Below are 247,007 nucleotides of genomic sequence, written 5' to 3' on the forward strand. Positions count from 1 at the left end.
AACATAATTTAGAAATAAAAAGCAGATCTCTCAGGCATGACACATTTTTCGATGTCAAGCAGATTAGTAGTCACTGTTAAAAATATAATGGTGGCATCTTAATTCTCAGATTTCTTAATTCTCTAGCACCACAGTTATGTTTCACACTTCTTTTGTGTTTAATGTCCTTGCCCAATAGATCATTGAACTAGTATTTTTATAATACAACAGCAACCTAATAATCATATATTTAGATTTTTTTGTAGATGTACAGTTGAAATTTTGATTATAGTTGCAGAAAGCCCACTGCTCACTCTGGCTCTTTACTCTTGCCAAATGACCAAAGTACGTGTAGTCTTACACACATACTGTACACACACTCACACACACACACACACATATATTCTGCTATGAGACTAGCAGACGGTTATGATCTCATGGCTTTTTGGATTGCTAGACAGAGGTGGCAAACCTAATATTTCAGCACTGCCTAATGACTTGTGAATTTCATATTTCAAAAAAAAGGGAGTGTGAGTGAGCATTCATTGTTGCATGACATTAATCATGGCTTTGAACCCCTTTGGACCACAAAGCCAGTGACCTTATATGGCAGCAGTAAAAAAAAAAGCAGGGGGGCTTTCATTTACTCCTGCTCTCAGGAACTGAAGAACTACTATTTTCCTATAGCAGTATATCATGTCATCTCTGCTGTTTTGTATGGCTCAGTCTTCAGTTTTACAGGTCTTATTTTTTAATTAAAAAAAATCTAAGTTTAGTGATACATCATTCATTCAATCTTTCATTCATTTTAGTGACCATTTAGGTGAGTGAAATAAAAAAAGGCCATCGCACAATGTCTGTCTTCTTACACAGCAGAGGCATCCTTAGCAGTATAACATAATTATTCATCAATAATTATTCATCAATAATCAATTACTAGATCTGTTTGTTAAAGCCATTTCATTTTCCTTTTCCTCTCCATGGTGCTATATCTTGAGTAATAAAATCTTGGCCATTTTAAATTTATTGAGAGTCCACATGTGAAAAAGCATTACTAGTCCGTCATTCATTACATTCTTCATGCTTAAATTCCTACAGTTTTTGGACAAAATGGTGTGAAATGAAACCAAAGTTATGAGTTCACTGTTACCGAGTTACCAAACTTTATGACCATTTTACCTCCTTTTCATTCTTTCTAAGCTGTGTTGAAGTGTGGTAATCTGAGCTGATGTTAGTGTTGAAGGAGAAAGAACTGTGTGTTCCTTCAGTATCAGCATACACAGCCTGTTGTACAATGATGTCTGTCCCTTTTAACAATGGTGTAACATTACAGCTGAATAAAAACATGAAACAAATGCTTGTAAATGCATGGTACATGCTGTCAGTACGGTTACAACAGGGAGGCATACGTATAAACCTAGAAGTCATGAATAATGGGCTTTATTATTAGTAATTGCAGTTAACAAATAGGCACTTTGATTTAAGATGATCTCATTGCTCCCTGTGCTTAGCGTGTTGTGCTGGCCAAGTAGAGTTTTCATTTAAGAAGAGGATGTAAGTCATTTCCTATTCACTTCACCAGTTATAAATCTTTAACACATGGAATTAAAAACCTCTGAAAAACCTGTTTATAAGATTTTCTCAATCATAAAATGTCATGCTTTTCTTCATGTTTTTTTTTTCAAAATGCCATAAATAGAAATAGAAATACATATAAACTTCTCTTTACATGATCATTTTAGTTATAACAATATTTTTGAAATATTATATTTTAAATATTAAATATTTAATTAAATTCAATTTTTAAAAAAATGATATGAATGAAACCACTTGTGCCACCTACTGGTAGACTGAAAGCTTATGGTCCACTTTAACATTAACATTAACATTATACTACCATGGGTTAAGAACATGTCAGTGTAAATGTATTGCCTGCTTTTTTTTTTTGCAATTCCTTGTACAATATAAATAAATATAAACCCATTTTATCTCAGTGTTTCCATTCTTGTAACAGATGATGTCATTGGCAGCCGTGTTCTCTCTTGACCCAAACAAAGAGCCTTTCATTAGAGCCTCAGGAAACCTACACATTACAGCAGGTGATAAGAGGCACAAAGCAGAGCATGCCAGCCAAACAGACATGTCTGAAAAAAAAAAACATGATTCTGACAACATTTTCCAAATGAATTCCATATTGTACACTACATTTGCTCTACAAGAGCAGTTCATTTTAAGTAACATAAATTAACAACACAAATAAGTGCTTTTAGAGTGTATTTGGATGACAAAAAAAGTAGATTGTTTACAGAGTAACTTTTCTAATGCGTCATTAATGAAAATTGCTTTATCTGCTTTGGCTTTGATATACATGTATTTCCATTTCCTTCACTCGGTTTCATGAATGAAGGTGCTAGACAAAGATTTGGTTTTCTATAACTCTGCATTTTCTACATATTTCTTACTATAGGATTAGAATTAGAAACATTATATTTTGTGTTTTTCACACCTAAAGAACACTGTTGCAGTAAAATTTCATGCTAACCGTAGGTCAAATATCCAAAAACTGACATACTGTACAGTATATTTTATCAGGTCAAACACCCACTTCTTCAAGATTACTTTGTGTAACTGTATCCCGTCACACATACTGAGGCAAATCCCATTAGACTGAGCTTTTGTCCTTTTTTTCGATAAAGATTAAAGGAGTGAATTTTTCACGTATGTCTGCTGATCAAATGACCTTTGACAGACTGCATTTGATAAAGTTACTCACTTTCCACTGTGCCATGATGGATCAACTCTCATTCAGCTTCAGAGCTGTTTCTGTCGCTGCTCCAACACCATGTGACAAGTAACAAGGAACAAGAACTCAGCGTCATTTGATGTTATCTGTATGACAGTGACCTAATTTTGCCCTTTTGTTCCATCAAATGTCACTGAGTTTCTGAATAGAGAGGATGAGTCTGGCTGTTTGAATTCAGAACGAAGCGATTTTGGTGACTTTGTGACTCCTGATAGCTTGTTGTGTCTTTGCTAACAGGAACGATGCGCTCACTGTGCTGTGGCCATCAATTTGGACAGCGCTGAAGCAAATCAAGCACAAAATGAAGGAGGAACGTAAAAGGCATCTTTCACACGGCTCATATGCTGGAAACAAGTGACCTGAATTATAGGTCTCATCAGGCCTGTCTTTCCGATTAAAGCCCCTCTGGCTGTCAAAGTCACATTTTAATCACAGACGTAATTTAAAATTGCATTAATGAAAACAAATGGCTTTCTGGGCTCCTGGTGCTCTGCATAATGAATTATTTTCGCTGCTAACAATCACATTTCTCTGCATTTTTCAATTACATGCCCCGGCTGAGTTGCTCGAGGATTGCCCTCTTTGATGAAGATAAACGATCTTCATGGGGTAGATTAAGTTTCTGGTACTTCACTATAATAGTTTTCTAATTTGGGCACATTTTCTGTGATGCAAGACATGATTTATCTATTTGTAACTCCAGCTTGACACTGCAGTAATATAATTGAAAGCAGGTGCTAATTATATCTTTGATTGGGCTCGGAAGTTAACAAATAGGAGACAGCATCCTGATTAACTAGCCTGCTTTCAACACATAGCAATTAAACAATAATTAGGACCTTGTCACCAAGTTTTCTTCATAAAAGTCAAACCCAGGCTATTACTTCTTGTGGATAGTCTTTGGATGAACCCTGCATCTGGTGTTCTAAACTGTGGGATTGTTTCCTTCGTCATCTGGCAATAAGTTTCACTGTGTTTATATTTGATTTGTTCTCACCACTTCCCTGAGCCGTACTATTAATGACTAATATCTATCAAGCACATGACTCTCGCTATATTTTGATTTTTGCCTGCCTCTATACAGCAAGCTCTGCAAAAGGCTTTTGATTTATTACTTTTAAACTATATTTATTATTTGTTATACCCTATTAAAATGATCAACTGCCTGAATATATACAAGAGTCTGAGAAACGGAAGCGGCGTGTGGATTCTGTTGACTTCAGATGTGAACTTGTTTAAACTTGGCTCTGTAAAACAATGAGATATAATTTTGATTAATCATCTCAAAACACGCAACCCAGCACTCGCCTGAGTTGTGGTGGGAAATGACATCAGCATAATCATCACTACGCAGGGACTTAAAGTTCATAGATCTGGACTGAGGTGAGATATCTAAATAAGTAACACAGGGCTGCTGAGAAGAATAACAGCACCTCTTTGAATGAAAGGTGTTCATTTTTACAGACACATTTGAGAACACAGCGCCAACCCACAGTCATGTTAATGGGTACTCATTCAATGTCTCCTGCTCCCTGGAAGAACTTATGATAATTGCTCTAATGTCGTGGAAAATCTGAGCTCGGAAGATGGGCTGAGACTTGAGACCCAGCCAAGGAGCTCGAAACTAGATGATTCACTTTCTCCTGTTGAATTTATGATTTGTTTTTGAGTGAAAAAAATCTTTCATTTGTTTTTATTTCATGTGAGTGGCCGGGTTTGGCGGGATAACGGCTGTCACAGAGGTGTTTTTATTCGTTGTGGCATAAAGTGAGGCTAGGAGAGACATTGCATTGTTGGCAGTCTGTGCAGTCAGTCAGTCAGTCAGTCAGTCAGTCAGTCAGTCAGTCAGTCAGAAAGAAAGAAAGAAAGAAAGAAAGAAAGAAAGAAAGAAAGAAAGAAAGAAAGAAAGAAAGAAAGAAAGAAAGAAAGAAAGAAAGAAAGAAAGAAAGAAAGAAAGACTGTATTACTTTCCAAACCCAGGCACATTCCCATATCTGCAACACCTTTTACATTTCAACCTTGGCCTCATCCTAGCTAGTAAGTTTAATAGTGAAACCTAACTCCAATACCAAAATAAACTCATTCATCCTACAGACATCCGTTTTGTCTTCAGCAGATTCTCGCTGAATGACATAAAAGAGGCTGATCATTAAGTGCTTTTCAGAATCGTTTTTGGTTACTCTGTTGACTTTGCCTGTCCTTGGAAGAGCAGTGAACTCTTTAATAGGATGCAAATCAGACTTGACTCACAAATGTTCGCTTCAGTTTACCTCCAATGTTATCAAACTGATTATGTCGTCTCTCACTTGATGTCTTAGCATGCTATGATATAATGAGGATTGAGTTGCTTACTGATGGTCCAACAGGTCATACATGCTACCTCCTTGATTGGGTAAAGCATAAGCATGACCCATGAGTGAATGCCAGATTACACAATGCACTAGCATTTCAGTAGTAACAGGAAAATCTGTTCAATAAACATCAGCAATCACTTTAGTCAGTCCACTGAGAGATATGTTTCTGAGAGGAAATGAGAAATATAAACAATGTTGAGAACAAGCCTTACATATACCGTAACCTGGACTCTGGAATGAACTGGGAGAGCCCAAGGCTCATTGATGCATGAAGGTTATCCCCTCTAGTTAAAACTGACTATGGCACATATCACAGAAACTTAGGTTTCGTTTTTTTTAGTGTATGGTACCCTGCTGCATATGAAGATGCAAACCACAGACCATTCAGAGTACCTATGCTAATCCCTGTGCACAGACCATTCAGAGTACCTATGCTAATCCCTGTGCACCATTGAAAGCTCCTACAACTGGACTTTGTAGTAATGGACTAAGTTAACCTGTTCTTTTGGGCCTCGTTTTATTTCATTTCATGTGGAGGGCAATTTACCTTGGGAAGTGATGGGGAGTGTTGCTCTGGCAAATGTTTGCTCTTACAAATGCTCTGGCAAATGTTTCTGCCGGGAAACCATGGGTCCTGGCATTCATGGGGATGTCAGTTTGACACATGGTACTTACATATGTTGCAGACCAGGTACACCCCTTCATGTCAGTGGTATACCCCAAGGGCAGTGGCATCTTTCAGATGGAAAATACACCCTGACACAGTGTACACATCGTTTAAGGAACATGACAAGGTGTTTGAGGTGTTGACACAATCTACAAATTCCTCAGACCTCAATGAATCCTAGCATCTGTGCAGTGTGCTGGAAGTCCAATCCTCAGCAGCTGAACTTCACAACTCAAAGACATAAAGAACCTGCTCTTACCGTCTTAGTGCCAAAAACCACAGGGAACTTCCAGAGGTCTTGTGGAGTTCATGCTTTGGCAGGTCAGAGCTGTTTGAGTGACACACCAAGGACTAACAGAATATTAGGCAGATGGTAATAATGTTTTGTACTGTGTAGATAAATATTACAATGAAAATGTTTGAGTACATAAAAGAGCCATGGACTAAAAGTTCTAACAGTTATCATTATTGCTTTTACAAACCACTCATGAAAGCAAGCTGTTCTCCAAGCTAGGGACTGCAAAGCACTATTGAACCAGCAAAGAGATCTTGAAACAAGTTGGCAAATTGGGTAAACTTCACAACTAAGTGTATAGAATAAGACAGAGAATGAAATCCACCTCCAGCTCTAGTATAAATGGCAGATGATTACAACCAACCCTACAAGCTTGGCCTATCATAATTGGCTTTTTTGACTTTCCTTTACTCTTTTTCTCATCACTGTGATTTGGCAAAGCCTAAGTGAATTTCTTTTCAGGCTTGCACTGAATGGCTCTTCTGTATGTCACTACTCGATCACCAGAGAGACGCCGTAGGGGGTGTATTCATACAAAGGCCAACGTCAACAACAAACACACAAGAACCACAGCCAGCTTCACAATGCTGGCTCAGATGGACATGTCTTCAGTCGTCTCTCATTCAACAGACCACCTTTCATAGGTAAATGTTGGGACTCTTTATTCAGAGGCTTGTTGTTAACCAAGTACAGAGACCTTTTGATAAGTGAATAATTGCCTGTTACTTCCACAGGGTTAGAGTTCTTTTCCAAACCAGGATGCTTTGACTTAAGCATAGCTTTAACATAGCTACCATTCAGTGTTTTATCTATTGGACTATGGAATCATCATCATGAATGGGAAGGTGTGTGCATGTTCATCTAAACACTTTCTTGCTACAGAAAACCCAGAAAATTCGAACTCCACAGTCATGTAGACTCACCTGTGGTGAAAAATATACTGACTGGTGCCTATAACGCCTAAATAAATGTTCATAAGTTACATAAACTAATATTTCCTTAGTTTATTTATCATTAGGGTTAGATTTTGTGGAGCATCTTCCATACAAGTCCATACAACTGTCAGAGCCATGCTGATAAAAAAAAAACAACAACAAAAAAAAACTAATCAACCTCTTCTGATTCAAGAAGTTATCAGTGCTGTGGTACTGTATACAAGCTGAAACATTATTGACTCTTGTCCTGTGATACAAGTTTAGATGTTATTTTTTCCTTGAATCAGCATTTTTGGTTCCTGTTGTCCATCAAGCCACAGGTAAAATTACATTCAGATTGTTTTACACTTTCCATCTGAAGGTGCTGGTATAAGTCCCGGATTGTCGTGGCTCACTTTAACTCATGCTCTACTACTATAAAATATTGTCTTGATGACATGGTGATAAGTTTCTACATGATCTCTGTGAACCAGTCATAAACAGCAGGATACACATAAAGACAGCAGAGGTGAAACACCATCATGTTTCTGCTGGCTTTCCTGTCATCACATGCCCTAAAGTTGCAAAACCCACACTGAGAGAGAAAGAAACTGGTTAACACACATCTGCTTCCTCCATTAGCTGTTCTCATCATCATCATCATCACCATCATCATCGTCATCAACATCATCATCACCTACATCATTATCATCCTCTGATGCTCTCCAGGTAAAGTTTTCGTAAGTGAAACTCCAGCTGTTTGTATCTGACACATGCTTTCAGCATATTGGCCACCAGTCTTTCCAAAAAGGCAAATGGTAAGACAGAGACAAAAAAAAAAAGTTGGCTCTTGTCTGCTTACAGCATGCCTGCATGGTTCACTTTTTTCTGTGTTGCTCAGTGTAAACAACAGTTACTACACTGCACTGGTATTTTTTTAATGAATTCATAAACATATTGGTCATCTGGCTCCCTGAATGAGTTAGGTAATAAAAAATTATACCAGCAGTGTGGCTAGTACTTGTTTTGTAAGCCGTAACTCCACGGCTTTAATTGTGATTCATAAAGTGGAATTAGAGTGGTTAGGTACAAGCCCATTATTTGGTTTCTATTTTTAAATTTGTGCTAGAAAAAGTCATGTCTGCATAGCGTAGTGAACCCAGCAGTTGGTGGATTTACAAGGAGGCTGTGAGATCATTTCTACACTTTCCATGGCTTGTAAATTACCCCCCCCCCCCAAAAAAAAAAAAAAAAAAAAAATTGTACTGTTTCAAATGACGTTACCACTTCAGCACACCTACTCTTCTGAACTTTACAGTGAAATGAGAGTGTACATTGTCTTTAGTACCAGCTGTAGATAAACTTTCCTTTTCCTTCCTAGAGGAGAATACAGAATGCACTAATTCCCTTTTTATACATGCCTTTTTTAGTATTATTTAAGGTCTTGCTGATTAATTGAGGATCTGTAGCCCTCTATTTGACTTTGTAATCAAACTGTTTGTTACTTAATAAATCGAATTAAAACACTTTTATGCATTATGCCTGGTATTAATTTCACAGTGGTGGTATTGGTACAAAACCTACTGAGCGCATGTGGACTTTGTTTTAATGGAAACAGAGGTGTTAATGTGTTCCAGATGGGTGTCGACGAAATCTGACAGCCTGAATGCAGACAATAAACTACAGCAATACACATAAAGATAGACTGTAATCCAAAGCATTATTGTTTTCTATTCCAGGTAAAAATGATGATTATTTTTGTGTTGATGGAAACCTGCACATTCCCTTAAAGAAAAAACTCACAACTACAACTGAAAGAATAACAGGTCCTGGTTTTTCCCACTCCTGAACATTCTCTGGCTTTCCATAGTGACACAATGATCCATGGGAGAGGCTGTATTTATTCACTCTCACTCTCACTCACTCATTATCTACCGCTTATCCGAAGGCTGTATTTATTCAGCAGTAAAAGCTGAGCATGAGCACTCTGCTTCATGTGCTGTGTCTTTGACTGGCAAATCCTGTTTACTTTTCGCCCCTAAATTGCATCAGAAACAGTGAAACTTCTAATGAAAGTGTAGTGAGACCTGCAACCACGTGCAGATCAGCAGACGCATATATATCCGTCGAAGCTGTGCCTTAAATCAATCAACTCTACAGAACTTTCTCAGAACATTGTTAAATTGAAATCTTATGAACTTAATCACTTATTGATTATTTTATTCCTACACTTATAAATGTAAGGGTGGCTGATATATTTTTTTATTTGCAAAACAATTAAAATAACAGATTACTTAGATACTCTGACATTTCTAAATATAATACATTCACCGTAGAGATACCTGAAAGACACTGCACTTATATTGAATATCTACAGTGTGACTAAGTAAAAGCAGCATGTCTCTACACACCAAGGTTAAATATTAAAAATCAATGCACTACAGCACAAACAGCAAAATGATATCGGATAAATAGCAGCTTCAGTGTGTTCATTTAAAGTAACATCATGTAAATTCAACCTTCTGTCTTTTTAAAACAACTAATCGAGCTGACCAGGTCATTTTAAAATAAATGATTTTAAATGCTTTAAAAAATGACAAGAAAACCTGGAAACACAAGCATTAAAGAATAATTAAAAATCATTTAATTTGGTGATATAATATATCGGAAATGTACTTTGGAACATTGGCAGTTTTCATGCTGCTACTGCTAGTATATTTTTTTGATGCAAGGCATGCTTTATGGCTTGTCTATGTTGTAAATCATTTATAATCATAAATTTATCATTAATTAAAACTTAAAATGTTTTAAAAAGTGGGATACTTAAAATCTGACACTTAATACATGTTAGCAAGGGTAGATCACAGAAATATCTATGTTTAATCTTATATTTCTATATACTTAAGTCACTCAAACATTAGTGTTTGTGTGTAAAATGTTCTGATTACTGATCATGAGTTTACCTGATGTCACCTACTTCTAATAAAGTCTTCTCCAAAAAAAACAAACATCCAAAATATCTAAACTCAAAAGATCCCCAAAGATATTTTTTTTCCAGTTGATCATAAGTCCACCCCTGGGTGTCTAGCAAATCTCATATATTCACTCAATCTTCTGTTCTTTGAACGAAACTGTTTCTTTTTCCGATTCCTGTCAGCTGGCAGCTTGCAGCCAAAATTAGTTTACTTCAGTGACAGAGACGACCGAGAAAACTGCTTAACAGGACAAAGTAAAAGGCACTTTTCTCCATGTGTTTAGCTCTTAAAAGTTAAAATAGCTCTTTAGAATTATTACTGTATGTCTAAGAAAATTATAATAATAATGACTTAATAATAAAATAAGTTTATGTTGCTGTTTTCATGATATTGTACAGTGCTGAGCTTCTAAATAACAGCAGTGACAATTAATTAAACATATTTGTATAATTACATATTAAAAGACAGATTTCCATATATTCAGTAGCTCATACCTGACTACACATTCAAGGCAAAGTGATGAAGATGGCTAGGAAATATGTGCTTTGAGTTATATGTTGTAGGTGAAGATATAAATCGAGTCATACAAGGTCATAACACAGTTGATGAAAATGTCTAGTGTGCTTCCTGTGCCATATATTTAATACTAAACGATCAGAACAGCACTGAAACTCAAACTCAGTGCACATGATTAACTTCATATAACAGTATTTCAACACTGTTCAAACAGATGAGAGCTGTCGCCCCACTGAGGAAACTGTGGAATAACTTAGCGTGGAAAAAAGCCAGAACTCATTCATTCCTTCACAAGGGGGTTTCTGATTGCCATTGGTTGCCATGAAGAAGCGAGATGCTCTGCAACACGTCCAGCCACACTTTGTAACAGAAGACGTACTGTTCCTGGAAACAGAAAGAACAACAGTAAGGCCATAACCTCAGTCTCATTAATGATACCCTGCCTGGGCAATTTTTATATCAGTGTCTGTAAATCATATATCAAAGTATACACAAGCAAACACACACTCTTCCTGAAACTGAGAAACATTCCACTGAGACAGCTGCTTAAACCAGAGATGATATATTAGAAGTTATCAGGGATGGGTGGGAATCTGGAAGCTTTTGGATTCGTAAACTCTCAAATTAGTGAAGGTAATGAAATCCTAAATAGTAAATCACAGTGTGATTTTATACATTTGACTTTACAACTTGTAGCTTGACTCACTGACCTTGGTTTGAATCATCCCGTGGCGCTGGAGCCGCATCTCCCTCACAATCTCACTCACATTAATCTGAGAAAGCAGATGCATGTGGATGTATGTTAGCAGCTCAAAGACATACTTCATTAAAATTGATGGTTAAAAAACTTAAAAGAAGCAGGAACAAAATTTGCAAATGTGAAGTAAAAAACGAACTACCATGTTTTTTTTTCTTTTTTCAACCTCTATCATAGCCACATTCATTTCACTTAGCTCTATTGCCTCATTCCTTAACATTCTACCTCAGTTAGTTAAACAGGTGTATATATTTAATATTGTATTTGTCCTGTAGTGTTTTGTATTGTCTATTTCCACTGTCTTTTGTTTTGCACTGTTTGCACTAGATTGAACACAATGCACTTTATATGGCTAGGACAACTGACTCTAAGTCCTGTGTTGTTTTATGTAACATCATGGTCCTGGAGGAATGTTAAATTTCACTATGTACTGCGTCAGCTTTATATATGGCTGAAATGACAATAAAAGCTTCTTGAATTGACTTGACTTGAGGTGTCTTGCTACTTATATGACCTTGAGTAACCATGATCTAGTTAATAATGCATTGTGCATAATGCATCCATAGTAAGAAATGCATGCACAAGTTTATGCCTTATGAAGCTACTATGGTTTTATGTTCCTATTGGCACATGTTTATCTCTTTACCCTGCAAGCATTTACAGCAAATGAAAATATAGTACAAATTTATCTAGTATGTCCTAGCACAAGATTGCAATAAACTCAATAGAACCTATTTCTAAACTTTAACCGTATTCTACACATTTCACCTTTACACCTAGTTCTATTAGTTATATTTTACCTTTGCTAATTTAAATCATATATTTCTTAAAAGATCCTACAACAGAATATGAGTTTTTTTATGATATTACTCTCATGGTAAAGATCACTATGGATCCAGAGTTCATTCTGAGCTAAACTCGGGCTCAATCCCAGTCCCCTTAAGCTGTGAGGCAGCAATTCTATCCACAACTTGTGACATAATAATTTCTTATACGTAAATGCTGATTACGGAGATGCTAGGACATTTACAGGAAACACATGGTCCAGTATCTACATTTTGTCCTAATTACATTAATGTGTGAATCAACGTACAATTATGTCTTAGAAAATCACGCACCACATGGAAAGCATGTATCAGACATACTCACAGTGAGGTCCCTTTCTATGAGGCCGAGGATGATGTCAATGCAGATGAGGACGCCGGCTCGGCCTATGCCTGCGCTGCAGTGCACAGTAATTGGCCCGCTCGAGTGTACTGCACGCATGTATCGGATAAAGTGCACTAGCTGCTTAGAAGAGCGAGGCGTACTGTGGTCAGGCCATGTGGTAAACTTCAGGTGCTTCACGAAGTGTGTGGCTCCAGTCTAGTTTTAAACACAAGGCATTAACAGGATGCCAAAGTTACTCATACAGATATCTCAGTCTTAGTCTGTAGATAATTTGGTGAGTTATCTTTATGTACATTAATTCTTCAAATTTGTGGTATTTTGTGAGATTGCTGTGCACTTTAAGTCATTTGCTGTCTTATTCGCTCTTGTGTTGTGGCTGTTCTGACACAAAATTTTGCCTTTGGGTTAATAAAGTGCTCTCTACTCTACTCTAAATGAGTGTCTTCCTAAGAGTGACTACAACGTGTAAATAGTAAAATAAAGTAAAGACAGACTTCACAGGACAAAAGGGATAACTTTGCACTTCCTACATAAACAGGAGGAGGATAATCAGCACAAACATGGACATACAAACTGACAACCAACAAAAGTATCATTATATACTATATTGAAAAAAACAAACAAACAAACATGTAACTGAAACTGAAATTACTGTAAAGCACCATCATTGTACTGTACAAGCATTAATAATAATATAATGGTCAATACGGTACTAAACACTAACTCTCAAGGGTCTACCTCTCACCTTTTTCTCTACCATCTGGATGATCTTGATGTGGAAGTAGTCCAATTTTTGGAAATTTTTCAAAATCAGCTGGTAGAGGTTAGTTTCTATGGGAACGTCACATTTCTCAGGCCAGTACTTGTGGCATTTTATTCTGCCACGCTCTACTTCCCGGGTCATCATAGCAATGATGTCAGACTTGTTCTCCCAAACCATCTGCCAGAAGCAGTCCTGAGTGTTGGGCAGTGGTCCCTGTGATGAGATGTAGAAAAACTCATCCAGGCCCACCTTCATCCGGATGTAGCTGGCATTTATGTAGTCCTGTTTCTCTCCCACAGGAACCCGTGTCTTATCATCTGTATGTAGAATTATGACAGTCCAAATAGGTTTAGAGGTTAATTTAAGGTCTTTTAAATAAGTTTTTAATCCTAAAACTTTCTGGGAAATTGAGCTTTACATTATACAAGTTAACTAAAGTTACAAGTCAACTAAAGCAACCATAGCTATATATATATATCTAGATATATATATCACTAAATTCTACATTAAATGTTATTATATGACAGCATTATTGAATTCTCATCTCTGATTGGTCAGATATTGTAGATACATTTTCTATAACAGCACACTTCAGGCAGTATTATTGGCTTCCTTACAAAATATATTTGAGGTTACTGCTATTTCAATTGTTGGAATATGTTTTTGTTTCTTTAGTAACATCTAATTCACAGAGACTTGGCAGACACATAACCAACTGATCATCTAATTTAACATAACCTAATAACCTAAGCCTAATAATAAGCGGATAACAATGGATAGCAATGGATTTCACATATTAATTTTTGGATAGCAATGGATTTCACATATTAATTTTTTTTCCCAATTTTGCTGCATCAAAGATACAAACAGTTTTGCCTTATTAAATTCAAGAGAACGTTCAGAAAGTACTGGTTATAGTTGCTATAATATAAGTAAGAACAGGAATGAACTTTTTTTGGATTGTATTCAATAGTAACAAATATTCACAACGCATATACAATCTGATACCTATTATAAATATTTATTAATAAACAACTTTAGGACATGCTGTTAAAGAAAATAACTTTAAATGGTAATGCCACACTAATGCCACACCATTGATTATTTTCCTATTTTATTTCTTACACATGAAACTAGCTGATCCTCAGCAGATTAATAGATTAACTCCAGCTAATTACTTCTGCATAAAAATATGTTAGGAAGGTAACATATTCCCCAGCTCACACACACATTCACTGAATTGCATTAATGTACTGTGGGCAACTTCAGATTAATTTAATCCATAGCTGGTTTGAATGATATTTTTGATATCTGACAGTATTGTTAATCTGACACCAAATGCTAAATGTGGGGAATAGAATTAATAGATATTTCCCCTGGTTGAATTAATAAGTAGAAGTAAAAAAGCTTGAATTACAGGACAGGATGAGTGTATAGAAAGAAATGTTCTAGACTATTCACATGACAGTCATTTGGTTGATGCAGTCATGTTTGTGGGAACACAGGGAGGCATGTTGTGGTGTCTCTGCATGAAACCATGGTACATGATTTCTAACCATACGGTATTAACCTGGTAGTTTGCTGACCTACATGTAAGACTGGACCTACATGTAATGCACTACAAGGGGCCTGACTGTAAAAACATGTTCAACAGCCACAGAAAAAGGGGTTCATGAAAAAGAGTGAAAACAAAATAAGGGGGGCTTGCAAGGGGAAGTAGAATTCTCAGAGAGTGGGTACATGCATGCAGAGACATCCTCACAATGGGTGGCATCAGGCTCCTTATAGCAAGCCTTGAACTACTTCCAGTAAAAACAGTTAAGTCCCAGGGGCCTCACAATTTGCAATCCTAGGAGCTTTATTTGGAGGAACAGAAGCCCAGTGAGCAGCCATGATAATAAACAAACACTCAAGGGCAGGCAAGGGCCAGTTTGCCTTCTGCCAGCACAAGAAGTCCAGCATTGTACCGCATTGCCCGCCTCTGAGCACACACATCCTCGTGTATGATCCTCAGGGACTCGTATATCCCTCTAACACAAACACAGTACCAACCCAGAGGTTCAGACTGCTTCCCATTACAGAAACTGCGAGTCAGAATGATCTAAAATGGAGAAGTGTAAATGTGATAACAAAAGCTGCAGTGTGAGAATCAGGCCAGGACAGGAGGCCTGAAAAACCACAATAAGGCAATGGATGAAGTTCAATGATACAGGCACACACAAGAAGTGTAAACAGACACCCTTTAATGTGGGTGGGTAGATTGGCTGCTCTACATTGCCACTAGGTGTGAATGAAGTGTGTGAATGTGTATGTGCAGGGTGCTCTACGATTCCATCCTCATGCCTAGTGTTCCTCTAATAGGCTTCAGTTCTACTGTGACCGAGATAAAGCCGTTATTGAAGAAAAAAAAGGAAGAATGAATGAATGAATAAATAAAAGAATGAAAGAATGAACAAATGAACGAATGAATGAATGAATGAATGAATGAATGAATGAATGAATGAATGAACGAATGAATGAATGAATCAATCAATCAATCAAAAGTGTTATATAGTGTTTCTTAGATATTTGCAGGAGATCTTACAGGGCAGGATTTCTCTGTATCGGTTTTTCTCTCGGTTCTCTGGTGCTTTTCCAACCAGGAAATTATCAGATGGTGTCAGATGCCCTAAAGCCTACAGTAAAAAAGATATGTACATTTTATGTCATATGTTGTAACAATAAATATCTCATTAAGAATAGAAATTAAAAAAAGGTAAGTGAAACTCAGCTACAGCTATAACTTGAATTATAACATTATATAAGGCACTTTCATGATGGATATTTAAAGGTTTTCCAACATAATAAGGGCAGCTGTTACAGTTGTAACTGGAAGAAGCTGGATAATGTTAGTTCCTGATTTATTTATTTATTTTTTATTTACATATATTGAATATAGTTTACTCAAAAGTGTTATAATGAATAAAAAATAGAATAAAAGATTTCTTTATTTGAAAATATTTTGTGAAGAGGCTGTACTGTAATGACAGCCTTCAACATTTTCTAGTCAATTTTATTTCAAATGTCAACTGACAAACATAATTATGTAATGTCGCCATGTGTTATTAGAAGAGGAATAAATTGCTGAATAAATTGTTAAATTAATTTAAAATGTGTATCTGGAATTTATATATTTTTATAGGTTTCTGTGAAGCTGTTTTAAGGAACCTAAGAAAGTCTATTATTAAAATTGATATACAAATATCAGTGATGGTTTTATGTTTGTTTAATCTATAGCTAATAGAAAAATTGTGTCTTCTTATATGATTCCATTCTAAATCATTTCAAATTAGGCAAATTTTAAAATGGGATTTTTAAAAAAAAAATTAGAAATCAAGCAATTTCCATATTTTCAAGCGTCTGTATGAATAATGTAAATGAAGACCTAATAAAAAGAACTTACCATAAACTCCTTGACAAGCTCATGCTGATCTAGTAGATTCTGAAGATTTTGAATAAGACTTTTGAGTCTAGACCCTGAGTACTGGTCATTCATTGGTGGGTTGATCAGAGCAAATCTGGTCAGTTCCTCCTCAGATACAATAGGCGGACCTAAAATTTAGTGAATGTATGTTTAATATTCTAATATTAAATATAAGCATTTATTATAACTTTAATACAGAGATATGACTCTGCATACTTTTTTGAGTTTAAAACTTCAGTTGGTCTCAATGCAAATAAAATATTATTAATATTTAATATTCAATATCTTCTACCTGTGTCTAATGTTTTTACTGTAGAAGAATGTTGAGTGTCATCATCATCATCTTCATCATCATCATCTTCATCATCATCATCATCGTCATCATCATCATCATCACTGCTCCAGCTGTCTGTGTAATTTTTCTCCATTAGTTTGCAGGAATTTTCTAAAATCTCCTTCTGGGGCTCTGTCCTAAAAGTGATATAAAGCAGGTATGAACAGAGAACATGACCACATTTCTGTGTTCTCGGGATCTTTTTATCATGCAAGGTTACTTTTCCTGTGACTTTTCCAAATAACGACCAAAATAACTGCTAATTGTAGTGCACTAAATTTTAACTCCAGCATTAAGTTTGGGAAAGTTGGGTCTGTTACATTCATAACTTGTTGGTGCCCCCTTGTGTTATATACAAAGAAATACAAAACCCAGCTAAAATGCTGTTCTGACTTTCTTGATCTTAATTCATTATTTTCAAAGTACATGTTTTTTTATGTAGCATTTAGTACAGTCATGATTAATATGTAAAAGGTTTAAAAGGTCAAGAGAAGATGTAAGGTTTACTACCTTAATTATGATAACAATGCTATTGTAAAAAAAATTAAGACTGAAGAACCTCTTTACATGAACATTACAGTATGCAGATACAGAATACAAGTGAAAACAAAGTTAAAACATTGTCAGACAGAAAGGAATAACATTTACCTGCTCTGTAGCATATCTGTGACACTCAGAGATGGACAACAGCCCTGAAAGTTAGGTGTACAATTTCCACTATCCTGAAGAGGGATGGATAGAGAAGGATTTTTTAAACAAGACACTCCTTCTGCTGTAATGTAAAAAGGTGTGCTAAATAATTTTGTAAACGAATGCTGCAAGTTAGAAACATTTATCATATAGTTTTTAATTTTGAGGGCTCTCAGGTTGTTGTTCTTAAATATAGCGAACAATATATTCAAAGTGAAAGTATGGGTGTTTTATGAACCTGTTTGTATTCCATTTGCACCCCAGGACACCTTGATGACTGAAAAGACACACGATCATCCGGAACCTCTAGAAGCGAGCTAACTCCTGCCAGAGAAATACACAACACATAACCTTGATTACAATACAATGTGAACTGAGAAAGTAAACAATACTTCGATTAAGCATTTGCAGTCATAATTACATATGTGTGGTTTATTCTAATAGTTACAGAATATATGTCATAGTTGAATTTGTGTTGAATGAAGTGGTGGAAGACCTTTAGTGTTGCGTTCTTGAGGGACTTCAGTGGAAGAACTAGGGCCAGTGCAGGAAGTAACAGGGAAAATATCTCTGTATACAATTAGCTGAACTGTCCCCTCTGCTCTCCTCAGAATATCCACCACCTTAAGGTGGCTCAATCCTGACACAATTACACCATTCACCTGCACACAGAGTCTCAGGGTTAGTCAGTGATACTGCTCTGCTCATCTTGCTAAACTTGAACAAATCTGAAAGGACACAGAAAGCTTTTTATTGTGAAGCACCTCCAGAAGGATGTCTCCCACACGCAGCCTGCCGTCCTGCTCAGCCACACTTCCAGAGCAGATGTCCTTTATTTGCAGGTTGCTGCCATTGACTCCACCTACCAGAGAAAAGCCTAACCCACCTCTCTCTGGTTTAGTAAACTCCAGCTGAAGAATGCAGCTCTAAGTAAGACAGACAGAGGGCATAACCACAAACGTATAATAAATACATAAAAATATACAGTAGTTCAAAAAGATGCATCGCATAGTGAAATCTTTTATATTTTCTACTAAACAAAGCTTTGAAGAGTCTTTTCTTATATAAAATACACTCACTATCCACATTAATCCACACTATCCAGTCAGTCATGTTCGGTTAACATTCACATTAAACATTGCTATGGGGAAAATGTGAAATTATTAACTTCGATCTTAGAATCATCATTGGAGTAAGAAGGACTGGGTTGAGTTAAAATACATTTTTGAGTGTGTGTGTTCGCAAAAAAAAATTATTTTCTTAAAGTAGTCTGTTTTCTTAAAATAGAGGTATCAAAATATGTTCTAAGCAGAAAAAAAATTGTTTGGTCAAAACCTGATTTTTCATCATTTTTGACTATTTGCCAGACAAATAATAATAAAAAATAACCCAAATTGATTTATATGATGATAAATCATGAAAGAACAGAAATGACTACTTGAAAAACCATTCCTCTGATTCCTGACTGTATAAGAACTTACTAACAGTGAAATATTAATTTATGAATCAAGGGCATTTATGAATAGTGACAAAGATGGCTAATAGTGTGCAGTGAGAGGGCTTATAAGACTCAGGTTTCAGTCTCATCATTTAGATACAGAGCACAGTTACCTCCTGCTGAGAGGTTACAGAGGGCATTGGCCCAAATCCTTCAGCATTTTCAGCCATGAGTTTAACTGTAAAAACATAGAAAGAGAGACAGACAGAAACAAATATGAAAACTTTGACCCAGAAACATGCAGTTTATATAACATGTTATGTAGTAAACCTGCAACAGAAACACACAAAGAAAATCTGAGCATTTACAAATGTACAATTTCACCCCAAAACAAACCCTCAAAACCAGTTATGAAACAAACTTAAGACTCACTGCAACCTCCCTCCTCTGCTGCCATCCTAGGAGGAGATGTACTGACTAGTTTATTGCTCTGAAAGGTGAGCAACACTAGCCTTTTCAGGTGCTGTTGGACCCCCTAGCTAGCCGTCGCCCAGCAACCCAGGTGTCACACGGGATCACCTGGGACACGTCCATCAGGCACGACAAAAATGTTGCGTGATAGTTCACAGAGGGTGGGGGCACTTGCTAATAATTAATTTTGCATGTTATGCCCTTTGGTCCAGACAAGCTGTGTCTGTCAGCATAGAGCTAAAGCTATAGCACTCAGGGAATATAGACACAGAGATGCAGAAACCAGAGTCCTTACCATGAGCAGTAGCCTCCGCCTCAGTTGACCTAGGCTCCTCAGAGGGAGGCACTAACCTCTTTTCTTTCTTCCAATCAAAGAAACCTGAGAATGAAAGACATATATAAAAGTATACAGCAAGAAAGGTAATAACACAAAACACCAACCCTGTCATTTCATATATATATATATATATATATATATATATATATATATATAAAGCACTAGGAAAAACATCATGTATGGGAGGTTGCTCCATCATAGGTCACCCTATGTGCACACACAGTCACTCATAGGAGCAATTTAATGTATTTTAGCCAATCTATCCACTGGCATGTTATTTAAAGATATAAAAACCAACATTCTCAGATATTCTACACAAACCGTCACCCGAGCTGAAGCAGTTAGGCAACCAACTATGTGCCAAACCAACAGAACAAAACATAAGTCAGTACTGATGTTGACAGAGGGTGCTCATCTAATCTAAACTGACACTGCACTCAAAAATGTCGCTGTAGCCACTGAAGCGTTTACTGAATCCCAGGCCACAGTGGCAGCCACCAGAGCAGCTCACTGTCTCACTTCTGTCACTTCAGACGAGAATGAAACATGTCATCCATGTGCTAAGAGCATGACAAGCACATACACGTACATGTGTCTTACAGAAAGGAGCACGAAGCCTAGCCCAGAGCAAGGTGAACTGCTGCATACTTAACAATTGACAGCTAAATGCAGAACACGTATTAAGAGGTTAAAATCTTGAGTAGGTTGTAAAATTAATTTAAAGGATTAAGGATCTTTTTAAACATTTTATTCTTATGATGAAGATGATGATGATGATTAAATTCAGCAATTGCCTACCATTCCATTTGCTTTTGGGTGTCACAGGTTTATCATCTCTGTAATTAAAAAAGAAAAAAGGGTCAGACAATATATAAAATTTATTTATTTGCCAAGACACTGGAGTATAGTTTGTGCATGTGCAAAAAGACATCACACTATTATAGTATCTCTATGTGTTAAGATAGAGATCTGAACATTACCCTGGTTTTTGGGTAAAAAATAGCTTTTGAGGCTTGGAAGCCTCTTGCTCTTGGTCATGTGGGCTATGAGTAATAAAAGGGGCTAACAATGATCTACAGACTCTAACCTCATGGCTTTGAGTTTAACTTTGCCTGAAGCATGTTCACAGATCTTCACTGCATCTTCCAGTGTCATTCCCAGGGTGCACCTGCCATTGATGTAGACAATTCTGTCATTCGGCTGAATGCTGCCCTCCTCACTGGCAGGTGAGTTGGGCACCACTTCCTGAACGTAAATGCACTGCCATTTGCTGCCAATGCCACCTCTGAGCTTAATACCTGCACAGCAAATCAAGAAGATAAGAAGACAAGGAAGAGATTTTCATAGCCTTGATTATAAGTTTACAATTATCTATATATCAACTATAAGAAATGAAGTGCAGTTTAGACTGAGTGACTGGAATCTGTATCAAGAAAATAAAAATAGGGTAAATTTGCTCAGTTTAATTTATATTCCTGCATGAATATATAGTCGTTAAAATCTAGAGCACTGTGCAAAGGTATTTGGTGCACTTATTTTTTATTCTAAATTTGTATTAGATGTTTATTTTCTGACCTACATTTCATATTCATAAAAAAATTATTACAAACTACTTTTATAACAAAAAATATATATTTTTTAACAATGCTGGATGCTTAGAAGAACTTACAAGCCAATTTACTTACAAAAAAAAAACGTAAAAATTATTTTTTAAGAAAAGTTGTTATGCCAAATATTGACTGTCATTTGGTTTGTGCTGTTAACTGCTCTATTGCTCAGACGATCACTCAGGATACAAGAAAGATATGCATCAAGACCTTTCTCTGGTCTGGTACCTACATGGTGGAAGAAACTGAGTCACTGCCAATCTTCAAATGACTAAAGCCCTACCTCTTCCTGATGTACTTACAATAGCACTTAAAGACTTAATAAAAAAGTTGTAATGCAACTGTAATGTAATGTAATCCAAATGCTGTGAATGCAAATGTAAATGCACCTTTTTAAATATAGATGTTGAATTGCTTTACATAATTTCTTCACAAATGACCTATTCTTTTGCCCAGTATTCTATATGTTGTCCATTTGCAATGCCTCACCCATTTGTCCAGATGTGGTTTTGCATATAATAATGTCCTGAAGACTGTCTGGTGATGGAGGAGGCAGGAGGTTCTGTACAGCTCTGCCTAACACCATGTGGAGCCTTTTAGGAGAGTATCTCAGAATAGTCATGGCCACATCATCAGATACATTGGTCACATAATGACCATTCACCTGAGAAAGTATGTTACAAGTTAAACAGTCTACAGTGCCAGTGAAATAATAATATATTTCAAAATTATCATACATAATAATTACCATGATCAGCCTGTCTCCTGCTCGGAGACGGCCATCTGCCTTGGCTGGATTATCCAGGATCTCCTGTATGTAATAGCAGTTGTCTAATTTGCTCCTGGTGATAGTAAATCCAAAACTACCACTTCTGGTTTTAGTAAGAGTTACTGTCAGCTCAAACTCCTTAAACACTTCCTGTAAAAGAAAGAAAGAAAGAAAGAAAGTCATTTTTATGTCTAAGCACATCAAAAGCCACTTTATTTACAAATTAAACTGTAAAAATGGTCTACACAGCTTGTACCCTTCTGGGGTCTTCTTCATCATCATCCTCCTCTTCATCATCCCAGCCATTGTTGGTGCTTGTTGTGGTGGTCTGAGCTAGAGGAGGGGGTGATTTTTTTGTTCTTGTTGGACTTGTATGGGGAGATGGTATAGAAGGGATCAAAGCACTGGTAGAAGCAGAGCTGCAGATTGGAGAACTTGAAGCAGTGGTAGTAATGGTCAGATATTCTTCATCAGTTAAGACATCCAGTCCATTGGTTATAAAGCATGCTTTACTTCTATCCATATCTTCAGCAAACTCACTGCAAGCACAAGTAATTATTAAGTTATTCTGTATTTCCTTACAGACTACAGTAAAGAACTGATTTGAAATATTTTTCATCAAATCGGTTTACACCAGTCTTTACTATTTTTCATTTTAAATACAATAAAATACCAAAATCAACCCTGGCATCAATAACTCAAAAGTATAGAATGGCACAATATTATGATTTTTTTTAATTATTATCTCAAGATCCTGAGAAATAATGTAGAGAAGCTTAGGTGGTATTAATTTATTTATGTGGTTGTGATTTTGTTTAGTGTGTATTAGTAAATATCTTTGTAGATGCTAAATCTATTTGCATTGCCATTTGGTTTATTTGAAACATGAAATCTTTCATAAAAAACCGCTTGGAAACCAAATGGTAGGCAAACAGGATATTCAGGATTTTTATTGCAAATTAAAAAAAATAATAATTTCTTAATTACTTTAAAACCTCAATTTTTAATGCATGTCTTCCCGAATAACAAGCATCAGATGAGTTAAAGTGTATTGTGACAGTCAGACAGTATGGGTATCTCCTAGAGTGAGCCAGTACTGTCAATATAATTCAAATACAGTGTGGGATGGTACCTGGTAATAGCTGAAATATGGTTGCTTTTTGAGGACGTGTACACATTTACTTCTGGCTTTGGGTATGGGCATGTTGGAGAAGGTGTTGGCATGAGTGGAGTTTGTACAGGGCTCAGGGTTGTTGTTGTTATGAGTGTGGTTGGTGTTTGGGAACAAGAAGTGCTGGAGAGAACCTCCTCATCTGGATTTTCCGTGTGCTGTCCATCAGTAGATGGCGGGGACGGTGGAGATGATATGGTGGATGGTGTATCATCCTGTTCGCTGTCTTGTCTCTGCTGAATTAATCGGAAAGCACAGGGTTTGGGTGAAGCACTGTCCTTCCTCTGGCATAGTGCTATCGTCTTTTGTTGGAGTATTTCACCAAAGCTCAAAGAAACAGACTCCCCGGGCAGGTCTAAAGACCGAGACCTCTGCTTTTTACTCTGCAATGGGGAAGGACTCTATCACAAAGAAAGGAAAGACAACAAAATATACTCTTTGAAATGACCTTTAGAAAGATATCAAACACAGTGATCTTAGACTCCTACCTGTGAGATAGAATCCATCTCTGGAAATTGGCCAGGTGAAGGTCTGCAGATTAACAGCTTGAGTTCAGACTGTGTTCCCCGCAGCAGCTGTAAGACTTTCTGTTGGTGACACAAAACATCTTTAGCACTATGTATTGTCAGGCCTAGCTCTATCTAAGATACACACATAGTGTAGAAAAAACTGTAAAATGTACCAAATAATGAAAGTATCACCCAATACAGTTTCCTGAACTTTCTTGATACTGTTTTAATAACTTATTCTATATTCTATTTATTCTCTTAAATAAACTGTTATTTTAAAATGTAAATTAAATAAATAAATAAATACATTTTATATATACAGTATGTATATTATTATATATTATTTTAATTTACATTTTAAAATAAAGTTTAACTATAACTAGATTTGTAAAGTTTGTCATGACAAACTTTGATGTTGGCTTTGACAAAGCAAGTATTCGCAAAGGCCGGTGTTTTTTGGAGGCGAGTGGACAGAAAGCTAGGGTGCCAAAACATTTGGAGGTAAGTGGAGACGAGCATGTGACATCATCCGAATACTCTTGAGGAAGTTCCCCATGGGCTGAGTGTTTTGATATGTCACATGTCCATGTTGTGCTAATTTTCGATTTTCACATCATGTGACGTCACGTGACATCATCAGAATACCCGTGATGAAGTTCCCCTCATTGTTCTGAGTGTTTTGATATATGACATGTCAATGTTGTAAAAAAGTTTTTTGATTTTGCATATTTTGGGGCGGGGCTGCAGGACAACCGAAAGGCCAGTCGGTACACCAATTTAAAACTGTGTTCAGAGTATCACCCTAAAGGAGCTGGCCGAGTTTGGTGTAGATAGTTCGAAAGCTTGCCGAGTTATAAACCTCCAAAATTTATAATGGGAGTCTATGGGAAAAAGGCCACTTTGAGACCCGGTACCGGAAGTACCGGAACTCAGATCGCTTAGAAAAGTAATAGCAACAAACTTCAGACCAGCGTCTACAACATATCCGAATTTGGTGCATGTGGCTCAAAAGCCCTAGGAGGAGTTACTCTTGATAAATTTTTGTCTAAGTTTAAATAGGAAAACAGAATGTTGGCTTCTACAAAGCCAACATAATAATATAGATAATATAGCACATGATAGCACCTGTCAGATACAATATAATGTGTCAAAATATATCACATTTACAATGGTGGTGGCTTCAACAAAGTGATAGTAGTGCTGTTTGTGAGGTGTTTTAGATATTAAGTGTACATTACCATACATTACCTGATAGGAAAGCCCTTTCACAGATTCTCCATTAACAGTGAGGATGACGTCTCCCTCCCTGAGAGGACTCGTCTCTTCAGATGAGTTGCCGGAGAACAGTCTCCTAATGCGCACTACACTTCCTTCCCCAGGAGTAATGTCACTGATGAGGAAGCTAAATCCCAAACCACTCAGTTTTTTCTCCAAAGTCACCTCCAGAGTGTTCTCTAGCACCCAGAAAAAAGCACAAGCCTAGTTTAATGTTAAAAAGTGATTCATAATTTAATGCATATACCCCACATGCTCAATATACAATATCATTTTTTTATTTTTATTTTTTCAAATGTATAGTAACATTTGCAGAACAGACAAGGCAGCTAGCATAGCAATGCTGTCAGATTTATTTGAAATGTTTCACTATGCTGCCTTTCTGCTCTCACCGCTGTGTCGTACCATCTGACACAAAGCTGTAGTCCTTGGCCCTGACAGACAAGGGCATTTCCATGGTAATGTCTTGTCCAGTGGGAGTGGTGCTCTGTGCTCTGAGGGATGATGCAAATTTCTGTTTCTCCGCAGTGGACAAGAAGCTGGCGGTTTCCATCACCAGAGGAGGCTCTCGCTCTAGAAGTAGAAGCACCACCTGAAAAAAAGCATTAATCACTACTTCATGTTATATCGGTGTCTAGATTATTACTTGACAGCGTACTCATTATTAATTCTCAAAAACGTTTCTCCTACAAGAAACTTTCTGTTTTTCTAGTGAAGATCTTATAAAAAAAAAAAAAAACATTTGTATTACAAATAAATAAACTCCAGGCCATCTCTCCTTGAATAAATTAAATTATTATAAGTCATTGGAATGGAAAAGACCAGTGTTGACACACACCTATTATCATGTGTTATCAACCCAGACCATATAAATGTACTGGGATTCTAATTTAAACATTTTACATTACATTTTACATTAATTTAAACATTATTTTGATTAATATTTATAATTAATTTGAATCTAACATATTTACAAATAAAAACCTATTTACAAATAAATGCATAATACACTCATGTGAAAAAGAAAGTGCTTAAATGATTCTTTAGGAATATTACAGTTCATCACCTCTCCAGTTTTTTTCAAACACTCCACAGCTTGCTTGTGTGTGACCCCTTGCAGGTTACAGCCATTTACCTCTAGTAGCCTATCACCTATAAGACACACACACACACACACACACACACACACACACACACACACACACACACACACACACACACACACACACATACGAAGCCCATGTGTCACTATTCCCATATTTGAATGCAGATAACCTTGTTAATTACCTAATTCATACAATATAAACAACACTGAATGTCATCAGAAAATAAAATCAGTAAGATATTTTAATTTAAAGATTTAAAGTCACCTTTTGTACTGTTACTGTCAATGTACTCTACAAGCAAGCATTTTTCTTTCTCAGATATAGACAGACATATTTATTTGTATATTATCTCTAAGAGACAAAGATTTTTCTGCAACCTTTTCTCTTTAATTCATAAATTCAATATAAATGGTAAAAATGTATTATATTCATTAAAAGATCCAACCTTAGACCACCTCAGACCCTACCTCTTATATACTCTGATTTATTACAGTATGTGCTGGGTTGACTATGGCTTGACTATCTGAATTAGGTGGGATAGATTAGGTAAGTAATTGCAAGTAATTAAAGTAAAGTCAAATTAGTTTACAGTTAATAACAAATCTAACAAATAGTTGTTGTTTTTTCATTAACTTCGGATTGCTTATTTACCAGTCTGTATTCGACCATCCATATCGGCAGCTCCTCCGGGTATTAGGCTTTTGATATAGATCCCTCCATGGCGCACACTGGTATTGATGCCACCCTGGAAATGACTCAAGTTTACTACTGTTCCAAAAACTCAAATAAAATATATTTAATGTGTACTGGTAAGTTGTAATTATTAAAAGCAATAGATAACAAAGGTTTTTAATTAATTGACACTAAAATGAAAGATTTACTGCAACACAGATGCCCAGGCTGCCATTGACTTTCTTCAGCTCTACACAGACCAAGTCACCTGGCCTGAGGCTGGACTTAAAGGATGACCCAGAGAACACATCCTGTATAGGGATGACAGGGAGCAACATCAGTTATTCTATGTACTTCCTTATGTAAGTACCAAATAGACCAATCTTTAGCTGCAAATACAGCTGCATGTCTTGTGGCATATGTTTCCATCTATCAGATTTTTACATTTTGATGTTATATGTTTCCCTAGGACTGCTCTGTTGTTGGTTCCTATAATAATATTGCCCTTAAACCTGACCAGTGTTCCAGTTCCTGTTGATGAAATGCATCTTCACCACATGATGCTACCACCAGCATGCTTCACTATAGGGAGGGTATTCTCTGTTTGTTGAACCTTTTGAAATTGGCTTTCTTCTTGCTTCCTTGCCTTGGCCACTGTTTCCCTTACACCTCAATGCAGAGTCACTGTTGTGTGATATTCTTCCTTTTATTTAAAATAGATTTTATGGTTATTTGTGGGATGTTCAAATTTTAGGATGTTTGCTAAAAATTAAAGAAATATCCTGAACTTGTTTTAATAGTGCTTTGGTCTTGTTTGGTGCTGTTTATTTTCATTTGTCCTCTAGAGCCTTCGAGGAACAAGTATATTTATTTTGAACAGATATATCATGTGATTCTTTAATTGCACAAAGGTGAACTCTATTAAACTAATGATGTGACTTCGATGGCAATTGGCACCAAAACTGTTTTACAGTAATATGGGTGAATATTTCTGCAATCACTTTTTTTAAATATAATTTTTGTGCACTATATAAATACACCAACTTTTTCATAACCTATTTTTGAAGCAGGCTGTAATGCTACAAACTGTGGAAAAGTTTAAAGTGTGTGAATTCTTAAAGCAAGACAGAGAATTAACTGTCTTCACCTAATAACTTCATACCTTAGTATCTAGAATTCGTACAACAGGGATATGAAGCTTTCTTCCCATTTTAGGTGTGACGATGTTGGATTCGGTGTCCTCTTTTACAGTCCTGTGCTCTGTATTCTGGGTACTCAGAGAGTCCAAGCCTCTCTCCAGCATTAGCCCTAGATTGCCAGCAGTCAGAGAGCTTTTACGGTCCCAAAACTCATCTGATTATATAAGAGGGGAAAATAAAAATTTGTGTTGAACAATAATATCACTGTATGCAATCATTTATCTATTACAATATAATATCAAGATATACGTTTTGGCTGAGACACTATAAGCTCCACTTCATCTGGGCTGTTCTGTAAGATGTCAGCAGCTGCACTGAAGGTTACTCCTTCCAGACTGGTTTTATTAAGAGAAATCAGTCGCCCACCTATATAAGAAACATTGTGAGAACGAACTGTAGAGTGTGCATCCTTTGGGCACAGAAAAGGGGGCAATATCTCTCAAAATCTCTACCTGGCCTGATTCTGCCATCTTTATCAGCAGGCCCATCAGGTATGATGGATGCAATGAAGATTCCAAGATCTAATTTTCCTGTATTGTCCTCTCCGACTATTATAAATCCTGTCATAAAAAGAGGAATACACTGCAAATTTTACATCACATAATATTTGTTGTTCTGGCTGGTAATAATTTAAGAAGCCTTTTACGTTGGAAAAGTAGAAGCATTGGCAAACTATTTTATTCATAACAGTTGGCTAGGTTTGCATAAAGCTCCATTACCAAAGCCATGTTGTGGATCTTTCTTCAGTGTAACACAGATAATTTCTCTTTCTGGAGGAGTTCTAACAGGAGTTTCGGCTGTCAAAACAATGTGGTGAAAATGTGTTAGAAATGTGTTTAAAAATGACAGTATACTTATAACGAGAATCAGTTCACTTAGTACATGAGAGTACCTCTGGACGAGATTGAGTAAGACTCAGAGTCTTGCTTTTGTAGAGAGGCATTCGACATGATCCGGTAAATTGGAGAACTAAAGGCCCCCGGGGAGCTGAGAGAAAGCAAGCAAGAACTGCAATGATTAGATCTTGCTCAACAACAGTGATGTACCACATGTGAATGTCTGGTCCCCATGTTTTTTAAAAAACTCATGTGGTCATGTGAAGTTCTCTGCATACTTGCATCTCTGACTTGGTTTCTTCACTTCACTATGGCCTCTTATTCCCACAGAGTCACGTGTTTGTTGCAGGTCTCTCGACTGCTGGATCTTGGCTGAAAGATCATCGCATGACTTGCTTATGGAGTTCACAGATGATATGCCCAGACCAACATTATTGAGTCCAACTTCTGAGCATGACATCCTCTTTAACAGGTTTTGTCGAGCACGCCATATCAAAGGATGTTTCACTTTGTTGTCATCTGGAGGAGAGAAAAAAAACTTTTACTAGCAATCTAGGACATTGGAAGAGCACTCAGACACATTACTAAATTACTGTCACATCTGTAAAGATTTAAAAGTTAAACGTTTATTTCCATTTACATTTCTGACACCCTTCCAGCGTGACTTACAATTGAGCAATTAAGGGTTAAGGGCCTTGCTAAGGGACCAACAGTGGCAGCTTGGTGGACCTGGGATTTTAAACTCACAACCTTCCGATCAGTAGTCCAACGCCTTAACCACTAGGCTAACACATCCCTCCACAGTGGTTAACAGTAACGCAGCAGAAGAAACAGGAGTAATTTAATGAAAGCACCTGATACTAAACTGTAGGTGAGCTGTCGAGAGGTCATCTCACTGTGGAATTTGTGCTGTGCGGAGCAGAGGTCCAGGAGGTATTGTGCTATCTTGGAACTTTCAGTTACAAAGGAGTGCTTTTTCCCACTAGGGCCACATTCTACAGTGAACTTCCTCCACTACAGAGGAAAAAGAAATACAGAACAGCTTTAAACATTACCAGCTGCAGTATACACACACTAAAAACTTTGTTGGGAACACCTACACGTTCATGCATCTAATAAGCCGGCAGGAGCGCAGTACACAATAGCATGCAGATATGAAGCCATAGCTTCAGGTAATGTCAACATCAACCATCAGAATGTGATCTCGCTGATTCTGACTGTGGCATGATTGTCGGTACAGGACAGGCTGGCTAACACTATCTATAACTGCTGATCTGTGATTTTCATACACAAAATTCTCTAGTATTTATTCGTAATGATGAAATAAAGAAAAAACATCCAGTTAAAGACAGTTCTATCAATGAGAAAGAACACTGACACATAGAAAATATGGAATTTACTCAGAATTTTAGAAGAGAGTTTTTAGAACTGTTGTACTCACACTTGTGGAAATACTGTCAGTTTCTGACCACTGAAATCTGCGGATTAATATCCGACAGTTGTTTTTGACTTCATAAACCATAATTCCTTTGGCACAAACTCCAAGAATGAGTTCTCCAATGGCAATCTTCTTCTCTCGAGCTACTCTGTGAAACAGCACCCCATATTCCGGCAGCTGTTGTGCAATCTGTGGATGTGTGCAAGAACGTATCACAGGAGCAGAATACCAAATAAATGCTGACCTTATATAAATACCTAAACAGTTCATTACCTTTAAAAATTCTATCTCCGCATCGTCTCTGAGCATATTTGAATTACTGGCATGTAATTGTGGCAACTCCTCCCTTACACAGGGCAAGGTCATTTTTTCCATCACTCTTTTTGGAATATAATGCTCCATCTGGAAGTAGTTCTTTCCATAAACCTGGATAAAATCAGTATCATTACTGCTAAATAAACAGGGCATAATATTGTAGGTTGGAGGAACTGTGGATATTCTGATAGCCTTTCAATCCACTCAATGCACAAGTAATTAAAGTGCTGCACTGTGTCTTACTTCTGGAATGTAGTCTCCAAACTCAGCCTGCAGAGCCAAGGCAGCAAGAAACATGGCAGTGTCCTCATTACAGTACACTTTGCCCTCCAAAATATCTCTCCTCAGCTGGATATAGTACTGATGACGTGTGAGTTTGTGCCTTCCAAATTAAACAACAAGAGCTTATTGTCCTTTCCATAAAATGCTTAAGTAATTTCTTCTAAGTGAAGCTATGACCATGCAATTCAGGCTTGTATCAGACACAGAACTGCACTTACAATATGTAGGAAACATCATCAGCAAAAAATTTAACACGGAGAAACAGAGTGAACGTAGAAGTTGCTAATTTCTTCCAGCAGTCTGGCGCCACTTTGGAGATTTTCGTCTCGTGGTTCAAAAAGAAAAATTCGTCATCTATTCAAGATATAACATGCAAAGGTATTAAGTGATTTTATCAAATAAAAGCATTTATTAAACAGGTGACATAATAGAATTTTGAAAACTTAGACATTAGCTGTCAGTCAGTAACAGATCTTATATTACCATCCATGAAAGCAAGGCCAAAGTAAAAATGCTCCACGAGGTTTGCATGAGCGACGACCATGTCGAAGACATCTCTTCCCCTGGACTTGATATCACATCTCACCACTACACACTGTGTATTTGGCATCACCACAATAACTTCCCTTTGGGATAAGGAAGACCTTCCTTTTTTTGACTGTATGGAATCAAATAGAAATCATATCATTGTAACTAATATAACACTTTGCTTTGTCTAATCCTGAACATTCTCTACAATATTAATATAAAGTTTACCACTATAGATCCAGGAAGCTCTAAAATTATATGAGGCTCATCAGCCATTCTTGCAAACTCTGGTCCTAGACTCTGAAATACAAGTATAATACAAAAAACACAATATCAAAATACAACAAATAGATACGTCTAAGTATTAAAAGAATAACAAACAAAAGAGCATAATGTACTTTTGTCTTCCTTTGGCTGAGGCTGACTGTAGACTCGCTGAGAGAAATGGAAGGGCTGGAAAGTCTATGTTCAGTTTTATAATTCCTGGGCGACCAACTGCTTCCACCTCCACTATGATGAGCTCCATGTGGAATTCTGGGACATCAAATCACAAGTTTTTCCCATAAATAAAAAAAACATTTTCTAACATCATATTCTGGCCACTTCAAACTATGTGTCAGTTTTGTTTTACCTGCTCTGATTGGTTTGGTAGGCAGGCATCTCTGAGGTTCTGTTTTTAAGGGACCAGGATTTCTGTTGATGTACAGCTCCTGATCAACATAACATACTGTCTTAATTATACACAATAACCCAACAATGACTGACTGAGATATCAGATTGGAGGAATAAAATCTAATAACTATCAATTGCCAATGAACCTATTAGATTTGAGCAATGGCATTATAAGGACTTATCAATGGTATAATAAGTATGATGATGAGCAAATTATTATACACACACAAATTAGAGAAGGATATGTAGCTGCATTAATGGTTTCAAGTCTCAGGGCTGTCTACTGTTCTGTCATCTGTTCTACTGTTCTGTTTGTCTACTTTTAACTTTTTAAAGGATCATTACATAGGATCACCTATGCCTGTATTTCATATAACCCTTCTTAACCCCTATAGATAGTATGTTACTGAGGTGTCAGTATTATGGAATAAAAATTATTAGCCCAAATGAAGATTAAATCTCTGGGCTGTTTCACTTGTCACAAAGGTCACTGATAGGCTTACATCGTGTCCTAGAATAAAATGAGCCTTAGACTCAAAACTGTTCATCAAAACTGGTGAACAGCAAATAACAGTGTTGAGAATGTGAAAAAAAAAATTATATTACTATCAGCTCCTATATTATATGTCCATACAATTTTCCCAAAATGTTCTAATTTTCCAAAATCTCTATAGGAGTTTTCGAATTTTCCAGAAGTTTTTCCAAAAGCATTTCATTCCCTTCTTTACAAAGAAATTCCACTCAATAAACATAGAATTTAGTTTCATTAAAAGACATTTAAGAGGAAAAGGCTTGGATCACCCTGTTTAATCTCTAAGTCAAATGACAGTCTGCGTCTCTCTGCTGCACTTGCATTCCCTTCGGCATATCCAAGGTACGCTATCCGTTTTCCTGTCAAGTCAGTAGAGAAACAGGTAATTAATCAAAGAGCTACTACACAAGCAGCAAAGAATAACCACACACAGACTGGATCTTTCCTGTATTCAAACACCAGAACACCACAACATGGTCTAACTCTAAGAAGCTTAGCTTAGGCCGATTATCAGTTCTCAGTCAGCTGTTCAGTGTACTGTAAACCTTTAATCCTATTGTGAATCCCTGACTGGTATTAAGGTAAGCGTAACGCAAGCATTGTTTCTTATTACCATCCATCACACTGTTAGCATACTGTACATCAGCTGCATATCCATGATGAGCCATTAAGTAATGAAAATCGTTATATAAAGGATAGGAATTTAATAGAGCAAGTAACACTATGAAATTACATATTAATTTTAGATAGTATTAACATTTTAACATTAACATTATTTAACAGTATCTCATACATTTTGCACACATCTAACTTTGACATCATTGTAGCAATCTTTATTTTTTAAATAGAGCTAAATGATTAAAATGATTAGCTAGAGTAAGAGAAGCAGTAAAATACTGTTCAATAACTCAGTACTGACTCGGTAACTGTGCAGGAACTAAGCAGGAATTAATGAGTTAGGAAACAAGGGAAACATGTTGAGCAAATATTAATAAAATAAAACTGAATAAAACTGAATAATGAATGCAATTATATGTACATACTTTTACTCCTTAATGGTTCGTGACTTTTCAGACAGCCTTCTTTCACCTTAGAAATATTGCCAAGCTGAGAAACATCCTGAATGTCTCTGATGCTGAGAAGCTAGTTCATGCTTTCATGACCTCTAGACTGGACTATTGTAATGCATTACTAGGTGGTTGTCCTGCATCTTTAATAAATATTCTACAGTTAGTCCAAAATGCAGCTGCCAGAGTTCTCACTAGGACAAGAAAGTATGATCATATAACCCCAATTTTATCATCTTTACACTGGCTACCTGTTAAGTTTAGAATTGATTACAAACTGCTGCTACTTATGTACAAGGCTCTTAAAGGTTTAGCTCCCACGTATCTAACTAGTCTCCTAACACGTTACAATCCTTCACGCTCCTTGAGATCACAAAACTCAGGACTCCTGGTAGTTCCCAGAATATCTAAGTCCACTAAAGGTGGTAGAGCGTTTTCTTATTTAGCTCCCAAACTCTGGAATAGTCTTCCTGATAGTGTTCAGGGCTCAGACACACTTTCCCAGTTCAAAAGCAGATTAAAAACTCATCTCTTTAGTCAGGCGTACACATAATACATCACATAATCTTGTGCACTATTACATTAGACTTGCACATTTTTAAGAACAGCAGATATGTTAATCCCTCTCCACTGCTTCTCTCTTTCTACCCATCCCAAGGCATCCAGACATTGTACCAGCTCCGATCTTCTTCTGTGCGATGAAGATCTTGGACCTCCACTGAGATGAGGCCGACTCTGTGAGATCTACAGATCTACCAGCTCCAGTTGGACTCTGTGATACTAAGAGGAGATCTGAACTCCATGTGATCCTTACACCAATACAGCATTTGGTTGACTGTATATTTGTAATCACACCATCTAGTGTCACCCATATGAGGATGGGCTCCCCTTTGAGTCTGGTTCCTCTCAAGGTTTCTTCCTTACCAATTTTAGTGGAGTTTTTCCTTGCCACTGTTGCCTGAGTCACCTCAGACTTGCTCATTGGGGATAAATACATATACTTACACACATACATACATACTGTGAACTATATATATCTTGAATTTTTATTATATTAATTCTTTATATTTCTCCTTATGTTTACCTTCTGTTCTATGTTTATGTTCTGTAAAGCTGCTTTGAGACAATGTCCATTGTAAAAAGTGCTATACAAATAAACTTGAATTGAATTGAATCCTGTATAATAACACGTAAGTCAGTACTATGATACCCTTAATGAATACTGGGTAATTAATCCATTCTTCATGATCCGTACTGCTTATTCTACACAGGGTCACAGGGAGCCTGGAGTCTATACCAAGAGACTCTGCCACAATGTAATCCATTCACAAACTACAGACAATTTAGAGATAGCAATTAGCCTGTTATCTGGCTACCTGTTAAGTTTAGAATTGATTACAAACTGCTGCTACTTACGTACAAGGCTCTTAATGGTTTAGCTCCCATGTATCTAACTAGTCTTCTAACACGTTACAATCCTTCTTGCTCTCTGAGATCACAAAACTCAGGACTCCTGGTAGTCCCCAGAATATCTAAGTCTACTAAAGGCGGAAGAGCGTTCTCTTATTTAGCTCCCAAACTTTGGAATAGTCTTCCTGATAGTGTTCGGGGCTCAGACACACTTTCACAGTTTAAATGTAGATTGAAAACTCATCTCTTTAGTCAGGCGTACACATAATACATCACATAAATATTGTGCACTATCACACTAGACTTGCACATTCTTATGAACAGCAGATATGTTAATCCCTATGTACTGCTCTTCTCTTCTCTTTTTCTACCCATGCTGAGACACCCATGCTAAGATCGTCTTCCGTGCGTTGAAATTTTTGGACCTCCACTGAGACAAGGCTGACTCTGTGAGAACCCTGAGACATCTACAGATCTACCGGCTCCAGTTGGACTCTGTGATACTTGTATATTTGTAACCACACCATCTAGTGTCACCCATATGAGGATGGGTTCCCCTTGAGTCTGGTTCCTCTCAAGGTTTCTTCCTTTACCAATCTAAGGGAGTTTTTCCTTGCCACTGTTGCCTGAGCCTCAGACTTGCTCATTGGGGACAAATACACATACACACATACATACATACGTACACACTGTGAACTGTATATATCTTGAATTTCTATTATATTAATTCTTTATACTTCTCCTTATGTTTATCTTTTGTTTTATGTTTATGTTCTGTAAAGCTGCTTTGTGACAATGTCCATTGTAAAAAGCGCTATACAAATAAACTTGAATTGAATTGAATTGAATTGAATTAGCCTACAACTACAAGTTCTTTGAACTGGTGAGAAAACCCCTGATCCAGGAGAGAACATGCAAACTCAGTGCCTTTGTGGGAATTGATTCCCCATCCAAGGAGGTGCAAGGCAAACATTAACCACTAATGTAATAACTGTTTTATATCTACTGAAAGACGATTGGCTAAATACAGATTCTCCAGTACTTGTTAATATAGCTCTACTATCAATTATTGAACTGTTTTAGAAAGTGATACTTATTTAATCCCATGAGTTAGACATAAGTGCTATAAAACAATTGCTACAGCAGCTAAAATGCTATGAAATGTATCAGTATATTGTTGTCAAAAAGACTGTAGCAAACAGTCACATGACGTGTTCATGTTCAGGTCATCATGTTCTAGTCCTGATTACTCACACAGGAATGGCTCTGTTCATGTGCAGGGTACAGATAAGTTATATGCAGATATATATGCAAAAAAATTATAAAGATATATGCAAAAAAAAATATAGAATGTATATATATATATATATATATATATATATATATATATATATATATATATATATATATATATTTATATATACACACACACACACATATATATATATATATATATATATATATATATATATATATATATATATATATATATATATATATATATATATATACATATATTGCATTGTATTTCTATATACATTGAAAGTATTCTTACCATGAAGTCTTTCTCTGACCATCAAACTTCTGCCACTTATCTGCTGCACTGTATTCTCTCTCAGAGTGGGTTGATCAGCCTAGAAAAACACAAAAAAGTATTATTTAAAAATGGACTCAGGCTTCTGTAAACCTGGAATGATTTGTTGTTTTTAAGACATACAGAGTTTTGGAAGAGCTCTTCCACCAGCCGCTGGATGACTTCCTTGGGTGGCAACAAAACTGAGGCTTTATGATGAGATTCACAGGCCTCGAGGATGGTGCTGAGGTTCCCTCGCCGATGGGCCACATCCTCACACATGCTCAAGAGGAGGCAGTTCAGAGAATCACTCAGCTGAACAGGCTGCACATCAGAACAGGATGTTTTGTAGTCAAAAGGTGAATTAATCAACCAAGCTAAATATCTATACTGTATGTACCACTAAATAGATAATTTAGTTGTTGGACTCACTTGGTTTTGAGGAATGTGATAGTCTACCGACCAATAAAGGGCCATGCCAAGAGAGTATACAATCATCTGAAAAGAAAAGGATACGTGTTAAGAGGATAAACTAAAGAAGAGAAACAGGATTGATGAATAAACCTTTTTTCAACAAGTTTTTTCCATGATGTCTTGTTATTACTGATATCCAGCACTAGATGGCAGGCTGACTATCATGCAAGCTTTAATTCTTCCAGTTGTGATACATGTTCTCTGTCTCTTCTTATTAGTCCTCCACTAATACAGATCAGTTTTAATCCATTTTCGCTATAACATGTATGCATAATTGAACACAACACAAATCACACATCAAACAGTGATGAAGTAATAGTGTGCAAGCATGTGTGTGTGATTACGCACATACATAAAATTAACTGTGCCCCATTTTAAGGTGACAGCCTTTTCTAGCAATATACATCATTGCTGTGCTAGCACTGACGCTAACCTTCTCCATAGCCATTCTGGAGCTGAGGGTACGGCCCTGCAGCATCTCTGGTGCAGTGAAGGCACACGCCTCATCCGTCATTGCACAGTTCTTGAAAGCTAGTGTACCATTTGTAGACAAGAGCAGAGATGCCGGACTTATGATGCTACAGATGTTGCTTTGCCCTAGAAAAAATAAAGCAGACACTATAAAAAAAATACAACATATATCGAAGATATATCTACTGCTGGTCTGTATGCCTTACCTATGCTGAAGAGACCCAGCAGTGATTCAGCAGAAGTAAACAGGAGGGCCCAGACCTCATCCTCCTCCAGTGGCCCTCCTCTAGCCTCCAGCACTTCAGCTAGGGTCACAAAGGTGCTGCTCATCCTTTACACTCACAGAACACGCTTCTGAGCACACAGAATCTAGCTCACTAAATGGATGGAGGTGGAGATCAGAGAAAAAAGAAAAAGCATGTGGGTTAATGATGATACAAAAACTGTTTTCATCTACATAATTAATACCAGCAAAGTATATTTGGAGGTTAGAATTAATATGATTTTATATTAGGCCTTTTTCAAAGAAGAAAAGAGAGGATATATCAATGAAACCTGTTCACTCCAAGCTTGCTTACTGGATATAGTAACCTTGCATTCCCCACCCACACAGTAGTTCTCTGCAAGAAGCTTGATGACGTCAACTTGACTCGGTGTTGTCTTCTCTTTTTATACTTAGAATGTCATTCTCTCTTCCTTGAATCTTAGACTCTCAGTAGAGTACATGTACAATACTAAATGTATGAATGCTAGAATTCTGTTTCAACTAGATAAAAATATTGTCTGACGTATATATTAAATGGCTTTAAATGACGTATATATTAAATGGCTTTAAAACACAATTTGCTGTGTTACTCAAGGTTTAAAAACATTGGCTGAATTTAATCACACAGCTTTTACCACCAGATACAGTTTACATTGAAGATAGATGGACCATGAACTCTCAGGCAAATCAAAAAGTTCTAATTTAAACTCCAAAAGATTAGCCTTTATTACTCAGTAAGTTATTAGTATTTTTTCTTTGTTGAGATTTGTCTCTTTAGCTCTGAGCTAACATGCAGATGTACTGTACAGCGTTGCAGTTAAAGTGTCAATACCTTACACTGTTTTAAATCACTGACTAAAGAAAATCTATGTGATGCATAATTACAGTGTAGGTAATGACATCATTAAAAAGTCAGAGATAAATTAAATTCACAATAACTGCTAAAAATTACTTGCATTGAATGAAATGAATATAATATTACATATATATCAAAAGATATCCATCTATTGATTATTGACATTCATGCTTTATAGAAACCAAAACAATAAGAACATCACTGCTTTCCCACCACATTTAAATTTGTTTCCTCAGAAATGAACAGCAATCAATAAGAATTACTTGAGTGTTTCATTTGTACCCCTGAGATGTTGAGGTTAGACTGTAAACACGAATCAAGTGTAAAAGGCACTACTAAACAGAATACATTCATTTTAGTAGTTGATCACTACTACAGTAAAAGCTTAAGACAGTTAAAATGTTTTTTTCTTTATTTTAGGTTACGTAATTGTCAAAATGGCTGGCTTATATAAGGTTTATGCAATGCATTTAAAATCATTTTACCTTGAGTAATTCCATGCCTGTTAAAGTTCCCTTGTTGATGTTTAAGAAACAGGACTACAGTCGCTAATCCACTTGCTCCAGCATGCTTTGTTTACCTTCTGTTACCAAGAACACACACCATACATGTGTAGGACTATTAAACTTTCTATACTTTGTCATCATCCCACCTGTAAATTATTACAGTTAAAAAAACAAACATTAGTATAGTGAATATAGGTGTATCTGTATCCTGTGCTTGTAGAATCACTGTGACTCTACACAGTTTTGGCACTGTATTAACTGTCACTATAGTTAGACTGCTGCCATAAGAACTCAATTGGATTAAAACGAGTGTCTGAGTATCTCTAAATACAGCCTTCTGTTTTCTGTTTCACTGACAACATGGTAACTGTAGGAGTAAAATTTAAGATATGCTTCATTGTATGGAGAAAGAGTGAGGGGGGTTTTACTTGAACACAATACAGATGAAAGACTTTGTGTATGTTAGATGAAGTAGAAATTTAACTAGTCGAATGTTGAAAAAATAAAAGAAAATTACACCATTTTAAAATTCACTTCCTGAATGTGATATACTGTAGACCTAAATATTTTCAATGAATGCCCCCTTTCCTTTACAACTGTTTTATCCCTGTGTTCTCTGAACAGCTTCCGAAGTCAAATAACTTTTCACTGTTACTGGAATATATCTGTTCTTCATTTGCCGAATAACATACACTACCTTCTTGATGTCAGATTGAGAGATAAATTTCATTCAATTCATTTTGTATTTTTTTTTTTTTTTTGCCAATATTATGTAAAAGCACTAGTACTAAATGCAACAGTAGTAGAAGGAACAGTAGAAATAGAAGTATTTTCACTACTAGTTGTGTAATGTTGCAACTGATATTCTTCATCATAGGAATGAGATTACGCAGATGTAGCACTTGAACTTCAGCTAAAAAAGTTGTTGTTTTTCTCTTCAGATTAGATAATCTAATCCCGATCTGTTTCTTAGAGTCATGTAATTGCTTGATGGATGACATTCTGGATGGATGTCTTTCCCATATCTGCAGAGGACTTCTAAAGCTGTTAGTGTGTCTATTGGGACAGATTCAGAGATGATTCCTGATGATTCCAAACTTCTTCCATTTCACAATGATGGAATTCTGTTTGGTCTGACATGCACTGGGAATTGTGTAAACTTTCTAAATCATGTGCAACTGAATTATGCACAAGTGAACTTAATCAGGTTCTTAGCTACATGATATTTTAGATTTTCATTTGAATGCGTTTTAAAAAAAAAAACTATGTCTAAACAGTATGTTTTTGTTATTTTTTTTTATAAAGTGTAAAAGAAAAAAAGAAAAAGAAGAGGGGGGGGGGGGGGCGTCTCATTCCTTTCCAAACCCACTGTATATGATTGACAGGTCTGCTTAGCTGTGATTCAGGGGGCGCGTGATGCCACGGAAACGCGGAGACTCGGTGACGTAGAGCGCAATGTCGCGTGCGCTGCATGCGAGGCCTGTCAGAGCTAGGAAGCGGTGTGTATGCGGTGAGGTCATGATTTTATCAGCCGAACAGCCAAATACTCGTTAATTGTTAGCGTTAAAAATATTTTTTTGCTCGCCTTTACATGATCCGTGGATATTAATATAGAAGGGAATCAGTGGAGTTGAGTTCCCGGCAGGTAAGAAAGCGTTTTTAACGGTTTAAAGGCGGTATTGTTTAGCTGTGGGGGAGGAGGAGGAGGAGGAGGGTGAGGGTGTGTTTGCATACAGCACACAGCTGATTTCTCTTTCTTACGAGTGAATAACGCGACAATGTTTCACTTCTGGAGGATAGTAATACGCTTAGAAACACGATATACACAAAACTATGTCTTTTCGAGGCGACTTTCGGTAGATACAGCGGTATGTTTCCGGCTAGCTTTAGGCTAGTTAAGAAGCTCAGACAGCTGCCCTTCCAGCATCTTACTGCTCGGTTCGTTCTAATGCCACGGGTTACAACAATAATAAACCGCAATATGTTCGGATTTTCCTTTAGAGAATGCAGTGGGACAGAATAATTCAGGTTGTAACTCTAAGCTCAGGACGCCTGAAATCTCCAAAAGCAACAGACACGTCGATTTATCGATCAGCTCATTAAACCGGTTTACTACTGAAGGTGGTGCTTTGCACCTGCTAGCTCCAGGCTAATCCTGTTCATGTTCAAGCATCAAGGACTAGTTATTGTTCAAGGCCTAGTTATTTGTTGTTGTTTGCGTGTTATTGTATATAAAGTGATGTATTTAAAGTGTGTGTGTCTAGTTTGCTCAGTCACTGTTTATTAAATGACTGAATACTCTTCTTAATGTTTTCATATTGTCATTTTCACACCTGTTTAAATAAGTGAAAAGGTGAAAGTAAACATCTGTTAAGAAGTACATTAAATCTGTATAAAGCATCTGCATATCTTTTTACCCATAGAATCTGAAAATAATACAACAGTTTGATCAGTTACAATTCACTAGTGAAATGATCCTAGTCTGTTTTCATGCACATAGAAAACTGAATTATATTAATTTCCCAGCTTTCAATTAATTAAATATGATCCTATTTTTCTGCTTTGTTTGATTTGTTTTAATGCTTTCATTATAAGAAGCTGTTGTCTTTCTGATAAAGTAACCCCCACTTTTTTTTTTAGGTAAAGTATGGTTGCAATTTTAAATGATTTTCTGCCTACTAAAGGCTTAAAGCAACTCTTGACTATTCTCTGTGAAATGGATATTTTATTCTGTTGAGTCTTGCAAAATATGTTATTTTCTTTTAAAACAGACATTGTTGTGTCTCAGCTTCCATACTGCACCTCTCTGCAGAGGCTACCATTCAGCACAGCTGCATCTGTAATGCACACATTTTAATATTGCCTTTTCCTGATATTCATAATACATTTCATTGTTTGTGGTATAGGTCCATAGACGTGCGTGTTGTGTGAATGCTCTGACATCAATTTGCCAGGACGTCACCATGAATAAAAACAAAAGGGAGAAGGAATTCTACAGTATAGATGTTGGAGATTCAACATTCACAGTTCTGAAGCGTTATCAGAACCTGAGACCGATCGGCTCAGGAGCACAGGGAATAGTCTGGTATACTCTCACTTCTGAATATCCATTAGCATTTTCATAGCAGAACAACATAGATTATGTGTTTATATTTACCCTATTTGTCCTTTTCTTCCCTTGTAGTTCAGCATATGACCAACATCTTGAAAGAAATGTAGCTATAAAGAAACTTAGCCGGCCTTTTCAGAATCAGACTCACGCCAAGCGAGCATACAGAGAGCTGGTACTAATGAAGTGTGTCAACCATAAAAATGTAAGTTTCAGGAAATGGACCAATATAAATGCTTAATGGCAAATTATAACATGTTGTTGTACCATTTTTTTTTAATATTATATAGTCGACGTTAAAGTATGATCATCTTTATATTTCCAGATTATTGGCCTTTTAAATGTGTTTACACCACAAAAAACATTAGAAGAATTTCAAGACGTGTGAGTATACTGCTAAATGCTAACACTGTTCATAAATGACTAGCTATTGTGTAGTTCCTCAAACAGCTTATCCTTTAGTGCACTGAAGGTAAGAGAAAACTGGACCACTGCCTAATCGACCCTAAATATTCTCTCTCTCTCTCTCTCTCTCTCTCTCTCTCTCTCTCTCGCTCTGACACACACACACTCACATGCGCACACTCCTCCTCCTCCTCTCCTCTCCATTTTTCTCTCTCTCTCTCTCTTGTCTCTTGCACCCCCTTCCCCCATTCCGCCTCTTTTGCCACTCCCTCTCTTTCCTACCAACCCACCAACAGTTACCTTGTAATGGAGCTGATGGATGCCAACCTTTGCCAAGTCATTCAGATGGAGCTTGACCATGAGCGGCTGTCCTATCTGCTGTACCAGATGCTGTGTGGAATTAAACACCTCCACGCCGCAGGGATCATCCACAGGGTCTGTGCTCTATTGCTTAAAAGGAAACACAGTCAAACGAAGCCAGCGTTGCACTGATGACAAAAAGCTTAATAATCAGTTAAGATGAGGGAGGGGGAGGGGCAGCATCCTCCGAGCATAAGACAAAAAACCTCGAGCTCATCCTGCTTGCTGCTGCTGCTGCCGCTGACTGCATTGCGCTGGCGAGGCAGGAACGTGCTGAGAGGAATCAAGGAGAGAAGTGATCTGTCCTGAGTGAACACTTCTCATCTATCACACACATTCTGGGAGCACCGATCGATTTTTTATTTATTTATTTTTTTTATCCTAAGCATAATTAAATCTATTTTTCTAATAGTCATATGTAATAGGATATGATTAAGGTTAAAATATGTCAGAGCAAGGTCATCTGTAGGATTTCTGTATTGAATGAAATGGCCATACATTATAAACTACACACTGATATGACTGAATCACCATGAGAGAATTTAAAGCCTGTTTGTGCCTATTTAGAAATTGACCACAGATAAATACCTAAATAAAATGCAAGTAGTTAACAGATAAAATGATTAACAGCTTCCACCCATTATTTAAACACTGTTCTGTAGCAGCAGCCCAAAATTAATTTGGAACTAATTATTTGAAACAGCATGAAACACCTCCTGATGTATGATCCCATCCTAATCAGTTTTAAGCAGTGAGATTAATTATTTGCCGTTAACTCAATGTGTTGTTTACAATGTGTTATTATCCCAAACTATATATAAATATACTGATACCTTAAGAGTAACATCTGTGTACCTGCTAATGTATGCAATTATTCTATCAGCCAGCCATGTGGCAACAGCAGAGTGATAAACTTCTGCAGATACTTGATTTCACATTAATTTATTGTTCTCATGTTCACCCAGTATAACTGTTTTAGACATTTCCCACCAAGGACCTGGGAGAGTTCATGCCTCATATTTATCAGCTGGTAAATTGTGGCCATAACTGGACACATGTAGTCAGCAACATTACTTGGATAACAGTCGAAGTAATGCTCAATTAGTATTAAAAACTCTGCACTCTTTTACCACCATCAGCCTGAACTGTTGGCACAAGGCAAGTTGGGTCGTAGATTATGTGCTAGTAACATCATGCATGTGCATGTGCCTATTTTCCTTTGTTATCCAAGTTGCTTGATTGATAAGAGTACCTGAAGTTGTCATCTTCTCTTATAGCCCATCCACCTCAGGGTTAGGCCTGTTGTGCCTTTCTAGGTGCTTTTCTGCTCAACACCGTTGTAAAGAGTTGTTACTGGCATTACTGTTGTATTCCTGTCATTTCTAACTGCACTGGTCATTCTCCACCTATCTTTCTCATTAGAAATTTATTTTAGCCTGCTCTTTGTTTTGGGGTTTTGTTTTTATTGCACCATTCTGCTTGAACTCTAAGGCTGTTGTGTATGGAAGTCACAGGACATCAGACCCTGCTTTGTGTGGATAGGGATGAGGGATGGTTTAGCCCAAGTATGTTCAGCTGCCCTTTGGTGTAGCATGACTATGGTGTAGCATGACCGACACACTGGCTTTGTGTCTCGGGTTGGTGGTGGTTTTGTGGTAATTACTGAAGTTTGGAGAGCATGGGGAAACCCAAATATATAAAGAATTAACAATCCAGGAGGAATTATCCATTCAAAAGAGATAATGTGTAACCAATAAATTTAACTAATCGGTTGTAAAGTTATTCAACTTTAAATACACATTTAATGTGTGCACTTTACTTTGTACACTGTGTATAAGCTTTGGCCTGCAGTCCTGTAAGGTCTTTTTCAGTGTGCTTTTTTTTTTCACACTTCAGGACCTGAAACCTAGTAACATAGTAGTCAAGTCCGACTGTACCCTAAAGATCCTGGACTTTGGCTTGGCCCGGACAGCAGCCACTGGTTTGCTGATGACACCATATGTGGTGACCCGCTACTACAGAGCCCCAGAAGTCATCCTGGGAATGGGATATCAAGCCAACGGTGAGTACCGCTGACAAGCTTTTGAATGCCTCACTGGCATTTATTGCAGATGCTTAGCTGCAAACATCATTCTCACATTGCCTGTCTCATCATGCACTTTTATGTTTTTTAACATTCATATAAAACCGATGTTCTGCTAAGAAAAAATACACTTTTCAGTGCAGGTTCTTTTAATTCCGAAAAGTCAAATGTGCCGTGAATGAAATCATAATAACTAACAGCTACTGCTTTACAAATACTTGCTTTTTAACCACATTTTCTCTTTCTTTCTGCTACAAACAATTAGTGGACATTTGGTCTGTGGGCTGCATTTTGGCAGAAATGGTTCGTCACAAAATCCTTTTTCCAGGAAGGGACTGTATCCTTGCATGCTTTGAAGATTTAAGATGGAGAAAAGCTGTAGAAACCATGTGTAATCTGTCTTCAGTTTATTTATAATACTATATATATATAAATGGATACTTTCAGCTCATTCAACTAGTATAAGTGTAAAACTAACATTTCTGTATTCTGTGTACTTTTGGGCTTTTGGGACTGGTACAGCTGATGGAGCAAATACTATATTGATGACCCTGATACCATAACTCAGTAGGTTTGGTATGTTGCTCTTTTCCATCTGGGAGTTTCCATTTGGGGTCAGAATAACAAGTGTGAAAGGTGTTGACGAGGTGTTGATGAATTTAAGACTGGCTTCTCATGGCTCACATGTTTGGCAATAAAGATCACTATGTTATTGAATAGTGTCTCACCAAGAAATAAAAATCTGGTCTTTTATTTCACAGATACACAGTACAATATAATTAAACCTCTATCCAAAATAGGTTAAAATGTGTGGTTTTATGATTTTAGGACATCATTATGTATGAGTTGCTGATCTGTGAGGCTTTCTAATATTTGATGGATGCTGATTATTTATGTTAATTTGTTTAATGTTTTGGCAGTATTCCCATCTTCATTATTTTCCCCCTTGCATCCTTTTCATTACATGTTGCATGCTAATTTAATTTCCGTTTCATTTTTTCAGTTGATGTCTGGTCTGTTGGCTGTATCATGGCTGAAATGGTCAGAGGTAGTGTGTTGTTTCCAGGCACTGATCGTATCCTTATCCACCATTCACTGTTTTCTTTTTTTTCCTTTTTCTTGTTTTTTCATTTCACAACAGTTTTCAGTTTTCCTCAACATGTCTAAACAGAAAGAATAGAAAGTCTAAAATACCTAGAACTAAAGATTGATTCCTAGTTCATATTAGCTTTAGCCATCTCTTACGTTAAATGTCATTTAAAGAAAGAATTTTTAGGAACTTCATTCACAGTCGTTCCTTCATGCATGTACCCTTTTGTCAGTCCATTTTCACCTCTCCATCTCTTATCTGTATGCCCTGCAGTGTGTGTTTTTTTTAAATCATGTGATCTCAAGATATTGATCAGTGGAACAAAGTCATTGAGCAGCTGGGGACCCCATCTCAAGAGTTTCTGATGAAACTCAATCAGTCTGTAAGGACGTATGTGGAGAACCGGCCTCGCTATGCTGGATACAGCTTTGAGAAGCTTTTCCCGGATGTTCTTTTCCCTGCTGATTCCGATCACAATAAACTCAAAGGTAAAACGTGGCTCAATACAGATCCATGTTATGTTTTTTTTTTTTTTATTTCTGACTAGTTTTTGATGTAATAATGAAGCACTGAAACGCTGTTGCTTGAAATTAACATGAAGAATCCAGAGAAACATTGAACACACTGTTCTCTGTGCTTCTAAATGAAAATGTTTCAGTTACGTTCATCCATGTAAATGTGTGTTTGAATGTAAAGGCATGTGAAAAACACTGCATGTGAAACAAGGATTCACTGACTGAATGTTCATTTCTGTGTTGTAGCGAGTCAGGCTCGAGATCTGCTTTCCAAAACGCTTGTTATAGATGCTTCCAAGCGCATCTCAGTAGATGAAGCTCTACAGCACCCCTACATTAATGTGTGGTATGATCCAGCTGAGGTTGAGGCTGTGAGTTGCGCACACACACACACACACACACACACACAGTATTATTTCATTGTAAGATGTGTTTTTGTATTTATTAAAAATTTTTTTACATTTTTTTTATTTATTTTTTTTGCTTTTGTATTTCTTACATTTCCCCTTTTCTATTCTAGCCTTTACTAATTTATTTGCAAGTGATTTTGTGTAGTCATGCATATCCTCATATTTCCTTCATTTGTTTTCTATTTGTGCCTGTTACATTCAGTAAATTCAAGTTTAGGTTCATGTTTACATTCAGGTTCACATTGTTCAGCATGTGTTGGTGGAACAGTCACACACTGGCAAACATGGACTACTCAAAGCTAAGGGGTTCTGGGTTCCATCCTAACTCTCTGTGTTGAGTTTTCTCTCTGTGTTTGTGGATTTCCTCTGCGTTTTCTGGTGTCCTTCCACCATTCAAAAACATACAGCTAGGCAGATTGACTAAACTAAATAGTCCCTAGGTGTGAATGAGTCTATGTACTATTGTGTGTGTGTGTATGGTGGCCTGCCCCGCATCCAGGGTAAATAGTCTCACCCTGTGCCCAGTAAAGGCTCCTGGTCCACCAGCACACTGACCAGCATAACCCGCTTACAGAAACTGAATGTACAGTAACTAAAGTGTGTACTTTTGTTGCCTTTGTTTTCAGCCCCCTCCGGTGATCACCGACAAGCAGTTGGATGAAAGGGAGCACACAGTGGAGGAATGGAAAGGTGGCATCAACCTCTATTCCTTTTTTGCACTTAGTTCTATGAAATTTGATGCAGGGAAAGTACCAGAAGTTCAGTATGAATATCATTTGCACTCAGCCAGAAGCCTGTATGATGAAGTCACTTGAATGTGTTAATGACTCCCTCAGCCATGTATAAATGACTTGCATGTGTTGCTTAATTTAGAAAAACATATTTGTCACACGTAGGATTGTATTCTTTGGCAACATGCACATTGCCAGCTTCCATGACGTGTCTGTGTGACTATTTCCCTCTGTCTATGTCTACATCTTGTTGCATCAGAGTTGATTTATAAGGAAGTGCTGGACTGGGAGGACAGGATGAAGAACGGCGTGATCCGTGGCCAGCCCTCCCCTCTAGGTTAGTTAACGTGATTTCTTCAAAAAATTAGTCAGTAAAATATGCTATAATATTAATGCTATATACACACACACACACATTTATAATAAGAGTGCATCAATACTAATTTTGGATACCATGCTGATTCTTTTTGCTTGTTAAAATAAACAAATAAACAAAAATATTACGAAAATCTGTTGTACAGAATGTTTTCTCAGTTGTCTAGTGTAATCCTTGCTCACTAATTCACAATCTTGGAGCAATCTTTACAATTAATGATGACATACAAAGGAAAAAAGACCACAAACTGTGTAGATCTCAGCATCTTCCTACAATACAACTACTAACATTGCACCAAACACTGGATATATGAGAAAAATCTCTACACCATCTTTGTGAGTGCAAATAACAGCCATTCTCCAGTATCTGGTTCTTCATTTTTGCTGTAAGTGTACGTTACCTACAACTATAAAGCTGCAAAGTAGTAGAAAATGATTCTCCACTGTTACACTAACTTGATTCAAGGAGACCAGTGTATCTAATGTGTGCATTTGATTTACAAACTGCTAGCTAATATTATAAAAGCATTAACATTTTCTAAGATGTCTGTAACTGATTGATACTAGGTTACTAGTATTGATACTAGTATTGCTAACAAAAACATATTTGCTTTGATCTAACTCTGATAAATGAGCTGTGAGTAATGATGTCTGACTGATGTGTATGTTTCTCATAGCACAGGTGGAGCAGTAGTCAATGGCTCGCCTCAGGCTTCCTCCTCCTCCTCCATCAACGATGTGTCCTCCATGTCTACCGAGCCCACCATGGCGTCAGACACAGACAGCAGTCTGGAGGCCACAGCTGGAGCACTGAGCTGCTGCAGATGACTATCACCTTCCCCTGGAGCATCGCTGTGTGTTGCATGGTATCAGATTTAGGCCAGTCAGTTTTGCTTTTATTAACACTCATCCTTTAAAGGTCTTTTCTAATTTATAACTTTATTGGCTAACGGAGATTTGCACTGCAAAGGCAAATGTAAATGCACAGTGTGTAGGTTGGCGTTATTTGCTTCCTTCCTGAACTGCAATATTCCACCGTCATTTTATTCTCACATCAAGAAGCTCCAGCAGCCCCTAAATACTAAACATGAGTACTTTTAACACGCTCACTCAATTCCTCCTGTCAAAGAACATATTGGTGTAGAATGTAAAGAATAAATTGTAAATATATGTATATATATTTTTTCTTTTCTTTTACTTTACTTTATATTTGTGTGTGTTTTATGTTTGTGTGGATGTAATCGGGGACTGCAAACTTCCTTAAAGTATTTTGATCGTTTAAATGAATAAACTGCTCTCCGTATAGAATAGCTATTTGATTTCTGTTGTTTTCAGAAGGTTTCATCTACTTGGTGGTTTTTACAACTCAGACCTGGAATTTGTTTTATTTGTACAATTTTTTTTTTGGAGCAAGGAATCATTTATGGCATCCAAAGCACTTCAATTACACAGTATAAAGGTTATGCAATGGGGAGCATGGATCTTTAGCTTGGCTTTAATTTGTAAGTTAATTTATTTTTCTGGTCGTTTGTGGCAAATGACTGAGCTATTGTGTGTCAATCATTTAATAATTGCTTTCTGAATTATTATTTCCAGTTTTTGTGCAACGGATTTGAACTGAAATTTACATTTTATGATTAATGGATGTTTAATCTAGTTGAAACAGTATTAATGGTAGTTCTCTTATACTTGAAATGCTGTCCTGCATTGAATGTGGAGTAGGTCATTGCGAATCAAGGAAAGTATTTTGCAATTTATTTATAGTTCATGACATCATCTGATTTATTTTTGTGACAAATATTTCACTGCTTTTTAAAAGTACTTTTATTCATATTTTTGGAAAGGTCTTTAATGGAAAGCTTTGTAATGACCGGTGCTGTAAAAATAAATGTGTAGTGTTCTAAGTATGTAGGTTGCATAAGCTGCTGCAGTACACAAGTGTTTCACATTAATTGCTAAAAGTTTGAGGTAGGGGGGTGTGGGTGTGTGGGCGGTGTGTGTGTGTTGGGGTGGTGGGGGGGGTTGTCAGGCAGGCATTAGGGTCGGGTTGTGTGTAGGGGTTCGGGTACTATTTGGGACTTCTTTCCCAAAGATTTTTTTGTTTCAGTTTCTTTAACGTGTAGGACTGAATATGTTGTTGATTATGAATCATGTTTCTGAATGTTAGTGAGAACATTGACACTGTTTTGTCTGTTTTGCTTTTTAATAAGCAAACCCTTGATCCAGGTTTTGGGTTTATATCAATTTCTAATTTGAAGTGCTCTTATGACTGAATGCCCCATTGGAGATTGTTAACTGCTATAGTTTAACCTGAAAGTAAATTGGAATGATAGTTTCATCTGGCAATAAATAAGAATTTGCACAAAAGCTGTTAGCATGTATTATGTTAACAGGGACAGAGCAGGATCAGCTTCAGTAGAATTTGAACTACCTCATACTTCGTTTTAGTTCACGTTTTAGTTCCTCACTGTGAATTTTATCATTTGTGTTTGTTTTTGTTTATTTATTTATTTATTTATTTATTTATTTATTTATTTAAAGTCGTTATGATTACAGTGTTAGCAGTGAGCCTATGGATTTGTGTGAATGACCTGTATGTAGTATGTGCACCATGTAGTTTTAAATGGACAAGTGATTTGCTACCACAACCCTCAATAGGATAAATAAGGAATACTAATATGATTTTGTGCTCTCTCTTGTTTTGTTAGCTCCTGTACAACACTGTTTTAAATCATTCTGTATAAGTAATGAGGATCCTATCTTTTAAATTTTTCTTTGAGATGGAGCTTAAAGGAGTCGTGTATGATCAAACATATGTTGTGGGCCACATGGTTCTTTTTTACTGAAAGCCCAGTCTGAAACTAATAGAGCCTACTGAAGCCTACATTATTACACTTACTCATTTGGTCTGGATTCCTTTAGCATTTGCAAAACTTACAATAACCACTAAATATAATCATACACAACTAGGACATTTCTCCATCTACATGGGATGCTAACGGAGCAAAGCTGAGAACGCAAAATACCCATTTTCAGGAAGACATCAAAAGTAAGATGATGGTGATGGCTGCAGTAGAACGCTCCACACGTGCAGTTATATGTAAAGGTCATTAGTGTGTACCACACCATTAGAGTGCCCTGGCATTCAACAGTGTTATAACCACTGCAAATAAACACAAGTACACAAAAATTAGTGCCTGCTTGTGATTATTTCACTTTTGCTACAAGAATGTGTTAAAGATTTGGTGTAAATTCACATGATAGAATATACTGCAATTATATTTGCTGGAATGGACAAATTATAATTTGTATTACAGTACTAACTAGATTTGTAAAGGTCGTTGCGCCAAACTTTGATGTTGGATTTAACGAGGCAAGTATTCTCAAAGGCTGGTGCTTTTTGGAGGCGAGTGGACATAGGGGTCAGTGTTACTTTTGGAGGCAAGTGGACAGAAAGATAGGGTGCCAAAACATTTGGAGGCAAGTGGAGACGAGCATGTGACTTTATCCGAATACTCCTGAGGAAGTTCTTCTCATTGGGCTGAGTGTTTTGATACGTCACATGTCCATGTTGTAAAATGTTTTTTGATTTTGCATATATTGGGGGCGGGGCTACGGCACAACCGAAAGGCCAGTCGGTACACCAATTTACAACTTTGTTCAGAGTATCACCCTAAAGGAGCTGGCCAAGTTTGGTGTAGATAGTTCGAAAGCTTGCCGAGTTATAAACCTCCAAATTTTATAATGGGAGTCTATGGGAAAAAAGGCCACTTTGAGACCCAGTACCAGAAGTAAAGGTACTCGGATCACTTAGAAAAGTAATAGCAACAAATTTCAGACCAGAGTCTACAACATATCCGAATTTGGTGCATGTGGCTCAAAAGCCCTAGGCCGCATTAAATTTTTATACATTTTTGTCTAAGCTGAAATAGGAAAACAGAATGTTGGCTTCTACAAAGCCAACATAATTACTACATATTGCATACACTTCTAATATATATACTATATATATATAAATTTGATCAAATCTGAACAAGGTCCAGTTCTTTAGGAACATATGTGACTGTTGCCTGTGGTGATAACTTTATTGTGATTCCCTTTCTTTCAAATAACTTACATAAACAGTACAACTACTGTATGATTTTGGCGCACTCATGAGGGGAAAGCACAATAACGGTTTACAAGACACTCTTATTTATTTCTGCCATTTAGCAAAAAACAGCATGTTTATTCAGTGGTTTTTTTTTTCTTTCAGAAACACTTGAGAAATAAGTTATACAGTAATAATCCTCTTAACTGTGACAACCTTGTTGATGTTAAATTGATTTAAAAAAAGGAATAAATATACAAACTATTAACTATAGTTTATTTATTAGCCTTGCCACCATTCTTCTTAAATATTCTTCTTTAGCAAAGTGCATATCACTAAGATAAAGGGATTTGCTAAATGAGGTGGGAAGTGTAACAGTCATTGACTAAACCAGTAATCATTTGCCATCATCTATTTCTTTAAGACTTAACAGCTCTAGGTACTTTGTGGTCATAAACTTAATAGAAGAAGCTTGTAAAAGACATACAAAATATGGAGAGATGAGACGATATGCTTCGACTGTGGCTAAACTGTCATTTCCCAATACCATGCATCAACACAAAAGGCACTATAATGGAAATAATCTGTCTTATGAAAAGCATTAGGTGTAGACAACCATAATTACATCAACTGAAATCAATCAGTAATATCATGCTTTGGTATCATCTGTGCATACTGGAAGTGAAGCGACTGAAATGCTGGTGATTGAAATAATAATAATAATAATTAAATGTATCCTAAAATGTCCAGCTGAATTTTAAGAGCAGAAATGAGATTTGCTACTAATAGATGAGAGTTGATCAAGTGGCTACAGTGAAACATCATGAAGTTGCCTTAAAATACTCATGATACATGAGTAAAGAGATTTCAAATTGCATCTAGTGTTAAGTGTCACATTTTGTTTGTCCTTGTCCCCATTGTTAGATCTCCTAAAGTGGAGAAAAACTCCTCCATCTCGCTCTGCAGTAGTCGGTTCCGGTTCTCTGCATCCTCACGGGCTCGTTCTGAGTTCCGCAGTTTAATTTCCAACATTCTGTATTTCTTTCTCTCCTGGTCTAATTTATCGTCTAACCTGTTAACCTGCTGAGTGAGCAATGCACTGTTATCTTCCAGCCTGAAAAATAAAAGCATGATAAGGAAGGGAAGTCATAAGGTTCATAGCAGAACCCCATTAGAAAGCAAGTAACGTTAAAGAAACATTTTTCTGTGGTAATAAAAGTATGTACATATGTAAGAATCCCCCCCCCGCCCCCACCCCCACATATTTTCCACAGTTTGTAGTGTTACATCCTACAAACGAAATGGACTGGAATTATAGACCGTATCACCAAAAGTATGGACACCCTGACCATCACACCCATATGTGCTTGCTGAACATCAAAAACTCGCTTTCCGATTCCAGTTTTGGTAGTTTTTCCAGGTGTGGTAAACTTGCTGTTTCAATTCATCCCAAAGGTGTTCAGTGGGGTTGATGTCAGCACTCAGTGCAATTATTCTACACTAATATTGTCAAACCATGTGTGTATGGAGCCCTTACCTCAACCCAGCTGAATCCCTTTGGGATGAGCTGGAATGTCCACTGTGCGCCAGGCCTCGTTTGTGCACTTTGGCTTTTTATTCGGGTAATAATATTGTTAACTAGGTTGGTTTTCCCCTCCTCCTTATATATTATTTTAAGACTTTATTACTATAAGGTTGAAACCATAAACTGTTAAAATTCGGGGGGGGGGAGAAGCACTTAAGGTGCTGTTTGTCTGAATCTAGAAGCAGCCAGGGAGTAACCTAATCTTAGCTATCCACTGATTTATTTATATATTTAGATATTTCGCTTCTGTAATATGTTAAAGACTCCATTAAATGAGATTAAACTCAGTGACTGCAACCACTTGTGACTCTCATGAACTATGAAGTCTTTTTTACAGTATAGTTCTTTTTTGAATGAGTAAATAAAAATCGAAGCTTTCCTACTTACCTCCGTATTTGAGCTTCATAATTAATTTTTTGTTTCTTCAGCTCATCCTTCAGATCAATTATAAGGCTGGTAAGAGTTTGTGAGTTGTAAGAAGGGTCTGTTGATTCATCCACGTTATTCTCCATGTTCCCATACTCACTGCATCCTGTGCTGCTTACACACAATTCCAGTGCTTCATTACTTTCTGTGATATCTTTCTCTTCCTGCCGTGTCTCTACCCACTTGTCCTTGTCCAGGCTCAGTGCAGAAGGCTCGCTGCTCACAGAGTTCACTACTGATATCTCACAGGAGGAAGTGGACCATGGAGAGCTGGCTACGCTGGGTACACTCACACTGGATGCAGTTACGTTGTCGTAGGTGGAAAGGCGATGAGACAGCACTGAATCCTTGCCCACGCGCTCTCCCGAAGATGTGCGCCGATGGCTTCTCAGAGATGACAGGCCGTTCATCAGCCAGTTCCCACTGTTTGATACGTCTACCGATGAGCCTCCGATTTTAGGCAGCTGAGCCCGTGTACTGCTGCTTTTAAAAGAGTATTTCCAGGAAGGGAGAGATTTGGCCTGTTTGCTTGGGCTGATCAGCAGCCCCGCTTTTCCCTGAGGTGCCTGCTTTGCATTATTGGCCATGCCTGTGTTTATATCCAGAGATGTGGCACTGCCACACTCATGGTCAGGAAGGCTAGAGGTCTGGCTAGAAGAGTTTTGCATATCCTCCTCTGAACCCCAAACTGCCATGCCACACTGACCCTGAGCAGGTGTCTTGCTCTGCTTTGAGGATGTCTCGACCTCTTTGCCTCCATAGAGTCTTTCATGCTCACTGATCAGCACTGTCATGAGGTGCTGCACCTGAGATGTTCCTAAAACACACAACATCGTAACTTTTTAGCATTTCACATTTCATCTCAATTGTTGCTACCAATATAGGTTAATGATTCCGTGACATTGGCTTTCTGATTTTTTGAACAGTTTTTTTAAAATAGATGTCCCATATTAAATGTCACTATAAATGGATTTAAGGTAGTACATCTATTTTTTATATAAAAGTATTATTGTCATTCTATAGTAAATTAAATTGCCAAAACATGTAACTGTAGTGTATACCAACTGGGTTCCATTACCAAGGTCTAGTTGAATTAAATGCCTCCAGTCAATAATAGTGTTCTGTTTTTTTTTCTATTTATAAAGATTAAACTATTTAATTTATTATATGATATATCATATGAATCATTCTGGCTCCTCCTCAGCAAAGATGACCAAAATGATGTTTGTCTTACCCTCCATCATTGAAACAGGATCCTCCATTTTTGCTCTGAGGATATTTGGTCCAAATACTGTTGCAAGGTTCTGAACACTCATTTTATTTTCATTAGCGTGAGACTGGACTTCATCCAAGAACCTAAAACATAGCATGAAAATACTGCAGGGCTTAAAAGGTCATGTAACATTTATGTAAACGTATTAATATATTTGTATGCTAACCATAGTTACTTGTCTAACTTTGCTGACTTACTTGCAGATGTACTTCAGCAGATTGTAATTGGCTTGAGGAAGTGTGTTCACCTGATTTGTCAGCTCACTGAGGCCCTTTAAAGGGAATATAAAGACACATTAAGTTTTGAATTACACTCTTGTTTGTAAAGTGATGCTCTCTGTGAGCTATGCTTTGCTTGTAATCAGCATAACATTCCAAAACCGAAATACATGACAGTGATAAATGAACAAAGGTAATCTGATAACAATACGTCTCACCACGTCCTCATCTTTCAGCAGTAGCTGGGCACAGGTGAGGAAGTCCTCATATTTGTTGAAGGGGATGACGGGTTCAGGCAGCTCCCTGAGGTACAGCTTCAGCAGAGATGCCACCGTGTGAACATCAGTGTTACTGTAAAACATTACAACATTGTCTGTGAAAACCTCCAACTACAGATGTTATACAGTACATACAGGTGTTTACTGATAGTGCGGAAATCCTGCTGACATAAAAATGTTTGTTTTGCTTGTGTTCAGTTTTAGGTGGTCAGTGGGAAGGTCATGTAATAACACAATCAAATCAAGATTCTTGACAGATACAGAATTGTCTGATGAAAAAAATATACATACAGTACAAAGAATCTGTCAGCAAACATGACTGGGATTTATTCTTTGTCATCTGCAGCTCCCACCCACAAGCTAGCTCTCGTTCATGATACAACTACTGGGAGAGGGCACATGCTGGATGTGTCGATTCTGTTGAAGTTTCAGGTCACCCTCAGAAAATTGTGTTAGACAACTTCAGAGTAAATTACAATAAATCCGAGCAATTTTTCAAAATACGACAGCACGAGTGTGAACACCCTTGTTGTAGATAATAATAATAACTGTTAAAATCCCTAATTGTTATCTCGATAGCTACAGATAAATTGCAATTAATTTCTTAGGAACCTACAATATATGTGGAGGGTCAGCTAGTTTACACCAGCCTTTACCAAGATTATTATCCTTCCTTCTTCTGAGGACTTTTTATTTTTCTACACTCCCTCTCTGACAAACAATGCCTGAAAATAGTCGGCTGGGCTGCACTTCTCATTGTCATAGAAGCTACCTGTACTCTAATAGTGGCATGACAGTTTCATCAAGCGCGGTGCGCGAGGCAGTATTTGGGCACTACCAACTTGTTACAAAGTGGAGGGTTAGTATTTTTATATGATTTATTATGACAAACTTACAATCGAGTTGGAACTCCAGTAATGTTACAAAATAAATTACTTCTATGTTCTTGATGTTTCAGTTGATCATGGTATAAATATCGGTGGGTTGTAATTGCTAGCTCTGATTATTGTAATCCCATAAAACTAAGCCCCTGATTAATAGAGGTGTTCATCATGTACAAGTTGCATCAGGAAGATCAGCTTTGGGGGTGTTGTGCACGCATCTATAGTAGTTACCCAAGTGCTTAATAATGAGAAATGGTGCAAGTAATAAATTGTGGCACATCAGTGGTGATTCTGATATGAATCCTCTGCCAATTATATGAGAAATCTGCTTTTTAGTGCTAGTGATAGTTCACTCTATGTAACATAGACGGTTTTTAGTTAGCCATTTTTTGTTGCTCTCATGAAACTCAGTTCTCTGAAATGTTGCACACACAGTCATATTAAGTTCAACAATAAACTGTATATTGTATATTCAGATTTGAATTGTACATCTGTAATGGGATCTTATCCTACCTGTCAAACAGAGGTTTGTCACCACAGTCAAAAGCATCCTGGAGCTCTTTGACTAAGTTTGCCTGTCCTGGCATGCGGAAGAGGCCCTCTTCTTTCAGACCTTGGTCTCGTATGAAGTCCACACACTGCTCCACCAGCAGAGGTGCCAGACGGGTCCCAAACTTTCGCTCATATTGCACCGTATCTTCAAGATGCTGACCAAAGATTCCTTTCATGACATACAGAAAAATGGGATGACCTCAAGGACTTCAAACACCCAGAACATGCATTTGCCTCCACACAAATAGTTAGTAGTTGCATTTAAGATACAGCCCAGACTACCTCTGCAACTGTGAACAGGGATGTGGTAGCTCAGTGGTTAAGGTGTTGGACTACCGTTCAGAAGGTTATGAGTTCAAATCCCAGGTTCACCAAGCTGTGACTGCTGGGCCCCTGAGCAAGACCCTTAACCCTCAATTGCTTAGTTGTATAAATTGAAATAAAAAAAAAGTAAGTCACTCCAGAAACGGGTGTCTGCTAAATGCCAAAAATGAAAATGTAATGTAAATGAACAGACAAGAGCTACACTGCAGCTGACTATCCTCAGGCATTAGATATATTAAAGGTCCATTAAATGTCAGTCATTCACAAAACTCATATAAGCCCTTGCAAATGAACTATATGATATGGATGTTTAATTAATCCACAGTGGAGCATTTTTCCTGTCATTCTCTTTTTTGATGCTGTAATCTGAGCTAAAAGATGGTGGAGTTTTCAAGAGAAAATGAACCACAGGCACTCGGACAGGTATTATCTTGCCTGTGATTGGTCCACCTAGTGCAAATAGCTGTTGTCTGTCAGCTTTATATACAGTCTCTAAAAGTCTCTATTTTTGATAAAGTATGCAAATCGAGGTTTATAAATCAATATAATTATAATCTAGAAATCAAATAATGGCCTAATGCAGAAAGAGAGGTCATCCTCTTTACACACTTGTCCTATAAAAAGTCACAAAGAATTTTGAACCATGTATATATAAAGCCACAGTAAGACTATCTTAATAGGATGTTTTTAGAATGGAACACATGTAAGCACTCGTCTAAGACAGAGGATTGAAAGGATTAACACAGATAGTGATAAGTGCTGTTTTAGTAAAAGCACTTCCCTGTGGAATCCACAATGCACACTTCTGGCATGTGCTATGTCAAAAAAAAAGGGGGGGGGGAGCTCTTGGATACTTTCATTTGTATAAAGGAAGTATAAAATAACCCCACAAGCATCAGGCCTGTAACATAATACCTAAAAATAAAGACGTTTTGACAGTGGCTTTGTGTTTAGTTTCTATTTGTGTGTGCTTGTACATCAGTGGAGCAAAAAATGATACATCATCCAATATAGCTAAATGACAGGAATAGAAAAGAGAGTGTCTGAATTTCATTTTTCAATGAATGTACTACCTCCACCAAAAGGTGCCCAGATGACACGTCTGATGGCTTTGACCCAGTCCTCCATGTCATTCTGGGAGTTTGCCATAAGCAGAAAGGCATCATGGCTAGGAGTTGATCGGTCCTTCTCTCCTGTACCACAGACAGACAGACAGACAGACAGACAGGCAGGCAGGCAGACAGAGAAAAAGAGAAAGAGAGAGAGAGAGAGAGAGAGAGAGAGAGAGAGAGAGAGAGAGAGAGAGGGAGAGAGAGAGAGTTTATTCAAAAATGTAACTGCTACTAGAGAGAGAGTGTACTCAAAAATGTAACTGCTACTACATAACGTATATTTCTTACCTTGTAAAACAAAACAGTTAAACAAAAATCTATATATTATTTATGAATTATGAGGTAATTATAAGACAAATCTTTTTATTATTATTCATTTCTGATGAACATAAGAATCAGGAGAAACATGTTCAACACAAGCCAAAAAAATTCACTTCCACTTTACTCAAATAGCAAAATTACAAGAGCACTGTGTCTGGTGTCAGACCTAGACAATGATAAAATTGTGTGTTAGACCCACTTTTAATCTAGTTGTAATTTAATTAAAAACCACTAGATGGAATCAAAGTAAAGGAAGTTTTATCCTGTTCCCCTCATCACAAGAGTTTGAGCATTATATTAAGTACAGGTCAGGTGTTGTGATAAACTCTGGTCTGAATTTTAGCAAGTTTTTGGCAAGTTCAGGTTGGGCTTTATGATTTATTTTTTTTTTTTTAAATTATGATAAATTAATGTCCGGTTTTTGACATGTTCAGATCAGTTTTTATGGTAAGATCAGATTAGGTTTCAGGTCAGAGTTTGTGATAAGTTTAGGTTTTGTGGATGGCTGATTCTATTATCTGCTACAGTATACTGTAGGTGCCTGTTTATGGGGCAAGTGGTTTGGTTCATGTCAGTTTATAAAAGAGCTGTGCAAGTTGACATCCAGATTACTCCCTTCAGAAGCTGCATTTTGTCTTTAGAGAATACTGAAAGGAAATGGTGCAGTAACATTGTTTTGAAAGAAACAGAAACAAGCATTCCCATAGCCCTTTTCAGGGTAAGAAAAGATGTAAGAAGCTGGGTTTGAAATATAAGAGTAGCTCCACAAAAGATGTTTGTAAGGCACAAACACTTACATGCTGTTTGCCTACTGCAAAAAAAAAAAAAAAAAAAGAAAGAAAAGAAAAGAAAAAAATGAAAAAATAAAAAATAAAACTTAATTTCTTGGAAATACTGCATATATGAAAACACTCATATTGTTATTCATTTGCATTTTAATAGCAAATGGAGAAAATCTATAAGGTTTCAGTTCAAATCTAGGTCATTTCTTTCATTTGAACAAGTCAAAAGAATGATGCAGTGCATTAATATACTTGTCATTTGTGCAGTTTGCAGTGGGTGTTGATGCATGGTCATGAACGCTGCCCATCTGGGTCAACATTTTCCTCATACACGCTGAACCGGCTGACCTCACATACTCTCAACTCCTTGGCTTTATCATTCTCGACTCCCCTGTGCAAAAAGCTGCCTCCATATCTGTGTTCCACACCAGTGCTATCCCAGAGTTTCACATGGCCATGCTTTAATGTGTTCAGCTCAACACTAGGCCATGCAATGTGTCCTCAGTGGACAATGCTTTTACTATGAAGGCCAGCATTTTTCCCCCCTTGTGACGGAAGGCCATGGTGGTGGAGTGTTTATAAGGGGGAGGCCCAAGCTGTGATGTGCGTTGTTAACATTCCAGAGGACTGTAAGCACTAAACAGTGTCAGAGCCTAATGGCCACCATTTAATATTGTAGGCACCAAACAAATCTGCACTTGGATTGTTTTCCGGATCAGAGCCACATATTTACACTACGCTGCTTTAAAATGTCTGAGAATGACATCCTAACAATGTTTAACAAACTACTACAGATAATTTAGTAATTCAACAGATTTTGTAATTCCATGTTGGTTATCAACATTTACAACAAATTACATTAGACTACATATATGTCGTATTCTTAATCGAAGATTCTACAAAGTATAGGTTACAGTAAGACATTTTGTAATAAGGTTTAATCAGCAGCACCCAGATGTCCACACACACACACACCACATAAAGAGAGAGACTTCCCTAAAGCAGAGGGCTTTTTTGACCAGCAGTAAGACTGGAGATCCAGCATTTTGGCCCCTCAGGCTTAGAATAAAAAATTTTTTTTGGATGCAATACACCAAAGACACGCAAGCTTTTGAAGAGGTGAAATTCTGCCTTTCCCTCCCCACACTCTGGAAAAGATGAGAAATTGGAGTCTAGATCAAACCAGTAATTTGAAAGGGAGTGATTTTAATAAAATCAACAATCATGCTTCTGTCCTCAAAGGCAGTAAATGCTTTAAACTAAACCTTGAAATGAATCAAAGCTGAGAGATTTTTGTAGATATTGTCTGGAGAAAGCAATGTGTTTGATGTGTTGAAGAGCTGTGATCACATGCTACAATAAAACAGCTCTCTGCACTCTTGCACAGCTCTCTGCACTAACAGACATTTGTGCTCTATATCCTTGTTGACTCTGGAAGCTACTGCTTTATGGCCTGATTATTAGAGATCTCCTCCCTACAAATGTACACTGCTCTAAGCTGGTTCTCTCTCTCTCTCTCTCTCTCTCTCTCTCTCTCTCTCTCTCTCTCTCTCTCTCTCTCTCTCTCTCTCTCTCTCTCTCTCTCTCTCTCTCTCTCTCTCTCTCTCTCTCTCTCTCTCTCTCTCTCTCTTTAAATATATATATAAAAAAGATTTGTGTTCCAAAAACACACTTGCAGTGATTTACGTTTGCAAGTGAAGGCAGCCATAGTGAGTGCGAACAATCAAAATGCTCCTTTCAGTTGCACTCAGAATTGAAGTTGAACTCAGATATCACTGCGTCACTAACAGCAAGTAGTCAGGCTCACATATCAGACAGCACTGCTGCCAATAAACATTAGTCAGATAAAAACCTAAATGTATTTAAATCCATCAGCAAAAACAGGAAATCACTAACAGGCACTATAGAGTATTGGACTTGGCAGCTGAAAACATATTCAAGATTGACACATCAAGATCAGATTGAAAAATGAAATCCTCCACTTGCAAAGCTTATAAAGTTTGATAATCGACCTTTGCTTTTTTACAATCTTTTTATAGTCAGTGGTCTTCCTTATTTTTTTTCTGCTCTGATCTCAGAGGCTTCCCCTTTTCACTGTGGCTATCAAATATCCAGGCAAAAAAAGTGCAAACTCAGCAGTGCTCCATTTCTGCACCCAGACTGTTAGATTACCATGGGGAGCTTTGATAAAATTTACAAAGAGACTGTGGGAAACTGCCATTACTCTCCTATATCCCCTGCATGGCAATTATTTATTTACCTCCACTTTGTTTCCACCCACAATCATTGGCTTGAGGCACTGTTTAAGCCTCAGTTGATGTTACTGAGTACATCGTAAACCCACTGACTACTTTTTACAGCTGTATTGAATGTTTTTACATGCAACATATTTGTGCAGGCAAGCTTTGGTCTGTATTAGGAATACTGTAAACATAAAACAGAGCCACATCACAGAAAATAGCAGTATCATAAACTCACAAAGGGGTACATATTTTCTTACAGCTACACATTATAGACGAGGAAGTAAAGGGTTAAAATGGTAGTGTCAGATCAGAGAGCAGCAGAACACCTTTCAGCACACTTCATGTCAAATTACAGAAACACATTCATGCAAGACTGTCTTACCAGCAGCCCTTATGCTTCTTACAAAGCCTTCCAAAAAATACTTATAAAAATAGCTCACGAGTGAAGCCACAGCTTCCTGGATCCTGGATCTTTTTTCGTGCATTTGCCAGTCCAGATGTTCTAGTCTTTACCACCAGGAGCTCTTTTTAAAACTCAACAAAATGAATGAAGCTCCAACTACTCCTATAAATCCGAACAAAAGTATTTGCAGTATTCCCAAAGAGCAACCACGTCCACTGTTGTAGTCTCCTCTTTCGTATTATAAAGAAACGGGATGGAGATCCTGAGAGAGAAGTTTGAGTAAAGCTTACCCTTAAGCTGAGCAGCATGGTGCTCCTGCACTCTGCAGCAGCTGAGCCCCATGTTGGCACACAGCAGCTGCCGAGGGCTCAGCTACACAAATGCCATGTCAGTTCCACCCATGGCCCTCCCAGAAGGTGAATCCTTTACACAGGTATGTGCCAGGGGCACTTAAGTGCACAAGAGGAAGAATGAGCAAGAGAGAGAAAGAGAGAAAGTGTGCCAAAAATGAACCAAAGAAGCAGCATTACAGCCAGAAACCTGAAAAACAAGTCCTTCATTTGCCTCATTCATTCATACATTCATTCATTCAGAAAAATATTTCTGTTCTTTTTTCCCTCCTCTTCTTTTTCTTTTTGCCGACACCTCGCTCTGGCAGACACAGACTCAAAGCCATACATGCACACCCACACGCACATACAGTATACACACACACAACACACACACAGCCCCTCCAGACTGGGAGTGGAGCTCTGGCTTGCCCTCACTCACCCTCATGAGACACGCCACCACCAAGCACATCTTTGCCAAACACTGCAAACACCGCCCCCCCACCCCCAAAAACAAACAGAAAGAGCTAATCAATCTGTGTGTGTGTGTGTGTGTGTGTGTGTGTGTGTGTGTGTGTGTGATTTTACATAGGAGTTGGATAATATTTCTGCAAGCCTGATGCACATCTCTGCATGTTGCCCAGATCTTATTTCCCCTATTAAACTAAACAACTTATTAATTAAGCACACGTCTCTTTGAAGATTCCTTCAGAGACCACATGGTGATTATGTGTTACACAGATGCTTTGATTACACAGTACTGGACCTGGGGTGTGCATGAGTGTGTGTGTGTGTGTCTGTGTGTGGGTCGGAGGGTGGGTGGTTGGTTGTGCAGGGGCAGTTTCGGGGTTGGTGTTATCTGTGCTTACTTTACATTAGTAATGTTCTGTCTTCCCTAAATGACCATGAGACACAAGCACATGCTCAATTCAGACCTCCACTGTGCAGCCTCACTCCACTCACTGCTCCTGCTTTTGTGTCAAGATCAGGCATTAATGGAGCCATTGTTTGACTGTCTGACATCTAGTGCATGTGAAAAAAAGCAAAAAGAGCTGGACATTTAAGGACATTTAAACATGAGGCAATTGTGCAAAAAAAGCAACATAGCTCCTTTATAAATGTCTGAATCCAGTGAAAGTATTCAATTACAAAAATGTCACATCTTAGATTTCTGAGATAAATTCTAGCTTTCCCTTCTAGATACTGCAAGGCAAAGTGCATAATATTTAAACTGACTTAATACATTTACCCACCACACTAAACATTTTATACGCATTTTCTGGAAGGACACAGTGCTCATCTGGCCTCAGATAATCCAGGATGTAAGACCACCAAGAAGTAGATGTACCATACAATGCATCGTAGAGCACAGCGGCTGGTGTATTTCTCACATGACAAAAATTCCCACATGACTAAAACATTCTGCATCATTCTGAAATAATTTTACACTCTTATGCCAGTCGATAGCCTTTTGTATTTGGCTGCACTGCAAATCAACCTGCAGATAAACTGTACACATTTATTGACAGCCATGTCAAAGATACGTGGAATATGCTGCAGAAATACTGTAGGTGTTATGTTTAATTACCTATACAATTATTATAAAAAGGCACACACACCTGTTAAAATAACAGGTTTTTGAGATGTTAAGAAACCAAGATAATTCATGTCAGATCTTTTTTCTGACAATCCATTGTCATACAGCAACCAACAAAAATCAACTGATAAACAAATACACTTTTTAACAAAGAAAAAAAGGAAAGAAGACGGAAGTGTGCATACTCTCTAACTAATACTTTGTTAAAGCGCCTTTTACTTGTAATACATCACAGTGTACCTTTGGGCAAAAGTCTATAGTAGAGTATATTTGATTTGTCAAATTTATTCCCTTCTTCCTTGCACAAAATGTTCCAGATCTATTAAATTGTCATTGGACCTTATATGAACAGCCCTTTTCAACTCATTCCACAGGTTTTAAACAGGATTTAGATCTGAACTCTGACTGGTCCACTACAAAAGTTTGATCTTCTTCTTCCTGAAACCATTACTATGTTGTGCTTTGGGTCTTTATCTTGCTATGTCTCTTCATTGAGTGCCAATACAGATTGGTATTTGGACCTATCCATAATTCCCTCTAATATAATCAAAGCCCCAATCCCAGCTGAAGAGAAGCAGAACCATAGCATGATGCTGCCACCACCATGTTTTTCTGCATGATATTCTTTAGATGATAAGCTGTCTTGTTTATCTGCCAAACAAGTCTATTAGAATTATGCAGCAAAATGTTCTACCTTGGTCTCATCACATTTAAAACAGTTTTGGCTAAAGTTGTGCAGGCTTTGATGTTGTTTTTTCTGTTAAAAAAAAAGGACTTCTGTCTAGCCATCCTACCACATATCACAGATGTTAAGAGTGAGAGATTGTTCTCACATGCAGGGAGTGACCAGTACTTGCCAGATGTTGTTGCAGCACATTTATTGTTGTTTTAGGACTCCATGATAAGTTTGAACTTTGAATCCTTTTTTCGGTTTTGAAGGGATACCCTGTTATGGGCAACGGCACACACTTGTTGGTGATGACCTTCAAAGTGTTCCATGGTACAGCTAACATTTTGGTAAACAATGAGACCCTGTAAATGCTTAGTAAGGTCTTTGTGGCCCATGAAAAGATGATGTCCTATACACATCTGACATGATTCACTTACTCACTCACTCATTTTCTACCGCTTATCCGATCTATCTCGGGTCACGGGGAGCCTGTGCCTATCTCAGGCGTCATCGGGCATCAAGGCAGGATACACCCTGTACGGAGTGCCAACCCATCGCAGGACACACACACACACTCATTCACTCACGCAATCACACACTACGGACAATTTTCCAGAGATGCCAATCAACCTACCATGCATGTTTTTGGACCGGGGGAGGAAACCGGAGTACCCGGAGGAAACCCCCGAGGCACTGGGAGAACATGCAAACTCCACACACACAAGGTGGAGGCAGGAATCAAACCCCCAACCCTGGAGGTGTGAGGCGAACGTGCTAACTACTAAGCCACCGTGCCCCCCTGACATGATCTCGGTTTTATTTTTTACATTCTATATCCGCTAAAAGATGTTATCCTATGATTCACATTTAATTTATGATTTCAGTCAGGCATCATACCTGCTTTGTCATTGTTATGTATAAAGATTTACTTGCATATAAGATCATACTGAAAAGCTGTAAATTTGGCCACGACTAAGAACATTGTAAGAAGTGTGGCCACATGTGCACTTCAGCAGCAGCCGATTTAACCCTGTAGTCGAATGGATATAACGCCAGCTTGTGATATTTACTTGGTGTAAATGAAAGAATTCTCTCATCAGCTAGTTACGACAAAAAGGAGGAGCACTTTACATCAATCCACATGTTGCTAGGCACTGCAAAAAAAGTATCCCAATAAACAGGGAAAGCACTACATGTTCCAACAAAGTGTGGCAAGTGACTATGCAATCTACATAATTTGAATGCACCGTGACCAGTTCAGACCTGATGAAATGACAGACTAATGACATAGCAGTTATATATAGTCAAGTGACTAAATTAAAATGACTGTATTTGTTAACAAAGCATCTGCATCATTATTTTGAGCTGATCATGAATTTTTAAAGAACATGAATATCTTTCATTAAATAATATCTTTCATTCAGTTAGTTATCAAAACTGAGACTTGCCCACTAACAACAGTGAAGTGAGGACAAGCCTATAATACTGACTGATCCCTGCAATACCAAACTACCAATTACCAAAGATGATCACACAGCTTATAATGGTTTCATAACATTGCATATTGTATGAAACAGATTAATCAAAGTATGTGGTGGTTCCCAGGAGACATAAACAGAATCGGTGTCAGCAGATGTGATTTCATGGGAAAGTACTGATGTGCACCTGTAGCTGGAGCACAGACAGGGGGAGGAGGGTTGGGAATTGTTGACTTTAGAGGTTTTTCTCATTTTTGTTTTTCTTGAGCTGGTATGTTCTGTGAGGTACAAAATAGCTGATAATACAGCATGTTAGATTAGTCCACAAAATAGTGAAGGTCTTGCATAGAGGACATTATGTGCTATGCTTACAAAGCAGTATAATCAGTTTTAAGTGACTGATGGCTGTCAGAGTTACACAGGAGAGTCTTTAGTTATCGCAAATGTTCTTCAGGTAGCCTTCCTGCTAAAGGAAATCATGTGCTGAACAGTGACTAAAGCATTAATGAGGAAGCAGTCTATCATCTGCTGCAATATTCCGAGCCCTTACAGTACACTGCCCTTACTGGGAGCTCGTTTTCTCAGATTCTTTCCTGCTCATATTAAAGGTGAACTTGAGGGCGATCACACGAGTACTTCAAACGGCATTACTTAAGCAACCAGATTGCTTCGCTCCAACTCACCTGGAACTATCTCAAAAAGATGCCGTCCAGGCTCTTCAGGATTGGCACTTAACTCGTTTACTTGGCAGCCGTGTAATGGGATGCAGCCCTGGACAAAACCAAGAAAACAGGATATAGGCCAGTTCAAGGATAAAATGCACACACACACAGGCACACGTGCGCATGCAAATGCACACGCACACACAATTACTAGTCTCATATTGGTGGAATTGATAGCTATTTTCTGTGGATAATTATAGATTAGCTCTCTGTGAAGACATTTTAAATGAAAAATTGATTCTGTTGGTAATTACTAAAAGAGCGATGTACCTATGACATAAATGACCTGATAAAATGCAGAGGGAGTAGAGCTTGCTGTGTTATATGCAAGGAGCTATTTTATGCTGTGTTTGCTGAGACATGCACAATTATAGCACTTTCCCATTATAAATTATGCACCTCTAGCTCTGAACCTTATCCTAAGGAATTCAACCTCACATAGTCAGTTCAATAGCTATAGAACAGTGCAACAGAAACTGCTTAGTAAGCCAAATTGGCCTTTTTACTACCCAGACACAGCCAAGTTAAAATATCAGCATTTATGCATTGATAAAACTGAAATGCCAATTAATCCATTTAATCTATTTTCTGTAGCAGAAATTGGATTTGGTTAAAGGGAGATGGCACATGAGACTTTCATTAAAAAAAGCAAGAATTTGAAGACAGTTGGACATACCATCCATTCTTTTATACAGAGATATCCTGTCTCACCACCTCGGCTTGCACACCACTACTTCTACAGTTCAAAGGTCATCTGCTCTACATCTGCTAAGCAGTGTATGACTTATGAGGTTTCTGAGCAGGAGCCCAGGCTATCATCAAATTAGCTTGTCAGGTCAAAGGTGTGAGAGAGTGGCTACTCAAGCAATGTGGTGTGAGATGTGGTCATGCCCCCAAAGTCCAGTTTTTCAAAATGAATTTTATCTAATGGACCCAACAAAACGTAAGTAAAGGAGGGTCTTTGTGTCCTATAATATCGAGACTAACCCCTTCAATCCAGCCATTACCTCACCCTCAGTATTAAAAATAATTAATAAAAGATGTGAGGAAACAATATTATAATAATGGTGGAAAAAGAAATATTATATCTTTCACACAGGGGTCAGGCTCTTCTCTACAGTATACTCTACATGGGGAAAACATTTTACAAATAATTTAAAATATATATTTTTGTATTGATCACTTAATAAATGCTCTAACTGTTAGGCAGTATTCTAATAGTAAACTAGAAGAGTCCTATACTCAGTTACAGCAAAATGAGTCATATATGAATACATATAGAAATATATAAAGTACAAACATATTCTTAACTCATTTTGTTAATTGATACTTGCTTTTGGACATTCAGGCTTCTCAGTATGTGATCTAAACTAAACCCTATCACATAATATGTTTTACATGCAATGGAAGTACACATATTATTAATATTTGTAACCTATGATATACAAACTAATACGAGATAGTTATTAATGGATATTATTTATTAATTACCTGCAAACACACCCTATGTAACGTAAATACCCCTAATTAATAATTTGATATGAAGTACTAATAAATAGAATAAGTTAACAAAATGTCAGTGCTTAACTATCAGAATTATTCATATAGGTTTCAGTTGGCTGCTAAGATCCACTTCACTATTCTTTAATGCTGTTTTTTTTTTTTTACTCTATTTTTCTCCTAATTTGGTCATTTTGCAATTTCCCACCCATAACATACAAAAGCTACAAACCGAGGATTGTGTTTTCTATAAAACAAAGCCAGCTACTGCATCTTTACAACCTGCTAATGCTCACAGTCACAGGACAGCAGAACACATTCAGAGAAAAATGCTACATTAGGGCAAACTCTTCTGTTGCACAATTTCAAAGCTTATTGGTATATGTATTTATTAATCATTATCAAATCATTAGCTGAAATTTAACATGCTTATTTGTGGGCCTTTTAGTAAAGTACTACCGAGAAACATATTGATTTTCTAGGTCAACGCTTCTAACCACAAATGTAAGTGAAGTTAGAGGTCAGCACACTTCCATAAGTAACATATGGAAATACATATTCACATGATTCATGCATACAGCAAGAGCATTTTACATAAAGCCACAGAATTAGCTCTTAAAGATGGCTTTAGTCTGGATTTAAAAATATATTTAATAAATAATCTTTTTTTTTTTTTTACCACAAAACACAAGTATACTAAAATATAAACGTTTTCCATCTTGTCAAACAGCATGTGTAGTACAATAACATTTACATTTACATCTGGTCATGGGTTGATAATAATGATAATGATAATGATAATGATTTAGTGTTTTGAAGATACCTGAGGCTTGGTTTCCTCTTCATCTTTGTAAAAGTAAAGTTGGTCAGTTTTCAGCACAAACCAGCGTAGCTGCCAATTCTTCATGATGCTGCGTTGTTTCTTCAGCCAGCCAGATTTCAGTGTTTTCTCCTGGAGGCTAGGGGAGGATGGCCGACTTGACGCCCTGGTTAGTTCCCCCATCACCATGCTCTTAGACCTGGCTGCATGTGCACAACCATATGATGATTATTTGGAAGTCTCCATCTCTTTTATTTCCATTCATTTAGTTTTCAGGGTGAAAAAAACTCAGAGACTGCTATATGTTGTTCATTGCTGCATAATGCAAATTGTTCAAAAGTAATGTATTATTTTCTTTAATATTTTCAGCACTGCATGTTCTTTTATTACCAGTAGCAGCAATTGGTCTTCCAAAATGAAGCATGGTATAATCATTAACAGCCAGCCATTGCACATGTATAACACCTTAAAAAAGATGCACACGTTGTTCATTCATTATAACATTTAAACTACTGACAGGTGAAATTTGAAACATTGATTATCTTGTTACACTGGCACTTGTGAAGTGGTGGAAATTATTAGGCCTTGATGTATTGATGGGTGTTCCTGATATGCAGTGCTTAGCATCTACCAAAACTGGTCCAAGGAACAGGTGAACTGGCCTCAAAATTTGTTCAGGAATTGTTGTAATGAACATGAAAAAGACTTCAAGGTGTTTATTTGGCCTCCAGATTCCCCAGATATCGATTGGATCAAGAATCTGTGGGATGTGCTGTACAAACAAATCTGATCCATGGAGGCCTAAACACACAAGTTGCAGTACTTAAAGGATCTACTGCTAACATATTAGTGCCAGATACCACAGCATACCTTCAGAGGTCTTGTGGAGTCTATGTCTTGTGGGTCAGAGATGTTTTGGCTGCACAAGGGAGACTTACACTATATTAGGCAGGTGGATTTAAATGTTATGGCTGATCAGTGTATATTTCATATGTAATGTGATCAGCAGTAGCTGACCAGTTCAAGGGCAAATTACATCGTTCACATGAGGCTTGAGGGTAACAAAATAAAGCCTCATGAATTTATCTCCTTCATCTGGAAGCAACAGGCCTAGGACATCAACACTTAAGAATGCTATCAGGTTTCTTTTTTAGCATCAGTAAAAAAAAAAAAAAACAGCTCTACTACTCTTAGGTCCAGCCATGCACGTTTGCCTTTCTGCCTTCTTATTTGCAAAGTCACAACTACATCTTGTGGTCTCCAGCCATAATGGACAATCCATTCCCTGAGTCCATTTATCTGAAGGAGGATAACAGGCACTGCCAGAATCTCATTAAATCACTGTGGGTAATGGAAGCCTCATCAGTGTTAGTGTAGGCTACTCAGCCCAAGGGGATAAAGAGAAGGAGGGGGGGACTTTTAAAATAATTCAGACCTTAAAACACACACTACCAGAAAAAACCCACTGCTAACATTAAAATTTGAAGGCCAGGATAGACTAATTTAAAGCTAAAGCTTAAAGATTTAACAGTTGGCAGAAGAGATGCTGGATGCATCACCATACTTTCTTTCATTAACTCTCTTGTCTGCTCATTGCCAAATGATTTAAAAATAAGGGAAGACTGATGAGACCTCTGCATATTTTATGAATCCTCATTTTAGTATTATGGGAATTAATTTTTGTGTCTGACCTCAAACTATTCTCTTTGTCCCACACCAACTTTAATATAACATGAATATTTGATGTTAAATATTAATTTAACAATTAATTTCTTCCTGTAATGATCAGACAGATAAAACATAAATAGCCCACCAGAAGGAATGATGTTATAAAAGGGGTGGAGTCTGGTTCATTGTCATTTTATGAGGACACCTTGAGGTTGGTATGAAAAAGAGCATGATAATGAATACTGCATAGGACACTGGGCTTGGTCCTGCTCTTGTTCCCTATTACCAGAGAAAACACATTCTAGCTAATTCTGAACCATTATAAGTTTCATAGTCAGTCCAGATCCATGATGATCAAACAGAGTGACAAAAATGCTGAAGCAATGCAAATCAAAATTCCTGTCAGGAAATGGGCATGCTAGGAAATGCATCTGACTCATGCAGAAAACTGAGGGTAAAGATCTTACATGGTGGTCCAGCATTCACGACAGGCAGTAAATCTTGCCTCAGCCATGTACATAAATGTCTTTCTGGCTATTTGCAAAAGCACATAGTTAATGACAGGAGCGTCTGTCCAATAGCCCAGTAACACTGAGAGAATCTACTGAGTGAATTGAATGACTGAATGGCTCCACATTCAAATTCATCAGCAGAGGAAACTGATGGCACTCATCCAGATGTTTTACAGCACTTAATCAAACCATCTGAACAATATACTGTACCAGTGCTGAATGACTAAATAAACACTGCTGTTGTATGTCATAGAAATGCAAATGTAGCTTCCCTCGCTTATCAGAAGAACAAAGTAATCCCTTCACATGTTGATTAAATTCAAGCTGCCACACACATGACCTGGAGATGGAGCTACGCTCATGCCTCATTAGCCTCGTTAACGGCTTGTGTCCAACAAAATTCACTCTGCTATAACAACATGAGTTAATTAATATTCTATAATATTAAGCAAACATAAGAGTGGAAAATGATGATTTTTAGTCAGAAACACACACACACACACAAACACACACACTCTGACAGCTTATCTGTGAGTGACTGAGCTCCAATTGTAATAAATCACTTTTTAGCAAAAAATGAGATGTGGTCTCGTCTCTTTTCTCAACATGAGAAAACACGCTTTTAGAGCAGGTCTAACATGACAAGTGAAGCCAGAACACTCATCAAACGTGACATGCTCCATATGCAGGATGACAGAGGCAGAGGTAAGCAAGAAAGCAGTGTGTTTCAGCTCTCTGCGCATGTATTATGTTGCACAGCAGGCAGGGGGATCAATCCACAAATAGCTTTTTACAGCCAGATTGCATTAGTGCTGAAACAGACAACCACCACGCCTTTAACCTGCTTTCAAGAGGCAAATGCTCAGCACAAGAGCATGCACTTTGCAAACGCACACTGGACCAGTCACTGTATGTGACCCATCTCAAAATTTTTAACTAGATTTAGCCATTCTATGAGTACCATCACCAACACTCTTATACGAGCAGCTGTTAAGGTGGTCCTAAAGGAGGTAACGTTGACATTTAGCTGCTATGATTTATTATGTGTAAGTTCTCTGTGCTTGAATAATGAAACTACAATGTACCATAAAACTAAGAATAGGATCTGCAATACAATAATAAACTTTGCAGCAAAACTACACATACAGCTTTAGTAACAACTATCAACATGTCACGAGATATTATAAGACTTCTGCTTATTGTCATGAGTAGCATGTGTCAGAAATGCATCGTTAAGTCGTAACTTGTCTCCGTCATGCCACCCTCACATTTATGTCAGCTCATAAAGTGCGTGAATCTTCACTTACTCAATGAGGCAAGTGACATGCAGCAGGAAATCTTTTAGCACAATATTCACACTAATCAAATGAAAACAGGTTACTTAGCAACAGAGCAGTTTTATCTAGGCTGAGCCATACAAGAGCATCATGAGACACGAGATGAATGCAGGATGCTGAGAGCGAGGAGGCAGTGCAAAGTGTAGAGGCTGAGGGGATGGGAGTGGACAGAGAGAAGCAGTACAGTGCTTACCTCGCCTTGTCTGTCTCATCTTGGGGCTCAGCATAGTGCTCATAGCTGGACAGCACTGCGCTCTCCCATCCACATGTTTAGATCTTGACTACTCTCCTACACTGCCTCGCCCTGTTGCACCTCATCCACCGGCACTAACCAGCATCTCTCTCTCTCTCTCTCTCTCTCTCTCTCTCTCTCTCTCTCTCTCTCTCTCTCTCATGTACCACTGGTCCACTGCTCTGAGCTACACGTTTCCTGAGCCCCTCCCACTATCATTATGCAGAGGCAGCTGGAAAAGAGGGACCTCTTGCACACGCTCAGATCTGCCCTTACCCATGATGAATTATTTATCTCCACCACCACCCAAATGAATTCCACTCTGCCCTGGCCATTAAATGCCTGGATGATTACTGTCAATAATTCAGCGGAGGAGAAACAGAAGGGGTCTTTGCCATTTTCCTGCTTCCTTTCTCTAAACTGGCTTCATGGTCTATGTTTGTTGGTGGTTGCGGTATCTGCTAATGGGTGTGTATCTGCGTGTGTGTGTGTGTGTGTGTGGGTGGGTGTGTGGGGGTGTGCGTATCAATCCTACTTCTCTATTTCTGTCATACATGTTCTTTTCTACTTGTCATCTGCCTGCATTAGTCACAGGTTCAGAGTGAAATATCACCTACTAAAGGAAGCTTTCATAAGCTTTAATAAATGTGTTGTCTTACAGTCAATTCAGTCCAACTCTATTTTACCCACTTCTGATACATTCACTTTCTAGACATAACATATTGTAAAAGAATTAACTATGGGTCTGACTAAAAGCACCACTATCATATTCTAATGAAAGACATTTAGCTAATTGTAGATGAAGCAGCCAAATCAACAGTTACTAGTAGAGTAGTAAACAAGACAAAAGCAGGGTAATAGTCAAATATCTGTCTGAGGCTGAATATGATACAGGCAATATGAAATGATATGAGAAACTGAGACAATACACACACACAGGCACATATATATATATATATATATATATATATATATATATATATATATATATATATATATATATATATATATATGTGCCTGTGTGTGTGTATTGTCTCAGTTTCTCATATCATTTCATATATATATATATATATGAATATATATATATATATCATATATATATGATATATATTCATATATAATTTCATATATATATATATATATACATATATATATATTTCATATATATTTCATATATATATATATATATTCATATATATATATATATATATATATATATATATATATATATATATATATATATATATATATATATATATATATATATATATATAGAATATGAATGGGGTTGACAGTAACACAGTATACATTAACTTTTTAGAATAGTTTTTAATTTGATGATCATCTGCAGCTAAAAGTTCAGAAAAGGTTCAACAACATAGGAACATATGGGTCATTACCTAAAATCTTCCACGTGTCCTCCACACGATGAGATGTTGTGCTGTTCATCAGGGAGCCTGGTCCATCTTCACAAACATCCAGTACACATTAGACCTGATGTCTGCAGACTCCATGTACTGTAGGTACTGTAAGCCATTCAGCCCTTCATTTACATTAAGTTAGATTATAAAATTAGAATACAGGCATGTCACAAAAATGTAAAGAGCACTGGGCAGCAGATTCCACAGTAGCGATTCTCATGAACTCAAAGATCAGGATGTTACCATGTGCTCAAACTGCTATCTCTAATCGAGTGTATTAAAGAAGCATCTCCCACAGCACAAACTCTTGACAGCACAGACAAAAATTGACAGAAAGCTGACAATTAGGAAATATGAGAATGTGACGTCTAACACAAAAACCAGAATCCGTGGTGGTGCTTTACTCCCAGGAAGTGTCGACTGGTTAATACAGAAGTGAAAATGGCTTAACTTAGTATAAATAACACTAAAATTTCCCGTTATGTCTCCCATTTTTAGGTATTTACAACAGAGTAGAATGACGTTATCTCATGTACATACATAGTCATACATAGTCACTTTTATACTGGATCTGACCCTTTGGTTCAACCTTCTGCAGCACCATCTGTCTATGTCTTTATATGGTCAGAATTTCCTGTTGGTCATTAACCCTTATGCAGTGCAGTTGATTGGTTGCACCTGTTCCTAATTTCCAACTTTTTATATATGCACAAGGCCATTAATTACGAGTAAGAGGCTGTTTAGCTTACAGCAGCACAGTCGATCTAATGGACCATTTTACAGCTTTATGAAAGTCGCCTGTCTGCTTTTCATTCACTGTTCAATCATTCAACAACAAACCAATGTCACCCCTATAAATTTAAACAAACAGCAAAAAACAAACATGCACTTGCCATCCACTTTATTAGGACATATACATCATCTGATCTATCTTATCAACGTTTCATTCATCAGACATAGGATGTTTTTTTGTTTGGTTTTGCTCTATTCCTTTTAAAGTCATGTGTGTGAAATGATCAAGAAATCGTCAGTTTCTGAACCAAACCAGCCCATTTGGTACCAACAGAAATCACACCTTTTTTCTTCATTTTGTCGTTTTCTTCATGTTTGTCACTGACCTGAAACTTCATTTGAACAGCACGATTTTTTTTACTGACTACTGCCATATGCTTGGTTGCTTCAATAACTGCATGAATGTACAGATGTATAGGTGTTCCTAATAAGGTATAAATAGGTGGTCTGTGAGAGAAAAAGTGTGTTTTCTAGTAAAAATATGTGTATATTATATATCTTGTACATAATATAATTATATTTATATTTATATATTATATATAGTAATATTTTTCTTGGTTCATTATTAATGTTTTGTAGTTGTTACAAGTTACCACTTATTGTTTAGCTACAGTAATAACATTTAGCTCCTAGGATTAGCATTAAATCGTAGGCTAGATCGTGCTTGTGCTTTGAAGGCGTGTCTTTTGAGGATGTACTGGTGGCTGATGATGTATCTGTTTGGATTTTGAATTTCAAAATAAGCAAAATGACTAAGCATACAATTTAAAGAGGTACAATGATATTAGCTGGTATGTAATATGCATATAATTAATGGATAGTTCTCTCTTTTACCTCCTTTCATAAGCATTGTCTTATTCCTACTGTTGGAGATGTGCATGCTTTTTTATAATGCATAACTTTCTTTTGCTAATCTTTTATTAGACTGTAATGTCTGTTTTAAGCATTTGAAGATACCTTTCTCTGTTCTTATGAACCTGTATTGACACCTGCTTAACTGTTATAATGACTCAAATAAACACAGTAGGCTCTGCTACTTAAGCACCAGTATGTAACCAAATGTTAGGCAAAGTAAGAAAAGGCAGAAAGAGGTCTCAAAAAATTTAGATTTTGCTTACAAAATCCTCAGATGTGTTTTTAAAACCTCAGTCAAACCATATAAAAACTGGCATGACAACATACCGGGCATCTATGCCATCAAAAATAACCAGCTCATAGACAGAAGCAGAACTACAAAAGCAGAACTGCAGCAAATAAATTTATTATAGAAAATTATCTTTTAATCTGCTAATAAAGCCTGTGTGGTTGGACATGCCGGACCAGGACCAAATGCAATGTCAAATGATAGTTATGAGTCCAGAACCATGATTTATTGCCCACAGTGAAAGAAACAGATTGTTTGTTACAGATTGTTCTTAGTCATTGGGTAACACTTCCTCAAACAAGCTTTTTGTTTTTTTTTTAAATCTTATTATAACTACGAACACAGTGAATGCAATACCTCTGCAATACTACTTCTTAAAAGAGGAATTCTTTTACAGTTGTTGGCTAAAACAAGAAAAACTGAAAACCCTGACAAACCTTTTTGAGGATTTTCCAAGTAAAGTTTTCACAAAGCCCTTACACTGATTATCCTTGTCAGGGTCATGGTGGATCCATATCCTAGGAACGCTAGGCACTGTGTGTAGATACACCCTAGATGAGTTACCAGTCGATCACACGCCACAATGCACGCGTGCAGTACGTTCACACAAACATTCACACCTAGAGGCAATTTAGCATATCCGCTCTACCTACTGGTATGTAATTGGGAAGTGGGAAGAAACCTGAGAACCCACAGGAAACTGACACAGACATAGGGACAGCATGTGAAGGTCCAAACAGACAGTAAACTAAGCTCTGGATGGGACTGGGAACCCTGCAATGCTACCCACTGTACCACAATATTATCCTGACTCATATAACTATTCACCTGAATATTTCAAATTATTTTCAAGTAATAAAACCTTTAGTTATTATTAATGTTTGTTTTAAAGTTTAATTACATTGATAGTTACGTTGCACTACCATCTTAGGCCACTGATTGAACACAACTGCTTTGAATCCTGTGATGCACATGTTTGGAGATTAGCAGCTAAATTGCATTTCCTCTGAAATCTGCACTGACAAGACAAAGAGGGAGGAATGAGAATGGATGCAACAGTGACTAGGCCTGTGTCTGAGCAGTAATGAAATGTAATTATCCATGGTCATCTTTCTCAACCCTGCAGATTCATGTTCTTTTACTGACTGACATTACCACAAGAAAATCAATGATAAATTAGGATCTGAGCAAACACAGACTATGCAGATGACTGATGATGTAATCGGAGCTTAAAAGCATTGATAGTGCTCAGGCAGAGCACACTAGTGTCTAATGCAAGAAGTCTTTTATCCAATCTAGAAAACATGCTTTTAACAACATAAGATTTATTAGATTTGACAATTAATTCTGACATTGGTTGTTCACTTGTATAAGATTAAAAAAAAAATCTAATATGCTATAAATGTGTACAAATACAGATACAAATAGGAGGCAAATTATTTGTTCACACAGCACCTATCTGAGACTGATGTGGATGCAGAACACAACAAAAAGCCACTTGAGTGGGAGATTTTTACTTTCATACAGTATTGTGCATTTACAGCATTTGTTTATTTATGTCCTGCTGACAGTGCTGACATTTCTACTACTGTTTTTATTTTTTTCCAGTGGTACGGAAAAAAAAGCCCTTGATGTTTAGGCCATGACCCCAAATCTAAATGCCGATACACAATGAAATATTTGAGCACTAAACAGATGCTAACATTCACTCATTGTCTACTTTGATAAGTAGGTTGAGCATGTCAGTGTCACTGCTGCTAATCCAGTAAGCAAATAATGACTGGTCAGTGGTGATCCCTTTTTTACCTTCAGAGTGAACCTAATATGGTGGTTAGACCTGATATGTTGCCAGTGAATGCATTTATAAGCTCAGCACATCTAGGCCATGACCCTTAATGACCCCAAATCTAAATGCCGATACACAATGAAATATTTGAGCACTAAACAGATGCTAACATTCACTCATTGTCTACTTTGATAAGTAGGTTGAGCATGTCAGTGTCACTGCTGCTAATCCAGTAAGCAAATAATGACTGGTCAGTGGTGATCCCTTTTTTTACCTTCAGAGTGAACCTAATATGGTGGTTAGACCTGATATGTTGCCAGTGAATGCATTTATAAGCTCAGTACATCTAATTCCATTCTGAGTCTTCAAAGTTACCATATCATCAAATATGCTTATCATGTATTGTATTAAAATATCAAAAAATGTATGATCTGTGTATTTAAAAAATAATAATAAATAAATCTTTGAACAGTGTTTTAGACTCATGGTATCTTAAGTATGTAACCTAGTGAACCAGAGTTAATGTATCCAATGATAGAGACTTAAGCACTTTTGTACGTCGCTCTGGATAATTGCATCTGCCGAATGATGTAAATGTAAATGTAAACAGTGTAAATAAGTTAAATGGTTCAGTGAATACTAATTCTTCAGTAAACATAAAAAACAAGTGTTGAAATATTATTTATAAAACCTACATATTTCCTCTATAGGAAGCACACAGTGATGCGAGTCTAGTTAAAAAAAAAAAACAGGTAAAACTGTGCACCAATTAGAACAAACTTCAAGTAACAGCAGTTATTCCTCAGTCTTAATGAACTAATAAATATTGTAAAATCAAACAAGTAAATTGTTTTATAACTAAATATCTATAGCATTTTGATTTTTACTCCTAAAATTCTTCCCTTCAATCAAAAACAAAAGAACTGTGGCCATGCGCTTGCTCCAGTTAGACTTCTTGTGGTGACATTGTCTGAAGTACGTGGTGGTTCCAGCAGAGATGGCATTAAACTGCTCAGAAAGCAGCCAGGTCTCCCAGAGGACAGCGAGTGCATTGATTATGAGAAGCAGAAGCACCCACGCCTCTCTCATTGCTACTGAGCTCCAGCTCCAGCTCTCCTCCACCTCTGACCTCCAGTGAAGGTAATATCCAGCAGTGCCGACGAAAAAGAGCTGAGCCACTATCATGGCCAGGACGAATAGTAAGAAGACACGGTGGTTGTTCTGGCCCACACAGCGGTTTAGGAAAAGGCAGTGGTGATCGTAATCCATGACACAAAGGTCACACAGACGACAGTGCTTGCAGTTGGCCACTTGGAACAGCTAACATGATATAAAGGAATAGAATGGAATCAGCAGAAATTAATGGATAAATACAAATTGAGAAGAAAAAAATCAATTCAATAATTTATACTATTTATAATAATTCAAACAACTTGTCCAGAACCAAAAAATAAATAAAAATCCCAATCAGCACAAACCAAAACCTTCCACTGGCTATGAAGTTTTCTCACCTCACAGTAAACACAGAAGCGACAGGGATTCTGATTAGACTCCACCAAGTCTGCTATACTGGAGATTCTAGGATCTGTATCAACTGCTTTCAGTTTTCCTGGATCCTGGGTTAGAAGCTTCCAGAAAAGCCAGAGAACCACAGAGAAATGGAGTACTGAAACATTTAAGAGAGTATAAGCTGGCCAAATATGTAACAGCGTTAAGGGCAACTTTAATGTATTTTGTACCAGAACTATCAAAACATCTTTTATGCAGTACATAATTGATAAATTTTGAATATATTTGGCATGCTCTCAATTCCTTTTTTGAAGTCTCACTATTAGCTTTTGTCCTTGTTTTTGACACCCACATTCAGCATAAGGCATACAGTACCTCAGCCAGCAGAAGTAAAACTCTTGCTTCAGCTGAAACTATCGTACAAGGTATATATCATGTCAGTTTCTTTTACAAAACAGACTAAGCATTTCTTTCATTTTGTCATTTGTAGGCATCAGTTGTATGCTAATCTCTGACTCTCACTAAGACTTTGGATGATTTTCAACATAGGATGAGAGGCAGTGGCAGCAGTGCGGATCAGACGTCTTCTACGCGCAAAATTCTATCAATAATATATATCACCTTTTACCAGTGAAGGATATTAGGCAGAATTCTGTAGTAAAAGCAGATTATGGTATGAATTATGGCTGCAGTCAAAGTTCCAAGATAGATGGGATTTGGTAACCTAAAAGCAAAAAATTAGAAGAAACAAATGATCCAAATCAAATATGTGATAATGTAACACAATCATACAGAATAAAAACATCGCCCTCTAACCTCTGATAGTCACTCATTCTGTGGTACTGAGATAAGGTGACTTTTGCCAGCAAGGGAAACAACAGCCCACATAGCACGCCTCCATTTTCTCCAAGGGCTGCAGCTATAAGAAACACCGCTGCCCCACTGACACTCGGCAAAAGAAGCGTCCAGTAGTACATTACTGTAATAGAAAAAAACCCACCTATCTATCCATCCATACACACAGAGCAGAAATTCTCACATATTAAAGTGTGTGTGTGTGTGTACATGTGACTGACAGCACAATGGTACCATATGATTCTCTGGGCTTTTGATCCTTTGGCTTATTGATGAACTGCTCTAACATTTTGGTGAGCTGCTGATGCCTGAAATATAAAAATAAATATAAAGAATGACATAAAATTGACAAGGTAAACAAAGTGGCATGAGATTTTGCAGAACGGCTTCTTCTAGCTTATAAAGCCACTTTTATGCTCGGAAAGGTGTAACTAGTGACAAGAACTGGCAGTCAACACACCTAAAAGTAGTTCCGCGACTGCAGAGGTCTAAAGGGGTGAGGCCAGTGTGGTTTTTTGTGTGTAGAATGTGGAGACCGGTGTTGTGCAGTAACAGCCAGCACACTTCAATTGCACCTTTCTCAGCAGCCACGTGTAGCGCTGTTGCCCCCTTGTGGTCAACTGCATCTGCTGAACATCTCTGATTTAGGGAGTGCAAAAAAACAAAAAACAAAAAACAAAAAAAAAACGAGTCGAAAAAAAGTTTATTATATACGATTAATACCGTTAAACACAATTGTTAAACACAATTAAAAACTATGTCACGACCTGACTGACAGTTGATTGAGTTATCGGGTTAAGATGGCATTGTCCTAAAGCCAATTATTTAAAATCCCTGAAATCTGTCTGCTCCACTTCACTAGTATCCAAACACAAGATTTGTACATAGACAACTACTAATGAACCTCCTCATTATGATGCTTCAACCTCCACAGTAATAACAAGTCCACTGTTCAAGAACTAAAAGCTTGTGTAATTCTTAAAAAAAACGCTCCACTGATTTATGCTAGTTTTCACTCCCTCTTATTTTCAATTCTATAATTGATCTTACAACATAAATATTTGTTTAAACTAGGGTATATGTGTGAAAATACAATTCAAATCTCCTCTATATAGACAAATTGAAAAAGATATATATATTTTTGGAAATCTCATATTATTCTTTCCTTATTTTTATTCTATCTTTTTTCCTACTTCTTTTTTCTCTCTACTTCAGTTTTAAGCACTCATACAACGAGGTACAACAGTCTGAGGACACTAAGGAAAATGCTTCTATTTTGCATTTGTTTCTAAATAAATATCAGAGCTTTCATTACAGATTATATTACTGGCAACAGCTTGAGTGAAAAATAGAATCTTTGAAATATTTACATGAATTTTCCCCTTTTGGATTTAATGACACTGTGCACTCGAGCAGGACAAGTCTGTGCAAACATTTATGATGCAATTTATATCAAATCATTTGAAATCAAATTAAAGTGCTGTCTGAACACATGCTTCAATTGATTACTTCAAGTGATTAGACACGAGAAAAAGCAGTTAACATGTTTAGTATCACACATTTGTTTACATTTAAAGAAACCCAGGAATGGTGCAGAATCATGAATATTCAAAATGCAAAATTTTAAATATCTTCTCAAATTGTTATTTCAAAATTGTAAAGCCTGTTTATTTCCTATTTTTAAATTAAAAACAAAATCCAAAAGTACGACTTTTGGAGCCCATTCCATTTATTATTATTATTATTATTATTATTATTCATTTTTAGTATTTTTTTTCAACTAGTCATAGAGTCATAGATACACGCCAGCAATAATAGTAGTGTTCGTGGTAATATTTAATTTTATTTAAAGTCTAAATGAATGCCTGGAATATTTCTTTAACAAATAAAAAGTCACTGAATGCTATAAAAGTGTTATAAAAACCATTATAAACTGATTATATATTATAAGTGTATTGTGTCCTAATTATAACATTTTTGTATCTTACATTTTCTCGCAGCAAATACCGAACCACATCTGTATTGCCAGTGGATGCTGCCATGTGAAGTGGCGTGATCAAGAGGTTGTCAGCATCTGAGAACCGGAACATGGTCGTCTCCCAGAGGTACTGCATGGCAACGCTGATCATCAGAGAGCGGTAAAGAAAAGGGAATCAGTGCTGTGAGACATTAACGTTTATTCCCAGTGCCTGCAATGCCTCTTTGCGTGTCCTGAGCTCACAGGAATTACACTAATGCAGAACACAACCCAGGTTACAGACCAGATGAGCGTAATTATTAAATCAGATTAAACCGAATATTGAGTTACTCACATGCTTCCTCCACAGACCGCATGATGCAGTGATGTTTTTCCCTGCTGATCTACCATGCGTAGGTCTGCGCCATGCTGAACCATTTTGTGCATGATGCTGATGTTACCATGTCTGTTACAGAGAAAAAATAATAGTAACACATATGCTACACCAGTTGTGAGACAATCCTGGATGGAAAATGTGCTGTACACATTACTGCATTCTGTAATCAACAACATGAAAAGGACAGATATCCATTATATACAGTAGTAGTATAGAAGGGACTCCATACCGGCAAGCAAAGTGAAAGGGGGTTTGTCCGGCATCACAGGTTATGTTGGGGTCAGCACCGCAGTTCAGGAGTATTTCAGCTATTGGACGATTCCCATGAAGAGCGGCAAAATGGAGGGCGGTAAATCCACCCCAACCTGAAAAAATACACATGCTTACATAATACCTTGTGTTATACCACAGGACAAATAAGGAGCAAAATCCTCTAGAAGGTTCTTCAAATTCATTCATTCATTCATTCATTTCATTCATTCATTCATATATCTTCAGTAACCATTTTATCCTCACCAGAGCCACAGTGAAGCAAAAGCCAAATGTAATATCGAGTACATAGCATAAGATAATGTAATATCTACCTATAAAACTTAACAAATGTATAGTACACACAATATCTCATGATATCTTACTGGCTTCTGAAGGACAAGCAGTCTTTCATTCTAGAAATCCTCTTTAACACAGTGTTACTTTTGAACAGTGACCAAACACCAAGTTATTTTATGAATGATATTTTTACTTTACTTTTAAAGTTCATTTGACACATGAAGTATTCTTACACAAATGTGTTACACTTATTTGTGCTAATTTACATAGCCATGTTCTTTACTTCTATACTGTGCATATATAATAAGTCATAAATAAGAGGGCAAGTTTTTTTACTCTACATATTAAAATAATATGGTGTTGCAGAATGTAGTGCAGTCCAATGTTGACTGCGCCGTCCACTGATCTGTTTGCATGATAGGCAAACTGTAGGGGATCCAGCATTTGTTTTGTTTCAGTCTTTAGGCTATCATCATTATCATCATCATCATCATTATTATTATTATTATTATTATCATTATTATTATTTTTAGGAGTAGTTATTATTTAGTTATATTAGGTGGTAATAGTATTGTTGTTTTTATCTTTCTTTTTTGCACGTAGCACATTTAAATCAAGCTATAAGCCACCTAAAAACAACTAACAGTCAAACAAACCATGTGAGCATTTGGCATGACAAACATGATATATAAAGATGCAAAAATCAAAGTCAACTAACTAATCTTTAAATTAAAACATGCTGAAGAAACTAAAATTCAAGCAGCAGCCCAACCTGGCAAAGCAACCACATAAGAGCGAAATGCAAATACAGGAAAATGCCCACTGAAGTCTGGTTAGCACAGCTGTCTGAAGAACCACAGCAATGCCTGTTTAACACATCTGTCTGAAGAACCACAACAATGCCTGTTTAACACATCTGTCTGAAGAACCACAACAATGCCTGTTTAACACATCTGTCTGAAGAACCACAACAATGCCTGTTTAACACATCTGTCTGAAGAACCACAGCAATGCCTGTTTAACACATCTGTCTGAAGAACCACAGCAATGCCTGTTTAACACATCTGTCTGAAGAACCACAACAATGCCTGTTTAACACATCTGTCTGAAGAACCACAACAATGCCTGTTTAACACATCTGTCTGAAGAACCACAGCAAGGTCTGTTTAACACATCTGTCTGAAGAACCACAGCAAGGTCTGTTTAACACATCTGTCTGAAGAACCACAGCAAGGTCTGTTTAACACATCTGTCTGAAGAACCACAACAATGCCTGTTTAACACATCTGTCTGAAGAACCACAACAATGCCTGTTTAACACATCTGTCTGAAGAACCACAGCAATGCCTGTTTAACACATCTGTCTGAAGAACCACAACAATGCCTGTTTAACACATCTGTCTGAAGAACCACAACAATGCCTGTTTAACACATCTGTCTGAAGAACCACAGCAAGGTCTGTTTAACACATCTGTCTGAAGAACCACAGCAAGGTCTGTTTAACACATCTGTCTGAAGAACCACAACAATGCCTGTTTAACACATCTGTCTGATGAACCAAGGCCTGTTTAACACATCTGTCTGATGAACCAAGGCCTGTTTAACACATCTGTCTGAAGAACCACAGCAAGGTCTGTTTAACACATCTGTCTGAAGAACCACAGCAAGGTCTGTTTAACACATCTGTCTGAAGAACCACAACAATGCCTGTTTAACACATCTGTCTGAAGAACCACAACAATGCCTGTTTAACACATCTGTCTGAAGAACCACAGCAATGCCTGTTTAACACATCTGTCTGAAGAACCACAACAATGCCTGTTTAACACATCTGTCTGAAGAACCACAGCAATGCCTGTTTAACACATCTGTCTGAAGAACCACAACAATGCCTGTTTAACACATCTGTCTGAAGAACCACAACAATGCCTGTTTAACACATCTGTCTGAAGAACCACAGCAAGGTCTGTTTAACACATCTGTCTGAAGAACCACAGCAAGGTCTGTTTAACACATCTGTCTGAAGAACCACAACAATGCCTGTTTAACACATCTGTCTGATGAACCAAGGCCTGTTTAACACATCTGTCTGATGAACCAAGGCCTGTTTAACACATCTGTCTGATGAACCAAGGCCTGTTTAACACAGCTGTCTGATGAACCACAGTAAGTCCTGTTTAACACATCTGTCTGATGAACCACACCAATGCCTGTTTAACACATCTGTCTGATGAACCAAGGCCTGGTTAACACATCTGTCTGATGAACCACAGTAAGTCCTGTTTAACACAGCTGTCTGATGAACCACAGTAAGTCCTGTTTAACACAGCTGTCTGATGAACCACAGTAAGTCCTGTTTAACACAGCTGTCTGATGAACCACAGTAAGTCCTGTTTAACACATCTGTCTGATGAACCAAGGCCTGGTTAACACAGCTGTCTGATGAACCACAGTAAGTCCTGTTTAACACAGCTGTCTGATGAACACACCTCTCTGTTTCAGGATGCTCCGGTCCTGTTGAATCAGCAGCGCCACTTGTTCTCCATCTCCTCTCTGAACCGCCTCAAACACACCGCTTCCTCCAGTCACCAGCGGCATAGTGCCGGAATTACGACCAACACCTATATGATACTATTCATCCACACAATCCTGCACACTTTAACAGGAAAGAAAAATGTTCCTAGGTCGATGTGATCAAGTAAAAAATCTACAAAGAGCAAAAGAAGAGTAAGAAGAGCCGATTTCACATTAGATTAGACAAAAGCAGATCTCTGCCTCTCGCATCTGATTGGCTACATGTGTTCGCGTACTGTATCCACCAATCACTACAAATATTATTAGACTTCAAAATACAAGCACAAGAATATATACCTTCAGTATAATTAACATTTTACATATTATGTTGCTGTATTTCTATACAGTCTGCGCTAAATAACTAAGTGGTCGAATGAACGAACAGTTCAAGTTATAAAAATTTATTTTTAAAAAATTTTTATTCGTTATTGAAGGTTGTCAGATATCGCAGAGTAAATTACTTTAATTCTGTTTACAGTTTAAAACCAAAACACTGAGCTTGTTAACCGGAAGAACCGCAACAGAATATGAATTATTACTTATTAGCACGTTTTAATGTTAGAATAAGAAACCAGACAACAATAATGATTACAAATATATAGTAAATGTTGTTGTTTTCGTTTACATTATTAGGGTCTATTTGGTGGATATAGTCAGGATACAGGTGAAGCATTGTCATTTTTAGCATATTAGCTTATTAATAAAGAAGATATATATTAATATTAATAAGATATATAAGATATATATTAATACATTTATATTAAACAAGCAAAGCAAACAAGCACGCTCATTAATTATGTTCTTGTGTTTGTAAGTGTAAATGTAACAGATTTTCTGTGTGCATTAGATTGTGTGTGTGTGTGTGTGTGTGTGTGTGTGTGTGTGTGTATGTGTGTGTATGTGTGTGTATAGTTTCTCCACATTGTGATTATTCCTCTTGAAACCACACGAGGTCAGTAGTGTTTTAAATGAGTTAGTTGTAGGCGCTGTGTCCCTAGTTATAGCTCCCTGTCCTGGTCCTCCAGCAGCACCCCACCTTCCCCCACAATCCTTACAGGAGTGCAGTTGTGAATTTGGATTATATATGTGTACGACTGTGAGCATTGTAGTTTTAAGTGTATAAGCATTTCTGAGATCAGAAATAATAAATACATCAAAGTGTCATTGGTGTTTAGTGTTTGGGGTTCTGAAGCATAGTGAAATGTCATTTAAAATGAATATAAATCTACAATTAAGTACATATACTTAAGTCTGAAAATCTGGAGTCACTTGCACACACACTCACTTCTCTTTTTTCCCTGTCTAGGAAGTGCAGCACATGACCATGTGCCGCTGATGTAAGAGTTTCTCTTTGTGCAAAGTTCAGGCCCCCAGTGCAGATTATTAACTGGCAGAAAGCTGTCGGTTCATAACAGGCATGTCTCAGCTGGCTTCTTCCTAAGTGCTCAAATACACAAGACTCCTTGCTTCACTCAGTCTGTGTCCTCAATATCCTGAAGGCAGAAGGTGATGCCTCCCTCAAAACAACAGGTAAGTTATAAAAGTCTTTTAAAAGCTTTGGTTAGGTGAATTGTAAATGATCAGTATGGAAAATAAGTTCAATGCAGGGCTTTTTATTGCCTGTCATATGCATGTGATCTGTTTCATTGAGCCATTGAGGAATGAGGTATGTGTTTTTGCCATACAACCCTACCTTACAAGTTCTGCTGTGGCATGCGGAGGTAGAACAAGATAGAAAGATAGAACTTAAACAAGACTACAAAAAAATGTTTTTTGTGAAATGTATTCCGAGAATACACGTATGTTATTACACTTGATGCTACTCATGATGTGCTAAAGATGGGCGTTAACCACAGATTGAGGTTCTCTGTAGCTGATAATAAAGATATATTTAGTGCGAGTTATTCTCCCTTCAGCACAAGATACTTGCCCCATCACAGGACAAATTGCCATCTTGTGAAATGAGGATTAACAAACAATAATGCCTGCAGTGTTAGGTTGTGTAATAATGCTTTCGCACTGGTCTCTGTAGGGAAATGAATAATGCTTGACTGTTTCTCTAAGCCTCCTCAGGCAGAGGATACTGGCTCTTTAAACAGGTAGCAGTTTACAAATAGAGCTGTTTGTGTGTGTGATTCTGTGTCATGTTTAGTGAAGGAAGTTTGTGGAGATATGGAAAGGATCAATAAGGAGACTGGAGAGTTGAGTGCCTCAGGAGAAAGTACAGAGAGCACAGAGCTGACGAGTGATGAACCTCAGATAGAGCCTGGTCATAAGGAGGAAACATGCGCAGTACTTGGCGCATCAACGGCTCTTCAAGAGCAACTCTTACAGCTGGCCAAAGCAACAGCAGAAGAGAGAGAAGAGCAGCTCCTCCTTCTTCTGCCCATATTCATTCAGGTAACAAATACAACAACAGACTAAGAGATGGAAAAGTTAATCTGATTTCATACATTAGGAATCTTTGGAAATCCCTTCATGTTGTCAAGTTAGGAATTAACATGACAATAATAACAGCATATTTTTATATATAGTACAGCATTAATTGAATAGATCCCCCCTTGCCTTTGAAGGCATATCTCAGTTTAAACATCCTCTTAGACCAAACAAATATTTCCTCTGTCTAAACTCAGTACAGGTATGTACATGATCATTTAAGCATCACTCATATGGCTTACTAACACTGATAAATGCTGAAGACGTTCAGCAATGTACACTGAGTCATAGTTAATGAACATCAGCAGTGCACATGTACACTTTAAGCTCCACTGAACTAAAACATCTTTTGAAGAAGTCATGAGAAATAATAGATAAAAGGTGTTCCTACTTGTGTTCGTATAACAGAGAAATGAAAGGTCCAACCGTGTCTCTGAAAGTGCACATGACCATGGAGTGAATGCTTCTGTTCATTTAAAAAAAAACATAGATTTACTCTGGAAGTGCTAGGTTATAATTCACAATACTATAGTTTTCAGGTTTATGACCATAAAAATTGGTGAACCCATAATGAGGAATAATTTACCATATAATTCACTTGAAGCATCGGAATATGTTTTTCTTGTTGCGTTTTCATAAATGTAATATTTAATAATTTGTTGTTTAATTATGCACAGACAATTATTAGTTATACTATATAAGCGCAATATACCATGCTGCTATTATTATAATTAATAATGACACAATAATTAGAATTTTATTTTTTAAAGTACTTATTTATAAAAAATACTTACAATGACTAATTACTGACTTTTAAAGTTATCACAGTTTTAAAGATTTATGAATATTCATAGAAAATGGAAAATGTTCATATGTATGTATAAGTATTTTTACCAGCTCCTCAGAAATATTAACTTAAGTGTATTTGCTGTCTTTAAAGGTGTGTGAAAGCAGTAGAACCACCGAGGACTTGGATCTCCAGAGTATGGCGACTCATGTGACAGAGACTCTGGTGTTTCACATACAGCAGAGAGTGGCAGGAAAACCTGCAGGTACCCTCAGGCTGCTTTCTTCAGCAGAGCTAGCACTGATTAACTGGGTTTCACAGAGTGGGTGGGACTGAAGATGTTTATAGCACATCAGAAGAGTAACTGAAAGTAGCTGTTTCTACAGCGAAAAGAGCTGCTTCTCTTTTTCATGCAGATGAAGCTGTGAAATGTGTTCTCTACACAATCCTGAATCATATGGTTAAATTCTGATCATTCAAACGTTGATGCACTTACACTATGTGTATATCTGTGAGGTTTATTTCACAGTTTTGTAAGATTCACATTTGTTTCATCAAAGTAAATCCTGGTGTCAAATAAAAAAGCTATAGGTTACTGATCAGGAGAGTGGGTTTAAGCCAAGTTGACCCTTAATTGCCCTCTAAACCATCTATGCTCCATGGGCACTGCTTCATGACTCACTACGCATTCTGTCCCCGGATTCCTAACAAACTGGGATATGTGAAGAAAAGAATTTTGTTGGATTGTATATGTGACAAATGAAGGATTCTTCTTAATGCAGCTAATCCAGTCCATGAATGCCTTTAAAATCAGCTTGTGAGTGAAAAACAAGATACACTAAACTGAAACTTAAAAGACAACTTTGTAAAATTGGAGTCTCCAAACTCTAAACTGTAATTGCAGAATTAGTGTGTGTCTATTTTTTTTGTCTGATAGAGGAAGCGCGATATGCTTTGGAGCTGTTTTTCCAACCCCCAGAACATGGTCGATGTAAAGGATGGCTGCTTTTAAAGGCTACATATTTTTTGTCTGCTAGTGACGTTGTAAGTATACACTCATTTGAGCATTTAAAGCTGGAGTTCACAACAAGCAGTGCCACATGACTAACCAGCATATGACAAGTTTCTTTCACTTACACTACTCCATGATTCCCTTTGCTGCTAGATTATTTTGATTAATCCATGGGTTTGTTGGAAAAGCATTGGGGAGGTTTATGTTATCCTTAAGAAAAGAATGTTAGAGAGATATTATCTCATTTAAATGTATAGGCAAAGTTTAAAGTGCAAAAAATTTGTCCTAATATTCAGTAAGATATTTTATGATATATAAAGTGTTAAAGGATTCAGAAATTTGGAATGTTATAAAATTTAGGAGGATTTAGATAAGTTATTTATTCATTAATTAGTTAGATGTTTTGTTTTTATGACATGCTGTTATTTTTGCCTCATACTTTCATTCATTGATTTGTTCCCCTAAGCTCAGTAGACATTTGAGCTCTCTGTTTTGTTTTGTTTTTTTCCCATAAATTGCCCTTTTTGTATTAGAATTTGTTGCAGCTGCTCCTCAAACTGTAACAATAAAGAAAAGTATTTTAGCTCAACAGTTTATCTGATAATAGTTGTTTTTTTCACAGGGTGTGAATGCAGCAATTGTCACAGGACTAGCTCCTGCTTTAGTGAAGTGCCTGTATCTGTTCGTAGCTCTTCCTGCTAAAGCAGCCTGTGAAGAGGTGGATGACAAGTGCTCATTCCAGGACATGTTAATTCAGGTACATTTGTTTTGATCTTGTAATGTCAGCCACATTATATATTTTTAAAACAATATTTGAGCTAAACGTGTAAGTGCTGTGCGCTTTAGGTGATCCTGCAGCTGTGCAGACAGGAGCGGTTTGTAGAACAGCTGGTGGAAACAGAGGAGCTGCAGTGTGTGATCATTGCTCTCACCTCCCTGTGGGACCAGTGTAGCTCCTCATGGAGGAGACAGGTCTCCCGCGTGCTCAGGGCTGTATCAGCAGCCCAGGTCCCAAACACAGTTCCTGCTCTGCAAGGTCAGCTATTTTATCCTATATACACATGCACACACACACACACACACACAATCTAATATATGTGCACACAATCAAATACACACAGACAATCTGATACATTTACATTTACAAACACACACACAAGCACAAAATTAATGAGCCACAAGCTTTTAGGATAAGACTTATATACACAGGGTAGAGTGTGTGCTTACAGATTTGCTTAAACACCCACACATTTTCACTTGTTCTGTCTTTGGGCGCTAATTATATTTCCATTATCTAATCTCTCTATAGATGTAGATTTTTTATTGTGTGGATTTACATAGATTTTCATCCAAGCATCTTAATATTATTAGTTCAAAAGTTTTCCAAAGTAGACTAAAAGTCGGTAGAGGTCTAGAAACATGTTTTTCAGTTGTGTGAAGTCGAATCAGACCACAGTCTCGCAAAATGATGTTCATTTGTCTTCACATGATTCTCAAATGATAAACAAAACAGCTACTTTAAGCCTGTTAAATTAAATTAAGCTTGTTCTTTTGATCAGATGCTTCCAGGCTCTATCTGATGGCTATCTGATCCAGGCTCTCTCTCATTGTTAATTGAATATTTTTGAAGGAACTTTGTGCTTTAAAGTAAGCAATTACTTGTACTAAGTGGGAGATTTATAACTCGGACATAAACATGTTTTACACATGCATAGACAAAAACAGTGTATACACTAAGCCTACAACTGTGGACATGTTCACAAAGGATGTTATGTCAGAAAAAGCAAGGTCACTTGGATGTTAATCCAACACCAAAATTGACAAAAGCAGTTTATACACAGCCAATTAATTGTTTTTTGGAATTAGCTCTATAGAAATATACATTACTACAATCTAAATTCTTACTAAATAAGTTGATTGATAGATTGTCAGTGTATATATGGTTTTCAAAAAAGCAATCTGTTACCATTCCCTTATTTGTTCATTTTTTAGGGTATTGTTTATTGCTATTTGTTGTTTATATCATGTCATATAGACCTTTTTTAAAAAAATGCCAAGTGTCAATGATTTTTTTTTTAATTAAAATAAATTATATTTACATACAGGTCAGAGAAAATATGTCAATCCACTGTTAAAACCTTCACTTTATAACAAACATTATGCAGTGTTATAAAGCAGATGTTCCTGCTGCTGTTCCTACCTTAAGTAATGTCATGAGGAAACACTTCATTGTTCAGATTTTCCAGTTATTCTCGTCATCATTATCATGTGACTCTGACATACTATAGATGCACTAAGATACAAAATCAGATGTCATTCAAGATTTAATTCAAGAGGTTTAGTGTCCTGTGCACATTGAAAACACAATGGTGTTTAGACCATACAATGAAATTCTTACTTTGCATGTCTCCCTTATAAAAAGAATAGAAATAAATAGTAGAAATATTGTATGGAAAACTACAGTATATACAGGGTAAGGTGTGTGAGGTAGTGGTGTTGTTCAGGAGTCTAATGGCTTGTGAATAGAATCTGTTTGTGAGTCTTTTTGTCATGATATTCTAATAGAAGAGATTGGCAAAAACAATCTTTGTGTTAGATGATGCTTACTGTGTATAAATGTGGGTTTATACCAGATTTCATTAAGGGTTTAAGTGGTTATTGTGTAGACAGCTATTTGAACATTCCCTGTAGGTAAAGTGTTACCCATTATTTTCCTGTGTAGCTAAGAACTGTATGAAGATCTGCATCCAAAATATGCTGAAAATGAGCGAGCATGTCCATGGGCTGATTCTTGCTGAGGTTGCTGTGAGTGTGTTCAGCTTTGTGAAGGATTCATACCCAAACACCCCTGCACTTTTTGAGGAGTTTGAGAACAATGATGGCTACACCATCCTCCAGGCCATCATGGCACGGTATATCTCATTTCATTTCTTTTAGAGCGTTACATTTTTATCGAGCAACCAAATAACTAGTAAGTCTGTGGGGAAAAACGTGATACATTTAAAGATTTGGGCTTGTCTTCTCTGAAATAGAACAGCTGCTATAAGGACAATCTCTAAAGAAAAACCAAGGGGATTTCCCTCCAACATTGTCTCTTACTCTCACTTTCCTCGATCAGTTCCTGTGAATACCACTCTGTTAAATAATAAAGTGGGTCATAATAAGATCACTGTAAAATTTAAATCTCATTACTCCATTTTTCTGAGTCTGAGTGTTAAATCATTGAAAATGAGATTACTGCAGGATAAAACCTCCTATTTCACAGGAAATGGTCATATACACAGCCATAGTCACAGTCACCGAGCATTCGAGCATTCTGAAATATTCAAACGTCACTGTGGGAAAAATATCACAGCGTTAGATATTGCTTTTCCATCTGTGCTTGCTTTTTCTTTTACAGGTGTGAGGAAGAAACATCAGAGGAGGACTTTTCTCCAGTGCAAGACCTTCTGGGTCTCATTGCCTCATTCACTTTATTTGGCAAAGCTGAGTTAAAGGTGGCCATCTGTGTGAACAACCCCCAGCCACCAGGCTTTAAATTTGACCCACCTTTGACCACAGGTACGGACATACCACAGATCTAGAGCATCTCCCCACTATCACCTCCCATTAACAGAATGGCAAAGGCAGTTATGTCCAACATGATGAAGTAGAACTCATCTCACTAACCTACTTAAGATGCCTCGCATCCATTCTCCTTTTCCATACCACAGTCCACCATTCATCACCAAGCAGAGCACCTCACTCTAGAGGGAAGGAAACGTGGGAAATGTTTGGCTTTTTTTTTTAGCTTGATTCAATTTGGCCCTGATGTGATTTTAATTAAGGGTGAAATTATATCTTATTACTTTTACACTTATATATTTATTTACCCTAAACATCAGTGCCTTTTGTCTAGTGAGAAAAGCAATGTTTTTAGACTTTTGACAGGATTATATACACACTTGATTATAGACCTCCAAGATGTTTCTTCACATGTACCAAATAACATAGTTTCAATCAATCTGAAAGAGTGTAATTTGATTTAAATGCAGAGTTTCCTGTGTATACAGACCCAAAGGTATTTGTAATGTCATGATACTCTCTCAGCAAATGTAAATCACTTTCTGACTGTGCGAAAACAGCATTTGTATAATAACATTCACTCTGTTGATAGCAAAGGTGACAGTGTAGTAATGTGTGCTTTTGTGCCGTTCTTTGACATAGGGCTACACAAAGACGTTTATTATTAATTATTAATGATTGGTTTATATATAATTACATCATTTAATTTTCTAGGCAGAGCAGTGAAGAACCTCAGAGCTTTTCAGATTCTTCAGACCTCATTTTTGCGTTCAGGCAGCGCACAGACCTGCAGTGAAATCCTGTGCACGATCCACACAATATGGTCATGGGACAAGGCCAACTTCTTCCTGTTGGAGTGGACACTGCAGTGTCTTGCTCAGCTGGCTGATAGCACATGGCAGAAGCCAGCAACTGTGCACAGCTTCTTTTTTAAGCTTCTAGAGACTGTAGTCTTTCAGCTTTCCTACATCCCTCATGATACATTACGGAAGGTGCAGGATGTTCTAAAGCAGGGGTCATCTCAGGCCTTTAGCATGGCAGCTCTGCAGTCTTTCCACAGAATGGTGATGAGCAGTAGCCTGCTATCTGAAGTGCTGAGTGATGGAGGGTTGATGGATCTGCTGCTATTGGAGCTCAGACGGCGAGCTAAAATACTGAGGAAGGCTGGAATTTCAGGTGAAGTCTGTAACATGTGGGCAAATGTGTATGATTGCTTAAGTCCTCATTGCTGATTTGTTACTTTCTTTGTGTATAGTGAATAAAGGGGAGCTGAGAATGGAAGATTGTGAGCGACAGCTCACCACCAACATGTTAAACATAGTCGCTGCTCTAGCAATGAGGTCCATCAGAAATACAGGTATTCTTAAATCGCTTTCCAATGTTATATTTCCTAATGTTATTTTATGATACATTGTGTTATGTGTGTTATTTTATGATTCGTTATGTTATGTTATGTTATGTTTCCTAATGTTTCTGTATTACATGGCACATGTAGAATAGTTTGAATTTGCCACTATAGCAGCTGATTGTATCATATTAAAGAAGTGTAGATACTCAGCAAAACACTACTACTGTTGGAAATCCTGGAATCATACACAGTGTTTCTGGTGGGGGTCAAAATACATGTAGGCAGAGTTAACATAGATCAATCCATAATCAATAAATGAGAAAACAGGGAAAGTTCAAAACCAGGTCGTACACACTGGACTAGGAAAACAATGCTTGGACTTAAAGTTACGATTATGCAGGATGAGACTTTGCAACAGGGCATATATAGACATACTAATCAGGAGTTTACACAAAGCAGGGCAACACAGTAAGGCTAAACAACATACAGGACGGGGCAAACACAGGACTTTTTACCATCGGCACTACGACACAAAGGGAAACTCTGTGACAATGCAAGCAAATCCATTGAATATCCTAAATTCAGACTATCTACTTAATTAGAATTACCTGCACACCTGATCTTCTGATATGTTGTGTGATGCTTTTCTGCTCACCACATTTGTAAAGAGTTATGATTTCAGTTCTAAAGGCTCCATGTCAGCTCAGACCACTCTGGCCATTCTCCTCTGATCTCTCTCATCTACAAAACGTTTCAACCTGCAAATCCTCTACTTTCAGATGTTTGTTGTGTTTTGCCCCATTCTGTGTGTAAAGGCTAGAGACTGTTGTGTGTGAAAATCCTACGAGATCAACAGTTTATGAAATACTCAAAACATCAAATCTGCTACAAACAACCAAGCCATGGCTACAGCTTCTTAAATCACACTTCCTGATGTTCGATGTGAACATTAACTGAAACTCTTGACCTGTATCTGCGTGCATTTTTGCAGTATGCTACTAGCTGATTAGGTAACTGCATGAATGTGCAAGTTTCCAGTTGTTCCCAATAAAGCGGTCGGTGAGTGAATATGCACGCAAATGAATAATTATTAAACGATTCATTATTTTGTTCTCTTCACTGTATCAGTGTTTATACGGGACTCTGGGATGATTCCCTATATAAAGATCTTCCTGGATGATGAAATGTACCGCAGTCCAACTCTCTGTATCCTGGAGCAGTTGTCTGAGACGAACCCAGAGGAGTACATGAGCACAGCTATAGGAGCTCTCTGCTCTTCCACTGAAACTGAACTGCAACTCAAACAAGACCTGCTGCATGTATGGCTTTTCCTTTCAAACGATTCTGTTTCTTTGACAAGTGTCATTGTTCGAATTATTCGTCTTTTTCATTATCGTATTGTGTCTTCTTCTTACCATTTTCTCTCTAGTCTGGCTCAATATCTGTGTTCAGAATTGAGCTCAAAGTATAGAGGCTACATCCAGACTGAGATTTTATTTCTAATTGTAACAAATTATAACAAGTTTAAAGCATAATAAGTGTGAGAATTTATTACCGTAGCCTTTGGGACTCTGATTACATTACATCTAAATTCAGATTGATTTGCTAATATACATTTTGCTGTTAACTCGAGCTCAATTTGATTAGGTTTGCAGCTCCGCAGTGTGACACACTGAAAATTATGAGCATTATCACATCAGGGAATGGGAAAGCAATCCAATTAAATGTAACCAAATTAACCTGTTACTGTAGGTCTGTATTTTACATTCAAGCACAAGAATACTAACTTACAAACTATAATAATGCATTAGAACAATTTGTTTCACCCTGACAATGGTGTGAATTGTGTTGCAGCTATTCGTATTACTTGTACTAGTGCTAATTGGTTTTGACTTTGTTTTATGGCACCTTAGCTCAGATGTAATAGTGGCGTAAAGTGAATAAGCCTAAACCAATTTGGAATCATACACATAATATATCAGTGCATTTTATACGCATCTCAGCTTCGGCTATTGACCTGCCTGGAGAAAACATAAATAAATTATGATAATTTCAGTATTTGTGATTGCAAGACAAGATGTGCTTGAGCAAGCTTAATCGTTTTACTAATATCCATATATATCTGTTTTCTACTCCCAGTCAATCCTGAAAGTACTTGACAATCCAAACAGCTGGAATGCTTTCCGCACAGCTGGTGGCTTCACCAGTCTGCTCTCTATGTTGGTGGACATGGAAGGTTCTTTGATGCAGCAGCCTGTAGGTGTGTGGGCTTCTCTTAGTCACCAGGGTCTTTTGGAGCTGCTCCTGCTTACGCTGCACACCATGGCCATGGCTATACACCTGCATTCTGTCAATGCTCACTTCTTCCAAGTCACCAACCTGTACGAGAGGCTGGCTGAGGCCCTGCTGCAGATCGGCTGCTTCCTTGGTGGCGCACCAGTGGATATAGACACACCCAAGGACTACAGGTCGTTCCAGGATTTTTTAAAGTTGACTGAAAGTTCTGGATTTGACCTTCCTGCACCACTGCAGGACTGCATACTAGTGCTGAACTTCCTGGAGCAGTTTGGGACAGGGATCAACATGGCTATAGAGCTGTGTGCTGAACTTAAGGAGTCTACAGAGATTGATGGGAATCAGCAGGACGTCACGAGCCACAAAACAGGGGAGGATGACTTTCTGGGTCGGATCAGAAAAGCAGCTCTATCTATCTCATCTGTGACTGTAGAGTCAGGGAGGTAAGGGCTATTGACTGCTTTCCTGATATGTAGAAATTATGAGGTTACTGATTTGGATAGCAGGCAGACTGCCGTTTGGGCGGATGTACCATAGTGCCAGATGGTTAGTGTCGCTACCAGCTCTTTGTACTGTCTGACAAAGCACTTCAGGTTGCCAAAGGGTTTTATTTGTTTTCCATACCCTTTCTTTTATTCCCCTAAACAAGAACCTTGTGTGTGAAAGTGTACAGAAAAGTACACATTCGTAAGCATCGCATGAATCCTTTTGAAAGAAATGCCGCAAGATATTTGAAAAGCTTGTGCTGAACAAGACAGGAGAGATTATTATAATTGTGGTGGGATGCTGAGATGCTGATGGTACCTTTTTTTTATCTTAATCTTGCAAGCTATCAGTTTAATTCTTATGCATTTAGCTGACATTTAGTTGAACTTGTAGAAGGTGTGCAGTGCTTTATAACCATGTTAGAAATGCGAAATTGATTACTTTAATTGTAGAATCATGTATTTGGCTAAAACATAGGGTACTTAAATGCATAGTATGTGCAGGTTCACTGTTGTATTTTTGGTTCAACAGTGAGTAAAAGCACTTGCAAGGAAAATCAAGTACAAACTCTCATCTAACATGTGCATAATTTAAAATACAAATTATTTAACTTTTCAATAATCGACAGTCATGACAACAGTATTGTTGTGTGTTCTAATAATCTTTTTTTTACCCAACTAAAATCTGAACTAGCCACATTACGTTAACGTAAACGTTAACCTAACAGTGCTTATAAGTGACACCAGCCTTTTGCACTGTTCTTCCTCCATGGAAATTTTGTGTCAGACACCACAGTAAAAATTCAAGCCCCCTCAGTTTAAAAAATAGGGAAATGAACTGTTCCCTTTTACGTAATATATAAATAATTGCAATGTTTCCGTTGCTGTTTGATTACTCTTTCCCCACAGATTTATGTGGCATTTCCACTGGCCCAGCCTTTTTATGGTGCACGGGTTGTATTTGAATCAGGAGTGTTCATTTTCATACTGCATAATTTTCAGCAGCGAGCTCCAAAAACAAAGTAACGACTGCTAAAATGTATTTAATGTAGGTAGAGCTGGCTGTTACCTAGACTACCATTTCATTTATTTTTTTCATTTTTTTCATTTTTATTTTATACATTTAGTAAAGATGTGGTATTGTTTCACAAACTGGTAGCATGCTACAAGACAGTGAAGCAAAATAAAACGTTTGACACTGAGTTCAATAATGTGTGGATTATTTTCTTTTAATGAGTTAGCAAACTAGAGTTAAATAAATATTGGCTGTATTGGTTTTCACGTCCATGCTGTTTTATTAATAGAATACACTCTTGTAAGCTACTCTGGGTAAGGGAGTCTTGCAAAAGGTGTAAATATACAGACTAATAGCATAATATTTGCATTTGAATTTAGAATTATAGATTTTTATAGCATTTTTAGCATTAGTGAAAAGACTGATGTGAAATTTATATCTGTTTAGGTTTTCATGTGATCATACAATACTGCATCCAGGAGCAATTAAGGTCATCATGACTCTACTGCCTCATATCTATTGCCCCAGTAACCCTCAGGTAAGTAATTTTATTACCAAAAAAATGCACTGGAAAACTATAATCTAGTCATACTGGATTGATAATGAGGACAGATTTAGTGACTAGAACGTTATTATTTCAGAATGCCAAGACTATCTCTTTAGATAAAAACACTTGCCGAATGAATAAATGTACATGCAAATATGATCACCTAGCCTTAAGCTGAAATACCCAGGCATGAATTTCTACAGGCACGTTATTGTGGTTTTTGTTCTTTCCCCTACAGATGTCTGTTGAGCTTCAGTTAGCTGTGGCCCATCATGTGCAGACTCTGGTGAAGTCTGAGCGGAACAGGCAGATCATGTGCGAGTCCAACCTGGTGGAAACCCTGCTGAGTCACTGCAGAGACATCCTCAGTAACAGCACACACTCACTGCACCTGCCTGTAGTGCGCATCCTAGAAAAACTGGCCTCTCAGTCTATAAATCATAAGTCCCTCAGGTTGGACTCAAAGCACTTCATGCGTTCTCTTGTTGATTCATTTTTGTTTGATAATTTGATGTAATAATCTCATCTATTTGTTATACTTTTTTTTTCTAGATGGTTCCTGTGCTTAAAAGCTCCCTTTACATGCACAACTGAAAAGTCTAATTCTTCCCCTGTCTCAGAGGAAGACCCATCACACCAGAATCCTCTATCTAATGGTACATTATATTAAACTTCCCTTTTTAGTTCCTGTTGTCTAAGCATACATTTATGAGGTCAGCCGACTGAACTAAATGGTGTATTTGATTTATTCCAGGACAATGTGCTATCCATGGCGCTGAAGAATCCACAGAGGGTGAAACTGCCAGTGCTAACAATGGCAGACAAACTCCAAAAAGGAGTTTTAGCTTACTGAACACTTTATCAACTTGTAGGACGCCTGTTTCTCTTCACCAGATTATTAGCCTTGTTTCAATAACGTCACCACGAAGCTTCCGGCCTTACTCCGTCTCTGTTTCTCCTTCATTTGTTGAATTTGACATGACTGACAGCGGTTATGGGTGTGTACAGTACCAGTGATGTTTTATTTATCCGAGAGTCAAAAATTGGTCTTGCTAAAACTACATTTAAGTTCCACACTGATTATTGCTGGTTATTATATTTCCAGGTGTCTATTTCTGCCATCTCTTGCCACAGTGAAAGGTGTCAGTGCTGACTCCATCCCCACAGGAGGCATCGGTGGTGGTGAGAAATGTTTTTTCTTCCTATTGTAGATCAGCATTCTTTTGAATTACAAAATCTTTTGGAAGTCTTTTGAATTTTGCATCACTTTTATTAGGCAACAGAAAACCAAACACTGGGATGACTATTCAAATTGAACCAGGATTTTAAGCAAATAAGTCTTTTTGAGTCATCAGTCATCAGTGATTCAGTGATTACATCTAAAACAAAATACTGAATAAACCACCTAAATTTTTTGCTGCTACCTGTGTATCATGTTTACATCTACAGCATTTTTCTTTTTCTACTACGCTAAATGACCCTCTTGCACTATATTTATTACAAAACTGTGTACTGGTTGGCTCTGCTTTACGATTATTGTACTGTTGTCTCCTGGAGTTCTGTCTTTTATATAGCACAACGGTCCAAGACGAGTGTTGTTTAATTATACTGTATACTATACCAGGTGTATATGGTTGAAATGGAAATAAAAGCTCCTTGGCTTGACTTGACTTGTGTTTGCTTCTCAGATTGTCGGGGTTTTCCTCCATCTGCTGGACTGTCTTTCTCCTGTTGGTTTCTGATCAGTAGATTCAGCTCAGCCTGTGACTCTCACCCGGTGCGTTTACTGACAGTGGTGCGCCATATGTCTCGTGCTGAGCAGCACTTCAGCTGCCTGTCAGTCAGCATCTCGTCCTCTGATGGCTGCCTGGTGATCAGTACTGAGGAGGAGGCTTACCAGTTCTTAGGTCATAACTCCCTTTTCTTACTTATTGTGAAAATTAGAAATAAGACCCCATGATAATATCATACCTGTCAGAGTCACCATTCAGGTCAAATTAGATTATGCTTATAATAATGTTTGGTTTGCAGACATGATGGAGCCAATGCCTGGGACACCGACTTCACTGCCAGCTACTGTGCGCTTTAAGTGCTCCAAACAGCTGATGCCAGGTTTATGGCATCACCTCGTTGTTACTATGGCCAAAGACATCAAAAAAAGCTGCAAAGTAACTGCTTATCTCAATGGAGAAATGATTGGGAACACAAAGGTTTGTATAATTGTGGCGGTTATGTCTTAATTTTTACTTATGTATTATTTGATTTAATACTGAATTAAGTCCCGGTATATGGCCTCTCTTTCGATAGATGCGGTATATTCAGCCATTCCCAGGCCCATGCACTGCAATGGATCCATCAGCAGTCATTGATGTGTGTGGAATTATTGGCACTCCCCCTATATGGAAGCAGCATGCAGCTCTGATCTGGCGCGTCGGTCCTACATATTTCTTTGAAGAAGTCCTGAGCTCTGCTTTTGTAGAGATCATGTATGCACAAGGCACTAGGTACATGGGAAACTACCTTTCACTTAAGATTCAAGGTAAAGCATATACTTTTTGTATATTTCCAGTACTATTGATTTTTGCTTCAAATGTGAAGTTTGAAAAATGTGAAAGAATATAAAACAACGTATGTGGTCATGTCTTTTTTTATCAGGAAATGGAAAATTAGATTTTTCTCCAGTGCAGTTAGTTCCTCCAGAGAGGATCTCATTTGGGATAAACCCAGCAGTGGCTACAGTCACTACTGTAGCAGAGATCAGAGATCGGTTAAACGAGGTGGACTGTCGTCTGATTGCCAAAGAGGTGCTACTATTTGATCAAATCTAACTTAGTTTAAATGATATTTTATAAAGATTATTAATATCAGAAATATGATTAATTAACTTATAGCTGGGCATTCCATCACGGGATAACTTCACTCCCATCCTTCTGGTTCGAAATATCAGTCAGCACCTCAATGGAACTGCTAGAACTATCGGGGCTGCCCTGGTTGGTCATTTTGGTGAGCGTGTGTACCGCTTACTAATATTATTAATAGTACAGTCATTACCTGAATTTACTCTTTTTGATATCTACTACCTTGCCTTGCAGGAGTGAGGATGTTTACATCAAACACTGCTTCCACCAGTTTTCAGCACATTGGAGGGCCTGCAGTTGTTCTCAGCCTGGTTGCAATGGCAACAGATGATAGTTCTTTATATGCAGCTGTCAAAGTTCTGCTATCTGTATTAGACACAAATCCAGTGATGAAACAAGAGATGAAACGCATCAGTGGCTATAAGGTATCAAACAAGTTTGAGGGGATTTCCTTAAATTAAATACAGAATCCATTGTGTGTACTGTATAGATCAGTGGAAAGTTAAAAATGCTTGGTTTAAAAAAAAAAAAACACCCTAACATATTTAGTTTTAAAAATGCTTCATTACTGATCATTTAATCAGAATCTGTAATATTAAAAACATGACATAGTGTCCGTACTTTGCAAGGGCCAGAAACATAGCCATGGTATTTATCACTTGTGCAACATATCCCAAAAAGACATGATGTTGTTGAGGAATGAAAAAAAATAAAATAAAAATACTAATAACACTCTGACAGCTACCATAATGTAAAACACCTAACTTCCAACTTTGCTTTTTATTTGGTTCTAGTTAGAAGTTTATCTTCTGTCTTTTCTTAACCCTCTTATTTCTGCCAGAGCTATTTTGGTTTTGTTAGCTTGTCCTATCTGCTGCACATACTGACCATTTTACTAGCATTGGTTTAATTTTGGTTTTAACAAACAAATATTGTAATATTCTTTATTTTTTGTCTTTCTCTAGCTATTTGCCTTCCTGCTGAAAATGAAGGCTCACCTAATCAGTTGCAGGACTTTCCAGCTGATTTTGGCCATAGTGGGTACTGTGGAGCTGGGAACAGGGAGTGTGTATGTTCATGACCTCACCGCTCTTCAGGGTATCCTCTGTAATTTTGAGGTATCCTTATGCTTCTCACTGAATTTATCTGTGTAGACTATATTCATTTTCTTCATTCATAGGAGTATTAAACATTTCCTGTTTTATTTGTCTTACTTTAGGTTTGGCAGAAAGCTCCAGAAAGTCTTGATCTATCTGTTTTAAATCATTTTGTCGATATCCTGAAATCATCAAGGTACGCTACCTGACACCATACGGTACAATTCCGCTATGTCTTATCAGGGGCTTGTGTAAATGTGTTTCGATCTCTAGGGTACAGAGTACTGTTTCAATTCCTCTTTTCATTTATGTGGAACCAATAAACAGGAAACATGGTGTAGCCACTGCTGTGCCACTGCTTCTTACTTGTTGTTTTGAATTGACATGATTAAACCATCATATGACTGATGTGTAAATCTTTTCCAGTGGAGATCCACGGAACGCAGAGGCCATACACAATCTCAATCTGATGACGAAGCTCCTGTTATTGCTGCAGGATCCCACCGTGACTCACAGAAAAGTCACTGTCATTTGCACCATCATCACGTGCCTGTTACAAAAACACTTCAACCCCAAAGACATACAGAGGCATGGAAAGAGTCTATTTGAATTTTATTTGTAAACAGAAAAAAGATGTGAAACAGTTTTAGATGTTTAGATATATACACATTAGTGTGGTTGGTTTTAATGTGAAAGATAATCACTGAAGAAATGTATTTCTCAGTGGTTTCATTCCAAGTTACCAGTGAAAGTGGTACATTGTCTGAATTCAAATTCTAAACATTAATAGTAGCCAATAATATTCAGCCTGATTGATCATACTTTATGCAAAATAAGTTATTCATAAATCACTGACAGCATTTACTCAAGAAATGTGGTATTTGTAAGAATCCAGTTAAATTAGAAAAACATTCATGAACATTCATTTTAACATTCAATCCTTCACGATTGCTTGAGTTTGTGTAAAACTTACCTCTTATATACATAGTATAATGAAACTCAGTAATGTAAAACTTTGTTGTATTGGCTTGAAAGCTTTATTATGGTATCAAGCTTAGCTTGCTTGTTTATTTATTTTGTATTAATAGCTTGAAAAGAAGGGGGTCATGGTGGCTTAGTGGTTAGCACGTTCGCCTCATACCTCCAGGGTTGGGGGTTCGATTCCCGCCTCCGCCTTGTGTGTGTGGAGTTTGCATGTTCTCCCCGTGCCTCGGGGGTTTCCTCCCTCGGTCCAAAGACATGCATGGTAGGTTGATTGGCATCTCTGGTAAATTGTCCGTAGTGTGTGAATGAGAGTGTGTGTGCGCCCTGCGATGGGTTGACACTCCGTCCAGGGTGTATCCTGCCTTGATGCCCGATGACGCCTGAGATAGGCACATGCTCCCCGTGACCCGAGGTAGTTCAGATAAGCGGTAGAAAATGAGTGAATGAGTGAGCTTGAAAAGAAAGCAATCCCAAACACATATGAACAAAAATAGGATAATAAAATGAGCATCCTAACAAAGGATACTCAATGTACTCAAAGTACAAAGTAAATTTCAGTTTGTTTTGGCTTACCAAACATTTTACACAGAACTTTACTGGAATGCTTATAAATGTGACTGAAAAATGTTATATTCTAGACTTGTGTGTGTTCCTTCAGGATTGGACTTTTCTTGATTCATAGCTTGTTGCCCCTAGCTGTCAATGAAATGACAGCATTTCCATATGTAATTTCTGAAGATCAATCTCTAAGTAAGTCCCATCAAAAGTAAAGTAAAAGGCATGCCATAAAAATATTGTATTTTCAAGAATACAGTATGTTGTTCAGTATTGAAGTCATCATGTTTTCCCTTTCTGCAATGATTTGTCTGTACTTCTGTCTAGCCTTGAGTCAAACACCTGGAAGAACCATCTGGATCAGGAACCAGCTGCTTGAGGTGCTGTCTTCACTAATCATCTCTGACACACCTCTTCCTAACAAGTGAGCGTGCAGCATTGAGGACTTGTTAACATCGTCTTTATAAGTGAATCTTTCTCAGCTAATGCACTCATGTCTTTTGCAGCGAGCAGGAGGAAGTGTTCTTCATACTAGGGTCAGACTGGTTCCTCCTCTTCCTACAGGGACACATCCACCCCAGCACAGTGCTGTTGGTTCTAAAGATGCTTGTCCACTTTCTGTCACAACAGAACATACGGGCCAAGTTCAAAGAAGGTGTATCGTCAGGAACGCTAGTGGAAAACGTGCATGTGTTGCTTGGTGTTATAGGTACAGCCTAACATTGACTGTAAATTGCATTAGACAGTAATAAACAGGTATTTTTTTGTTCATGGTTGCTTTGACTCGCCGTTGAAGTTTAAGTCAATCATTCAGCATTCAGCACCATAAAATGTATGGATTTCACATTAACATTTTGCTCTTTGCTGATGTGTTACCATTTTCATCAGATAACTTTCAAAGGCGCTCCTGGTCATATGGGTGCTTGAGTGGCACAGTCCCAGGCTTTACTGTTCTGTGCAGACTGCTGCTCAATCATATCAGCCTTTCACAGATATATGGAGCGTTTGCTGCACTGCTGTTTGGAAAATCAGACTTCCATGTACCTGATGGACAGGTAACTGGATTTAATGTATCATTACCATACACAAACATTCATATATTGTAAAAAAATATGCGTTATATAGGCAAATGTACACCCATATGTGCTTTTGAACATCTTTTTCCAGATTTATCCAACCTTTGTTGTTATAATTATTGTACCTTTACTCTTCTGGACAGGCTTCCACTAGGTTTTGGAGCGTGGCTTTGGGATTTTTTAATTCAGTCACAACAGCATTAGTCATTAGAGATCAGGCACTGATGTTGATCAAGGAGGGGGTACAGTCAGTTTCAGGGCTATATTCTTCCACTCCAAACTTGGCACATCCTGTCTTAATTGAGCTTGCTTTGTATAAAGGGGCATTGTCATGCTGAAACAGGTTTGGGTCTCTTAGTTCGAGTGAAGGGAACTTGTAATGCTACAGAATACAAAGTAATTGTATACGATTGTGTGCTTCTATTTTTGTGGCAACAGTTTGGGGAAAAACCACATGCAGGTGTGATGGTCAAATGTCCACAATCTTTTGATTGTATACTATACACTGTTAAAATACAATATATTTTGTGTTTATATACTGTAATATCCCACTTGACATTTGTCTTAACTGTAACTTGTTTTAAGAAAATTGATATTAAGAGGGTCATGGCAAAACTAACGTTTAATAATATTTTGTGTTTTTAATAAATGTTTACACACACAGACTCGAACATACATACATACATACATACATGCATGCATACATTCATATTTGCTAGAATTTGGGTTGCCTTGGTACAGGATAGACAGATTTAATTATTAACACCCTGAAATGTTTTTGTGGAAGAGAATTACATTTTTTATTTATTTTTTTTTAATTAAAAGCCCAGAGGCACGTAAACATTTTCACTCAGCTGTAATTTATACAGCTATTTTTATTTACCTCCAATTCAGGCAGATCTGGACAGCATGCTCCAGAATGTGATTGACAGCTCTGCTAATGAGCGGGAAGTCCAGCTATGCACAGAGGCAGCATGTGTTCTTATTGACCTGGTCAAGATGATCATTTGTAAGGTGTGAAATGGCAATACTTTTTTGTTTATTGATCAAGTACATTATGTATTGCAGAGGCCTATTATAGTTTTAATTATTACTTAAACTTTTATTTAAAAAGTGCTTTTATTTCTCTAAAAAGCCCATAACAGGAAGTGAAGATAGCTGGGATGTCCAGTACCCAGGAAGTGTCATGCAGTTCCTCTGCTTAGTCCACAGCAACTATCCACGAGATGCTCTGTGGGCCTCCTCTGACTTTCTCAGCTCTCTGGCCAGTGCAGTTTTCCCCACTGAAATCACTGAGGTGAGACACAAGTAACCTGTACCTCCCATGCTTGTTGCACACTGAATTAGGATGCAACAAGAAAAAAGTCAGTTAATTAATTAATATACTTTTTGTATACACAGAACGCTGCAGGTCCTCAAAGTAACGAGGATGGTGTGGACGCATCAGCTCCTCGCCTGTCTCACCCTGCGAGGAAGCAGGTGTGTGACTTCATCCGCATCCTGTTGATGGATAGCCTCATAAACATCCCAGCCAAAGACCAGCATCACCCCTTCATCCAGCTGCTGGAGGTGAGCAGAGACATCTATCAGAGCTGAATTCAAGTTGAATTAAAAATATATACATTTTGCTTATTTTTTTTATTTGGTGAAATTGTACATTTGAATTTTCTTTGCTTGGAGTTCATATGATTTTCGTTACATACATTTGTATATTTGTGGAATCATTTTGTAAGTGTGTAAACTCTTTTGTCCATAAGGTGCCACTCTTTGCCTAGTTTTCAGAGACATGCACCGAATACACATTTGCATCCCAGTGGGAGGCTCTGTGCTTCTTGCAAACTCTGTCACATAATGATTACAAGCAATGGGGATTGAATTGTGGGGCTTGAGGTCACATGTTGTGTAAAAGTTGTAATTGTCTGTCTACATGAGTTTTTGTGCTTTTTTCACTACCGTACTGGTGTATTCTCAGTTCTCGCCAGAAAACGTGTGTCAGGAGCAGAAGCAAAGCTTTCAGACTGAGCTGTTAGAGTTTCTGATGGACATTATCCATATAACGGGGCAAGAAGGGGGTCAGTCTACACATGTAGCCAGAGATGGTAAAGTTTTCCTAATCAGGCTTTTATATTTTATCTTTTAAAGAAATACAGAATGTTGAGTTATAATTAAAATTTATGCTTTTTACTTACATATCTCATGCAGACTTTTCATTAATAATGAAAATAAAATATTTATTCTCTGTGCTTTGCTACTGTTGTTTATGAATCCATAACTTGTTATTATGTTCAGACTATGCACTACTCTGTTTCAAAAAAGCTCTTTATTTGGACTGTACTTTCAGATTCATCTACATACAGCTCAGAGGGGATGTTTACCATATTGATCGTCAATGTCGCTTTCTTCAGTAAGATGCTGGTGGAGAAACTCTATAATGGCATCTTTCTAGTGGATCCAGAAAATCTGCTGGTCTTTTTAGTAGAGCAGATATCCATGGTGTGTGTGTTATCTGAAGCTGACTTGGTTTCTGATTCTTGCAGAGTATTGCAGCGTTTCATGAAATCCTGTGTCTCTGGCAGGTGTTGGAGAGAAAGCATCCTCAGCGCGAGGCTACAGTCTCTGTCCTATACAAGAGCTTGAATAGGACTGTGCTGTACTTCTTGTCCCGTCCCAGGCAGACCCCAGCTGAGAAGGAGCTCATCCTCCGGACCCTCCATGTGCTTCAACAGCACTGGGATATCATCATGGCCACCTACAATGCCAGTGTCCATTATATCAGCTGCCTGCTGCACTGCCTTCTGCTCATTCGCTCAGGAAGGTCAAGCAATTTCCATGCTAGTCTTCTCACACCAGACAAATAGCAAAAAATATTAGCCAAAAATATTTAAATAATATAAAATATAATTGAACATTAATAGTCAGTTGTATTGTAATACTACAATTATTCTATAACAATGATAATAAGTAAGGAATAAAACACAATACAGTGTGCTGGTATAGGAAAATAATTATGACGATATTTTTGTGACATGATTTTTTTTTAATAACAGCATTTCTTAAAGTATTCTATACCTTTTATATCACAGCAATAAAACAAACAATAACTATATTTTATTATTAAAGAATGGGACATTGTACTTTTTATTTGTTTAATGTTACATCCTGGAGAACATCAAAACAAGATGTTAGTTCCTGTTATTACTTGTGTTATCTCTCATTCTGTCACATTGAACATTTTTCTGTGAAACCACAAGACTTTCTATAAGAGTCATAAGTGCTATTCTAATAAAAATAATCAACACCTTTTGACAAATCAGAATTGAGAATTCAGCAGCACTGTAGGGCTATAATGTTAAACATACGATATAATGTCTGCAATAGGTAGTAAGTCAATATTGACAGTAGTGTTACTCTTCTCACTCAGTTTTCCTGACGGATTCGGGTGTGAAATGCATAAAAAAGCATCCAAAAAAATTTGGCGACATCTTTTCCCCCACAAGAACACCCGAATGACCTCCCCAGTTGACATCCCTAATTCGGCAGAGGGTGAGTTGGGCTTTTTCCTTAAAGGTCAACTGTTTTTGCCCAGATGAGCCTTTCTATGTAATTTTTTTATTATTATTGTTACTTGTACAGTGGAGTCTGAGCTGTTGAAGCTTGTAGAAAGCACGTGGGATATGGTCATGAAGGAGAGAAGACAATCACTAGAGGAGGCCTATAAGATTGACCTTTCAGCCAAGCAGGCAGGAAAGGAGACCCTAGTCTCAATGAGTGATGTGAGCCCTCTGTGGGAGGAGATAGCCATGAAATCCTGGCAGGCTTTTATAGGTCAGTATTTCTCCCTTCATTTAGTAACATGCATTTAGATGTTTGGTTTATCTCTATTTTTAGATAAAATATGGAAATTTTAACATTTTGAGGAACCTAAAATTAACCTTTTTTTTTTTTTTTTTTAGACTCTCAGAAGAAGAAACTGAATACCAGCCAGAGAAAGATAAGTATCCTTAGTCGATCACCTCAGAGGACACCTGGAAAGGACCCAGACTCAATTGTGGAGGTAGGATAGACCAGTTTGACAGTTTTCTTATTAACTGATCAAACAGGTACTAGAGACTTTGAGGACCCCTGTGCTATCTGAACAAACAGATTACACTTTATTAAGTGAGAGTCCACAGGTGCTTAGCCCAGTGACACGGTGCCCTACCACCTTGCCAAAGTCATCACACCCAGCAGTCTCAACCTAGCCTGTGGCACCGTCTCAATCTGTCTTTGAAATCAATTTGGATCATTACAGCTGAGTACACCTCAGTGGGCAATGTAATTGATATTTGTTAATTTTTCCACGGGAACACTTGGTAGAACATTGCGTTTTCTGGTGAAGGTTAAAGATGCTGTTATTGTTGTTTTTCCCCCTGAAACTCGGCCCACATCATTAGTTCCCACCGTTGAAGACGTCGCCATCTGGAAAAGGATTCACAGAGATATTACTCAGGCACAAGGCATGAAATTACCGTTTCTGTGCAACTGCTGGTGTCTCCGTCTCCACCTCCAAAACAGGGGTGGTAATTATAAGCAGTCACAATCTGATGAAAACATTATTCATTTTGTGTTATACTTTATCATATCAAGTCGTGACAGCCTATCAAATGCTTTGATGAATTGTTCCTCTCAGAAAGGCACTGTGAAGAATTTGGCAAAAGACTTATTTCATTTTTCTACATGTCAGACTAGTATAAAAAAGAACAAGAAAAGTTATGCATGAACTGATATAGTTTTCTTGTTGCAATTTGATAACCAGCCTTATCCTATACAAAGTCATATGTTTTGATATGACTTAAATCATCCGGCATCTAAATCAACTTGGCTTCTTTATACTTGTCTGAATCATTTTTTTATATTAATTTCTAGATTTTAAAGAGTCTAAAAGTTCTATAAAATTGTAGGACGTCTCTCAGACACGCTCAGTAATATCCATGTCACTTTCTCCTTACAGCACAGCTCCAACTTATCTCTCAGTTAATGTCAGAATTTTCCTGGCAAAATAATTATATCTTCCTAACAGAAAGATAATTAACATGGTCTAATGATCAAGTTAGGTTTATTACACATTCAGCAATGTCTCAGAATGAAGCTGACATTATGTTATGTTATGAAGGTGATTTTTTTTTTCCCCCTAGAAAATAATTAAAATGTAAATCAGTATGATGATAATTGCAGAGAGGTTGCTATTTAATGTGGCACGTTTAAGAGGCCAATAAGTTTGTGTGCTTGGTAAATAGGGTAATTAATGCTATATATTACTTTTGATTTTCTAAATAAAGAAATATGATTAGGTGATTCGGTGTTTATCCGTGAAAATGAAGCTTTAATTGCTTCTTTGAATTTAACTTTAACACTTCATAATTTTCCTGTCCTTCTGGTACAACGGTGTGATTTGTCTTTTCTTGCTAATTTTGTGACTTTAGTAATTGAGCAGTTTAACATTTTAATGTTAGTGTTTTATTTGTGTGTTGTATGAAATTATTTAGATTTTTTTTTTATTTTATATTTATATAATGTAATATATATTATTCCATTCAGACCCAAAAGGCTGGTTTGCTTTTGTTGCACTTTCTGGTCAGACTTCTGTTAATAGAATTAGTTGGTGTTTGACAGAATTGATCGTAAGATGGTCCACATGTGTTTGTCACAAAAAAAGCCTCTCTTATAAGAGTTGTTGCTTGCACTGCACAGGCTCTGCCTAAAGGATGCATTGTTGTATTAAGTTAAAGGCTGGAGGATCTGGGTTCAGTACCCGTCTCTGAGGGGGAGTTAACTCGCTTCCTGAGTCAGGCTTTACAGTGAGCTCTCCTAGTTTCTTGCAGAGGAGACCACTGTGATGATTAACTTGATGACTCTTTAAGTAAATATTAGCCTGAATGCATTAATGATATTGTACACAAGCCTCCTGAAGGGCTAATGCCAATCAGTGTAATATATCAGCTGGGCACACGTTGTGGCACAGGGCCAGTGGCCACTTCACACTGTGCTGATATTATACTTTAACTTAATTACTAGACACAGAGATCACAAGATTGCATTTGGAGCCAGGGTTATTGTAGGTTTCAGTAGCCAATAGCTTGTTTGCATGATGAATGCAGTTTATGAAGTGTAATTGTTAACCACCTACATGCTAAATATCTTCCAGTTTGTGTAATTTACAAAAAAAAAAATACCATATCTTTTTTCCCAAAGATATTTTTGACCGACATAGAAGTCCACAGAAAGATCGGTGAACAGATGTTCGAGACCTTGATGAAAAATCAAAAGCAGGTTTGGTAGAATTTATCTTGAGATAACTGCAGTGAGAGAATATGAGCTGCATGAGCATATAATTTACAGTACACTAAAATATTTGCTGTTCTCTTTAAATCTTTGATGATTGAGTTGTTGTGTCCTGTGCAGGCGCTTCACTGTGAGAATGAGCTAATGGCTGCTCAGTGGCTGAAGATAGAGGGGGACTTGCTTCGTGAGAGGGGGCTGTTTGGCCCTGGGCCAGGGGTCTTTATCAAGCAAGGCTGGGTGCAGGACGCAGCTGAGGGGCCCAACCGTACCAGACTCCGCATTCGCAGGAAGGCAGCAAGGCGCTCCAAAAAGGTCACTGGTCAATAATGACAACATGAAATTGTTGGCACAGTTTATGTTTGCTCCATTTGGGGTACACACTACATACATGCTGTTATTTTCTTTATATCTTATAACTTAGGGCTGTATTTGGCTATACATATATAACATGCCTTCATCTACAGCGTTACCTTCCTGTTACAGCTTCCATCCCTAATGCAAGGACTGTACATGAAACACAGCACTTTAGACGAGAGCAGAGGTGTGGCAGACCTCAGCATTGCAGATGCAGGTATAGGATACTTTTATGTGCCATGTTTAGTTGACTGTTTAGCAATGCATGTCTCGCTGGCCTAGACCATAACTTTTCAAGTTTATTTTATAGTAATGCAGCTCTCAATCTAGTTGTTAAATTCTCATTGTACACTGTTTCGTTTAATATTTACCAAGACTAGGTTTTACTTAAAATAACTTTATATTGTTATTTTTAGGTCAGCAAGTGTCAACATTTGTAGGGTTTACTTGTGAAGTTTTTTTTTTTAAAACTAATCTAATCGCTCTCTCTCTCTCTCTCTCTCTCTCTCTCTCTCTCTCTCTCTCTCTCTCTCTCTCTCTCTCTCTCTCTCTCTCTCACTGGATATCAGAGCTTAGGATTCTGAGTGAGCCATGCGGGGAGGCCGAGCAGGAGCCGAGTCTGGACTGTGAGCATCTAACCTTCTTCCCCATACTAACTGAAGTCTCAAGTCCTACTGAAACTATTCCTGAGGAGTGTGTGGAGTCACAGCTCATAATCCAGCAGCTGGCTCCCAACGAGGAGGTGAGAGCCGCCAACACACACTGCACCTGACCTCTATTTAGCTTCCAGTCCCGAGTGTCAAGAAGCTCCACTTTATTTAGCACGTTCGTGTGAGTATCATTACGCCTACACACGTGAAGCTGTGCGTTCCCACTTACGGGGTAAAGTGAAGAGTGAGCTCTTGACAGAAGTATTAATAAGGAGCTGTAGGGGGTGATGTTAGACCTCACGTTTTTATTTGAGGGTGTCGAGTCCTGCTGTGCTGTTTGTCAGATGAATAGTTTGTTCCATGTTTATTAATCTGCATGCACTGCTAACGACCCAAAATCAGTTATTGAAAATTAGCTTGTGTGCACATGGATAGAAACTAACACAAGAATGAATATGATGTAAGGTGATGTTTAGCTTGAATCGCTTTTTTTTGTGGTCATACACAGAAGTCTAGATGAATGGATTATATCACTTTAAGCTAGATGTTAGTACCTTCGAGTCATTTTGACTTGGTCATGTGGAATCGCATCATAGGTCAGAATTGATTCTGTTTTTAGTTTCTCGTACTATCCACCAGGTGTATCATATTGAAACTAGGCTTTAATCAATTAGTGTTTTGCTATTCTGTGTATGTCATTGATTAATTCTAGTAATAAACAGTGGGGCCCTCAGCTTGCTACTGAGGGGGTGCTGGCATGGAGAGGATATCTTCTGATTTGATTTGTATTAATTGAGGAGCGGCTGCTGCTACAGCAGAGCCCCATATGTTTTGGAGACCCACGTCCCAAGGGCCCGGAGCTGTGGAGCTGCCGCTGAGGCCAGGTGCAAACGCATGGTGTGAAATGAAGGGAGACAATAAAATTAGCCGTGCATAATCACAGGACAATGCCTGCAGTGCTCCGGCCCCTTTTCCCAAACACACTAGTCATCCGTGCTTTTAGTCCTCTTGCTTTGTTTCACCACCATGTTGTTGTAGATAATGAAGTGGTAACAGCGATCAATCAGGGAGAGGGTTGTGCCTCTTTGACATCTTCGCCCTAGAGCAAGGGTTTAGAGGCAAGTGCTGCAGACTTTATCCTCATCAATTAAACAGCTCGCTTAAAAGAGGTGTTCACATTTACATTATTCATTCATTCAGTGCACTCATGCCTCTCTTCAATCCAAAAACAGACCATAATCTAACACTTGCCCAACCCATCAGTTTAACAGCTTGCTTCAATGAAGTACTCTCATTTACTCTGCTGTACTGTATGCATGCCTTGTCTAGATTCAGAACAATCCTCAAATATCGTTTGAAATATCTCAAACATGTGTGTACTGCATATTTACATTGAAAGCATGTAGTATATCTAAAGCATTAAGCACTGTGTTTCACTTGTCGCAGATCACAGTCAAGCAGTGTGTGGCTGTTGTCAGTGGCCATATACTAGTGGAGGGAGTGCTATTGTTTGGGAAGGCAGATCTCTATGTGTGTGAGGGCTTCACACTCACCTCCAGTGGGGATGTGTGCTGTGGAAACCACCATCCTACCAAGTAAAGCTTTTCTGCTGCTTCTGCTACTCCTACTCTCACTTTTACTGATCTTCACGTCAGCTCTGATTTTCTTGGTGTAGTTGCCCATTAAAGCATGTTGCAAAAATACTTGCTAAATAATACAGTATTTTGGTTCAAGCATTTATTTGCTGACTCTATTATTACATTTATTTTGACATTTTTATTAGATTTATTAGCATGTTCAAAACATTGCACCTCCTCAATGTCATGCTCTAGTTATTTTATTAGAATAAGCATGATTAAACAGTTTAAATACTTAAACAGGCAACCCATACTTTGACATTATTTTTCATTCAAGTCTTTAAATTGTTTCTGAACATAAACATCTGAACAAGTATAGATTATACTGTTTGCATTGAGGGATTCTTCGTATTAAACTATGGGTGTTCAAAAATTCCACTGTATATTAACTTTTAGTTATAATCAACAATTAATGCTACGATAGTAATTTATGAATACACAATGCTACTGTTTTAGTTCATTTATTAGTAAGCTTAGTATTTGCAGTTGTTCTTATGTATTCTTTCACAGATAATGTTTGATGTTTTATGTTCATTCCAGTGTGAGAGACTCATTTATCTGCAGCATGTTGAAGAAAGAACAAAGCTCCGTAAATCTAGCCTGCAGACGCTGGTCATACGAGGACATTAAAGAGGCTCATTTTATGCGATTCCTTCTTGAGGTCAGATTTAATGCCATAGGATTAAAGCACTGATTTAGAAGTGTTGTTTTTTCTTTAACATACTCTTTGAGATTTATTGTTAAATAAAATCATTTCTAGCGTTTCGCTCTACTATATATTGTTCAGATTTTTTTGCGATATATATTATTATTAGAATTTTCTCTTTCTTAGGAAAACGCAATTGAAATATTCATGAAGAATGGTGCTTCTGTGTTTCTGGTGTTTGTGAACAAAGACCATGTCAGTGCTTTTAAAAGGTGAGAAATGTGAGTGAGTATACCAGTTGCTGAGTATGTGAGGTTAGACAGGGCAAAGCCAGATTGATCTCTCTTGTGTTCTTTCTCTAGAATATGCTCTGTAGTGCCTTCATTAAAGGGAAGAGGGGTGACAGAGGCCGTGCTTAATGCAAGGTAAGTGTCCCTGTGCTTGTGTACCATCATCTCTCCCAAAGCTGCCTTCTTAAAACCGAAAAGAAAAGACAGATTGAGAGGAGATAGCACATGTCTAAAGGCTTCTGGGAAAGACATTCTATGCACATTGTTAATGAGTGACAGAAATGTTCTCAATCCTCAATCCCCCAAACAATCTGATGAAACACACCAGTAACTGCTGCCTGCAGAATTAAAACTTCCTCCAGTTGAAAACTGCTTCTCTTACATTACCTGAACTAATTCCCATAATTTAATAATATACAACATATTCTTTTTTTTTTTTCTTTTTTTTTTTATGTAACCTACATTTAAGGTGTTTTGTTGTCCTCAGCTCCATATTGCTTGATTGAATGCAAATTGAGGAACTGATTGATTCCTAAGTAAGGTCAAAACAGTTAATGATCTACTTATGTGTGTGTGTGTGTGTGCATATATATATATAAATTAAAACATCAAAATAAAATATAACATATCTGACATTATGGCATTTAGTTGGTTTAGTTGTCTTCAACATGGAGTCTAGTGCCACAACTCCTGATTGCTTCGTGCCACTGAGTTCGGTGTGATCAGCCCTGACAACCTACCTCTCCTTTGAGACTGATCTAAAAGCTGTTTCCTTTCCTGTCTCTGCCTTTCCTCCCTACATTTCTCTAGACAAAGCTTACACAGATCTTCCCCCCTCACCAAATACAAGCTCTCAGTTGTTCTTGTATCTTTGGCATCTCTCTGAGCATAGGCTATGGGGTTGCGGTTGGTGTTAATTTTTTTCAGATTGGGCAGCATGCGGATGCATTCAGGAAGCACAGTGATCTTGTTGTCGAACAAGCCCAGTTCTCTCAGGTTGGTCAGAGCAGCCATGGTAAGAGGAAGAGCAGTGAGTCGGTTCATACCCAGGTTGAGAGTCTGCAGGTTCCTCAGGTTTCCAATGTCAGCGGGCAAACCGGCCGAGTCCAGGCTGTTGTTGCAAAGGTTGAGGTGGCACAGAGACTCCAGCTGTCCAATGCTTTTCGGCAGTTGCTCGATGTAGTTGCTGTGCAGGTCAAGCCAGAGCACGCCAATGAGCTGGCCAATGAAATCTGGAATCTTTTTCAGCTGATTACGGCTCAGGTCCACCTCCTCCAGGTCAGTGAGTTTTAGAAGACATTTTGGAAAGGTGTCAATACCCATGTTGCTGAGATCAAGACGTCGTTTTCCCTCGGGTGTCAGCCTGAGGGCTTTCTTGGCCATTTTCAGGGTGATCTTTTTGCCCTTTGACCCCACCTTCTTCCCTTTAGCCATGGTGCACTGTGAACACAGATTAATGGTTACGTTTTTTCACATTGGGATCAACCTGATTAAATCGTAACCTGATCTGTTTAATTGTTATCATAGGATCTAATATCTTTAACTAAACATGCACAGCTTAATGACAAAGCATCTTGCTTATTTACATAGGGGTGGTGGTATCGTGTAGGCCCAGAGGCAGTTTTGGGGGAATGAAGGGTCTTTTGGGGAATGAACAGAGTGTAATGTTTACACTCTAGCTCACTCACCCATCTCACCCTTAAGGCATCTTTTAAAATCATACTGCACTGTAATTGAGGCTAATACCAGATAGCAACGAGGACAAGAGCAATGAATGTAAAGTCTGTGGTGGGGGGGTGGACTGTTGTTGAGGGTGGGAGCTTCTTGTGTTACAGCTGATTGATCCAGGGTGGCTTTTACAGGCTGAGCGCTTGTGTGGATAGAGTCAAATCAGTGCTTTGATAAATGACACTCAGGGAAGTGATTTAAAACCCATGCACCTCACACCTCCCTATTAAAGAAGAAGAGTGGCTGCATTGTAAGCCCTTCGGGCCCTTTCGTGACTCATTAATCATATTCAAGTGCATATAGATACAAGGCTAATATGGTTTAGCTTGTTTTTATTCCATTTTCTGTGTGAGTCCTTTGCATCCAAACATGTGCAATTATGGAGAGCTGACCAATAGTATGATTTATCTCCGTGTGCTATAGTTTTACAAATCAACCAAGATGAATATCGGATTTCATTTATATGTTTACACACTTTCTTGATATATTGAATATAATAGGGCCTTTAACATCATTTTAAGACAGATCATTTAAAGTAATCTAGCTGGAGGGCTGAGGAATATGTGCTGGAATTTACTACAGGTTTAGTACATCCTCAATATGGCTTATGATTATATTGTGATAATGTTTATATTATATACTGATATAATAAAATGTTCAATGACAAAATATACAAAGTAAAGCTATTCCTGTTTTCTCTCTGTTTTCTACTTCTACATCTAATTGTGTGCTTAAATAAACTGTACTTAAAATAATCATTTCCTTTCTTTTGAGTTAAATCAGCATGGTGTTTTATAGCACTACAGAATATGTATTGAATATTTCACTACTTACCAGTTTCATAAAGCAGTTATGTATAAATATGGCCACCGCTGCTAATCCCTGCTTGCTTGTATTACAGTCAATCAGCCATTCTTGTACGACATTAGGTAACCTCGTTCCAATGGAAGAATACTTCGTTGTTTCTTTTACTTGTTACTTTCAAATGAGTTTCACATATCCAGCTGAAAAAGCGAGTCGAGAATCTTCAGACAAGCTTCAGATAAAAACAAAACTGCCTCCTCACTCAACCGTGGCAGGAGGGTAAAAACAGCTTTGTCCTGTTTAACTTTGCTGCTAAGCAACACATGCCCGAGGTGGAGAGTATGTATTGTCCTTTTACTGGGGGCAGTCAACAGAGAGAAAGGAAAAGAAATGCTGCATTAGCATTTACATGTTTTAGGATATATACTTGCGTTCAATAATGCTTTAGAACTAATGAGTAAAACATTATTTTCAGTTTTTCTAGTACATGTTTATACTTTATCTTTTATTATCTAGATATTACTTTTGTATGTAGTGTAAAGCGTTGTAAAGATCATACTTACCTGTTATTATTCAATACATGCCCTTTAATATATATCATTATACTGTAGGTGTATAAAAGTATCCTTGAAATTTTTTATGTTGAGTTTCCTTTTAAGAGTGTCCCAGATATACTGTAATGCTGGTCTCTAAATTAGAATTTGTCTATTCAAAATTAGGTTCTGCAATCATGGTGGTAAATCTCTCTAGAAACTGTCACCAGTTGACTGTTATGTCAAAACTCCCATAGATGGCACCATTTGCTAATTCAGGGAAGTTTAATTTGACATATCAGAAAGCGTACCTTTTCCCAGGCCGCTCTTGTTGCTCCATAACAGAGAACCTCTGTGTCTGTTTTGGGGCTGTTGCCATGCAACCCCAATAAGAGGGTTCTGATCACAGCAGAATTACTTTTCAGCATCAGAATGTAGTTCAGAATAATTGCAGTTACCTCGTGTAAGATTGTTGTGTTTTGTTTTGGTACAGAAAAACAGGGGCGCTTGAGAAGACGGTTATTACAAAATGGCAGGTAATGTAGGTGCAGTTTTTCTAGCACTACTATTATAGCATTACTGAGGATCGTGTGTTATTCTGTCCGATGCAGCGTGTTAACCGTAAATAAACTACTCTTTACACAGAAAGGAGAAATGAGTAACTTTGAATACCTCATGCATTTGAACACACTCGCTGGACGAACGTACAATGATTTGATGCAGTATCCAGTGTTTCCATGGATCATTGCTGATTATGAATCGGAGGTACCAATTCTTTATATACATTTAATTCATTCATTCATTTGTTCGTTCAATCTTTGCTATCCATTTGTTTATCAAAACAATTATTTTCTTCTGCTTATTAGACACTGGATTTGTCATCCCCAACATCATTCAGGGATTTGTCCAAACCAATGGGTGCTCAGAATGAGAAAAGGAGAGAGAAATTTATCCAGCGATATAATGAAGTAGACAGTAATGATGGTAAGATTTCATTCATATCATTGTTCACCAGCTAAATGAGTTTCAAGTATTCACACAGACTTGCTCTGAAACATCATTTAAATTTAATTTCATTATGAGCTGATGAGCTGATTATAACAGCAATTATGATTTATGCTGGAAGTGATGCTTATGGCTGTTGCAGGTGAGCTGTCTGCACAATGTCATTACTGCACACACTATTCCTCAGCCATCATAGTGGCATCTTACCTTGTGAGAATGGAGCCTTTCTCTCAGACCTTCATCTCTCTGCAGGTACACTACAGCACTGCAATCAATCTCATGCCTCTTTAGTTTTTCCTTCTTTCCTGACACTCTCGGGAGCATTAAGTGACCTTTTACGTTTACTTGTAGTATTGAATAAATTGTTTCCTTCTTAAATGAAGCGAAAGTGTAGAGCTTTACTGTGTTTGTACTTTATTACGAAATGCCATTTCACAAATAAGCTTCCTAAACGAATGGTGTGCCATCATTTTTTTTGCCTTGTTGGGATTTGTGAGAACTGTATTGTTTTGCAAAAGTGAATTAAAGTGAGAATTTTAATATATATGCAAATAAATTTGCTCATATCATAGGCATACAAAACTGTATTTTGTTATTTAAAATATCTTATTTATAGGGCAGGAATCAATTGATTAAAATAAAAATGTCATGCATATTTAATATTCAGTATAACACAATACAAATATTAGGGTGACGCTCCACAATGATATTTTCCGCACATGAACAGCTTTCTTCTGTACAGTAATAATCATAACAAGATTTGGGACACTAACTGCATTTACTATGTACAGTATTTATTGCTTTCATTCAATGAGGATAATCTTTTTACTACAAATTACATACATTTCCACAAGGAATTAAACTCACGGAAAAGCCTCAGTCAATACTGATGAATTTGTCATGTTTGTTTCTGCGCTGTATCTTTCTAGACACCCGTTGTTATGAAGCTGCACACAAAACTAGCTTTCAGATACAGTACTGTTTTGCTTCCACCATGGTGGGCTTGCTGCTTAGTTGTTTCTGGCTTGGCTGAGATGTAAATGGCTGTTTTTGATGGTTCTGTCGATGTGGGAACTTGCAGGGCGGCTCGTTTGATGTGCCTGAGAGAATGTTCCACAGCATACAGAAAGAATGGGAGTCATCCTCCAAAGATAACATGAGCGATGTGAGAGAGCTCATTCCAGAATTCTTCTACTTGCCAGACTTCCTTACCAACTCCAACAACTTTGAGTTTGGTGAGGCTTTGATTTTGTCTTTCTGATCATTATCTCATACATCCATATACATAAGATGTAGGGATCCATTACATTTATCTAGACCCAATACATTGTTGAGGTATCATTCTGGTACCATGTTAATCCAAAAAATATGACACTAAGCTTAGTGGACATCACTGCGTTGATGAACAGACGACGTGAAATGACATCATATTTCATGATTAATTATCAAAGCATAGCAGACTGTAAACTGTGCTCTGCAAAAAGGCCAAGAGGAGGTGCTTACAAACAGGAGCGAAAGGTGCTGTGAAGATTAACTAATCATGTGAAAGGCATTTTTCCACCTGGCTCACCCTGCCATCACCCACACTGTCCCTGTCTATTAAGTATATGGTTTAAATGCTATAATACCTTTAACATGAACTCAGAATGAGGACTCCATTGCCAGTAGCACATGATAGAACCCACATAAACAGAGCTAAATAAAATGTCCAATGATGCCCTGATTGCTTAATCCTAAGTAGTAGTTATTTTGATATCCGTATTGGTGTCAAAGTCAGAAAGTATTTGTACTTGATATGGAAAAATTGTATTGATTTATCCCTGAAATAAAGAATATGCAGTGTTGGTGGTAGTTAGACTTAATACCTACTAGAGCACTTAAAGTTTGATAAGACCTTACCGTTGGAGTTCAGTCTAGAAACAGTAAAAAATACATATAAAGCCAAAGGTTCTCAAACCTTGTAACAAATTCTTAATACTAAATCAATTCATATACCCCCACAGTACAGTGCACAATGTTTAATTCTACACAATAACATTCTGCCTATTTATTAGAATCTTAGAGCTTTTTATTACTGAACTTTCCATTGACAGAACACATGAGGTTAGACACAGTAGATTAAGTTGATATTATTTAGACTTATTGTTTTGAGTTCTTGGGTTTTGGATTTAACCCATTCGATTCAAGGTACCATATAGTATGCAGTTTAAGAAAGAAATTATCTTTATTCACACTTTTTGAGTTTGGTTCCTCTCAAAGTTTCTTCCTCATAATTTTTCCTTGCCACCATTTCCTCTGAATTGAAGGATACATATATATATTTTTTTAGATATTTTTTGAACATATACTATTTCATTCTTTATTTTTTAAATATATAAACTTATTTGTAATGTATTTTATATGATATATTTTATTTCAGGTTCCATGCAAGATGGAACAACTCTGGGGGATGTCGTGTTGCCACCATGGGCCAAAGGAGATCCTCAGGAGTTTATTCGCATGCACAGAGAAGTTAGTGGCTTTGCTTAGTAGATTGATTTACAGGAAAGTGACAGAATAAACAGCTTCTGCCCCTCAGTACCATCTCTTTTCTGCTTATAGAGGATGCCACCATTATGTATGCTCAGTCCAACAAAAACAAAGACATTTGGCATTGTTATTTGTATAACCACCTTTTGGCATTCATATCCTGCTGGATGCATTTGGAAAGAGTTAAATGTGTCTGGCTCTGCTCTGCTTTGTGCTGCTCCAGAGATAATAGGCACTTGTTGAGTTCATCAAGGAAGCCCCATTACTCTACTTAACGCCATTGTCATTACATGATAACAGGGCCAATTCAGAGCAACCACAATATCTGCAGTCTCTCATAACTCCATTACTGTAGCTTGCAGCTTATTGGAATGAATGCTTTCCTTCTCTCCTTGCAATGCCTGCAGGCATATAAGGGCCAGGCTTTATCAGCTCCCAATCTACTGAGCAATATTCATATCGTTTCCAGTTCACACAAAATGAGCTATTTTGTCTGCTTGTTTTCCTTCATATGCAAATGAACTAAAGAAATTATACTGTAGGAAACTTCCACCATTGAGATCTGTTGGCTGTTACTACTGGTTGGCATTTTTTTTTCTATTATTAAGAATAGCCTTATTAGAGCTGCTTTGGCCCTCACGCCCTTTTCAAAGTTTCACCATTGTACAAGACGGCAAACAAATAAAAGAAGCAACAAAATGAGGTTTTTAGCCCTTAATTTTTTTCTGTGATTTTTAAGATCGAATGTTCTGAATATGATTGCAATTTCAAATGCAATCATATTTTAATTTCTCGCCTGTATCAAAGTGCTTGTTTTGCTTTCCCCCATATATTTGAAACACATTTAAAGTTGTAATATGTTTATTGAAGGCCATGCCATTAGTCAGCAAAAGTTATTATTGTATACTTAGGATTACAATTCTGCCTCTATATTGTTTCTTGGATGCAGGCAATGACTTCATGTGTATTTTTTTTATCCCCAGGCTCTGGAGAGCGACTATGTGAGTGCAAATCTACACCTGTGGATCGACCTGATTTTTGGCTATAAACAGCAGGGTCCGGCTGCAGTGGAGGCCCTTAATACCTTTCACCCTTACTTCTACACGGATAAGCATGATGCTGAGAGCATGAAGAACCCCTTAAAGAAAAGCACAGTCCTCGGCTATGTCAGCAACTTTGGTCAAATTCCCAAACAGGTGCTCAGTAAAACAACCTGATTGACATTTTAGAGCAGTTTAAATATTATGACAAGATGAACGCACATATTACACACATATTGTCTAAGCTTTAATAATGATGCGTATATAAAGTTATTTGTCACATCAAACGTGCTAATTAATACAATAGTTTTAATTTTATATGTTAAGAAAGACTTTTGATTCATCTCTTAATGTAATTAATGTTGAACTTGGCTCATGTGTTCATGTACATACAGTAAACACAACTATTTCTTAGATAACAAATGTTTATTTGGCAGCTTTTCACAAAGCCTCACCCCAGCCGTATTGTACAGAAGAGCTCTACCGGCAAAGAGACGAGTGGAACCAATCAAATCGTCCCATTTTTCTTTAAACTGGACAAACTGAAGCCGTCAGTCCAGCCCATTAAAGGTACAAAGCTGTTCACATAGTTTGTGGCTTTGACAGAAAAACATGCAGCACAGTGTTTCAGAAATACCCTCATTTAATCATTCTTAGCCACCTTATTATTTTATCCCACCCTCAATTATTTTTTTACAAGATGGGGCCATGTCCGCTGGGAGCGATAGGAGCTGCAGGGAAGAAGATGCTGGCTAGACTGTTCATGGGCTAATTTTCTCAGGCAGAGGGGCAGCAGCTTATTCTATTTGTTAGGCGCATCTTGATGATGCTGCCACTGAGGCTTATTTAATAATCTGAATATCCCAAAAGGGTCTGTTCAGAAAATGAGATGAAAACTCTCTCTATCTCTCTCTCTTACTCTCTTTGTAACTCTCATCCGCTCTCCTTCTCATTTTATTTTATCAGGGCGATCAAGAAGAATAACTCTGTGTCACTGTTCATTTAAATGTGTATTTAAGTGAGATTCCTTAGCATGTAACATTGCTGACGTGAATTATGACTCAGAAAGTATCCAGAATGGAGGTAGAGTGCATAATGTGTTGTGTAACATAAAAATGAGCTGTTAAAAACATGCCGATGACTTTTGTGTGTTTCTCTAGAGCTGATGCGTGGGCCTATAGGACAAATCATTTGTGGAGAGAGAGAGATTTTAGTTATGGAGAAGAACAAGCTGCTCATGCCTCCTCTCTGGAATACTTACTTCTGCTGGGGTTACTATGACAACACATGCTCATTTGGCAATTACACAACAGAGAAGGTGTTTATACTCTACATTTAATTATTCTCTTATTTATTAGTGCATCAAAAGTCCGACTGATTGCTGAAAGTGGATCATGGCTTGTATTGTGTGTATCAGGACTTTGCAGTGTGGGAAGGACTGTCGGACTGGGGAGAGGCCGTGTGTGCTGCCTGTCCCAACGGTAATATCATCATCACTGCTGGAAGCAACACAGTGGTGTGTGTGTGGGATGTTTCCATCAATAAGGACAAGCTCAAGTACATGAAACTCAAACAGGTCAGGAACCCCACTATGCATAAAGACATGTTGATTCCAAGAAATGATGAAAAAGAGTATCATGGGTTATATTTATTTCCCATTTTACCAAAATTCAATAAGAAAGAAAAAAAGTTGGCTGGATTTAAAATTGTAAAATCACTAAGGACTAGTTTAAGGATCAGCTACTAAAAAAATCAATATTTGTAAGCTTCACTATTCAAATAAAATGAAAAAATGAAAGCAAGAGGAAAAATGGGTTTATAATCTGTCAGCAGTTAATCTAATAAACATGAACTTTAAACTGTTAATGTTTAACTGCTAATCACTTAATAAAAGGTACAGTATGGATAAGCTGCTAACATGGTTGCCTAACATTATTAATTATTCTTTTAAGACAATACAAATTAGTTATGTTTTGTATCATTTCAGCATTTCACGTTACACATTTTAACCAGGAACAATGACTGAACTGCTTTGAAAGAATGCGAGAACTCTTCCCTTTCTGAACTAAAGCCTTTAGTCCTGTAGCTAATCTCTGGATCTGTGATCTGCTTTCAGCTAAATAATTTACCAAAATGTTTGTGACTGCAAAATTCCTCAATAGAGGATCTGCTACAGAAGCCACACAGGTTAATGTTATAAAAGCTAGATTTACAGAACTATAGCCAAGCTTTTGCAGGTGTTATTACTGTATTTTTGCCATACTTGGGTTCTCGTCCATATACAATTCCTGATATAGATCTGTTTGGACTGTATTTAATATTATCTAGGATATTTAATATTGATTTGATTTTTTTTTTTTTTTTTTATGTTTCCATCTCACTCAGGTCCTATACGGACACACAGACACTGTGAATTGTGTAGCAGTGTCTGAGTCCCACAGTGTGATAATTAGCGGCTCTCAGGACCAGACATGTATCTTATGGGACCTGGAGGAACTCAACTACATCACTCAGCTCCCTGCACACTCATCCAGTGTGACTGCTTTAGCCATCAATGATCTTACTGTAAGTTTATATACATAGAGTTTACCCTGGGGCTTCCTCACTGCTTATCTTAACCTCCCATCTGCCCTTCTGTTCTCTTATCCCACCCCCATCTTTCTATTCACTTCTGATATTTATTTAACTGTTTGCCTTTTGCACTATGTAGTCACTGGGAAATAGTGTGGCAGGTTCAGGTCACAGTGCTGGGTGGCTCATTTTTTCTGCTGAGTGATCTGCAGTGATGCTCCTTCAGCTCTGTGGCCTGCTGCCAAAATTGTCCAGTATAGTGAGGAAGGGGAGGCCACATCCTTCCCCCCTCACTGGGGTATAAACCTCCACTGTCCTCATACTGTGTTCAATCTGATTCAAACATCAAACGGTGTACAGAAAACAATTGAATTCTGAAGTTTTATTTTTCATTCCCTTAAAGATATTCTGACAAAAAAGAAACAAATATATGTCATGAATTTATGATTCAATTATCTCTTAGACATATGTAAATAAATCAGTAGCGATTTTAAGGCTCGTGTATTATTTTTGAATCAACCCATATTTTAAAAATGTAGTGAGTTTTGTCTTTAAATAAACATCTTTTGTGTAAAATGAAATTGTTTCCTTAGAGCCTCCTGGGTGAAGCTCCTCATGAAGCTGCTTGAAAATATTCCAAGAGTGTGCACAACTTCATAATGTTTGTAATGAAGATATGAAATATTTACTCAATCTCTGCTATTTCCTGGTGTTATTGACTTAATTAGTATTCTAAAATTATAGAAAACTGAACAAATGAATGTGCAGGTGTGTCCAAACTGGTTGACTGTTATGAATCATGGACTCTTTCAACTGTATTATTTGCATCAGCTTCACTCAGTAAAGTGAATAGTAGAAACCTGGTACATGATTGCATTGAAGTCATTTTCTTTCTGTCCCTCAGGGTGAGATTGTGTCATGTTCAGGGACAAATCTGTACCTGTGGACAATGAAAGGCCAGCTGCTAGCCTCTGTAAACACTCCATATGGGCCAGAGGGCAGTATCCTGTGCTGCTGCTTCACACAGAAGTATGAGTGGGACCCACGCAACATCATTATCACTGGCTGTACAGATGGTATTGTTAGGGTGAGTGCCCTACAATTTAAACTCTCTCTTACTGTGGATATACACTTTTGTGCCTTAGGCATTATCGGTGTTTAGACCGTATCATTATTTTAAATGAGCAATAATAAGACAATGGGCAATAATAGGAAATAGTTTTCATACAAGTAAATCCTGTCTATAGGTAATAAATCATTCCTCAAAGGCTTTGTCTGTTTAATAGTAAGGCATTGCAGCTGCAAAATATTCAAATATGATGACTGTGGTATTGAAAAATGCCTCACCGGCTGGGATCTGGAGTCCCAAGGAAGCAGTGATAGTAACATATGCTCACTTTAGATGAGCTAAGAGCAGTTATTAAATCAAAATGGTTTCTAAATTAGGCATCAAATTGGAGCACAGACCTGTGCTACATCAATGGCCTCCCAATTTGATTTATGATTATAGCCTCTATTGCTTTTGATTTTTTTTTTCTTCATTAGCTGTGTGGCTTTCTTGCAGATATGGAAGACTGAATATACAAAGGTACAATTACCTGGACATGAAGAGCATTCGGTGTCTCGAGGGGATGCTGTATCCCCGTCTGCAGAGAACACAGGTAACACTAATACACTTCACCTTAACAGCAACGTCGAACAAGCGCCTGGATTTTCTCTAGTCCTTTGTTGCCTCAGGCTGTGTGCTGGATTAGATTGGTTGGTTATAAGACTATTTCAACCATAAGCTTCTCTAATGCATCTAATGTGCTGAAACAATAACAAAAAATTGTCTTGTAGTATTGGGAACAAAACACTATTATCTGCTAATTTTTTTTTTTCAAGTAATGCTTGAAATGAAATAGCAGCAACAAACCATGAGGTGTCATTCAAACACGTTGTTTGTAAACCTAATTATATTGTCTCTACTCTTAAATGTCGTGGCAGAGACTCGGCTAGAAGTTTGACTTGGAGGGATCCAGAGAAAAGTTCATAATTGTGCGCTGTTTCGTGCAAGCCATTAGGGCTAGCTGCAAGGAATTATGGGGCAAAGTTATTAAACATACAGCCGGTAAACACTGATGAGCAATTTCGCTGATGTAGGCATGCAATTTAGAAAGCAATAATACCCAAATCCAATTTGGTGCACATTGGTTACAGCACAGCGTCAGAGCATATAAGTATCACAACACACAAATTAAATTGGGGGGAACTCTTTGTAACAGTGAACGCTTTATATTAGATGTATTTTTCTCAATTTAACAACATGCTGACCATTAATAAAAGGAGCGACTTGTTTCTCACTCTTCGGCTTGTTGTATGCTTCTCTCAGAGTGCACCGGGACGAGGTGGGAGAGACACCTGGTGCTGTGCCGAGAACTGAATCGGAGTCAGATCATCTCCCGTCGCCGCTACAAAAACAATCCTGCTGTCACTGCTTTGGCCATATCCAGGTATAAAGGCCAGATAGTTACACAGATAAAGTCCTGGACCGTGAGCTGGTTTATTGTATTGCCTCCAATCTTCTTCTTCTTCTTCTTTCGGCTTTTCCCTTCAGGGGTCGCCACAGCGAATCATCTCTCTCCACCTATCCCTATCTTCTGCATCCTCAACACTTGCACCCACTAGCTTCAAATCCTCATTCATTACATCCATATACCTCCTCTTTGGCCTTCCTCTTTGCCTCCTGCCTGGCAGCTCCATGTCCAACATTCTCCTACCAATATACTCACTCTCCCTCCTCTGAACATGTCCAAACCATCTTAATCTTGCCTCCCTAACTTTGTCCCCCAAACGTCCAACATGGGCTGTCCCTCTGATGTACTCGTTCCTAATCCTGTCCAATCTTGTCACTCCCAAAGAAAACCTCAACATCTTCAGTTCGGCTACCTCTAGCTCCGACTCCTGTCTCTTCTTCAGTGACACTGTCTCTAAACCATACAGCATGGCCGGTCTCACCACTGTCCTGTACACCTTCCCCTTGATTCTTGCTGACACTTTCCTATCACACAGAACTCCTGACACCTTTCTCCACCCACTCCAACCTGCCTGCACTCGCTTCTTTACTTCTTTCCCACTCTCTCCATTACTCTGGACTGTTGACCCCAAGTACTTAAACTCCTGTACCTTCTTCACCTCTTCACCCTGTAACCTTACTGTTCCACTTCCCTCCCGTTCATTCACACACATGTACTCAGTCTTACTACGACTGACTTTCATTCCTCTTCTCTCCAGTGCAAACCTCCACCTCTCCAGGTTTTCCTCCACCTGCTCCCTGCTCTCACTACAGATCACAATGTCATCTGCAAACATCATCGTCCAAGGAGACTCCTGTCTGACCTCCTCTGACAACTGGTCCATCACTATAGCAAACAGGAAGGGGCTCAGAGCCGATCCCTGATGCAGTCCCACCTCCACTGTAAACTCCTCTGTCTGACCTACAGCACACCTCACCACTGTCCTGCTCCTCTCATACATGTCCTGCACCACTCTGACATACTTCTCTGCTACTCCTGACTTCCTCATACAGTACCACAGCTCTTCTCTTGGCACCCTGTCATACGCTTTCTCTAAGTCTACAAACACACAGTGCAACTCCCTCTGACCATCCCTATACTTCTCCATCAACATTCTCAGAGCAAAAATTGCATCTGTTGTGCTCTTTCTGGGCATGAAGCCATACTGCTGCTCACAAATTTTCACCACCTTCCTTAACCTAGCTTCCACTACTCTTTCCCACAACTTCATTGTATGGCTCATCAACTTTATCCCCCTATAGTTGCTGCAACTCTGCACGTCACCCTTATTCTTAAAGATCGGCACTAACACACTCCTTCTCCATTCCTCAGGCATCCTCTCACTTTCTAAAACCCTGTTGAACAAACTAGTTAAAAATTCCACTGCTGCCTCTCCTAGACACTTCCAGACCTCTACCGGGATGTCGTCAGGACCAACTGCCTTTCCACTTTTCATCCTCTTCAAAGCCTTCCTGACTTCATCCTTTCTAATCTTATCTACTTCCTGTTCCACAGAGTTCACCCCTTCTACTCTTTTTTCCCTCTGATTTTCCTCATTCATCAGCTCCTCAAAGTATTCCTTCCATCTCCTCTGTACACTCTCCTCACTTGTGAGCACCCTTCCATCTCTATCCTTAATAATTCTAACTTGCTGCACATCCTTCCCATCTCGATCCCTCTGTCTAGCTAACCTGTACAAGTCCTTCTCTCCTTCTCTAGTGTCTAACCTAGTGTACAACTCGTCATATGCCTTCTGCTTGGCCTTAGACACTTCCCTCTTCACTCTGCGCTGTAACTCCTTGTATTCCTGTCTATTCTCTTCAGTCCTGTCCATATCCCACTTCTTCTTGGCTAATCTCTTCCTCTGGATACTATCCTGAACTTCCTCATTCCACCACCAAGTCTCCTTATCTTCTTTCCTCCTTCCAGATGACACACCCAGCACCTTTCTCCCTGTCTCCCTGATCACTTCTGCTGTAGTTTCCCAGTCATCCGGCAGCACTACCTGACCACCCAGAGCCTGCCTCAACTTCTGTCTAAATTCCTCACAACATTCCTCCTTTCTCAGCTTCCACCACTTCCACCACTCCTCCATCAAGATCAAGACAAGCTATAATAAACACTCTTATTGTATTGCCTCCAATAAGAGTGTTTATTATAGCTTGTCTTGATCTTGATGGATGGAAGGATGGATGGATGGATGGATGGACTGACTTTATTGATCCACAAGGGCAAATTTTTAGAAATGATGAAATGCTTACTTTAATTCAATTCTGTTTTATTCATGTAGCACTTATAGCAGTAGATATTGACTCAAGCTGGATTACAGATGTCTGGATGTAGATTCAGATGGCTAATGAGCCAGAATGGCAGGGAAAATCATCCAAGATTTTTATTATACTCATTTGGTTATTATTATGATGATGCTTTTATCACATTATCAGATAATATTAAAATGTTTTTAAGTATTAAAACTTCAGCGATAAAGCAGATGTACTTTATTCTCACGTGTGTGTGTGTGTGTGTGATGGCAGGACTCATGGTACGCTACTGGTAGGTGATGCCTGGGGCAGGGTGTTTGCCTGGAACTATGAGGACTGAAGTCAGGCAACTAAAAACATCAATCATGTCCCTATACTCAGCTCATCTGGGATTGGTGCACCGCTGCTGACTCCAGAGATCTGCACAGCGCCTGCCGTGTTTGAGGGATGACGCATAGTTTCTTGGACTCACTGAGGCATTCTTATTTGAGCCAGAAACAGAACATTGCTTATTTAAGAATTGAAGGATGCTGCAGATTTTAGGGGTGTGTGTGTGTGTGTGTGTGTGAGTGTGTGTCTGTGTCTGTGTGTGTTTGTCTGTGTCTGTGTGTGTTCTTTTCAGTTTGAGCCACAGTACAGATCATTTTTATTCTAGGGTCTGTTTCTCCTCCTTTTTCCTCCTAAATGAAGTCAAATGATGTTTATTTTGGCCTGTTGGAATTTTATAGGCAGCCGTGTCCCACTCGTATGTTATCTTAGCTGTAGGTTGTTTTTATTTCACGCTATTTTTCCATACGTCTTGATGGAACATGTGATCATTTTGTATGGCCATGTGTCTGTCAGTGAGCAGCTGGCTTCTGCTCACGGTCTGCATTAAAATCCAGGTTGTAAAATATAATGACAATCTTTTGTGTTGGTCTCTAGTGTGTACATACAGTATATGTGAACACAATGCAGATTCTGTGCAACAGTGAATCACATCTTTCTGCATCGCTTGTGTCTAATGATAAATAAGTTGCTTTTTTTTTACAGGGAAATTTTACAGAAATTTTACAAGAGTGACTCAATCACTCTAGCACGAGAGTGTGTTTTGAGCCATTAACAGACGGTTGTGGTGTTTAGGATTTATTTACCCGCTTTCTTTTGTGGTTTTAAGAAATGCTTAGCCAGCAGTTTTGTCCTTCATGCTCAACAATTCTCACAATAGAGCTCCAATCTCACAAACTGACTTTTGTTACTGACCAGAATTGTTGTTTATTTTTTTTTACCAGAAACACATGTTTGTATCTGGTAGCAAGTAAAAACGGACTAAAACACAATGGAGTTTCTTTACTTTGATTTTAAACCTGTTTAAAAAAACATGAAATGTCTGCTATAGCTGGGTAACATTTGCAGAGAGTGAGACATATTTTTCACTGTGTTTCAAAGCTTCAGCAAACTAGTTTGTCTGGAATTTACAGTAATAACCTTTCTGACAACTTGTCTTCTTCTCAAGCTTTACCAGAGCTGGATTTAAATTACATAACCACAAGCACAGAATGTCACAAAAGTCAACCATCACTTCAGTGTTTTAATTACATTTTACAAAGACCTACATCCACATTTTGTGTAAAAAGAAATAAAAATAAAAAAATTAACTGAACTGACTACTAAAGATTTTTACTGGCTACACAAACTCTGTGTGTGTGTGTGTGTGTGTGTGTGTGTGTGTGTGTGTGTGTGTAGCTGTATATTCCCTCCTCTCACCCATTGTTCCCAGTATAGCTTCTGGATCCACTGCAACCCTGACCAGGTTTACTGAAGATATTACTAAAGATGATGAAAATGGATGAGTAAAATATTTATTAAATCCACACAAAAATTCTAAGATAGAAGCTAAAACTAACACTTAATTGTGCTGGATTTCTCAACGTTACCTTTCTTTCAGTCTCTGGTGTATGATGTCGGCGCGGCGTTACTGTGTAATACTTTGGATTTTCCCTTTTCACACTTCTATTCCACATCATCTGTTATAGTGGCGAGCAGAGATGAGCTGTGATTATGCGGAGCTGACGATACTCCCATTAGGCCATGCTCCACGTACCTCCCTCAGGAAGAGGGTTAATTGTTGCTTTACTCCCAACCTTTTGAGATTACATCATCGTAATGGTTGTCATTAAGCAGACGAGAAGGAGAAGAAGGAGAGTGGGAGCGGAGCCGCTGTGTGCAATAGGAGAGTAGCATCGCCATAACAGGACACTTTAGTCCATATGATAATTTAGGGTGTGTCAGATCATTAGTGTACATTAAGGTGCATGTGGGAGGTATATATTATTCTGAACATTATTCATAGCTGTTTTTAACAGAATTCTTTTTATGAAGCATTGAGGAGTTGATGACTTGATTATGCAGACTTTTCACAGGATAGAATCAAATTTCAAATATCAAATAACAAGAGCTTAACAAAACAAAAGAAAATCGTCTGGGGCATCTGGAGTGAATTTAAAAGAGGATGCTTTTTTAGAGCAACAAACAGATTTGGATGTAGATGAAAGGGAATTTTGTGTTTCATGATATTTTTTTTATTTCTTGTTTTTTCTCTGTCAAAAGACACAAACAACAATTCATTGTCATGTCTCTATCCAGCTTGTGGTTTTCTCTGTTGTGGAACTTCTCGGCTCCAGTCTATGTCCTGCTATTTCCTCATGGAAGTACTTCATACAAAAAAGCATGTTGGCCCACTTTCACCTTAATCCCTGACAAATAACTACAAGGTCATCATACTTTTTGGGAGATTCATTGAATTCTGTGTTTATGTTGCTCTTGCGGTTAATCCTAGTCTAGACCTAGTCTCTCTCTCTCTCTCTCTCTCTCTCTCTCTCTCTCTCTCTCTCTCTCTCTCTCTCTCTATCTATCTATCTATCTATCTATTTCTTCTCTCTCTCTCTCTCTCTCTCTCTCTCTCTCTCTCTCTCTCTCTCTATCTATCTATCTATCTATCTATTTCTTCTCTCTCTCTCTCTCTCTCTCTCTCTCTCTCTCTCTCTCTCTCTCTCTCTCTCTCTCTCTCTCTCTCTCTCTCTCAGCCAGATCAGGTTTCTCTGCTAGACTTCCAGTGGAGCTGCTCATTAATATGCACTGTGACCACAGCCAAGAGAGGGGGGTCGCTCTCTTTAACCTTTGTGTGAGTGGCTAATTGTGCTAAGTGGAGGAGCTTAATAGACTGGAAAATAATCATCATATATCTCAGAGAGAGAGAGAGAGAGAGAGAGAGAGAGTGAGAGAGAGAGAGAGCAAGAGAGTCAGATGACCTTCTCAAAAGACAATGGCTATCTCAGTTTTAATACGTCAGTGGTTTTATGATATTAAAATGTCAAACCATTTGGGCACTTCTGAATAATTAAATCAAATAAATTATTGCATCTAGGCAGAACCATCTTGTAGTCTAACCCAATTATAATGCACTGTAAAACTAATTATTAACCATGATCACAATTAGTTTAATTTGAATAAATGTAACCATTAGAGGGTTCATCATAGTCACTGATTCTGAGCTGTACAGAAGAGATACACTCACACTCATTACACCTCAAACACAGAATAACAGCAGGCCTGAGAGTGGAATAAGGCACTAACACACAGATGGAGCTGGTATTCATAAGCTAAAGAATTTCTCATTTTGACCTTTTACCCTACTATGCTATAGATGGAATTCTGCCATGCAGGAGGGGCAGAAATACTTATACATCAGCCCCAGAGTGTACTAACAAACATGCATATCGTATATATATTGATGGTGGAATTACTTAAATAGTCTGTGGGTTGCATTAGTCCCTGTGTGAGGCTTGATGTTTTATGTGAGGTAGAATTGCTTCCTATTTATGAATCTACAACTGCAATCATTCTAATGTTCACAGGACCCTGATGACTTGAAAAGAAATATAGGTAGTAACAAAAAATGCCATATTTTATTACATTTCTTACACAATTAGAAAATCAGCATTAAATATGGGTATTGGATTAAACCCAACAACAAAGCAATATTTTCTTTTTGTTTTAAAAATAATAATAATAATTAATATATATATATATAAATCATGTGCTCACAGGCAGCTGAAGAATGTACCCAATTAGAAAACACTGTGAATCTACAAACCCCAGATGCTCAGACTTGTGCCTCTGTACTAAATTAATGTAATATCAGCTGATCCAGCTGATTCTATAAACAATACCAAAAGCTAAATCATAAATAATTCTGCTACAAAACAACGTCAACTGAATTTACACTTGCTTTTCCACAAAGAGGATCTGGGCGTACACAGTTCCTGTGCAGTTTGTGCTGGTCTCCAGCTGTGCAGCTCCAGAGTTGCTTCTTTTAGCTTCAGGCGCTCGCTTGACCAACTCCAGTTCGGCGTATGTCAGGCTGTCATCTGCCACCCGCGGCTGCAGGACAGGAAGAGCAGAGAATATAAAAGCAGGGCATTTTAGTGTGCTAAAGATTACTGTATGCGGTCTTGGTCTGGAATTGCATTCAGTGATCTAGGAATGCATGGACACATCAACATAAAATTACAGATCCAACTTTAGGATCGGTTTGTCTGGAAAAAATATTGCTTATGTCCTTGGAAAACGTTTTAGTTTTAGTCACCAATCAATCTATAGGGATGAAGTATAATTTTGAAGTAGAATTTCTATTTAATTTTACTCAGTATAAGCAGCTATTTCCTATTTTAAATTTTCCTTTCCTTATTTATCTAAAATTTATACAATCTGTACTCTAGGTTTATTTAGATTTTTTGTATTATATTTGTTTTGTGTTTCTTAACATAAAAAAAATAGAACTGTGTGCGCAGTCTGGAGGTGGGATATAAATGCTTTAAACAAACAAATAAATAAACTGTGAACCTTAAATATTTATTTTAATCTTGTGAACCATAATGTCCATAAAACCTACGTTTACTTCATCGTCTTGTCAGTTATACCAGGTACAGTTAGAAATCTAACCATTCTTAAAGAAAGGATTAAGTACCACACATTAATTCTCATTGTGTCCCCTCTACTCTTTCCTCTGATTTTAATCTTTCTGTAATAATTTTAGTGAAAGGTAATGCAATGAGAATCAAGTTTGCTAAATAAATAATTGTGTTTCAAAAAGCAATAAAGGTAAATGCAATTACAAGTCATGAAAACGGTGATACAGCAATATCAACAAACCAAAAACAATCATTTCTCTCTTGCATATTGCAAGTAATAATTCAATTGACATAAAGATTAGGTGTGCAAGGTTTTTAGAAAACAAATATTATACAATTTGTAAAAATAGCATTATGCACAGGAATTATTCAATTATTACCCAAGCAGGAGCATAAATCAATACTGCTTAATTTCTTTCATTGTTCTACTGCTTGAATGAATGACTGGTTCAAGGTAAATAACACACTTCCTCACCATATGTGCTTTTCTTGGCTGGACTTTTAAGAGTTTGGTCCTGCGTGGCTTATTTGGAGCAGGAGCTGAAAAAAAGATTTAAAAATTGAAGATAAAAAAAAAAAAAAAAATCAATTACAGACTGTAAAAAGTGCGTTTCCAAATTCAGTCAGGAGCCACTAAATAGATATGAACATTGACAGGCATCATTTATTTTAAATTATTGCAAGATGTACTAGCACAATTCAGGATGTTCATAGCTAAACCTCAGTGAACATTTTCTTTTCTCAGATGATGTGATGTCATGAGGCGTAACCAAACATTTAACACACACTAAATCACTTGACTGCTTTTGCAATAAAATAAGCCAGAGATTGCATACTGTACTCATTATAATGTGATAATATCAGTAATTACTGAATTAAAACTAAAGGTTAATGCCAAGAAAGTTGAACTGGTGTTAAGGAAAAAACAGACTATGATTATGATTAAAGGCTAAATGATTAAATGCTTAAGCCTTTGTTTAAGGGCTGCCAGAGTTTAGGGCTCCTGTCTGTTATTTTAGGATCAGCAGTGTTTATTCTGGAATTCAGACCTTTCACTGGTATCACTGGCGGTCGTGCAGTGATGTCTTTGGTTGGCGCTTTATGTCTTTTTTCTTTCCTGTGCATTCCAGGAGAGGAGCTGGCAACACTGGTCACTGTTTCTCCAGAGCTACAGAAATATTTTTTTTAATAAATAATTAAATGAATAAATTAAATTAAATTAAATTAAATTAAATTAAATTAAATTAAATTAAATTAAATTAAATTAAATTAAATTAATAAATAAGTAAACAAACAAACAAACAAACAAATAAACAAATAAATAAATAAAAATAAGACTGAGACAGAATAAAAACAGTTGTCTTATGATGCATTACCTGCTCTCTGGACATTTCACCAAATAGAATCTGGCTGAATGGATAAAACAAATGTTAAATTTATGTCATATTTTAATATTAAAAGTCATGAATCTACATTTGCACCTTTGTGTACATTATTTAATTGAGTTGCAGAAAATTAGTGAAGCAAATGAATTGTCTAAGACAAAAAATGAAGTGTCTGCTTAGACGGATCTCCTCACCTTTTCCTCTTTGTTTATGCAGCATGTATTGACATGTAATTTTCATGATGAAAAGAAGCGTAGAAATGAGACCAACAGAGCAGATTAACACTGCACACAGATAAAGATCTGCAAAATCAGAGAAGAGACGTCAGACTGAGGCTTTAATGATGACAAGCCCAGAATCAACACGCTCCAAAAGTGCATTTTACAGTATATGTAGTGTCTATTCACACTCAACACAAATAGGTAGAGCAGATAAATCTAAAAAGAAGAGGCTCCTGTGATGATCCTGTGTAGCTGATATGGCATCAGGGGAAAGACACATTTAAAAGTGAAGATTATTAATTATTTTATTTAGTTCACACTGTACAAATGTGTTTATTACAAATTCATTTAGAATTAAAAATTTGTGTAAAATTTTAATAATTAGATCAAATTGTTTGTGCTATTAGTATGTGATCATAGACATGCTTTTCTCTTTATATAAGTAACAAATTCTCCAAAATATTCCATATAATATTCTTGCATTTCAAATAGTTTTGTAAAGAATAAGCTGCATTTTTATCAGAATCATTATACTCAAGTACAATAAAATTATGTATGGCTTCCCTCCTCGACAGAATGAAGATAGAAAATAAAAATCTAAAAAAATGTTATAATATAGCTATAAAAACATTATGAATAATTAAATAAGTATTAAGAAGTAATGATAAATGGTGTGCAGTTGTGCAATTGTGTCAATGTGCAATCAGAATTGTCTGATAGCTCAATTACAAATAGCATCTGATTTCTCTTATTAAACTCAACCTTTTTTCATTAGGCTTTCATTTATTGACTTCTTATGAATTCTAATACACTAAGTTACACATTTAAGCATGTTTAATATACTTTTTATAATCCACATAATTCAGTGATTTAAATGTGATCTGAAAGTCTTTGGCTGCATTATTGTGTTTTTATACTAAATAAACAAGTGTTTACTCAATACTGTGCTTTTGTTGAACAGTTTAAGAAGCAGGAAAGCACTCCGTGTTCTCCTGCAATCCTGCAAGTGTTTTCATATAAGGGTGTAAAGAGAGAGAGAGAGAGAGAGAGAGAGAGAGAGAGCTCTCATGGGAAAGGGATGGACAAAAAACTGGGCCAAAGAAGAGCTTCATTTGGAGATGTATGCTCTTTTCCTGCTATAGAAACTATGAAGAATTATCTATTATTTTCTGATGGTGGAGATATATTCCAGACTCAAGCGTATACGATATGACTATAGGATCATTATTTATTTAAATTACAAATCACTCTATACCTTGAAACCAGCGCCAGATGTTATCAGTGCTCTCCGGGACTCCTAGGTAGTGCACTGGAATCATAAAGGGAGAAACAGGTTTAATAAACGTGAAGAGAGCCGCACCTCCCAGTAACACATTGCTTTAGGTTGGATTAAACTCCTAAAGTTGCCTCCTATGTGCAATAAAATAAAAAGCCCACTCTTGCAGCAAAGCACAACCATTTTCATGATATAGGATTGTGAATATGCATTTATAGAGAATTTTTCGAGTGCTGGGACACTGAAGCACATTTATTATTAAATTCAACTAGACACAATAGAGTTTAGACATCTTGAGAAACTAATTATACTAATTATAAATATAGACTACATTTAAAGAAATATTTTTATTACGCAGTGTGAAAAGAGTATGGGGTAGTGAAGGTTTAAGCATGTTTTTTTTTTTTTTTAAACTATTAGACATTTGTTGTCAAGAAGTTATTTTCACATATATATATTTCTACAAATTTAATGTAATAAACTGGTTGTACTGTATATGGTTTTATTAATAAACGGGTAAACAGAAGCTGATTTGTTTTCTCTAAGGATAGTGCAGTAGGTTTAAATAATAGGTTAATATAATACACTCTTTCTTATATGAAAATATAAACAAATGTCACTAAGATGCTTATTGATTTGGTGAAGTTATTTTGTGTGTGTGTGTGTGTGTGTGTGTGTGCGTGTGCGCGTGTGTGTGTGTGTGTGTGTGTGTGTGTGTGCGTGTGTGTGCGTGTGTTTGTGTGTGTGTGTGTGTGTGTGTGTGAGAGAGAGAGAGAGAGAGAGAGAGAGAGAGAGAGAGAGAGAGAGACGTTAATTTAATATTTGGAATGAGTCTTCAGTGTCAGTGCTTTGTAATGACTGTACTGTAACTTTCAGACATGGGAATATCAGAGGGAGGTTTAGGTTCACTGTAACACGACCGTCTGTATTTTCTAGGATTATTAACTAAGAAAATGTTAGCAAACTGCTGTAGTATTAGAGAAATAAAATAATTAGTTATGTGCTGAACAACCTCACCACATCACTGAATATTTTTTGTTTAGCCTGCTCCATTATGTTTCAGTCCTTTCTTTAAGCACTTGTTTTCCTAAATAAATGCATAGTCTATAATGGACATTGGAAGAAGGTTTGCGTCTGATGAATATCAAGTAAAATCAGGCCACGGATATTTAGAGTATTTTTTTTTGTCACCTTTCATCTCTGGTCCTAAGGCTTTCAGTACTCTTCAATAATAGTAAACATTAATAAAGTACACTATTAAGGATCGTATAGAGACATTTATTTGATGTTAAAGGAAAAAAAAAGAATTTAACACATTAAACAAATAAGGTATAGTTATGAATTCTTAAACCAGATAAAGTCAGAGGAAAATGTTTGCCATTCATCTCACTATTGCTAATGATATTTATGTATATTGTATGAACCTGTTCATATTTATTATATATTTCTCCATACAAATCATGAGCCTTACATTACATTATTTTATCAAAAACATCAATGTTCTTAAATCAATGGACTTAATTATGATTATAACATGAGAATAAAAGAAGAAAAGAAAACGCAAAAAATAGCTAGACGTTGTATTTTTATTCATAATCTTTAAATAGCATGATAAAGCCTTTGCTGGCTTCTGGCCTGCTTTCCGTCTTTATCTCTCGCTCTTTCTCTGCTCTGGGCTCTAATGAAACTAGGTGTGCATCTTTTTTTCATGACCCATGTGCTGTTCATTAACACTGGCTTCCACTCAGACGGAGTGTGTTAATAACAGGCTCCGTTCGGATACACAAGTCCACATGTGAGCTGCATTTGCTGTTTGAAGACGAGCTGTAAAGCTTGTCCAACTGCTGAGTTGAACTTGTTTTTCCACTAGCACTGCAGAAAAGTAATGAAAACACATTCTTTAAAATGTGTGTTCTGATCTAAATTATAAGCATGGAGAATGTTAAGAGAAAACTAGATTTGTATGCGCTGTGCTTTTGTTTGTGAAGTGTTGTAGCAGGCTACTTGTACTCTGCGCTGCAACTCTGACCTGCATTTAGAAAGCATCTCAGCTGGTTCCTGTTGTTTTTCTATATCTTTAACAGTTCAGATTCCCTGTTCTGGGGTGAACCATGACCTCCGTATCCTTCCTTATTACCCTGCTGTATTTGTTCTTTGTTTTTGCCACTCTAAGCTTAGTGCATGTGGGGAATTTATGGTTGTCTAAATGTGTTACCAGCGAAACCACAAAATGTCTGCTGTTTGCATTCTCTACGGAGTAAATACTGTATACAGCGCCTTAACAAAACTGCATAAATCAGTCTGTGGAGTTCTTCCTGTTCCATTCCATGCACTGGCTTGTCTAATGGCTTAATTTGCATAATAAAAGTAGGGATTATCTCAAAACAAAAGAAAGAAATGTCATGTCATTTCAACAAAGGAAACTTTACAGTTTTATAAGTACTACTGAATTGTCTTGTTTTGCCTCTTTGTTAGAGGCAAAAAGACTTCAGACACTCACTTCTTATCAGCTGAATGTTTAACCTAATATGTATATAAAACATACAGGACCTCTTGCTCATCCCCCAGAGCAGCAGAGGAAAACTAAAACAGCCAGAGTAAATGTTTCTGATACATGCTTGCCAATATCCCCTTCTCTGTCTTTAGAACCTGTCCAAATCCTTCACATTTACAGCCCTGTGCTCCGTTTGTTCTGGCACTATTTCTAGGCTAAATGATGTATATGCAAAGAAGGTGGGACCCAAAAACCTACATATTCACACAAACTAATTTATGAGACAAAGCTTACAATAACAATTTTGAAAAGAAAGCGATGCTCTGTTCTTTGTATGCTCATGATTTTTAGAAAAAAAGGCTCAATGAGAACTTTTGTCTGAGCTGGAATTATTGGTGTCCAAGTTATATATAGGATGTAAACTCTGGTTTCTAGACTGAAAATCATTTTGTGTTCTGTTCATAATCCCAAAACAGCCACATAATATTCATTTGGTCATTTATACAGTAGGTACCTGTAGCACTGAAACAACCAGGACTTCTACCACCCACCCACAGTTTAATATATAAAATACATATAAATGCATAAATAATAGTAGTATCATTAAAAACAAAATCATAGCCGTTACCTAGTAGCTCCATGCTCCCTGTGCCATTTGACGAGGCCCTCCACTTGTTTCTGTGTTTGCGTATCTCTTGCACTTTACAGCTGTAGTTGCCCGTGTCTTCCCTAGACACATTGAGGATCATCAAGCTGTATATTTCTCCTTCCATTTCCTCCCACAGGTAAAATTTGGTCTGTGAAAAGCTTAGGCTGTAGTTTCCGTAGTACTTAGCCTTCTTGAAATTCATCTTCACCACCAGCCGCTCATCCTCTGGCTTGGGGAAGTAGAGCCAGCGCAGAACCAGCACGCTGTTGCTCCTCTTCCTTTGAGACACCAGGCATGACACGGTAATATTTTCTCCTTCCAGACAAACAGAGACCGGTCCAGGGGTCACTGTCACATTCAGAGCCTCAGTCAACCCTTAGAGAGAGTAGAGAGGAGAAGTAAGGAAGATGAGATGTAAAACAAAATGCCTGTGCTTAGGATAGATATGCATGGTTAGCAGAAGGCTTTATATCCTCTCAACCAGATTTTAATACTGTAGCACTGCACTAAAAGGTTTGACACCACAATGATAAGTACACAATAATTAGCTCTGATTAGGAAATGCTAATGACATATGGGAATGTGCGGCCCTACTTATTTTCCCACGTTTGAAAATTTAACAATTACTGTGATTGCTGCTTGAACGTTAAGTAGACAAGGCTTATTGAAATCTGGAAACATTGTTGAGAACCTCTACTATACAAACACTAGTTTAAGGTTAGTGTTTGTGGTTTAGAGTCTAGATTGCACCATTTTTGCAACCAAAAATAAATAAATAACCAACATAGCATGAGATTTAGCAGTGATGTTCTCTTTGTTTGGTCCAAAGGCCTAGAAAAACATTGTGTCCAGACTCAACATGTCCCAGAAACAAAAACTACAGGTGGAAAACATTTGGCTGCCTTCATGAACCAGAGAGCAGGGAACATATCAAGAAGATTGGATGCAGCTGTTGGAAGTTTTTGTTGCATTAACTTTAGATCTGCTGTACTGAGATCCATAACTGGTTAGTCATAGCATTGTTTTCAGTATTAAAACCACATCACACATGACCACAGTTTTCACATCAGTGATTGGTCCCATTTCACAAGAAATCTCACTAAAGTTGACAGTACCGACAATATCCTTCCTGGTATACTAACTCTCCTTGCAAAAATTCTTCAACTAACATGCTAAAACTTGTGACAGTACTCGTTGATACGCTGCAATATTTTTAACGAAAAACAAAACCTTTGCTGAATTGCACCATTAGTACAAAGAAAACTATTCCATCTTTTTGATACTTTACAGTAACTTCTGTACAAGTTTCACAAACACATCGAAGTTTGTCAAACTTTCTTAAAGATGATCTTTTCTCCGTCCAGCACCAGAAACCTTCTCACTCTCACAGTAATTTAAATTTCCTTCCATTTTGCATGAAAGTACACAATGCAAACAAACATGCTTACCTCCAATTAAAGCCCTAGTCAGGACAACCATCACAAAAGATGAGAGTTTCATTTTGCAGACCAGAATACTCCATACATCCAGCTAAACAGCCAATAAAAGTAAATGTATGAGATATTTCTCCTCTTTTTCTCTCCTTTCTCTTTCTCTCTGTGTGTGTCTCTGTGTGTATAATATGCAACAGTGCAAGCTCTGTTCCCAGTTAGAAACACCCCTCTTCCTAACGTTTTCTTTTCTCTAGCTCTCTCTTTCGCTCGCTCCCTTAATCACTCCCCTTCAGTAAAGTGTTTGTAGGAAATGTCATTTCCTGAGAGGAGTTTGGGAAGCAGCATACATTTCCAGATGAGACCAGGTTTTCAGTAATGCCTGGATAATGACTGAAGACGGTGGGCTGCATCTTCACAATGTTTCTTTTGTGCAGAAAACCACAAGTGTACACATTTAACCCTGAAGACTGGGTCATTCGTTTGGAGTGAGGTTAGCAGTGTGGTCATTACATCGCTGACATTCAGTAGAATTTATGGAAGCACTTGTATTCTGGTGTATGAGGAATGTGTTGGCTTTCCCTGGCTTTCTTCCTCTCTCCTAAGTCTATACTGCTTGTCCACCAGTCACTGTGGTTAAATGCATAACCAGTTATGGGGCAGAGCAATGTGCTGAGCTGGTGCTTTCCATGATGGTGGAGCGCTGCCGAGGGGAATCACACAACATGCTTATGTATAGAAATACAGTAAGAAATTATAATTTAACAAGTTTCATCCTGGTACTTTCTGGGCAGAGCAAAACCCTAGAGCATAGGAGTGAGCAAGAAAATGCAAGACATTTCTCATTTGAGGGACATGTCTGCCAGCAGGGAAAATTTGGCAGTACTGAAAGTTAATCATAACCCAAATGTTTCCCCATGTTAATCATTTGACAGGCACGTGATAAGCCATTCTACAGCTTGGAAATGGAAAGAGAAGAAAAACTATTAGGGACGTATTGGGATTTTGAAATCACACAGAATATGATCTTCCTAAAAGTATAAAAGTAACTCTTCATTAATTCAAGTCCTCTGTGCCATTCTTTATCAGATTTGTAACCATAATGTTAAAACAAAGGTTTTAATATGAACAATTAAGAAACAAAAGCAGACATATTTGTTACTGAAAAAGCTAAGAGGAGCTGAAACAACTGACTACACATTTCTGATTTAATCAAACAAAGTATTGTAGAGAGAGAGAGACAGAGAGAGAGAGAAAGAGAGAGAGAGAGAGAGAGAGAGAGAGAGAGAGAGAGAGAGAGAGAGAGAGAGAGCAGATCACTGTAATTATTCTGTAGTAATATTGCTCTTCTTACAGAAGGACTCCACAGTGACACCATCTGGTTAGCACTAACAAGAATGAAGAGGTTTCAATATATAGACATAAACAGGAGTGTGAAGCATTAATGGACAGAGGAAAATATTATAAGTAGTTAAAATTTACGATCAAGTCATCACTTGTAAATATAATAAGACACATCAATTGATTCTTTCCCTTATTCAATTAAAGCCTAAGACATTGGCCACCTGCAGATCTGATGCCTGCAGTGAAATCTAGCATTTCATATGAACGCAGATTAAAAGAGCTCATGGCGAGAGGCTTTCCGTCAATGAGTAAACGACTTGTTAATGTAATACACAAGTCAGCGGGAGATACAACAAAATAACAGATGGGCGTCTTATCTCAGCTATATCTCAATATGCTTCGAACACCTCCTCACCACATTCAGGGCCGTCCAGCTAAGGTTGAGGATGGTTAAGCACTGGACTAGGCTCCAGGGACACTTGTTGTAGCTTTTATTTGGAAGTTGAGGATCAGGGGAAATCAAAGCAAACGCACTTTCATACGTTCAGGATATGTGTCATCCTGTGGGTGCACTTCGCTCTTGTTAAACTCATGTGAGCCACTCTCACAGCAACAAAAACCCTCTTCCATTAAATCACTCAGTTTACTTGTTTATTGGCTCTGCCATTAGGGCAAATTATTCTCACTCAATTGGTTTTGTAATTATAATGGTAGTTGTGCGAAAGGCGATTTTATGAGTATTGTCATACTCTGGCAAAATGTTTTGTGGAAACTGAGATGTCTGAAAACTGTGATTGTGTGAATATCCATGGCTCCTGTCAAACATTTTCAAAATGTAAGAAACAAATAATACAAATGACGATCTTTATTTAAACAGTGTTGAAGTGAGAATGAAGATTTAGAAAGCTTTCAATAGAAAGCTAGACAAATGAATAAATATATTATCATGTCACTTTCAACTAATGTTTGCAGAGGAAGAATTTTTTTTACAATTTACATTTACATTGTATTAGAATAACACAAAAGACATTGTTACAAAGCAGTCATGATAACAAACACAGTGAAACATATGTTACGTTTACACATGGTAACATTGCCATACCGTACCATATCGTAGATCGGATCACAGAGATCAAGCCTGGAAAGGAGTGAGAACCAGGAGACTTGAACACTGTGTTAACACGTCCAAGATAAATGATAAGATTTTTTTTTAAAGCAGAGCAGGAGCAGAAGTAAGAAAATTTAGGAGTAGTTTTTATAGCTGGCAATATTATATAGATTTTTTTCAGTCACTGTAATACTTTAATGCAGGAAGACATAATTCTGCTCTCCCAGGGGAAAGTAATTTATCTGAAGCTTTATTTAAAAGAAGGCAGGAATTGATTAACAAGTCATGCACTGACTGAAATCCCTGATCCAATCAATATTTGTTAGCAACACTGGTTTTATTTGAAACAGCCAGAAGGTTTTAGCAGATGAGTTCTTCAAATATGTAAATATAGTAAATATGGAATGACTTTAAACACATTATGAACTGGGATGATTATTAGCATTTCATAAAGCTTCAAGAAGCGGCATGCTAGCACTGCAGTGAGATGTGTAGGTGGGGGCAAAAGTGCAGATTACTAGAATCTTGGTATCAATGCTTCTGCAGTTGAGGTTTTTTTGTTTGTTTTCTGAAAAAATAAAGAGAGAGAGGGGGGGAAGGATATTGACTATTTGGTCAATATCAAATTGTTTCTATGTTGGTAATTTCATTGAAGGGGCATCATGGTTATTAAATTCTCACAGAATGTAATTATAATGCAATAAATCTCATTCAGCACATGGTGTTGGCAGAATTTAGCAATGACCCGGACATACAGTAAACCCATAACTGTACAAGTCCTCTGACTACAAAGTCTGCAAGGTGCTGTTCAGGAGGAGTAATAAATACCCACAGTAACTACTGTGCTGGACGGATATACAAACTCCCACAACATGTCTTATGATACAGCTGTTAAATGGTGATGAAAGGATAATTATCTTACAATTAAACTGCTAGTAATTGTGTCTTGACCTTGCAAATGCATTTTAAAGAGAGAATTACTGATGTGAGAGGTACATTATAGCATTTTTCTGGCAACTTCATAATTATTTTTCATTTTAATTCTTAAATCCAGAAAGCAAGCAAATAAAAAAGAAAGAGTGCGCTTCAAATGTTTTTCTGTTTCCAGGGGCCCCTTTAACTGTTAAAATACATTGCATGCACAGATTCATTTCATTGGCATGATTTAAACGGTTATGTTATTTTGTCTATGTACTGTATTTAAATCCATAGAGGTTTCTAGTCCTGAACTTTTTGCAGGCAGAAAATGTCATTAAATGTTATCAGTTAAATCTTATTTTTGAGTTTTTGAGGTTTGGATTTATTTAATTGAACAAATTACCAATGGCTAACTACTGCAATAATAAACTAAATAATTGCTATAATAACTTTAAAAGTAGTGAGTTGTAAATTTCACTTCTACTACATTTTGCTGAAAAACTGCCCTGTACCCAGGACACCTTGAACATTCTGGTCCTTTCACTAAATTGTCTTTGAGGAATAACTAATACGCTGAGATTTTACAGTCATGTAAATCTTTTCTTTGTTGCAATAGCCAATGCCAAGCCTTTGTGCAACTGTAAATGAAGCACCAAAAGTTGTGTACAGACTAAAAAAAGGGAGGGGGGAAAATGTCTGGGTGGAGTTTACAGTGAAAAAAACAAGGTAATAAAAATCCATTGCAAAGGTCACAAAAGACTGTATATATGTAAATCCACCTCCCACCTCCTTTATGTAAAAAAACGGCTTTTCATCCTGACAAGACGTTACCTCTTTTCCATTGAGTTAACATTGAGACATGTATCTTTTCCATTGAGTATAAACAATGTTGGGTTCTGTATTTGTCACTGTGAAACACAGCCCTGGGGCGATCCAAAGGCAAGAAGAGCATGGAGTGAGAGAAGGCAGTGGGGGAGCTACTGCTTTTACAAGAACAGAGCAGTAAAGAGCAGGGAGGACGGCTATGGTGAATAATGGCCAACCCTGCTGTTCTCACTGTCCATATGTGAGTGTCCATCACTCACAGGCAGCCAGCATTTGACTGTAGCCTGGCCTCCTGGGAAAGTTTCCTCTACACCAATTTCCTATTATAGCAGTGACTGGGTGTAAAGCAAGACTTGCTTGATGTTAGGGGCCATTTGTAAATGAAATGGTTAGGAAGATATCACTTGAAGAGTTGCTTTCCTACTGCATTGTGACTCTTTTATTATTCTGACTTAAACGACCAACGAGAGAGAAAGATTAAAAAATAATCTTTTATCTTTATTCCGAATTATACACTGGTCATATCTGAAGAGGCCAATAACTGTGAAATAAATGAAATGATATTGTTTCAGTGTAGTGCAAGTTACAGATGCACAACTGTGTTAACCTCTTCATATACAATTTGTTAACAAGTCTAAAGAACTTCACTGTCCTAGAAAAAAGCGAATGAAGCAACAGGCTATTTTTACCCCAGGGCAAGTGCGCAAGCTGAGACAACTGCTCACCACTACAACAACTCCAACAAGAGGATATTTATTTTGATCCAATCTTTATCTCCATGTCAATGGGTTTACCACTTTTAAAAGCTAAAATGAGGTCAATTTAAAAAAAGGTTTGAGCATGATACTAGCTGAGAAGCATGTTTATTTCATTACTTTGTCACTTGACACCAAATGGTCTGCCTTCAGCCTGTGATACTCGGTCTACTCGGGGACTCGCTCTCTGAAGTCACTGCTATTTCAGTGTATTTTCTAACACCGAGTCTTGGCTACAGCCATGCCTCTGTTGGAGCAGGGGTCTTAATTGTAAGTGGGCTTTGCTTCTCATTTTTATTTTCAGAAATGAACAATAAAAAAAAAGTGTTGCCATAATGTGAAGTGATAGAATTTGATAGAAGTGAAGGCCATTCCTGCAAAACTGTGGACTCTATAATATGACAATATGATCTGGATTTTTGTTGACTGTGTTCTAGTTTAAAACAGTTGGAAACAATTTAACTACTATAAGATGGAATCCAAGGCCAAACGGTAAGCACAGTAATCATTTAACATTTTATTTTGCTTTTTTAGTTTTTTATATTGATATATTGATGTATAGATTAAAGAACTGAATTAGAAAAATTATTTGCCATTCAGATACCATAAGAAATCTTTCTGAAAATGTTTTAGTGGGCATATTAATTCTGGTATTGTAAAGCACAATCTTTATATAATTTACTTTAGATGTAGTGTTGACAAAGAGGCATGTATTTTCAGAAAGCATGGCTTCAAGATATCACGTTCTATCCAAGAAATTGTATAGGTTCATAAATATACCTGACGTACAAGCAAGTACAGAGCAATCAGACACTTTTGGTGCTCACAGTATTAAAATTATGCAATAAGTAGTAATGCAGTAGCAACATTTGTGATTAAGATTAGTTTGTGTTTCTGATTAGTACTGTATGTGGTTTACCTGAATGCATTTGTAACTGAATATGATATGGTGGTGCTTGTTCCTGAGTCGCACTCTGAGCCAAGAGATAAAAAAGGATTTTAAAGGAGTTATTCTGGGTCATGTACTGTATGAGGACTGGACAGCAGCTGCAAAATTAATAGAAAATAATAATGACATAGCAACTTATATTATATTTAGCTAGGAATATACATATAATACATGCACATTAATCTAATTAGTTCATTTGAATGAATATTACGAATATTATATGTAAAATACAATACATATATAAAGTTATTTTTAAGGGGTTGTGGGGCTTTTATAATTTTGCTGTAATAGTGTAATTGCATATGATGATAATTAGGTTTTAGATTCTTCAACAGAAGGGTTTTATTATCATTCAAAATTATAAAATACAAGACAAAATGAGATCTTTACTAACATTTTGTGTGTTTTTTTATTTTTAAATGTTTCTTAACTTTCAGTTATATAGAATTTATATAGCATTTATGTTTAATACTTAATTAAACATGGAAAGCATCTTGCTACCCTAAAAATAATTCATGTGATGCAAGTTGCACTCTTTCATGTGCATAGCAACAGCATGTCTGTAATAACCACATGTCAGGAAGGTCATTACTGAAACTCATACTGCAGCTTGACAACATATTATTGAGCCCTGTGAAAAAACTTTAGCTTGCATAAAATGACAAAAAAAGGAAAAAAAAAATCAGGAGTGCATTTCCTTAGAAATCAATGGAGAGTATTTGGTATTGTCTTGTGCCACACTTTTCATAATTCTGTCTGCTTCTGTTGCAGGAAAGAAGCCCAACCTTTTCACCTTTTGCGAAGTGACCTGCTTAAAAGCAAGACTTCATAATTAGGCAATCTGAGAGAGCGATAGAAGCAACTGTGTCCTGCTCATGTGAGCCAGTATTTAAAATGAGCTCTCTGGAAAAGTGCCAAGCAGGTCGGCGAGGAAGCACACACGGCCCTCGCAAATGCTCTGATGGCATCAGTGACACGTCGAGTGTGGGAAGCTTCATGGATGATACAGACAGGGAGGTAAGCAGCCTCACTGATCGAGCCTTCAGGAGTTTGTGTATAGGAGAGGATGCAGTCTACAATGACATGGAGGTTTCCTCCCCTGCAGATCAGCACACAGTCTTTGCTCAAGAAGCCCTGCAAAAGAACGATTTAAGGACAACCTGCCAGGAGTTCTCTTCTCATGATATTCAGTGTGAGGAGACTGAGAGAAAACCTGAATTGGCCTCAACATTCCAGCATTCCTGTGTGGTTGTAGCACAAGAGCATGTTTTCAGAGAGAAGAGTTTGTCTTATATAAGCAATGGCTGTATGGAGGGGACTTGGCAGCAGAAGAGAAGCACTTCCAGAGTTTCATCACTCATTAAAGACTTCAGTTCAGGGGAGAATTACTGTGACAGTGGGGCTCCTGATACTGTACAAGACAAATATCAAGACTTTAATAACAAGTTATGGAACAAATCAGCTCTGCTAAGTGTTCAAAGTGAACTGTCAGAAGTCAATTCTGGTTACAATACAAATTTTAAATCAGGCCCTTTACAATCTCATGTTAATAATTTTCATGCAGTTGCCCGGATGAACTCAGCAACATCCTCAAAAACAAAGTTCAAGGCACTAAACACCAATAACCTTTTCTTTCACAGTGAATTCAGTCCTTTTCAGTTGTGGAAGGATTATAACAGATTCCCCTTTGAAAGAGACGAACCCTCAGGGGTTGTGTCAACCAGTGGATTTCCAAGGTGGTACGATTCTGCTCTCTACAAAGAACTATCAGCCACACACAGGATTTTGAGCTCTCCTGCAGAAGGCAAGCAGTTTACACAAAGAAAATTCGAAGACATCGCTGCCTCTCAGTGCTCTAGGTCTACAGTAATCCAAAAAGCCTCAGCCATAGAGAAGAGATGTGAGTCTGAAATTTCATCTAACTGCCCGCCATGGAAAAATAATAGCTTTGTGAAAAGCAAACTGCCAAGCAATCGGCCATCTACAGTCTCACCAACCAATGAGAAAGTTCACAGACCAGATTCCAGCTTGCTTTATCATAGTAGAAATACATTAGAAATTCAGCACAAAGTAGGGAGAGTGGGCAGCAGTGAGATGTCCAATAGAACAACCCCATTCAACATTACTCAACTTCTGACACCTGTAATTCCTGTAAGACAGGAAACAGAAACATCAGAAATTCTGCAATTTGCACACACTCCCTTGGGTATTGAGTGTGACAGTGACTTGAAAGCACAGTCTGATGTCAAACAGCTGCGTGATAGCTATAAATCCAAAGCATCCAGTCTATTGTTCAACCTTAAAGACAACAGAAAACGGGTCAAGAGCACATACAGTCCTACAAAATTTAAAATTTCAGAGATTTCTGATAGGAATAAGCAAGCATCAAAACAAGAAGGCCGCGAATCCAGACTTTCAGAAACATCAGGATCAAAAGTGCCCAATCAGGAACATACTGCAGCTTCTGCTGCTTGGGAACTTTGTAACCCAGTCCAAACAAATTATGATCTCTCCTTGTTGCAAACTACGGAGCACAAACGGTATGCTGATAAATCACCTAACAGTATGACCTTAGTGTCTCGGTATGGCAATACAAACTCTAATATCTCTCATCTGGGCTCACAGAACAGTCATCCTGATTCGCTTACTAACAGAGATAGTGAGCATTATGAGGTATTAACAAATTCAGGACATGGAAGTAGCGGTGGGTGCCCAGTGGGTCACATTAATGACAGTATGAGGACATTTGGCACAAAACCAGAAAAAGAAAAGATCTCCAAAGCACAACTACCAGCACACCTGTCAGCTGACATGTCAGTAAAACAAACTTTCTTTAGCAGAGAAGATGACGCTCATCAGAACTTCAAAGAGTCGAAGAACTTTGTGAAAAAAGCAAGTGTTGGATATATCAATAAGCATATGAAAGAAATGGTTAATAATAATGAGATACAAGATGCACTGCCATATAAGGGAGAAATAGCTACACTTATAGAAATGGACAAACAGAGGAAAGTCAACGCTAAGCAATATTTACCTTTAGTCAATGAGAGCTACACTATGAGAAAGGAGATATGTACAAATAAAGTGAATGAGAATGTAAATGGGAGTTGGCTTCCAAGAGACAAACAGATTCAGGAAACAGAAAGCTCTTTCCAGAAATATACTGAAAAATGTTTCTCAAAAAAACAGGTAAAAGATGATCATACAACTACACCTGCAACATCTGAAACTTTTTATGAGTTTCAACATAATGGTCTACAAAAAATGGCAAACAACAGAAGGGGATCAGAAATGACAACATATGAAAAAGCTGAAGTTTCTCTTCAAAGAAACATAAAACATGCTACAAGTGATATAGAGACTGCAAAGGATTATAGTCCAAGAACACAATTTTTGCAATCAGTGGAAGAGAAATATCGATATAATGAAGGATCTGTTGCTTATCAGCCATACAAATATGAGTTAAACAAACAGTGGCATATTGCAACAACTGAAAACAGACACAATAAGGGTGAAGAGTGTATGTCAAGACAACCGCAGCACTCTGAAATGAAAGCACTACAATCAGGTGAATCAAATTATGCACACTCCCGATCAAGGACATCTTGCACACAGCAGCAAAGCACAGCAGATTCAGCAAAAACAAGCCAAAGAAACTGGATAACAGAAGACAGAGCCAAAACCGTTGAACACAAGCCAACCAGTCAGGTATATAACAAGCAGGGCCATATGAATACAGGTAATAAAGTACCAAATACTCAAAGAACTTCTCAAAATAGTTCACAAACTAGAGTGGACAGATTCAACATTAATGACATTCTTTCTGTCAGAGACAGCGAACAAGCAAAACGAATCAGAGAAAATAAATCTGGTTTTAATTGTAGAGTTGGTGACCCTAATAAATTAGAAAATGTAACTTCTCCGGTTACATCTGATGTAGCCGAGGACATAGCGGCTAAATTTGAACCATCTAAACTTCAGTCACGGGCACAGCAAGATGGAAATTCCCAAAGCAAGCATGGAAATACAAAGGTATCAAATGGCTATGTCAGAAAGGAGTCACATATTCCAAACGACGTAAAAGAGAGACTAGGAAAAGATATATTTATAAATAATGAGAATGATAAATTCACCCTAAGAGCACTTTCATATAAAGAAAAGGGACAAACCAAACATGAGATGCTCACCTCGAAATTAAAAGCACATGCTCAGAAGGAAATATCAGCAATTAAAGAAAAAGGCCTTGCTAAACATGCTATTCCTTCAAGAAATCCAATGAAGCAAAGTTCGGCTATAAGCAATGACAAAGGACAAATAATCCAGGAAGTTCTGTCTCCACAAAAAGAAATCACTGCAGAAAAACTGAATCATCTTTTTCAAGACATTACTTATTCAAGTGTCCCCTTATACAAAGAACAAAGAAATCAAGGGAAGGGTGAGCCAAAAAATGAATCTCTTACAGCAGAGAAAGTGGAATTGCATACAAAAGAAATGGGCTCAGAGACAGACAAAGTTACTACTGAGAAAGAAAGGACAAAGATTCCAATGGTAAAATATCAAGAGGTAAAGATTACAGATGTGGACAAGAAAAACTGTGAAGCCCAGAAATTTGTTAAAAATTACGTTCACCAGTCAAACATGCAATCTAAAGAAAATCAACTTATTAAACCTAGCACAGACAATGAGGAAGTGCGATCTACAAATGATTATGTTGTTGCAAATGGAAAAAATCCAGCCAAAAGTTTCTCAAGATCTCCAAATCTCAGGGATTTTAACAATGAGGAATCTATTGTCAAGAAGGAAGATAAGACTTCATCTAACCTGCCCAAAACATGCACATCAAATGACACAGAGTACTCATCATTTAAACAGGAGGTCTTAGTAAAAACAGACACTAACCATCGTATACTATACAACATTTCAGGCGAAGCTTTAACCCTTGAACGCTCTGTTAACAAAGGAAAAGAACAGCTGTCAAATGTCAACACAGCTAAACCTACTGTTGATAGTAATGCAGCTTCTCAGAAATGCTATGACTTGGCACAAGCAACCAAAAGTAAAGATGACAAAAGAAAAGAAAGCACTTTAACTTTAGCAAATGCAAGAGAGCTTGAAATTAACACTAGACAAGATGAAACTCCAACAGACTGGATGAAAGATAACGTACCTGCTGTTGAGAAGACAATGGAATTTACAGAAACTGCTTTCTGTAAAACTGCTTTCCTTAATAAACAAACAGTAAACACTGAACAAGTAAGTGAACATCTTCAAAGTGGAGCAAGTGAAAACCAACCAGTGCTTTCGGAGATTTTACCAAAAGCCAGTAATCAGATGTACTGTAAGCCAAATACAGAACCCATAGAAAAGGAAACATGGCTAGAACAAGTAAACATTCAAGCAGAGGCTATCCAAACTTGTAAAACAAATGAAGATGCTTCTCTTCAGCAACTTCAACATACTGAGGCTCATGCTAGAAAAGATTTGGGATCTCAAACAAATTTAAGCTTAAATAAGCCAGTCAGAATGAAGCTCGATTCTTCGGAGGAGTACCAATATTCTCCGCATCCTGAACCACAAACAAAGCAGCCGCACAGCGAAAATAGTGAAGTACAAAAAACTGTGTCTCAATTACAGTTAAATACCAGACAGGAAAACCAAAATCAGCAAATAATAAGGGATAAAGAAATAAACGAAGACAACAATCAGCAACTAAAAGACAGTGAAAGTGACCCAGACACTGAACATCATACCCAAAAGGCAAAAGCTTTCCAAGAACATATAGAAAGTGCACCTATGGAAACAAAACAGTCCAATGATGACATAAGAATAAATAATAGTGATAGCTTACCATGCAGTGAACATGAGAAGTCAGAAGAGAAGATTTTCATGCCAAACATTACAATAAACGGTAAGGATCAACAGCTCAGTGGCCACCCTGCTAATGACCAAAGTACTGACATTACAAATCCAGTACCTGAAAGCCACGTCATTCATATTGCAAGCAAGGAGGACAGTTCACCAACAAATGAGCCTGTAATATACAGTATATGTGTTTCAAGCACATCAGAAGCTGTTTCAGAGGATGAACCTATAATCTATAGGATTTCTGTATCAAGCCTATCTGATGCTTCCATAATACCTGGTCCAGAAAACCAGGAAAAATATCAAAAACAGCTTTCAGTAGAGCAAGTAGAAAAAGACGACAAAGAAACATTTGGCAGTAAAAATAACGAAAGTGAGTTCCTTGAAAGTAAAGAGGAGAGTAAAGACGTGAAATTGATTTTAAACAACAAGATGGAAGAAGAAGAAACTGTGGTAAGAAAATGTGATTCTCCTACAAGCAAAGATAAACTTGATTATTATAGATCTACCGAGGTGGACAATATTAGTTCAAGTTATAAGAGTCTCTCGGCCAAATATGGGCTTCCTAATGGAGATACAATTCATGTGGAGTCAGACCAAAAAGAGCAGGATAAAAATCAAGGAAATGAAAAGGATGAAAAGGAAGAATCTATCCATAACGCTTTACAAAAAACACAAAATAATACAATTGATAAAGGCCGTTCGCCTGTGGAGAAATTGACATCAGCTGATTTCACTAAAAAGCATTCTCCAGAATCCAGAAAATCAAAGTCTCCAGAAGACTCCCCTGAACTTCTCAGTAATGCTGATAAAACCCATGAGCAGAATGATAGTCTTTCAGAGCAAGAGCTTCAAATAGCTAATGAAGGATGCAGAGCTGAAGGTGATGAAGTTCTCTCTGATAGAAACACTAAAGAGGATGTATCAGCAAATCAAGAAGTCCTGATGTCAAAGGTTGTACTAGTTTGTGAAGACTTTATGGATACTCAGTCAGCAAAGCAAATAAAGGAAAATGGAAATGTTCAACTGAAGGAAAACAAGCAAGTCGGACAGAATGTACAAAAGATGGAGACAGGACAAAATGAAAATGATGTTGATGTAGTTAACAAAAATGCTGAGATGGTACACGTAAAATGTGAGACTGATTCCCAACTTACACCTGGATTTAATTCTTCTAACATCAACAATAAATCACTCAAACACACATGTAATGATTCGTCCCAACCCAGTTCTAAAGTTTCTACAAATGATTGTCAGATCAGTATTAAAACCCAAAACACAGGAATGTCCTCATTTCAAAGCAGTCAGAATGCAATTAACCAAACAGGTAATACAAAAAGCCCCACACTCAAATACAGGACACCAGAAGAATGTGTAGTAGATGCTCTCAAACAAGAGAAAGCAAGCACAGAACACCTTCAAAGCAAAGACAAGACGGCTTTACAAAGAAACAGAAAAGAAATGGTCAACATGAGCAAATTCCCAGAACTTGAGCAAGCCAAATTCGTGAAAAGCAACGAAGTCAATGTCAGTAGGGTGAAAGATTCACAGAAAGAAATTTTAAATTTCAATAATGAACAGACTAATGAGAATGATAGCAGTAATCAGAATCAAATCAAATATGCTTTTCCTGCTGGAAAGACAGATCAGAGTGTATTTACACAGCCAGATATTCCACTGGAAGATAAAGAAGAGCATAAAAATGACATAAAGAGCCAAACAAAGACTGTACGTACCAGCATTGCTGCGCCACCTAATAAGGAAATGGAAAATGATCAAAATAAAACGTCTGCAAATGCCATAACAAAAGCATCACCAGCTCTGGGCGTGACAGCTGATGACATAGCAATGTCTGAAAATGAGAAATGGAAAAGGAAACCAACACAGAAGGAGAGAGAAATCATAAGAAATGAAGTCATGCCATTAAATAAAGATTCCAAGACAGCATCTTCTGTAATTAAAGGTAACAAAGGTGATGCAGAATGTGAATCCAGTAAAAGTGAAAAAAATCTTAAAGAAGCAAAAACTCAGCCACAAAGCAGTGGAAAAGTTTTACGAGACAAACACGATCAACTCAGTAATGTGTACAATCCAGAGAATGAAGCTTTTCCAGAAAAAAAGGGAAATAAATATGATGGAAAAAACACATTTGAGTCTAATCCACACAGTAAGTATCATGATACAGTTCTTTCAAAACAAGAGGGAAGCTTCACTAAGTCTGAGGTTACACATAGGGAGAAGAAAATGACTAGGCCGGAAATATCAGCTTTAGCTGACTATGCTAGGCTGAGGGTTATCTCTGCTGAAGATGACACCATTACAGAAAAGGATTTACTACAAAAAATGAACACATATCAGAAGTATAATTTAAAAACTGGAGAGCCACAGAAAGCAAATTCTTCCATATCTTTGCATGATACAGAGCAAAGCAAACAACCATCTGTAAATACGATTTCTGAGAATTTGAATGCAACAACACCTTTACGAGTCCACGAACGACGAACGTACAAAATTACAGATGAAATACTTGTGGGCCATCAACAGTGCTTGCCCAGGGGTGAAACTGTTGCATATCCAAAGGTTGGGTCATTGGCTAAAAGTTCAGATGATAGAGTATGTGCTGTAAAAGATACAGAAAGCACCAAAGAAAAGACATTAACCAACCACATTCAATCCAACACCAAACGATCTTTGACTGCACGGGAATACAGATATTCAAGAAGCCATGAAGTGCATCAACCGGAAAATCCTCAAGCTCTTCATGCTGTACACACACAGATAGAGAGCAAAAATGAACCCAAGACAAAACAGTCACCTAATGCAAACATGCTGGAAAAGAACGTTTATCCTCAAGTGAAAGATTCACAGTGTGAAGCACAAGTGTCTGTCGAAACCGAACTTAACAATGCAAATAGACATGCAGATAACCAAATAAAGGCAGAAGTGAAAGATGAAGAAACATCAGAGGAGTTACAGTACTACATTGTCAATGCAATCGAAAGTGAGACAAAACCTAAAAATAATCATGAAACACATTCACTTATCTTTTCAAAGAAAGACTTAACTGAAAATCCTGCAACAGCATCACGGTCCAACACTTCTTCTCCAGCCATGGGGAAGCCCATTTTGTTCAGAGTGAAAGATAACACAGGTAAAACCTCCTCAGTTACTAAAACTGTTAGGCCATGCTTTCACAGATCATTCTCTGAGGATTTCAGCATCTGCTCCCCAGTTGACAGCTATCATGGTTCAGAACATGTGGATTATGATAATGAGAATAATCCAAAAGAGTCTGATACCTCACCAGTTTTGCAATCAGTGACTTCGCATCGACTCTCTAGTGCAAAAGAAATCCAGGCTCGAAACAGACTGTTGTCACCAGGATTCATGGCACCCAGAGAACCAAGGAGCTACAACAGAAGAAGCCACGTTATTGAAGGGGATGAATCTCGGTCACTCATTAGCTCAGTATCTGATAATGCGCAAGGTTTAGCTACTAGTTCAGTAGTAATGACAAAAAGTAGAGATTTTGACACTGAACATATGAGACGTACCTATGCAAGGCCAGAATCTTCTTGTTATGAAAGACCAGAATCAGCCTGCTATGAGCGACCTGAATCTGCCTGCAGTGACATGAGACCAGCAAGCAAGCCACCTTCTGTTCCTCCTAAAACGGAGAAAGCCCTTCGTCGTGCTAAAAGGCTCACTAGCAGGAGAACCAGACAGGAAGAGGACAAGATGGCATCTGATACTCAAGTACAATCTGAGTCCAAGTCCATCCGAACTGTCTCCAGTCTACCTGCTTCACCTATGGTGCAAATGTCAACATCTCAAACAGTACAGGCTTCACCTCCGATATCGCATTATCACGTTGAACCAAATTATGCACCTCCAGCACCTACTATTGTGGCTCATTCTTTCCCCATGACCCAAAGAAAGTTCTTGCAGGATCCAAACTCTGGGCAAATCTTCATGGTGGACATGCCAGTGCAGGTCAAGACAAAGACATTTTTCGACCCGGAGACAGGAAAATATCTTCAGCTCAATGTGCGTCAGAAAGCCCAGAGCACCTTAACTCAACCAGCATCACTGGAGGTGTTGGGTCACCCGTATGTGGTGTACCCAGGTTTTCTGCCAATGTCTGTTTCTGTCTCATCCATACCCTCTGTAAGGTCATCATCCCAGATGTCAGCACCAGCCACACTCACAGAGGACCTGAACCGCCTAAAAGCAAGTCATGAACCAAGTGAACAGGAGATCTTTGAACGAGAACGTCACAGAAATGTTCAACAGCACAACAGACCTGTGTATAGAACATGTGAACAAACTCACAGAGAAAGTTTGCACAATGAAAATGTCAGAATGACTCCAAGGCAAACACATATCATAAAAATGAGTGAATTAGAGGACTTTGCAATAGAGAACACCTGATGGATGTACACTTGAGCAACTTGTTCACATATATTTCTGACTTTGTGAATAAGAAACATATTTAAGGATTCATTAAATACAAAAATTTGCCGTTTGAAAATGAGATGCAATTTTTCTTTGCTATAAGATAAGCAGTACTATTTATTTTAGAAAGGATATATGCATTCCATTTTAGAAGTCATTTCTAAACACATATGTAAATGTCTCACAAATCTCTCCAGTCTTAAAAGAGTCATGTTCATTCAACGAGAAAATTTAGAAAATGACATTTTGGATTCAAGTCTTTATCATTTAGTCTCAGTTGTTTTGCCTAGAAACATTATACCTCTTTTTGTGGAGGTAAAATAACACATATATTTCCTCATAGCTTAATTATTTTTAACACTTTCTCAGTTGCAAGTTTTACATGACATGTATGGAAACCAGTGTGAATGTTTAATCATAGTATTAGGAGTTATTTATATATATATATATATATATATATATATATATATAAATGTGATTGGCTTAATGCTTAAAACTTGCATTTTACCATATTTTACCTGCTTTTAAATATACACCATATAAATTAATAAAGATAAAATGTTCTTTTTTTTATTATTATTATTATTTTTACACCAGACAGTCATGGTCCACATTATCAATTAAAATGCCAATCCATTTTTATGTCAGATTTCTTAGCAATAAATTGACTTTTAAGTTGAATGACACTTTTTTCGAGTTCATTCAATGATAAATAAATTTAAGTAAACTAATATGATGTCTCTTATAATAGTCTGTTGCTATATAATTATGTTACTATTACTAAAAAAAATTACTATTCCTTTTTTGTAGCACAATGTTATTAAAGGGGAAAAATGAACTCTAAGAGTTTACAGAGTATTTTATTTTAGATGCAAGAACACAAATTTTAAAACAAACATGACAAACATGATATTAAACAGTCTCCATCTATTACTGCTGGATTTGTTTGAGCGCTGAAGGTTACAGCATCTGCACAATAGACCACTCTAGTGGACAGAGAAAGTATTGTACCTCTTTAGATCACTTTCCATGATGAAATATATTGTCAGTTGTGCAAGGCTAGATTATAATAGACAATTTTGTTCGAAATCATTTCTGTAGAAACCTTCAGAGATGATGAATTTTTTATGGTCCTTTGTTATTTCAAATTCTCAGAATGTACCATTCATAATTTATAATAATGGTGTCAAATTGTGAAAATAATACATACAAAATAACTTTTCTTTCATACATGCTTATAAAATATTCAATATTTAGCTTAAAATGTACTGATTGCAATTAAAAACACTAATTTAGTTTATTATGTGATTGCATTACTTTTTTTGTTTTATTTCTGAGGAAAGCACAGGGAAATATTAGGACATTGTCAGATACATTAACATTATACACACACACACACACATATATATATATATATATATATATATATATATATATATATATATATACACACACACACACATATGTACAGCATGTATCTTTTTTAACTGTAGATGAAGCCAATTGATTGAGTTACTGATCCTCTAATGCAGGAATTGGCTGTTGTGGTATATACAAATGACCTTATCATAGCATGTGCAGCAGGCCAACGTCACAAAACTGACAGTACTGCAGAGTTTGGATACAGCGTCACTGACAATGCATCATTAATGGAACAAAAAAACCCATTAAAACTGCCAAAACAGAATTTAAAACAGTTGATTTTTGTTATCTTTTTTCGAGGTTTTGGCTACTCTCCAGCTAATTTAATATAACAATGCTTTTCAGAATGAATTAAAAGAATGTTGAAAAGTATGTAATGCCACTGAATAATCAATAATCCACATGAACATTCAAATATTACTAAACCCTCTCTTCAACGTACAACTTTTGAGTGTTTAACTCAGAACAATTCGCTCGTTTCAACAGTGCAAAAACTAATTTGAAAGCAAATAATTATTAACAAATTTCTTATTCCTTAACCCCGCTAAACACACACACACACACACACACACACACACACACACACACACACACACACACACACACACACACACACACATACACACACTTCTTGTTACACATCTGCAAAAGGAAATGTAAACTGATGCAAAGGGAAAATAGATACCAGCTGAACACAAATTATGCTACTGTAAATTTAGTACCCTTAAAATTTTTTACAAGGGTTATTTTGTTAGTAACAATTCCATTGGAGCCCAATATAATAGAGAAATGCTTAGTTGAAGGGTTTTACCCTCTTAAGAGGTTATAGATTTAACCTATTTGTGCTGAAAGAGGATTGAGCTGAAAAATGTACAATAAACATGAATATGTACATTTGAATAATGATACTTTTTTATCTATCCTATACAAATACAACAAACTGTTACTTCCAGTTGATAATAATGTATTTATATTTAATCTGACTGTATCATTTTGTAACATCATAATTTTTATATATAAGATTTAAATTCAGCAATGAGGCCTATAAACAATATAAAACACACAGAGCCAAAAATGATATTAGAAATAAAAAATAAATGATATTGTCTACATTGTGGAAATAACAAACAATAATCAGTAACAAGCTAGAAGAGGTCTATATTCTGTATGTATGTGCATACCGTTGATCTGCTACTGAACAGGCCAGAATTTTATTAAACATAATATTCAAATAAACCTAATAAATAGTGAAATGAATCGCAATAAATGTAATTTAATAAAGAGGTAACGGACAAGAATGGCTCTGTATAAAGAGCAAAACTAAAGTTCTGTAAAGATATCCAGCTTCAGCTATACTCTGTAATTTCTATAAAATTTCTCCAAAAAAAAAAAAAAAAAATTGTGTTTCAGTGAAAAACTGTACAAGTGCTGTTTCTGAGTAAACCCAATCCCAAATCTCAATTGGTCTTCATGCAACAATATTCCAAAGTACTGTCTGTGTATTTCATTCATTCAGAGCTAGATGTATATTTTAATATTTTACAGAAATATTAGAGCTTCATGTTGGATATTAAGAATATTGCCATTAGGAATGACTTTAATAACATTCTTTTTTAAAACGTGTTAAGTGGTTTGAACAATCCTAAAGTAATCTAAAATGAAGTTTAATTTAAACTCTATTTTCAACATTTGTATGTTGAACTCACAAATTCACTGTAATATATACATTTTAGAGAAACACAAGCATGCTCTGGCAGCGCACAGCGTTTCTGACATTATCGAGCTCTGCCATGTCAGTAGGGTGTTGCGTTATGAATTATTAAGACAGTACTTTGTGATGATACATAATTCCATATCAATTATTCATGCTAATGTGTGTGTAGTTTACTTAATTGTGTTATTGACTATCAAAAGTAATTTCCTGAAAATCCTCAAGGACATGAATTTAATCAGTTTAAGTCTTTTTCAGATGCATTCCTATTAAGTGTGGTACTTTCATATGTCTGGCCCTTAATTATTGATTTTTGATGGAATTCAGTGAAGAAAATGATGATTGTCAATTGCTGATTACTGAGATGAAAGAACAATTCACAAACTATGACTCCTGTGAATACAAATGCTAAAACTGACCTCTTATCATTTTACATACCAGTGTGATCTCTAGAAGACCAACTCAAAGTTAATAATACTTTTCAAAGGACCACAGTGTTATATAGTGCCGGTCTTATTGTCTTTAACTCCATACCAATCACTGTATATAAACAATATTTGTTAAAAACCATTTCATAGAACATATCTATAGCTAATAGATAAGCTGTATATAGCGATGATAACAGAATAAGTGCATATGCACTGTAGGCCAGAAAATTGACATAAGTTTGTAATGACTAAACCTAAAGCCGATAAAAACATCACAGGTCTCTTAAATAGTGGACAACTAGGCCAAACATGATTTTTTTTCTAGTAAACCTAATCATGTACAACTGATTCAGACATTCAAATGCATCTGAACACTTGATTAATTCAATCAGATGTGGTAAGTGAAACTCATAAGTTTCTTATAGACAAAATGCAATGCAATCAGCTGTTATCAATAAAGATCATTGAGAGTAAATCATTATAAGACAAAAGACTACTTAAATAATCTAGCTGTGATTAGTTTGTTTTTCCTAACTAAATTTTTTTTTTTTTAAATCCCTTGGTACTTTTTTCTCATAGTGCATATTCTTAGTGGTAGAAATAACTGTATGTACTGTATAATCTGAACACTTCAACCAAAAGTATACTGATGCTCTTACAGTATAGTACGAAAGGCTGAACCCACTGAACAGTAAAACCTGTAGGTTACACCATCCTTATAAGCATCTACTCAGCCTCAGCAAAGAGTCTGTGCATCACATGCAAAAGAGTCAGTGGTTTAGCGCAAACTAAATAAATAATAAGACCAACCCTTGCTTCCGTTTTTCAGCTCTGCCTTTCGTATACAAGGAAGTCAATTAATAATTGATCACAGCCAGATGGTGTGTGCAATAGGCAACAGAAGACGTACATAAATGTCTACATGTTTAATTGTTTTAAAGAGCATGTCAAAACAGGACCAGAGTGAGAACACTCACAGTCTGTCATTGCCTTGCAGATGTGATGACAACAAGAGTGTCACATCTCATGACCAGTGTGATGAAATTACTTTTAGCAGATCAAGAAAACACAATAAATATACACTTGCATATTATTTCACATTAGGTCATTTATATTAGCGCATGGTGTATATATATATATATATTTTTTTTTTACATTTTAGAAAAAAATGGTCTTTCATACAATGCAATTTCTTACATCACCTGACTTCACAGTATACAAGGCAGTATAAGTCCTACATGAAAGTGGCTGGAAAAATATATGAATTCACATTGGCAGCCAGGGTAAATTCATCCCACAAACTCTCCACCATTAAAACCATTTACAGTGCCAAAGGTATATAGGCAATATATCATTCATAATAATAGGCAAAATGTAACAATAATAGATAAACAACAATTGAATAAATAGCTTGATGCACCCACACTCAAATTATAACACAATAGTAAATAACACTGAACACCTTGCCCTGTTGTTTTGACTGCATGTGAGGAAGGGGGCAGCAGGCATTCATAATGAGATTGTAATTCCTTATGTCCAGGAGGGGAAAACGTGCTGTGTAGGCAAAAATGACTCCCTTATTTCTTGTCCGGGTTCTCCTTTGGGCAATGCAGCTGCTTTTCAGGGGTAGTTCCCTGGGTTGGTAGCTTTGAAGAACCAGAGGCAGGACTGGAGTCTTCCCCTCCCACTGCGTTGGTGCTTTGACCGAGACCAACAGAAACTCTGGCTCCTGGCCCTGGTACTGCCCCAAGTAGGTTGGCTGACTGCAGCAGAGCCTCGGAGTGTTCCCTGGCCTTCATGCGTAGAGCTGCCACACTGGCCGTCCTGTTACTCTGGCACCCGTAGGGAGGCAGGAAGGAGAGACCCATAGGGTCAGGCACACAGCAAGAGCACAGAGGGCTTCCTGCTGTAATATACAGCAAACAAACATGCATTTTAGAGATGGAGATTCAGAGCACATTAAAAATATGGTAAATATCTCACAGGTAAAAGCGAATCAATAGGAATGTTAAATCAGTTACTAACTATGTCAAAATCAAGAAAATCAATCATTGATAAACATTTTTCTAATGCAAAGCAGGGAAATACACAGCCTACACTATACAATAAAGGTTTGTACTGAGAAATTTGTAGGTATTTGAATTGACAGACAAATGTCTAGTAACTAAATATCATATATCAATCATCCTGTCATAAATATCCCCAATCACTAATTTTAACAAAATGTAAACAATATTAAGAATATAAGACATAATACAGTAATATTGTTGACTTTAAGTAAATAGTGATATTGTATATGTATACACAATATACACAGTGTTTTTTTTTTTTAAAGTAGGCCTATAACGTACAGAGAGCTACATGCATATACCTCCAAACCTGTTCTATCAGTTATTAATTGTATTTGTCATTATATATAAAACCTAACCTTTCAAAGTTGCCACTTGTGACAAAGCTTGGGCATAAGTCGCAGTGTTGAGAAGAGTTCCAGGCAAACAGGATGGGAAAAAGGGCCCTCCAGCAACTGCTCTGTTAACACTGTGCATGAAAAAGAGCACATGGAGTCAAACCTCATGTGAATTCAGTAATAGTATTTGTCGTACATCATAGAGTATGTGGCAGATAATCAACACACTTTTGTTGGGCTTCCAGAGGTTCTTTTTTGTTTCTGCTTTGATCCACAGGAGACTGGTTGAGGTTTCTGGCAGAAGGAGCTCCATCACTCATTTGCTCCTTTGTGCTTTCTTGATCCGAGCTGCCTCTCTCTGTTTTTCTCCACTTTGCTCTTCGGTTCTGAAACCACACCTGGACAGACAGCATTGAATTTATTAACATAACTGTTACAGAGAAATTAATCATTTTCAATTCCACCTTTGCCTTGATTACAAAATATACATCTACACTGCATATAAAATATCTCTTAGAAACAATTGTTCAACTTATAACCCTTTCTAATATCATTGTACTCTGTTATAGGTTTCTATGTAGAGCAATTAAGAGCTCTCCCAGAAGGACAAGTAAAGAACACCTAATGCTCCTACAGTTTCTCAGAGTACTTTCCTTGTGTTTGCTGTCATAGCCCTTTAAGTGTCTGCCTTATTATGAGTTTATGGTGACTTACTTCTAACTTCATGAACACAACTGCTGAGCATATGCACCCAAGTTCTTGTATCTTAATTGAATGAAGGTCATTGCCTATAACAACATTTAATTGAGCAATTTTTCATTATCATTTTTTAATGACTTCCTACTGACAGTCTCCCTGCTTCTGAGAGGAAACTGTGATGAAGTCGTTTATTTCCCTATTTAGTGATTGTTTGACAACATCAGATTCGATTAAGGCTGCGCTCTCTAACGCATTAATCATATTTGAATAGGAAAGGGCTATAATGGAGTCATATCTCGAATGCTTGCCCAGCATTGTGCAAAGGTACAATGATGTCAGCAAACAAAAAGCCCTACACACTGAGCATTCATTCAGCATAATAGGAGGCAACATTTTACTGGCAGGACAACAATATTCAGAATGCAATTGTGGCAACATTATCTCACCCTTGCACCTTCTAGCTAGGAGTCATGATCCCCTAACACTGCATGCTCTATAATTGCACCATTAATCTCAATTTGCAGTTTGGTCTTAGTGCAACCAAAACCAATTGACACTTTCCAAAGGAGGAGAAGGAGGAGGGGTCGCCTGCAACCCTATACAACAAAAAGAAAATTTATTTCCTAATAATAATGTAAGCTTAATATGCCCGCATGCTGCAACTGATTCATGTTCAGATTTAATAATGCGAATCTGGTAATCCGATTAGAGAGGCAATAATTTGTTTACAGTCCCTAATTTACAGCAGCGAATGCCATTATGGCTTTGCCGTCGCCGGGTTTAAGCGATAGTAAAATGACCCTGGGGAACACAAGGCCAACTATTCCATCTCCTACAATTAGATCTAGGAAAGCCAATAGCAAATCTGGAACGCAGGAAATTACATACGGGCATACGTGGATTTAATTACACCTAGACGAATTTATAACAAATATAATATGTGTACTATAAGCCTGCAAAATACGACTGGGGAAAGTTTCCAGATGTGCAGCACCTCAAGAAAATACATGTTATCTTTCAGCCAGTGCACATGCAAACAATTCCACTTCTTCTTATTCAATATTGCCTTTTTTTCTGAAGTAAAAGAAAAGCACCTAAGTCATTTTCATACCTTGGAGACGCGGACAAATTAGTGTAGGACATTATCACTAGTTAATTATGAATGACCGATTAATCAACTTAATCTAATATCGCCCATTATGTTGATGCTATTAAAGCGCGCCACACAAATGACGGAGAGCTTTAATTTAGTATCTTTGGCCAAACGTGCTTAGAAAACAATATGGCCTTTATATGTGTTTGGCGCTATCAGATATCACGCACTCTCAAAAAAATGGAAACGAATAGTAGTTATTTGACCTTGTCGCTGGAGAGGTGCCCTGAAGGCTACACTTAGTATATTTTACCTTTTAAAAAGATGCATGGTGTGAACGTTAAGCTTTATCCCTTATTGTTTTATTTATTTATTTATTTATTTATTTATTTATTTATTTATTTTTAATTATACTATATCCAGGAGAAGATACATATTAAAGGTATAAATCCTTTATACCAGCAGAACCACTCAGAGAAAAGGGAGGATACAGTTTAGTACTATTTTTCTGAGAGTGCAGTAATTCCTTAATAAAGTTTATTCCAGTCACTAGTGTATAGTTTCTAAATAAACAAAATGAAGTAGGGAATTGAGTGCACGAATAGTATTATCATAGACCTCTTATATGACATGCGTTGTCCCATAACAGCTGAGAGCAGGTTTTTACCTGGACCCGGGCCTCTGTAAGATTAATCTTCATAGCCAGCTCTTCTCTTGTGAACACGTCCGGGTAGTGAGTTTGGGCAAAAACTGCTTCCAGGGCTTCTAACTGGAAAATAAAGAATTTGTTGTATTTATCGTTATGAATCATAGTCACTATATGAATTGGCCTAGAGGGAGAGGAGTCATGACTCATGGACTAAATAAAGATGGGTCTGTTAAATCAGCAACGATGCCAGAGAGACAACTGTTCTACCCATATCTTATTGTCGGAGCATATTAAAAGTCTAAATAGCTAGACATCTAACCTGAGCTCTTTAGGCTACCTGTTGTAAAGTGAAGGTGGTTCTGTTTCTGCGTTGTTTCCTCCTGAGAAAACCATCATCGAAGTCTCCAGAGGTATGGTTCCCAAAGCCGTTTGAGTTCACTGAAATTGTAGTTTAGAAATTAGTTTGTAGTCTCTATATATAGATATAGATATAGATATCTATCTATCTATCTATCTATCTATCTATCTATCTATATATATATATATATATATATATATATATATATATATATATATATAAAACTTCAACAAAAATTGATTTTTTTGTGGTCTTATAACTAACTAACCTTAACGAGCAAATAAAATTGTAAAAAAAAAAAAAAAAAAAAAGACTAAAAGGCATGACATTGACCATCTGTGGCCAAGCAGACGGTACTAATAGACTTTGACTGGAGGGCAAAACCGTTTTAAGTTGTGGGAAAATTGTAAAACGCTATGCTGAGTATAATCCATATCCATATATGCTAAATGTATCCTGGGCCAGTGTAGTGTATAGTTTTAATTACATAAAAAACAAGTTCCAAATTAATATAGTTATTCATATAATAGTTTGCAATGCACTATGTAATACGGCACTTATATATAAATTCGACTAGACACAAATTAACATTTCTGAATTTATTTCGATATGAAAGTTTAATCCAAGGGTTTTTTTTTTTTTTTTTGCAAGGACAAAATCGAATAAACGCGTCTATGAGTTTTAAAGACAACACGTGCAGGGCAGTTGAGAAAAGACGAGTTAACGTGTTAAAAGTGGGTAAATTGTCATGTAATGTTTGAGGAAGGTGAAAATGTACTCACATGTATTAGTTCTGCAACACTCCCCATCCAGCTGTGGGGGACAGTGGAAGTAAAACATCCTGCTTCACTGAGATCGAAGAAACTCAGCCACGGAATAATCCAAGAGCTTGTGCGCTGTAGATAATAATAATAATAATAATAATAATAATAATAATAATAATAATAATAATAATAATAATAATAATAATGAACTTTATAGCTAACTGGATATTGTTTATGCGAAATCTCTCAGAAAAGCGGCTTAAAGTTTGCAGGCAGTTTAAAGACAGTGTATAAATGTTGTAATAAAAACGACAGTAATTTTCATACCTGCTGTAGGAGTTGTGGTGCGATCGGTGCCGTGACGAAGAGTCTGTGGGAGAATAAATACTCTGTGAGTTCCTCTTGTTCAGCTTGAGATATCCGGCACTTCCACTCCCACTCTGTTCTCTCTCTCTCTCTCTCTCTCTCTCTCTCTCTCTCTCTCTCTCTCTCTCTCTCTCTCTCTCTATCTATCTCTCTCTCTCTCTCTCTCTCTCTCTCTGAACTACTCACTCGTCTCCCTGCTCTCTCACGGCTCGCTATAGGACATCAGAATTAAGTGGCCACGTGTCTTCACAGCAGTCCGCGGAATTTGTTTGCTTTCACCAACCCGCCTTTATAATCTCACGCGTAATCGGACTTAACCTGATTATGTCTTGCTATGACTTCTGCGCTGACCGGTTTGGGACGGGGCACCAGCACGCGCGCCCAAAGGCACGGTCACGTGGTGCTAAACGTCACATTCTCTGCAGCGTCTCCCGGTTGCAGCGCGCGCGCGCCTCCAGCCCATTTCACCCGTCGCCCGACGTTGCGCCTTGTTATTCCCACATCATAAACTCTCGCGCACTCAGTGCATTTTTTGCACACAGTTGCTTTTTATATTAAAAAATTCAGATGACTGTTTTTTAGATTTTAAATTGGCTGTCAGCGCAATAATTGCTCGTTATATGGGTTAAGGGGTCCGCTTTGCGCGGTGATGCGCTCGTCGAGCGCCCGGACGTCCACAGTTTGATTTTGTTCACAGCAAGGGGTCCGAGGATTGATTTGCCTCGCGCGCGTAAATGACGTGCACCGGGACCCTTTCAATTACTTTTAAGATGCGCGCGGGACGCAGGCCGCTCCTCCGTGTGTGGAAAATGAGGCTCCGAGTAGCAGCTGAAATTTTGCAGTCGAGGGCGGGATTGGACGAAATCACATAAACGGCAAAAAGAGGAAGTATAATGGCGCATAATTGGTTCTCTAATAGCATTACCCAAGGATAATAGCCCGTTACGGCCCCCGTGCACGATGAAGCGCTTCCCTGGCGTAAAGCGTTTACGATATTAAAGAAGGGGAATATAATGATATTTTGGTTATTAAATGCGTGTAATTAATTTATGCACAGCTGAAAATAAAGTTGTTATTATGACCTCGAAAAAAAGCATAAGAAAACTAGAAATAGAAAAAACTGTACAACTTTAGAAAGGCGTGTGTTTAGTCTCCAGGAAACATAAATATTGTAACAAATACTAAACTGTCCGTCTCTTTAATTCGATGTTAAATCAATGTAGAATTACTAGCAATACTAACAGTGGAATAAAACAACAACAATAATAGCAGGTAATTGTTATACACAAGCAATCGTTCAAATTATTATTATTATTATTATTATTATTATTATTATTATTATTATTATTAATAATAATAATAATAATAATAATAATAATAAATGAACCATATACCACTTATCATTTTAATGCATCCCCCTTTAAATTTATGTCAAACCCGATTTTCAAAATAAACAGCAAAATCCCTTGTGTTCTTAACACATAGCTTTCGATTATTCTTTCTAAATCATTAATATAACGATTATAACGTTTAAAGTTAATTTATTCGACTGAATATTTTTTGTGGATAACCGATATGATCGTTTGAATTGTCGAGCAATCTGAGGAGGTGAGATCATTTAAATTGTCTAGGAATTTTGAGGAGGTTGGACGTCTTTTAAAAGTTTTATTTTCCTATGAAAACGAGATGATTTTATTACAACTAATATTTATATCAATTAGCATTAAGAACATTTAGGAGCGTGTGGTGGAAGGCACATGAGGAGAGTGAAGTGAAAGTGGAGTTTTCAGCACCACGGTCAGCGGGACCTGAAGCCACACTGTGCTCTTATTGGCTCATGCAGACTAAAAGAGAACATAAATCCAAAAGCAATCTAGGCTAATTATGTCGAACTTTTATATTTAGTTACAAGAGGGTAGATATCACTGAAAAGCAGGTATATGCTCCATCTCTCTAGGAGGGGGTGGGAATTACAGAAATTGCCTCCCTGTACACCAAACTGCCACTTCAATTTAAACAATGAATTAACCTGAGCAACAGTCTAGAGGAACTTCGTCATATATAGCACAGTGAAATTGTGACTAACCAATGTCTTTATATTAAAAAATGACCATGATTCTCATCTTACAAATACACATTTCACGTTAATTCCATAGTGAATCTAGTATCAAGACACAATTAAAATAATCTCATCTACAACTTAATATCCTTTTTTATTCAATGGGTGTAGGCGCATAATACAGGAAATATGTATATGTAAAATCCCCCAAAAGTAAATTTTAGAAAAAATTATTCAAAGTCAAAAACATTAAATATATTTGGACCCATTTGACTGGTATTATTGTAGTATTACATTATGCATTATTGCCATAACAATGAAATTCTGTTCCATATAAATAGCTTAATTATAATCACACTGACAGATATCATTGGAATGCAGCACTAGAATGGGTTCAAATCAATAAGTACATACAAAGTAATGACGGCACAATTTGAACTTTTCTATACAAAACCAATAAACAACACTTCCACACACAAAAAAAATTGACATTAACCAATCAAGCTTACAGTTTAAGAAAATCAAAAAGTTTTATACAGTTACAATTGTAGCCCATGTCTGACTCCCTGAATGACAACTGTCCATTGTCAGTAAAACAGAGCATATGATCAAGTAAATTTTAAGTTCTATCACAAAAATGAAAGTACAGAAAAAATAAACAAAATCTTGTCAAGTATATTGCAATATGTTGCAAGTACAAAATTATTAAAATGCAATTATAACAAGGTATTTTATATTAAATGAACAACATGCTACATGACCAACAAATACAGAGTAACCATGAAAAATGACAATTTATTCCAGTGCAGACTCGTACCACATATGGTAAGAATTCTACATTTTAAAAATCTATAAACAGTACATATATTTCTTTCACTTCATCTGTAATCATCTTTGAGTTTCCAAATCCCCTCTTTTCCTGGAAGCCTGTGGAAGTCACAGATATTCCTAAGCAATTCTCTGAACACTGGAGTCTGTGTGGAGGTTAATCTCGGAGTGAAATACTCCAGGATCTCCGGAGTGCTGGCTTGGCCATCAACCTGAGCCTGGAAAGCCACAAAGTTCCTCAAATCCACCAGCAGCTCATCATGCTCAGTAGGGGAAATATGTGGAGAAGACTGCACTCTTTGCTCGTTATCATCATCATCATCATCATCATCTTGGCTCTGAGGTAGGCTTACATGATTCCTGGCCCTCATTCTGGCTAACAGTGAGGAGGAGGAGAGGGAGCTAGAAAGTGCCTTTTCATCCACTCCCTCACCACTGAAGTGGGCAGCAGATCCTAGTTTTTTGATGCTTACTTTCTTTATCAACTCTGCATCCTAAAAAAAATACCCAACTGTTATGATTTATCTAAATTAAAGAATGAAAAATACTTACAGCGTAGACAAGATAATATACTTTTTTTTACCTTGCATTTCTCCCCTGTTTTTTGTGTTGTTTTCAAGGCCTGGTTGAGAAGAGAGTTCTTCTTCTGTCCAAATCTTTTCCTAAAACAGAAGCGCAGTTTGCGTATATGATATTCAGCCTAGGGCACAGGTTTTCAGTGATATAAGAAACCCACTTAAACAGCTCATTAAGAGCCCTTCCTGAGATGAATTTTAATCATGAGAGCAGAGAAAACATTACAATGTACAGATCAGGTAGTACTCCAGGACTGGTGGTGACTAGTTGTGGTGTAAGGAATAAAGAGGTACATGATTGAGGCAGCAGAGGCTTAACTTAACTTACTTGACAGGGGCTGGTGTTGCTGGTGCATATCCACTGAATGGCAGCCTGCAGCGATGTCTGGACACTTTCAGAGCTTTAAGTGCATCTTTAGCAACCCGATTGGCCTCAGCTTCCACCAAGACATAGTCTGGGTTTGATGCCTCCATGATTGTGTCATGTTTCATAACACTATGGATCCCAGATTTCTTGAAGAGTTTGGTGAGAACATAGTCATCATTCTTCTGCTCATCTTTTGTCTCTTTCTGATCCTCGCTATCTTCTCTTTTGTATCTCCTCTTTTTCACCAGGTGAGAAATTCGATGACCCTCAAACCGGGCATCTTCTCGGTTCTTACGCTTTTTATGCTTGTGATTATTTTTGTCTGAGGGCTGACTTGCTACATCTGTCACATCACAGTGCTTTTTCTTTTCCCTGTGTTTCTGAGGCGTGTTGGAGGGTGATGTGGATGTAACATCTAAAGAGTCACTTTCCTTGTTGGCATTACTGTTGGATAGGCCATTGAGAGTAGGAGTGCTTCTGTGAAAAGTCTCAGGTAAAGCATTTTCTTTACACAGTGAAGACGACGGGATTTTCTCTGGCTTTGATGAGGTTTGTTGCAGTTTTGATGGTGAAGGATAAGGCGCCTTGTGTCTCTTTGGAATCTGTACATCTGAGCCAGTGCCTGTAGTTTGTGAAATGAATGATTTGGTTTACAGACATGCTTAATTTGTGCATTTTTATTTTCAATAATATGATAAGAGATGAGGAGTCAGTAATACAATAAGTAAATGTATGTGATCTAATAAATATAATAAATGATAACTAGAATTCACATTTGCCAGTTGTTTCCAAAACGTGCTACATTCAAGATGGAACTACATATAACAGAAATCATATTAAAGAAATCAACTCTTGCTTTTTCATCAAATCATTAATACCTGCAAATATTGCACTGGTTTCAGTTCCCTGGGAGCCGTCAGGATTGCTAAGTGTGAAGAGCTCGTAAATGTCATTAGACTTGAAAAAACGACGCTGTTTTGGATCCTTGAGTACTCGATTTGTGAGAAACTGCTTGAAGATTTGCCTATGGAATTAGAAAAGAATGACTAGATTTTTTGCAATAACTCTTACAACATATGCTAGACCCACATTTTAAGCATTGCCATAATAACTCATAACATAGCAGTTTAGATTCTAACCTGGAACAGGAAGCAAAGTATTCTTATTATCAACTTCTAGGCGAAAGAATCATTAGAAATAAAGGAATAGTCTTTAAAAAAAAAAAACACTACATGGCTTACTTACACCTACATCACTGAGAACTAACCTGTGGTAAATCTTCTCTTCAATGGTCCCAGCGGTGAGCAGCCTGTAAACAGTCACCTGCTGTTTCTGCCCTATTCTCCAAGCACGCTCACGGGCCTAAAGACAAGACATAAGTACAGTCTAGAGACTCTGTAATCAGAGATCCTACTGAAAACATTCAATCAGTTGTAAAAGCAAAGGTGGATACATGCACATTTTCCCAAATCATTGCAAGCATGTTCAACTGTGGCAAACCTGAGTGTCTGTGCTAGGATTCCAGTCTGGATCATAGATAATTACTCGGTTTGCACCAGTCAGGTTGATGCCTAATCCTCCAACTTTGGTCGTCAAAAGGAAAATAAATATATCCTTGCTCTGAAGGAAATTTTATTTAAGACACACCAGTTAATATAGTTACACCATTTAAAATTTAAAACAAGGTAACATGAATAGATTAGAGAATATCATAATAGATATGAGCAATCAATAATCACTCACCTCATTGTACTGCGCTATGAGCGGCTGCCTAGACGCGATGGCGGTGGTGCCATCCATTTTAAGATAGGTGTATCCATTTTCCCTGACAAACACCTCCAGGATCTCCAGCATCTGTGTGTGTGGGAGAAATGGTTTCAGACAGAGCATTGAGAACAGGATTAGTGCTAATAGGATTAAGGGAGATTAATATTACATGTACAGAAGTACCAACTGTGTGGGTTTTAGGTTCTCTCTGAAGCCAAATCTCATTTCTATTGAACAAAGACAGCTGGGTCCTGACAGACACCCTACAATGCAATAAGAGCTCATAATGAATTCTGTTAGAGGGGAAAATGACATAATAACTTTATTGGTGCTTTAGCTGTTTCTTCTTGAAACACGGCAAGTGCAGCTTATCCATCATATACAGGCTTTATTCACATGTTTTTACTTAAAGGCTTAAGATGTTAAGATGATTTTACTTAAACTGTCTTTTTTTTTTTTGCATCTTTATTTGTTGTAAATAAATGTGCAATATCATCAGAGCTATGCCACTACTTGAATGGTGTTCAGGTGTTCATTAGTTGGTTGAAATATAAAAAATCAATAAGTTTTAATAAAAATATTATTATTGTTAAAAAAAAGTATTTAAAATAATCGTTGAGCATTTAAAAGCTTAGATATTTCAATATATCTAAAACTATTCGTATTATACTAATCATTATTTAGCTCATGCTATTTGATCATATTTATTTTAAAAGTCTGAAGAAAGTTGTAGTCTTCGGTCATATCTCTCCACAATTTACATTTTTTTGTCCTGCTCTGCATGAAGCACTGACCTGTCTGGACTGAGTAAAGAGCAAGACTCTGTGTCCCTGTTTGAACCACAGCCTGAGCAGAGACTCCACTACTATTAGCTTCCCCGAGCGCTTCCAGTAGCCAAAGTGCTCCTCTTCAGTCAGTTGATCTGCAGGTATGGCTCTCAGCATGCGTGGCCCACCAGTGAACAGGTCTGGGTGGTTACAAATCTTCCTCAAGACGATCAAGCCAGAGAAAATCTGGACAATCAAAATAATAGGATTTAGCTTCATATTATAGATTATACATCATTTTATAGAAATACTTGAAAAATAGGAGAATAAATTCCTTATGTCAAACACAACTCACAGAGGCTTTAATAAATTCAATTGATTTAATAAGGGTCATAGAGCAGGGTAAAGTCTCTTACTTCAGAGTGTTCAATGTTGCATTATATATGTGGGTTAATGGACTACAGTGACCACAAAAAGGGGGTTTGTAAACTGCACTAAAGTTGCACAGCTTTCACTTCCGCTCACATTTAGAGCTCAGTGATGAATAGCTTATCTGGAAAAATATTTATTGTTGTGGAGTTGATTGGATATACACTGTATTTGTGAATCTGTTCGTTTCTGCACTGTGTAGATTGAAATTATGTTAGACCTCGAATAGGTTAAATTAGTAGATCTATAGTAATAAATAGTAAATATATTTGCAAATTAAATTAGGAATTTAAAAGCTGACTCTCCACATGGTTAAGAAATCGAATCAAAGGAACAGACATATTGCTTGAGAGGAAAGTGAATAATGAATAAGGCTTTCTTACTCCAGCAAACAAATGAACAATGAATGAACACAGTACCCCATCTGGAAACACTACATTTGAGCACATCTATGGACGGTCTATACTGATCAATCTCCTAGCTATCAATAGTTAATCGGTAGCTTTCTATCTATGGCTATACTTATAAGCAAATTTTAAAAAAATAAAACATCCCACATTCAGATTTTTCACACTTGCTTATTTTAAGACTGCTTGATTTCACAACAAGGTGAAAATTTACCTGCATATCTCCGTTCAGAATCTGATACACTTCCTTGGAATCCAAAAAGTCCTGATAAACTTGCCGCTGTTCTTCGGTTAATCTACAGAACAGTACCTGAAAACATATAGATGTAACATACGCTTACTGAAAATTTTCACTCAGTTGCAAATGTGTATTATTCATATGAAAAGACACAAAAATGACTGGTGTCATATGCACACGTGTCACACACTAGCGTTGTTTGTATGCAGACCTGCTCATTTTTGTCTGGTAACGAGAGATTGGCCTTTACATCAGCCTTCATCCTCCTCAGCAGGTACGGATTGATGGTGTCACGTAAGACACAGGCACATTTATAGGCTGTCTGCACCTGAAGAGAGAAACAAAGCAAAAAAATATTTCTCATTACTTCCTGAAATATTACAAGCAGTTTACATCTAGTGAGCCCTGACGATTCTACCTTAAAGAACTGATAGAAGTTTAACTACAAGATTCCAATTTCACTGAACCTATTTTAATTCAATTGCCTTTTCATGAACACAGAAGAGATTCAGTTTAAATAATGGCAAACAAGTATACACTTTATGAAGTGCTAGCAGAGCAGTGTGTCCTGAGGCATGTCAGCAGCAGCAGCTCCCTCCTCTCTTCCTTTCAGCAGATTGACGCATTAAAGATTCATAAGAGTGCTGCTGGACTCCAGAGGGGGCCAAAACGCTTTTATCAATAATGTTCTCCTGATCCAGTGTTAGGCCAAATGCCATTTAGCAGTAATTTAAAGGGATCCGCAGATCAAAAGGAAGCCAGCAGTCGGCCCACAACACTGCAGGGCACACAATAAGCCTGGATTAAAGCCCACTCGAGAAAACAAAAGAGAGCACCAGGGAGAGAACGAAGAAGAAAAGACTGAGAGGAGGACAGTGCGATTAGAAGAATGAGAGCATGTGTAGGGTGGGAGAGCATATGCTACAGTAATGGAGCTTATGGAAAATGCTCCAGGCATCATGTACACCTCTCAATGCTGATTAACTCAGTAAAAATATCAGTCTTGACATACGGATTGAGAACTTGGAGCAAATTGCTAAATTATTATCAAGTAAATGACATACATTTACTTATAGTATTTTAATTATTCATTTTTTTTATCTTTTTATTGGATGAATATGTATACTATAATTATATTAGCTAAAAAATAATAAGCTTATAAACGTGACAACTGCAATTATGCAATGATGCAACTTCATGTAAATAGGGTAATTTATATGACATTAATGATATGATACTCTCTATTTTGGTAAAAAAAAAAAAGCATTTTATTTTGAACCCTTACAAAGAAGGAAATGCATACTGTTAAAGAATTAATAATAAATGTACATTTAAGATATTTAAGAATGTTAAGCAGGGTAAAGAAATCACAATCCAATAGATGGTGTAGTGGAAATTTGAAATATCATGAGTGTTTTTTGTGCTTGGCACTCTGCACTGTTGGAAGACGCCTTTTGCTGCAGCAAAATAAATAGAATTTTTACTTCTTTGCTTTTACCACCAACTCTGTTTCTAACTGTGTTTCTTTAAATATAGATCAAAAGTTGCTGCCACAATGGCTATGGAATTTAATCAAACATATAAAATGTAAATGAATTTAATGAAACATAGGAATTTGGAATAGCTATATTAATTTACCAGAGGATGTTATCAAAATCAGTCCAAACAGTAGAGTTACAAATTCCCCTTTATTGTCCCAGAACACTTAATGATTATTCCTGCATTTACTTTGAAACAGTTTGAAGCCCTGATGTAGACTGATCACCTATTTGCATTACAAAGACGTATAAGTCAATAGGTATAGGATAATGAGTTTATCAGCATTAATTTAAGGCTTATGCTTATGTATACATAAGTATGTATACTTGTTGACTTAAGTTTACATCACATGAGTCAGTGTTTTAATGTGATCATCAGCTTGACCTCACCTGCACTGGAGAGGCATTAGAATATCCCCCCATGGTAATTGGCACTGAGAACTGCTCCATGAATACAGGGAGGGTGCCTAGTTTCCCTGGGAACACAAAGTCAAAGAGGGACCAAAGTTCCTTCAGGTTATTCTGCATGGGTGAACCAGAGAGGATGAACCGATGCGGGGTCCGGAACTGAGAAAGGAATCAGAGACATCAACATGAAATAATATGAAGCATTCTTTCAAAAAATAATTGTTGAAGCAAATATGTGAACCGAGAATATTTTTGCAGCCTTGGTAGTAGGAGTAGGCAGTTATTAATCAAAAAATTATTTGACAATCAAAATTCATGATACATTAGTCCTAGAAGCACCATTAGCTTCAGTTTATTCAATACTAAATCGAAACAATGTGGAATTTCCAATGGACTTTTTAATACAGTAATCCATAATGCTACAGCACACATAAATTAATTAAGAAGTGGCTGGCAGTAAAATAAGATATCTATGCAAGGTAAGCTGATATTCCAGAGTACAACTAAGACTAAAGAGTAAATGTTTGATCAGAGCAACAATACACAGTTTGCTTGTATACATCTGTCTCTTTTAAACAATAATGTCTTTTAGTTCACACAAATGAAATAAAGGCCCGGTTACCTGCTTGGATGCAACAGTGACGCCTGCATTTGGATTCCTAATTTTATGGCCCTCGTCCAAGATGATGTAATGCCAGTCATATTTCTGAATGTAATCCTGCATAATGCGCACGTATGAGTACGATGTAATGAGGATCCCGTGGCTAGCGACTATCTCAGGGATGAGCTCCTCCTGAAAAACATGACATAACATTACAATCATGACTTTGAGGACTATGATAATGACTGCTTAGAAAGTTGTTTTCAGTAACAGTTACATTCATACATTATTGGAGGGTCACTTGCACAAGGCTCCAGTCTTAATAAAGTGCTGAAGTCCATGTCCACCTCCACGCTTCACACCAAAAGTCTCAAGTGAATTCCAATTAAAAGCGCAGCAGCCATGTAACCTCTTGTTTTTCCCTTTTTTCACTTTGCAGCCAATTAATAAGGTACATCTGTTCTGAGGTAGTGTTAGCCTGAGCATGAAAACTGTCATTAGGCACAAATGCAGCAGAACTAAAACCCCTCTCTCCCCCACCCCACCAAACTCCTGAGACCAATCCTCCTCCTAGAGGGCAAAGCGTGGATTGCCAGGCAACAGCCCCCATTAATCACTGTGTCAGGCAGGGAGAAGGGGAGAGTGGAGAAGAGCATTCAGAGTAAACACATCACAGCAGCCCTATAGCAGCTCCAGCTACCTTAGCTTTAATTAATTTAACATTTCCTTGGAGCCAGATCTACTCCACACTAGGATATCTGTTTACGGAAGGAAAAATACCATGCTGGCATAAATACAGTAAATCAAAGTTGCACTGCTTCATCTCAGTCTTGTTGGCATGTTAGTCCTTATTGTGGTGTGGGTAAACTTCACAAACCTGAAGAAACATTTCAGGAGCGCTTTTTTTTTTATGTAGTACAAAGCACAAGAGGCACTGTAATAAGTGAGAGGCGATATTATAATGTCATTAAAATAACCAAACTCTTTACAAACTGTTATTTTTCTGTTTTTAACTGTTGGGGTTATATTACTCAAAAAACATTTACATATATTCGTTTCACAGATGCGTTTATCCAAAATGACTTATAAGAAAGACAGAATATGGGATCTTGTCTGGCGCAACAGATAATTGGTTGGTCCATCATTACAACAATGCCACAGGCATCTATGGCCAGAAGCCAGAAGAGCAAAATTGGCTGTGGTCTCTGGGTGGGATGGAGGGCATTACTTTCTTTCCTGTCAATCAGAACAACACTAGCTAATTCTGGGTGTCTGAGTGCATGTAAGCAGAGTGTGTTCAGCTGCCTCCTGATGCATTGAAAAGGTTTAGTAATGTTTCGGCAATGCTCACTAGTGAATAAGAAAAAGCAAAAAGCTGACTGGGGGTAAAAAATACAAAAATAAAAAGTAAGGCAGGAGTTCAATCCAAACTAGATATTTATATCAACTTAAGAAATTAAGTTGATATAACTACGATAAATTGAATGTATCCAATATTGCAATCCCCATCATGTACTTCAAAATGTACAAAATGTCTATTTATTAGACTGCTGTGCCACAACATCTGCCTTTAAAAAAATAAATAAATCATACAGACATCAGCAAAATACAGACAGCTAGATCCTATCAAAGATGCCACATGGACATCATAGCTAGCTCTCTGAATAATAATACTTTAAGATGCACCTTTTTATTATTAAAAGAACCCGTTTCATGGAGAACTGCTACACGGAATGGAGGCCACCAGGTGTGGAACTCCTTCACCCACTGATGCATGACTGTGGCTGGGCATACAATGACTGTGGGTCCCAATCCAGCATACCTGCACACAAAAACACAGCCATCAGAAATATCTACCACATAACAGACATCCTTTATGGTATGCAGGAAAACGGAGCAGTAAAACTAAATTCTGTCAAGTAATTTAATATGCTGGCAACAATAAAACTATATACATCAACAATAACTGAATGAACACACTGTAATTAATTGAGAGCACGAGTTAAATGAAGTTTCTAAATCTAGGTGAGACTTTTTCGATGGCTAAATAAAGCACAAAAAACAGCAAGAGGCCAAGTTTCCCACCAATAGTAAGAGAAAATGGTGAGAAAATGGCATGTTATTCTGCAACCCATTTAAACTAAAAGAGGAGGTCATGAACTCTGAGCTGAAGCTAGGGCAACATAATGTTCCCTTTGTGCGTTCGCCAATAGAGATGAATCGACAAAATGCACTAAATGGCTCTAGGAGCCTTATAGCATATGATATGATATTCCGGATCACGGCAGCCATTGATATTGAGCCGTAATTGAGTTTGCAAAACAATCAATTTGCGGATGGACGACGCCAGACATAGTAGTATTGACCAGGAAAGAGGCCCCCACCCTAAGCAATCACGGCACTGAAAAACAAAAAGGCACTGCTTTAAACGTATTTAATTATGTGTTTCATGTTTAATTTCCCTCCTTGCCCCTCCTCTACACTTACTCTCATTTCACGTTCTTGTTCTTCCTTTGATGTCGCCACTAAGAGAATTAGAGGGATATCATAATTGAAACGTCTTTAATAATTCACACCAAACCTCTCTCCACCAGCAATCCAGCTGCTGAAATATTCATTGCAATCAAGACTTTCCAGTCTGGAGGGATGGGGTGAGAGTGGGCGTGGCAAAAGATTTTGCACGATTTTGTATGAGCTTTAAAAAGAAAGCCTGGGAGAATAGACATTAGAGAGTTAGGATTACAGAGTTACAAATAATTCAATTATTTTCCTAGATTCTAAATGTGAATATTCTGGCTGGTGTGTGTGTGTGTGTGTGTGTGTGTGTGTGTGTGTGTGTGTGTGTGAGTGAGAAAGAGAGAGAGAGAGAGAGAGAGAGAGAGAGCGAGAGAGAGAGAGAGAGAAAGAGACCACAGAAACATTTAAGGGGTTTGGACACGTGGGGTCTCTTGCCTGTAATTGGAGCCGCGTGTCTTTAACTTGCTGTAGCTCAGTCCTGCCAGGAAAGCTATTACTTGGATGGTTTTGCCAAGGCCCATCTCATCTCCCAGAATGCCTCCTGCCTGCTGGCAGTGCAGTTCCCACATCCACCTGACACCTGTCTGCTGATACCTGGACAACAAAAGCAGGCATGTAGGACAAAATGCCAGGCCAGCACAACACAAACACCGCACCTGATCAATTAATCATAGGGCCATTATCTCTATTGATTCTAAATAAATGGCCTGTAAGTGTTGCCCAATTGATTTGTTGTAAAACACAATACAATAACAGAAGCATCCTGTTGTAATCCTAAACTCTAAACATACACCACCATACATCCATCTACTAGAAATCCTGCTTTCCATGAATAGTTTTCTTTACAGAGAATGAATAGAATTCTTTCAAATAAATAAGTCATTTTAATAATAATAAAAAAATCAATTGTGGCTCTTAAAAGCTGATGGTCTGACTACTGCCAAAAGCAAATACAAGTCAGCATATAAAGAATAAAATAAATCATAAAGTGAATGCATTTCACGTTTTAAGTGTAGCTCCCATTTCCTCACTTGAAGAGTTTCTTCCAGAGAAATCCTGGCACCTTAAAACCTTCATCGAACTCTGCATCGCTCTCATCAGACTCGTCCTCTCCTGCTTGCCTCTTCTGCTCTTTCACTTGGAGTCTCTGTCTCTTCCAATTCCTGCAGGAGGACAGTCACTGCATTACTGAAAATAGCTCTCATGCTGATTTGACATAATGTCCAATCTAGGTTTTGATTAGCCAAATGAGTCTGACACAACTGAAACTATTTCACTGCTCGTATTCTTAATTTGACTCGGCAAGCATTGTTTATTTAGCCACCTCTGGGAAACTTGGTTTAACATGGTGAAGTACTGTACGGGCAGGTAGTTTTAATTTCCTAGTCTGAGTGAGAGAGCGTGAGAGAGAGCGTGTGTGTGTGTGAGAGAGAGAGAGAGCGCGAGAGAGCGAGAGAGAGAGCGAGAGAGAGAGCGAGAGAGAGAGAGAGAGAGAGAGCGAGGCACACAGTGCTGCCTTAGTTAGCTCCCTCGCCATCATTCTTTCCGGGCAGCTTTAATTGAACCACTTCTGGCTGCAGGGATACGGCAGTTAGTGGCAGTGTCATCATCGAAGCAAATTAAGATTGATACAGACAATTAGGAGTTTGAGCTCCCTAAGAAAGGTGTGGAGAAAGGAGTGAAAAGGAAAAAAAAAATCCATCTTCATTTGGACCTGGCCTTGTCACTCTACAATGAAACTGCTCCCTTTATCTGGGGCTTCCGAGACTGCAAGACTTGTAATTAAGTCAAGACTAAGCATTGGTTCAGTTAATTATGTTTTTTTCCCCCCTTCCTCCTTCACTCCACACTGCAGCGCCAACAAACTGCCAATGTGTATCTGCATTCATTTCCAAATCACAGTGCAAAAAAGTACATAAAACAGTCACTGTGCCAACTCAATTTCTTACTATAAATATGAATTTTAAATCTTGTTATGTTTGGTACCATCTACTTTCACATTGTGGAATAAATACATGCATATTATAATGAGACAATGAGTGGATTTCTAGTTGAGAAACAGCTGCCAGATTATCAATTCCTGCACTCATAATAAGCAAATGATGGTCACACGAATCATTAACTAAATATTTGTCTTCGTGAAAAACAATGAACTTTCTAAAATATTAACATATACTGGGCAAATTTGGACTTACCTAATTCTCTTCCTGTAGCACTCGATATCTCCGTCGTCTTTGCATTTCTTCACCTTGACTTTTCTGTCAGAGTCATCATCCTCAGAACTGCTGGGAAGGTATTCGTCACTCTCATCCTCTTTTTTTGACTTCATGCTTTTATTCTCTTTCTTTTTCTTATAAGGCTTTAGTTCATATTCTTCCTTTTCATCTTGCCAGAACTCATCATCTCGCTCTGGTTCCTCAGGATCCATCAGCTCATCACTAGGCACATACTCGGAGCCCGAGCTGTTTGAGCCATCTTCCCTGAACCCCTTCCCCCTGGTCTGTGGAAATTCTTTCTCTGTTTTGGGCCTTGCTTTGGGGTGAGCCTTAAGGGCAGTCCTTTGGAGTTTCCGCATCCGTTTCTGCAGTTTCTTTTCTTGCTTGGCGGATGATGTGTTTTTTTTAACTTCTGTAGTGGAACTCCTGGACACCTTCCGCTTTTTCTTTGGGGTTGGTTTCTTTCTTCTCTCTGCAATCCTAGCTTGGTCGGCAAGGTACTTGTCAAAGCCAGAGTTTTCGCTGAGCATCAACTTGCGTGGTTCCTTCTTCTCTTGCTTTTGAGGGACACGTGAGCCAAAAGGGGTCATTTGACCTGTGCGGATGAGTTCTTCCCACTCAGTCTCCTGAGCAGGCATGAGCATGCTGCCCTGTGTGGATGGGCCTGCCTCTGGCACACACACACACACACACACACACACACACACACACACACACACACACACACACACACAGTTAATAAAGACTCATAAGTAAGGTGACCCAATCATTTACTTGCAAATAATATGACTTGCATCCGTTTATTGTTCATCCAAGTTCTTATCAAGTGAAGGAAATTAGAAAGTAGAGAGGAAGAAACTTTAGAATAGTATCATTGGCACTGTAAATAAATTAATGTTAAGGCTGTGGCTCTAGATCTGTATCACACGCTAATAGGTTTTCTATGCATAGCTAAGGTGTGGCCTTTCTATAAGCTTTTAAATCAAATACCAATGTACTAACCATCAAGTAGGAGTTATTATTATTAGCTAAGTGAAAACAGGCCTCTCATCCTCCAAAAGAAAATACGTCATATAGAACATTACAAATTTTCTTTAACAAAAAAAAAAAAATCACCACTGACTTCTCTCCCTGCACTGCAGAATGTATAGGGTTTGTTAAAATGACTTAAAATAGTCCAATAAGTCTACATAATTTTACATATGTTTTAATCTGAGTTAAGAATCTCGTCAGACTTTGTATTGTTACTACACGCAACATAGCTACATATTTTTTGGCACATTTCTGTATATGACTTACACAATACTTAGTTTAAGCCTCAGTTCTACTGTATACATCCTCACATCCTTTGCCCTATGCTTAGCTTTCTTTCTGCTTACGTCTTATTTTCATTTCTTTTTTTTTTTCTTTTTTTTTTATGTAGTTTTTACATCCATGCATGTCAAAAATAAATCAAAGATAAATTATATTTATTTTATATAAAACTAAAGAGCACGCAGCAAAATGTTGGCATAGGGCATACAATGCTACAGACAAATGACAGACAAAATTTCATATCAGCATTGGTTTTGCTAAAGGCAGAAGCCGCCTCATTGGCTGAAATTGCTCATTCTGTGACTGGTCATTACTGCTACGGTGACATTCCAGCGTTCCTTAAACATAAAAAATGACAAACATGATCATGAGGTTATGTGAAAGTAAACGCAGGTTAATTTGCTTAGGAACCAAATCATTTTTGAACTGAATTGTGCACTTTTTTATTTATTTACCAGAGTAGCCAGATGTGGTGAGTGTGAACTGCTTGTCTCTTAAACAACCCAAGCATATAATGTTTGTCATTATAAACCATATCTGTGGGAAAAATAACTTATGACTTCATGATCAACATGAATCATTTATGAGCTCTGGATCTCTCAGTACATGTTTCTGAGTGTTATAGTGAGTGAGCATGTCTTTTCTTTTCCGTCTCACTGCTGCCACCTTTCGCTAATGTTAACAGTTTGACACGAATCTGATGCACTCCGAAACGCTCCCTCATTTATGAGTATGTTTAGGTTTAAGATTTTTTTACACTCATATTCCTAGAGTCAGGTGTAGGAATAAACATTCTGATTTCTAAACATTTATAAGAAGATTTTACTTCAGGTTGCTTTACACACACTTGCCCAGGTCAATATTTTATGTATGACATTTATTGTGAGCATGTTGATTTGGCAGCAGGAGGTTACAGGGGTTACCCCTCTGTGACAAAGCAAAGCACTGCATTAACAATGCCATACTATACCTAAATGCTCCTGTGATAAGAACTGGACAACATCCGAGTGTATAAAAAAGGCTGTATTTCATTCTCACCTGTGTCATCTTCAGTCAATAACTCTGCCTCGAGCTTCTGAACGTCCTCTCCACTCAGAACAGCCTGTAAGCGTCTCTGCTTGGCTCGGATCTTTTTTAACTGCTTCTCCTATAAATGATAAAAAAAACCTTATCGACTTATATATTTTGTAGAGATATATTTTATCATCGCTGGAGCTAAAATGTCATAATGTGATAGATTACATAGGGTCACATCTTTCACAAAAAATGCTAAAAAATTAATTACCTTGTTTTCCTTTTGCCTTTTGACAGAGTCGATTTTCCGGCTGATGTCCTTGCTGGAGGCAGCATAAGGAGTAAGCTGCTCTAATATCTTGTTGATGTGTTTTAGAGCACTTGTGCATGACCTAACAAGATGCAATACAAAACATGTTATTTGGTATGTAGTAGAAGAAAGCCTGGGGAATTACTTTAAAATATTAAGAGGTCACAGAAGGAAAGTCAAATCAATTGACTAAATAAGATGCTTTTCTGGCATTTTCAGACTTCTCAGACTATTTCAGGAAGTGGTTCCACTCAAGTCCACTAGATGCGTTTCTAAGCGTTTTTTGAGCTTTGTTGCTCAAAAGTTGCTCATGTGATGTTGAAGCTGAGAAAAGATTAAAAAGTTGTGCTGACTCCTTGTCATTCAACATCAGCGTTGTATATGGAACCCTATAGTTACATTAGAAGATGCCGTTATCCAGAGCGACTTACATTTCTATCTTATTTTTATACAACTGAGAAATTGAGGGTTAAGGCCTTGATCAATGGCCCAGCAGTGGACACTTGCTGGACCTGGGATTCAAACTCATGACCTTCTGTTCAGCAGTCCAATGCCTCAATTACTGGGCCAAAACATCCACTCATAAAAACATGTGAAATTATGGCAAAAGGCATCAACAAGCCTCCTATACAAAGTATGTTCAAGCTGAGACACGAGTGCACATTAAAGGATATTTGAGAAAAAAAGATTCTCTTTCTCTCTTTCCACTTTATATTTTTTAAAATGCCATCTTTATTTTCTATATATCGTAGATCAAATGATCATTTGACACTGATGTCAAACTGATGCTACATTTTATCTGATGCTTCCTTTATCTTTGGTAATCGTTTTGGGTGCGAGATGCGAATAAACTTTGTATAATACATCTATCCATAAGAGAGCACCATGCACACACATTCCTCCATACCCATCCATAAATAAATAAATAAATAAATAAATAAATAAATAAATAGCATGGCCAATCTACCTACAAGCAGGTTTTTAGGTGATGGGACAAAACCCGAGATCTCAGGATCAAACCTGGTACCTTAGAAAGCAGGCCAACATAAATGACTACATGGCAGACAGTAACTCACTGACAGCCCACTAACTCTGTACCTGACATCATCCAGGACAGACTCATATTCTTTCTCTGCATCAGCCCTCGCTGTGGCCTGTTTGGCCTCCTGAAAGGCTCGGTCCACCTGCTGAAGTACTCCTTGCTCCAGAACATCCTGATCATACACGTCCACTCCCAAACCCTGGAGCTCGGCTGCTTGATCGTTCTGAGCCACAGCCTGGATCTCCTGACGGTTGATATGGAGCAGGAGCTGTGATTTCCTGGAGTTTTCAGGTCCAGCATTACCAGGGCAGACTGCAGCAGCTGGCTCTTCCTGACTGCTCTCTGGGATGGAGAGGCCACTCGATGCCCTGCTGGAACCATTGTCCTCTTTCCCTCCTGGTGTTAGAGCACTCACTGGACTGGACCATTCAGGGCAGTCTGGGTCCTCATTGTTGTCTATAGGCATATTAAAGTGGCTGGAAACGGGGATGGGAACATGAGAATTTACTCTGATACAATATGAAGGCTGTCTAAATGTGAACAAGCAGGAAACAGACAGAGACAGGTGTTTGTAATGGTTGTGTAAAACCTGCTCATGGTCTAAACTAACCAGGTAAAATATCTCATTACAATGTGACACAAAGCAGGTAAAGCTGGACTAACTAACACAAGGTGTCATTTCTACTCAGTGTCCTATTGTGTTTGTTAGCCACAATGTTATTGTTAGCTTTAGCTGAGGAAAACATATGAATATATCATTCTTTGCTAACTGCTCTTTATATATTAAGTCAGCGATAAAAAAAGGGATATCTAAGCAAGAACAAACCTTCAAAACGATCTGTTTCTGTTCAAATATTTATTCATTGACATTTATATCCATTGAAATTCGCTTTCTTCCGAAGTGTACTACTCATAACACAGGCTAGTTACACAATTAACCACGTAAGGGCTCGTGAAGGGAGATACAGAAGCTGCACACGTTCCAAGGCCGGTAAATCTTCAAAATAAAAGTCTCTTTTTTTAAATTGCATTTTTTTTAAATTGGCTAAAACGCGGATGATATATAAAATTAAACAGAAGGTATATATAACATATATTGGCAAAAAAAAAAAAAAAAAAAAAAAAAAATAATATATCCTCAAATTTTATTTGTATATATACAGTTTTTTAATGTTTACTTATTGAAAGACCAAGCTCAAAAATAAGGTACATGAACGCACAAACACTGAAGTGCTCATTTATTACATTCACTGTCTAATAAATTTGCACGTGTAGTGATGGGAATTGTGTCCCTTTTCAGTGAATTCAGATCATTACTATTTATCTATTAACCTTTTCTAACTCTGTTTCGAGTCGGCTCTTAAAGTTCACCAAAAAGAGTCGACTCTTTAGCCCGCAAACGATTAATATGTACTCTTAGTATTAAAGGGAACCCGAAACAATTTGAAGATTTGACACAAGTAAATATACACAATAGGGTTGGTTTCAAACAAATACACAACTAGATAACTGTAACTCTAATAATACTAAAAAAACGTCTTAGATGCAGATTATGGAGGTGTAGAGGTTATAATCCACCTCTAGATGGCAGTAATGTTCTGCTCTGCTGTTCTGCAGCTGTTCCATGTTCCACGTCCTAACAGTTTAAATAATCCATCATTCAACATTTTGGGGCTTAAATGTTGTTAAAAGTTGTACTGAAACTTGTTCTGATCGTGAAACACACAGGGGGTTTATTTAAAAGCACAATAAATGGCTAATAGTATATTTTTCATGGTAAAACTAGGATACAGACAATTATTTTATTTGTAGAAATTGTCTAATAGCAAACATAATAGTCATAAAATAAAATAAAATTTAAAAAGTCTATCCCAGTTTTAGGCTTTATTTCAGATTCAATATTAATGTTTAAAGAAATTTGAGAAATGGAATTAACACATGGTTGAGGAATTACTGAGTGATATTTCCATCCTTTAAATGAACTCAACTTGAACTCATTCATGGATGATTTTGCTACACTGGTTCTTTCACTGGTTGCCAATTTGTGGGTTTTAAATAAAGAATTGTTTCAGTTGTGCACAGAATAAGTGTCGCAGTAATGAGATGTAATATTTTGTTCGACAGATATTATGTTTTACAAATATAAAAAAAAAAATTCTATTGTCTTAAAAAATCATATGCAAGGTGCATGAAGAGATTATGTTGTTTTACAAAATAACTCAGAGACAAATAAAATACAAGGTTTGTAATGTACAACAAGAGTCTCTATTTGGATCTGCAATGGAATAGCATCCTATTCGGTTTTCCCACCTCTTGTCCGGTGTTCCAGGCTCTGGATGACTTTAACAAGGATGAACCATTTAGTGTCTGATTACTTATCTACACAATTATAGATGATTTTATTTCTCTAAATGATTGTTGTCATCATATGATCTGCATGACCTGCTCACAAAAACATCTGTACATTTTTAAAGCCAGTGTGTTTTCAGTGGTTCCTTCACTGTGTGTGCATCTCTTTATGTTAGCTTGCCTTAGACTAGCCAGTGATGCTATTAATTAACCTGTCAGCTCTTTCCGCCCTTTTGTAGTTTTAACCCCTGAAGTGAAACCATATAGGCATTCATTCTGTGGCCTCTTAATGATTAAACTGTGACCCACTGAGAGTGTCTAACACTCCATATATATATCAGTAACTCATTTTCAACTATGAAGAGTAGAGCCAGAACTACAGTTAGTTGTTTCTTTTTCATACTCATTATAGGATGGAGGCTGGACAATGTAGAGCATTGTCTTGAGTTTTGAGTTTTTGATCAGAGATTTGATTGTCCCTACTGATGAAGCTTTTGTAGGAATCTTTTGTTTGTTTTGTTTAAAATGTATTGAGTGATCATCCTGATATAAGATGGTTTACCCACCCGTAGATGACGCAGGACTCAAGTGCTAGCCTGTTTTAAATCAAAGTATAAAATCTAATAATATTGCTCAAGTTCAGACTGCATCAGACTGTTTCTTCTTTTTCTTACCTTATCTGTTCCGTATCATCGGTTGGAGAAGCGATCAAAATTTTTATTTTGCACGTACAGATAAAGACAAAGATATACAGAACAATATAAAGGAGATGAGGGAAAGGCTTATGAAAGGTGGGAGTTAAGTTGTGTTAAGATGGCAGTTGCAGTGCAAGTCTCTGCAGGCTGCTGGCTATAAGTGAACGGTTCAGAAAAAGGTAATGTTCTCTGATGTTTTAGAAGTCGTCAAGTGGAAAATGTTTGTTTAAATGAACTTAAGAGTCAGCAATGAATTAGACCAAGAGGTATTATGTCATTTTTTAAATCAAAGGCTTGTCTACTAAAAATTAAAAAAACAACAACAAAAAAACCAACAACTCTGCATCATATTTCTAACTAGAAGCAGGCAAGTTTTAATAGTGTTTATTTTTTTTTTAATAGTTGTATCCAGTTCTGAATTTTGTTAACAGTTAGTAGGAAAAGAACATTTGGGGCCTTGACCTCATAAATAGCGTGTACTTCATTTTTCATAATAGAGCTTTTTGTTATATTTCAAATGAACTTTATCCCACACTGTGGATTTGAGAATGGACAATGTTTGTGTCCACGGGGTTAGAGTACTTTTACACAGTTGTACCAAAAATACCACACCAACTGTCCTCAGAGACTAATATTTCCAGTCTTTAGCACTAGTGCTTGGAGTTTTTTTAGTGTGTTCGCCATATCACTTACAACCAATAATATTTGTAATGGTCTAGTTCCTTACCACAGAGATTTGTCTCTAAAATATTGAGAGAACTCTAAAGTGGAAAAACACCAGAGTGCAGGATTACAGTAATAGTGTTAAATGTCTACATGTGTGAAGCTGAAGGTTTCTTAAAAAGGATGGCATAAACACATCTAATGAACTCTGTCTCATGCAGGTGGAATGTACTTCTGCCATGTCCACAGTGAGTGCTGTATATTACTAGGGTATCATAGCTATAGTCTTGGAAGAAAAAAAAATCCATTTTAATGGACCTCTTAAAGGATCTAGGTTGTAGCAAGAACAACAAGAGTGGTCTGCTCAGAGCCCTGGACTCCTGCACCCCACCGAACACCTTTAGGATGAACTGGAACACTGACTGCACACCAGACCTCCAGTGCCCCAATTCATTAAAGCTATTGTGGCTGAATGAACACAAACCCCCACAGCCATGCTCCAAGATCAAGTGGAAAGCCTTTCCACAAGACAGCAAAGAGGGAACTAATTTAGTGTTAATGCTCGTAGCTATGCAATGGCCACATGTGGGTGTGATATTCGGGTGTCCACATACTTTTGGGCATCTAATGTAAAATAATAGACTTTCTCTCAAATCCCCATTCCAATACCAGTTGCTAGTAATCTCAGTATGGTTGTGATTACAGTTCGCCTCCAGCTACATCAGAATGCTTAAGCATATGGTTCAGGTGAATTAGGTTAGGCATGACTTTGACCGTGATTAACGGCTTCGGTCTTTGCAACATATCTGGCTTGGAATCATCTAGTCCATTTCCCAACCACTGCTGTGCTAAGCATACACCTGCAAACCATTTGATAAAAGGAAGGCACATTTGATCTTTCTCTGAGCTGGCACTCCTATCAATAGTGCTAATGAAGCAGTGAGGTCTTGTGGCTTCAAGATGGTGTTTTGCACCTGTGTTGAACAACTGCACATCCTCTCTGCAGACGTGCATCTTTCTTTTACTGGTGTTCAGATGGTTCAGGTCCTGTATTGCAGTGTACAATTGCTCAGCTTATTGGATCGATGCCGCCATATGTCTTCACCTCGTCACTATTTAAAATGGAACATATGACTCCCAGGGCTCTGTAACACTTATCAAATCATAGCCATGTTATTGTTACCTCACTGCTCTGTGTCCCAGCAGAGTATAAAAGTCCATGAAACATGAGTGAAAGCAGCTGTAGTCTAAATAACTATTAGGCCAATGACTAGACATCTACCTCGGGCAGTAAAATGTGGTGTCTGTAGCAGTGTATGAGTGGGTGTGAAAATATGCTGTGTGTGCATCATTGATGTGGACAATTCCACTCACTGACTCAACTAGCGGAGTAGAGTTACCAGTTTGAATGCGCTTGTTCCTGGCTGATTAATAGCCAAAGAAATGAGTGAACAGCCACAACAAAACATGTCCTAATCTGCCATCTGAAGCCTGAGTGATACTGAGCAGGCTGCATGCTTCAGCTCTTAGTAAAATAAAGCGCTCTTTGTTCCCTTTAAAGGCAACGATATGGGATGGCAAGTTCTTTAAAATCCTAATGGAAGAGAAGTGATCCTCAGCACCAAGAGTCCTAAGATGGATTCTAATTTTCCTGCTCGATGCATTTTCTTTCATGGGAGAAATTGGGCCAAAGGAGATCAAATGTACAAACGTCTAATTAAATTATAAATCATTAAAAGGACTAATTTAGGTCCAAATGGTCTGAAGTGTGGCTCCAAGGGAAATTTGTGAGTTCTGTGGTTCCAGAGAGATTTTAGATATTTGAGCCCTTTTAGATTCAGAAACATGAGGAGCATATGGCTGTAGCTCATTCCAAGTTTTTGGAGACTTTTGGAGAAAAGGTGGAGTCTCATCATCAACCTCCTCATAAAGCAGGTCAAAATCTTTAAGATAAATTTGTGTTTTTCAGACCTTAGGCTGAACCCATGGGCACACATTGTTCCTGCAGGAAATCTGTTTTTATTTATTGTTTCTCTCCCTTGTGAGACTTCCTCTTTATGTTTTCATCTCTCTTTATGAGAATTTAGTCTTGGCAGTATTAAGTAACCATCTTACATCCCTGTGTACCCAAACCATTTTTATTGCATTTAATTTTCTGCTGGAGTGACAAGATATAGAGATTAATCATGAGTAAGCTTTTGCTTTTTCCACGTAGCGGAAGATGGGATTTAGGCTTATCCAGCTTTTAGCTTGAGTTATTGTTCATTATTAATCTTCTGTGAAGATGTTCTTTATAAATAAGACCACTGGAGCCCAGTAGTAGCATTTAATATGATAACATATTACTCCCCAGGGTCAATTTGTTTGCATTAGGCCTCGTTTTTCCAAATGCAGAGATGATCAAATGTTCAGCATAGTTACTGAATTCCTGCTGATGAAAAGAATAACCATTTATTCCCCTTCTATTCTGAATTATGGTTGTCAAAAACATCTGTAAGCATACTAGGAAATGCACTGGCTTTCTTTAATAAACAGGAAAGCCTGCATTCATCCAAATGTTTTACTTCATACAAACAATAATATTTTGATTCCTAGGCAATATTCTTTACTATATTTACACAAGCAAAAGTCTGTGCAGTTGTATTATTGAAACCTGAAGTTTACTGATATAATCTGATAATGAAGTATCTCTTGACTGGATAATGAGAATAAATCCAGTCCGGCGTGAGTAAATAGTCTAGTAAATATATGGGGTCAAAATCTATAGAAGAAGGTAAATGTTGTGTTTACGTTTACGTTTTTTGGTTGCAAGCGTGCGTGTGCTTCCACATTTGTATCTTGTAATTGAGGTATTCTCTTGTTTATAGTCATAGCTAGGGTTTGTTTGTTTGATGGTTGTTGGTTGGGATGGAACTCTGACAGGATCAAACTTGGTCTCGAGGTCTTTTGAAGTCTGTTGATTTTGATTAACAATGCTTTTTTCCTTCACAGATTTATTATTTTTAATTGTAATTCATTTGTAATTAATTAATTTATCTTTAATTAACGCTTTATGCTGGGCAGCACTTGGGCAGGAGGCAATGAAGGGTTCATCACATTGCAACATTTACATATACATTCATATAGGTGCAATTTCATTTCACCAATCCACCTACCGGGATGATTTTGAGAGATGGAAGGAAACCCTCAAGGATGCAGGGAGAACATGCAGAGAAACCCCACACAGACAGTAATCTGAGCTCAATAGCTAGAAGGCAGGAACAGTACCCGCAGCTCCACTATGCTGCACACATGAATTTTTACTTAAGTTTACTGTGATTCCTTATATGTCTGTATGTCAATCTTTCCTTTAGCAGAACTATGTAGTACACAGAATATGCTTAATGATGACTACATTTAATGCTACATGATGCCAAATCCAAATAACGACAACATTTACTATTATTTTTATGGGGATAATTAGCATTTTCCTCAAAGAAGGAGGAGTAAAAAAATGTGTTGTTGTGTTAAACTGCATTTACTTTATAGAAGTGTGCACTTGGTTCCTGGCCAACATCTTAGCACTCCATTATCTCTAATGAGACAGTCGTGTGTGGCATTGTCCTTTACAAGTCTGGTGACTGAATCAGCAAAAAAAACATGATGTCTCCATAAAGATCCCACTTAGGGGCAGGAAGTAGGGTTGTGTGAGGTTCAGCAGGCAGGAACACTTTCACATCCTCATCTTTTGAATAGTGATCGTGTTGTTTGGGAAAAACAAACTGATGTAGCAAAGTTTAACAAACGGTCAGATTTTTTTGTCCTGGGCTTTGTTTTAATTTTTTTTTTTAACTCTCAACAGCACATTAACACTTTGGAAAGGCCCATTTTAGAATTCATAACATTTCTTTCTGAAATAATATTCAAAATAATAATCTTTTTGTGTGCAATTATTGTGTGCAACTAATTGTGTGCAATTATTACAAAAACACCACGGTAATGTATATGCTTATAAAGCAGCCAGTGGCAAGGAACAAAAATGCTTGATTGGGCTTCAGGGTCACGGGGACACACCATGTCCTTGGCCCCAAAAGGTCGGTCAAGGCCAGTGAAAGGACACAGGATTTGTTGACTGAGCTTTGTGCTCATGGGGTACCATTAATCTTCTAGTCTTTTTTCTAGTGTCAGCTGCTGGAACCATTCATTTGTTCCAGTGTCTGGATGAGGCTGAAGAGGTAAAGAGTGGGCTGCTTTTTTCAACTGGTGGCGCAGATCAACATTAGGCCCCTACAGACGATTATTTCGATGTGTTCCAGAGCCAGATCATTCAGATATCTTAGGCTTTGTACCAATTGGACAGGGAATAAGCCTGCACAAAAGTAGTTTATGTTTCCTCAAGTCCTAGGAGTGCACGGTCTGAAAGTTAGAAATGTAATTTACAATGAAATTTGGCACACGCTCAGAGTCTACAGTCTGTTCCGTCTCTATAGATTTTAGAAACACAAAGTAACATGCCCTCCCTGGCCTGTTGGAAACAGACACTGCACTTGAGAAGCATTTGTTAATGTTAGAATGGCGTTTAGCCTACTGTAAATGTAACCTGTTCTTGTACTTACTACCTCTTTGGGAATTAGTTGATGCCCATTATTTTATCATCATCTTGACATAAGTACATATTTTTATACCCAGTGGTTTTCCTACGAATTTTGAAATCAATTACTTTCATTGCAGTTCTATCTTCATTTTAATTTTTTTGGCCATTTTGTCCATTTTCTCACAGTGTATTGGGATATGTTTAGTGCTCCAAATAATTCTACTTTTATCTGTGTTAGGATTTAAACATCAAGTGGATGTGACCTATATCAGAAGGGTTTTTATAGGGAATTATATACAAAATGTACTACTGGACACACTGGAAAACGGATGTACATAGGGCTGCTTTTTTAATTAATTCATTCATTCATTCATCTTCTACCGCTTATCCGAACTACCTCAGGTCACGGGCGTCATCCGAACTATCTCAGGCGTCATTGGGCATCAAGGCAGGATACACCCTGGATGGAGTGCCAACCCATCGCAGGACACACACACACACACTCTCATTCACTCACGCAATCACACACTAGGGACAATTTTTCCAGAGATGCCAATCAACCTACCATGCATGTCTTTGGACCGGGGGAGGAAACCGGAGTACCCGGAGGAAACCCCCGAGGCACGGGGAGAACATGCAAACTCCACACACGCAAGGTGGAGGCGGGAATCGAACCCCGACCCTGGAGGTGTGAGGCGAACGTGCTAACCACTAAGCCACCGTGACCCCCCGCTTTTTTAATTCAACTTATACCATTATTTTTGTATGTATCTATTTTTTTATACACCTACACACAACATCATCTACCAAATTCAGCTGGTTATATATCCCAGAATATAACCACATAAGCCGATGACATAAAACAAATTCATGAAAAAAGTTCACATACAAATATTTATATCTGTATCTGTTTGGAATTAATTATTTGTTTATTAATAATATAATTGTTATATATTTGCTCAATCAGTACAAATGAAAAACAGTAAGCAGATTTGTTACAAGTGAAGACTTGTTCAAAATCATCTTAATTGCCAGCATTTAAATCAACCTGATGTCACCATTTTTAAAGGGAGTTGTGAAAATGTTTAAATGTTGTACAGGCCTAAAAATAGCACTTTGTGTCATAATTATTATGCAAGGTAGTGTAAAGCAGTGATATGAGAATGTATGTTGGTTTAAGCTTGAGAAGAACCTTTAGAAAGGTATTGATTTCTTAGAAAACGTCAGTAAAAAATAAAATACTGAACCAAGACTACAAATCCCGTTTGCATTTTTTTATATGCATGGTAAAAGAGTTCCCTGGAAACATTCAACTTCTCTGTCACAGCAGCTGCAGATTCATACTGACAGTTCTCAATTTTATTTCAGACTGTTTTTCCTGTGCGTTTTGCACACTGTATATCGTTTGTGACATTTTAATCCAGATGATCGTACCACACTTTGTTACTCTGTCATTTTCATGGGGGTTTGTCCATGTCTGTTTTCTAGTATTCTTCCAGATGATTAGGTGAACTGAAGCCAAAAAAAAACATTGTGGTTTTAGTGAACACATCATTAATTTCTGTTATAACCTGCATAATGGCCTCAGGCACAAATACTATGTTCTTGTTCTTATTCAAGCACAGAACAGTTGTGAAATAAGTTGCTGGAATGATCTACATTTTATAATAAGTTTTTTAAGGAGCAAATGGAAAGGTTGAAAGGGTGTCTTTATTCAAATAGTTCACTGCACTTAAAGGGTGTAAAAAATGCATGAATGCTGCTATGAATAACCAGAATAAGCAAGCAGTGACACAAAGCCATGGTCTGAGGTCATAATTAATAGTTGCTCAGGAGTCAAGTAACAGTGGGGTTATGCAACATCCATTGTTACAACATAACGAGAAGATAACCCTTATTGACCGTAATATTTTATGGGACTAATCTGATTATGGCAGCATTTAAAACAAGTTAACAAATTTGACAGCAATTTCTACTAGATATGTAAGTTTCCTACAGAGTAACCAGTGGCAAGCATTGTTGCCAGAACTGAACAAACAATTACTTTTTATATAAGAAATGAAATTGCTTATTGAAACTAAATTAAGCCATGTGTGGTTTTTGCATGCTGGAAGAGAAGGTTTTGCTTGGCACTGTAGAATTTTATGTGCTTGGCTGTGTTGCATTGTACCTCCTGTTTTTACTGGGAAGTGACCAAGATGTAATCAGTCAGTACCTGGCACTGATGCCAGTCAGGTGGGGAAGGGTCACTTGAAACATTGCTTGTGGCTAAATTTTTAGCTGGTGCTGTTTCCTCTTCTCATGCGCCTTTTTCTTAGTTGCGTCAAATTTTGAGCTTTCTCACGATGTCTTTATAATTTTTAACGACGTCACGTCTACCAAAATGTAACATTAAACTTTTTGTAACAGTTAATGAATGCACATTCAAATAACCACTGAAAGAAAATGTTGAATTATGGCATAATCAAGCATAATTTCCCCACTACAATTAAACCATCCTCGTGCTGGATATATGTATGTGTTTGTTGCATGAAATATAGAATATTCTATACACAAATATACTCTATATTCTGTACACAATTGACTGCACCTCTAATGACCCCTCTGTCAAGCTCCTGAAGTTTGCAGATGACACCACACTGATCGGCCTCATTCAGGACGGTGACGAGTCTGCTTACAGACTGGAGGTTGAACAGCTGGCTGTCTGGTGCAGTCTTAACAACCTGGAGCTGAACACGCTCAAGACAGTGGAGATGAACGTGGACTTCAGGAGAAACCCCCCCTGCTCTCCACGCACTCACCATCATGGACAGCATTGTTACAGAAGTGGAGTCATTCAGATTCCTGGGAACCACAATCTCCCAGGACCTGAAGTGGGACATTCAAATTGACTCTATTGTGAAAAAGGCTCAGAGGCGGTTGTACTTCCTTCACCAACTGAGGAAGTTCAACCTGCCACAGGATCTGCTGAAACAGTTCTACACTGCCATCATCGAATCAATTCTCTACACTTCAGTGACTGTTTGGTTCAGCTCATCTACCAAATCTGACCTCAAAAGACTACAGAGGGTAGTCTGGACTGCTGAGCGAATCATTGGCACAACACTCCCCACTCTCCAAGACCTGTACTGTACTTCTCCAGAGTGACCAGACATAGGAACAGTTTCTTCCCTCAGGCAATCCATCTGATGAACACTTGACATACACGAAACACACAACACTACTCTTACATTATTTACTGAAAACACATACTTACTTATTTATATTTCAATTTGCACATTCAGTTTGCACATTTATATTTCAATTTGCACATTTTCTACACTGTACATACAACTGTCTATATTACTGTATATATGTGTCTTGTCAATGTCATTCTATTCTGTACTAGAACAAATTCCTCGTATGTGAAAACATACCTGGCAATAAAGATCGTTCTGATTCTGATTCTGATTCTGATATTCAACTCACAGCCAACACTTTATTGAAAACCAGCTCAAAATTTCGACCTTTATGCTATAAATGAAAAGCTCACTGGATTAACAACATTGATGTTATCACAGTGGTAGCACATTTGTAATAATAATCACTTTTTTTATAACGATGTTATACTTACTAATCTAGTGAGTGATAACAGAATTAAACGTTTCATGTAAGAGCAGAGTCAAGTGTAAAATGTAAATAGTTCTCTAGTGTAAAATGGGCTTAATCTGCAAAATCAGGGTACCTAAATTATGTCCATTGTAGATTAACATTTAAAATAGTTGTATTAAATGTTATTGGAAATTTATCTATTATCCCAAAAGCCTCATATCTACTATCTGCTTTTCATCATGCTGCTCCAATTCACATGAGAGTATTAAACATGCTCTCCTGAGACATTTTTTACTCCTGATGCATACCGTTAACTTGCTATGATCATGCTGTTCTCTGCATCAAATATTTCCAGATGTGGTTTTTTATTTTCATATTTTCTCATGTGGATGCAGGGCATAATTAATACCAAACTAATAATAATTCCATTATTTGAAAACTGGTGAAAATATTTACCCATGTGTTTCAATTGCTGTGTACAAGAAAACATTTTAGGTTTAGGTCCAGTGGACACATGGTACTCAGTATATTTCATTCCTCACAAGGGAGCTCTCTTGGTTCTTTTTAGTTTAGTTTAGTTTTGTTTTGTTAAATATAATGGGGTTTAATGCACTGTTGTCTAAAACATTTAGCCAAAGGTTAGGCATCTTGGCCAAAGGTTAGACATAAGTGTTCTAGGATGATTTATTTCAGCCTTTCAGTGGCGGTTATGAAAAAAACTGACTTTTTTTCCATAACAAGACTCTTTACAGGAACTCAAAGGATCACAGATTTCTACAACAAAAAATGTAGAGTAATAATGTTGTTAAAAAGTAGATGAATATTTAAAAATAGCCATTTATGTTTAGTTACCCAGTTTAGGGAACATCACTATCATATTCTTTTGTAATTATGTGTATATATATTCCTTCAACTTGGGTCTGGGGCTCTACAGTACTGGTCCAGATCACAATCCATTCTGAGTCTTCAGTTAAAATTGATGTCTATTGAGTCTAACATCTGATAGTTTTTCCTTTCTGAAGTTTCTTCTGGCTTGCTCATTAGCTAAAATAATAAATGTAAATTTCATATATTTCCTGAATATATATGTATTTCTATAAAGCTGCTTGATGTCAATTAAAAGTGCTATGCAAATAAAATTAAACTGAAATTGAATTAAAGTTAATATGTTTTAATCCTGTTACTGATGGAGCCCAAATAAATAAGCTGTATTGCACAATGTATACACACGTATTGAGTCCAAATCTGTTCAATGTGTAAAATATAGGGTTGCAAAATATGCAGAATACTGACTGTGAATTATCTGGTGCTCAAAATCCCACTAGCACTGTTGTTTCTTTCCTGATTCAAGATCTGATGTTCGGAGAAACTCTTAACGGTTTGAAACGCTATAGTACTTTTCAACCTGAGAGAGGTGAGCTGGTCATGTCAGTGAGAGGTGATATATGGTGCAGACACATTTCCTTTATTGATTTTCCAAACATCGCTGATGTCTTACATATGAGACGATCAGATGTTTTGCCACAAGGAATGAAGCACCTTTTGCAAAAAGTCTATGGAAGAGTTTTAGAGGATTTGTTCCACTCTGAGTAAAGTGACCTTTGTGTTAGTTCACTTGCTCTTTAGAAAAATGATTTTACGTTTCTGAGGCACGGATGAAATATGTGGGACATATGGTTACTAAGGTCTTCTATTGTTTTTCAGATTGGATGTTATGTTTGTCTGAATTTGGTACAGGTTCACTGTGAAATTGTACGTACCACCTAAGAAGTGAGAAGGCAGTAAATCGTGTGATATCACATCCCTGCGATTAACCTCTTAAACATCCAAGACCCCAGGTGGATCCACATATACACTCCATTCTTATACCTACATACATTTTTGCTTTCTTTCACTGAAGGCACTGAATAATCTATAGGAGCTACTGAATAATATGATAAATAAGATGAATAAAAAAACACCATGAGTTTAAGGGATTATCTGAGTTCACTGCTCATCCCCATGTTACTTTATAGTGTCTAGGCATTATGCAAAAAATAAAAATAAAAAATAGAAATCTGCCATTTGCTACTTACTTTGATCATTTATGTGTGTATTACATACTTACACTCACCAGGCACTTTAATACACCTCCTGCTTAATCAGTGTGATTATCTAATCAGCCTATTTTATGGCACCAGCTCTGTGTATAAAATCTTGCAGATAAAAGTCAAACTTCAGTTAATGTTAATGTCAAACGTAAATTGGAATGTTTTTAATGGCTTTCCATAATGGCATGGTTGCTGTTGCCAGATGAGCTGGTTTGATTGTTTCAGAAACTACTGATCATCTGAGAGTTTCACAAACAAAAGTATAAAGATTGGTCAAAAGACCAAGTGATTTTTTATTTATTTTTTTTTAGTTTTCATCTGCCCAGTGTCAGTGAGTGTGTTCCCACTGTGGTAGCCTCAGATTACCATTCCTGCCTAACAGGAGTGAAATCAAATGTGGCCTTCTTCACTTATAGTCCACCCCCCCTCAAGTTTTGACATGTTGGGCACTTTTCTGACCTCTCTCTTCAGCAAACCGTTTCAGCCCACAGAACTGCCACTCAATGGTGGTTTTTTGTTTGTAACACCACGCTGTGTAAACTCTGGAGACTTTTGTGTGGGGAAATCTGGCTGATTGGATAATTGAGTGACTGAGCATGGGTACATATGTTCTTAATAAAGTGGCCAGCAAGTGTACATTTGTATTTGAACTTCAGTGTCTACAGCTTTAAATAATAGCATCCTTAAATGCTATCATCTGGAAGGTTATTAGCCTAAGACATTTTGTAAGGAGAAAAAGATCATCGTCCTCACTCTGAAAACTGGTAAAGGTCATGTCAGCAAAACCGATGTCAAAAACCGACCATTCAAATATATCCTATTCTCATTCAACTCCAAGGGAGTAAAATCCGCTAGAGAAAACAATACAATATGACCCAATAACAAAATGAAATGAATCCTTGTTTACATAAGGATGGACTCTGCAAAATAACTAGACATTCTGAGAATAAATAAATAGCTGTACTGGTTGCTGTTTGCTCTCATGATCCATAAGTCATTTTGACAATAAAATACACAATGACCAGTGTTAAAGAACATGCACGCTGGACACATTATTGGATGTGCTGGATGAAGGATTATGTACCTGTAAAAAATTTGCTACCAATCAAATATGTATCATATATATCTTAACCTACAGTGACCTTATTAATGATGCTTTAAAAGAAAAAAATCATTAATGTTGCCCTGCTACCCTTCATTGTGTTACTTCCAGTCTGACCTCCATCCATTATCCAGATTTCCACCTTTGCAGCTATTGATTGAGCTGGATCTGATTAAGTATTTATGTTTAAACAAAGAGAATGATTTAGTCTCCATTCGTTTCACAGATAAAAATCTCGAAGCCCCACTAAGCTGCATTTAAGCCAGCCTTTATTATCCTTCACACCTTCAAAACAGCATAGAGCTCTTTCAAGAAAATCTCCCTCTTAGGAAAACAAGCCCCTGGTCAGAGCAGCTCGCTAAGTGTGTGAAATCCCTGAACGCTAGTGTTTTTAGAAACTCACTCGCCCAGAGCCAAAGGTCAGGAGCACTCGGCAGGGCTATACATCAAACTTCCCCCGCAATGTTTCTGACTACCATGAAAAGTGGATAAACTTCCTCCTAATTTCTTAGTGATAAAAAGATCCATCTGACAGAATAGATATTTTAGTTATAGAACACCTAATTGCTCATGTGCTTTGTTTTGTTTAAAACTTTGTTTTAAAGAGTTATACAAAACTAGTTTTTTACAAAAAAGATGCTTCACTCATTCCAATCATGCTTAACATTTTAATACAATTGTACAGCGTTTTCAATGAGCTTCTTGGAATCTTTCAAATCTTTACATTAAAACAATATATAAACGTAATATTGTAAACGTTTTCAATATTGTTCCAATTTTCATGTTACAGATAGAGCAAATAACAGAGTTCACACTATAACAAACGATTTTAAATGGAGTACAGATGACTATCATGGTTAGGTAGCTTGCACAAAACCACCAACAACTGCATTTCAGATATATATTTATTATAAGCTATTTTGTAATTCTTAAAAACGAGCACTACAAAGAGGATTTAAATTAAGATTTTGAACAAATAACACTGTTTATGTGACTACCCTAAGAGAGGCAGGCAAATGTTCCACACTGCCTAACATGGACGCAGGGACATACTGCAAGACAGCTTCAGTGTCTGTTTTTATTCGCCTGTATCAAAATACATCCATGCTTGCTTAGTATCATATTGTGACCCTTGTAGATCTTTTAGTAAAAACAGAAAATTATATTTGATTATGACATTGAATTTAACCTACCTCCATCCTCCTCAACTGCACATCAATTCTTCAACTAATAAGAATGCCCAAATAATACATAAAGACAAATCCCATTTAAAGATATCTAATTGGATTTGTTATTCCTGTTAAACATTTATTCCTCTAATCATTTGTAAATACTTTTTGACCACACTTTCCAACAAGACCTTACAATCATAAGAAATTTTTTGAGATCCATTGACTATTGAGTTTTAAAGGGCATCATTCAGTAACAATTAGAAAATCGCCCAATTTCCTTTAGTGTTGACCTCAAAATGTTTTCTTTTGTTGCTTTGAAATACTTTGCATGGATAGCTCTTAGAAGTAATATGATGAGTAGCTCCCATTCCATTAAAAAAAATGTAGTGATTAATAACATCAACTGAGCACTTAGGAGCAAAGGAACAAGATAAATATACGCTCATCCTGACCTCATGCTGTTCACGGTGAAATGGTAACTTTGTTTTAGAACATGTATACAGCAATCTAAACAAATTGGGTTTTTTTTTGTCAGATTACCATTTCATTTCATATAAAATGTTCTCTTATTTCTGTGAAGTAAGTTGTTTAACATTTGAGTATACCAGTATTTACTTTCAAAAAGCAAATAAATGAATAGCCGACTCAACTTTTTTGGCTACTGATAACTAACAGCAGTCCCTGTATTACCCTGTTGTTACTGTAAACACTCTTGGATGTGCCTCATTTAGAAAGAAGCTCCAACAAAGACCATATGGACTTTAAGTCAGATTACAGTACAGTAGGTAGCTCCATCACACTCTTTGATGTGAGAATGGGGTCTTTAACCCATCGAGCAGCGAGATATGTTTTCCATCAGCATGTTTCTGAAGTCATGTATCATATCTGATCTCTATAGTTGATGACATAGAATACAAACATGAACAAGGCACAGACTTTCTGACTAACTAGAAACTTAAATAGCTTTGATGCTCTCAGTTAGGGGTCTGAACATCTTTCAGACAGACAGACAGAGCACATTGTGGTATATAGTATGAAATCTGCACTCTTTTTTGGGGGGATTCTTTGGCAGCCTGCCTAAAGGTCACAGATATTGCAGTGTTGATTTACTGTACATGTGTCCTTCATGTGACTGAATTGTGCCAGTCTGATTCTATACATAAAATAGATTGGTGGAGAGCTACTTCATGTGTTTTCAACAAGAACTGCCTCAGGGGGATGGCAGGTGCAAACAGAAGCAAGTGTTTCAGTGCAAGTAGCAAAATCGTGGTCTGTGCCCAACATGAGTGAATATTACAATCTCACGAGAACATCATCCGTGTGTCTATATTCAGCAAGAAGGTGACCTAGGCCATGAAGCATGGGTGTAGTATAGCTCATGTTCCAAAAAGCTCTGTTGACTCTTTAATTTAAGTGCTACTAATGTGCCACAGTGAAGAGTTTCATGACCAGGTACATGCAAAAGAGCATTTGGCCCTCTGCCACACCATACAGTCCTATGGGCCTCACCATGGAGACTGTCGTGGTGTGCAAAACATGCATGCAACTGACAGAGGCAGATCAAGATGCTGTTCTGAATGCTATTGAATACATTGTTGAACATCGCACTATTAGCCTGTAAGACAACATCGAGAAGAAGCTAGAGATGAAATAGCACTAAAAATGGTCTTTGGGTTGTAAGGAGATCTCTGTTGAAGGGCATACAGTATGCACCCACTGCAGCTAGCTTCAGCTGAGTTTCAGCAAACACTGTGGCACCGAACATTTCTGCGACTGTCCGGCTAATGTCACATGGCAGCATGAATAGCTCCTCAACAGTCGAGTGGCACTTAGCCACATGCCCATTAATCAGCTTGACAGTGAGAAATCTAGAAAACTATGAGTGGAAAGGTAAAGGGAGGACATCTGGAAAAAAGAGGGTGCATGACAGGGAACCCAGTTCCAGCCACAGTGATGACTAACCTGGCAAGATCAACAGCTAACAATGTGCAACAGATACTGTTACTGTTGCAATAGATACTGAGAGAGATACTAGAAAAAAGTGAAGGGAAACTGATTAACTTCACAAGCTCAGTAGGGGTGAGGGAGAACCAAGCAAGCATACTAGTAGGACATTTTTCATAGGCCCACTGGTCACTAAACACCAGACACTGAGAAAAGATAGAGACTGAAAGGTGAGTGCTGTACATAAGAACAAAGCAGTTTGTAAAGCTTGTGGACAATACAACAGGGATAATTAACAAAATTAGCAAATTATTGAGGAAACTATAACAAAAACTAGCAAGGACAGAGTGCAGACTACAAAAAGTGTGAAAATCTCTCTCACTTTAGTCAAAAAGAGGATAAGTTTTATAAGAGGAAAAGAGGAATCTCTACGTTTTGTCTCAAACCATCATGCAGGTTGGTCTAAACGTCCATATGTATGGGACATGAAGAGGAAAGATGATGGCTAGTATGACTATATATATATATATATATATATATATATATATATATATATATATATATATATATATATATATATATATATATATAATATTTTTTTCAAAGCTTATTCATTAAAAAACATTTTTTTACATTACACAACAGCAGTGAGATTGACAATTGCACGAAAACAATAATTAGAGGTTGTTCTCAGGGGTTTTTAATTACACAGAAACTAATATCTCCACAATTTCCCAGGGTCACAATGAACTGCATACTTCTCACCTTTACAATAACAGACACAGCAGAGGTGTGAGGTCCTCCTTCACCTTGGAGGAAATTGCTGTTCCTACTTTGCAAACTGAACCGTTTCAATTTAAAATCCTGAAGCAGCTATGCTATCTTTATATCAAATGTAGTCTGTTGTAGATTTTTCATTGTGAATTAACAATACAGAACAATTAAGCAACAGCAATTTTTATTGCATTCCTAGATTTAAACGGCATAAGTAATATTGTGAAATGAATAATCTACAGCAGCACAAGCCGTTGCTACTTATACGTGCCTGCGTTATGCTTTCCCAAATTGGATGACAACTTTGAAATAGTTAAGATTTTTTTCAGATGACACCTTATTACAGACTTTGGAGTCTGAGTGTAAGTCAAAATAGCTAAAAAGTGAATGTAGAGGGATGTATAAAAGCTGGCTCTACACTGAAGGAATAAATCATCTGTCATGAAGATAAATCCCAACGTCCTTTATGCTCTAGCAATATGTACTCATAATGAGAAGTAATAATGGAGAAAATTGACAGTATTTCCTGGTCAGTAACAATCAGAGGCTTCATGTAAAGAGTTAGATCATACCTAAATGGTGGAGATAGTTCTACCATATGGACATCATCAGACTCTGAGTCCTCGCTTTTTTCTTACTTTTTCTTAAAACTGAAATCAAGAAAATAAACCAGCAAAATTTACTGAGAATTTAAAAATAACTAGAACTTTTAAATGTATTTATGCAAATAATGCAATGAGCAACAGCAAAATACATTTCATTCAGAGATAATTCTCAAATTATCAGAATGTACAAGACAATATGATCCCATTACGTGGCTGCTGCAGAAAATGCTGATACTGTATCCTAGGATTTATTCGCATAACAGTCCCAAGTTTACACAGAACGGTCCGAAAAACAAAACACTGGCAGAAACGCCTTGTTGATGACAGAAGTCATATAATCAACTTTACAACCGTGGTGAGCAGAAAAGCATTTCATAATGCATGTCAAACACATTGAACCATGAGGAGAATAGGTGTCAACAGAAAAAGATCACTCTGGGTTCCACTCCTGTCAGCTAAGAACTGGAATCTGAGGCAATAAATCCCAGGAGATCAGAAGTTTTTGAAATACTCAAATCAGCTTGTCTGGGACCAACAACCATGTCATGGTAAAAGTCACTGATATCACATTTTTTATGTGAACATCTGTATGAATTTAAGCACTGTGTTTCTACCCCATGATTGGTGGAATGCTTTGGTGATTGGATAGTTGAATTTATGCTACCAATATTCTATATTTAACTATAACATATTGTCTTGCATGCTACCTTGACCATTCATTCACCCTTACCACCCTGGTTATTATCAGGCTCAAAGTCAGTTTTATTTATTTTTTATTTTTTTTTAGTTCTTTTGTCGCATCTGGATGAATCTGCAAATAAATGATGTTAAAAAATAAAATAAAGGATGAATTGGACTCTGTCTCATTCTATGGAGTGGTTGAATATATAATGTTTCTCTTTAAAGGGAAGATGAGTGAAAAATCCCAATGCCCCAATTATCAGTGCAGTGTGTGAACAGATGGGATCTAATTGCAAAATTATTTTTATGTATTTACATTCATATTTTTATGAATATACATTTATGTAAATTCATAAAAATATGAAGCAGTTTTTGAAATACTCAAATCAGCTACTTCCTCCAAAGGAAGTAGCTCTAAAGACTAACAGCAGTGTGTGGACTAATAAATAAGCTGGTTATGGTTGTGGTTCTTACACAATGTGGCCTTAAATTTTAAAAACGGTTGTGATTTCACTGGGGGGGGGCACGGTGGCTTAGTGGTTAGCACGTTTGCCTCACACCTCCAGGGTTGGGGGTTCGATTCCCACCTCCGCCTTGTCTGTGTGGAGTTTGCATGTTCTCCCCATGCCTCGGGGGTTTCCTCCGGGTACTCCGGTTTCCTCCCCCGGTTCAAAGACATGCATGGTAGGTTGATTGGCATCTCTGGAAAATTGTCCGTAGTGTGTGATTGCGTTAGTGAATGAGAGTGTGTGTGTGTGTGTGTGCCCTGCGATGGGTTGGCACTCCTTCCAGGGTGTATCCTGCCTTGATGCCCGATGACGCCTGAGATAGGCACAGGCACCCCGTGACCCGAGGTAGTTCGGATAAACGGTAGAAAATGAGTGAGTGATTTCACTGTGACGGTGAAAGAGAGCTGAATATTTCTAAATCATGGTCATGTCATACAAATCAGCTGCTTGAAATCATAATATCTTTTGATTATGTGAATCATCAATGATTGTGGCCTTTTATTACTTTATGAACTTTATACTTTACATTATATACGGACTCATCTTAGTTGTGTCAGGGTGGTTCTTGTCCATTCATTAGGTCATATCTGATGTTGGGGTATTACATTGACTAAAGGTCTGACTTAAATCTTTTTACAAACCTCCCTCTGGTTATTTACATTGTGCTATAAGAATTAAGAGCATACTGACATCTGATGACATAGAGAAACATTTGAAAGTTTATTTTCATGCCCTTTCAAGTGTGAGCTTTCACAGTGCCTATGTTGGTTTTAGAATATGACCACACACTTTGATTCATTAATTGCATAATATAGTAGCTGTTATTCTAGGTATGTATGGCAGGATGTCATTTTCTGTATGCTTCAGGTTGTTTTTCATTTAAGGAAAGACCTTAATACTTGTGTATGTGGATTACTTGGTTAACCTTAGTAAAGCCACTTAGGGAGATGGCATATGAACTTTGACCTGGCATCAGTTTCATCTACATTTCCGCTGGTGAAAAGTTCACCCAGGTCATATGGAGACCCTGGAGAATATTTGGGTAAGTTACGTGTGTCCACCCACTAATACTAACTGTGACTGGCTTCTGTGTGTAACTAGTGGTCTTTTTTTGGATGTTGATGGATTTATTGTCCATGTAAGAAAGCGTTGTATTATCTTTCAGCTCCAGTTGGAAAAACTACTGCACGTCTCCGCCCGCGCCACCATATAGTCTTTTTGGGTACAAACAGGACCTACACTCCTTTACCTGCATCCTGCATGAAGTACAGTACTCAAATGTAATAAGATCTCAAAGTTAGATTGTATATTTGTGCCACCATCATTTACTGTTTGTGAAGGTTTTTAAGTCTTCAGCACATGTTGTAAAGCAGTTTATAACGTCATTCTGATTGCATAATCTCAGTCCACACATAATCAGTTTCAGTGAATTATGGAAAGTCTGGTCATCAGAAGAGCAGTTTAACTCCTGGGGCCTCCTTAGATTAAAAAAATAAATAATCCCAATAGAAACAATATATTCTCATTTTAGACTACTGTTTTTTCTTGCTTGTCTGCATTGCTTTAATGTATTTATTTTGGGTGTGTTGTTTCGTTCTTTTTTGTTTTGTTTTGTTTTTGTGGTTTGTTCTCATTCTTTCTTGTATAAGGTTTTAGGATACTGGTAGCTTAATGATCAGTTGTTTGTGGTTGATTTACATTTATTTAGAAATCCTTCATAGAAAGAGAATATACAAAACACATAAGGCCGCACATGCTCTTGAAAGAAACCCACAGTTACCTGCACAGGCTTTTACATCGCCCTGGCCCTGGTTGCTATTGCCTCTTTATAAGAAAGGGGTACAGGAGTAAAGAAAAAACATTAAGACAGTAAGAAATGGGCTCCTTTTTTTGTATTAACACGAATGGTCTGAAACCCCCACATAGTTTACCAAAACTTCCAGACACAGGAAAAGTTTCTTTCCTCAAGCAATCACCCTGATTAACAACCCACCATAATTATATTCCCTGCTTCATATCTATAAGTACTGCATAATCAATATTGTCTTATCTTGTGTAGTGTAAGCTAAATGTTTAGTATAGTGTTATTTATGTCTGTAATTTTGAGAGTCACAAACAGCTGGAACCAATTTCCTTGTGTGTGTCAACACACTTGGCCAATAAACCTGATTGTGATTCTGATAGCTGATCCCAAATCGTGTCACATAAGCACCATTCCCATGCATGCACTGCTCCGGCTACTGTGTCTCGAACAACTGAGTGCCGTTAAAAAACTGCTTGGTTTGCCTCCCGGCCAAGGCGCTCGGGTTCTGTTGAGCTGGTTGTTGGCCCACGTGCACGTCTCCGCCCGCGCCACCATATAGTCTTTTTGGGTACAAACAGGACCTACACTCCTTTACCTGCATCCTGCATGAAGTACAGTACTCAAATGTAATAAGATCTCAAAGTTAGATTGTATATTTGTGCCACCATCATTTACTGTTTGTGAAGGTTTTTAAGTCTTTAGCACATGTTGTAAAGCAGTTTATAACGTCATTCTGATTGCATAATCTCAGTCCACACTTGTCTGATTCTCCAATGGGAAACTGATTTTATCCAGATGAGCATCAGCGTGTAAATAACAGCTTTGAAACCAAATTACATAAACGAGAGGAAGAATAAAGCATACAGTTCATCCCCCATTTACTGTAAAGTGAATTAGATGTGGGACTGTGGGTTCTTGGCAATGACCCATGTGTAACACTTTTGTTGACGCAAGAAGCAAAGCACAACAGTTCATCAAACATTTTCTAAAAGAGAATTTCAGATTGTTAGATCATTAAATAGGCTCTCAAATGCACTCTATGCTGTGTGTCTTCCACTGTATTTGCAATTATACTTCTATTGATCCTGACACAAAAAAGCATGGTATTTTTTATTTGTGGTACGTACAAGGCATGTAAAGTTTTGGCTGTTTGAATGGATGTGCTTAAAGTATGCATTTAGACATTACAATTTATAACTAGATTTGTAAAGTTCACTGCGACAAACTTTGATGTTGGCTTTGACGAGGCAAGTATTCGCAAAGGCCGGTGCTTTTTGGAGGCAAGTGGACATAAGGGTCAGTGTTACATTTGGAGGCAAGTGGACAGAAAGATAGAGTGCCAAAACATTTGGAGGCAAGTGGAGACGAGCATGTGACGTCATCCGAATACTCCTGAGGAAATTCCCCTCATTGGGCTGAGTGTTTTGATATGTCACATGTTCATGTTGTGCTAATTTTTGATTTTCACGTGACATCACGTGACATCAGGTGACATCATCAAAATACCCACGAGGCAGTTCCCCTCATTGTGCTGAGTGTTTTGATATGTCACATGCCCATGTTGTGCAAATTTTTTATTTTCACGTGACATCACGTGACATCACGTGACGTCATCAGAATACACTTGAGGACATTTCCCTCATTGTTCTGAGTGTTTTGATATGTCACATGTCCATGTTGTAAAAAGTTTTTTGATTTTGCATATTTTGAGGCGGGGCTGCGGGACAATCGAAAGGCCAGTCGGTACAGCAATTTAAAAGTTCAGAGTATCACCCTAAAGGAGCTGGCCGAGTTCGGTGTAGATAGTTCGAAAGGTTGCAGAGTTATAAACCTCCAAATTTTATAATGGGAGTCTATGGGAAAAAAGGCCACTTTGAGACCCGGTACTCGGATTGCTTAGAAAAGTAAGAGCAACAAACTTCAGACCAGGGTCTAAAACATATCCGAATTTGGTGCATGTGGCTCAAAAGCCCTAGGCCGCATTAAATTTTATAAATTTTTGTCTAAGCTGAAATAGGAAAACAGAATGTTGGCTTCTACAAAGCCAACATAATAAATTGAACATTATCTTTTAAATATTTAATTCATATTTGTGTCCATACTCTGTGGCTTAGGTTAGTATGTTTGGTGCACACCTCCAAGTGGTTAAAGTTTTGATTTCCACCTCAACACTTCAACAGCTTCCTCTCTAATTTCCTCCCAAGTCCAAAGACAAGCACTGTAAGCTGACTGAAATCTCTAAATTGTCACTATTGTGTGTTTGTACGTATGTGCACCCTTGTGCCTGAGACCCCTAGGATAGGCTACAGGATCCCTGCAATCCTGTGTAGGATAAGAGATTCAGAATAGCAATGGAAAGATTGTGCTGAATGGAATGGATTCTTTACTTTGATCCTTCAGAGTTTTGCTGTTACAAGGGTATTTTTTCACTAACGACATTCACTCAGCCTATAAACAAAATGAACTTCATGCAGGCACACTATTTTTGTGTTGTCAGCCCTATAAACATTTCCAGTCATTGAGTTTTTTAAGGGTTAGATTCCAAGGTTTTTGCCAGTTATTTATCTACAGTGTCTATGATTCAAGCAGAATAGTGCACATCTGTAGCTACTCACAGCTGTTTGGTATCCTTGAAAAAATATGGAATGGCACAGAGTTGCTGGAATTGTGTACACATAATGTACCTACGCAAATACACAGTTGTCAGATTCTTGTATTCCTGATTAATCAAAAGGAAGAAAACTTGATACTGGTTTGGTCAGCTAAATAATTCAAACAAATCAACATATGTTCCTCTGTCAGTTTATTTATCATACACTGGCTTGTTTCCTTGTTTATGTAGAAGCATTGTGTTGATTATTGTCTACAGCGGAAGACTGAATCTCAATTGTTAACATATTCTCTCATTACATTTGGTCCACTATTCATGTGCGAGGATCATCAGAATCAGAAATGTAATTTAATATATCATTAAATGTTCATCACATACTCAAGAATCATGTACTCATGAACACGTTTGTTCATACCTATTGCGCAATTTGGATGACTTTATCCATGCATAACTGCCATATTTTGGGAGGTGAGAGGAAACCAACAAAAAATCTCCCCTGATTTGGAGCTGAGTTACTGAAAAGGTTGCTCAATCCATATCAGAGGGAATCTCTATCACAATGAGTTTAAAGGCTCTCACAACAAATGTCATTCATTCTCTTGGGAAACTTCATTCATTTGATTTTTGGATAGTTTTCCTTAGAAGTCATATTGCATTTAGATCATGCTGAATAGCATTATGCACACAATTAAGAACACAATTAATACATATAAACAGTACTTAACCGGATTAGACACAGATTACTTGTGTCCACAACCTGGAGATCTTTACACTTCATGAGATGTGAGAAATGTGGAGCCTGCATGCTGTGCATCCTGAATCACTCTAAAGTGATGTTATAAGAAGGATTAGCTAAAGGAATGTGTGCCAAAGCAAGAGGAACAGCAGGAGTTAGTGCACTTCAGTATCTATAAATCTAACTTAGATCTCCCAGTTTCTATTTTTATATCTGATATAGAGATTTGCTATCATCTGTCAGTTATCTCTCTGTAAAGAGCATATGAACCAGTTTTGCACTGGTCACTGCCCTTTTCATAGCTTTAAAAAAATGTATCAAGCACTGACCTGATTATGGGCAGCTCCATTTGAGCCTAAATTGTAGACTTCTTGGGCTTTGCCTGGGAGCTAAATGCATGCTGCTTACTGTGTGGGCCCTTGTGGAAGTCTATACATGAATAATTATTGGATGTTCATCTCCTCTAATAACATCCATCTCATATGAACACATGAAAGCTAAAGCAGCCATTGGGGGCCATTTTCTGTGATCGTTCAAATCCTGAAGGCCCCTGTATAAAGTCTTGCACATCTGTTGTTATGCGCGTCTACTCTGTTCATCTTCCCAAAAAATTGATTGTTACAGATCTTGTGAGACATTTGACCAGATTTTGTTCTAAAACAGATTTATGTTTCATTTGTTTGGGAGCACAATTAAAGGCAATAAATGACCCTTTGCGCAATCAGTGAAACTGCACAACCATTTTGCAGTCATTACTGCCATTTCACACAACTTAAGTGAACTTTCTGTATTGTGCAAGGTCATCAGATACAGGAACCTTTTGTGAATGTAGCACAGTGATCCAGATGATGCTTACTGTGTCGCACAAACTCGACACATGTTTGCAATATGGCAACAAGCTAAATAACCACATGTTAAATCACAAAATGTTAGTGACACTGTGCTGAGAAAGTGCAGCAGTCCTTAGAGATGTAATTAAAGGAGATTCTTTGAAAGATTAGATATGAGTCATATATGGCTTGAAGCAAGTTAGGATAAACACGTTTCAATGGAATCATATGGTTTTAAATCAATTATTTATATTTAAGCATACTGGCTTCATTTTATACCATTATAGTGTTAACATTATTAATCACCCTGTATACGGGTACACAGTTTATCCTTGTGTGGCAACTAATTTTGACCAACATGTTTTGATTATGTGGTAATGGCTTTTCTGTGCCTCCACCTAATGCTCCTACTTCCCAGTGCATCAAAAAAGCCACACACACACACACACACACACACACACACACACACACACACACACATACAGAGTGCTTGAACATTGAAATGAAGTAACGTGAGAGAAGTCAGATATATTTGTCAAGTTGTGTAACTAGTACATTGGGTCAAAATAAATTTTATATTGTCTGAATGATAATGTTTAGAAAGCTTAAAGTGTTTTCTGAAGTGTTGCAGCCTTAGCATATGTTGTAATTTCCCCTTGGCTCTACATAACATTTGAAATACATCTCAACATTCTTTAAACACTTCATTACCAATTCCAAACAGTTTGCATTGGGTAGGAACAACCTTACAACAGTAACTCACCCCAAAATGCACTGATCTAAAAGTATGCAGCAATAGTGACTACAATTTATGTATCTCTAATACACAGGTATCTAATACACATAAATCTAACGGTTAGTGTTCCTGTCTTAATGACAATGTTCCCAGGATAGCCTTTGGGATCTACCATGATGCTGACCAAGATAAAGCATTTACTGAACATGTGTGAATGAGAAAATGACGTTTTTTTAAATATGTTCATAACTTTTTTGTAGATTACACCCAAATTTGTTAACAATGTCATGAAACACAAGCAGCCACAAGTAGCAAAGTGTTGATCTTTATCTATAATCCTCTTACAAGGCATGATACTCTATTTTACTCTTTATCAAGTGCCAATACATATGGACAGCATTACAATCTTGTACACTTTTAGTGGGATACATAGAAGAGAGCATGTTTGCCTCACACCTCCTGTGTTGGAGGTTTGAGTCCTGTTTGCATAGAGTTTTTATGTTCTCCCCATGCTTTGGGGTTTTCTCTGGGTACTGCAGTTCCCTTCCGAGTCTAAAGCACTGCACTGTAGGCTGATTGGCACCTTAAAATTGTGTGTAATTCTATGTACGCAATACATATATACAAGTGAGTGTGTGTGTGTGTGTGTGTGTGTGTGTGTGTGTGTGTGTGCCCGCCCTGCATTGGGCATACATCTTGAATACCCTGGGATAGACTGCAGGTTCCCTATAACCCTGTGTATGGATGGATGGATGGATGGATGATGGATGGATGGATGGATGGATGGTTTCATACTACACCACAGATTAACCACATTCAAAACTTTTGAAACATTTATACAGATGTGTTCATGGGAATGTAGCATTAATGGGCATAGGCAATGGCTAAGAATTACAAATCTGTGAAATGAGTGAGCTAGATTCTGAATAGAAAGTTTTTCCCTCTTTATCTTCTGTCAATCTGCCATAATATGGATCACGGATTAATACATTAGGATTAAGGATTAAGACTAGAACACGAGATCCTGAAGCTGAGTATCATACATAATAAAATGTAGTATAATGCAGTCCATATGTCTGATGTTTGTGCTATGTGGAGTTGCTGGAATGTACCTCTGAACATATGGAACTGTCTGTGTGTCACTTTACATGAAATGAATATTTCAGACAGAATTCATATATCCAAGATGATTTATTTAGAAAAGAACCAGTTTATAAATGAAATTAAACATGGGTATAGATATAAAATATGTAATAGAAAAAGCTGCCATCTATATAGTAATGTCCTTCACATTATTTGGGAGTTATAAGGGGAACATGTACAAATTATCAATGGGCTCATTCACATGTTGACTATGGTAGCACCTTATTTTTTAAAGGGATGGATAAACACACTCAAAATCTGTTTACACTTTACAGGAAGTGCCATGGGAAGGAAGTAGTGAATTCTTTTATTAACAAAAAATATTCATTAAAGTTAGGATGGTAAAGACATATTCAGATGTGCTCACAACATTTTCATTAGTATTTTTATTATTTTCATTAGTATTTTATTATCCTATTTTTCTTATTTTTAGTTGGGTAAGCGTTATAATGGGGCAGGATTTGACTTCTTCCTCTATGCTTCGTGTAAATAACTACTCAGTGTTGCTTCATTCAAGTGAAATTCGTCCTGAATTCGTTGTTGCATGGTTCATGCAGTTTACTGACACTACAGAAATGTATTGTTAATGCCCACTAATTGAACTAATCAGCAAGTTATCAAGCTCACTGGTTCTCTTGTATCAATATATCTTGCTCTCAGACCATGTGTTCTTAGCTACTATGGGAAACGGGTACAAATTAGTAATTAATCATCATTAATCATTAGGGCCTGTTCGATTTTGCCATTTTTTTCACATCACTGTAAGTAATGGAGTGTGGAGAAACTGGTGGCCTAACCCCCACAACATTGCCTACAGCCTTCCTCTCTAATGCTGATTGGGCATTATGTTTCCTGGCCTGTGTGCCTGCAGGCTGCCAGTGTAAAAAGTGGCCTGGCTGCTTTAACGACTGCTTTAAATCGCTTGACAGTATCAAGTTGGCAGTGGTGTTACAGACAAATTTCATACACTAATTTCCTCGAGACGTGTCTGGCAGACAGAAATATGGGCTAGTTTTACAGTGAACTTTTCAAATACCCAGAAAAGCTGTATACATACTGCTGTTACACTGAAATATTATTCTGTTTAGAATTGCTGTGTAAAATTGATGGTTTTTTCTTAACCACAGAAAAGTGAATTATTTGCTGCGGATTGGATTTCTCATTTTAGATTAGTAAATAAAGTGCATTTTTATACCAATAATGATAGATTTTCCAGTCATTTGAAACCTTTGCCAATTTTTCATTACTCTATCTATATTCTAATCTAGTTAGCAAGTTAATATCATTTCTATAGAAGCTTGTTTCCATGGCATATGAGAAAATATATTGCTTTATCACATAATTGCGAGTTAATATTACACTACTGCAACCTATCTCGCAGTTGAGAGATAACACATTTGAGGCTTGTTATTGTGCAATTGAAAGTTAATATCTCACAGTTGTGAACTGACTTCATGTTTCGATTTATTAGACCATCTCCCTCCCCCCCTAACCAAGCCACACCAACAGCGCAGGCACACTACAATGTTCAGCTTAAGACATTCTTAAGAGTGGCGAGAGATTAAACATTGCAATTGAGACTTGTGTATTATCTCAAAATTATGAAATATATGCTCATATGCATGATATTAACTCAGAATTTTGGGAAAGACAAGCATTTGGAAGCTGAGTCAAAATTATTTGTTGTCATAAGATAAAAAGTTCCTTTTTTGCTTTGCAGTGCTGAAAAAATTTGCATGATATTAACTTGCATGTTTAAGATAAAAGCTGAAGTTGCAAGCTAAAGCTGCACAGAATTGTCTTATGCGTGGTTCTGTGTTGGCTGATCACTGATTATTTTTATACTGTGTGCAATTTTTTGTGGCTTTAATTAAATTATTCTGGTCGATTCTCTGATTCTGCTTGAAGGTGAATCTGTTTTAAGTTTTATGCCTTCCACAAATTGGCTGGTCAAAGTTACTTTGTGACTCCAGATGTTTCTTTGCTTACACAATGATTAAAATTAGGAAAAAAGAGCATTCCTTTCCATTTTTTTTTCTCACAAACGTCTTCTAGGGGAGTGTGTTCCCTGAAGGAATTCAAATTGCTTCAGTTGATCTAAGGTCAAGGTTTTTTGGTTTACTCTTGTTTAAAATAACACCCTGTTAGTCAGAGAACAAAAACACAAGCAATTTTTCTCTTTTTTGTATATATATATATATATATATATATATATACATATAATATAACATTCACATGCAGTATGCAGTGTTACAGTTTTTTAAGATATGGGTTAATTAAATATGACTATTTAATGGGTGGAGAAAGTCAACTCCCTTCCTATTTGTTCTCCTGTCAGGTATTCAGCCACAGGGGCTCTGTACCAGTGTGTGATTCCCACTGTACTTTTCCTCTTGTATGTTATAGTGTAAGAATTATAGGTTTATAGAGTTTGGTATGTTTGCTCCAAAATCATCAGTATTACATTCACTGCTACCTAACGCTGAAACAGACAGGCAAGGAGCAAACGCAACTCCAAAAATATCTCTTTACTGTTTAAAGTCGATATAAAAAACATTGTATATACATCTCATACGTATAAAAACACACTCATACATATATATAATTGCACATTGTGCTAACACAGGAGGTGCCTATAGTGGCAGCAGAAGTGGTGATGATGGTGTGGCAAATCATTGAGAGAGAAGCAAGGTTTGCAGGTTAAGTGCTGGTTCAGCAAGCATGCCAGAGCAGTATACGGTACTGGTACATATCTGTGGTGGTGGCTCACTAACGGGCTTGCCATCCAGCTGCTTCCTTAATTGCCCTGTAATTTGGCCTTCTTCATTCTGAAAAAGAAAAAAGCAGTTAGAGTGATGACAAAATAGCATGTGTACACTTTTTTTTTCACCGGATCCTACCAAAATTTCAAAGATCTAAAAAAGCACTTTATGTAGTAAGCAGCACCATGATATTGACAGCCATGGGCTAATATTGAGTGCTAAAGCGGTGTGACAGTGAAGGGAAACAGAACCATTTCTCAGTCTGCCAAACTCCGAACAGGAAAACACTTTAAGCTTAGCGCCAGTGATGTTGGCCATGCAGCGCAGCAGACATGTCAATGGGTTTTACAGGCTGTTTGTACTTGTAACTACATACTCAGCAAAAGTTTTGGGTTTTCCCCATGAGCCTGACAGTGATCAAACTATTACATCACTGACCCACAATTCAGTAGTCAGATCAACAGCAAATCAAATAAATCTTAAAACGATGGTACATCTCGCATATCTGTTTGCCAACTTCAGTCTCTTTTATTTTAGTCAGTTGTACAGTACAACTTCCTCTCTCTCTGACTAAACACTGTGTTCCTGATTGCACAGTATGAGCTCATCAGCACCTAACAGCTATCCAGAGATAGCTGTGTCCATTGTCCATTAACAGCTATGACTGTTTTGTTGTGCAGACTTGACTGTTCACACCTTTTATACACTGTTTACATCCAATGTTATGCCCAGTGGACACTATCTGTATGTGTGGAGGTAGTAGAACACTGTTTTTTTTTTTACCTAAAAAGATCCTTGGCAAAGAATGGTTAAAAAATTGTCTGTTATTTAAAACATCACTGACAATGTAGTGTGCAGTCAGCATTAAAGTCTAGGAATATTTAGTGCTGTACAATAACTTCACTGAGGTCTCCTGGGATGGACAGTAAAAATTTATGCCTTTTTAACATTCATGATGTCATAATTTAGCTTCTTCAGGTTTTTTTCTATCTACCAACTAGCATTACACAAACCATATGTATGAAAACCATGATTTCTAACATAATCTCAGTCATACCGTTTAAAATAAATATTGAATAAAAATGCAGCACAAGACTATACTCATGTGTTTAAGTACATGTTACATTATACCTAACAGTTCATCAGTTGGTTTGGAGTGCCAGTCAATTGCCACACTAATTTTAGCTAGCTGGCTATGCCGATATTGAAGTTCCTAGAAAACCTGTATAAGCTAAATTTGAACACCAAGCATGTCTGGTCTGGTCAACAATATCTGGGGAAAGTGAAAATTCTGTATAAATCTGGATTTTCCTTAAACCCTGCCACGGCATAAGAGCATGTTTCGCATTAGGACTGCAGACAGGGGCTGGTAAGCATTAAAATTATGTTCAGCAACCTCAGGTATACATATTTCACAGCTGTGTTTGAAGTATGAAGCCAGGGTTCATGACTAAAAGGCACATGGACAAGGACATTTGTGGAAATGTGAGAGACAGGAAACGTGAAATACCAGTTATCTTCAGTTACTTATTTTCATGTAAATACTACGCGTACCTTATAGGAAAATCCGATCTGTTTACAGATCTGCTTGATCACATGAGGACATTTGGATTTTGTTTGGTAAGTCTGATTAGCAATATGTTAAGACATGTAAACAGGACAGTTCTTCAGTATGTTTCTCACAGTTCTCTCAATCTCTGCTCATACAAAAGATTTTCTACTTACTTTTCAAGGGCCTTCTCAATGTACTGATGTAGCCATTTTGTCTCAGGATTAAGGCACACCTCTTTATTGTTCTTCAGTTTGGCACTGTGGGGTGCAAAAGGGCAGAAAATAATATAATTATACTTATTCAATAAAACATATTCATCTGTACTACTCATCCGTGTAATTAATACAAGTCTTTAAAAGCATTAAAGCACTTTATCCATTGTAAAGAAGGTTTGAATGCAACACAATGGATATGCCATAGTCAGCACTAGCTATACAAAGGCACACATGAACAAGGGCTGTAGCAACTGAAAAGCTCACTGGCGCTCACTGAAGCAGTTATTTTTCTCTTCTAGTAAGTGATATACCGTGGCAGGCTTTTATTGTCTGTTATTGTTATTCTTTGTCTCTTTTCCAAATCCACTTTTCCGTCTTGGTAGATTGTCTTACAGATGGTTATCATCCTTCAAACTTTCAGCTAAAAAGCTTCATGTGATTCATGTGTTCTAGTAAGAATAAATCTACATTCAGTAAGCTCTTTTAAATTCTTTTAATGCTTGGTCAATATTGTTGGATTTACTGGCCATTTATGAACAATAAGATAAATAGGCTTCTATCTACAACCAGCTTAAGCGTCTATCAACTTTGTTAATCTACATAGTATTAAGGATAATATATTATTAATCATAGTTACAAATGATAAACAAAAGACCCACTTAACCAACATACATGAAATCTAAAACTTCCACTGAAAGTCACACATTAAGGATAGAAGTATTTCTAACCCCTTCAGGGTCCAGGACCAGGTCCAGATATTTCAAATACTTCCCAACTTATTTAAATAATTTTGTCACTTAGCACTGTGTCATACTCATGTATCATCATATCAACAAAAGGTATAGATGTCTTTGCTGATATTTTCTCACATTATATGAGTGTACCTGAGCCTGGTACAGGCGTGTCTACCTAGATTTTTCTAACAGGAGTAATGCCTGTCGGGTCCCCAGACAGCAGGTAGTAATTACTACACAGCAAAAACTCTGGTATATAATGTTACCAGTTTCACTCATCAGGACAGTTTTATGGTATAGAGGATCCGTGAGCTTTGAGTACTGCTTCTGATCTGTCCTCTGGGGACTTCACAATAATCCCTGTGTCAGTTACACAGGTCTGTATGTCTGTCCGTGTGTGCCATGTGTGCACAGCTGTGCTTATTTTTTATCTTTGCATTGTTGAATTGGTTTAAACGGTATAGAGTTGTTTAAATGTCCTAATATATTGTAATCGCAATTTTTCCTGTAAACAACCTCCTAAATGTTTCATTTGATCAACGGATATGGTGAGTTTTAGATGATTAGTTTCCAGTTAACTGAGATGAAAACATGAAATATTTTGTAAGACTCTTATCAGCATGCAAGGATATGACATGTGAGAGGGATTTTCAGGAACAACGGGTGAGAAAATCCTTCAAGTGGAACCCTGCGGGAAGATGTTCTTCCTGTATGAAACAAAACTACATCGAAGTCTAGAAGGCCACCCCCCTCCTGTAGCATTTCCTCTTCATGTGTGTAATTGTGAGAGCGTGACCCACAGCATAATGCCAGGCAGGGGAAGCCTATTCCATCTCCATTCACTGCTCCTTCAGCAGCAGGAGATTGATGGTGTGAAATGATGGGTCGAGGGGTTCTGTAAGACACCCAAGACACCCCCCCCCAAGACGTAGTGCTGCATCAGGATCAGAGAGTGTGTGAGAAAGATACTGTGGTTGATACTCACATGACTTGGAAAGGACAGTTGGGTGTGTGGACAAACTTCAGCTCACGGATGTTCCTCTGTGAGACTGTGCTAACTGTAGAACGGCACCAACACCTCTCGACCAGGCTGATAGGTTTGGCTGTACAGGAACAAATAGAAGGGCCCACTTTTAAAATTCACTGTGTATAGTACCAACCAAGGCTAAAAAACACAATTCACAGCTTGAACAGAACCAACATTGTAACATAATGTGAAATACTGAAAACAGAATTAAAAATATAGAAAATTAGAATCAACACAAATAAATTGCAACGGTAATGTTAATGGAATAAGATGGTGAAAAGCAGTGTGTGCCTAACATTTGTAGCCAGGTATTTACAAAATGTTAATTGAGAATGCACAAATTACAGTACATATAATGCAACTAAGTTATTTTGTCTAACATTCAGCTCTAGTGAGAGCTGCTGCACTGTATGACATTTGAAAGTGTGATGTAACAAATTATAAGGCTATAATCACTGGGAATTATGAATTATTGATAACGTATTTCAAACGATTTTTTTTAAACAATAATATCCCTAATACAAATGATTTGCCTATTTTCGTTTTTTCACTATTCTTTGTTTCCTTTTTTTTTTTTTTTGCCTGAGTCGTGTTTGGAGACCTGCAACACTAATTACTGAGGCTTTGCAGAGGTATTTGGCCGTTTGCTTTTAAGTGTAATCCAAAACAGATGTGCTCAATCACAGGAACTCATAATGATGATCCTTAAAAACGTTCACTGAAGATAGTTATAGGTTTAATAATTAAAAATATCATATTGCACCTTGCATCAGGCTTGCAATTCATAATGAATGTAATTATTATGGTATGACTTCTAAAAGTCGTTCATTCCCATCGTTACAATTACTTCACTGCTGGAGACATTAAAATGAAGAAAACAAGTGAACGTCTTAAGGAAGTAAATAAATTGATTGCAGGCAGCTCTGTAATGTTGTTTGTGTGGACGCTTTGACTTTGGATTTGGTGTTATGTGTTTATTGTCCAATCCACATATTCTGGAAATGGATTTTTTGCACAAATAGAACGTCTGATTGGACAATGAAACGTGGAAAACGGTGACAATTGCGCCAGTTTCTCACAGTGTAGTAGAAAACGGAATAATTGTGTCCGCATTGCAATGTGTTGATTCAGCACAGTTTTTTTTTCCCAGTATTTCGCTCACGTTTCTGCTGACTGGATAAAACAATTAAGCAACATTATTGATCCCTGATAAATTCTTGTGCCTCAGCCGCGAAATGGACGTCTAATAAACAATGCACGCAAAACACACACACACACACAATTTAATTACACACATGCATTGCGCAATAATGTCAGTGGAAATCATGAACAGAGGAAAGATCGTATTGCGCACGACATTTACGCATCACATCCTTTATATACATTCAAAATCCTAGAACTATATGAACCCTTCGAGTGTTTAATTAGCTATTGAAAGTGTTCGTTTATCCCTATACAAACACTATAGGTGTGAAGTGAACACTTTTTCCTACGTGCATGCGCAAGGCGCACGTAGCCTAAACGGACATTGCCCACTCCCACAGAGGCACGGGGTGAGAAGTACCTGCACTGAACCGAGCTCCGACCATTTTCGACCGCTTTAAATATGCATTCGCCATGCCAGGTAATCTGTCAGCATTGTTATGCTAAAGAGAGATGGATAGGGTCCCTGCGTTTTTGTCCCACTGAAGTGCAGACTGGCGCTATCTCTCACTTTCTCCCTCTCTGCTGTTTTTGTTCTGGACCCTCATTTGTGGGTAATTAAAGGAAAACAAAGACTGTGACAAATACACACATTAATCAGCCGCATGTTGCATGTCAGGCTGTGCCGCAACACGTTGGATGAGTTGGATAATAAAACGGGGTTTACGTACAAAACAAGTTGCACTGAACGTGGAAACGATTTTGAGACAAACACCAAATAAAAGTCAAACCAGTAGCTCGTGCATATGTTTATAGAAATGACAAAAAACGCAGTATTAAAATAGTGTAGCAAAATATTGAATAAACTGACAGACCATTTATTCCTTTAAAAATTTTGCTTTATGCACTACGATTACGCACATTATCGGCCTACAAATTAAATTAATTATTCAATTCAAGCAAAATCACCCATATGACAGAAATGTTTTATAGCTAAGTATCCTTTAAGTATCTTTATAAATATTCATTTGGAGATGACTTCCAATAAATAAGGATAAGTAACTTACCGTCTGAAACAGTTCCACAGATAGTCACTGTTACCAGAACTGCCACTAAGATCACTTTCACATCCATGTTGCGTGTGAAGGAGAGAAGCGCACTGCAGAATTCCGCACTGAGGATAGTAGTGACCGCGTGCGCGTGTTAAACTCACCCACAGCCCCTATACACCCCTATCCTGCCCCTTTACACCGGCAAAGTGGGCGTTGACTCTGTGATTTACCGCCTCCTGGCATCCCACACACTATTAAACATTGTTGGCTTTGCTTATTGTTGTTGGCTTTGCTTACTTAGTCAGTTTTATTCCAGTTTTCTGTCTTGATGTGCGCCCTTGACTGTAAACCAGAACCCAGTCTTTGTCATTATATTGTTCATTTGAATTCTTCACATCGCAATAGTTATTTCTTGCATGTTCCTTTTGCATAGTTGAACATGGGATGCTTTTTATCGTTTACAGTATTTAATAAGGCAGGAAAGCTACCCTCTGCCACACATACACACACACACATCTTTAGTCTGTACATCAAACAAGATTTGTCACTAAATGTTGTGTCTTTTTGCAATTGAAGTCCTCTCAACTTGCTGTGGTAAACCATGTCAGTGTTCAAACGTTTTTGCAAACACAAGTGTGAAGTAAGACCTATGGTATCTTGTAAAAACAGCAGTTAGATTTTCACTGGGCAAGAACTTTCCATTAAGTTACCCAGGCTAATCTGTGATAAAGTAGAAAAGAGCAGTGTGGGTATTAGGATCTGCTGCAAAACAGGACGCAGATGTGAGCTCCGTTTCCAGGAGTATGACTTGATCATGCCAAGTTACTCACCTAAAATAAATGCTTGGAGAAGAAAAGAAACCAAAACCACACAGCAGTGCATTAACTCACAGAAAAGCCAGGATTTCATGCAGTTCAGTCATTACTCAGCCTTCTGAGAGTGCTTGCATGAATGACCAGCTTTTAGAGGTTGATGAGGCGAACACAGTGCTGGTTTTAAAGCCAAATCCCTCAAAAGTTACAATTTTATCTGCACCTGAAAGTCATTTGGTTTTTCAATTTGATAGACTACTTTCATTGGAAATGATAAATGTCTGTCTGTAAATGTTTTTGCCTCTCCTTTGTTTGTATGTGCTGACGGTTTACCTTCACTTCATTGCCTTTAAAGTACTTTGAGTTATTAGCTGTTCTCTCTTCAAAAGCCAGGCACTGAATGCAGATGTCGTTTTACAAGGTGGCAGTAGTGGGAGAGTTCACACCCGCTCTGAGATTCTACAGACCCATTCCCAGTTGGCCCTGGCTAACGAGAGCGAACCTAAATGGGAAAAGAATGAGGAGAGGAGGCACAACTGTGGGTGGAAAGCTCTAGGTAATTCATCAGATCCCAATTATTGAAGAAGGGTGGCAGAGTAAGAGATTAGACTCACTGTCCTGGTGTTGCACATAGTGTGCATTCTCTTGTCTGCAAATTAGCCGTGAAGGCTGGCAGATCAGCAGCTCTGGTGGTTTAAAAGCCTGGCCATATGCTAACCCAGACAAAAGAAACTGTCTATTATCACACCAGAGCACACCTTAAACTTACGAGCAAAGATTTTATTATTAGTTGTTTTCCAATTGATTATTTATTCCGTTTCTGTTTCTTTGCCAAATAATGTTAGTCCTATGTAAAACAACCCCAAGCATGTCTAACCATGTCTAATATACACCATGGACTACACAGCCCAATCTTTCATCTATGCATTTTTTTTATTTGAAATATAATAGAGCAGATTTGCTATGATAACCTGGCAGCCACCCTAATGAACTGTTTCATGGAGATGATGAAAAGTCATAACTCTTCTGATTTTTTTCTCTACTTTTATATGATCACTAGTGTATGCTTGTGCTTACTTTTAAATACAGCCCTCGATTTGTTATCCAAACATAGCGTTGAAAGCTAATACACATATTAAACAGGCCCAGTCTGCATCCACCGCTTTATTTTCAAATGGCAAATTCCTTTACGCTTTACATGGCATCAGGCAGCCCAGTGTTTTAATGTTAGAGATTTGTTTTGTGATTCAAATAAGCAGAGTTTACTTTGTAGAGGGGCAGATAGATTTAACATAATGTGCAGATGGAAACCATTTAAAATGGACAATACCCTGGATCAAGTAACTGTATAAAGTTTTGGTTTATGGTTTGGTCTTTCAGTGGTATAACAACTTTTCTTTCTTTTCAAGGTTAAGACTCTTAGAGGCTTTTAGATCATCAATGCATTTCAAATGACGTTTGAAGAAAGATCATTATGGTAATGTGTTATTTATCAGGAATTTCTGGATTAAAGCTCATTAACTATTCTGGCTATCATCTACTTGTAATGAGGGAAATGCCATTTACAGTGAAGTGTGAGGTGAGGTCTCTGATTACCCCCTGTAAGTCCTGCATATGAAGATGAGTCTTGCTGAGCAACACTCCTGAGATAAGTAAACACAGGACCAAAGGGAATGTGGGAGATGAAGGTGTTATCAGTGACACTGGCATGGCCTGCTGGGATTTTGCTGAGCACTGCTGACTCCAAAGATCCTGCAGAGTGATGGAGCTCCTCTCAGACCGCAGGGCAGCAAGCCCAGGCTCCTTCGAAATTAAACACTCAACCCCCATGCCCACTGTAAGGACCTGACAAAGTCAGTCAAGAGTTTATATTATACCCTTCCTGTTTGCATGAGAAAATCAAATGCATACCACTCTGCAATCAGTGCATCAAAATATGAAAAATAATCTACTTCCCACATTTCTGCAAAACTGGATACATGTGTCAAGCGCTAATATATATATATATTCTGGAATAAATTGCAGTGCAACTCAGTTAAGGTCTTTCTCCAGTCGCTGAAAGCTTTTTCATCTGAAGTTCTTGGGATATTTGCAGAACGATTGGCAAATAGTTGGTAATGATGCTAGATTCTTAAAAACCCTACTAAAACAGTCACAAGTTTGTTTAGATTTTGTAACTAAATTTGTGAGGAAAATATCACAGGTGGGTACAAACAAAACTATTACCTGTGAGCAAAAATCCAAATAAATAAATAAATAAATAAATAAATAAATAAATAAATAAATAAATCGGAACACAAATACCTAAACCCAGATATTGGTATTGTATTGCACAGCTGATTTTCAAGAGGTTATTTTTTTTTTTCTCATTTACTCACTATCTTGGATATAATATACAGATCATTTTAAGTTGTTAAAAAAAAAAACTTGTATGAACCGGTATGAATTATTTTACTTTAAAATATTTACATCTTCCCCTAGCACATATTCTAACCTAATATTTTAGAGATGAAATGCAAATGTGTCTGCTTTAGTATGGATTGTATTTTCACATATTAATAGGTTCCCCACAGGAAGCCTGGGTGCTGTTTGTCCCATACACTTTGGACTGTAGTCATCGACCGACTCTCTGACTGAGATGGAAATGAGGGTCCGGCTGCAGTAAAACTCTGATGAGGGTGCTCAGAGGGGGCAGGGACGCTGATGGCCAAAAGTTAAGAAGCAGGCATGTTCACCCAGTGGACAACATCTCACAAGCATGCCACAGGGTTCAATATTACAGGGTTTAAATTGGATTATAAGTATAAAGGAAGTGATAAATAATTGTGATGACAGTGGAAACATGCACATATTTTTGTTTTTAGTTCGTTGTTCCTTTCTTAATTGTACCCCGACTGCCTCCCTTAATAATTTTTAATTTATTAGAGATTTATTGATCGGTATGTGCGATCCTCTTATACTTCCCAGATTCTTCTTGTGGCCTTATCCAGCTGTTGAGAAATTGTGTGGGATTGTGTGCATGACAACTGCTATTGCTTTTTGTCCAAATGTGGAATAAATTTTTTTTGACGACGGCTCTATGGAAACTACAGTTTGGCTCAGATGATTCTTGGGGAGAGGAATCAAATGGACCAGAGATCGAGAGCAAACTGAAAGAACTAAAAGCACCACACATGTTTACTTATCTCACAGCCTGAGAAGAGGCCATGTTTGTGCAGCCGATCCTCTGCTGAAAATTGCATGGGTGAGAGAATGGCTGTGTCACTCTGCCAGAAGGCATCGTATGTGACACAGTTCAAAGTGGGCTTTGATTACTAGGACAAACAAAACACTTTCTTACCACCTTAACAGACCTAATAACTTTCACATCTTAGACTGAACTCACCCTGAGTCCCATTTTTTGTAAATCATTGTGCATCTAATATCTGCTAAAACATTACCTGAAGTCAGAAATCTGACAAAATAAAATGGGTCTTGACTTAGATTAATTGAGCTAATGCAGGCTATAGGAGACAAAAATCACATTTAATATGTAATCATAGGGTTTTTATGTTTGCATGAAATTATATGACCTGAAATTCCACTTGCAAATAAATATGTGATATTATGTGAAGATGTGATAAAACCTTAAAAAGAATGACACATCTTAAAAATTAAACCCCACCACCCCAAGATATGAAAAATATGAAATGTGCAGATTCCTTTCAAGTGCTTAGAGGTGACGGGTGGGGGTACATAAGAAAAAAAAGTTTAGGCAAAAAATCACACATTAAAATAAACGAGTAAATGGGGTGATCTCATATGTGATAAAAGACACAATGTGAAATACAGGCGAAAATGTAACGTGAAAATTAATAAACCACACTGGTGAAAATCATGTGGTAAAAACTACATCATGTGGAAAAAAATCAAACATCTCAATCAAAACATACACCACATTTGAAAAATATGTGAAACATTCCAGCAGCTATAAATAATGTGTATATTTCTTTAGTGAACCAAGCAATTATTCAAGTATGACATATCTGTAAGATTTCAGCAGTACAGTCTCACACCACCTTGTAGAGATTAAATACAAAGTCCAGGGTCCATATGTTCTGTCTGGAATGTCATTGGATTGTGTATTAGAAGTGTTGTGGTCACCATGAATGGCAGCTGATGTGAGAGTCTGACTGAGTTACTAAGTTACTCTGCGTGAAAATGTTTCTGTCATGTGGGAGACGGCGTAGTTCTCTGAAAGGGTAAGGGCTCTTTTCTTTTCCTTTGTTCTTATTTTTAATGGTGAATATAAAGTGTTATTTTGTCTTAGCTGAGGTCTGACTCTGTAATGAATATTTCCTGGTTTCTTCTGTTTCGTATATATCAGATGTTTAGAAAAAAATGTTAAGGTCCTTAACTAAACATCAACCAGATCTCCAGTGTTTATGAAAAATGTGGTTGCATGATCGCTTTAATGATTTAATTTGAAATCATTTTTCAAACCACTTAAACACATGAAATGGAATACCTTGGCTGATCACATCGAATTGCAAATGAATGTGTGAAGAATTTAATCTAATCTTATATCTTTGATTAGATAAGAAGGTAAAGTAAGATTAGTTCTGTCATTTCGGTTTACACATTGAAGCCTGGGAATGAAAGTGTGTTTCTTTCGTGTCTACGCTGTATGATTTCAATTCACTATTAAATTACCGAATGCAAATCTGATGTCTTTGTGCTTGAATAATAACTTTTTTTTTAATTATTTGTATACATAATTGACTTACTTTATAGCAAATTGGGAAAAAAAAGCTTTCCCCACGATTTCCCCTAAATTTCTCTGAGGCCATGCAAGTTTATTTTTGCACAACAACTGGAAACCTGTTACCAGCAATCTGTCTTAACAAGACTATTCATGGTACAGTGCAGAAAATGAAACACTCTGTTCTTTGAGTGTTGCATAGCCTGATCAAGTTCTCAGAGGCATTTCTGTGACGTTAAAAAACGTAAGTGACATGCATTTGATAATACAGCAACAAAGTAAAAGTGTTAGTCTTGACTGGCCAGGAGATCTGTTTATAATGCCAGCACAAGACATTTTGGACCCAGTGCCAACTGTAGTTACATAACCACCTGCATTAGACAGTTTATATAAGAACACACAAGAAGCTAATTATTCTGGAGTACATTGTTTACCAGACATGAATGAATTCCTAACTGTATTTATTTATCTAATCTTGTGAATACTGGCCTGTTGCTCATCCGTCATTTCATTCTGAGTGCTGTGTGGCAGAGTTTCAAAGCTTTAGCAGAAAGAACAGTATGTGGTTTGATATAGTAGACCTGTTATTCTTTGGATTATTTGTTACACGTCTCTCGACAATGATGTCTTTCGATCTTCGGCATTAACCCAGAGGGGAGAAAAAAGATTTTCAGTTCAGCCTAATCATGCACAATTGTTACACCACACTCAAATATATTTCGGACTTAAAATATATCCACAAATAAATCCATAAATCCAAATGATTGGAAAGGACAGCTTGACTCCACTATGCAATTCGATTATAACATGTTCAGATTTGTTTGCCCTGCTTACATGCTCCGGTATTTTTTTTATAGTAAGCTCTAAGTTTGAAAAAACTATATGCACACTGAATGGCTCCATATGAAATACGTTTCGATGATCACATGAAACAGCTTGAAGCTCTGGTTCAGTAGCATCTGGATGGTTGTACACATAATAAGAGGGAAGTCTTCTGGGCTCGAATAAGGGCCCACATGTAAGGCTCACCCTGGGGAGAGGGCGGCGCTGAAGTATCAGACCCAGCGGGGATGACTGCTGCTGGGTTATTGTGGATGTGTAGTGGTGAGAACTGTGTCTTTGTGCTCCTTCCTTTACCTCCTTTGGTGCAACACAAGCTTTTCCGACATAGGCTACCAGATGGGCTAATCAACAGATGGTACAGCACTTCACTGATGGAGGAAAAGACTTCTTTCATGGTTGAGGCAGTGGAAGCACAACACAATGCACAGTTGCACAAGGTCTCGACTTCAGTGATACATGGGGGGATCAGAATGATTGGACTACTTGCTGAGGGCAAGCAAAATCTAAAAAAAGATTGCAGATTCCAGGAATCCAAGAGTAAAAACTGATTCCTGTACTTTGATATTAATTATGCTGCTTTAAGAACAATTGAATAGAACTTTGTTTCTGCACATTTTGTGCTTTCACTTTTAGAACAGCTCTTGCTTATGTTTCTGTCTTACTTCTCAATTTATTGTTCAGCAACCTCTGTTGCGAAATAAGAATTCCTGGAAATTCCGTAAGACCTGAGAGGTCCTGATGCTTGCTGGGAAGAGAACTACACAATTAACTCCCATGTCCCAGCAGAAAAATCACAGAGTAAGCCAGGAACCCTTAGAGCAAAGGTGCACAAATTTCCCAAGTGAATAATCACCTACTTTATAATGCATACATTTTTCCCATGTAGTGCAGGAGGGTATTTATTTACTTTTTTTTAGAATTGTTTACTTTTCACATGTGATTTTTTTATACATTCACAAACTTCCCTTAAATTCACAAGTAATTTTAGCCATGATTCATTTATTTTCAGATAAACCTTTGCACAATTCTTGAATCTTAAGACATGCAGTTTTATTTATCAGATCATTTGCATGCTGTCACATATTTGTGTTCACACAATAATTTCAGTGCACAGCATTTTGAAATTTCAATCATTACACATTTTTCAATCATTACACATTCATTACAGTATACGTGATTTTTTTTAATCAAGAAAGTCTCTAAAATAGTAGCTATAAATTCTTGTTTTAATCAACTACACTAAGTTAATTTCTTTAAAGAACACAGCATAAGCCAAATTGCACATTGTATTTTGACTGCAGGACAAGCTGTGTGTAACTGAATTGTGTTTGTGTGTGTGTGTGTGTGTGTGTGTGTGTGTGTTTGTGCCCTGTCAACTGAGAATGATAAGCTCATTTCCTATAGGCTTTGATGTATGTGTTGCTCAAATCAAAGAAATTGAGTGTTGACACAAACAGTGCTTACATCAGTGCGATGACAACATGCTAAGTGTAGACTGATCCGTTGACAGTAGCAGTCAGCATGGTATAGAAGCTCTGTGTTGTGAGTGCCTTTTTTGAGCGTAAAACAGGACTAAATGATCGCTCGAACAAATCAGTCAGTAGTATCAGTCCCTAAAGGCCTACAGAAAACACACTCACCAGCTCATTGGAATGGATGTCAGTCAGCTCCAGTCGTTAAGTGTGGTATCCTGCTGTAATAGAACAACGTCTTCCTTCCTTTACAGCAGAGGTTATGATGAATAAATGTTAATCGTATTAACAAATTAAATCCTATGGAGAGTTCAGCGGAGTTCATTTCTGATTCATTCATTTGTCATATTCATTTCTCAGCTGTGCAGTGATGGGCTTGAGAGAGAAGGTGGGATTCTTGTGGGCTGTGAACATTCTCTGTTCCACACACAGAAAAGAGAAACAGTGGTCAGACAAGAAACACAAACATTTTGCTTCTAAGGCATAAACAGTTTTACTGTTCAGACAATGTTCAAACTTTTAGTTTGTTGCAGAAATGTAAAACCCCGTACCACAACACACCACCGCAAGCACAAAATCAGACCACAGCATTCCTCCTCCTAACACTCTGCATTAACTCTTTCGGATTGGGTTTTATGTGAACAGCACCAGTGCGAGTTTGGTTTTGTCAGATGCAGGAAAGCATGTGGAACGTCATTCACTGAGCTCTGAGCAGGAAAGCACCCAAGCATGGCCATGTTACGTATGGCACACAAATAGACTGGGTATCACAAAATGGTGGCCAGGAGTTAAGTGGCTTTTCTCATGCCTTGATGAATCATAAAGAGTACAAAACAAACGTCTTTTTCATTTTTATCCAATGCACACGAAAAAATCACAAGCAGCTGTCGCTTAAAGTCCTTTGACTCACAGGTTTTTAGTTGTTTCCTGCTTGAAATGTGTAATACTATTATATGCTTTAATCACTAAGTGGACTCCCTCCTCTGGCACAACATTACAGGAAATGTCTCTTTAATCCATTTTTACTGCAGATAATTATGATCAGGCGAAGGAAATCAAAGGCTGGCAATTTAGAGGAACTAAACACTGATTTTATCTTAATGCTTATCTGTATAAATCTATTTATAAAAGTGCCTTATATTTTAAAGTGCCTTTAAAGTCACTGTTAAACATGCAACATTATTTCATTTAATGACAGTTTCATATGTTGCTTTATTAGCTAGTTTTATTGCAGTGCCTTATTTCATTTATACTTGCTTTATCAGATTTTCAGAAACTGGAAATTTGTCTTTAAAAAATTCTCTTACTCCAAAAATACCATCAGGTAAGCGATAATGAAAGCTGTAATTAAAGTCTTAAAGCTTTGAGATCAGCTTAGACCAATTTCGTTTAAGATCAGAGGTATAACAGCATGGCTGATCCCTGTGGCAGGCCTTGTTGACACAGTTGATGGGCTCTGCATGTGTCAGTGAAAGTGTATAAGTAACGTTCTTTCTCTCAGAGAACGCTACAGAGTCTTTTTCAAGGTTGTGTGTTGCTGTCCATCACACCTTTTATTTCTCATAGCTGACACTCAGGATTTAGTGCTGTGTGCTCAATAAATTGGCATCTGTTATCACTTTACAGCACTATTTGGCATTATCTTAAAAAATAAAAGAGTTTATGGGTGTGTTGTAGGTGCATCTGTTTTCAGGCAATATCTGTCCATCAAGACTGCGTAGAAATAAGAGTGCTCAGCTTTTTTTTTCCCTTTTTTTCCCGCTTCTTCCATTTCAGTTTTATCCAAATATAACAATTTTGTTCAAAATGGATTTCATATTAGAGAGATTGTTTAGTCACAGTTTAGATTGTGGTTGCATTTAGATACTATCTAATAGGCCTTTTTTCCAGTGTATGTTGCAAACAGAAGAGTGAGAATTTCTCAGGACGCCACCCCATTGCTGTTTGCACTGTCTCTGCGTCATAATGCACTTTGGACGTTGCCAACATCCATTTTGGGGAGCACTGTTTATCCAAAATGGCTTCATTGTTTAATTTGACTTGATTGTTTACCCTCCAGTTTTGTGTGGTTCCTAATTTTGCATGCACAACAGTTTTAAAACATGGAAGTGTTGCAAAGTTGTGGTAGTTTCTCAGCTCATTCTTCTACCTTAGAGCCGAGTACTCTGGTTACTTCACCAAATGCCACGCCATCCAGACCCAACTCCTCAGAGACAGCGAGAATGAGATAGAGATAGAGACAAAAACACGAGAGAAGAATGAGGGTAAGCGGAGGTTGTCTCCACTGTTTCCAGAGCTGTGTTTGATTAGCTGCTCATGGACACGCTCTGTTCTCAATTAACTCTGTTTGCGATGTCTTTTCCCTTTTTTTTCTTGAGTCACCATTCTGAGAGGGTTAGGAAGATGCACGAAGTTCCATCAGCCATGTGACTTATATCCTGAAGATCAAGAGAGATGCAAAGTGTGTAATTGCCTCAGTGGCGTATACATATACACACACTCACATTTCTCAGTTTGTTATTCTATGGTTTATCAGCAGATCATTATTATGTCAGAAAGCAAAAGCGAAGCCATCAATTTTATTTTGTTTGGATAAAATGATTCCAATAATAAAGTTTCAGAAATCTCTACTGTGTAGTAACATTCCATTCTTGTGACAGAGATTCCTTCAGGTTAGTCTGTAATCATTCTGAATGTATTAATTAGTTAAGCAATAAATATGTGCCACATCAATTCTTAAATCATTTTATTAAAGGAAAAAAATGTTTATTCACCTTAATTTTCAAATGATTTGCATGTAAACAATCATCACTGCCCATTGTATAATCTCATTAGTATTGAGTTAATAAAATTAGCCATTTGTTAGAGGTTGATGAGAATGTTTGGCTGTCATGGTCCTGGTGATGTGGTATGACTATAGAGCTGGCATGATGTTTAACCAGCTGTGCGTGTTAGGTATGCGAGAATGCACTTCGGCATGAATCAGCAATCTGGCATGGTTGAAGCCCCCTGATCCTGTGTGTTGGCCTCCATAAAATCCCATCCAGATTTCCTCATGTTCTTATCATGATGGAGAGGGCAAGCTTCCACAGGAGGTCCTCCACTTAACACCAATTTGCATCCCTGCATGTGCTCTTTGATGTAGCTATTGTAGAAGAGAGGGGGAGGCTTAAATATGTGCACTTTTCAACTTGCCCCTCCGCTGTGCAGGCACAGGGACCAGACCTGGCAACATTTCCGATCCGGAGGTCATAAACCCACCAAACAAGACAACCAGGCACCACCAACAACCTCGCTATACACTGTTTTACAGCAAACTACATCTTACACAGAGATATGTGGAATTCATTGTTCAATCCTTTTAATAGTCTACATTATTTAGCAAATGTTAATTTATTCTTTACCTGACGTATGTAGTTTATTACATGTTTGAACCATACTGTTTATTGTATTAATTATTCATTCAGAAATAAACTTTGATTAATATTTCAAACAATAGTTAAATCTTGTTCAAAGTTACACTAAGTTAAAATATATATTACCCCAAGTAAATCCAACAGTAAGACCATAGTGTCAAAGTCCTTATTATGAGCAATTTAAAAATCTTGTCATGTAGCCATAGCCTGAAAAGATGATGCTGCCAGTTGGCAACCAGTAGGTGCTGACAGTGCCCACTCATCTCACACAGCAAGAGCTCTGACCAGAGGAACGAAGATCCTTGACCTGATATAGCAATGCAAACTTGAATTATGCAGCGCTGACAAGGCAGCCTAAAGAAAAGCAGGCTGTTGTGCGAAGGACAGAATATATGGTTTGCACGGATACGGTGCTGTAGTTAATGTTGTTGGCAGACACTTTTTTGTGGAAGGAATTTGCAACGAGTTTCTATATCTCAAAATCATTCCCCACTTTACCAGTTCTTTCATTCTGATTAAGTACAAACAGATAGTAGATTCTGCCTTCGGATGTTCTAAGAGTTGGGGAAATCCATCTGGCCAGCAAGGTTTTGTTCAAAAGGGTGTCGTTGTTGGCCTGTTGCACACAAAAAGAGGCCTTCTTGTTAGTCCTCAAAGACGAACACAAGAAAGAAATGCTTGGATACCACTTCACTGGATGGAGAAGGGTCGTCTCCGGATACTGACAGAATTCTGTTAACCCCTGACTTACAACACAAAAGCTGTCATTGTCGCAGCGGGCTGGATGTGCATTTTTGGGGTGCTATGGGTGAATGTAAAATAAGGCTTTCTTCCTTTTTGGCATTTTCTTTCACTCTCCTGCTTTTATTCCAGACAAATGTAAGGAAAAGCCATTTATTTCAAATTCAGTCCCATTAAAACAAATTATAATAGTCCAGAAGACCTGCTGGGAAAATAATCTGCCGTTTTTAGTAGTGAGCCTGTTTCTGAAACTCCTGCCTGTGAAAGCCTGGGTTTCAGCTGTTGTCCTCAGACTTGAATCCCATTAACACAAGATGAAGAATAAACCTGTTTGCAGAGGGTCACAGCCCTCTAGCGAACTTCTGCTTCTTTTTTTTCCCACCGCAGGCTGCCCAGTGTCACAATGCGATTTACTGGAGGACAAAAAGGAATGGCTTGGCAATGCTCAAAATGATTACAATTTGGCTTTTATCAGGCAAGGGAACAGTCAGGCTGTAACTCCATGTGGTATGAATTACAGCATGGTGAGAACCAACAGGCTGTAAAGCGGATGGTGGAAGTGGCCTCTGCGATGTCATTTCAGAATTTTAACTGGCCAGTAATCTGTAACACAAGCAGCCAGCGATGATGGAGAAAGCTTTATATTGAGGAGTGCCATTGTGAGAATCTTATTAAAACCATCTGCACAGAGGATCACCTCCAGCACCTTGGATCGCTTCTAAAAACGTAACAGAATGCCACAGGAAGCACAAGAAGTGTCTCTCAGTGACCCCAGTCCAGGTGTTAGATCGGAATTATTGACTGAGTTCAGTGAGCGTATGCTCACACCAAGTTTTATGCGGATGCAATTCCGAAGGAGCTGTTTTCAATAATCCAAGCGTGATTTGGCAATGGTTATTTAATCTGGAGCAAGTTATATTTACCAAACAACGTCATTTTTCTGTTAGAGAGACAATAGCACATCTCCTGAGCACTGTAAATTTAAATGAATGTTTTAAGAGGATGTTTTTGATGATTTATGGTGGTAAACCATATCCATATATTTTGGAAAAGTGATTCAGTACTTATAAGAATAAAAAAGTCAATTTTTTGCTGTTGTTGATTTGATCCTTATTCCCTTCTGGTAATGTTCTTTTTTAAGAGTGAAATGCTCCCTTCACTGGCTGTAATGAGCTCTTTATTGTGCAGCTGTTTTCGAGCCTGGGACTTATGTAGCTGTTTGCATCTATCTGCTTGTCTGCTTCCCTGCTGTTCTGGGTTTGTGGGAGCAAACTAACCTCAGCACACTTTCTTACACTGGACAGTGGACTCTAATTACCCTAATCCACCAATTTCCAGGATCCAATCTCAGATAAAGCATGATTCCTTGTGACATACTACAGATGTGCACATTGTGAAGCCCTTTGTTTGTGTGTGCCTCTTCAAAAACGACTCTTGATGATGGGTCAGTAAGGAGATAAGCACTCCTGGAAAAGAGGGGGGAAAGTGGCAGAGGAAGAGGCTATGATCATTACAAGAGACATAAAACCATAAACTAAGTGATTGACCACATGAAAGGTCAATTTAACCTCACATTCCACAACAGCTCTCTAGACATGTAAACCTGTGTTTGCACGAAACAGGAAAATGATCGTTGTTTACTCACTCGGGTTTTATGATGAGTAGCTCTGTGCTCATATAATAAGCTCACGTGTTAAAATGTGATTCAGATGGTTTCCTGTTTGTTACATATCACTGCAATTCCTTGTGTATTATCAAGTATTCTAATCTCTTTGTCAATGGTTTGACAGGAATTCTGCATCCAGGGTTACATGTTAATATAAATAGCACAGATATCTATGAATAAATGTGTTCTTCATAATCCTAAATATAACAGATGCAGTAAATCTCTGGTAGTCATCTATAACTGCCATGTCTACATCCAAGAAAAACATAGTTTTCCACATACCCCTTTATATTTCTTATGAATAGTACACTAAATTAATATCTGACTTGTGAAGAAAGTGCTTCCGAGAACACACATTGAAAGTGAACTTCTTGCCGGATGAGGACTCTCAGCCATTGACTTGCTTGCACAAGATTTGTAATACATATTCCCTTTGGGTCGACCAATTCATATTTGTTCAGCTGGTGGAATAAAGATGGAACATGCTAAAGGTGTTTACAAAACTAAGCAAATACATTGAAATATCTATTAACATCCCATGGCGGCAAAGGTTATGTCAGAATATATCTGACATCTCACATACAGTATGCACAAAAAGGGTTTAGACCTATTTTCCTTATATAGCAGAACTATATTGGTGCTTTACTGAGATATCGAAAGGATTGAAATTAATAAAAAATTAAGGAGAAACTTTATTTAATAAACATATCTGTACTGTGTTGAAAGAGTACTAAAAGTATGGAGCCAAAAATGTCCTTGAGTGAAAGTCAAAACTTAATTACACATAAACATAAACAAGTATTCTAGATTACAGGATAAAAAATTTTATCTGATGAATAGAGCTGACAAGTTACAAGCCTGACATTGCAAGACCAGCTAGTTTGATAAGCATTCATAAGTAAAATATTCTGCTAACTAAAACAAAACACTCTCACTCATTTTCTACTGCTTGTAGCCGAACTACCTCGGGTCACGGGGAGCCTGTGCCAATCTCAGGCGTCATCGGGCATCAAGGCAGGATACACCCTGGACGGAGTGCCAACCCATCGCAGGGCACACACACACACTCTCATTCACTCACGCACTCACACACTACGGACAATTTTCCAGAGATGCCAATCAACCTACCATGCATGTCTTTGGACCAGGGGAGGAAACCGGAGTACCCGGAGGAAACCCCCAAGGCACGGGGAGAACATGCAAACTCCACACACTCAAGGCAGAGTCGGGAATTGAACCCCCAACCCTGGAGGTGTGAGGCAAACGTGCTAACCACTAAGCCACCATGCGCCCCCCCCATAATAACCATTTTTGAAAATTAATTTCAATGCATAATATCAATTAAAAAAAAACAATTTAAAAAAGGTAACTAGCTACAGTAGCTAACTTGTCTAGCTAAATTACAAAGACTAACAAACTAACTTACAAGTAACATTACTCAACATAATTCTTTTGAATTGCTTATCAAATTTAGATGCTGATATTTCAGTTTAGGTGGAAGGCAAATGAGACATCTCATCCTGCATGAGTCAGGAACTTGAACAACAGATTTCTTACTAAGAAAAATAGGAAAAAATGTGAATAAAATCTTGCAGTGTTTGACATTTAGTAGTACTTGGGAAGTCAAAATTTTTTTTTTTCTTTTGGTAATATATTTGAGTATATGCATTCAATTTCAATAATATTTAACTAAAGTGAAAATCTAGAAAAGTGGTACTTAAGTCCAGAAACAAAGTATAATTACTCAAGCATTTTCCACCCCTGCCAAAAGACATTTACTTACTTTATCGTCACATCTAAAAGAACACAGCATTTTGAAAGCATAAAGTTGGTGAATATCAGTTTCTACAGTTCTGTGAGTTTGTTAGGTGTTTTGAGTAATGAAATCCTTGACTGTTAATGGCACAAAGAAAATACTTGGTTCTCTAACTGGGGACTGGCTTCAGTTTCCTCTGTAAACCATAGCGCTCTTAGCTGTCCACAGGGTTCCCTGTTAAACCACAGCAAAGAGTTAGGAATTCTGCGACACTGAGAGACGTTAACACTCCCCTCTGGCTGATGAGGGGAAGATATGGCACAGCCTGATTGTTTTACTGCCTTGTGAACGAGGGTGGCTTTTACCAGAGCCAGAGGACAGAAGCTTTACTTTTGTGTCCTGTCAGTCAGTGAACCCAAACATGAAGGTTCATCTCACCATTCATTGTTTATCACTGTTTGCTTTACTGCTAAGCATCCCTGACACTATGTTTTGTCTTGATAAGCATGGAGATAAAATGCTCTAAGCATTTCTGCTTATATGAAGGAGGGCACAAGTTAATCTCTTACAATGGCAAATCCATCTACACTCGCAAATCCAAACTTTAACACTTAAAAAGAAGAGACCATTTTTCTTAACCTATGGGATCAAAGAGCTTCAAATCTCTCAGCGTAGATGTCAGTCAAAGGAGTGGAGTGTTTTATGTGTTGTGTTTAGGGGCCTCTAGGAGCTTATAGGGTTTCAGGGCATAGAGTCCTGGGCCAGGAAATGCGCATCATAGGCGCAGGTTTCAGCACTTTAGTACACGAGGGAGGCATGATGTGTCTGTCTACTGTTCGGTGTTTTATAGCCGTATAAAAACCACATGGATAAATAAACCTTATCAGCACTAATTTCACTTTGCACCATGTGTTGAGGTTTTTAGGAGTGTATCTGTTTTCATATAATCTTTTCATATAGTTTTTTGCCTTTGTTCTTGTGTACATTGTTGTTTTGTTTTAGATTTATTTGATATTTTAATCAGATTTACATCCATTTTAACACTCTTCATAAGCTGACATATGTACATTTATTTAATCTTGAGCCTAATGCAGTGTATTCAATTCTATGCATGTTTATTTAATATTTTTACATGATTATATTACATTACTTTAAAAACTTTGTAGCTCAGTACAATAATAAATCATGGAGTTTAAAAAAAGAGGGCAATAATCCATTGTATTAATAATCTAATTTTTTCAAGCTTTCCAGAGTACACTGAAACCAAGAACAATAGAAAACAAAATCCTCATTTATTTTCCCATTATAAGGCATTCCATGAATATGGTGAAAACATTACATAAAGTTTCGTGTGGTTCATGAGATGAAATCATGCTCTTAAATCATGCCAGGATATGTTTGTGCTTTATACATAACAATGTCTGTGTATTAATGTGTTGTATCCAATAACAGTAAAAATTTAACAACCATTAGCAATCTCTTCTTTCTTTCTTTCTTTCTTTCTTTCTTTCTTTCTTTCTTTCTTTCTTTCTTTAAATTTGTGCTAGAAACCTAAGATCTAAAAAGCGCTTCAGACTGTGGTCACTTTAAATATTTAAACAGAAGAAAGCTTGTAGAAAATCCCAGTAGACATTCGGGTTTAATATGTTCTCACTATGCAGAATCAGCCACTGGAACTAAAACAACACCATAGCGTGTTTGTACACAGCCTAAAGACAACTAAACCCTGGCCAAAAAATATACCGCAAAAAGATCAGAATGGCTTGTCAATCAGAAGCCGAGTGGCTCTTCTGTTCTTTTTACATCCTCAGTGAGTGAGGCTGATTATCCCACTCCGCCACTAGTCACTGCATATATCTCAACAGCATTTCTCATGCACAATTTCTCAGGTAAGTTTTCACAGAGAATGGTCCGGTCTTATGGCGAAAAAATGTGCCACAATAATCCTAGAAAGATGGATGGATAATATTTGTCAGGATGACTAACATGAACAAAAGCATAGATATGGATATTGTAAAAATTAATTTATATTCTTGTATATTTCATTTCCACTTTAAAGCAGTTTGTAACCTTATCAACAGTTTTATAATTCTTTAAAAAAAAAAATCTTTATTGATAATGTGAAGACATAACAGCAGATATAAGTCTTGCCACCCCAACTATGACCTCAAATTACATTTCTGACAGGTTTATTACTTTTTTGTAATTCATGCAGCTTTAACCAATCATAACAAGCTCAAGTAGTTTTAAATAAACAATGTAGTTCTGGATGAATTTTAAACAAATCTCCCAAGATCTTACAGTTGCTTCTCTAATCCTCTCTTATCCTAGTCACTGGCTGTGGTGAACAGCCTGCTCTAGGCCAAGTCATGGTTGTGGCATATTTGTTTTTATTTTAATAATGCATTTAATAGTACTCTAGGGCATAATCAGTGTTTTGTTCCTGCGTTTTCGTGAGGCTATTTGTTTAGTTTTTTTTTCCTAAGTGGCCTGCACAGAGCCCTGACCTCAACCTCACTGAACACCTCTGGGATGAATTGGAACGCAGACTATGTGCCAGGACTCTTTGCCCAACAACAGTGCCTGACCTCATTAATGCTCTTGTGGCTGAATGGGTAAACCCCACTGCCACAATCTAAAATCTAATGTTCAGCCTTCCCAGAAGAGTGATGATTATTATAACAACAATGGGTAGAACTAATCAGCTAATCAACAAGTCACATAATTTTGGCCATATAGTGTATCTGATTTCTGATGGTACATTAACTAATTTAGGTGGCTCCATTAACTGGGGTGTTCTTTTTTACATTTATGAATACGTTTGCAAACTATGTTGTCTTTTCCCTCCACATACAATATTTTCATTTATGTTGTGCTGATTCATGGCAACTAATCCCAATAAAGTTCAAGTTGTAAAATTACAAAATGTGGGGTGAATACTTAAGGGGTGAATACTTATAAACCGTATAAAGCAATGCGTTTGTGATCTGTGACTGTTCGTTTTGCACCAATAAGAGATTCTGTAAATACCAGGGTTTCCTGCATTATTTGGTGTGCTTTTGTCTCATGTTTTGTCTGAACATGCCACTGTTAGACATGTCTTGAAAAATAAAGTGTTATTCATAATGCAAAAAATATATATATCGAAGCCTAAACTCACAAGATGATATATATATAATAGCATATAATAATCTGGATCAAGCAGTACATGCAGATTCACAAATGACTAGACAGATTAATCTTAAAAATAATAAAAAGTTAACCTGCCTTGTTGTTTTCTTGACATGACCACACAGTCACTGAATAAAAAATTAATCCCCAGGTAAACTCTGTAATCTACAGCAAACCACCAGCAGTCAGACAGCAGGTGAGCATGGCCTATGTTTAATTTATCTTACATGTAATAGCAGGCTGGCTGTCCTGTTCAGAACAGTTCCTTTTCATCCTGCTCAGCCTGATATTGCACAAGTGTGAGAGATGGGCCGTGGAGAACCATAATGTATCCTCAGCTCCACATGCCCCTGCTCTCCTGTTTATTTCTCTTGGCTCTATCTGTATGGATTTCATCCATTCATATTATTTTAGCCTCTACAACGCTTGAACGAATGTTTGCATGTCAGCGAATATTTACTTTGCATTCCATATGGATTAAATTATGAGCGAATCACGATGCATTCCTTAAAACGTAATTGGTTGATAAACTACCAATATGAAATCACTAAAAGCAATGCAAACCAAGGGTCTTGGGTTATTTTCTAAAACAGATGGGCAAATGTGTGGCTTTTTGCTATTGGAATACTGGTTTACAGTCATCTTTGTATGGACCTCAGGGTTTTTTTTCTTTCTGTTTTCCAGGGTTGCGGCATTTCTTTATTAAATGTTAGCTTGTACTCTTAAAACATAGTGAAACACGGATTTCTCAGACCACACCCTAAAGCAAATATTATCTCGGTATGTTAATGCTTTGCAAAATGTAACTGCTTTGCTTCGCTTAAACCTCATTTCCACACCTATAGGCAAGTTTCACTGCAGCAGTGGGATTGGAAACCTTCCAAAAACAATAGGTTTATCCCTTAGAGGTTTGTATAATGAGCTGAATTTTTTATCAATATTAATCTGGGTTTTTTTAACATTGTGTATTTTTTGCAGTCGATGTCAATTTAAGGTCTGAAATTATATAATCCATCTCAATTATAACCATAACTCTTCAAATACAGAATTAATTTGACAGCAGGATGTGTCAGATTTTCAGTTTGTTACTGAAAGTTATGAGGATCATATGCTCTCTGTGATCCATAAAAGTATATGCAAGCCCTCAACCTGAAATATAATCCATGTTTATATGGAAGCTGAGTGGTTAACTGCATCCAGTAAGTCTTTCACTTCAGGCTTTGAGCACGCTTTAATTGAGCCTTAAAGTACCAGAAATTTGTGGAAATTACTGTAATGCTTTCCATAGTACAACCCTTTAAAATATATAGCCACTGTGAGATTTCATATGGTGTGTCTTGCTTGGGAAACTAGAGTTTATAGTCCTAATGTCTGAAGGTAAGCAATATCTACTATTTATATTGTCAGTGTATTTTCATTCATAAACAGAATGTCAGAGCGGTGCTGGTGTAAGCCTGGCCAAGAACAACTCACTACAGAAAAGCAGATATCAAAACAAATTAAATCAGCAGTTTGTAACAACCAATTCGGAGTAAGCAGCATTCAAGGTGACGGGAACGTCAACTCAGTACCGAGCTTCACATGAAAAGGAGAAAATGTTCCTTGGTATGTGAGGTTTAAATATTTATTTTAAGCAATTTCCCACTAGAAACAGTTTATTGAAACTTATTGAAGGGAGTGAATAATTATTTGGTATAGTTGAACACAGGAATTCATTTTGTAATACATCACATTTATTTTTTACTCACTCTGCATTAGGCACCACATGTTCATTCATGACATCTGAATTTCCAAACACTTTCCAGCATGCAGTAATAAAAGCAAAGGAGGAAGAAAGTGAGAGTGGGGGGAGATTATTGTTTAAATTGTGGCCATGACCCCTGTGTCTACCTCCCTCTGTGAGGTTAAACTGGGAGGTCACTGATACTCACCTATGCTCCGACGGAGGTGATCAATAAATACGACTGTGTCAGGTCTGTTTTAGTCGACCACCAGTGTGGTTAGTGCTCTGATGATCTCTACAGCCTTTTGAGCTCTTCTTTCTCCTAACAGTCATTTTAACACTGGATAATGTTACCCTTTCACTGACAAGCCAATCTCTAACAATATTTTTGGTGCAACAAGACGCACCTTGTAGTTGAATTTCAAAAGAATGTTTTTTAAAGCTACAACCATTAGAACAGCCTCCACCTTTAGCATTTCGCATAAGAGCTGGCTCATGCAATGTTTTACAAAGTCTGTAATAAAGGGCAACTGCATAAACTGCAGCAGGTAGATAATAATAAGATAATAATAAGGTAGATAATAAGTCAAGCTCGGCTTTATACCAGTAATGGAATGTGAAGAGCTGTTTTCTCATTGGAAAGCAAAATAATATTTAAAATATCAAAACATGCTTGTTGTTGTTGTTGTTGTTGTGCTTTATTGTCATCTGTATTTGTCCGTTATGTTCATATGTAATTTTATATAACATGACTGGATTGAATTTTAAAGGCTTGGCAATGGGAATTTCCAGGATA

At 37.4% G+C, this 247,007-nt stretch overlaps 11 protein-coding genes across 24 annotated transcripts; 3 read left to right on the top strand and 8 right to left on the bottom strand.

Moving 5' to 3' along the window:
• Positions 1–9,506: 9,506 nt before the first annotated feature.
• Positions 9,507–38,162, bottom strand: ptpn20 (protein tyrosine phosphatase non-receptor type 20). Of its 2 annotated transcripts, XM_060871383.1 has the most exons (46): positions 38,039–38,162; positions 37,795–37,958; positions 37,320–37,385; positions 37,032–37,211; positions 36,870–36,948; positions 33,107–33,196; positions 32,265–32,343; positions 32,032–32,167; positions 31,862–31,933; positions 31,589–31,763; positions 31,324–31,459; positions 31,067–31,205; positions 30,782–30,934; positions 30,512–30,697; positions 29,925–30,084; positions 29,349–29,589; positions 29,127–29,221; positions 28,954–29,031; positions 28,687–28,794; positions 28,484–28,600; positions 28,198–28,388; positions 27,245–27,346; positions 27,015–27,108; positions 26,324–26,409; positions 25,663–25,849; positions 25,231–25,436; positions 23,962–24,060; positions 23,435–23,874; positions 22,559–22,841; positions 22,282–22,452; positions 22,023–22,197; positions 21,014–21,224; positions 20,725–20,762; positions 19,873–19,968; positions 19,292–19,356; positions 18,445–18,606; positions 18,177–18,342; positions 17,919–18,001; positions 17,639–17,712; positions 16,949–17,127; positions 16,636–16,784; positions 15,778–15,868; positions 13,176–13,510; positions 12,410–12,625; positions 11,214–11,276; positions 9,507–10,887 (listed from the first exon to the last, which is right to left on the bottom strand). In XM_060871383.1, exons 1-46 carry the CDS (start codon positions 38,160–38,162, stop codon positions 10,792–10,794), a joined length of 6,636 nt encoding a protein of 2,211 aa, XP_060727366.1. In that variant the 3' UTR covers positions 9,507–10,791. The 2 variants fall into 2 exon arrangements, with proteins under 2 accessions (XP_060727366.1, XP_060727368.1); XM_060871385.1 differs by lacking the exons at positions 19,873–19,968; positions 20,725–20,762; positions 21,014–21,224; ... (29 more) ...; positions 37,795–37,958; positions 38,039–38,162 and adding an exon at positions 19,551–19,590 and having other exon boundaries at positions 17,919–18,004.
• Positions 38,163–40,835: 2,673 nt separating this feature from the next.
• mapk8a (mitogen-activated protein kinase 8a) lies at positions 40,836–51,730 on the top strand. 6 transcript variants are annotated; one of them, XM_060872475.1, is made up of 12 exons: positions 40,836–40,969; positions 42,366–42,544; positions 42,644–42,773; positions 42,894–42,952; positions 43,270–43,408; positions 45,230–45,395; positions 45,682–45,753; positions 46,812–46,994; positions 47,268–47,392; positions 48,058–48,121; positions 48,422–48,499; positions 49,220–51,730. In XM_060872475.1, the coding sequence occupies exons 1-12, from the start codon at positions 40,931–40,933 to the stop codon at positions 49,363–49,365; spliced, it is 1,380 nt and encodes a 459-aa protein (XP_060728458.1). In that variant the 5' UTR covers positions 40,836–40,930; the 3' UTR covers positions 49,366–51,730. The 6 variants fall into 6 exon arrangements, 5 of the variants coding, with proteins under 5 accessions (XP_060728458.1, XP_060728460.1, XP_060728457.1 ...); XM_060872477.1 differs by lacking the exon at positions 45,682–45,753 and adding an exon at positions 46,420–46,491 and having other exon boundaries at positions 49,215–51,730; XM_060872474.1 differs by lacking the exon at positions 45,682–45,753 and adding an exon at positions 46,420–46,491.
• Positions 51,731–52,781: 1,051 nt separating this feature from the next.
• arhgap22 (Rho GTPase activating protein 22) lies at positions 52,782–75,613 on the bottom strand. 3 transcript variants are annotated; one of them, XM_060872471.1, is made up of 10 exons: positions 75,294–75,613; positions 70,148–70,347; positions 67,786–67,873; positions 59,241–59,360; positions 57,805–58,012; positions 56,348–56,480; positions 56,109–56,182; positions 55,873–55,994; positions 54,600–55,455; positions 52,782–53,741 (listed from the first exon to the last, which is right to left on the bottom strand). In XM_060872471.1, exons 1-10 carry the CDS (start codon positions 75,340–75,342, stop codon positions 53,519–53,521), a joined length of 2,073 nt encoding a protein of 690 aa, XP_060728454.1. In that variant the 5' UTR covers positions 75,343–75,613; the 3' UTR covers positions 52,782–53,518. The 3 variants fall into 3 exon arrangements, with proteins under 3 accessions (XP_060728454.1, XP_060728455.1, XP_060728456.1); XM_060872472.1 differs by lacking the exon at positions 75,294–75,613 and adding an exon at positions 73,855–73,994; XM_060872473.1 differs by lacking the exons at positions 67,786–67,873; positions 70,148–70,347; positions 75,294–75,613 and adding an exon at positions 63,319–63,805.
• A 3,013-nt stretch (positions 75,614–78,626) lies between these two features.
• On the bottom strand, positions 78,627–87,061 carry si:ch211-223a10.1 (uncharacterized). The gene is made up of 10 exons (XM_060871386.1): positions 86,793–87,061; positions 83,984–84,119; positions 83,713–83,823; positions 83,389–83,521; positions 81,861–82,039; positions 81,635–81,708; positions 81,362–81,524; positions 81,187–81,269; positions 80,548–80,738; positions 78,627–80,356 (listed from the first exon to the last, which is right to left on the bottom strand). The coding sequence occupies exons 1-10, from the start codon at positions 86,899–86,901 to the stop codon at positions 79,895–79,897; spliced, it is 1,641 nt and encodes a 546-aa protein (XP_060727369.1). The 5' UTR covers positions 86,902–87,061; the 3' UTR covers positions 78,627–79,894.
• A 361-nt stretch (positions 87,062–87,422) lies between these two features.
• On the top strand, positions 87,423–133,498 carry wdfy4 (WDFY family member 4). 2 transcript variants are annotated; one of them, XM_060872489.1, is made up of 63 exons: positions 87,423–87,541; positions 88,184–88,407; positions 89,030–89,277; positions 90,254–90,365; positions 91,038–91,144; positions 91,735–91,869; positions 91,959–92,148; positions 93,835–94,024; positions 94,513–94,673; positions 95,391–95,852; positions 95,932–96,033; positions 97,153–97,343; positions 98,164–98,762; positions 100,267–100,357; positions 100,605–100,819; positions 100,919–101,022; positions 101,121–101,364; positions 101,472–101,548; positions 102,055–102,273; positions 102,398–102,576; positions 102,674–102,905; positions 103,022–103,170; positions 103,258–103,369; positions 103,459–103,649; positions 104,190–104,342; positions 104,444–104,517; positions 104,748–104,909; positions 105,964–106,055; positions 106,188–106,284; positions 106,367–106,569; positions 106,749–106,915; positions 107,831–107,950; positions 108,072–108,233; positions 108,338–108,505; positions 108,909–109,035; positions 109,278–109,429; positions 109,513–109,751; positions 110,358–110,479; positions 110,570–110,761; positions 110,890–110,990; positions 113,168–113,245; positions 113,378–113,569; positions 113,741–113,828; positions 114,181–114,353; positions 115,708–115,856; positions 116,439–116,559; positions 116,731–116,816; positions 116,907–116,969; positions 120,393–120,435; positions 120,545–120,664; positions 120,766–120,883; positions 121,047–121,156; positions 121,986–122,139; positions 123,324–123,415; positions 124,417–124,629; positions 124,911–125,043; positions 125,634–125,791; positions 125,891–126,049; positions 126,859–127,038; positions 127,949–128,131; positions 128,609–128,705; positions 129,416–129,536; positions 132,134–133,498. In XM_060872489.1, the coding sequence occupies exons 3-63, from the start codon at positions 89,050–89,052 to the stop codon at positions 132,198–132,200; spliced, it is 9,519 nt and encodes a 3,172-aa protein (XP_060728472.1). In that variant the 5' UTR covers positions 87,423–87,541; positions 88,184–88,407; positions 89,030–89,049; the 3' UTR covers positions 132,201–133,498. The 2 variants fall into 2 exon arrangements, with proteins under 2 accessions (XP_060728472.1, XP_060728471.1); XM_060872488.1 differs by lacking the exons at positions 87,423–87,541; positions 132,134–133,498 and adding an exon at positions 131,737–132,068 and having other exon boundaries at positions 88,157–88,407; positions 129,416–129,598.
• lrrc18a (leucine rich repeat containing 18a) lies at positions 115,915–119,629 on the bottom strand. Its single transcript, XM_060872494.1, has 2 exons — positions 119,397–119,629; positions 115,915–118,274 (listed from the first exon to the last, which is right to left on the bottom strand). Exons 1-2 carry the CDS (start codon positions 119,403–119,405, stop codon positions 117,510–117,512), a joined length of 774 nt encoding a protein of 257 aa, XP_060728477.1. The 5' UTR covers positions 119,406–119,629; the 3' UTR covers positions 115,915–117,509.
• Positions 133,499–135,959: 2,461 nt separating the features above from the next.
• Positions 135,960–156,118, bottom strand: vstm4a (V-set and transmembrane domain containing 4a). Of its 3 annotated transcripts, none has more exons than XM_060872481.1 (8): positions 150,137–150,259; positions 142,817–143,212; positions 139,674–139,727; positions 138,392–138,499; positions 138,189–138,222; positions 137,862–137,980; positions 137,288–137,352; positions 135,960–136,282 (listed from the first exon to the last, which is right to left on the bottom strand). In XM_060872481.1, the coding sequence occupies exons 1-8, from the start codon at positions 150,237–150,239 to the stop codon at positions 136,121–136,123; spliced, it is 1,041 nt and encodes a 346-aa protein (XP_060728464.1). In that variant the 5' UTR covers positions 150,240–150,259; the 3' UTR covers positions 135,960–136,120. The 3 variants fall into 3 exon arrangements, with proteins under 3 accessions (XP_060728464.1, XP_060728465.1, XP_060728466.1); XM_060872482.1 differs by lacking the exon at positions 150,137–150,259 and adding an exon at positions 144,286–145,219 and having other exon boundaries at positions 135,963–136,282; XM_060872483.1 differs by lacking the exon at positions 150,137–150,259 and adding an exon at positions 156,015–156,118 and having other exon boundaries at positions 135,964–136,282.
• On the top strand, positions 149,225–160,734 carry LOC132847308 (uncharacterized). Its single transcript, XM_060872480.1, has 3 exons — positions 149,225–149,487; positions 149,655–149,709; positions 150,938–160,734. The coding sequence occupies exon 3, from the start codon at positions 151,061–151,063 to the stop codon at positions 160,457–160,459; it is 9,399 nt and encodes a 3,132-aa protein (XP_060728463.1). The 5' UTR covers positions 149,225–149,487; positions 149,655–149,709; positions 150,938–151,060; the 3' UTR covers positions 160,460–160,734.
• A 4,223-nt stretch (positions 160,735–164,957) lies between these two features.
• On the bottom strand, positions 164,958–170,493 carry drgx (dorsal root ganglia homeobox). The gene is made up of 7 exons (XM_060871387.1): positions 170,342–170,493; positions 170,033–170,146; positions 169,230–169,330; positions 168,911–169,012; positions 166,680–166,849; positions 166,473–166,582; positions 164,958–165,950 (listed from the first exon to the last, which is right to left on the bottom strand). The coding sequence occupies exons 2-7, from the start codon at positions 170,088–170,090 to the stop codon at positions 165,622–165,624; spliced, it is 870 nt and encodes a 289-aa protein (XP_060727370.1). The 5' UTR covers positions 170,091–170,146; positions 170,342–170,493; the 3' UTR covers positions 164,958–165,621.
• A 2,103-nt stretch (positions 170,494–172,596) lies between these two features.
• Positions 172,597–189,722, bottom strand: ercc6 (excision repair cross-complementation group 6). 3 transcript variants are annotated; one of them, XM_060872486.1, is made up of 20 exons: positions 189,604–189,722; positions 188,834–189,253; positions 187,697–187,817; positions 187,450–187,558; positions 185,077–185,761; positions 183,913–184,044; positions 183,317–183,475; positions 182,051–182,186; positions 180,386–180,556; positions 179,746–179,922; positions 178,029–178,145; positions 177,794–177,889; positions 176,771–176,989; positions 175,953–176,063; positions 175,710–175,829; positions 175,477–175,571; positions 175,088–175,233; positions 174,171–174,831; positions 173,851–173,929; positions 172,597–173,761 (listed from the first exon to the last, which is right to left on the bottom strand). In XM_060872486.1, exons 2-20 carry the CDS (start codon positions 189,241–189,243, stop codon positions 173,318–173,320), a joined length of 4,188 nt encoding a protein of 1,395 aa, XP_060728469.1. In that variant the 5' UTR covers positions 189,244–189,253; positions 189,604–189,722; the 3' UTR covers positions 172,597–173,317. The 3 variants fall into 3 exon arrangements, with proteins under 3 accessions (XP_060728469.1, XP_060728467.1, XP_060728468.1); XM_060872484.1 differs by having other exon boundaries at positions 185,077–185,767; XM_060872485.1 differs by having other exon boundaries at positions 185,077–185,767; positions 188,834–189,307; positions 189,604–189,707.
• Positions 189,723–217,414: 27,692 nt separating this feature from the next.
• On the bottom strand, positions 217,415–226,046 carry cxcl12a (chemokine (C-X-C motif) ligand 12a (stromal cell-derived factor 1)). The gene is made up of 4 exons (XM_060872487.1): positions 225,886–226,046; positions 223,634–223,751; positions 221,873–221,956; positions 217,415–220,213 (listed from the first exon to the last, which is right to left on the bottom strand). The coding sequence occupies exons 1-4, from the start codon at positions 225,950–225,952 to the stop codon at positions 220,183–220,185; spliced, it is 300 nt and encodes a 99-aa protein (XP_060728470.1). The 5' UTR covers positions 225,953–226,046; the 3' UTR covers positions 217,415–220,182.
• Positions 226,047–247,007: the final 20,961 nt, after the last annotated feature.

Source organism: Tachysurus vachellii, chromosome 6, assembly GCF_030014155.1.
Source record: "Tachysurus vachellii isolate PV-2020 chromosome 6, HZAU_Pvac_v1, whole genome shotgun sequence".
NCBI classification, from domain to species: domain Eukaryota; kingdom Metazoa; phylum Chordata; class Actinopteri; order Siluriformes; family Bagridae; genus Tachysurus; species Tachysurus vachellii.

Excerpts from the sequence above, each read along its gene's own strand:
- arhgap22 (XM_060872471.1), bottom strand. The coding sequence starts at position 75,342 with ATGAACAGCACAACATCTCATCGTGTGGAGGACACGTGGAAGATTTTA. Across the intron at positions 59,361-67,785 it reads TCTTTTTGAGATAGTTCCAG|GAGAGAAGGACCGATCAACT; the intron begins GTGAGTTGGAGC and ends TCTGTGGTACAG. Across the intron at positions 55,995-56,108 it reads CTGCTGAAGTACATCTGCAA|GTTCTTGGATGAAGTCCAGT; the intron begins GTAAGTCAGCAA and ends GCTATGTTTTAG.
- drgx (XM_060871387.1), bottom strand. The coding sequence starts at position 170,090 with ATGTTTTACTTCCACTGTCCCCCACAGCTGGATGGGGAGTGTTGCAGA. Across the intron at positions 169,013-169,229 it reads CCACCTTCACTTTACAACAG|TTAGAAGCCCTGGAAGCAGT; the intron begins GTAGCCTAAAGA and ends TTTATTTTCCAG. Across the intron at positions 166,850-168,910 it reads TTACAGAGGCCCGGGTCCAG|GTGTGGTTTCAGAACCGAAG; the intron begins GTAAAAACCTGC and ends CTGTCTGTCCAG.
- wdfy4 (XM_060872488.1), top strand. The coding sequence starts at position 89,050 with ATGGAAAGGATCAATAAGGAGACTGGAGAGTTGAGTGCCTCAGGAGAA. Across the intron at positions 102,577-102,673 it reads AAATGATTGGGAACACAAAG|ATGCGGTATATTCAGCCATT; the intron begins GTTTGTATAATT and ends CTCTTTCGATAG. Across the intron at positions 120,436-120,544 it reads CGGTTATTACAAAATGGCAG|AAAGGAGAAATGAGTAACTT; the intron begins GTAATGTAGGTG and ends CTCTTTACACAG.
- ercc6 (XM_060872484.1), bottom strand. The coding sequence starts at position 189,243 with ATGCCTATAGACAACAATGAGGACCCAGACTGCCCTGAATGGTCCAGT. Across the intron at positions 175,830-175,952 it reads TCATAGCGCAGTACAATGAG|AGCAAGGATATATTTATTTT; the intron begins GTGAGTGATTAT and ends AATTTCCTTCAG. Across the intron at positions 175,234-175,476 it reads GAAGAGAAGATTTACCACAG|GCAAATCTTCAAGCAGTTTC; the intron begins GTTAGTTCTCAG and ends CTAATTCCATAG.
- ptpn20 (XM_060871383.1), bottom strand. The coding sequence starts at position 38,162 with ATGAGCAGCACCTTTGTGACCCTAGCTGAAGTGCTGGAGGCTAGAGGA. Across the intron at positions 37,386-37,794 it reads CCAGAATGGCTATGGAGAAG|ATGATTGTATACTCTCTTGG; the intron begins GTTAGCGTCAGT and ends TTTTCTTTTCAG. Across the intron at positions 26,410-27,014 it reads GGATGGTCGAATACAGACTG|GTGATAGGCTACTAGAGGTA; the intron begins GTAAATAAGCAA and ends TGTGTCTTATAG.
- vstm4a (XM_060872481.1), bottom strand. The coding sequence starts at position 150,239 with ATGACCCAGAATAACTCCTTTAAAATCCTTTTTTATCTCTTGGCTCAG. Across the intron at positions 137,981-138,188 it reads GTGAAATGTCCAGAGAGCAG|CTCTGGAGAAACAGTGACCA; the intron begins GTAATGCATCAT and ends ATATTTCTGTAG. Across the intron at positions 137,353-137,861 it reads GCCAGTGATACCAGTGAAAG|CTCCTGCTCCAAATAAGCCA; the intron begins GTCTGAATTCCA and ends TCTTTTTTTCAG.
- cxcl12a (XM_060872487.1), bottom strand. The coding sequence starts at position 225,952 with ATGGATGTGAAAGTGATCTTAGTGGCAGTTCTGGTAACAGTGACTATC. Across the intron at positions 223,752-225,885 it reads CTGTGGAACTGTTTCAGACG|CCAAACCTATCAGCCTGGTC; the intron begins GTAAGTTACTTA and ends GTTCCTGTACAG. Across the intron at positions 220,214-221,872 it reads ATTGAGAAGGCCCTTGAAAA|AATGAAGAAGGCCAAATTAC; the intron begins GTAAGTAGAAAA and ends TTTCTTTTTCAG.
- mapk8a (XM_060872475.1), top strand. The coding sequence starts at position 40,931 with ATGCGAGGCCTGTCAGAGCTAGGAAGCGGTGTGTATGCG. Across the intron at positions 42,953-43,269 it reads TTAGAAGAATTTCAAGACGT|TTACCTTGTAATGGAGCTGA; the intron begins GTGAGTATACTG and ends ACCCACCAACAG. Across the intron at positions 48,122-48,421 it reads CACAGTGGAGGAATGGAAAG|AGTTGATTTATAAGGAAGTG; the intron begins GTGGCATCAACC and ends TTGTTGCATCAG.
- LOC132847308 (XM_060872480.1), top strand. The coding sequence starts at position 151,061 with ATGAGCTCTCTGGAAAAGTGCCAAGCAGGTCGGCGAGGAAGCACACAC.
- si:ch211-223a10.1 (XM_060871386.1), bottom strand. The coding sequence starts at position 86,901 with ATGCCGCTGGTGACTGGAGGAAGCGGTGTGTTTGAGGCGGTTCAGAGA. Across the intron at positions 83,824-83,983 it reads CCCTTTCACTTTGCTTGCCG|ACATGGTAACATCAGCATCA; the intron begins GTATGGAGTCCC and ends TCTCTGTAACAG. Across the intron at positions 81,709-81,860 it reads AGTCGCGGAACTACTTTTAG|GCATCAGCAGCTCACCAAAA; the intron begins GTGTGTTGACTG and ends TTTATATTTCAG.